Raw genomic sequence first — 273,257 nt, forward strand, 5'->3', positions numbered from 1 at the left:
TTTTGCAAGTGTTTCTTAAAAGAAAAACTTTCTACATGTTTTTTGTTTTTGTTTTCTCTCTCACCTGCAGGATCCTTAAATATATTTGCAGAAGAGGGGACGGAAATCCCGAGCCTGGTCCCTTAATGCTGAAGTCATTGTCATTGCAGAATGCCATTAATACATTTATCAGGCTCCATCTTCACAGCAATCAGGTTTTTAGCCCCGTTATACAATTCCCATTAGGAGGCTATTCAAGAGCCTCACTTGGGTTGAGGCATTCTGCTCATTTCCAGCTTTAACACATTCAGAGCTGTTTGTTCTCGTGCCCGCATTGTCATTTAACTTAAAGAACTCTTCTCCCTCCCTGGCGTTTACAGCAGTGTATTTATAGAGAAGGAATATCATTTTTCTCTGCCTTTTTTTGTCACTGGCTTGCCATCCCGGCTCCTCTAAGGGGGTTGTGAAGCAGCTGCTCTGTTCTCCGGATCATTTCCAGCAGACACCCGCCCCTGCACCTCGTACAACTCCAGGCACTCCCCTGCATGACCAAGGAGTGCAGAATACATTTTAAACAATACCTCACTAACACCTTCTGCAGCGGCCTTCACATTTCATTGTCCCTAGTGGAAATTTTGATGACAAACATGACCCTGGTATGTATCCATGGCATCAGTACATCAGTTATCCTATAAAAATCCTGTCCTATATGGTCCAGTTCCAATATAGGAAACCCTACATTGCATCCGAGCTTGCACTATGTTCCCTTCACACAAACAGCCCTGAACTCATTAATTCCTTTCATGCTATATCCCAATTTTCCTATTTTATGACCTCCCCAAATACAATTGGATTCTCCTATTCCATTTATTAATACATTAATTAACAGCCGTCTTAGGACCAGACCTTGAGGATCACTGCTGCTAACTTGCCCGACAACCCTTTTTCAAACTCCTACCTTTTCTCCTGTGACTGTAGGATTTATTGATGCAAAACACAGAAAATAGTTTGCTTCTAAATGATTGATTTAAACCGTCTTGCTTTGTATTTTTAGTCTTTTTTTTTTTTTTCCTGCCTTTTGCTGGAAAAGAACAACAAAGGGCTATTGCTCCGTGAATCAGGCCTTTGGCTAACTGGAGAGCTGTCCTACTTTCTCAGCTGGGCATTTGTATAAATTAATAAACTATGCAGGTTCACTCGTTTTATGTTAAAAATGGGAAATGAAGTTTCTTAAAAATGGTAAATGAAGTTTCTTAATGACTAGCCCGACTTTTTAATTGCACTTAGGATTTATGCCGCAAATAAAAAAAACAACAATTAGAGTGTAGGAAGATGGCATGTAAAATTTGTAGTTAAATAAAATTAAGCTAAATGTGCTGAATGCATGGTTTAAATGAAAACAAACTGTTCCGTTGTACAAAGGAATGCTGCAGCCTATATATAGAACTAATTTTATCTATTCAGCATGTCTTCAGGTTTTCAGAGCTTGAAACGAAATTAATTTCTATTCTCATGCAAAGGAGGAGATGGTCCTGAAGTCAAAGGAATGTGGCAAAAGCTCTTTCATTGAGCATCTTATTTTAACCCAGATCGCTCCCACAGCTCAATTTGCCAACCGCCCGTGTCCTGAGCAGATGGAAAGAAGAGCAACAGCAGCGAGCAGAGGTGGAAGGGGAGCACACAACTGCTTCTGCCGATGTCAGTCCTGCTGAAAATGCCTGTGGAAGCACGCTCATGGCATCAGAGAGGACACAGACCATACCTGATGCACTCTGGTGAGCACTGGGCAGCTGAATTTTCAGGACTGTGGACCAAGGCACTCAAGGAGCTCATCAGAAACTCTGAGATCGTCCAACAGGTGGCAATGCACGTGTTTAATCAATGCCAATTCCAGCTCCCAGGAGAGCAAGAAAAAAACAGTAATTTGCTCTCCCAGCTACAGCAATGTTCCACCAAAACCCCTGTGTGGGGTTTTAAATTCATTCCAATTTAAAGACCACAGAATCATAGAATATTCCGGGTTGGAAGGGACCCAGAAGGACCATCGAGTCCAGCTCAAGGGTAAGAAAAATCCTTTTTCCCAGCATAACTGAACAATACTACATTTTATCCCTTTTTTTTTTTTTTTTTAATTAAAAAAATAGGTTGAACTTCAGGAGCGTTCCTGTACTGGAAGCAATAGAAGAAGCTGAATACAGCGCATCATAAAAAGATGCCACCGGGATCTGTTAAAGCCAACAAAATTGAAAACACGGAGAAGGAAGGGAGCCAAAAGCCCAGAGCCAGATTTCAACTTGGCCGACGCCGTGGCAGGGGGCCAGGGGAAGACGTGTACCAGGAGCAAAGGAGAGGGGAGGCTCCTGCTGAAGCCCAGGAGCCAGGTTTTGGGGGCAGACAACCCCTGCCATCACCTGGATGGAGCATTCAGGGTGAGAGCAGCAAAGTGATGCCCGTTTCAGCCTTCTGGGGCTCTCTCCTGGCGTTATCTAAACTCAGCTGTAAAAACAAAATCTCGTAGTAAGCCATAGCATTAATAGCCACGGAGCTGTTATATATTCTTCAGAGGGCTGTGAAACCAGTCACTGAGCCTCCCAACCACCTCCGTAGGTGCAGGAACTGCTTAAAGATGGAAAAGGAGGCAAAATGTTGAAGTCATCGGCCACAGCTCCTAAAAGGGAATCTCCTAAAAGGGAATTTTAAAACCCAGCCGAGCACGAGGCAGAAGTGCTGGGCTCCCAGTCACTGCCCCCTCTCACACGGCAGACTTTCCCTTGCATTTCCTGGGCTCAGGAGACATCTGCTACCTAAAATATTTCTCCCAACACGCCAAATCTCTTAATTTATAGAATTACTCCTCAAGTGGGCGTGAGGCTGCTGTCGTATCTCCCCTGTGCAGGCAGAGATGGGCAGAGCAGCAGAGGAAACCGAGCGGATGCAGTGATAGCACAACGGAGATCAACAGGAAGCTTTGGCCACTACCTTGCATTTCAGCTGATGTGGTTTACCCAGGGAAAAAGAAACCCAACAGTAACACGCACGAACAGCAGAACCGACTCATCAGAGCGTCGGTAAATCACAGGCCCAAGGCGCTCATCTCCACCTCTGGAAGCTTCCCAGAAGCGCTCCACACCTCAGTTTTTCCTCCAGCAAATGGAATTGCCTCAAAATTTTGAGGGAAACTACAGAATAAGGTCAGGCTTATAACAAACTCTTGGAGGAAAGGCAACGTGGAAGTACAGAGCATCTCCGTTACTAACGCCCCGCTCAGCGGAGATCTCCGGAGGAGGCCAGAACTGGAAAAAATGTTTTTAAAAAGTGCCAGAAACAACGATATGTTAACTGAAGGGAGAATAAACCCAACACACTCGTGTTTTTAAGCACCTTAATAACATTACCAACAAACCCCGCTGCATTCTCTCCACAGACACAGCGCTGACAATTGATTCGAATGGATGGCACGTCGCTAACGCGCCCCTTTGACTCTCTGAGGCAGATAAAAATCCAGAGATCGGGCTTCCTCGGTATTTGTATGCTAATACGCACGGCTTTAGGGAAATTGTTGCGACTCAGCCTACAATTCCCTCGTTCAAGGACCCACCAGCAATTTTCGGGCCGCTCGCAGGGTTTCTTACGGGCTGTCATCAGCCTGCTGCGTTATCTTCTCGGCAAAAATCCGGCACGAGCACCAGGCAGGCTTCCCCTCGCTTCAGACAGGCAGGATTAGAGCTGACTCATCCTCTTTTTTTTTTTTTTCCCCTTTTCCTGACAACTTGTAGAGGCTCATTTTCAATTTAGTGTTCCCGTGTTATGCGACGAGAAGGCGCCTGGATGCATGCGAGAGACGATTTGCTTTTAATCTCCAGCTATTCCTCTTGCTAACTGTTTCTTCTGCTTCAGCTCCTTGGAGGTATTTTATTATTAAAATCAAATGAATTCTCATTTTTCCTCTGGCTTTTATTGAAACAATAGGACTTGCAAGAAGCCCATATAGGACCCGCTCGCCATCTCGCGTCCTTGGCTGTGACTCCCCAGGAGGCAGGTGAGCAGCCCCAAGTCCTGCAGATCCACACTGCTCTCCAGCATGTCCAGCTTCTTCCAGAGCCACTTTTGCCCAAATCACAACCACATTTAAACAAAAACCAAGTTTTCCTGCCAATACAGACCACCACCTGCAGGATTGGGGTCCAGTTGATGTCTCGGTGTCTTCCAACTGGATCTCTCCCTTGTGGGCACCGCTGGGCACCTCCTCGTGCAGGTTGGAGCTGCTCCTCCACCTGAGGCTTCGCAGGTACCTGGGCTGCCTGTTTCTCATCATCTTGCCTCTTTATCATCATCTTGTGCAGCCTTAATTAGCCTTGCAGACCTGTGTCTCTTCGTCAGGGCTGACTGAAATACTCTGGCAGGCTCCGAAGTTGCTGGGGTGGCGCAAACGCTCGCGCTTGCTAAGACTGGATGAGGATGACTCTGATCTGGTAAGAAAACAACGTGGATGTTGAGCGTAAGGGCAAAACAAGGGAGTGCCACTGTGCCTCCGAGCAGAGCTCACCCACAGAAACAGCCTACAGGCTTTTTTGGCACAGCCACCCAGAGAAAACAGCACTCGGATGTACTAAGGAATAAGGAAATTCCCAAAATGCCACATTCATAAAGAACCCCCTAATTTACTTAAGCCACTTTTTTTTTTTCCCAGATATCCACTCCGACACCTCCAGGATCCTTTCAGACTATGGCTAAGGCAGTCTGAGGTTGTAACAGGTAAAGGAAAAGCTCAAAAGCATGAATTTCTTTATTTCTTCAATTCCTCTCATGTCACCACCACTGTGAGTAAGTTTTGCTGGGCCCTCCTCCTGATGGGCTTTCCTGGGGACTTCAAAGGCAATGAACACACGAGCCAAAAAGTCCTCAGGTGGCCAGAGCTGCCTTACAAGAGGCAGACACTCTCCCTCCAGCCTCTCTCCAACCCCCACTTAATCAAGAGGCTTGGTAAATTGATGAATTACAGCTCAACGATCTCGCTGCGATGCCTTCTGCTGAGGGATGAAGAATGCCCTGCCAGAGCCTCCCGATCCCAGGTGATGGATTTGAGCCCAGGCTGCACCACAATTCCTTGGGGCTGACAGCCTCAGCTCTTTTCACTCTTCATCTTTGGAATATTCGATCGAATAAATCCCAGGGCGTGATTTCCCACAAGGTTGTTCAAAAACACCAGCAGCCCTCCGATTGCTGGCCCCCAGCTCGTGCCATGCAGCCCTTGGGGACACAGGCCCCCAAGGACCAACATTTCTCATTTTTGGCCACGTTCTGGAAGGTTTTTTCTTTTTTCACGTTTCCGATTTGATAGGAGGCAGCTTGGCTGGATGGCAGCGCTTTGAAGATGTGGGAAGCCGAGAAAAGATAACAATTAATTTAGATCGTTTTCTCCCAGCACATACAAACACTGGATAAGAGGAGGAACCTCCGAGCTCCCACGCTTGAGCTTTAGAGAAATACAAAGCCTTTGGGGACGCAACATGATTTTTCCTTCCCATTTTCTGCTCCTTAAAAAGGCTCAGAACGGAGCAAAGCCTCCCCCAGCCTGGCTGCACAGATCTTGCACACAGAGCTTCAGCCCGATCCAAAGAGGTTGTGTCATGTGCGAAACCTCCCAGCACTTCATTGTGCAATCTCCTCGTTATTCGTGTCTGGCCTCTGCGTTTCTGATGGAGCATTTGAACTGGCTCTCCCTCAAATCTACGGACGGGGAACCACAAAAATGGTTTTTACCGCCCCAAATCCTGCAGGCTCCGGTTAAAAAAAAAAACAAGGAACGAGCCAGCTCCTCCAAAAGAGGGATTTGGGAGAAATTGTCTTTCTCCACCCCAACCAGAGCAACACAACTGTCCTTTAAACAACTCCCCTCTGCCAGCTCTTTGCGAAATGTCACCATTTCGTCTGCTTTGAGGGATACAAACCACCCCGTTGTATGCCTGGCCGTCCCGTCCTACAGCCGGGAGCAGAATTGGGACAGGAGGAGGAACAGGACACAGACGGACCCCGGGGAGCAGCTGATGCAAAAGGCAGCGCGTGGACGTCACGGGGGGAACCAGAACAATGGAAGGAAACGCTGGCGCTGCTCTGGCTGCGGTCCGTGCCGTCCAAACCGGTGTCTGGGGATGGAAAAGCCTTGCGAGGGAGAAGCAGAAAGCATCTGGGGACGAAGGGCTTCGCTCCTGCATGAAAACTTCCCAAGTGAAGTGAAGGAGAAGCCTGGAAATTAAAGACGAGTTTGGAGGCGGATGAATAATTGTAACGCCAAATGAAGGTAATCCCCTTCCTCCCCATGAACACAGCATTAAAAATGCCTGTAGGGTGAGCAGGCAGCACCCATGCTGGTGGCACGCTGGTCGGACAGGGGTTAACACCAGCTGCTTGTGCTCCATCAACCAATCCTATTTATCCCCTCCTATACGTCTGAGTGTGGATCACTTCCACAAATACCTAAAAAAAATACATTTTAACTCCAGGACGTAGGATCTAAAAATTAAATTAACCCACGCGTGCTATTGCAGGAGTCGCAATAAAATAAGGACCACGGACGCAATGAGTTAGAGGTGCCCTAACGAGGCAGGACAATGGGATCTCTGTTTTGTTTCCTCTGTTATCAGGAGACGCAGGGTATGAGGCTGTGCCACTGCTGTGCTCTGATTCACAAGCTGGAATCCAGCAGGCGTTTGATGGCATCTGCATTGCTGACTCAATCCCAGGGCTTCGGTGCTCCGAAAAAGAGGATCTGGGGGGAGAGCACTCTTCAAAACCCTACACAGAGGGCAACGAGGTCCTGGCTTCACTGTTTCGCCTCAGGGCATCGCCGGTATAAACAGATAAATAAAATACCCCCTGCCTCCACCCCGCATCCACCCAGGCGAGGTTTTCAGCTCTTTTTCTCCACCCAAAGTTGGCGGAGCGACTTATAAAGAAATCCCAAGTGCCCCATTGAAATTAAAGCAAAGGCGACCCTGCCCCGTCTTCTCCCTGCACTTCACACCCATCCAACCTCACGAAAAGGTGGAAGGAAAGCGTTTCCTTGTTGAGAAAAGGGGCTGTTTCCAAGCTCTGCATTTTCTTCCTCCTAAATTTAAGCTCTGGCACACCGGCTTTGCTTCCTTTTGGAGAACAGACACGAGCAGCAGCCCAGCGGGCAACGAAGCAGATCCTCTTCCAACTCTTAGAGCACCGAGCTGAGCCCAAGGAGGTGCCAAAGAAGCCAAATTAAGACCCGAGAGGCTGCAAATAACACGTGGGAGCGGTGCTTTCCAGCAGCTTTTGCCTCTTCTCCTGCTCTGGCAGCCCTCGGTGCACATCCCCAGCCCCACACGTGCTTTTGCTGCTTGCCTTCACCTCCTGCAGCTGAGATGGACGAAGCTCCCCAGCCTCTTCCCTTCTCCAGGAGCAGGGCCTAGAAGGCTGTGTGCACCCAGAAGTGGATTATTTAACCCCAAAAAGCCTGCAGCTGGGCCCTCTCTGTATAACCCCTGAGGTAATGCGGACCGAGCACCATCGGAGGCCAACACCACCTGGTAAAACCTCGTGCTTTTCGGAGGCCACCTCCAGGAATTCACCCATCCCGGTTCAGCCCTGCTCTTTTATTCACCTCAAACAGAAATCCAGGGGATTTATGTTTTTAAATAAAACATAACCACCTCATCCATCCTTCACGCCGGGTTTCGTCTCCGCTGTCTCCACTCCCCTCTTTCCAGGCGATTTGCAGCTCCTTTCGGTTGCTTTTTGGGAAGGGAGAGCGCAGGGCAGGGCTGACTCGCTGCTTAATCTCATTTTTGATCTATTATTCAGCTCCTGCTTTCTTCTTTCCTTTATTTATTTTTTACCTTTTCTTTAGGAAGCCAGAAGCCCCAGCAGACCTTGCAGCCAGAAAAAAAAGATCAGCTGCGAAACGAAAGCCGGGGGAGAACGAATTGCTCAAGGGGTGGGGGTGCTTTTTTTTTTTTTTTTCCCCCAGAGTTTTCTCATTTTCAGCTAAAAGAAGCATCTCCAATGCCAGCCAAGTAAGAGAAAATACACTGGGAGTGATGGAAATGCAAAGATTGGCCCCAATTACACACATGGACCCCTCCCATGCCCAGATATCACGTGTATCCCCACGGGATTCCTCTGTGGGGTTGATTTTAAGATCACAAAGCCTCTGACATCTCCTGATTTTCCTACCAACGTTGGCAAACCTCTTCCAAATCCCCAGGCCCTGGGAACGATGTGACGAGCCATGAGGCCACACACTCGGGATTTCAAAGTGATGGCAGAGCCACGAGGTGCTGAGAGCCCGGGACGGGACAGCAAAGCCCAAGACGTCCCCAAAAAAGCATTTTTTAATATATTTTATCATTTTTATCAGAGGGTTTTGCAGGACCACAGCAAGCCACGATCCCTGCCAGGAGCTTACACAAACACAGAACATCTCCTATCGACTCCCTCGATCAATTTAAGCCTTTTCCTCTTAATTTCCTACCGCAGACATGCCACCAACTGACAAGAGAGCCACCCTATAACCAGCAGGAACACAACCCAGCGCTGTTTTGGGGGAAAAAGAACAGCTCCAGGAACATCCCTTCATTTTTAGAGAATTATGAACCGCCCCCCCCCCAGCTGATGACCTCCAGGGACCCACCGAAGAGCAACAAGAGAGGTAATAAAAGCAAACAGGGCTGGAAATCCCAAGGGAGAGCAGGGAAATAGAAGAGATTAGGGAAATAACCATCAGCCTTCAATCATAACACACCCCACGGCCACAAAACCCTTCTCGGGATGTCCCAGGGACCGAATCACCGCTGCCACGAGCACGGATGGAGGTGATGAAGGAGCAGAGGGTCCCTCACATTCGTGGTTTGGCTGTGTATGACTGATTTTGGGGCAGGAAAGTGGGAAAAAAAAAGCAAAGACAGGAGCCAAACCGGAGCAACGCCTTCATTTGCTGCTAAATGTCAAACTTTTCTGCAGGGGTGATGATGTTTCCCCCTTCCCCAAAGCACGCATCCTGGTCCCGGGTCTACAGAATTGGGGATGGGGACAGGGAGAAAAATATCTCAGGGTTTTGGGGTTTTTATGGGTGCCCTTCCCAGGGGCACAACCTACACCGCCTCCCCCCACGGACAGCATCCTCCAGTCCCCGGCACAGAAATGTTTCCTTAGCAGGGGGGTTTGGCCAAATCTCTGATTTTTAGACCAGAAACCAACCCAAAACACAACATGAGAGAGGCGGCGAGTCCTGAGAAGCCCCAGGAAGCAGCACCAGGTAAAGAGACCAGAGCGAGGCCGTAGTGGGGAGGTCAGAGCCTCCCCCCCATTCCCCAAATCCCCCTGGATCTCCAAAATCTCCCCAGGGGAAGGGAAAAACCCACAGAGGCCGAGCCTCCGCGCCGGGGGATGCTCACAGGAGGCTCATAAGCCCTTTGAAAGCAGCCAATTTTCCCCAAAATCCCCAAATTCACAGCAACATTCACCCCAATGTGTACAGACGCCTGCACACAGCGGGACCTCCAGCCACGAGTTAACCCCAACTTCGCTTGTTTTTGACCCAAAATCCCCCCCCCAAGGAGCAGCAGCCCCCAGCCCTCGCCCCGCAGGGGGCTGCGAGCACCCAAATCGATGGGGAGGGGATGGGGGGGAAATGTCCAAGGGATGGGTGGGGGGAGGCTGATAAAGGGAGAAAATGGGGTGAAATAAAGCAAGAGAAAGGGGTGAAATACAGAAAGAAAGAAAAAGGGGTGAAATAAGGTAAGAGAAAGGGGGTGAAATAGATGAAATATGAGAAATGGGGTGAAATAAGTAAGTAAAGTAAAAGAAAGGGGGTGAAATAGATGAAGTAAGAGAAATGGGGTGAAATAAATAGATAAGGTAAGGGAAAGGGGGTGAAATAGATGAGAGAAAAGGAAAATGGGTGAAATAAGGTAAGAGAAATGGGGTGAAATAATTAAAGGAAAAGAAAGGGGGTAAAAAAGTACTAGAAAATAGGTGAAATGGATGAAGTAAGAGAAAGGGGGTGAAATAAATAAGAAAAGGGGGTGAAATAGATAAAGTAGGAGAAAATGGGTGAAATAAAGTAAGAAGAAGCGGGTGAAAACATAAGAGAAAGAGGATGAAATAGGTAAAATAAGAGAAAAGGGGTGAAATAAAGAGAAATTGGGTGAAATAAAGTAAGAGAAAGGGGGGTAAAATGGATAAAGTAGGAGGAATCGGGTGAAATAAGGTAAGAGAAGCGGGGTGAAACAACTGCAGCACCCCAAGGAAGGCGAACTGACAAAAATGCGGTGAAATAAATAAAATCGGGCAAATGAGGTGAGGCGGGGAAAGTACCGTGAACGCATAAATAACCCGCGAGAAGCGGAAAAAATAATTGAAGTAAAAGGTCAAATTAAAACCTAACCCGGTAAATAAACAAACGGACGCGACGAGAGTCGGAAAAAAAAAATAATAAAAAGGGAAAAATCAAAGCGGGGCCGGGGCCGCGCTTACCTGGGGCGGGCGGGGGCTGCGCGGGGCTCCGCGCTCACCCCGCGGCCGCGGCCCGCCGAGCGGAGCCGAACCCAGCCGAGCGGTTCCGAGCGGTTCCGAAGGGTTCCGAACCCGGCCGAGCGGTTCCGAGCCCGACCGAGCGGAGCCGAAGCGGTTCCGAGCGGAGCCGAACGGAGCCCGAAGGCAGGAGGCGCGCGGAGACCGCGGCCGTCCCGCTGCATTGTGGGAGGAGGCGGCCAGGCCGCGCCGCGAGCGCCCTCTGGTGGCCGAGCCTCAAAATGGCGGCCGGGGGGGATTAGTGATTAAAGGGGGTAATTAGTGCGGCTGGGAGGGGTAATTAGTGAAGCTGGGGGGCACTGGGGTAGCTGGGAGGGGTAATTAGTAAAGCTGGGGGGTAATTAGGGCAGTTGGGGGGGTATTTAGTGCAAATGGGGGGGGAATTATTGAAGCTGGGGGGTAATTAATGAGGCTGGGGGGTAATTAATGCAGTTGGGAGGGGTAATTAGTGAAATTTGGGGTAATTGGTGCAGCTAGGAATGGTAATTAGTGAAGTTGGGGGTAATTGGTGAAGCTGGGAGGGGTAATTAGTGAAGTTGGGGGTAATTGGTGGAGCTGGGAGGGGTAATTAGTGAAGCTGGGGGGTAATTAGTGCAACCGGGGGGGGGTAATTAATGTAGCTGAGAGGGGTGATTAATGAAGCTAGGGGGTAATTAGTGCAGCCAGGGGGCAACTGATGCAGCTGAGAGGGGTAATTAGTGAAGCTGGAGGTAATTAATGCAGCTGTTAGGGGGTAATTAGTGCAGCCCGGGGGTAATTAATGCAGCTGAAAGGGGTACTTAGTGAAGTTTGGGGCAATTAATGCAGCTGGGGGGGTAATTAGTGAAGCTGGGGGTAATTAATGCAGCTGTTAGGGGGTAATCAGTGCAGCGGGGGGGTAATTAGTGCAGCTGAGAGGGGTAATTAGTGAAACTTGATGCAATTTATGCATCTGGGAGGGTTAATTAGCGAAGCTGAGGGTAATTAGTGGGGGTAACTAGTGCAGCAAAAGGGTAATTAGTGTGGCTCTGGGGTAACTAAGGCACCTGGGGGTAATTAATTAATGCAACTGGGGTAATCAATGCAGCTGGGGTAACTTATACAGCTGGGGCAATTAATACATCTCTAGGTACTCTAATTAGTGCAGCTGAGGGCAATTAATACAACTGGGGTAATTAGTGCAGCTGGGGGTAATTAATGCAACTGGGGTAAGTAGTATAGCTGGGTAATTAATGCAGCTGGGGCAATTAATGCAGTCGGGGTGGGTAATTAAAACATCTGGGGAATCAATGTAGCTGGGGGTAATTAATGCAGCTGGGGTGGGTAATTAATGCAGCTGGGGTAAGTAATTAATGCAGCTGGGGGATAATTAAAGCAGCTAGAGGTAAAAATGCAGCTGGGGGCAATAAATACAGCTGGGGTGGGCAATTAATGCAAGTGGGGGTAATTAGAGCCGCTGGGGTGGGTAATTAATGTGGCTGTGGGGCAAATAATGCAGCTGGAGGGGTGATTAATGAGACTGGGGGCAATTAATGCAGCTGGAGGGTAATTAATGCAGCTGGAGGGTAATTAATGCAGCTGGGGAGGGGAATTGGTGCAGCTGGGGGGCAATGAATGCAGCGGGGTGAGTTTGTGCGGCTGAGGGCAATTAGTACAGCTGGGGGGGTAATTAACATGATGGGGGTAATTAGTGCAGCTGGGGGGGCAATTAGTGCAGCTGGGGGCAATTAATGCAGCTGGGGAGAAATAATCGAGGAGAAAGGGGGTGAAAAAGGTGAAGCCGAGCCCATGAGGAGCCGCTGGGGCAGCTCCCGGGGACCCAGTGGGGACTTTAATGTTTTTCCTTTAATTTTAACCTTTTCCCTTCAATTTTAACATTTTCTATTTAATTTTAACCTTTTCCCTTCGATTCCAATCAGCTCGTCGGTGCTGCCAGCGCCGGATCCCGCGGGCTCAGCCTTTTTTGCTCCAAGCGGAGGAAATTCGGACCCCGGCCCCGGCCTGGTGATGCGCCTGGTATTTATACCCCATTATTTGGGAGCTTTTTGGGGACAGAGTTTGGTTTTGTTGACACGTTAAATACTTCCCATAGCGCCGATTTATTGGGAATTTATTAAATTTATTTAATGGGGCCGTTTCATTGAAGGTTCCTTGTCCGTTCCTTCTCGTATTTGGACAGTTTGGTGGCCTCGGTCAGCACCTGGCTGCTGGGCTTTAAAAACGCACCCCAAAATTAAAAAATATGATGATTGATGTATTTTAAAGAGTCTGGGAGAACGGGAAAAGGAATCAGCTTCCCCTGCGCTGCCTTAGCGGGGAATTACCCCCACCCCAAACCCCCTCCTGCCCGAAAAAGCCCCGAGTTTGCTGCATTTTCAGCATTTTCGGGGCTTTTTATGTTTTTAGTGGTGGCGATTTTGCTGCCGCTCGTGGCTGCAGCCCGCCCGGCACACGGGGGGGCACTATTGCATTGAAAATCTCCCTTGGTCTCGGGGGATGGCGGTTTTTGGGGGATGTTTGGGCTTCCCTTGGGATCCCCAAACCCCAAAACCCTCAGCCCCAGCAGGAGGAGGCCTCGTAATTAGCCGCAGCTAATTAAGTCTCTTTTGGGATGAGCCCGCACCCCATTTGCCCTAAGAACTCTTTTTAAGCCCCCCCCCAGCCCCGTGCTGCCCCAGGAGGGAGGAAAAACCCTTCAGGAGGGTTCACATTTAGGGAAAAAATCGCTCCTTGATTTACAGGGGCTCTGTTTAGGGTGGGAGCCCCTTCCAACCCAGACCGTTCTGTGGGATTTCAGCGAAAAATAGGAAAATTTGCATCCTACCCCCTCCAGCCTGCTCCGTGTCCCCCCCTCTCCCCACTGCAGCCCCCCCAAATTCCTGCAGCACATCAATGGGGCTGGTGGGTGGCAGGGGAGGATTGGGGAAGGTTTAATTTGGAGGTTGGGAAGGCGTCAAGCTGGTGTTTAGGCTCGGATGTGCCCCAAATATTTGGCCACGGCCGGGTTTTGTGGCATCTCCGAGGGGCTGGCGACATCCCACTCCCCTCGGGGAGCACAGGGAAAACCCCAAAACCCCGTGCAGGGGAGAACCAACACAGGAGCGGCTGCTTTTCCCCAAACTCCCTTAAAAAAATAAATGAGGAGCAAAGTTAACTTTGATTTCATCCCATTTTTCTGCAGCCAAGCAGCTGGTCTGCGTCTTTTGGCAGAGGCAGAGCCTTATCTGATCGCAGCGGGGGAGAGCAGTGAGCTTTGAAGGCACGGCAGGAGAGCAGCAGAGGTATGTCGGGGCTCGTCGCTGCTGACGGGTTCCAGGTGGGATTTGTAGCTGGATTAGGTTGCAATTTGGGGCCTTAAGGGATTTTTCAGCGTGTTTTGCAACGCCTGGTAGCCCTCCGCTCCGTTGCTGGGCCAGCAGACGGGAGCAGCAGCGCAGGGGATGTGCCTGCACCCAACAAGGAGGATTTAACAGCCCCGCAGGATGAAAACAAAGGATGTTTTGTGTGTTCCAAGGCAAAACACCAAGAAATAAAGTCAGGGTTTGAAGCTGAGTGCTAAAAACGTTTCCTCAGATGCTTCCTGGAAGCAGCAGAGATGATTTTCCCACCTCCCCTAGACCCAAAAGCGAAGCCAGACCCTCCCTGGGTTTTGTTTTTTCTCTGAGAAGGAAGATTTTATTTTTCAGAAGCAACCTGCAGCAGAAAGGTTGGGTTGGTCCCTACGGGGAGGAAGCAGCAGCGACCTGTGCGGGTGCCAGGGACGCGTTTGGGTCTCATCCAGCAGCTCCTCGCCTTCTGACCTGGATGTGGGGCCACGACCAGGAGCCAGGAGGGAAACCATCGCCTTCTTGTGAACAAACTGAGACAAAACAGCACCCAAACCCCCCAAAAAAGAAAAAGAAAGCCCAAAGCCCAGAACAGCCCCGTTTTCTCCCCGCCTTGGAGCTGTTCCTGAGCTCGCTGCCCGCACAGTGCTGGTGTTGGAGCTCTCGGCTGCTCAGCGAGGGTAAAACAAAGCAGAGCTGGATCCTGCTTCGTGCTGGAAGGACACCAGGCACCCGTGAGTACAGATGTTACAGCCACGTGAGGGTTAGAAAGTTTTTCTCCTCATTAGGACCGCTGCTTGCTGGAGAACAGCGTGAGACGTAAATCAGAAACGGGGATTTTGAGGGGGATGCAGGCCAAGGTATCAGAGAGACGAGGGTTTTTTACACGGTTTTATTAAAAACGTTTAAAGGTCTAAAATTAAAATGTACACCCACTACAACGGAACCAGTTCGTACACTCACAGGTAAAGTGCTAAAAATTAAACGTTACGAAACCGACACTGGACTACTGTAAACAAAGCCGAGCGGGGAGCCGAGCGCGTCTCCAACCAGCTCCCGGCGGGCACCAGCCCCGCGTGCCCCCCACGCACGGCTCTGACGAGCACCAAACTTTCATTTTCTCGCCCCAAAACGAAGCCACGGCCCGGCCACGCGTCCGAGCAGCCGCCCGCGGAGACGGCAGCGCCGGCGGCTCAGGGCATGGAAAAAATCTGCGTGCAACATCCCCACCGCTCAGGAAAATGAATCCTGATCTCTCACAGAAGGTGTGCGTCGGCGCAGCGGGGACGTTTCACATTCAACTCGACATTCAGGCTGCCCCACCGTGCCCCCCGCGCAGGGATGTGCAGCTCCACAGCCCGCTTTGCTCGCTTTTTATGGGGTCTTCAGCCCCCAAACCCGCTCCAAGCTCCTCGCCAGGCTCCTCCTGTGGTCCCCGAGGGGTTTTGGTGGCAGAAGCTGCCTTCACCTCCTCGCCGGGACGATTTGGCAGCGGTGCTGGATGCCCAGCTCCCAGCCCACAGCTGGCAGGCATTGAGGGCGCTTCGTACGGCCAGCAGCTAAAGCATCACAGCTAAACTGAGCTCCAGGCGCTAAGAAAAGGCAGGGCAGGCGAGCAGAGGGACACATTCACAGAAAAACGTGGCTTTTTGGTGCCGCTGGGCTTTTTAGGCTTTGCAGGAGCCAGCAGGGAGGCGGATGCCGCGCTGCGGAGCCAGCTTTTTCCATGCAGCGGCCACAGCGTCGCTTCACGGGGTTTGGTGACAGGTGAGAACCACAAAAGGAGGAAAAAAGAGCAAATATCACAAATATCACAGCCTCGGGGACTCTGCTGGCACAGGACGGGGCAATGCCTGCATTTTCTGAGCCTTTTCTTTTGCCCCTGGGCACTTCTGACCCCAAGCAAAGCCCACGGAGAGCTCTTGGCACTCATCTCTCCAGGACTCACGTCTGTGGCAAGGGCGCAGAGGGATGGGGAAAAAAGGGAGATGCAATTCCCCGGGAATAAGAAGCCGTGGGTTTTGCTGGAAGCTTTGCCAGCACGATGGTGCAGAGCGGTGTTTTCGTGCACTGGCCACAGCATGCAACTGCTCGGGAGGGACAAAGGGCAAAAAAAAAATGCACCCAAAAGTGAGTTGTCCATTTTCATCACCTCCCTGGGTGGTGGGAGGGCTCTGGGGGAAATGCTTAAACACACCCACCCGGAACAACGCGGGGATTAAACCTCACAACTGAGCACATCTCTGGGAGGACGCACTTCAGGCCTCCATCATTCCCCTCCCTGACTCAAAGCCGGGCTCTGATTACCAAAACGCAGCGCTGGAAATTTAGCCAAAAAGATCAAGACAACCACTTGACCTCCGCGTTTACAAGAACTCCCGTAATCTGTCTTCTTTTGCACATGCAGATTCCTAAAACTATCATCCCTCTGAAGCAGGAAGTTCAGTAGAAGCCGGATTTCTTTCTCACAGCGCCCCCGAGGGTGCAGAGCCCTTGCTGAGCTTTGTTTTTCTGGTGGTGCTTTTGGTTTGTGCTTCTCCTTTGGAACAAAAGCCTGGCGGGAGCAAGAAAGATGATTTACAGTAGGTATCTCTCTAGAAGACACCACGGCTCCCCGAGCAGCCTTTGATTTCGGAGGTTGCACGGTTAACGTGCCTCGCTGTTGTGTCATCACGACAATTAACACGCCTAATTGGAGCACAGCTCAGTTTCTGCCGCTCAAAAAAAGCCTCTGAAGCGTGCGTCGTGGTTGTTGCCCTACTCCTGCCCTCAAGGTTGTGCCATCCAGGCATGTGCAAAGGCTTTTTGACACGCCTCAAGCAGGTCTGAGAGGGAATTATGTAAAGACAATGCAAAAAAAAAAATCAGGTATTCGCTTCCCAGCAACGATCTGCAGTAATTACTGAGGTAGGTTTAACGAATCTTACAGCAGATGCTTCGGAAGATCGCTGCGCCACCCGACCCATGCCTTGACCTCTGCCTGCAGTGCCAGCGAAGGCTTTGCTGGACCCCAACGAGATATTTACACGCCAAGAAAGCCCAAACTGAATTCTCTGCTGCAAACCTACGGGAGGGAATGAAGAGAAAAGAACCTGGAGCAGAGGCTGTGATGATTGGGAATGCGAGCTCGAAGGAGCCAGCGGGTTGTGGTGGATACCTCGAGGCTCAGAGGGCTCCCCGGCTCTGCTCCTGCCTTGATTTGTGTCCCCCAGGTCCAACCTCCTGCTCGGTGGAGAAAAACCCCCAGGAAACAGCCGTGGTAGCACAAGGAAGGTGGGCGGCCACCCCTGACCGAGCTCCTCGAGGCCGTTTTGGTCCCAGCCCTCCTCACCTGGACTGCGGGACTTGTAAACGGGATTTGTTCTGTTTGTAAGGAACAGGCTGCGTGTCCCCGTTTGGGTGACAAATCCAGCTTTTCTAGTCTCTCTTTGAATAGACAGGAACAGGCAACCTCAGCTTCTGTACATCCATCGAAAAATAACTGGCTGAATAGCATCTAGATAACTGCTTTTAAAATCCATCTTTTGCCTACGTAAACTGTAAACGAGTAGAAAATTTAAATAGTATTTCGTAAAAAAAGCGAGGACAATACAAGTTATACAAAAATCACTCTTCCCTGCCTCCTTCCTCCCCCCCCCGCCCTCCACCCCCATCCCAACGACTGAGCCCAGGCAGCTCCGGGAGCTCCTCGGCACAGTTCTGTTTCCTTCTGCGAAGCGCTCATTCCTCTGTCACATTTCCAGTGTTTGCCACTTCCAACTGCCCGCCGCGTGTCCTTTATACAGTGTTGAAGAGGGGCCCTCCCCCTGTGCTCGAGGAGAACACGTTATCAGTTTGTTATCTGGCCAGAGAGCCGCGTGGAGGAATTCCTTCAGCATTCGAGAGCTTCCTTACGCCCACCGGGAGATGTCAAGGGTGACACCTGCTGACACGCAGCCGCACGGGAGGGAGGGGAAGGTTTTTTCTTTAAACAAAGCGTAAGGAATTCAGCCACGGCGTACGCTGGGTAAAGAGTTATCAAAATAAATAATTCCCTAGGGGTAGGCTCAAACGAGGCAACCGGCTTTTTACTCGGCAGCTCGCGACTCGCCGCACGCTCGAGCTCTGAGGCAACTCCAACAACTCCGGCTTCCGAAACGGAGGAGCCCGTTTCGGCTTCCTGATGCAAAGATCAGCACCTGCCGAGGGGCAGGGAGCCGCCGAGGAACGGCCCGCGAGCCCTCCAGCCCCGGCGAGTTCTCCTTCCCCGGGGGCAAGGCGATCAAGCGCTGGTCCCGTCCTCTTCGATGACGCGGTTCATGCTGGTGCCGTGCGTGATGTGAGTCATTGGGTTGCTGCTCAGGTCCCTGACGCTGCTGTGACGCGACTGCTCGTTGAGCCGGTGGGAGCTGCTGTGCCTGGAGTGATCGGTCAGTCGCGACATGCTGCCGTGAGGTAGTCTCTCTTCCACGCCTCTGTAGCTGCAGGGGGTGTACCTGGTTGGGAAGAGCACAGGACGGTTGTGAGCAGCACCAAGGATGGGAAGAAATCTCACTTTGTGTGAGCACACGCGCACACGAAGCCTCAAACCCTCGGCTTTTACGAAGAAAGGTTTCCCTGCTCGGTTGTTGAGCTCACACAGCCTCAGGCAAGTTGTTCCAGCTCCTCGTGCAGCCTGGTTCTTGCCGTAGTGCTGTGCAGAATATTGGTAATGAGGTCAATACTTGATGATAAATGGTGTTATAACGCTTCCCTGCTCGAGTTAGAGTGGGTAACTCAGTGCTGGTTATTGCAGCAGGGCTATGAGTAGTCACAGAAACCAAATCCTTTTACACACAGCCACACACAGAAGTGCCAAACTGATTTTAGGACAGCTCTGGTTCCCCACACACTTGGTGCAGCACCGATCACCACCTGCAGGACACCCAGGGCTGACCCAGCCTCCAAAAACCTCACAGTGATGTATCTCTTTCTAACCTAGACACTAAAAAGGAGAGGAGATGTGATCAGAGAACACAAACACCAGCAGAACTCCCAGTTCACCAACCCAGTGGCCAACCTCCCGGCTTCGCAGAGGCTCCCCCAGCTTTCTACAAGACTTTAAAAGAGAAGGACACGCACCGGCCATCACGCGAGCGGTGCAGGCTGCCGTGGTAGCTGCTCACTTTGCTGTGGACGCTGCCCGCTTTGCTCCTCTGGTCGTCCAGCATCGCCAGCTGGGTGGAGGAGGCGTGGGTGGAGGTGCCCTGGGTGGAAGTGCCTCGGGATTTTCGGATGATGGGGGTGTTGGGGTCTCGCAGAAGAGACTGAGCAAAATCCGGCTCTTGCAGCACTTGACGACTCTCGTTTACCACTCTGTAGGAGAGGTGCAATTTGAATAGTTAATGCTAATTGCTGCAATAAGAGGCAGGAAAACGATCGCAGCAACAGCACTGGAAGCACTTTACGAGCAGAACAAGTCAAATCTTACAGCTTGGCAAGTCAGGCCGCTTATTTACATCATAATGGCTCCATTTACCTAATTTCGAAGCGCCCCTACATTTGGATGTTTCAGTGAGGTTCATTTCTCGTCTCCTCCATCCTCCCTGCATCTGCTCCTCCAGCCTAGACACGCAGAGTTAATTGCAGAGTGTTTGCTTATGGCCTCAGTCTGCAAATAGTGTCACAAGAAGCTCCTCGGGACAGCGCTGACGCTCAGCACCCTCCCATTCCCCCGGGACCTCTCAAGGACCGGGAGGAGCGGCTCCCTCCCTCGGGTGAGCATTTGACACCTGGGCTGAAACCAGCAGTGGGAAGAAAATGCCAGCTGAAATACAGGCTGTAGAGCACGAGATGTATCTAATAATGCAGGAGCAGCTGGCTGGCAGCCCGTGGCTCAGCGGTTACGGTCCCACAGCTCTTGGTTGTGAAATCCCCTTGCTGCCAAGGGGTGGCAGAGGGACACGTGCTTGGCTGCTCCACCACAGCGTGGTGAAAGGAGGTGCTACCACACCTGCACTCCTCTTTTTTTTTTTTTTTTTTTTTGTGGGGATGTTTCTTCCTCTCCTCCCCCATTCTCTGTATTTTTCGTTCATATTCAGTGTCCTCCATCTGCTCCCGCTTCTCCTCCTCATTTTCTTGCAGGTCCAAGAACAGCCTAGAACAGCCTCCTCTGCCTTTGCTGACTCTATTCCTGTCCTCTGCCCACCAAACGAGTATGTCACCCCCACGTAAATCCCACCTAAATGTATGTCCATGTCTTAAAATCTTATTAAATTAACCCCGTGCATATCTCACTGGGTTATCTTCTGAATAAATACAACTCTGCCCCAACTCTACAGGATTTAATTTTCCTTTAACCCCAGCACAAGGCCAGTTCTGCTACAGATGGGACAAGTCGAAGTCATGGAGCAGATCCTGCACTACTTAAAGGCTTGCTGTGTTTGTGGAGCTCACTTACAGCTGCTTACAAGGCAATATTGACCACTAGGAGGATAGCTACTCATAGCTATTACATAATCACATGGATTGTCCCTAAATTTATGCCATACGTCAATCTAAATTAATTTCAGCCTTCAGGAAGCTGCAACACACCCTCACTGTAATTTTATCAAACTGCTTTGGCACTGATGTCTAACGCACACGTGAATATTAGGAGCAGAGACAATGGCTTTTAACTGCAACCATGGTGAAAACAGCTTAGGTTTACTTTCAATTTGAAGGTCTGATTCAGCTGGGCAGGTAGGTACCTTCACAAATGAAAACTTCAATTGCACCCCTCAGCACAAGGCAGAGCAGTTGTAATATTTAACCAAATATTACATTTCTCATTAAAAAATATTTTGGAAGCAGAGAGAACAATGTAAATTCGTTTCTGGGACTAAAAAATAATTATGGCAAAATGTGTGACAGTTTTTTGTTTTATTTTTGGAGCTGTTTCTTGTCCTGTCCTTCCTTGTTCCACTGTAAATAATGACAGATTTCCAAGAAAGCTGACCCTATCTACTCCCATCCTTGCCTCCATAAAAGATCGATCAAAATACTACACCAGGACAATGAGGAATGAGGAGTTTATTTGCCCATTCTCAGCTTGTTTATCTCTTAGATATCGATACTCACTCTTTTTTCCTGCGCCCGTGGAAGAAGCTAGCCCACTCGAAACAGGTCTTTTTGCTTCCAACCCAGAAGACGGAGGGTATCCCAACTACCAAAGCCATGAGATATTTCATGAGAAAGAGAATCAGATCTGGACGACTCATCTGAGTGACCTACAGAGGGGAAAAAGGAGAGAAAAGAACATTACGCAGACCATCGTAGTTCGCTGCCGCGTTTATTAACTCATTTAAAATAACTGTCTCTGCCTTGAGCCAAAGTAAACATCAACAGGGTTCCTTTGTTTCCTGGCTCTAGAGAGCACGACAGAGCGTGATGTGCAGCCCACTGTGGAGTGAAACAAAAGCCTCAGCTGCTGGGAGGTCTTGGCCTTTATTTGTACTTCTGGTCTTTTGTCTGCGCCCTGAATAACTTGTGAAATCTTTTCTAGTCTACAAGATATGAAGACTCGTTTCTTTGACAGATTTAACCGATATAAAACCAGGTGCTGCGTATGCTGTTGGGAAAGAGTCCTACTGAAAGGCTTCGTGGGATGTTCAACACTGGCCCTTTATTCCTCCCCATTCAAGGGAGGGCTTCACCCTCGCCTGCCCTCCCCTGGGAACTCGAGGCGTCGGCGAGGTGGGACAAACCTCCGACCTCTTCCCTTTTCTTCGACAGCACCAGCTGGGTCTGAAAAAGCTCACGATGATTTTTGCAAAGAGTCACCCGAAACATGAGTTGTTTGGAAAAGGCATAGAAAAAATACAAATACGTTGCTTCCAGGAAGGCCGTAAAGAACCAAACAGGCATTGAGGCACTCTTCAACAACCCAACCCCAAAACAACTTCAAACACAAATCCTGAAGACCTAAAGCACATGCCTGAAGAAACACACCATGGGCTTCTTATAAGAAGGTTGCAGTAGGAACTAATGGCTGATTTTGGTTTTACGATGCGTAACGTGGGCTGGGAAAGATGTTTAACACGTGGCAATTAGACTGCTCTTCACTTAAATTCCCCTGATCACAACAGAAATGAAGAAGGCACGTAAGAGGATAATGGAGATCCCCAGATGGCTCAAGGGTTAGTAGGGCAGGAAGGTCTGGGGTTGTTAAATCGTGGGGAGATGCTCACAAAATCAGGTTTCTTTGCAGCAAGAGGTACCTGAAGCAACAGCTTTGAGACTGATGCTGACACAGATGAGAAAAATGAGCGATTTGGGTAGGTTCTGGCCTGCTTGAAACGGAAAACACAAAGTCTGAACTCGCTGGGTAGTCGCTGTGTCAGGATGCTTTGCCAGAAGCAGACCGGAGCGTGATGGGTGTCTGACCACAAGAGCCCCTCACTGCTCAGCCAGCAAAACGGGCCAGCAAAAATTCTGCAATTTTTGCTCTAACGTTGCGTTACTGCATGTTTTTGACTAACATCACCATTGGAGAGCAGAATTTAAGCGCCTTACCCAAAATCACACGGCACAACCGTGGCGGACCAGAACACGACCAGAATTCAGGACCATCGGTACTGGTCTTCAGAAACTAGCTGCCAATATTTCATAATGGATGAAAAACTTAATTTAGAAGTATCACGAGCATTATTTATACGGTATTTCACCAGGTTCATCGTTGCGTGAAGTTTTCTAGGTGGTTTTGTAGCCGTTCTGTGAGGTTTCACCCAAGGAAAAGATATTAACAATTACCCAATATAAAACTACCCACCAAAATTAAGCTCTCAAAATTAAGCTCTCAAAAATTAACCTTATTATCCCGTTTCATAATGTGCAGATGTGGCACGAAGTGGAATAAATGGTGCAATTCATCACTTCTTAATGTAGGCAATGCTCAGGTAAATTTTTTTATTTACATGTAATGCTTGTCTGCCGGGCCAAGCCATCCCCAGCACAACCACCTGCCTGAGGTGCATTTAGTTGTAATTTTTGCATGAAGAATAAAATGACAGTTCTAGGACTAAAGCTCGGTGCTCCAAAAGGGCATTTGTAGCTCTTGATCGAGTCTGACTGCGTTGTGTCAGAGCCATCAGGCGCTGTGATGTGCGGTACTGCTCATACCAATATAGCATAAGCCCCTATTTCACTGAATAAAAGGTTTTAATTCCATGAAAATATTGTATTAAATCACTGATGTCAAAACTTTTTGGCCTGGTATGTTTGTGCTGGGTGTTACAAATAATTCCAGGTAAAAATAGAAATAAAGAAATGGAGCAAATACCTTCAGGTGCAGCGAAGCACATCCTGCTCTCTGGCAAAACAAGTTAATAAACATCATTAAACATTTTTCTCCACCATAAGCTTCTCTGCACCAAGCCAGCGATTCAAGGAGGAGCACATATTAGATTCAGAAATCATCAAAACTGAAGTGACTGCACCTGCTTTAAACAACCTATATCTGTGGATTATGAGGCATTTGCAGTTATTAACATAGGAAAAACCCAAGCTGAAAGTCCCACTCCAGGAATATAAAACCATAAATATCAGGTGCTTAAACCCAAAGCCTCCGAGCCCCTTTCCAAGCAGTCCTGATGTCATTCCAAGCCCCAAACGCTGCTATTTTCTTTCATTAAACACCGATAATCCTGATATTGAAATTATAATTTGACCTGGAGTATCCAAACTTCACCTGCTCCTTTAGTGAAAGGCAGAATGTTCTCCAAAAGCACCTGCGAACTTGCTCTGCTTTAGGGCCCAACCACATGCAGGTCCCTGGCACCACGGAGCTGAGGCATCAGCGGCAGCAATTCCAGCCCCACCAAACATCTCACCCTCCCTTACAAGCCATACAACTTCTATGTGCGAAGACGACAGTGAAAATTGGGAAATATCCCCAGTTTCTGCTTATCTTCTTGGAGAAAGTTGATGCAGGGGATATGTAATAATATATCACGCACTCCTAGGGGCTGCAGACAAGCACCGTTACTTCACCTTCATCAGCTCTCTGCAGAAAGACTCTGGAAAACTTGAGGCTAGAGAGAAGTCACCCAAATCTGGGGCAAAATGAAGAAAAAGTGAGACAGTCAGGTCTTCAGGTCTCTGGTGCCATATATGCTAATGGCACTTAATGAACTTTCAAGCTGCATTTTAAAAAAATTCAGGATATAAGCAAACATTTTTGAGCTTAAATACAGGCACACTTCTTTAAGCACTACTTGGTCCTACCTCCTTAGGAGTGAAGATATGAGGAAACATCTGAAGAAACTGTATATACATTTGTTGTTCTTTCTTCTAGAAGTATTTCAGCTTAGGAATGAAAAATGATTGCTATTTTCAAAGTACCAACCCTGCAGTCTAGTGGAATATACAGTTTGGAAATTGAGAGGTGGCAAGAATAAGAAGTGTTTCTTTTAAAAGTGTATTCTCAGAGAAAATCTCTCTCCAGGAAGAGGCTGTGAATGAAAATGTGGGAGGCCTTTGATAAGAACAACAAAGAAATGGGCAAAAACTACACCACTGATATTGTTTGGTACAAGTATCAAAGTTCATCCCAAAAACATCCCAGAAAGCTAAATTATTGATGCAATTAAACAGAGAGAGAGAAGCTGAAATGCAACGTTGAGAATTAAAATGTGAACGTACAGCTTATTCAAACCTTCCTTGGTGAAACTTGATTTTACCCTCCCGAACACCAAGATACCAATATCTGAATGTGTAACCACACACATATTCTGAACTCGTACACGAAATATTTCCCAAATAAAGACCTGGAGTTATCCTCTGGAGGAGCTACGCTGAGCAGCCCCGCAAAGGCAGCCTGTCACCGTTTGGCTCTGCTTTGACACATGCCTGGTATGCACTTACTGCAGCTGGAAGCATCAAGAAGAGATGTAAGAGTGCTTTATAAGGTGAGTTGAGTGTCCTTAGTTACATTTTTGGGTTATAAGATGTTGATGTTCTGCAGTCATTTCCATATGGCAACACGCTACTTCCCTCCACCCTTCATACGGGGACAGGGAACATCCTCACACCCTTCCCCAGTGGAAGAGGATTTAGTTATTCAGCTCTCTAAGCAAATATCTAAAGGTGTACTCGCTCACAAAATACCCTTGGCACCTGCAGCACCATCCAGCTCAGCTCAGCTCTCCAATTTTAGGAGCTCAGAGTCAACCACAGATTCTGCTTTACGCTAATTCCTCTCGAAATCAGACCTGCACGAGCATCGACTTCAGCTCCCAGCCTTGCTCTGTGAGCAGTCCAAGTTGCGAAAAGCTAATAAAAGGTTCCACCGTGCATCTAAAAATAGAGGGCGACTGTTTGAGCTACAAACACTTCTCCGTGTAGCAGCTCTCAGACATTACTTTTTTTGGCACAGGGAAGCATGAATCACTTCAGCAAAGCGATGCCTTCAATATTTACAGATGGAGCTCCGCTGCAGATGCAGCCAACGAGGAAAAAACCTCAAAGTGATACCACTGGGTAGGTCGACAACGTGTTATCAGCTGAAAGAACAGCAAAGGTCTACGGAATGATTTAATTCAGTCCTTTCTTCGGTTTCCCACTTGGCACCGTTGCTGCCCGCTTGGCATTGTAGGTGTGGTTGATCGCTCTTGAGCTGAGCTCTCCTCTTTGTCACGTTCAGGAGGCTTTCAGAGCACCTCGAAATGGTTCAGCTGGCTCAAAGCTAGAGACACAGCTCTCCTCTGGACCTTACGGAGCTGTGCTGAAGACCTTCGAGATGAAAACCTCTCCGAGAGGACAGGAGACTGGTGGTGCTGCTCCATCTTCCCCCGTACCTGATCGCCTCCCTGCGTCTCCCGGTGTCAACGCTTTGCTTCCCTGCCGAAGCTGCCGGTAGCAGGTGTTGGGAAAGGAGGTTAAAAACATCAATTTCAGCACTCCTCTGGGGAAAAACAATGCCGCTTTGTCCGTGTGCTGCTCGTTTAGGATGCTTATATAACTGATTTCTGAATATTTTCCCCTCCTGCCCCCAAACGATCAATCACGGTCGCTTTTTCGTGGCAGAGAGCAGCGGCCCCTTCCCGCTGCAGTGTATGAGCTCACAAATTAATGAGCTTGCTGCACATGGGAAGCGAAAGCACAAACCCAGCACCTGTCCCCCTCCTCTGGGGCACGGTTCCACAATAAGAGCGATCATTCGATATTTCCCTAAGGATCCAAAGCAATGAAATTCAAATTAACCCATCCTTTTGTTGGGAACAGGAGGAGTGGGGGGAAAGACCAAAGGGAACGTGATCCAGCAGCCTGGCTTTCAGAACCATTTCCATCACTGTCATGGCTTTGAAATTCAGAATATTACCCTGACGCTGCTCGTTCAATGCAGCAGCATTTTTCTCTGCAAACTCAAATTGTTTTCCCAGTTTATTACGATCTTGCAACTCTCCTGTTTTACCCAACAAGCAAACAAGGATCCACGCAACCACTCTGGCTGCCAGGCAACACAAGCAGGAGAATTGAGAAACTACAAGCAGCTATAAAACAGTGATGGCCAAGCTGATTTATCCCTCGTCTAAGAGCTGCTGAGGAAGCCAGCACATCCTTCAGCAGCTTCAGAACGGTTCAAATCTGGGTGAGGCAGTCACACCAGGATCAGGAGACTTCCCTGCATCTGAAAGGAACAAAAGGAGACTTTTCCGGCTCTAAATATCAAAAGCCACATGGCTCAGATGGCATCTAGACCGTCCCGAGCAGGATAAAAACGAACATTCAGGACCCGGAGCACCCAATTTCCGAGGTTGCTGCTGTCCCAGGAGAACACTGCTGCCCCTTGTTTCTTGCTCCCATTTGCTCTTTCCTCGGCTGCAGAGGCATGAAAGTGCCATCCATCAGCTTTGCCCCCTGGCTCACAGTAAAACAATTAAATGGTTAGAACAATTACGGAAAAGCATTACAAACCCTTCTCCAGAATTGCTTAATAACTACCGAGCGGCTGTATAACCGGAGTGGAAGCGAAAGCAAAGCCATCAGCCTGTGCAGGACTGGGGCCAGCAACAGCTCAGAAACCTCACGCAAGCTACAAGTAAATAAATAAATAAGGCACTGTAATAAAAGCTGCAAAATTACCATCTTAATGGGCTATCAGCTGTTCTGGGGGGAATTTATTCGCCACAGAAGTGTTAGCTCGGGTACTGCAGATCCACGTCAGCGTGCTGAACTCGTCTGAAACACATTTTTTTTCCAAGAATTCCATCTAAGTGCCCCAAAAATGCATCCTTATGAAGGCTGTCTCTACAGTACAGCTAAAATGCAGTGCATTTTAGGAGGATTTCACTTGAAGGCAGGAGGCTACGACCTGGAAGATGATCTTGCTGCTGTCTTGCAACAACCTCGGGACACGCTGGTTCTGCAGCTCCAGGAAACAGCTTCTGGGAGAGGAAAAGCAAGGGAAAGCTGCATCTCCGCGGAGCTATCAGGACATCTCGTCCTTTGTGGCTTTATCTTGAAGTGGAAGACAGCATTCAATCACAGCAAGTAATTTGTTAAGTGCTAGCCAGGGTTTGTAATTAGAGAGCTTGCCCAAGCACCCGCCTTCTGCTTTTTTACCCTGGAACTGGTGTCAGGAGTTTCTCAGCACCAAAGGCAGGCGTTAAACATCAGAAATAAGGCTTGAATGTACCACCATGAGAGAATTGTCCCTTCTCTCCTTCTCCTGTGGTTGTACCAGCTGAACTTGGGCACGCTCTGCAGAGAGAAAACAATCCAACAATTCCCCACCCAGCACTATTTATTATTCCTTTTATTCCTCATGCCATTGAATAGAAGAATCACGTCACAGTTCTTGGGCATGTTCCTCACGCTGGGTCATTTCAGACCCTCTCCCGAGCACCCCGGGAGCTGTAGCTGATGTAACACCTCCAAGGAACCCTTTTTTTTCTTCCCTTGCAGACCTGTGGCTAAGGCAGGGATTAAAATGACAGGCTATCACTTCAAGTCGAGGCACGACTCATCCACAGGTGTCTAAAACACAGGAGGAAACAAATATCTTTTTCTTAAATCTCCATGTTCACCAAAAAAAGATGCGAAAACAGAGGTTGTGGGCTAAAATGAGGCAACGCATTGAGAGCTGAAACAATAATTTATCAGCAAATGCTGGTTTACTGGCACCCACCACACTCTGCTTGAAGATTAAGCCAAGATGAAGGAGATGCTGACCTGAATTACTGGCAAATCTCTCAGATTGGGGATTCCAAGGGGTCACTGCAGGGGGTTTGTCTGCATTTGGCAGATTTGTCCCATAGCCAGAGCTCCCTGTTGCCATTCAGAAACACAAGCAGCCTTCTGACTTCAGATATCAGCACTTAATTTGGAATTAAACAGTGAGTCAGGCAAACAGAACAAACCAGAAATCTACTGAACCGGAAAAATCTGATTTCTGTCAGCTCTGCCACTGACAGGATATTTGGATTCAGATCTTTGGCATTATTGACTCTTTCTTAAATGTATTCAATTCTCACAAGACAAAATTCAGCAAGGTTACTAGAGCCAAGCTTGGAACACGTCCCCACTCCCAAATGCTGCTGCCTAGGTGCAGACACTTGGCATTAAGATGGGCTGAAAGGAGGATCCTTGGTCAGGCCAAGCCCCGAGCTGCAGCACAGCAGCAGCACGCCAGCCATTCTGCAACCCATCCTGAAATCGTGAGCTCCTCCCCACCTCCAATTTCTCACCTAATTTTCTCCTTTCCAATTAAGTTGAATTCACAGTCACGGTATCAGCACTGCCATTTGACCTCAGCAGCTCTTTTCCTTGTCCAGCTGGGTTTCTAAAACCCGAACTGCATCCCTTCTCGCTCTTCTTTTGCAAGGCTACGCTCCTACACCCTCCTCCTCCAAAACAAGCTCTAACAGAGCCGTCTTTCTGGCACCCTTTCATTACTTCTCATTTATTTATTTTTTTTCTTTTTTTTTTTTTTTACAGCCTTTTTGGAGCCAACACGATGCAGTCAGCCCCGTAACGCCGTGCCGGAAGAAACTGGCTGCACACGAGGCGCGATTTGTTCCAATGCTGGTGCTGAGTGAGTAATTGCCTCGCTGGGAAATTGCTGCAGATGAAACCAGGAGCAACAGATTAGGGCAATTCTGCAAAGATACAAACATCAGCCAAACCACAGCTTCAAGCACAAGCAGAGGAGTTCAGGGGAGAAGAAACAAATATTTTTTTTTTTTAGCACACGTGGTTGGATAAAACATTTCCCTTTTTCTCCACAACCAGAAGCTCTGCGTGTGTTACCTGGAGATCTTTTCCAAATTATAGTGTGAACGGAATATTAACCATCATTTACATGAGCAGGGTGCTTGGCACAACAGCCCCACAGCTCCTTGCAGCCTCAGCTACTCTCAGGTGCAACACGAAGAGCTCTTAATGCCCTATTTCATACAATCACAGAAAAATTAAGGCTGAAAAAGCCCTCCAAGATGATCTGGTCCAACCATCACCCTACCCCCAGTGTCACCCACTGAACCATGTCCCCAAGCACCACATCCAACCTCTCCTTCTACTCAGATCCCCTCTTAAATCTCTCCTAAAACAGCTGCTTCAGGATTAGAGATGGAAGCCTTTCAGATATCCAAGCTGAGCTCTTAACCACACACAATAACGCATTTTCAGACAGACAAATCCCAAATTTCAACCAGGAGCAGCAGCACAGTCTGCTCAGAGCCCTGGCACTGGTTCAGGAGGATTCTGCTCCTGGCAGATGACACGTCCTGAGTTTTGATATCGCTTATCAGTCTGGGCACTTACCAGTTTTGGGTTCATACCTCAACTCTCTTCTGGTGATACTGTTGTGAAATGGCCCTGGTCTTGGCAGTTTTAGAGCAAACCAGTAGTTTTAACACAACTCAACATTAAAGGTCATGTATATTAATTTCATACATACTAAATTCATAAATTTCATATTAATAAGGAAATAATACATAAACAAGTAAAAATCCCTATTACTACTAAGAGTATAAAACATGAATGGCAAATGTGAATAAAGCATTTTGTAGGAAACCCAAATACAGTCTTATTTATATAAGAAGACTATTATTTATATAAGAAGACATAGTCTTATTTATACAAGAATACAATAAAGCATTCTTGTGTTCTTCAATTGGATTTTGAAGCTACAGCTGATTTTTGAGCAGGCACAGCTGGTGTGGAAAGCCAGCCTTGAGAGATGTTGGGAAGAGATACTGGGTACCGTGCCCTCTGGCTGCATTTACTTTTCTGGGAATCAGAGCAATTCAGAGCAGTAATTGGGGGAGGATGATGCTGGGGAGCACCGCTTGTTCCCATGAATAATTTAAAACTCAAACTTGAAACGTGCGAGGGCCTTTTTTCTTTTCTCTGCATTTTCATGCTATTTAGCCCCGCCACGGCTAAGCCAAGCGGGTGTTTCACAAGATTAAGGCACAGAGAGAGAGCGTGGCAAGAAATCTGGACAAGTCTCATAGGTGAGCTTAATTTACACACCTAATTGCATTCCACCATGAAAACAGAGCTACTATTTTTAAGTACAGTTCTAACAAGATTAGAAAAAATACTTTAATGGAGAGAATAAATATTTTTCTATTTTCTTTCTATTAACTGCCTTTCTACTTACAGGTAGTATTCTGAACTGGACTACACCAAACCACTGAACATCTCTCACAACCCTGACGGTGGAGCTGAGCTGGCTGCCCACGTAATCCTGTGGCACTACAGAGATGGTGGCTGGAGTTACAGCTTCCTGAAAAGCTTTCAGAAGAAAAACTGTTAGTGGTGTAACTGTCAGAGCTGCTAGCCCAATGATATTGCAATGTGAGCACCTTCCGGGACTGAAGTTTTAGAAATTTCTCGAAAACAAATAATGAGATGATGGAAATCCACGTGGGGACAGGACTAAGCACACAGAGGTGCGCAATCTCATGTCTCTGGGCTGGCAGGACAAGCCCTGCAGTAGTCAAGGGAGGCTACAGAGAGCCCAGCAAAAGCCACCTGACTGAAATTCACTTAGCATTCGCTGAGATTTTGGCAAAATGTACAGTCAACGCCAAATTAAAGATCTATCTGCAAGCTGGTCTACAGCTATTTCGACAGGACTGTGCAAAATCTCAGCGCGACTCTGAAACCAAGTGATAGGAGTCATAATTACCAATGAATGCATCATTCTTTACAGTTTTCAACACAAATTATATATGATTTCCTGTAATTTATTAGCTAAATCTTTGCTGAGACTTTTACCACTGACTGGTGCCTCAAAAACAGAGAAAACAGAGCTCCTGACTTCATGGCTTTGCTGCCATGTTAATAGCCGTGAAAACCATCAGTGGAAAAAGATCACCTCCCTAATAATCAGAATTAAAAGCTGCTGTAGATATATAGCATTTATTAGAAAGAGATTTGAATGAAATTGAAAACTCAAAAGAGGCGAGATCTGACCTCCTTGGGCAAGCGGCCTTCAGCAAAATGGTGAATAAAAAGAAAATCTACCCCAAAAAATGAAAAGGTGACCTTGAGGAGTCACATGCAGGTACATGGCCAGCTCAGCTTGGCTGAGGATAATGGCTGAGAAGTCAACGTTTCCCTTTGTCTCTAGTTCAGCCAACCCAATTTAAAAAAAAAAAAAAAGAAAAAGAAATGACTCACGTGAATGACATGATTGCTTTCGCTCAATATGTTAATTGACTGGAAATCTTATCTCACCTTGGCATGCATATGAGAATACACTGCATCCTCTGCAGGATTTATCAGCCCTGTATGTGCAAGGAGTGAGCACTGATTTACTAAGGCTAAAAATAAATCTAAGACATTGGCTGGGATATATTCTTCTTCCTCGGTCTGTAAAACAGGCGAAATTCACTGACTCACCCCTAGAAAACGACGTAATCCGGTGATTACTATTCTTTTGCTGAGCTGACATTACTTTTGTTTTTGAAAGAAGTCGAGTTCGTAATTCGGATTTGCTCAGTCTCTTCTGAGTAAACAGCAATATGGAAAATATGTTTTTACCTCACTTTTTTTTTGGAGGACAGAATAATTACGTTCAACAAGCAAGAAGCAATTCCTGAGGGCAGATTTAAGCAAATCCATTACCTCTTCTAAGAGGAATTCTAAACAATAACTAATGAAAAAGAGGGAGGAGGAGAAATCTAGGTTTATAGACATCTTTAAATATATTCCCTTTATGCCTGTGCCACACACAAATGGTGCTAAGACATTTCTCAACAAAGCCTCTTTTCTTTAGCCAGCTCAGAGCACTCCCCCGCATGTTTCTGAAGCCCCACTGTAACACAGATGGTAAAACAGCTGAGACATTTCGTATTTAAAAAGATCATGGTAAAACCCCTGATTAGGGAAGAAATTTGGAAAAAAAATGGAAAATGCAGTGTATGGCTGCAAAGAAAAACGGGGAAACTCCATCCCAACGCAATTTGTACCCCAAAAAGCAGGCTCTGCGTCTCAACAATTACTTCTTGTCAGTGTTTTTGGCAAGATGTTTGCAAGCCCCATCTTTTCTTCTCTTTGGTCCGCGTGTGCGATTGTTCTAAAGCATTTGTGCATGAAAATAAAGCCTGTGTCAACAGGGGTTACACTTCACTCGCAGGGCAGCCATGGGAAAAGACAGCCTGCTGCAAGAGCATTCCTTAAGTGCATGCGAGACAACTTTGCCACTGCAAAATTTTAAATCCTTTCTGTAAATTTAAATTTCTATTGAGATTTTTGTTGGGAAAAAAAAAGAAAAGTAGATTATTCTGTGTGTATTAGAACCAAATCCAGGCTGCAAAACCGGAGCTGAAAGTCCAGCAGCCCGTCCCTGGGTCTCTTCTGCTCCTGTGTGATTTCTTTCGAAGACAGCAGCACGAGCTGCGAGGATCAGCAGAGGGAAGGAACTGCAAAAAGCAGAGGACTGAGCGCTCCCTTACACCTGGCTCGCAGCCTACCAGCACGTTACCACCGGGGTCGCTTCTCAGTTGGCAGCCGTTCATAAGAAAGCTCCCCCGTGTTGAAAGGGGTGTGCACGAAGCTAGGCGTAGTCTCCGGTTTCAGCAACGTTCCTGCGGTGTTTGTTCAGGGCAGCAGGCGGAAAGGAAAGGAAAAAGGACGAGCCCACGCCAAGAGGGAATTAAGCTCACTTGGAAGCGTTTCCCCTCACCCCCATTATGTGGGCAAGCTTTAGAGAAGGATGCAAAGCAAGCAGATGAAGCCATTCCTAATTGCCAGCGATCCGAGAGGCTGAAATGAAGAGATGCTGATCTCAAGTGTTAATTTCCACACGTCTAAACTGACCTCGAAAATTTACAGTAAAAAACAAAATCGATTAGATCAAAACATCTTTGAAAATGGGAAACGGAGTCAACAAATCCTTGAACCTAGAAGTATCAAAAGAAGTATCAGAAGCTGGGATTAATGCTAATATTAAAATAATTTCTCTGCTATTAATTGTCAAGGCATTGAAATAAGCTCTAACGTGGCTCAACTGAAACACTAACAGAAATATATTAGCAAGCTTTGTTCTCCTTTGTGCCTGCACTAGATACATATAACTGCCACCGACAGACAAGAGGCACTATTAAGGAAACATTCCTCCCTTTTAAGCTGCTGGTATCTTAGGTAACCGCAATTAATCCTCTCTTTTCTATCTGACACCAGCAATGAACACAAGAGAGTGGATGAGCACTCCCATGGTCGGGAGCAGCCCGTCTGACATCGCTGCACGGCGAGACTGGAGCCTCGTCTCCGCGTGCAACAGATAAAGCAGGGAGGAAAAAAAAAAGCCCGGACTGACCGTCTGTTGCTGCTGCTGATAGAAATGACATTCAGCACTACATCTTCTGAAAGCATCGCTCTTAATGGTTAACTCCCTAAAAAAAAGTCAAGGAGGTTTTAATTTTTTAAAGGTAAGATCGCAAGGAAAATAGAAAAGGTTTATAGAGATAAGCATAGTTAACCAGGGAAAGGGAGGAAAGGAAAAAAAAGCCAAATCCCAATCTCTCCTCTCCCTGCCCCCAAAAATACCCCTCGAATTCTCCAGCAAAACTCCTAACATAAACACATTTAAATAAGAGCAAATGTGACCTCTTCAACCAAGCAAAATCTTAAGGCAGGGTACAATTCATCTGAATAGCCAACAAATGACTCTAAAAGTGCCCATTTCTACCCGAGGCAGAGCAAAGGAAGTGAGCATGACTGGCTCAGATGGCGACATCTGAAATTAGATAAACGGGGATTAATGACAGGTCCCTGTTATTTTACTTCTGAAATTCCACTGCTTTACATGAGGCCAAGCTCAAAAACTGAAGACGCAGATGACAAAGTGGGGCAGACACTGTGCATGTGCCCAGTGCTGTTCACAGCTTAAGTCTGTCAAAAACAGACCCCACAGCTGCATCTCTGCATTTCAGAGCCTTGCATCTCTACATGCTGTCTTGTCACTGCTTTTCCTTCTGGTTCTGGGCTTAGGAATCTACCTGGAAAGTACTGCAACAATGACTGGACAGTCAGCACCCAGCACAAAACCGAGCTCCTAATGAAAAATAAAAAAAAAGAGAGTGAGTTTACAACACAAAACTGAACTTATCCTGCTATCAAATCCTCCCCATCTACAGCAAATCCTGTGTGCTACCCACATCTCCTTCCAACCTTCTGAACTTCTAAACACCATTGACAAGATAAGCAGGCAGCACCACATTTCCTCTTAGCACTGAAACATTTCAACCCAACGAAACTTTTTGCCCCCATGGGTGGGCAAGTTACGCGTATCGCATCACGAGCAAAGATAATTCACGTTCCGTTTCTCAAAGACTCGCAGTAGGGTAGCGAATATCTTTGAAATAGCTTTTTTCTTCTCTTTAATATCTAAATGAGATGTCTTTCCCACCAGCGCAGTGCCTAGCCCAGCCCTGAGGCATTTGCGAAAGCTCCGGAGAGTCTGTTTACACTCGGATTGCACAGAAACGTACCTTCACTCAAGACCTTCTTTATTATTTTGCTTGAAACCTGATTTTGTGGATCAGTCCAATTAACCTTTTCAGGCCTAAACTACCTTAGACAGTTCAATTACGTGGGTAATAAAAGAGGTAAAAGCTTTTAACATCCATTAACTGCCATTCCAAGAGAGCCAGGCCGTGTCAACCACGTGAACTCCTACTTTTCCTAAGAGGAACACACATTACAACCATCCTTGGAGACAGCCTTACGTCGCTATCTATTCCACTTTGTAGCCAAATTTATCTTGAAGATGTATTTCCATGAACTGGGGCAGGTCGCCGTGTCCCAGTTTGATTTGCTTTGTTATCGCCCAGGGGAACAAACCTCTGCTGGTCTCCTTGTACAGAACAAAACGCCGCTGTGCCTGGAGATCAGGCACATGTAACGGTACCTAAATGCACCTCAAGCTTCTTTAACCCTTTTACTCCACTTTTTACCTTATCTCAGATGTGTTTGAGAAGAGATTTCTCATGCAAAGGTGAACTTCCAGCTTTTATGGCAATGGGAATTCAGACTGGGCAATGTCCTGGGTTGACCCTTCCTGAGCAGTGGGGTTGGAGGAGGTGATGTCCAGAGCCTCCTCAACCCGATGGATCCTGCAAAGGGACTGGCCAAAATCACATCCCAGCCCAGCACCTGAATTTGGTACCGAGGCACAAGATAGAAATTGAAAAGGAACAAAGGAAAGAAAAACCAGCAGCTAACCGGGTTAGGATTCAGCCTGAAAAGCCAAGACAGTAGTTACAACATGCTACGAATGGCCAAAATTATCAAGGACAAGGTGATGACAGTCATATTGGACATTTTCTCAATGATAAAGGCTTAAAGCTTGACTCTGCATTAGGAGCAGGCCACATCTCTCACAAAAAGAACAAGCAGGAGCAGTAGAAAAGCACATAATCACACCCAAACAGATGACTAGATGGGATTATTTTGTGCTTGGCTTGCGTCATGCTTCCTTGCTTTTCTCCCTTCCTTCTGCACCTTATCTCGATACCAAATTGTACCGTGCACTTATGAAAAAGATCAAATTTGAGTGATCAGGTCAGAATTTTAAGGCACACAGCTCAGCTACAATGCTGCGTGCTCATGATGGGGGTACTGGGCTCTATAGCTAGGGAAAATTAATTTCATTTTCTGCAGTACAAACTCTTCTTCCTCTAAAACAAAAATCCATTTCTGAGGCCAAGCGTGAATTTCTTTTTTAAGTCATGAGTGAAAATTGGGATAGCAACAAAAAATTCAGCTTTCATTTGAATATTACTGTGCGGAAAGTAGATTACAAGGCACTGCTTCCCCACCAAGAAAATGAACGCACTGACCATGGTGAGATTGGAAGGGGATGGGCTACAACATTTTTAGGCTGCTGTGAGCAGCCTAAAATTCATTTGTGAGCCACGCAAATGAATATTTCTGGTAACTACTTACTCAATTTCCCGTTATTCATACTGAAAGATGGATGATCTAACACAGAAACCTTGGTATTTTAAACTCATTGAAGAATGAGTTTAAAATTTGAGTTTACAGGATTTAAAAAATGAGTTTAAATTTGCCCAGGCTGACACAAAACTCAGCTCCCTGAGTTCTTCGCTCTCCCAAACCTGTTTAAGTCGTTAGACATAAAAAAGTGCACATCCCTGCAGTGGGCAAAGTGCACCTCAATTTCTTAATCCTTAGATACACCAAATATACTGTAAATAAACCCAGCCCCTCAATGTACTGGTTGGCTTTTCCTTGCTAAAGGAGACTCGAGGAAACAATAATTCCTCTCCTCGATTTTTGATGGGTCATCCTGGAGCCATCCTTCCCCATCCTTCTTTCGCTTCCCCCAGCACCTCGGAGGGGCAGGGCAGGGTAACACCAGCTCCTGTTTGTCCTCCACCTCCTCCTCCAAGAGGGAATATCGATTTCCTGTCTTTGTGGGGGAATAAAATAGAGATTTATTTCTGTGGGTGAGCTTTACGCTGGTCAGATTAATGGAAACAGCAGGAATGGCACGAATCTAATCCTGTAAGGCTGGACAGAAGAACAAAACATTTCACAAAGCAGATGCCTCCCAGATCCAACACTGATACGCAGCCAGGTCAACCCAGGAAGCATCCAGGCAGCCAGAAACCCAGGTCAAAGCATAAAGGTATCTTTTTGTTTTCTCCATTTCGGGGGCTATTTAGCTCCAGGTGTTGGAAAACGTGTGCCAATGCAAGGAGCAGATTCCAACTACCACGACTCCATCTAAGCCATGCACGTAAAACTTACTCCCACTGTGAAATGAACTGCTACTCTCTATTTAGGAAAAACTAATACAGAAGCAGCTGATATTCTAATTTCAGGACCCAAAATTCAAATATTTAAAATTAAATATCATCAAGGCTTAAAAAAAAACATGGAGTTATTTTGCAAGTGAGTGATACTCTCTAGAAAGCTTTAAATTCTCCCCTCATTTAGTAATTTATTTTACTTGCACGAACTAAGCATAAAATGATTTTTCCCCACTGCTTTGGAAATTTGTTTTAATTACAAGTCTGGGCAGCATAATTGGGGAAGCATGTTTAGCTCACACAAAAAAAATTGGTTGGGTTAGAAGAAAAATCCTCCTAACACTCCCTCGGCTCTACGGGTCCTTCAACCCAATTTGACGTGAATGAAACCATTATTGTTCTTTTGACTCCTGCTGAGCCATTATGTTAACGGTTTTCCAGAGACCTGGGTAGCATTTTCCTACATGTGTTCATTATTCCACCAGCCAGGATTTGGGTCCTTACACAGCAGAGGTTTCAACGTTTAAAATACTTTTTGTTCTACCTTCTGAGAAAGCAATACGCATTTCAGATTGGTGTATGGGTGGGGAGTTGGAATTAGCTGAGAAAACTCTGTCCCCCTCTTTCCCTCTTTTTAGGCAGCAATCAATTTAACATATTAAAAACTGCAGCAATGAAGAGTCCAATCAAGCAAATGAAACTGAACACACCCACTGAGAGATATTTCCTGCCATAAAAATGCTCCCACATTGGATGGAAGAGTCACACCCTAATAAAATTTAACAGAGAAAACAATAAAAAGGGTTAAAAGGTAATAAAAGGATTATTATCAAGCTACATAAACTAAGCCAAACCTTTAAGTGATATTTTATTGCATTAAAATGCGAGCTCTGATGACCCAGCTGGTGTTTTAACTGCTTTAGAGCCAAAATAATAACTTTTTTTTTTTTTTTTAAAAAAAAACGTGTTTTTTTTTTAAAAAAAAAAAAAAAAAGCTTGTGCAACTATGTACTAGATGGTTGCTGTACAATCTTCCTGAAATAAAGTTATTTTCTGCATCTTATTTGAAAGCATTTAATAAATACCATTCCAAAACCAACTGGCTACTTTGGCTCCAAAAAGGAAAGCAGGATTCAAGTAATTGATACTTCCACAAATACTTCCTTTGCAACAGCACCAACGTAAGTGACATACACAGGGGACAGTTTGGTATCTAATGCTGTTCCTGTGACAAGTCAATTAAACACAGAGGAGGTACGTGTAATTTTCTTTACCAACCAGCACGGATGAGCTGTAACCTCTGGTTTTCATCAGAAGGCATTTCAAGTAAGATTTTATGTTTCTGACACATGCATAGATTGCTTTAAAATGAGCACAGAATTGCTTTAAAATGAGCACAGAACCCGCAGGCTGATCAAGGCAACAAAACCATTACAGGAGCATGAGCACTCAAAAAAGCAGTAAGGAGGCTGATGACAACTGAGCTTAAATGCCAAACTCCTTCCGAGCAGAACTTCTACCACATACCTAAAGGCCAGAAATAAACTCATTAAGACATGTTCCTGAAGTCGGTTTAAAATAGCATCTTATATCCTGTGTAGGTACCATATGGACCAGAAACTCCAAAGCTATTAGCTATAAAAAGAAGCACCACGCAGCTGATGCAAACCTCCAACTTCCCAGCAATATTGAGTCTTCCAGAAGGCCCAAGACATCATCCAAATACCTTGAGAATGAAAAGAAACTTCCCCTGTAGGAAGAGCAGCACTTTTGAGTTAGGGATGACAATTAAGGCTTAGCATAAAGCCTCAATATCCGGTTTCTGCACTCCTGAAATGTCTCGTATCGGTTTTCTCACCTGGTAGGGGCACGGGATGTGATACTCCCTGCAGCGTTCTTGAATCCACGTCGTCTCCCACACACCTCGATAAGCCTGCTCATAGAAATAGCAGCCAATTACAACCAACAGTGGCACGAGGTACAGAACACTGAACACGCCAATCCGGATCATGAACTTCACTAGCTTGTCCTGGTTCTCTTTTTCTAACGGGATTTCAATGCGAACCCGATTGAGAGAGATAATGCCAGCTAGCAGGAGGGAAACTCCGACAACAACATAGAGGCAGAGGGGTGCAAGGACAAAGTATCTCAATGCATCCACATCATAGAGGCCAACAAAACATACGCCGCTAATATTGTCACCTTCAATTTTATTCATTGCTAAGAGGATGATGGTGAGAGTTCCCGGAATGCCCCAGGCACTGGCGTGGAAGAGCAACGCTTTCTTCTCGATCGCTTCGCTGCCCCATTTTGGCACGGCTGCCAAGAACCACGTGATGGTGAGAATGACCCACCAAACACTGCCAGCCATGGTAAAGAAATAGAGCACCATGAAAAGCATGGTGCAAGCTTTGTTGTGAGAGCCCTGGGTCACCGTGGAAGCCTTGTACTGGGCAGGGCTCGATGCGTTACACGCTACTCGGTCTTCAAGCAGAAAGCCAATGAAGAAAATTAATGACACCATCATGTAACAGACAGCGTAAAATATGATCGGTCTTTCGGGATAGCGAAATCTTGTGACATCGATCAGAAAAGTTAAAAAGGTAAACAAGGTAGCAGAAAGGCAGACGATGGAGATCACTCCGATGAAGTAGCGAGCAAAGGAGAGCTCCTCACGACGAAAGTACATATTTGGGCAAGGAGGGGAACAGTCCCGTACCCTCAGGAAAGAGTAACCCAGGTCGGGGTCGATTTTCAACTCTCGAGGACACCAAAAGCCATAATCCCTCTGCACTGCCATTGGGGCCTCTTCTGTGGGCTCCCCACCTAAACTGAGGTCAACGAGGCGAGGATACGGCTCATCACAATCCGGGAATCTAGAAAGGAAGACAAGAATTATTTACAAGAAATATGCACACACTCTGCAAAGCCCAGCAACATCATTTATGTGTCTGCCTTTAGACACACGGACTGGAGAGAAAACAAAGTTAATGCAAATAATGAATGGGTAATGAGTGAAATACCACATTACGTATAAACAAAGTCTAGAACTTATTTTCCCAGACTTCAGTGGATGGTGAAACTACACAAAATAAAACAGAAATAAATGGATAAGGTGCTTATTGGGGCCTTAAGCATAAAGGTGAGGATACAAAATCCATCTCAGGAAGTGTCTAAATTTAGGTTTACTGTAAACTCAAATGACATGCTTAAGGAAGAACGACTTTATAAAACATTTTAAACCCCTTCCCTACGCTACTGCACTAGCTATCAGACAGGATAGTGAGCTAGCTAGACCAAAAAGCCAACCTAGCACTGCTACTATCATTAACAAATTGGAATTATGATGAAGATTCTCCTGCAGTTAGGTAAAACTGATGGCAGGCTAAGGTTTGCTGGAGATGCAGTCTGAAGTTTTAAAGGAGAGACTGGAGGGATTCCACGCATAGCTGCCTCTGCCAGATGTTATCTCCTCAGCTAGCACAGCATAAGTTAAACATGCAGGTTCCTCTGCCACAGTTCATGTTCTGTCCCTCTAACAGTAACACAGAGAAGCTTTGGTAGCTTTATCTCTGGTTTTGAAATTTCACTACTGGTGTGGGCCGTACCTAAAGGACCCAGGCACCCGTTTGGAGCACAGGCTAAGAGCAATCTTTGATCCAGATTATCAGCACCTAGAAGCATCCTCTGACTTAACTCTGTTGCTAAAAGAAGTTTTTCATCCTCTCCTATCAACTGTAAGAGAGACTATTTCTTCCTGACCGTGTTCCTGTACTTTATTAGCTGTTACAGTCACTTATTAGAAAAAAAAGCAGGAAGATATTGCTTTCATTTACACATATATTCTGTTTCAAATAGATTAGAACATCATCAAATCCTTTGCTCACAGAATCAAAGAATATCCTGAGCTGGAAGGGACCCACAGGATCACTGAGTCCAACTCCTGGCTCCACACAGGCCCACCCAAAACTCAAACCACACGTCTCAGAGAGTTGTCCAAATGCTTCTTGAACTGAGGCAGGCTCAGTGCCGTGACCACTTCCCTGGATTTGTGTAACTTAAAGCCGAAAACGTCTCTCCATATGTGCTCAACAAGAGGTAGAATCTCTGAAAACAGGGGTTTTATACGCTCTGCAAAACCAGCCAGCTTCCCCTTCAGAGAAAGGGGCTATTAATCTCCAGCGTGTGTAACTTTGCAGAACTCTCAGAGGAATTTTGAGCAGTATCATCCATTCTGCTTTGGTACAGCAAAGAAAGCCAGGTCTGCAGATATGGCAAAGAAGAGGAAAACTAGATTGGTGGATTCATTCATTCAATACGCACGCACATCTTACAGCAATTGCCTACAGAAATTTTCAGTTCATCTCCTGGGCAGATGATAGAAACATGAATTCAGTTTCCTCCCCAGGAAACGAGCTGTGACACAAACGGAAGGGAAAATAAGGGCACTGGTAATGGAACACGTTAAAACTGTCCGTTTTAGTATGATCTGGGATGTTTTATGATCTGAAATGTTGCTCTGGGATCCTGAAAGAAACAAGGCAGGTTTGCTCACCTGGTACACTCCATATCCTCGGGCCACGAGACCCCAAACATCTCCATGAGTTTGGAGCACTCGCTGTATGCCCTTTGACAGAGCCTGCGGCACGGCAGGGTGACGCGGCCGTACTCCATGCACACGGGAGCGTAGAGGGCGCACAGGAAGGGTCGAAAATCTCTGGAGCATTCCAAATTCACCATCGGATGAAATGGCTGGAAAAGAAAAAGGCAGAATTCAAAAGCTTCAAACGGCAGCTTTTGTAGAACATTTCAGCAGGAAGCTGTAATTTGACTAATGAGGTGTTAGGGCTTTCACAACCAGAACCTTCTTTTTCTGAACTTTTCCTGCTGGAAGAAGTGATCATCATAATACAGCACTTACGCATTTTTAGGAAGGCAGGCAAGTAAGAAGCCTGGGGACAGTGACAAAGACTCACAAGGGACATTTACGTACTCAATTTGCATCAAAATCGATGGGAATTAGACAGCTAAACACCTCTGAGGATTCAGGCTCAGGCTCACACCCTCCAATAAATGTCGCATGCACTTCTTTGCACTGCTTGGTTAAATGACGGACGGCATGAATGGCTAAGTGCTTATTTAGAGGGATAATATGAAGAAAAAAAATTCAATTGACCAGACCACAATCTGAGGAGTATCAGACAATGCAACACTCCTTCACAGTACGGAAATAAAACACACTGTGATTTTTTCAAATACGATTTTCATGTCCCTACACAGTAACTGTAAATCCTACCTCTATTCCTTTAATATTTTCAGCAGGGCAGCAGAGTGAAGTTACAGTAGCTATGCCTCTTTCTACCTAATCAACAGAAATCTCTGAAATGAAAGCTGGAAGGAAATGAATGAGAGCAAAGAAGTGGTGTCTTGTGCTACTCGTTGCCTTGTAGCAGGTTTAAGTCGTGGTGGTAGCGGCGACAGAAGCACTTGGGAGCACTGAGAGAAAATCGATCACAAACAGCCAACGTGTAGCTGTTCTTAAGCATTTCTGAAGGTAAGAAATAAGGAAAGAAATAGAACAGAGACTTGTGACTTCATGAAAAGCAGTGCACGTTGATAATCCATGCTATCTTCTTGTTATCCAGCATGGATTCATTTTGTTCTTATGGCTTCACAGCTCTTCAGGAGGCAATACCTAATTCCCATCTCTGACCACCACCCAAAGCCTTAATATCTTTAGATATTAACCCAAGATCAATTACTTTTTCTGTTAAGGGTTACTACAAAATAGCAAAATACATCAGAACTTACAAGAATAAAACAAAAACCAGAATGAAACGAAACACTGTAGGATTGTTCAATGACTCTGCTACCTCCAAAGTGCAGAACCAGCAGTGGCCCTCCAGCAAGCCATTTCTTTTCCTTGGCTTGTGTTTCAAATAAAGCTTGAAGGGAAAAGGTGACAGTTGCTTGCTCAAGGGCAATACTGCAGGGTAAGCTAACACGAACCCTCTTCCAGATACATTTTTCTAAGCCCATTATGTTGAAACCAGTCCCCTCTCCACAGCCTGGCAAGATTAGCAAGAAATCTAATCTTCAGTCTGCTGCAGTAGCAGAATTGAACCTGCTATATATAGAAAAACCTAAATCTTGCTGCCGCTGAAGAGTAGGCTGTTTTGAGAGCTAGGAAGATTACATTTTTAGCAGCAGTTTCCTGGAAAGTCTTTTAAACCAATTCAACATTTTCTTTCCCCAAACTACAGGGCAGAGCAGACCACCACCAAGAAAGAGGTCATCTGCTGTGACTATTTGAGTGAGAATTATCAAAAATAGTAAGGCAAAGCTTCACATTTCAGTTCTTTCTTATCTCCTCCTTAAGACTGCCCTTGCAAGAGGGAATACAAGACACAACCACGTTGGGATTTTGTTGAAGTTTGTAAATAGAATTAGTATTTACCAAGCTGATTGAATTCTCTCCGGTGCTGCAGGTTTCTGGAAATGCCGTCACATAACAACGGAGCCGTAACTATTTGGCAATGGCTTACCTGAGAGGCAGCAAAAACCTCTGCAGCTATCGACGAGGAAAAAGGAACCAACAGTTGGAAAGTATTTACATTTACAAGCTCATTGTTACCCACAGAAAACTTTCTCCTTGACCAAATATTTACTCTTTTTTTTTTTTTCTTTTTAACGATTTTCCATTAAGATGTTTCCGAAATTTCTCTTTTCCTGCTCTCCCTCGCTAAGGATGTGTTTGGTTTGCACAAAGCTCCCTCCTTTAGGGAGGTGCCAGCTCACCTCAAGGTGTGCATGGGGGAAAGCCACCGCAGGGCAAGGACGAAGCAGGAGGCAGGCTCGAGGGAGCACAAAGGCACCGGCATTTCCTTGCACCCTGCTCCGGGCTGGTGGCTGCTGCAAGGGCCAATCAACCCCAAATTTGTGCAGGATTTGCTGCTCCACCTGGATGCACACATGGGACCTGCTGGGATTCATCCCAGAGAGCTGGCTGGTGTCATCGCAGCACCTCTATCAATTATTTTTCAAGGGTTTTAGGAATCCAGAGAGGTCCCAGTTGACTGGAAGCTGGCAGACGTGGTCCCAATGTTCAAGAAGGGCAAGGAAGATCCTTGGGCGTGGAGCTGGGACAGGGCAGGGTCAGGCTGGGGGTGAGGGAAAGGTTCTGCACCCAGAGGTGGTCGGGCACTGGGACAGGCTCCCCAGGGCAGCGGGCACAGCACCGAGCTGCTGGAGTTCAAGAAATGTTGGGCCAACGCTCTCAGATAAAGGATCTGCAGAAACTCACTCCCTTCTGGCATGGAAGCTGGGGCTGGGATGAAGATGCTGGAACATCTGAGGTAACGCTGCTGTAATTGAATCTTCACTGGCAAAGTCCCTCGTGCCCCAGAGGGCACGTTAGCTGCACTTAAAGTTCTTTATCCCTGCAAAGAGCAAGTCTGGTTTTGACTATGGTCTTGGCACACTCCTCAAAAGACAGTAGAGACATCCTCACCCCAAACAACACGGAAGAAATCTACTTAAATAGGAATAATTTAATAGGACTGCTCCACTAGGGCTGGCTGTTCTGCTTCCCAGCAGCTCCAGGCCTCTCTCTCTCTGTTCTGTCTCTTGAACTGCAGGCAAACAAAAACTCTCTCATGAATTATATCAAGTCCCTTTATTTTAAAATCATGGAGAGGCTACACTGGACAACAGAAAAAGGGAAAACTCGACAACCACTCCTTGTTAAGGCCAAGGAAGAGAAGCTTCTTTCAACCAGCACCGTGCCCGTAAGCAGCCTAACTCTAACATTATCTTACTCCTTCTTTGCAGCTCCCAAAATGAAAAGTCACTTCCATCTACAGATTGTTTTACACTATTAAAAATGAAGGCAGGGAGATTAAGAGAGGGGTTTTTTTATGATCTTGCCCGGGGAAGCAGCGCAAATGATGACATTTAGCCCATTCAGCCCCACTCCACTTCGGCTCCTAACAAAAGGCTCTCTGTTCGAGTGGGTTGTGCTTTTGAAGGCTGCCTGTTGAACAGCTCAACGTGCGGAGGAAAAGGGGGAAAAAAAAAGGACAAGAGGAGATAAAACAGCCAAACAAATTTCAACGATTCAGGCCAAGTCCTGGGAGATCCAGGAAAGTGCAGAGATAAATGTTTAAGAAGAGATAAATACCTGTGGTGCTCCTGAAGGTACTTAAGTACTTAAAATAAGCCAGATCACCTAACGGAGTAATGTCTGTGAAGCTGTGCACCCCCTGGTCCTTCTACCTCTGAGAAAAAGCTTTATGGTCATGTAAATTCCCTCAAGGCCACTGACAGCAACTGCATTATGAGCCTGATTTCTTTCAGGCTGAGTCCCCTCGCATCCCTCCCCTGCTCTGCCACGCAGGTGTGTATCAGATAACTCATCACTGCTTTTCTCTGAGCTCTCCACCTTGCAGCACAGTCTCCTCTTCCCCTTTTCCCCAGAATCTTCTTATTCATTAGCACAGGTCCTTTCAGAGATCTCCCCACTCCCAGCAGCGTGGCCCTGGGTCCTTCTGTCCCTACAGCTCCTGTCTGCTGAAAAGACAAAGCCTGGGCAATGGTTTCATGGCTGTCTTCTGCCAGCGAGCTGAAGTTGCCTGCTTGCCTTTGGTCTTTTGGTTTTCCGGAGGGGATGAAGGGGAAAGGAAAGCCACAGAGATCTGTGCAGGTTCTTCCTCCTGTATACATAGCAAATTCTCTCAGTTGCAAAGCAAGAACAGTAACTCTAGCTGTAACGACAGCGTGGAACCGTGCATTACGGAGACAATAAACCATTCTCTTTATTTTGCTCAGCAGTAGTCACTGAGCTGGCTTGTTATTTGGGAAGTGACATAACTGCAACATTTAAACAGCAAGATTTTGGTGATCCTTCTGTTCTCTGTCCGGTTACATATTCCTTTCTCTTCACACAAAGCTGGCCAGGAAGCATCCTCACAAAATCACAGAAGGAAGGAGGGAAGCTTCCTTCCCTTGGGCTCAGGGGAAAAGAGCAATGCTCTGATGCTCTGACTATCAATTGCTGTTGCAATTCTCCGGTGGCAGCAACTGCCTCAGGGCGAATCCTGTCTCAGGCAAGCCACAGGATAGGATCTGCTCTGCTCCTTCTGTCCTGATCCACCCTGCTCCTTCTGTCTGTGTTGCCCTGTGTTTGAATTTAGCTTGCTATTCATTAGAAAAAAAACTTGGAATTGCATCTCAAAGGGCACAGTGCTTCCCAGGCTGCCTCCCCAGCTGGATTTAACTCTTCAGACAACTGCTACCTTGCCCAAACGTGGTGCTGCCTCCCGTTTGATAACCACACTTCTCATCCAACTAAACGGCTCTGGGAGCAGAGCAGCTCGTGTGGGTGCTCTCCAGAGACTGTTCCAGGCAGAATTGCTTTACCTGAGGCAGTGGCAATTTGTTCTCTGATGGCTCCGACCTCTGCTTGCTCCTCTGAAGCTCACCAGATGTCCTGGAGCCCGCACCCCACAGGTCCCCACGCCGAAGGGATGCCAGCAGGGCCTTGTTCCAAGGCAGTGCCCAGGGCTGAGCAGCTGCTGGAGCCAAAGCTGGACATCAGAGTCCTGACCTAACCTAAGTGGTGCTTCCTAAAAAATGAGGGACTGAAAAGAGCATGAAAACGAGCAGCCAGGTGTGTAAGAGTCCCTTCATTTCTTTCAGAAACAATCCGTGCCTGCTCACCTTGAAGGAATTATGGAAGGGCAGCTTTACTCCACAGATCATATTTTCAAAGGGCAGCAGGCTCGTTTATGTGCCAAAGCCTATTTTTAATGCACAGTGCCAAGACAAAGTTTGGGTAGAACACAGCGTCGTGTACACTCAAAGCTGACCTCACCATCAACTTCCTTGTCTGGAGAAATGCAGTGTACTTTTTATTTTAATCTTTACAGAGTGATGCAGGCATGAAAAGCAGAACGGGGTCACAATTCTGGCCACTGCTCAGCACGGATAAAGGAGAGTCACACATTTTCTGTGTGAACTGTTACAAACCTCCTAATCCACAGCCCCTGATATCCCACCTCGCCTGCTTTGACGTGAGCTCAAAACCTCTGTTTGCAATGAGGATTGTTTTAACTTACTCCTAAAAATAGATGTCCCTACTAAATAAGCTATCGAGTCATTCTAACGCTAAAAATGCCAAGAAATGAGTGTGCTTGGAGATTATATGTTTCTCGTGTTATAGACTGATCCAATCACCCCGTTATTCACTTTAAAACCTAAGTCCAATTATTTCACCTGGCTTACTCGTGAGAGGGCAGCAACGATGCCGAGCACCCTAAGCTTCCTGGGCTTGAACAGACAGCTGAGGTCGGTTTCTCAACTACAGGGAAAAAAAGATATAGATGAAAGTAGTTAAAGGACAAAAAATGACATCAATCTCTGTCTATATGACTAAAAGGCAAAGCCATCTGTTCCTGTTCTTTAAAGAGGTCTCCTGCTTCATTTTAAATTCTGAAGTTCCTTTGGAAGACACTGGGAAGACGGCATCCATCTGTCAAACCGCACTTCTCCTAAATGTGATCTTTCTGTTTAGGAGCTGACGAATGCAGATGGGTGGTCCTGGAACCGATTTCCATTTGCAAGAAGTGTTAGTTTTTATAAGACAGCTGAGACGGCTCGGACTTCCTCCTTCCTCTCCATATGCCTGCTGTGACGGGCTTGGGAGAACTCCAAAAAAATACAGAGAAATAAATCTGCAGCCCCTTGGCCAGTGTTTTAGGCACCATTAAGACAAGACACTGTTCAGCACGCTTGCCTAGACAAGCGAGAGACTATTCGGCAGGAGCCGTAAGCCCTGACAGAACCATCCCTCCAATTTAAATAACACATTTCTGTATCCTGTGGTTGCAAAGACAACCTTCCAAGTACAAGCTGAGCGCGATTGATGCTTTGATGCCCGCCGAAAAATGCTCCCAGTGCTGTTGTCACTGTGGGAAGGAGAAAGAGATCCATTATGAGAAGTGGAGCAGTAGTGATAACAACTTTTTCCTTCTCTCATCTCTGCCACTGCGGCCTGATCTGCATGTCAGGGACTCACCAACTCCTTCTGCCAGCTGCAGGGAGGTCTGTCTCCTTGAAGAGCAGCAGGATAAAAACACTCCAAAATTTATCTTGCTGAGTGAAGGAGGGAAAAGGTTTGGTATCGAGGTCTGTGAGAAGACTTGACGCTAACTTGAGAGCGCACAATGGATTCGGTAGCAAGATCAAGTTCTTGAGAGCTTATAAGAAGGGAATTTCTAAAAATAGGGGGCATGAGAAGAGATAAAGGCATAGCCAAGCTTCAAAAACCCAGTCAGAGTAGCTTCACCTTTTTGTTTTTACTGCCAGAACGACAGCATCTGCCACCTAACAGCCACCACAGCCCCTGCAGAACAAAATTAGGCAAGCTGGACTTTTAAAATACAACATAACCAACGCTGAATTCTCCTTCAATTCAAGACAAGTTACTTTTTTTTCCTCAAAGGCTTGATGGTTTTTAGCACTTCATGTGTGATTCTGCTAGCCGTGGTTTCTTACAGAGCAGAACATCTCAGAACTCAACATTAAGGCCAACGCAAAGCCCAGGAGGATTAACGTGTTTTCCGCTGGGATGAGAATGGGAGAAGACTTCTGTTTGCCTAATTCCGACACCCAGGCCAAAGTGCTTCTTGACAGACTAATGAGGGGAATCCGTGGTGTGCCGACTGCCCTAGGAGGGACCGTGCGCTGTGGGGCTGTCATCGCCGCTCTCCTACCCGGCTGTGAAACGAGGACAAATTCGAGTTGTCACCTCGGGCGCCTCAGGGTGCAGTTTCACAGCAAGGCCACGTTAATTGACCCCCTGCCCTTTCCCCTGCCTCCTATATCCTGCCCTGGGTTTAAGATTGGTAGGAACTGGCCATGAAACTCACCTCAAAGCCCCGTGTGCTGCCTTTGGACCAGCAGTAGTGTGAAAAGTCGGGATAAGGTCCTGAATGAGGAGACCTGTGAGTGTTGGCATCTAAATATTCTTCCTGTAGTCCCGGGATGCTTTACAATATATTCCGGGTTGATCAATTCATGCTTTCTAAGGGTAGTTTTTTGCTGCTTTAGCACCTTAATAACCTTACAGGAGGTGTGAAATGGAGATGTTACTGGAGGAGGAGCAGGGCACAGCTAAGCTGACCTTACGGCCGGTTAACATCACACCCTGAGCTCTGGTGCTGAAGACATCCAACATGTTCACAGCCACCTATAACAGAGTTTAAGTGCCCTGGAGCCAGCTGGACACAGAAGATGTTACAAGGATATGTTTAAGGCAAACCCCTGAGTTTTAGATCATTTGCTCCACGAGACAGAAGACAAAGACTTCTCGCTGTGGCTGAGAGTGAGTGCTGACACCACTAAAACCCAGCAGCACAGCCTTCTGCAGGCAGGAGGCTGCAGGGAAAAACACACCAGATGAACTCAGGAAGCGATCTGCTACTCCCCTGGTCACCAGGCTGCTGTGAACATCCTCCCACAAAACTCCCCTGCTGGCCCAAACAGCTGCTTTCACACACGAAAGCAGGAATTGCCATTCCAAAGCTCTCACGCCTCGCCTGCCCACATGGGATGTGCACCCCACCATAGGTTAAATGACATTTTATTCCTAGAAAGGTCCACCATAAATCTAACCCCAATACTTCTTCCAATGCCTTGCAATGCCCACTAAGACTATTCACTGATTTGCAATCTACTATTATGGAAAAAAAACACATTTGTCACAAGTAGCCATGCCAAAGGGATTTCCTTTTGGCTGCCCATGATGGGAACTCTTCTTGGCTCTGCCCAGTATTTATTGTCCAAATTGAAAACCAAAAAGCACTCAGGTAATACAATAAAGCCTCTTTAAAAATGGAAACGTGAGGTTTTTTTGGAATATAACTCAGAAAGAAACAGAGCATGACACCGATCCGATCCAGCTATGTTTAAATAATAGGATGCAAAGTGAAATAAGAACGTAATCTGCTGGATTAATACCCTAAGAACTGTTCTGCACAGCAAACAAAACCCATCTATATGCATGCTAATATTTTAACAGCTGCGTCTCAATCTAACATTACAAGCCATCTGTTACATCTACATACCAGCAAAAATACACGCACACGGAGACACATCAACAGTTGGGGAGCAGAGATTCACATCTCTGGGCCTCAAAATTAAGGCTATTTCAGAGAGTATCATTTAAAACATGCTGTCTGCTAGCTCAGCAATGCTTTTCTTCTCCTCTCAGTGAATTTGCAGGAAGGCCAGGCTGTCGGGGTAGGGCAGGGGCTGCTCTAAAGCTCAGCAGGCTGCTTCGTGCGCACCAGCGGCGCGGGGCGGTTCTCACGGCGGTGGGGTCACGCTCCGAGGCCCTGCCTGCATTTATCACAACGGGATCCAGCCCAAAGCAGGCTGGGCTGCCTCCACATCAGCTCAGCAGCTCCTTCTGCCTCATTTTAGGATCATCAAGCCCTGTCTCGTGCCCCAACTATGTGCTGACAGTACTTTGACTGGGAGGATTCTCCAGGGATCGTGTGGTGGTGATCACTTCAGCCAGCTTCTTAACCGGAGAGGAGGAAAGCTGTAGTTGGTGGTAGCCTTCACGTGCATTAATTGCAGAGATATTGGATGATCTAGATAAAATCTAGATTTTATTTAGGAAATCTGAATGATTGATTAGGAAAAAAAAAGGAAACAAACCTGCCAGGGGCTACACGTGCAGCTCTCCTGCGCTGCACGGCCACGAGTCCAACGCCAACAGCTGGAGGTGACCGAGCGAGATGAACTTCTGGAGCAGCTTCTACACGTTAGTATTCCACATAAAATTTGTCTTGCGTGCTACCTGGACAACAGGACTCCAACACTGGGAAAATTAGGTGGCATTCGTGGAAGGTTTTGGTGTCTGAAAACAGAGCGTGTGTGTTCTGAGCGAGTCTACAGCGAGTCTGTGTGTTATGGTCACTACTGTGACTCTGGTTGTTCTGATCAAGCACTGAATCCATTTATTAGGATATTTCTATTAATTTTTTTTAAGCTTTTTAAAGAGATCGTCCATCCCAACCTCTTACGTGGTTTCAGAGGTGTAAGAGGGCTCCAAATGGGCCTGTTGCCTCAGCAGACAGTAATAAAGAAGAGAAACAGCCTGAGAAACCCTCAATTTACTCCAATGTATGAAATGAAAATCGATTTCTGGTCCAAATAGAAGCCTGAAGATAATTACTTGGTGACTTTAATTTTAATAATTAACTGCTTTTTAAAAACACGTCGGAGCATAGCAGCTGCAAATTAAAATTTGAGATTCACCGGGGGACTCTACCCCTCCTACTCAGCGCTAAGTTAATGAGGTCACAAATGAACCCTACAGGGGAGGACAGGGAAAGGGAATTGGAAAAAACCTGCAGTTGTACAAACTTAGCAGCTTGCTGGCCCAATTCGGAAAGCCCGGACAAAACTGTCCCATTAAGCCTCAAACCAGGCTCCCCAAGTTGATTTTTCCTCCCCACAGTTAATAATTCACAAGATAAATATTTGAGAGAATTCCCACAGTGCCTCTGCTTATTTGTTTCTGCGGCACCCTAAAAGCACGCCTGCTTCTCTCAAAACGGATTAAGCAATATTTTGCCCTCAAAGGTCCAGGAGTTTCTCCATACCTTCATGCCTACTTCTCTGCACCACCATCAGCTTTGGGAAGGGCTGCTCCTACAGCATACACCGCACGTCTTTGAAACACTTTGGCCAAGCAGGACAAGACATAACACAGTAATAAGATTAACGAGGCAGTGGGTGGAAAGAGGGGACATAGCTGGATGGGAACGAGAAGAAAAAAGGATTGCCTGGCTACTTGGTGAGCTCCCAACACTGGGGATGCACCCAAATTCTTGCTCAGTTAAACAGAATAAAGAGGAGCAAATATCTGCAAGAATTTATTGGTGCAGCAGCACATCTTCAAAAAGCACCTCAAACAGAGAACTACGCTCACAAGCACTGTAAATGTACTCCACGTGTCAGGTTCTGCACAAAATTTACTTGCAGGGATGTTTGTAGCTAGGGAATATGTGCAGAACAGAGTACGTGGGATCAGACTATAAAAGAGAGGGTCAGCTAACTGGGAAATGCTGCACTCAATTGCTGGGAGATGCAAGCAATTGAGGCTGAGGCAAGAGACAAGACGGGGTAAGCGTGTTTTCCCACTGATTGCCTGTTGGAATAATTGCCTGATGCTGCAAAATCCCTTTTATAACCCTCTGTATTTAAAGGGAAGGAAAATTGCATCACATGAAGACGAGGCACAGGGCTCTGAGCTGGCAGACCACGGGGTAAGTGCTGCTCACCTGGCTGCTGGCTTGAGACCTGTCAGAGGGTGTCAGAGGGTGCTGCTGCTCTGCGGGACCCTGAGAAGGTCGCCCAGCACAGCTGGGAGCCCAGATCCCTTTGTCTCTTCAGCCTCACAAGGAGCAGGACAGGAGATAGGAGTGTACTGACGTGTTTGTTAGTGTTTTGGGGTGAGCTCTGCTCAGCTGCCCTCCGCTGCTTTCACTCACGCTTACCTCCTGCTGCCTCCAGCCTCACAGATGAGGGATGGACACGGTGCAGATGAGAATTGTGCCCTCAGATCCATCACGCTGACTCCTCTCTGGTGGGCACTACAGGTTATGCCAGAGGAATCCGCCGTCCCTGTAGGAGCTGCAGATCTTTTACAGCCCTGCCTTCAATTCAGCCCCCCTTTCGAGTCCCCTCCATGACCCTGGCTCCTAACAGCAACTAGTCCTGAGCAGGGAGGGGCAACAAAGCCCGAGCTGTAGCAGCCTGGAAGCCCATTCCTTGCAGACAAAAGCAACTGCCTCCTGTGGTGTCAGGGAAAAAAGTAACTGATGGATTTGAAGCATTGTGTTGGCTTTTTGTGATGCCGCTTAATTAAGGTTACTCTGAGTAACAAGAACAATTTGCCTGTGGTTTCAAATAAGGATAAGGAAAATGTCTGTGATTTTGTTATTTTTCAGCACTTCAGCTGCCAGATTTTGTAGAAGTGCGCTTAGAAGACAAGTTTTCAAATCAGGCCTTTTAAGTGATATTTCTTCTACAAGAGGTAAAAGCTATCTTCCTCTAAGAACTTGGTCACTTGAAAAGCCAGCGTGGAAAACCTGAAGCCACAGGAACGCCATTGTTCTTTGATTAAAGTTTGGTGTAAGTGGATTTGTTCAATAATAAATTTCATATGCTGATAAAACATCAGAAAGGCACTTAATTATTGTGTGACACTGTTTTCTTGGCACTTTTTTGGTACTGACAATAAGCATCAAGCCTGAAATGAAAGGCCAAGCTGTACCTGCAGGGCAAACTGAGGTAACATCTCCGCACTGCACCTGCCTGGGTCAGACACCGGTGCTAAAACAGTGCCAGGAGCTACCCAGGGAAAATAAAAGGATTCAGATGCATCAGATAAAGGATAGTACGATCGACTGACTGCATATTCAAAGAAATGCATATTCAAAGATGTTTTCAGGGAACGCATTCAAATATGAACGATGGATTAGGGTCAGGAGAGGGGAAAACAGCTGGGTGCACGGCTGGTCAGAATCGTCTCGCTGGGTTTAATCACAGAATCACAGAGATCTGAGTCAGGAGAGACCCACAGGGCTCATTGAGTTAAAGATGTCGTGTTTGTGGCAGCGAGAAGCTTCTGTTCCATAAATCGAGGAACACAAACAAGCCCACAGCTGACAGCACCTCCTAAAAGCTACATTTTGGGTTTCCACAGCATGCGGCTGAGCTACGAGGAGCCTTCCTTCCTTGTTCAAATCCCATCCAGCCAGGCCTTTGTGCTGCTCCTCTCTTTTCAAATTTCCTGCCCCGTTACCAGGGCAACCCCTGGCTGCTGAGCGGGGCCGGGGGGACCGGAGGCAACGGGACCATGGCCACCCGGGGCGAGACGAGGCTGTTTCAGAGCCAAGGGAAATGAAACCTCACAGATGAAAATGATTCCACCACCGCTCGGATGTTAAGCCGATGTAATTGCTTCAAATCAGCAGTCTCAAATGCAGCTGAAGTGTTTCATGCTTCTGGAAGGATGCTGAATCCTCCCCGTGATGTCAGCGGGCTCTGATGGCACCCTCAGAGGTTTCCCGGACACCTGGGAGCAGCACGGCTTCAGGGATCTCAATCAGGAGCTTCCCACACGTGTAAGCAGTCTTCAGCAAAGCTTGAGAGACGTGGAGGAGCGAGTCCAGGCCTTGAGGATACTGCAAGAATGGGGTTACCCACTGGCATGATGCTCACAAGCAACATAAAAACCCAGGGTGGGCACACTTTTGTTCCTGCGCCTCCTAAAACAGACAACAGGAGGATGAGGAGGGTTTATAAAACCCCAAATGAGGCTGAAAGGAACAGCGTGGTCCTGTTCGCTGCGTCCGCAGCACAAAAAGGCAGGGCACGAACGCAGCGGGTGGGCTGTCTGAAAGGAGAAAGCCAGCAGCAGCCAGCTCCTGATGAAACATCTTTAACTCACCCTTTGCCACTGACTGCTGAAGATATTTGAGGGCCAGACAGGTTGAGGAAGACAAGCAACAAATCCACGGGATGAGATGAAGCACAGGTGCTGGCACATTTGTGAATTTAAGCAAATTTATCCTTTGAATTTTAAGGACCTGCTTTGATAAACCCTTCTCACACTGCAGAACTCAACAGCTTTGCAGCCACCCAGGAACATCCCACTGACAAAAAATGACTCAAACCCAGGGAAGGCCTCCTAACTTTCTCTAAAAATCACCACAAATCACTCAAAAACAAGTGAGAAAGATGCAGCCACAGCAGCAAGACAAACTAAAAAATTTATGACAACTTCTTTGGTGTTTAGGTTATTTTATACTTCGTCTCATCCTGTCGGCCTGCTGTGGCTTTGTTTTTGAACCCAGCCATCCTGTAACTGGAATCATCACTGCACACTAGAGAAAACAGGGAGAGAAACACCACTTCCAAGCAGCGTGCAAAATGAGAAGTCCACGCTACCCTCACAGCTTTAAACAAGTCCGGAGTGGTTTACATCACTGCCAGCTTCTCACAGGGAGAAACACGCTCAGGAAGAGCGCTAAGTCAAAAGGACAGAACTAAAGAGCTTTCAAGCTGGTATGTCAGCGAACAAGTTGGGCTTGAAATGCCTAAATAACCTGGGGAGAACATAGAGGGGGGAGAGAAAGGGCTTGGTAGGGAGATGGGCTACGAGGAAGAGGTGATTCCCTGCTGGGGGATGCTCCAAACCCTACCCACAGGGCACAAACATGGCTTTTGTCCCGCTGCAGCTGCCCCATGGAACCAGATGATTTTATTTAAGGTAGAGAAAAAAAGATGGGAATGAGTGACCACTCCCGTGGGAGGAGATAAATATTAAGACCAATATTCCCTTAATGCTCTGCCATGACATTCTTTTGCCTTAGAGGTCATACGTGCACGTGGAAAGCTACAATTGGCCAAAGCACCCTGTCATCTAGCTATGCAAAATAAATTCACGTGGCCCACCTTTCCTCAGAACTCCTCTTTAAGCCTCCACCAGCTGCCAGAGAACTGGCCCCGCCGCAGAGCCATCTGCCTGCGTGACCCTGAAAACAAGCCCGCTGTGAATGATGTTGATTAAGATGCACGTCCTTCACTTTAAGCTCAAAACCCTCACACTGAACTATTAAGGCTCAACTTCGCTTCCTTACCTCTACTTCAATCACCCTTCCAAGTTCCTCTTTAAGAAAACAGGAACGTGGTGACAGTTCACCTTCAGCACACCAGCAGTGGCTCAGCAGTTTAACAAATCACCCTACTCTTCATTTTCTCACTATTAGCCTGCGTTTTTAGACTATTTGTGGGGCATTGTGTCCTCATTAACGCACATAAAAGGCTGGGAACACTATTGCTGAAGTTATTCTCTGGAGAAAGCCCGTCACCAGGCGAAGGGAAGAACAAACAGGTTGCTTACACCTGCAGTCCAGCTCTGCTGTTTGAGTTTTAGGTTAAAGGAAATGCTCTTAGGTTCTCTATTCTTTCCTGCTGCTCCACACTAAAATTCCTTTAGCTGGTGCAAGGATACAGCCCCTGGAGGGAAAAAAATCAGGTGTTCCTCGCTGGGATTGCTCACATTCGAATGCGAGCTGTAGTTTTTAGCCCCTTTGGTGTTTGTTCTGGGATGAATCCCATGCTTGAGTAAGCTCTAGGTCTGCTGGGGGACCTGAAAGCTCCGTGATCCATTTGGTTTGCTGTTCCTGATCTGGGTACTCCTGCAGCCACAAACACCTTCCTCCCTCAGTCGGGATTTCACAGCTGTCAGAGCTGCAACATGCTCCCAAACACACCACATGGCATGCAGCAGCCACCTAAAACTCCATCTCTCTAAAAAAAACAAAGCACACATCTCCTCCTGGGTGTTCCTTGACGTGGGTTTATGGCTTCTAAAGATTCCTAGCCCCAGACAATCCTCTAACCCTTTTTTTCCTTATTTTCCAGGTCGGTAAATAGGCACGGCCTGTGCTTTAGCTGAGCATGAATGCTTCTCCTGCATGCAGCTCCTCTTGCTGTCTGAGGATGCTGGACATTTCTGTCTTCACTGAACACTTTGTTCAGATTATTTGGAAGTTCATCAGAGCTTAGGATGAGAAGAACAGGACTGATAGTCCTCAGGTGAAAGCCCCCTTCCTCAGAAGCCTCCTTTTGTGAGCCAAACCACCAGACCGCACTAATTTTTGTGCGGATCATCTGGGAAACGTAACAGCTCCAGTTCTTCCCAACACGGTCTCACCCATTTGGGATTTCTCCCACCTTCACACAACGCTCATGCCCTTTACAGGTCAAAACCGAAGCCATAAACGGATGGGTTTCAAACAAAAAAGCCTCAGATTTCCTAAAGCAAGAACTTCTAAGCAGTACTTTCTTAGCAACACGTTAGCTCTGCCTGCGCTCTGCAGTCACCTGTGCAGTGCCAGCTTTGAGACCAACGTTTGGGTTTAACAATAAAATAATTTAGAACACTTACATGGCTATTTCGAAGATAAAAATCTGGAGGAGGGATAGGAAAGCCTGGAGTAAATGAAGGAGCAGGCTTTAATCAGCTGGCGCACAGCTTGCTTTCTTATGATCATGTACAGCTCCATTGTTCTGTGGCATCATAATCTTACGCACTGAAGAGAAGATTAATCCTCGCTGCAAATTAAAGTCTAAGATTAGGGTGCTTACACAACACTGACTAATTAAAACCTACTTTTCCATTAGCATTACGTTCTTACACTTCTACAGGTTTTAGATGCAGAACTGAGGACTACAAAGAGCCCAGGAAAACGGTCGAGATTTAGAAGGGGAGAGTGCATGGGCAAGGCAAAAAGAAAATGAGGGGCAAAGATGGAATTTAGGGGGGAAGAAGTTAAAGGATCTCCCACCCTACACTGTCCCTATCACTGCTCAATGGGAAATAAAGTCAATCCCCACGTCTCAAGAGAAATCACTCTGAAATAGAAGTGGGGCAGCACTGACCCCAGGGCAGGTAAGAACCTCACCACGTGAGCCAACATCAGTGAATTTGGCACACTTCTCCCTGGTCCTTATAAAAAACCAAGGACTGAGAGAGAGAAGTCCCTTCAGATCCAAACCCTGGTACCTAAATTCGGTAGTAATATGCCTGATGGAAAAGCTGTTTGAGAAACACTGCCAGGAGCCTTAAGCTTGACATAGCAGCTAAAGCACCTACCCCAGGTGCTAAGAGCAGGGTGAGAACAAAGACAGCCACGTCTTCTGTCAGTGTCACGTCTGGGTATGCTCAGAAGGGATTAAAAAAAAAAAAAAAAAAGGAACTAGTTTTAAGCCTCTAAAGATCAGCATAGAGAGAAGAAGAAAATATACTGCCACAAAATGCCTTTTTTTTAATATATATATATATATCAGAAAAATATCTTTTTAAATGATATAGAAATGTTTTTGGTAATATATATACACACACATCATATAAAAAATAAATCAGAAACGCAGCCAGCAAGGGCACGCAAATCTCACAGCAGGTACTCAGTTCTGCAGCAGGTCAGTAACACCGCCTGCCAGAATTCATACAGCAAGAAACCACTGCGTCTGGAAAAGGGGAGGAACAATCAGGTGTCTTCACTTCTGAAGTTTATGTTCTGTTATCAATCCATACGCACCCAGAGGGACCCATTTAGGGCTCATCTCTCTCTGCTTCCTGTCCTCTGATCCCTCGTCTTATTTGTGAGGTCCCACAAATGGCACGGTGGGGAGAAGGAAGTGCTGGTGGTGTACTTGGCTACAAAGAGGCTGGCAATCATCACGTTAAACCACTTTTCTTCATCAGGAACAAATGCTCTGATAGCATGCTCTCAATCTCTGAGCTACCAACACTTACATGCTTGCTGATAAAAAAAGATATTTGATTACAAAACTTGTCTGACAGCAGCCAAAATCACCGCTTGCCAGATAAATAAGTCCTTCAAGGCCAAGGGAATATTAAGTGGAAAAGGGAGGGAAGATAGCTCTCCACGTTATAGCAATAATAATCCAAGAGGTGGGTAAGCAAGATGGGATTCCTCAGGGGAATGGGGCTAATTTAACTTCCATGGCCTTGTCCAGCACACAATCTGCGTAACACAACGGAAGCAGCTGATAAAACAAACAAAAATGAGCACCAGAAGTAAAACAGCAGAGACCAGCACCTTAAATACTAAAATAATTCTCATAGATTTTGTTTTAAAGTACTGACTAGTACTGAACTCTGGTTAGCCTGTCGCCCTGAACCTGAAGTCCCACAGCGCAGCAGACAGACCCCATTAGATGGTTCCTGTAAGAAAACCACCCGCTCGCAGATCAGGGATCATTCTGAGAACACCCTGAGGCAGCACGAAGCACGGGGAGCCCTGCGGTGGCTGTGCTGTGCAGAACTGCAGGGCAGGACAGCTCCCAGCGCCGTGCAGCCTCTGCGAGCACCACCTCACAGCCTCGGGCCCTGTAGCGACCGGGGCGCTGGTGTGCCTCATCCTACAGCCCCTTTAGAAACAAGGAATGGGTGTGAAACAGCTCCTGGGGTGCAGTGGAGGCAAGCAGATGTTGTGGATGTTATGGCTCCATCCTACCCTAACACGTAACGGGCTGTTTCCCTGGGATTAATCAGGATGTCTTGTGCCAGTATTGCTGGAACGCGAGAAAACGGCGATGGCATGACTCGTTCACTTATAATTATCGAGGAATTGGATTAGTATAAAGACTTAAAAAGGCGACTTGCTGATTTGGGGGGTTTTGAGAAGTATCAGTAAGTTCTGGTTGGAAATGAGGAGGTATTTCTGCTCAGGAAGAGCAGTCAGGCGTTGGGACGGGTTGCCCAGGGAGGTGGTGGACCAGCTCTTGGAGGGTTTTTCCAACCCTAAAGATTCTGTGATTCTATATTCAATGATTCTAAGTAAGGTTTCAACAGTTCCTCCAATGAGGCAATCAATGGCAGGGGAAGAAAAGTACAACAAACGTACCAATGGCAAGACAACAGCTGTAGGAATTCTCTATTTTTACTTTATATTCACTCTTTCTTGTAGTGGAAGCCCTTACAAATTCTGCTTATAGAAAGCAACGGACGGAACACTAGAAACTAGCAAACCTGAATACTAAAACCAGATTTCAGAGAATTATTTTAAAGCACCCATTAGCATTGAAAGCTAAAATAAGAGTGTTTTCTTCTAATTTATCTGCCGATCTGGTAGCCACCAAAGCAGCAAGAATGGCATCACAGGGTACTCTCACAGCCAGAGGAAAGAAATCCAGAGCACGAGCTGAACTCCTCTGAGGGTTTTTATTGGAAATTGCTGTGGAAAAGTGCTACTGAGAAACCAAGAAGCACAACCCCCCTCATAAATACACCAGATGAATCACGCGGGTCCTGCTGCCTTGTTCTTTTATACTCCCAGCAGTTAGAGGAGGCTCGGAAGTGAGAGCTGCTTGCCAGCCAGCATCACAACGCCAGCTCGAATGGACTCGATTCAGCTCCCAGCGCTCCAACCGTATGACTGGAACATTAAATAACGGCTAGGAAAAACTAAAAATCGGCTTCCTTCTCGCTAAACACAGACTTAAGGGGCAGCCTAGGCTAATAGAAGTCAAAACGTACTTACACAAAGCCAGAGATTTCCATTCTTCCTCCCGAGCACCCCTGCAAACTCCAAAGTGGTAGTGTGGGGACCTGTGTTTGCCACCCAGAGACAAACGTGCTGCCTCACCCAGCCCTCCTGTTTCCCATGGGGCATTCAAACATCGCCCTAGCCCACCCCAGGCACAAAAAACCAACCTACATGCTAATTACACAGGCAAAGGGAGCGCTACCCACATCCCCTACGCACCCACGGTAAGTTTACGAGTGGTTTTGGCACTGAGGCTGCACCCAGCTGCAGCCACGGCGTTTCACACAGCTCATGCCCCCTGTGCAGATGAGCAGAGCAGGAACATTTCCTTCTCCACTGATTCCTTTGCCTAGAGAAAGCTCTTTTATGAAGATAAGAACAATTACAGCATCTCTTCTGCCTGGCCTGTGGGTCTGTACAGCCTGCTGCTCCGCTTCCAACGAGGGCCATAAAGAGGCTATTAGGGAAAGCGAAGGTGATATTTTGACAGTTCTCTGAAATCAGTCGTTTAACACGCAACAAAAGCCAGAAAAAAACAACACAACACAATGTTGGCCATCACCAGCACGTTATTTGCAGCAATGGGCATACCATTATTCCTGGGTAAATCCCTCGTGTGCCCACACCTGGAGCAATGTGCCATTCCTGCGCCTCGGCAAGGACCGAGCTGGAAAAGGGCAACCAAAACGAGCCTGGAACGAAGCAGCTGAGCTGCAAGAAGAAAGCCCCGACAGCTGCAAGACTTCAAGCTGGAGAGGAGAAGCGCCCTGGGGGTAAAACTGAGGTTTCCAAAATCACACGTGCAGCGGGGGGGGGGGGGGGGGTTAACTGCAGAATACTGCAGGATACAGGAACGAAAGGGTACCGAATGAAACGAGCAGGAAACTGGTTTACAACCAGTTAGAGAATAAGCACTTCTTGGTTTTCACTGAAGGGGGAAGTCAGCATTACACGTGTTTTTCTACCTAGCCACAGCCTTTGGCATTCCCTTCCAAATCCTGGTGCAGCCTCCCCAAGCTTTTGCATCCACAATATTCTTTCACAGCTTTTTCTGCAACCACCTGAAGGCTCTTTGCTTTGACTCAGCTTCCAGCAGCTTCGTCGGATGGAGCCTGGCCCCTGTGCTGGAGGAGACAGCGCTCCATCAACCCCCCCAAAGCTCTGCGTGCCCCTAAGGATGGTGGCAGCTGTTTGCTGCTTTAAAATCAGGCTAAAGCAGCAGTCCAACATTGCTCATAGGGGCCACGTTCCCTAAGCCACCATTCTCCTCTTCTCTGGACCTCTTTCAGTCCAAATGCAGTCATTGGGGTAGCTCAGAACTTTTCCCAGTGCTCCAGCTATTTGGGAACCTCAGGACTGCAGAACACCACAGCAAGAGCTGGCCTTGATTCTTTTCCTAATTATTCCTAGCATCTGATTTGCCTCCTTGCTTTCGTACTGCTTTGTCAAGCTTCCAGATGAGTTTTTGATAGAACAAACCACCACAAGTCCAAGAAAATAAGCTGACCACCACTGATGTCATGAGCATTATTCCCCCTAACACATAAAATATTTATTATTTTGACTGTCCTCCACAATTTTATGGCTTACTGCAGCCCACAAATATAACCAAAATCTCTATAATACTTCATTCTGGTTTGGCTTTAGCTTTCAGTTATTCACAGCAGTATCAAGAGGCTCTCATCACACTGCTAACCACCTGCTCCTCACCAACAGAAACCCACCTTCACCATGCCTCTGTGAGCAAATCCCAGATCTCTTCAATCCACTGGGTTTCACCAATTCCTTCAATATCCTAAGTTTCACTTCTCAAGGAGGCAATAAATACTTATTCACACAATCCGTTGTTCACACTTTTATCATATTAAACTTGCTTTGGCTCCGTTTTCCTCCTTACAGGCAGGATTTTCAAAAGGTCCTCGCTCAGAATTTCCCAGCATCATTTCTAAAACCATCTTGGCTCCTGTTGCCACGTACCTGGCCCAACTGGAATCCCTAGCCACAGCCAGATGAGTGGATAAGAAAAACAACAAACACCAGTCCATAGTTCTTTCAAACAAAGCAAATGGAAGGGTAAGAATCTCTATTTTCTTCTTGCAGCAAAAAGCTTGTCGAGCCTGGTTCACAGCCCTTCCGTGGAAAGATTAAATAACACAAAGCCTTGGCTTTATATAACAGCAGCAATTAAATTAAGTTTTGGTATTGTCAAGAAAAGCATTCAAAGATGAAAACACGACTACTGTTTCTTCTCTCTCTGTTCAGCACAGAGTATCTACCAGCAAGGGTTCCTCAGCACTTCAAAAAAATACAAACAAATTTGTTTTGCACAAATCTCTCATGGAAATACTGGAATAGGCTGGAAGTGAGACGTGCCCAATATTCTGTATTTCTCCCCCAATTTTAGGCACGCCATGGAACACCCAACAAGGAAACCCCTTTGGCAGGGTGGGCAACAGGATGGAGAACAGACTGCAGTGAGATGAGGTCTTGAATAAACCAGGCTGTAGAGGAAAAGACCAAGTATGGATCTGAAACCCCATCAGGAGAGTTCTCCAAAGAAAGGTTAGACAAGCACCAGCAGAAATGATTTTTAGATCAGCAATTCCTATTATTTTCGTGGTACCTCCTATTGTCCTCCAAATTTCAGAGGAGTACAAAAAAACAAAAACAAAAAACCAAGGAGCTCCAAAACCACCAAAGAACACAGCCTTCAGAACTGGAAGCCTTCTCTTCATTGTTCAGTATGCTTTTCCTGGCATTTAGTTCGGTGCCAGACCATTCCAAATATACATTCTTGATCTGTCTAAATATTTCAAGTAACAGACTTAAATACAAACAGATCTAGAGTATTTCATTCAGTTATACCCAAAAAAGGCTCATTTTGTAGTCATAGAATATTTTAGTATGCATTACAATACATCTTTTCCAAGTGGTGTTTATTGTTTTTTTTAAATATACTGATTTTTTTCATTTTTATTTCTAACATAAACATCTTCTTGGCTTCTGTTAAGAATTATTCATCGATTAAAGGCCCAAACCACAGAAAGTGATGAAAAAACATAGTCCTACCTCCATCGCCAACGCCGCTGTTTGCTGGTCATAATGATTCAGGAGATTAGGCATGAAGGTGGTGTTGTAAGGCAGGTCCTGGCACATCCGTAGGATGATGGGCTCGCAGGAAAACAAACTGTGCCCTCTCGAGTGCCCCACCAAAACATCCAAAAGCCAAAGGTAACAGAGCATCCAGCTACCAGCCATCCTTCCAGGCCGTGAATGGGGCCAGTAACTGAGCCCAGGCAGAAAGCTTTTTTGACAATTTTTGTGCCTTCTGATTTCACTCCAGCAGCAGTATTTGCAGTCCTTGTTTAAGGCTCTTCAAAACTGGGACTCTCTTCGTGCACAACATCGTTAGCTCAGCCCCAAAGACGATGCAGTTGAGTGAGGCATCTTGCCTTGCCTTTCCACGGCCTCATACACCACGTGTTACGTCAAGGAATTGAGACGTTTAACCACATTCCCACACGATTGACCCCATCCTGACAGAACGGCAGCCAGGTTACATTCTTCTCTCGTCAGGTCCCCTAAGACAAAAAGAAAACGCAACAAACAGCACACGTTAGAAGTCCCGTCATTGATTAAAATATTTCAGTTGTAAACAGCCTGTCGGGCAAATCGCTTCAAATTCTCACTCAGAAGGTCCCTTGGCAATTTTTAATCCTGGTTTTAGACTTTTTCTGGTGGGGAAAAAAAAGCAGCATACTGTAAAACTCAGCCTGAAAAAGGGGGAAAAAGGGAAAAAGAGGAAAATATTTTGTTTTAGGAAAACCCCACGCTTTGCATCGCGCCGTGTGAGCAGCGCAGTCGTCGGCCACGCTGAAACCGAGCTGCTTCTGACTCAGCCCCTCTGCTGGTGCATTCCCAGCGATAGCATCTTTGGGTGCAGGGCCACAGAACTTCTGCTGAATAATTACCAAACACAAACAAAACAGTCGCCACCACCAACCCGCAAGTCCCGGCTTGCAGGGAGCTGCTCTGCCCGAGCAGCTGCGCTCGTGGCTCGGCTAGCTGTGGCCAAACAGAGTTTTAGTCCAGCTGGAAGCAACTCGTTGTGGGTTGTCCCTCACCCATTTCACTTGCACACGCGTCTCACACCTTGCAGTGCTGAAACCATCCCAGCAGCTCCGGGTAAGACAGGAGACAGCCTGCTCTGAGTTTCCTACAAGCACCGAAAGATGGAAAATACGCGGGTGCTGCCTCTCGTTGTCCTGCTGGCTCCACTTTGCCTACAGAGCGGATCTAAACGGCGCCCACTGCCCAGGCTGGCTCCGTATTTTCTTGGTGTTAAGGGGCTGGAGAAGAACAGGACCTCAGCACATCACACCCAGCTGCAGGAGAGAGACTCTACAACTTGCAGGCTAAAGGTAACAGAAAATGAGAAATACTGCTTGAACCAGACAACCCCAAGTACTCCAGCAGCATTCCCCAGAGGAGGTGATCACAAATTTGAACAGACTTCCATTAACCTGGAGAGATGAATGGGTTTTCTTCAACAATCAGGAAGGGAACTGAATTCCACGAGTCAAAGAGGGAAAAAGTTTTTCCCTTTCTCCTTAACTACTTCACATCTATAACTTTGAACTAACTGGCAGTCTTCTGCTGGTTATCAGCTGACCACAAGAGTTTTATAGGCGTATTTTTGTGTACACAAGCCCATCTTATGGCCAGAAAAATTAAACGCCATACACCTCTAAACCCTCAGACACCTTGCGGGTTGGACTAGATAATCCTGAGAGGTTCCTTCCAAGCTAAACAACTCCGCGCTTCTCTTTAAGATCACGTGAAGCAATGGTTTTGGCTGTAGCTGTCCAAGACGGGCTGGTAAAAACAAACAGGCAAGCAGGAAAAAAAGAGCAAAACGTTGAGCACAACCACACGAAATTAGCAATTTCTCAGGCTTATTTTTCAAGAACCTGGTACCTCCGAAAGAGAAAAATCTGAAAACCCAACAAAACCCGCATGAGCTGCTCCACCTCCCAGGCAGCATTACCTAATCCTGAAGGTTTCTGCATATTCTCACCCGATGAGAAAATTATAAATTACAGTCAGACAAACCCAAATCCTGCTTAGTTTTGTAAAAGCTGCCTCACCCCTGTGAATCTAGACCTTTGGTTTTAACAGCGGTTCCCCGAGTCAGGAAAAGAAACCTTCTTGGTTTGTTCTCATCTCCAAATCCCTGCTTCTAATTTATTTTTTAAAGACTTCAGCCACCAACTCAGGAAGACTCCATCAAACTACTTCAGTGAAGTGAGCTTGCAGCACGGATTAGCAATCCCCTTTTTAGCGTGGTTCCTATAATTCAGATGCTGTTCCAGCAGCAACCAGGAGCTAACGCTTCCTGAGAGAGGTCCAGAAGCAACATAAAATGAACTCCCACCAGGTCTCGTGCCCAAGTGTGAAGCACAGACATTGGGAAATCCAGGTCAGGATCTAGAGTCTTGGGAAAAACTCCATGAACACTTCACACAAATCATCATCTTAACAACATTCCAACTCCAAACAAAGCCACCCATCCTTTTCCCATCCCCATAACCTCAAACTGAAGAAAAAACAAAACAACAACAAAAAAAAACCATGCATATGTTCAGACTTACTAAGGCATGAAGAGTCTTAACTGCAGAAAAAATGAAAAAAATTCATCATGTCCATTCAGGACTTTTCCATTTCATGCCTGGGATCCCATTACCATACAGCACCATACAGAAAATGAAGAAAAAGTTTAGCAGAGCTACAAAGAACACCAAATTATGTAACCCAGTCATCCAGCACCCTTTCATGGGAAAAAAGAAACAAATCTAGGTGAAATTCAGGAAAAAAAACGACCGCATCATTGCGAAAGGAGACGGGAGTTTCGCAAACCAGCATATAGATGACCAATTAATTGGTGCAGACAGACGAGTGCTGTAATAAGCAACCTTCAGTGTCAAGATAGCTCCTTACCACAGATCCAGCTCGGTGTGCTCTTTGTTAAGCCTCTGCCTATGCAATGTTGTGGTTATTTTTCTATGCACATCAAAACAAAACCCACTGCTTCTGGTGACACCGGGGATAAGGGAGGAGGAGGGGATGCCTCCCCGTCTACCCCAAGGCACCCCAAAAAATCTGCGGGCAAAAGGGGTAGGAAGCAGCGAGTTTGTTGGTGTGGTTACGCGTTTATACATTATTTATAACCAGGCAGGCCCATCCGATGCCCGCTGCAAAGGATAAATGAAGACATGCAGAGATTATTAGAAAGGATGGAAAACTGTGAAAGGAAAAGGTTGAATCCTAAGAGTATTTTTTTTAATTTTTGAAGACATTTCTAAGTTACTACTACAGCAGGAAGGGAGCAATGAGGGAAAAAAATAACACATTTGTTAGCAGGAGGCTGTGGCTGAATATATTCAGGGTTACCTCTCCCGGAGGCAGGAGGCGATACGACAAACCAGACTCCCCCTGCATGAGCGGGAGGACGAGGGGAGAATGTCACCTTCATCGTTCCCCACCCAGCTCCGAGCGGGGAGAAAGAAAAGGAACTCATCACACACGAGCCCCAGCAGTGCTTCCCCAACCCCTTCCCACCCACACCAAGGCACAAAAGGAGGCTACATTCTTCTCCTCGCTCCATTTTCAGGAGTCGTTGGGAAAGAAACTCCAGCATTGGACTCCCCTGGTGGTGAGGGAGACCCCCAGCATAACCCCTAAATCCTCTGCACGGGGAGGAAGGAGGGCACACGGCAGCGGCCCCGCAATGCTCACGCCGCTCCAAGGCAGAAGGGGGAAAAAAAATGGACAGCAGCTCCTCTGCTCGCCCTCCTTCAAGCTGGGGAATCTCCTTTAGAGATACCCAAAACCTGCCTGGTGCCATTCTGTAAGATCCTGTTGGAGAGTCCGTGTGTCCGGAGGGACAGCTCTAGCATCTCTCTCTCTGTCCGAGCCCGTGGTGAGCTCAGGGAGCTGGAGGGGATCTCCCCTTGGCATGGGTGGGGAGCAGGGGGGTGCTCTCAGTGCTCACACAGGGCTCAGCATCCTCCAGGGGAAGGAAAGGGAAGGGAAGGGAAGGGAAGGGAAGGGAAGGGAAGGGAAGGGAAGGGAAGGGAAGGGAAGGGAAGGACACACACAGCTCCTGGCCTCCCAGCTTCATCCTACAGCAAAGGGACAGGGCTGGCATCCCCCAAACCCCCCAAGAATCCCCCCAGGTCCCCTTCAGAACCCCCCAAATCCCCCCCAGACCCCTCAGGACCCCTTCAGATCAACCCAAATCCCCCCCAGGCCCCTCAGGACCCTCCCCAGTCCCCTCAGGACCCTCCTCAGGCCCCTCAGGACCCCCCCAATGACGGGCACAGGGGGATGCAGCCAGCCAAGGGGGGGAAAAAGGGAAAATGGGCAAGGAAAGGGGCACGACCAGCATCCCCAACCCCCCTCCTTCATCTTCATCTTCATCCTCCTCCTCCTCAGGGCGCTGCCAGGCATCGCCCCCCCCCCCCCCCCTCCCTCGAGCCCCCCTCAGCAGGGGGAAAACGGGGAGGGGGCATCGGGGAGGGGACATTTATGAGGGGAAAGGAGGGGATAGAAGGAAATATGAAGGGACACTGAGAGAATATGAGGAGATTTGAGGGAATATGAGGGGATTTGTGGGAGCATGAGGGGATTTGAAGGGAGACTGAAGGGATCTGAGGGGACATGAGGGACCCTCCCCTTCTAAAACGCCCCCCCTCCAACCCGGTCACCACGAGCCGGTGCCCCTGCCCCCGTCTGAGCCCTAAAGGATCAGAAGGGACACCCCTGAGGGCCCCCGACCCGTGTTTTTTCCCCCCCGGTGCCGCCGTTACCTCAGCGCGGCTCCCGCCGCCGCCGCCCCGCTCCTTCCCCCCTCAGGTGGCGGCGCGAGGCAGCGGCCGCGCCCCCTCCCCCCCCACACCCCCGCCCCCGCCGCAGCGCCGGCCCCGCCCCCTCCCCGCGCCCCGCCCCGCCTCCCTTCTCCCCGCCGGGGCGAGGGAGCCAATCAGAGCGCGCCGGGCCGGGTTGCTAGGTAGAAGAACGCCGAGCGCTCTGCCTCCCCTCCGCCGCTCCTGATTGGAGGGGAGCGGTTGCCGTGGAGACGGGATGCGGCCGTGAGGGGGGGGGGCGGGAAGGTGAGGGGCGGCGCGGCCCGGCCCTGAGGGGGGGGTGGGGGGGTCCATGAGGAAAACGGGGGGGGTCTGGGGACAACGGGGAGCTGAGGGGGCGAGTGAGGGGACCTCAGAACCAGGTGGACACCGAGGGGACATTCTGGGGCTGTGGGAAGCTGGGGGGGGGGAGAATTGAGGGGAGGGGGCGCCCTACAAGGAGTGTGGGGGGGGAAATGGCGGCCCCTTGGGGTGAGGGGCTGTGAGGGGCTGACAGGGCCAGGGAGGGGGTATGGGGTTTGGGATGGGGTCCCCGGGGTGGTGGGGGGGTGAGGGTGGTTGGGGGGTGCTCAGTGTCCCAAGGGAGGGGGCGTTAAGGGGCTGTAGGAGCCCAGTAAGGGGGGCAGCAGCACTGGTTTGGACTGGTGGGCGGCTGGGGTGCGCTGCTGGCCTGTGAAAGGGTGAGGGGAGCCGTCAGGGCCCAGGATTGGGGGGTTCTGAGGGGCTCCGAGGTGAGAGCATTGTGGGTTGTCCAAAAATAACCATAAAAAAATGGTTGAGATTGAGGGTAGAAAGGGAAACGTTTCATTTTATTGAGTTTCCTTCTCTGGAGATGCCCAAAACCTGCCAGGATGCCATCCTGAGCGATGTGCTGGGGGTGCCCCGGTGATCTCCAGAGCTCCCTGCCAACTCCAACCGGGCTGATTCTGTGGAAAGGGACCTGCCCTTGTGTGATTTAGGAACAAAAAGGTATTGGGAATCAATACTGATCAATTCCCTGGGTGTAATGTCTTAGGGACTGTGCGGTGCTGTGACAGCCCCGGGGAGGACGTCGGCCCTGCAGGACACGAGGAGGCTGCTGTGGAACCGGAGCGTGCGTCAGGGCCTGGAGCAGATCCTGGAGAACATCCGTAACGTGGACACAGAGGAGAGCAGGCAGGTATCGGAGGGGAGATCGCTGGGTTTCTTGGTGCTCTGGACACCAGAGATGGTCCTTTTGGAGCTGAGTGGGGAAAAGGAAGGGGGTTTGGAAATTGAAGCACCACAGCAAGGGGTTAGGGGGCAGTGGCATGGAGGAGCACAAGGGATTTGGGGTTGTTCGGCCAGTGGAGATGCTTCTAGGATGGGATGTGGAGTACTGATACCTCAGTGGGCATCGAGGACCATGGAGAAATGCAAATTTAGCTACTCAGTGTCTGTGGCAAGGGGGATTGTAGGGTTACTCGAGCCTTGGGTTCTTGATATGTCCAGCACGCTGTGGCAGGGGTAAGGGTGTTAGTCTCAGTCCACACAGGCTGCACAGGGGTGGTGATGTTGGGGAGACCCAGAAACATCAATGGCACAAGGTTTTGGGGGTTATCGGTGCTGTGGCAATGCCATTTATTGATCCTGCAGCACTGACACCACAGTGAGCGTGGAAGCTAGCGGGGCAAGCATCTGTGCCAGTGTCACAGGGCTTTCTGTGGCCCTGGGGATAACCGAGAGAGGCCTGATGCTGCAGTGGGGAGAGCTGGCAATATCACGCAGTCAGAGCAGAAATGGTAACTGAGGGCATCACCATGCCAAGAGCAGGTAAGAGACATGGAAAGTCAGGTTAATATCAAGGTTTTGCAGCCTGTGGGCTAAGGGCTAGCCCAGGGGAAAGGAGGATCGCAGTGTTGGCCTCAATTTTGTATCATTGCCTGTGTGCACTTAGCCTGCTGCCTTTTTCCTCTTGCCATCTTTCTCCATGTCCCCCTAATATGAGTATCTGTTTCACATCATCTTTTCCCTCCAGACCTATCCTCTTCGATTATTCTGTGCTGAGTGCCCCTTAGTTTGGCCTGTATTCCAGCCCACTTTTCTGTTACTACTCTTTAAAGCATTTCTTCCATGGCATTAATCAGTGAGCTGTTTATTGGCGATAAACTAATTTATAATAAAAACGACTGTCTTGTCTGAGCTTTCGATTCGTTCAGTCAAATTCTGTTTATTCAATGCTGAATTCGATTGCACCATTGTTGTCACATCGAGTGATGTGATCAGACTTTTTCCCTGCAAAATGCGTTCTCAAACCTCTGAGTGCGCCAGGCTGTACTGAACCACAAAGGCTTATTGCTACAGAGATGTGGTCAGAAACATTAATAAAGTGGGTCTGCTTCTGAAGGGCTTGTTTTGAGTATGGTTTGTACAAACCTCTGGAATGCCATTCCAGAGGGTTAAACGGAGATTAACCCAGCTAAAGGGAATGATTCCTGGGCCCTTAGTTAATATGATATGATCATTACATATTGCTAATCTTTCTGAAATGTGATCACATTTTTTCAAGCCAAGGGCTTGACCCAATGTGCACTGAAATCAGTGAAAGTATTTCCATTGGCTTCAGCTGGTTTTCCATCAGCCTTGAAATTGTCTTGCTATTTTAGACAATGCCACTCACGTTCCCTGTCCTGTGAAATTAATGTTTGCTGCCTTCAGATGTCACAAAAACCTCTTGGATGCCCACTCAACATGTCCTTCCATTCTAACTTTCATTTGAGCCATTCCTAGGTGCTCTCTGGCTATACTAACCCATGCAGAAGTACCACCAAAGCCCAGTTTTCTTTGCCTGCTTGTGAGAATAGCAAGTTAATCTATGTCAAAGGATTGAAACTAAGATATATCATTAATTTCTCTGTTCACAGGGCCTGTTGTAGAAGGAAATCAGATTGATTTGCACTACTTCTTCTTGACAAATAAAGGTTGGTTCGTAGTCCTCTCCTTATTATCCTCTAGTTAAATTATTGCTTTGGGAGTTCTCTTAGGAGCTGGGGATAAATTGTCTGATGCACAGATTTCCTGCTAGTAGTATTTCCCTTTTTTAACACTTGTGCTCTGCCAGGCTCAGATGCTCTCTGTAAATCGTGTAAGACAACGGCTTTGAGACAGCAAGAGATCTCTGAGCATCCCAATACGAAGTTAGTCCAGTGCAACCAACCTGAAAACATTGCATATATTCACAAAACTTGGTCTTTCGCCAGAATTTCCCCCAAATCTCATTTGCATTGCTACTTTTTATGCCTGCCACCCACTCCTAGTTTGCCTTTCTGGTTTTGCTGTTAGAAGGATATTAGATGTTTTTTAGCAACATGTGTCAATAGCTTCCTCTCTGTGGGTAATGAACATTTTCCTTATATATATTTAAAGCTCGACTTCTTGTTAACATCATCTCATGTCTCTTGCTGGTTGAATGTTTCCAAATCAGCTGAGCTTGATTAATTTCATCCCAGGATACGTGAAGAACAAGCTGGAGCAATCTCTGGAATGTTATTTTGGGCAACCAGTCCAAAGATAACGACTATTACAGAAGAAACATGGGGCCCTAGCTAAACAGCCTGACGATCGCAGGTCTGCACACCACACCAGCTGCTTTTTAGTGCTTAATGAACAAGCTGCTGCAGCCACCTCAGTATCATGTCACAGATTAACTCTGATCAGAGTTACTCTAGACTCTTGAAGGAGCAGGATTTGCTGTTAATCCTGCCAGGGATGAGGAGGAGCTGGGGGGGAAGACAAGAAGTGTAAGGTTTTCCTTTGGAGAACAGGTAGCTAAACTGTAGTCAGTGAACCAAAGCTCTTCTTAGAAGGCTTGTAGAGAACTTGCAGTCCAATATTTAGGCTAGCTGCATGTTACAGGTGAAATTCTTCTAGATTTTCTAATGCTTCTAGATTTTCTGCTGACTACTCTGATGCATCCCATGAAATTCAAAGCCTGTTAAGTGCACCGAGTCCTAGCACATACAGCACGGCTTTGAGGAACTCGAGGAAAACATCTGCTCTGAAGTGACACTGTGCAGTCCTGACTTCACCAAAGAATTCATTCTGCAGACACATGCCACTGAGCCTGGACGTGGGGTTGCTGCCAGATTGCTCCTTGCCTGCACCCCCTCACTACAATTTCGAGCATAGCTGCAGAGACGAGGAGCAAAGCGGGTGGTTTTTGGGTGCTTCTGCTAGGAAAGGGGTAGTGAGTGAGTGATAGCAGGCTGGCACTTAGTGTGCAAAGCTAAAAAGTTTGGCTACGCTCACCTTTTTGCCTGATGGTACCTGCCTTTGCCGCCCTGTTTACATATCAGGCTTGAATGTTGACTGCAATTCAAGCAAACAGCTTTACAGCAGGAATATGACTTCTGCCAGCTGTGGTGTGAGCCACAATTTTGGTACGTAAGGAGCACAAGAGGGTCTGGAGGCACTGCTGTTTCACACGCCAGCTCAGAGAGGTGCTTTGTGAGCGCAGCTGTTCCAGCACCAAGAAAGCCCTGCATGCACAGGGGAGGCAAACTGGAACATGAATCCAGGGCTGGGAGTGTGCTGCAGTGACAACTGATATTTTTGTGACTAATGTAGAAGGTTGTCCCTGAAAAACAGGACATGGTTGCCCGAACCTGTTTTTTTGGCAGTGGAGCTGTTTCTCTAGCTCGTGATGTCGGATTTCTGTGTATTGAAAAGGGCAGGGGCCTTGAAGGAAAAACAAAAAACAAACAAACAAAAAAATCCAACAAGAACAACCCAGTAAGTGATCCCATTGTAATGCATACCCATAATGCACATACCAAATTGCACAAGAAGCCTCTAACATTTGCCAACTACAGAATGTGAAGATTTGGAGCCTCGGTAAGCTTTTTAGCTTTTAGTGGCTTCTTTTTAGCTTTAGTGGGAAGTTAAAATTCCTTTCTGCATAGAAAAAAAAAAAAAGGAAACAAAGAACTGAGACTCTTGTAATGAACTTATTTTAAAAATATGGTCTGTATTACATCACCAGATGCAGAGAGAAAAATATAACAGATTGATTTTTTTTTTTCTTTCTTTAGACTTCTTTGATTCCAAAATAACTTAGGAGGGAAGAGGAGGAAAAACTAATCAAAAAAGGTGATGTGCCCAGACAGATCCTGCAGTGCTTTTTTGAAGATTAATCTCCCACTGATATAGACAGGAATTTTGCCTGGGTAAGGAAGGAAGGACTGGGCTTTCATGAAAGTGTATTTTGTGAGCCTTAAAGCCGTGTTAGCTGTAAAGGTCTATTTGCTGTGTAGGTTTTGAGGTGCTTGGATTCAGGGTAGGCTGGCAACACAATATTGGAGTTACTTAATGGAGTTACCTTTTCTTTCATTCCCAATGTCCTATTGTTCATCTTGCCACCATGAAGCTTTAAAACAGTCTGAAGTGTTAACAGAACAATTACCTAATATCTGTACGAAAGAAACAGAGATATTTTTTAATGTTACTTGTAAAGAAATGACCTGGTTTTTAGGCTGCTGCAGTTTAAACCTCCAGTCTGGAAATCGGTTCCCTGAGGTGAGCAACGATGTTATGCTGCTGAATCCAGCTGCAGGATACAGGATGAAGGGGGGGGAAAAAAGCTTTTCCTGTTTTGGGCAAACAATTATGAATAAATGGCTTAGTCTGAACAACGTCCAATTATTTGGTTTCACAAAAGGCAAGGGGAAATTTTCTTAAATGCCTTATTTACTTCACTGAGGACTTTTTTTGTTTGAAAGAGCAGCACAGTCAGTTCAGATGTCAAAACCAATCTGCCTGACAACAGGACGCTGAGAGATTTCAGTCAATTCTGAGCCATTCTGGATTTCATTCTTTCAGTTAAATGTGATAGAAACAAATTGGCCCTTGGAGACCTGGCATTATATGCCCATCAAAATCAGTAAAAACCCATCTAGTGTCACTGAAGTAGATGCACAGGCTACCTCAAATTTTCAGTAACAACTGGAAAGAGAAATTGAATGTGCTTTCGAGCTTGCTGCAGATACCCTGTCGTGATCATTTATGCAGCAAAAATCAAAGGCATATTCAATAACGTTTGTGATGAGAAAGACCTGCTTAATTATTAACTATTTATATTATATTAATGCACAGAGGTTCCATCAGGAAATCTGGGCTTTACGGTCGCAGTTACTGTGGGCGCATAAAATAAAATGCAGGTGTTACTCCTAAATGATTTTCAAATAACTCTGCTTGTATTGTAGCTATGCTATGGAGTCATTAGATTACATCTTGAAATGATTTGCTTTTCTCTAACATAATGTAAAGGAGTAGCACAGAGATAATGCAGGTCTTTTTCTGTTCAACTGTTGTAGCCATTGGTGCCGACGAGACGCCAGAGATTCCCCATTTCACACATCCATGGCGTTTGCACCTCCTAGAAACATGGATGGCCCCAAGCTACAAACCAAGATGAGCACGTGGACTCCACTGAACCATCAACTCATGAATGACAAGGCAAGTTCCATGCCAATGGGTTGGATTCATGGAATCACAGAACTGTTGAGTTTGCAAAGGGCTTCTGGTGATGACCTAGGCAAATCCCTCAAGGCAGAGTGAGCTAGAGGATTTGCTTGGGACCTTTTCCAGTTGGGTCTTGAATATTTGCAAATCCTAAAGCAAATTCTGTTTCACTTGACAAATTCTCAAGTCTCATAAAAAAACAAACAAACAAAAAAAAAACTTATGGTTTTGGCTGTGTAGGTCACGAATAATGGAATAAGAACTTAAAGATTTTTACTATTAGACGTCCATATATAGATATATATATAGCATACATAGTCTTTATGGTATATATATATATATATAACCTCCTATGTTATGTAAAAACTGAAAGCTCTAACATATTTTTTAAAGCACAGAAGTACTTTGCCCAACAATTGTTTTTAAACAAACAAACGTGTATACATTTCTTAGTGAAAGTTGCTAAATCATTCTTTTTCTGCCTCAGAAGACTTCAGTTTAACCCCAGAGCAAACTAAGTGTCAGTGCAAGTGTCTGAGTGGCCAACGTGCTCCAGCTCAGTTTGTAGGAGAGATCTTAGTACCCACGCCCTGTCTCCTCTGCTCTGCCTGGCAGTGATGAGGCCAAACTGATATTTTGTTAGCTGAAATGATGCACACAATTTATAAATAACGAGATGCATTTCCTAGTCTCCCACTCGGCATACTATATCTGGGATCTGCTAACGTCTCATGTGTCAGCAGGAGCATATTCCTCCCTCAGAATTCAGTTTCAATTTCTGTTGATGATTCACCGAATTTAATCCCGAGTGGGCCATTACATCACATGGTATGACTTCCTGGATTTCTCAGTCCCTCGTTTCACACAGTTCTCCCTGTCTGGAGCTCACCAACTTGAATTTGGCTAAAATATATCTTCCGTGAGGGTATCCAGTGTACCTTTGGGATTATCACAAAATGAAAATTTCATCACTTCCCTCAATTTCTTTTCTCATTGTTAATCCTCCACACCATTAAAAGATTAAACCTTGTCTCTTGTCTGAATACCTGTAGCATTAGCTTCCATCATTTAAATCTTCCTCTGCTAGCTTATTAAACTCTTTTGTAACCAGCATTTTTTTCCTTGTGGAAGTACTTTTACTCTGCTTCAAGCCAACACTTGATCTTTTTTTGATAAACTAAACAGATTGAGCTCTTTGAAGTTTTCTCAATCTGGCAGATTCTCCCGCCTTTGAATCATTTTAATGTCTGTTTCCTACACTCTTTAAGACACATTTTTACAGACGCACATCACTGTGCAATAAAGTGTGATTTGACTAGCAGTGAGTGCGTGGGTAAAACTGCCCTTTCCCAGCTTCTTCCTCCTCTGCTCCTTAGGCAGTGTGATGTTGCATTTGGCTGCAGCCAAACTTTTAGAAGCTCATCTTGGAGTGTTGTGTACTCTAGCCCTTAATGGTGTTCCAGATAGGAAAGAACCTACCTCCTACTACCTGTGGTCAGTGATGAAAGTCGTGATAAAACTTCTTTACTTGTTTCTGATCCAAGTTTTATAGCACTGACCTGCTTGAAACTCTTCGTCATTTATCACTGTGCTACTACTCTTAGTGCTGGCTCTACCGACTGAGCAGAAAACAAAAATATTGCTGACAGCTGAAATTGGGAGATAATCCAATCGATATATATAAGGAGCCAGGGAGTGAGAAGGTGCCATTTTCATACATGTCTCTGCTCATTTCTGCGCTCGAGTGAAGGCAAAGTGTGAAGGGAGAAAAGAGTTTATAGATAGAAGGTATGGGAAAAACAATGAGAAGATAAAAGCATAGACAGAAGAGATGCTTAAGAGAAGTACTTGTTAGTTGAATAGGAAATGAGTGACAGCAGTGGTGAGAATTTAGAGCTGATCTGAAGCAGTAGCACTTAAGCTCCATCTAAATTGTTGCTAGGAGAAGACCCAATAACAGATAGTGGCATAAATTTGCTACCTTACTAATTTTGGTTAATCTGTGGGGTTCTCTATCAGTGGTTCCTGCGTGTTTCCCTGTATTTTTAAATATTCTCAAGAGTGTACTTGTCTGCATTGGTAGCAGGACCCAAGATCTTTCCTTCCAGTTGTACATCCTGAATGTTGTAGCCTCCATCTATGTTTTTCTGTCCTTACAGCAGTTATCAGAGCACATCCAGGGTGTTACTACTGGGCCGTGGGCAGGCACGATTGCTTTAAAGCCAGGAGCTCCATCAGGGACAGACCGAAGTCAAGAAGCCAGAATTAGGAAATGATGAATTATGCAACATTCATGGTCAGAAAACCAGAGATGGAGTCTTAGATATGCCAAGGGTGTGCTACAGCTAAGGATGTAGTAAAGATAGGAGACAGGGCAAGCTGCTCGCCCTCAGCAAAACCGGGCAGACTTCAGTGTCAGACCTGCCTTTAAGGAAGGACTGGAAGTCAAGAGATGATTTCCCTTCTGCTAGCAGTGGGGTAGAAGAGTTCCCAGTGGCATTTGCAGCAATGGCTGGAGGGATTTGCCAGGCAGCCTTGAACTTGAGCTTATTTTAAACTACCTGAAGACACGGATGTGAGATGGAAGGTCGTGGGAGCAATCTAGGCCTTAGGCTGCATCCAAGGCCAGCCAGCTTAGGTACAGTATGGGTATAACTTGAAGGCTTTGGAGGAAAGGACCAGTAAACATGGTCTTGATTAAGTCAGTGGATGATTATACCAATTTGGGGCCATTCTATTGCTAATTAATGCTTCCAAGTGCCTGGAGTAGGCAGAACTTTCTGACAAAGTTGGCTTCAGATGTATCTCCAAGAATGCTGAAAGCAAATACGTGTCTTTCTTTGATCAAAGGCCATTAACATTGCTTTCGGTTATATAAATAGCTCACTGCTTCGCTGGAGTTATCCAACCCAAAACTTACATCTTTGACTATTCATCACTTGCTTGTGGCAAATCCTTTTCCAAGTTCAGCTTGTTAGAGTGTTTTGTTGTTGTTGTTGTTGTTTTTCAACTTTGCCAAGTGTCCCACATGCAAATGAAGCAAATAATAACTGTCAACATGCAAATAAAAGAAATGTCATTTTCCACCCCTCACAAGAGACACTCCTGCTGAGAGAGACAGAGCTAACGCTGACAACTGCTGTACCAGACATCAGCACTGATAATGTCTTTCTCTGCAGGAACCTTCTTTGCAGGCTGTCAAAGCAATAACATGTTTGGAGTTTATAATGATCAAGCGTGTTTTCTAGTTGTGGTTAATAGCTGTTTTTATGTGCAGTTATAAGCTGGGCTTTTTTCTCTTTGATCTGTCTTCTGGAAAGAAAACACATCTACAACATTTCCTCACTCGCCAGGTCACAATCCCGAGCGTAAAGGCAGTTTTGTGGTAGTGGGAAGCCACGTGCTGGTGCTTTCAGGTCTAGCTCCCTATGGATAAAGGTCAACATCACAAGTCCTCCACTGTATTTTGATACCGATCATCCTTCTTGTTAGTTGTCACTGTAAAGTGCCTAGGCACAGCATGAGCCATAAAGACTGGTCTTACTCTTACTCCTACCAGTCTCACTGCATGAAGATTGAAGCCATTGCCAGGGCTGTATGATAGCTACTCACGTTGTGTCCATTCTAGGAGCTTTCAGTCACCCAACGTCTACAACTCAGGAGAACTGAAATCTCTAAAATAAAAATCTAGGAAGCACAGCTTCTGGTCTCAGCAAAGCACAAGAGACACCACAAGTCACTGTATGCTCAAGAGGGCAGAGTGCTAGGGTGAGCTGCAAAGAAGAGAGGAGAAGTGAGGCAGCACACTGCAGCCAGTCTGCTGGAGCAGTCCTTAGTAGGTGTACTCACATAGCCCTTGAACTTTCAGGAGTATCCTACAGTGAAGAAAACCTTTGACAACAACCAGGCTGTAGAGGTGACAAAGACCAAGAAGAAGCAGACGGAGCCTTCCTCAGACAACTGGAAGAAGCTTCATGGTCACAGGTCCTGGTCTACAGGGGAACTTGAACCACCCTGACAGCTGCTGGAAGGGCAACGCTGCAGAGTACAAACAACCCAGGAGGTTTCAGGAGTGCATTGATGGCACCTGCCTCACACAGGTCATCAAGGAAACAAGGAAAGATGCTCTGCTGGACCTCATTCTTATAAACAAGGAAGGACTGGTTGGGGATATGAAGGTCAGGGACACCCGTGGCTGCAGTGACAAAGACATGATGGAGTTCAGGATGCCAAGAGGAAAGAACAAAGCAAATAGGAGGAGCACAACCCAGGACATGAGGAGAGCAAACCTTGGCCTCTTCAGTGATCTGCTTGGAGGAACTGCTTGGGATAGGGTCCTGGAGAGAAGAGAGGTCCAGGAAGACTGGTTGATTTTCAGACTTTTAATGAGATTTTCTATGCTGTCTCCCATAACATCTCCCCAGGCAAGCTTATGGAGTATGGACTAGAAAAATAGACAGTGGGGTGGACTGAAAAATGATTTACTGTCCTCAGAGGGATTGGATCAGCAGCACAAAAGCCAGCTGGAGGCCAGTCCCTGCTGGAGTACATCAGGGATTTACACACTGGGGTCAGGATCATTTAAATGATCATTTCATTAATGACTTGGATGACGTGGACAGAGATCCAGGCTCTTCTTGGTATCATCCAGGGAAAGGACAAGGGCCAATGGCCACTTTTTGAATTGAAATACAGGAAACTCCATTAAACATAGAATTATTATTTTTTTTTTTGCCATGAGGGTGGTCACACACTGGAACAAGTTGCCCAGAGAGACTGTGGAGCTTTCATCTAAGAAGATGTTCAAAACCCAGCTGGATGGAGCCCTGAGCAGTCTGTTTCTGTTGACCCTGCAGGGACTTTGGACTAACTGATCTCCACAAATTCCTTCCAACCTCACCCATTCTGTGATTCTGTTTATATTTTGTAGGTCACACAAATGTCTTTTCAAGCTGTATTTTTTCTTCAGAAATGCTGAATCCTCTTAAAGTATTCATTTTTATTTGTGTCTTTATGTTTTATAGGTATTTGAAGAAAGAAGAGCCCTGCTTGGAAAATGGGTAAACTTTTCCCTTTAAATTTATATTTAAATCCAGTTGGGTTTCTGAATTAATCAGGAGATTACCATAATAAGAGTGTATAACATAACCTGTTTAGAAAAAGGGGTTCATTTTCCACATGTAGGTGTGCAAGTGAGCTGTGACTGCTGTACTTTTGATGAAGGTAAAGGTCTAAATTTCCTCGGTGCCTTATTTCTGTAAGTTCTGAACTTGGGAAATCATATTTCATTTTCAAAATGATCTGAAATGGGATAAGAAGCCCTGGGAAAAGCCTGTGAAGTCTTCAGAGAGGATACTGGATGTTTAGATATTGCCATTGCCTGCTAGCAAGTCTTTAAAGCTGGTAATAAATGACATGTTATCTACTAAGTGCACACATAGGGCTCCTAATGCTGTAATCACTGAGCATCTCGCAATCTCTCACTGTCATTATCTTCACAACTCCTATGTGAGACAGGAAAGTGCTGTCACCCTGTTTTTGATGAAAAAATGGGGCAGAGAGAGACTTGAGATCGGATTTGTCTGCCCCAGCCACAAATTACTGTGAGGTTGGCATTTTGGATGGGTTTTCTCTGGCCGAGTGTGCATGTCTGAGACATAGATATTTAAGCCTGGCTGATCTGGTCATCGCAGGCTCCATGTACAGTCAACAGAGAGAAAGAAAGCAGTGCTTCCAGAGGGTAATTCATCTCACTTAATGTGGGATGAAAGAACAGCCCTCTAGAGATGCCTGTTTCTTTCTGTAGCCCATGAAGGGAGTTGTAGCTGGCAGCTTTAAAGGAAAACAGCTCTAAGAGACCTACCTGGGAACCTGATGGCAAAGCACGCAGTGGCACAATATTTGCCTTAGTCCTAAGCTCACACCTGAAATATCACGTTGTGCCTTTTCTTTTATGATGCAAAACCTCTATAAAGACCTTTATGAGAAAGCAGCTGTAATCTGCTTAGTCTCCTATGAAGGGTGGAACACAGACTCAGTGAGTTCATTGCAGTAAATCAGTGAATATATTTAAGTGGCTCAGTAGTAACTGTATGGTTGAGCCCTATGCACATCTTAATAAAAGGAACCAAAGAACCAGGTGTGTAGTCACGTACCATACAAAAGCTAAAAGGAAATCTAGTTGGAACAAGATGATCTTTAAGGTCTCTTCCAACCCAAGCCGTTGTATGATTCTATGGTTCTATGAAGTATAGAAATGATGTTCCTTATCAGCACTCTTTGATAAAGATTATTTGCACAGTTACTTTACTTGAACTGTGGTGTTTATTCTTTATGCCCAGTAGGTCACTCATGTGGAATTTATTTTGCAAATGAACTGGCTTTTATAGACATTTTAACCTCATAAGAATTATTCATCTTTATAGGAAATGTGCTTTCCATAATTTGTTGACTTGCATGCATTTTGATAACAAGGGATTTCATGGAAACTAAGAAAACAAAATAATTGAATGATTATTGTGCAAAAACCACCTTTTAACATGATAGTAACTGACAGACCTAAAACCTGTTTCTTGAAAATTGGTGGATGCTTTAAAATGCCCATGGGATGTACGCTGGCAAAAATGCAAGAATGTTTTTATTGGAACCCCCTCTGAAAGAGCCCAAATCTGGAAACAACCTTCCCCCAAATGCAACAAAGAGTGTGAAAACATCTTCTGAAAGGTTAAATACCTGACCCTTCCATGTCACTCGATCAGTATTTCTCATCATGTTCCTTCAGAGTTAATTCTCCTTGTGCTTCTGCCATCCATCATGCCAATGAAAAGGGTGTGGAAAGCACAAAAGCTCTTCTTAACTCCCTTCAAAGCCTCTGGCATTATGATATGTGGTATGCAAAGCCTAGGGCACTCGGAGTTTGGGAGAAACTTTGTCCAGAAATCACAGTGCTCTTGGCAGAACTTTTTCCACTGATACTCATGGCCTTCTTGTAGCGCTCTCAGGAAGTTTGGACTGGATGCAGCTGCTGAAGGGTGGGTTTGTATGGCTGGAAATCCACATTCAGTGTTGTTACAAATGATTTCTTAGGAAACTGGGAGGCTGAAGTCTGTTCTGAATCTAGAACGGTTCAGTATTTTTGGTGATGAAATGGAAAGGACACACTGATTTGCAGGTGATATCAGGCTTGGAGAGATTTCATGAACTTTGCAGATCAGAATTCAAAGTGAAATGATTTGCAGTTTGATGAGGACAAGTGAAAAACGCTACACATAAGAATGACATTTACAAAAACTGCAGATATGAGAAAACTCGATTATGCAGCAATTCTGCATAAAAATTGTTGGGAATTATGATGCATCACAAACTGAATACAAGTTTGAGTTGACAAGTTTATGACTGTCTTATAATTGTAAAAAAAGGGAATATCCCAAAAGGCTGTCTGGAAGGCAGAGCTATGCCCAGTGCTGTTCAGTGCATTTTAAGAAAGCTGAGGACCAGTTGGAGATGCTTCTGAAAACGAGTCATAGGTGAGAATGTTCTTAGGTCCAGAAAATTTGAAAATGATCTGTTCACTCTAGGGAAGACGGATAAAAGATGTGATAACATCTTGCCAATAACACATAAAAGCTCCCCACAAAGAGGATGGGAATAATCTGATCTCCGTGTTCACATTGGGTAGGACAAGAAATGGGCTGGAATCACAATTATTGAGATACGATTTAGACACCAGCAAAATCTGCAGGTAATTTACTGCCTGAAGAACTTGTCTTGGGGGTTTTGGGTGGAAATCTCCTGTGCTGGAATCTTTTGAGAAAAGGTTAGACAAACACTTGCCAGGAATGGTCTAGGTAGGGTGCCTTGCAGTAGGATGTGAACTAGTGCAGTGTTTCTGAACCTTTTTAAACTGAAGGACCATCTAACCTTCTGGGAAAGCAGAACAGTTTCCTTGTGCAGCATTGCCAGAGTGGTGAACCTTTACAGCCAGCCAAAAAAAGAGATTAGATTAAATGCTCTAAGTTTATTGTTTGTTTTATTCCTCCTCATTTTATTTGCATGCATTCAGGGACTCTGTGTGTGTGTTTTCCTTTTGTTATTTCTATGCAGTTGCCTCACAGAAACGCCTTTGATGTCTCCCAACCTATTATGGTCCCTAAAACACAGGCTGAGGAACAATGAACTGCGTGACCTGAAGGGATTTCTTTTCTCTGCTTCTGCATGGCTGGGCAGCCCCAGAGGGTGTGGGACTGGCTGTGCTGTCACCTGCAGCATTCAAGACGTACGATGGGACCCTGTACAATTTTTTGGCTGGCTCAGGTTGCTCTCAACTCATCAGGGTATTGCTGCTGCACAACGTGGAAGCAGTGGTAGTGCGTGGTGGCAGCAGGCAGCCTGTCCTACGTAGCTCTTCCCATCGTTGAGTATTTTCAGGCTTTGATCTTAGGGGAGGCATTTCTGCTGAATTTCTGTCGCACTAAATCCTTAACCCCTATACTTTCCAGAAAAAAATATTAAGGATAAATTACGCTGCTGTCTTTCGGCTGAAACCCTTTTGACGATTGCACTGGGAAAGGGTTAACATTTCTCTGCTGGTTTCTTCTGTTTTATTCCAGCTGCTATTCTATATCGCACCTGGGGCAGATGCCTTGACGTGCTCCCTCTCAGCCTCCCTTTCTGCTCTCTTTCAATACCGCAAGCCAAAAATTCCTCCCATTAATTTACAATACATAAAAGCATTTTGCTCTACCTTAATGCTTCACGCTATCATGCTGACACCCGGGTTAATATGTTGACAATGAGGCTGGGGTTGAACTTGTAGATTAAGACACCTAAAGCTGAAGTGTCTCCAGGTGATCTGAGCATCGCAGCTTCCGCTAAAGCCAAATGAGATGTCGACAAGTCAGGGAGCCCAGACAATGATTCAACTCACCCTGTGGGCTACATCTTGTCGTAGTAATTTATATACAGCGCGTCTGAATGTTCCCAGGTCCTGGAACTCGCTCATCCACACCATGAAATTGTTAGCACGCTCCCTGGCACGGTTCTGGCCTGGGCCAGTAGTGCTCTTCCAGGCATTGTTCAGACAAGGTTTGGACATCAGCCTCAGCCAGGAACCGTGCCAAAAGAGCAGGGTGGATTCAGCCACCTTGTTGGGAAGGGTGAGAGCATGACGGTGTGGACATGTGCATCGCCTGCCTCTTGGTGTCATCGCTAGAAAATGGTCCCAGGCACGTTTATTAACTGGGGTAGAGGCAGCAGTGGTGGCTGCTCAGCTGAACTGGTGTTCTCCAGGCAGCCTTCCTGGGAGTCTCCTCCTCCAAAATTTCAGGTTTGGGTTTCAAAGCGTAGCAGTGAAAGCACAAAAAGGAACAGATCTGAATTCCTGACAAGGAGCCACTCGGCAGCAGCGATGTTTAGGGTTTTGCTGGCTGGACCCATGTACTGGGTGGATCCTGGGTGCCTGCCTGCTTTGTCCCTTCTCTTCTCAGCGTGTTCAGGACCAGGAGGAGATGGCAGGTGATTGTAACCCTGCAAACTCGTGCCAAAAAGCCGGCTGGGAGGCAGGATTATGTCCCGTTCCAGTACAACAACCGGTCTTCTAGAGGAGAGGGGCCTCTTTAGGTTAAGCAACAGAGCTTCTGTTCTTCACACCGAGCTCCCGGGCTCGCCCCCTTCGTGTCAGGCCTCATCATTTGTGTGTGTGCACTCAGGGATTAATTGTAAACCGATCGCAGGACTGGTGTGGTGGCCAGCGGAGCCTTCTGTCCCCGGGGAGAGCCATTGTTTGCTGGGGCTGGGGGAAAGGCACAGCGAGGGAAAACCTCTCCCGACTGCTGTGGCTGGGGAAGGCGCAGCCTTGAGAAGGGGAATCCAGTCTGACAGGTTGGATTGCCCAAACGTGGGATGGGGACGTGCTTGTGAATGCTGGAAAAGAGACAAATTCTGCCTGCTGAGCTACCTGGCTGCTGCCCAGCGCCTGGAGAAGCCGCGCGGCCCTGTGCCGGTGGCGTGACGCTGCTCTGAAGGGGGTCAGCATCGTGCTGGGAGCTCGGGAGGAGGATGCTGGAAGGAATTGCTTCATTGCAAAGCCGTGGCTGGCTGGGAAGAGTTAACCAGAAGCAAATATTGAGCCCCTTTGAAAGAGAAGCTACATTTGGTTTGCTTTGATCGGTTCGCTTCACCTCTCGGTGTGGGAGTGATGAGCCAGTTACCCCCGCCTCTTGATCATATATGGGGGAAATTTATCTGCAAGCTGGTGTTTGCAGATTGTTTTAATGAGAAGAGGATGTAGCTGCGGTCAGGAACGAGGAGTTCACCATGCTAGAGAAAAAAACCCTTCGTGTCCAGACCCTCTCTGTGCCCCCTGGTGCACCTTGGTCTGGTGGGGTGGTCTCAGGGGACGTGGCTCCCAGTGCCAAATCCCAAAGTCCTGCGTCAGTTTTTGCTCTGCTGAACCTCATTAGAGGTGAAAGTTATATGCAAAATAGGGATGGGAGGGAAAGGGTGTATTCCTTAATTCCCTGTCGCTTTGTGTAGGAAAAGGCACGGGCATTTGGGAGCTCCCTTCTTGGCTTTTGTCTCCAGGATCTCAGGAATTGCTGAGATTTTGTCCTTGCCGACCTACTTCAAGGTCCTGTAGAGGTGCCTGCAAGAAGGAGAAGAGCTCTTTACTTCTTATAGTTTATTGTCCAATACTGGAATTAAATACATCAAATATAAATAAATAATAGAATATAATTAAATAATAAAATAGAAATAAATAATAAAATAGAAATAAAGAAACAAAGGGTTCATTAAAATGATCTGGAAACAAATGACTTCTCAGCTACTTTTCACCTGCACAGTCTATTTTAGACCATAATTTTGCTAGTTCACCAGTTGGCCATGGTTTTTTGGTGGGGAAGCAGAGGAAAAAAGATCGAAATGTCTGGGGTCTGGTTTGTTCTGAAAGGGAAAGAAAGGGATGTAAGTGAAAGGGAAAAATGTTCGGAGAGGAGATGAAAGGGAAGGGCATCGGGCATTAAACAATTTACTCAGCTCTTCTCATATATATATATATGAATCTTCATATATAGAAGATTATATATAGGGAGCTGGATAAATTGTTCAATTATATATGTATAATTGAATATTATATATATTATATTTATTATATGTTTTATATATATTATATATATTATGCTTATATATATATATATATGAAGAGCTGCACTTTTTAAAAAATTATTATTTTTTTTAATTTGTGGAGGTCACGTTTCAATAAGTTCTTTAAATACCCCTGAGGTTAAATGCAGAAATTACTGGGATTTGACCCGTGGAGAGCCAATAGTTGGTTGTGGAAAGCTGGCTTCAGGAAACAGAAAGACGAGCGTGTGTTATGGGTATGGGCGAGAAGAGAAGGAACCAGCAGGGGAAAGCTCTCCAGACAGGCCCAGCACTTCAGGAGCTTGCCCTTTGTAAGGAAGGTGAGTTTGTCTTGCTGCTGATCCTAATTCAAGAAGCTGCTAGGAAGCTGGATGAAGCGGGATTTCACCTAAAATCTGCATTTCACCTCTGGAAGAGAACCTTTACCATGCCATTTGCTGCCCTGTGGATGCTGCCGAAATGGTCCCCTGAGACTCCCTCCCTGCTGGCACCCTCGCAGCCGGGACTGCTCCTGCAGGTTTTGAGGCAGATTGCACAGATTGTGGCGATGAGGTCAGTCTCCTCCCAGCAGATTCCTGCTGACGGGGCCCTTTCCAGCCCCTGCTATCAACACAAGCTAAACACCGGCTACCGCCACCGTTGCTCCCACCCTGTTTACACAGCTCTGCCCCGCTCTGCGTCCCGCTGGTGCCGTTGCATCAACGAGACGTGTTCGCCTGGTTACCCAAGTGCTCGCTCCTTCCCACAGCGAAATCCAACCATTTTAATCCTCCTCTTTAGATGTCTGACCTAGGCACAGAAATGCCTGGAAAAATCTCTTTTACTGTGCTGCTGGATCTGCACTGTGGATTTTCCTTGTGAGATGCTGGCAATTGATCTGGTTTCTCTTTGCTCCAGTTCTCTGTAAGGCTCACATTATTCTCCTGTGTGAGAATAAATGCTTTACAAATTGTTGGGCTCCCAAACCCTGCAGTAGTGGGGGCCATAGAAGTGTCAGGATAGACAAAGAAGCAGCAGTCAGCTTAGGACCCAATCCTGTAAACACCCATCTGAGCCTCCTTCTTTTCATGAGTGAAACCAAGTCTCAGAACTGGTCCCAGGAGTCTTGTGAGCATGAGTGTGTCCTGGACTAGGCCATCTGGGATCCTTTGAGGATTATAAATCATACGTTATGTGGCTTCAGAGTTTCTTTTAATGTAGCTTTTCCATTTGTTCCCAGTTCCTACGTGCTTCGCTATTGAGTGAGTCACCAGAAGCTGCTGCTTATGCACTTTTCCCTTGCCTTACATGTGTGCTTTATTTTACCAAGCTGAATCTCCGGTTTCTCAGAACCTGAAACTCCTTTTTCAGTTTGACAAGTGGACAGATGGTCAGAGGCGGAAGATCCTGGTGGACCTGTTGGAACGCTGCTCCCTGTCACAGCAGAAATTCTGTGCCAAGCAGCTACAGGATCGAGTTCCCACCGAAGCTTTAGATTTCACCACTAGGCTCCCCAGGGTGCTGTCTTTATACATCTTTTCCTTCCTGGACCCACGGAGCCTCTGTCGATGTGCACAGGTAAAAGAACACATACTAAGGTTCAGAAAGGTCAAGGTAGATTGAAAAAATAAAGAAAGAAACAGCACTAATCTACTATAAAGATGTGCCAGTGCTGTCCTGAATAATGCAAGAATGCTTTCTGACCTTGCAACCTGGTGCCATATGCTTAGTGGCACTTGTGTGAGATTGGATGCAACACTTCCCCACACCCTAAATTAAACCAGATTGGCCGAGACTTATGAAAGGGAAGAATAATTTGGGGTGTTCTGCTCTTAGGCATTTAACGTGTGTCAATTTACAAGGCTGATTGTTCCCAAGGAGGAGGCCTGGCACTTTCTGAAAACCATGTTCTTTTAAAATACTTCATACTGTGCACAGAACCATTAGTTGCTTTTAAAAGTATTGCCCCGTGAAGTGCATACGATGCTTTAAGAAAAACAGTGAAAACCTGATCCTTTAAAATGCTTGAAGGTGAAGTGCTGGCTGTGGAGAAGCAGAGAAGTTATCAATGTGCTTTTGAGCATAGTGTCTAGGGATTCAGTCTGCTAAGACTCCAGAAATGGCTTTCATGCCTTAAAGTGACACCCAAGGTAGTTATGAATGAATAAGCTTAGATATTGGTGACAGCAATATCTAAAAAAAAAAGCACTAAAGCTTAAGGTTAAAGCACTACCATAGCACTCTGTAATATAATACTAATATGTCGAAATCTCAGCTTGTTTAAAACTTGCTTTAGTTTCTTTCTCCAGCAGATCATATTTTATGTAGACAAAATTCTCAGTATTCATTCCCAGGCAGGGAGCAGATAGGTTAGGATATTTTTCTGGTTTTGTCAGTAGAAAGTAATAAAGGGTTTATTCCAACATCTGTGTGTGTATTGAGCAAACAAATGCAGGAAGTTGCTCCAGATAAGCTGAAGTCTTTCCTCTTGGCCAGTGATTTTTAGGGTATTTTGCTCTACACTGGAGTTCAGCCAACATACATGAGCACGTCATGAGGAAAGACCTCAAATTTGTGTTTAAATGGAGCATAAACAGTGCTGAAGAATTGTACTAGTTTAAGGACACAGGGGAGCTGCATCCACAGGAGATAAGTCTCTAGATATAAACTTGGATGCTTGAAACCCCGAGGTGTTGGTCTGCTCTTACACGTGGTTACTGGGCACCCGCAGGTGAGCTGGCACTGGAAGTACCTGTCTGAACTGGATCAGCTCTGGATGCTGAAGTGCCTGCGCTTTGGCTGGTACATCAACTTCTCTCCAACCCCCTTTGAGCAAGGAATCTGGAAGAAACATTACATCGAGATGGTGAAAGAGCTGCATGTTACAAGACCAAAGGTATATTCCTACCAGGGGGGAAATTCTGGGCTGGCAGAGTTAGTTCCTAACTCTTTAACTTTCTCTGGTCTCCCATTTGTAAAAAGGAAGACACACAATTTTAAATTAGATTTTAAACCCATGTGTTGCTACGTGCTCTGTTTTCCCTTCATCCATCCCAGGTCGGGGGGAAGTGAAAATCTCACTGGTGAGGAGAGAAGCAATCATGAAGGTCTCTCTCTCCTCCTATCCTTTCAGGGTGTTCCCTTCTCTTCTTCCCCAGGTTTTAGAACATATGATAGGCTGTCTCGATCTGATAAGCAACAGTGGGGTGCCCAACATGACCCCTGGTGAAGTTTCACAATCAGTCTCGCTGGTGAAAAGGAACAAAAGCACACAATCTGCCTGTTGCAGCCTTTGATGTTGTTCCCATTCTGTCTTTTTCAAACGTGGCAGGGCCCTTCTGGGAGGGTGGAGCATCACTCCATAGCCATTGCTTTCTGCTGAGATTCATTGATCTGGATGCCTGGCTTGTGAAGCTGTGAGGGTAGGAGTCTCTGCCCTGAATTCAAAACTCAGATCTCTAATTCTAACCAAATTCCCCCGCAGGCTGTTTCTGTAGTCAGTGGATCAAGCCAACACATCTCAAATACAGCTCAGCTCATCTAAATACAGTGTTCAGGACATGGACAATCACATGCACTGTCTGGGCCCCAATTTCTGCCCAGTGACCAAAACGGAGCCTGGAGGGACTAATTTTGAGTTAATGCCCCATTCTCACAAGTCTAAAGTTAGGCAAAATAAATCTGATTTTTATTGTAGGATAAAAATGTATTTTCTTCTTTTCATGTCTTTTATTAGACTCCTCCAAAGGATGAGTTTGTAGTTATTGATGTGCAACCGGTGAGAAGCAACATCCCGGAGGCAAAACCTCCTGTGCTAGGAAGGAGGACAAACAAGGAGAAGAAAGAGCTCCCGCCATGGCGTTCTTCAGACAGACATCCTACAGACACCATCCGATTCAACTACCTCGACAACTACGATCCCATCGAGCAGGCTAGGCAGGCGTAAGAGTCTTTTCCCTTTTGTCTGTGATAACAGAGTATGTCCATGTCCTTTGCAAGCTCCCTCTGCCTGTGCTCCAAGCTGCCTGGAAGCGTTTTAGTTCACCAGCCTGGTTGCAAACCCAAGCTAGCATGCAGTGCTGCCCTTTTCCCTTTTCTCTTATTGATCTTGGTCCTCTTGTAGTCGCAGCTGCATTAGTTTTGTGTCCTTTCGGCGCAGAGCATTTGCAGAGCTTGTTAGTGTCTGCCTATAAAACAGGCTGTAACCCCTGGGGAAATCACACGGCTTAATGGGAAGAATCAGGACAACAGTTTGTTCAAGAATTTTTAAACAAAGCTGCAAGGATGGGAGGAATATGCAGTTCCTGCACAGAAGAGGAAGAATGAATTAATTGTGGTAAAATATAATTCTGTTAGTTCAAGGATCTTCTGGCTGAAAAGAGATTTAGATGTTTAAAAGGGGTGCAGGTAAAAGAGTATCCATGTGTGTATATATATTATATAATATTTAAGTAATGAGCAGTGTTTGTGTCTACACTGCATGGGGTAGACTACCCATATCCATCAGTTCTTAGGCTCCCAGAATTACCTGGTCAGCAACTGGCAAAAGAAAGGCTTTTCTGACCCAAAGCATAACTTTGCACATTCACTTGTGTTCAGGCCATCCCATGGTTTCCTTTGACACATCTGGTGGAGGATATTTTCAGAATCTCAGGTTTGTGGTCGGATTTCTGTGTGTTAACAAGCACTGGCAGCAGCAATAGCAAGGAGGCTGTGGGAGTTGTCTGCGTGCAGGATTTGGCCCATTTCTCATTTAAGTCTCTGCCACCTCTCATTTTTTCATGGCCATGCTCACAGCAGTTACCTCAGTTCAGCTGACGTGTAGTAACTCATGAAATTGTGGTAAAGTTATCATAAATCTGAGCCAGATTTAGAGGTGATGGATTAGCTTGACCATTGCCTCCTTCCCATGCGAGTCCCCGTGAGAAGGTCTGCCCAGATTCTCACCCAACCAAAAGTGCAGCGAGGAGGACATTCCTCTTCACCGTGCCAACAAAAACCTTGGGAACGAATTAATCCACAGCACAAGTATCCAGACTGTACAGTAAGTAAATAACCGATAGAGCTGAGATTAGCCCTGTGCATAGGAACAATCGAGCTCTGAATTACCCCAGCCTGCTGAGTATTTGGCTCAGCAGCAGCGCACTTGCACGGGTTCTTTCTCAATGCGATTAACTTTGCCGGACCCACCGCTCCTCCGGGGTGTTCCACAAAGTTCCCAGTGCCTGAGCTAAAGCCTTTTATGAATCATTTTTTAATCCGCGTCCCCTGGTCCTCGGATACTGCAGCACTTCAAAGAGCATTCCAGTTTCCACCTCACCCTCTTTCTGTGGTATGTTTCCAAACTCTAGTGCCATTTTAGGTAGGGTTCTTTGAGGCGTTGAACTAAATATTTTTGCCCAAATGCCTCTTGTTGCAAATGATGGTGCTGGTGTTATTTTTCAGCTGTGCTAAGTGTTTCCACGTCGCTTTTTCCAAGGGCGTATGTGAGGTTTGGGGCTCCCTGGCGCTGGTCGTGGCTGAGCATCAAAAAAGGGACAGCCCCTGTTCGAAGTGTTTAAAAGTCACTTTTTCCAGCATGGGGCTGCAGATGCAGCTGACGACCATATGCAAATGATTGATTTGCTAATGATACAGTAAGCACGCCGACTGTTTTCTTCTCCTAAGTGAGATTTGAGCTTCTATCCATGCACGCAGTGGAGAATATTTTAATGCCGGGTGATCTAGCAAATCTGGCGTTTATCCATAATTACTGGGGATTATCGCAAGGAGAAAAAAAAAATGAATTCTACGAGATTTACTTGTTTATCGAGGATCTCCCTTTAATATCACTTAAGCTGAAAGTAATTGCTAGTGTGTAGCCTTGTCTGTAATGACTCTCATTCAGCAATACGGGTGTGCCGTTCCAGGTGCTGACCCAGCTACCTGAAGATGTTCTGGTGCTTCTTTTCTGTGCTCTGCAGCCCCTTCCCAGATGTCCTTCCACTAAATCTCTGTGTCCTCCATCCTTTACCTTCAGGCAGCAGCCTGGGGACCCCATGGCGTGTCGTAATGCCAGGTTTGTGCTGTCCCCAAGCGTGGGCGTCTGCTGGAGGTGACAGTGGCCACTAAGGGGCAGCTTGGGCACCTCTTGGCTGCCTGACAGTGGCAACGTGGTCAGCGTGCCCCTCCGTGATGCCAGGCTTGGTTCTGGATTGCTGAAGGCAATGCTCCGTGAGTATCTAGTCACCTGAACGAGGGAGCAGAACGCAAGCTGAGCCATCTTACTGCAGCCTGCAGGCTCAGGCAGACCCTGCCTGACCAGCGTACAGGGTTGTAAAGCAGAACAGAGAGGCGAGATAAAAATCTCTGCCCCCCTAGGCTGTGTGAGGTGTAGTTATTGTTCAGATTAGACGAATTCTTGGAGCTCAAGGGCATAACATCCACTCTTCATGTAAAGTGAATGTCAGAAGTAGTGAAATCTATGTAAAATGAGATTCCTAAAACAATAGGGTTGATTTCCCATAATATAGGGTTTTGCAGTAGTAGTCTGGGAGAGGAAATGACTTTTGCTGCAGTTTGAATGCACACAGGCAGGAGCTATTATTTTCTTGAAGCAGGTCACAAGCATGCATAAAAAGACACAGCAGAAGCAGCAGAAAAGCAGCAGACAGCCAACGTGACAGCCAAGAGAGGACAAGAGGGAGCTTCTGTTGGCCTGCAGGTTGGCAGGAGAGCGATGAGCAAACAAACCATTCTTTCCATTTGAGTTCTGCTCTGTGGAGGAAAAAGGGACTTGTCGAAAATTCCTTGTGAACAAACACGATTACATCAAAGGCATACCTGACGCCGTCATCAAAGCAGTGTGTGAGCCTAGTCACTGGCCACTTCTTTGGATCAAAGTTAATCTGCCTAATGTCAGGTTAAATTTTGCAGAATTTAAGAGGTAACAAAAAATATATATATATTTTTTTTCTCCTGGCTTCTGAAACTGGCTGAAATCTTCTCTGAGCTGGACATCTCTCTATGCTTGCTTTCTGGTCCAAAGAGAGGAGAGAGCTCTCCTGTTCATCATAACAGGGTGTCCGACAGCCAAAATGCTGTCATTTCAAGGGCAGGGTCGCCATCTGTTTCTTTGTTGATCTTTACAGAGGAATCATTAGCTGCAAGCTCCCTTCCTCAGCAATATCAGAACTACTCTGCTGTGAATCCGTGGCAGAGAACTTGGCCTTGCTTAGCCAAAGTGAAACACGGGAGGCGTACCGAGCTATGCTCAATTTTCAATTTTGCAAGAGAGTGAAGTCAAAGGAAGTCCTAAAAGATCTGACACAAAATATGTGCTTTGGCACATAAGACCTCAAATGTGTTCTTTGGCTTTTAAGACCATAATCGGGCGTTTACCTTTGAAAAACAAATAAATAGATTTCTGTAGAGCACTGGGGTGAGGGCTTGGCCTGGCCAGTGCTGGTGCCTCACACCACTGGGAAGAAGAAATACTGCTGGGTAGTGCCGGAAGGACAGCAGAACGGGCTTAATTTGCAATCTGGATGATAATTGAATCTTGTTCGGATGGATTTTTTTTTTGCTGCTTGCTCTGAAAGGCATTGAGCTCGCACTATAAAAACAAAACGACACTCAGGAGCTACGTTGAAGGAGCTGGGACAGCAATCTTGGAGGATGTTTGCTGAAAGTTTATTTGCTTTAGATGGGGAAGTGTGGGAAAAGCTTCAGAGTCACTGAGCAGTGAAATTAAGCTCAGCGATGAGCAGATGCGTAGTCGAGGGAGTGGCGAGGAGATAGAGGAGAGATACAGACGGGTAGAATTACAAATTGCCTGGAAGGGTTTATCAAAATCACTCGGCAGAATTATAGCAGCGGCTTTCAGTGTTGCTGCACGTATGCGAGCAATTTATCATGAAGGTGAATTCTTTTAGGTCTGTTTTGTTCTCAGCCTGAACTGCCCAGGTTCAACGCAAACAGAATCAAGACCAGCAAGGATGGATTTGTCTCTTCAGGAGCACAGAGCAATATTGTGAAGGTGAAGTGAAGCGTTTTTATCTGCGCTGTGGGACCAAGTTATAAAACTCCCTCTGGGACCCCGACTTGCCTAAAAAGGACCAGGAGGGGGGTTTCTTTCCGGCCGTGCATGTACGGTTCTGCTGGAAGGCATCTGGTGGTGTGCCGCTCGGTGCCGATAAATCAAAAAGCCCTGCCTCCCACTTTATCATGAGTAATGAATGCTGCTTCCAGCCCAGCGCTGGACCCTCGCCAAGATTGTGTCCTTGTGCCTCAGGAAAGAGCCCTGCTCCTCCTCGTGACAGCAGCTCGACCAAAAGGAAAGCTCCTTCCCCCCACCCTGCAACCAGCCCTGGCTCCTAGGAGCCAGCGTTAATTCAGTCGGATAATTTATGGGCATAGGCCGGCTCTAAAAACAGTTGCATATTGTACTGGAGTGTTTACCCAACGGGAAAATAATTACGTTCAGTAATTGTTCCGTCAGCAGCCTAGGCCCAGTTGCTGACAAAAAGGGGCTGCTTTGCGTGCGAAGGGCACGCTGTCTCACCGCTCTTCTGAACCCTCACGCCTGCCTCTCGCTTTTCATGGCTCTGAATAGCCAGCCCGCCACTCTCTTGTGGGAATGTAAAACCTTAGGCTCATGGGAATTTAAAACATTCCTTGAGAGAGAAAATTGGGGTGAGAAACACCAAGTTCAGCACTGGGAGTGGGACCTGAAGTTCCCAGCTCAGCTCTGACGCCGTCTTCCTTTGCAGGGCTGAGAAACTCATCCTCACTGCTTATTTTCCTTATTTTCCTGACCTGGGAGTGAGATTGTGGTGAGGACCTGCTGCAGAGGGATGCTCTGCCACCACGGGCATGGACGTTAGAATACAGCAGTAGAACTTAATGTCTTAATTTACCACCAGAAGCTCAGGTTTGACAGGTTATTGGTATTTTATCTCCGCATAAATAGGTCATTTTTCCAGTTTTCTGAGTGAACAGGCTCATGCCAATGCTGTCACTGGACTCTAAAAATGGAGTCAGAGCCTCTCCTTTACCTCTTCCAACGCTCCCAGTTGTAACAGGGAGAGATCATTCCATGTGCTAACTCCTTCTGGCAAGGCACTGTTTCTATCTAAAGTCGAGCAGATCATTCCCTAGAATAATATTTTGGGTTGAATTTTCTCTCTTGGCTGTTAGTGAAGTGTTTATCAAGAGATGGTAATTTTCCTCAATTTGCTATTTGAAATAATTTGGCTGGTTCGTCTTTGTGGCTCTTGATCTGCAGCTGGTCTGGGACTGGTGAACAGCAGACATGAAGTGGTGTTGGCTGCTTGGGAGGACGTGCATGTGACGTGGTGTGGCCCTGTTTTTTTTTAGGATGTTTTGCTTTTAGAGTCTGCTTCCACCCTGTAAAATTATATATATATATACTTTTTTTTCACAATGTGCTTTTTAGCTTGCTTTCCAGGAGCCCATAGATGCTGGTGATGGAGCTGGGAGATGAACCCAGAGAGCACAGAGTCACTGCTTTAAATTTACTACTTCTGTAAAGTTACCTGTGATATGCAGAGTTTGAACGTGGAAGGGGAACAAACACCGTCCAAGCAAACCTGAGTTCCTGAAAAAATTTTCTCATAGTACTAATTTTACTCCTGATATTGAAATAACATGACAACTAGCCCTAATCTGGTGTACTTCACTTAATTTTCACACTCTGGAATATTCCTGTTCTATCAGTTAATTATATTAAGTTTAATAATAGCTCCAAATAAATTTATATACATATACAAGAAAAAATATTTAGCTGAAAAACGATGAATAACTTGAGAGGCAGTCCTCTAACCTTATGGACTTAGCTGAAAATTCTAAAAATGATTTAGTGAAACTTCCCTTTCTGTGAATTCCCTTAAGCTGATGTAACAGTTTCTGTGGATTTAGCTTAAATCCATAAGTCTCAAGCTAAGGACATGCATTTGAGTGCTGTGAAGTTATCATAACTTTAAAAAAAAAAAGCAAGTTACCACTCTTCCCTGAGCCACAACTGATTGTGCGCTCTTGGTCTGCTCCAGGTACAAGATAAAATGTATTAGCTTAAGCCATGTCTTTTTGGGTGGCATATCATAAGGGATTTTCTTCTTCTCAACCCCAGGGAACCAACTCCAGAGCACTTGTTAATACTATTCGGTTTTGCTCTGCAGGAGAAAGAAGGGAGGAGGAGAGACCCCAGACCTCAGCCGGCAGGCAGCTGAGAAAAAAAAGCGAGCAGGTCGTGGATCTAATAAGCTCCGGAAGGCAAAATCACTGGTAAGTATCACAGGCTTGTAATTATATCAGCTGGGGTCCAGTGTCAGTTACACCCAGGAATATTTTAGCTCAGGGCGTTTACTGAACTTCGCTAACTGCAAAACTTTGCTCCGATAGAGGCATAAGGAGGACACAAAGCATACCACGTCTGGCTGCTCCAGGGGCAATGCCTCGCTGCAGCCTAGACACAGTCCATCTGCTTTCGGTGGGAAAAAAGAGACAGCAACTGTCTGTGTGCAGGCAGTGATCTGGTTATCTGCTCCTCCCTCGCTTTGCTTGCTGCTCAGTATCCTGACAACCAGTTTCCATGCCCTACAAAGCCCTGGATCGGTTACGACGCTCACATCTTTCCCCAGAGCTGCTCTTCTGTGCTCACGACTTTTGATTGCTGCAGTCTGAAGTTAGTTTATGCTTTGTTCATTGGGCTGAGCCTGAGCAAGCAGCCCGAAGGTCTTAGCACTGAGGATTCATTGTGCTCGTTGCGGGTAAAATAGGGCATCCTCACATGAAAGGAGTCTGGGGAAGTCAGGCTTCCAGAAAGCGTCATGGGCCTAAGCTTTTGTAGATATGGCAGCAAATAGCTGCCAGAAGAAAGATGTGCTCACAAGCGTATCGGGGGTTTTTGCAGACCTGGAAGCATGTTTCCCAAGCGATGAAAGCCAAGGGAACGCATGTGAGTTGAGCTAAAGAAGGTTTACATAAAAGAGAGGCATTGTCTCCTGAGATTGAGAGGCATTCTCCTGACCCAAATACTGCTTAGGATAGGGATTCAGCCGGTGTTAAAGAACAGAAAATATAATTAAAGTTATTCAGCCTGTGTCTTACAGCTTCCATTCTCCAATGGCTTCCTCTGTAGCCCTTAGATCAGAGGGCCCTTACAGAGTTTCATTCCACCATGGCTTCTCATTTCAAATTTAAAGCTGTTTTATTGTCAGTACAGAAGTGAAAGAATCTTAGTTCAGGGTAGAAAGAGATGAGTTTGATTTTCTTTCCCTAGAGTTTAGGAACTTGTAAGTTATTTAACCCACAGCCCACAATCAGAAGGGCACAAGCACCTAGTCTCCTTCCCAACATCAGGTCCAAACCCTCCTGCATAAAGCCAGTGGGAGTTTTTTAGGCAAGTTAGGACAGCCTAACCCAGGGTTAAGCGAGCTCCATGTCTTTATTTTGTGTAACCTTGGAAGCACTGGCTTCTTTTTGTGTTAAAAATCTGGCGTAGTCTGTGCTGCATCACTCCTTCCTAGACCTTTACATTGAAAATACACTTGTATTTGCTTTGAGCTGTTCAAATTTCAGCACAAGGGCCGTGTTTCTTATCCTCCATGTAATCACAAAGTATAATCCTGCTGTTACGCTGGCCATTAATGATTACAACACTACAGGACAATCAAAGTTAGGTTACAGTAGGCTGATGCATAGAAGAATGTGTATAACTCACTGGGAATCATCCAAAATTAATTTCCATTCATTATTAGGGTAGCACTGGAGAATCTTGTTGAATTGAAGACCTGTGAAAAGTCTCTTACTTAATCAATTCCAAGTAAGGCAGCTTAATACTCAAATCTTTTAGTAAATCCTTGGAAGAAGAATAGAATACGATGAAAGAATAAGCGCCCCAAGCAAGCAAACATCAAGTCAAATTAAAATGAAGCTCTTAAATAGATCAATGATTCAAGGGTAGAAAGTAGATGAGAATAAAGTATATTACAGCTGACAATGAAGATGTAAAAGGGCTATTATATGGAGCTCTAAGCTCAGGAGACTAAACAACAACGCACCAAAATAGAAGAAACGTGTAATTAAGGTGATGACCTGACTCCTGGAATTACCTCCACTGGCTCCAGGTTTGCATATGGTGAATGAAGTCTCCTCCTGGTAAACTTGTGGGGTTTTGGAGTTTATTAGTAATCATGGAAACAGTAGCAGAAAATGTGACCAGACTCACACTTCATTTACAATAAATTAAAGTAAATTATCTAAATTACCTTAAATGGTGCATTACAATAAATTGAGTTAATTAGGTGTCTGAATGAAGGGCCACTTTCATACGAATGTCCATGCACCTCCCCATCTCCACAGTGGGGTGGGAATGCCTGCTCTGTCCTTACGCAGGGAAATGCCTTACACTACAGGTAAGTACAGTTTCATTGTTAATTATCTCTTTAAGCACTTTTTTGGATCGAGGCTTTGAGGCTCGTCTGTACCACCTTGATGCTTCCATTGCCTTCAGCAGCTGCTGTCCCAGTATCGAACAAAGAAAAGTGAAGAATGCTGTGGGTTCAGTGACTCATTTGGGCTTTTAGCAGGCCTGGCATGAAGCACACGGCTGTGTTTTGGGCCACTGTTTCATCCCTCCTGTTCCTTCTGGCACGGAGCTGTGCTGCCCTGCTGTGATTCCTTGGTTCTGACCCCAAAGGTCCCTTCACAGGTGTCACTGCTGCCACATCAGTGTTCTTTACCCAGGCTCTCTTCCCTGAAGGACTTCCGATAAAGAGTTTTCTGCAGCTCTCAGCAAAAGAGGCAGCTTGATGGCACATCCCCTTCAAATGTCAACATTCACAGACACTTTACGAGGAAGGTAAAAATCCAGCAGGTTGATGCTTTTGACAGCTTTGCAAATGACTGCAATGTCAGCAATTAGGGGCTGGTTTTGCCTTTCAGCCTGCCTGCTTGGTTCTGTTGGAGACACTGCTCCACCCTCACAGCTGTTCTTGAATTACTGACTTATTTTTAGTGCGTACTAAATAACATTTTTTTTTGACAGGATCAGTCATTCTTGCCTCACTGCCTAAGGTAATAAGATTGCAGCATTTGAAGTGAGGAATAAATTATCCTATGACATATAGAGAGGGAGTTGGTGTTTTGAGGATGGATCACATCTATATTCTGTGTGGGTATATCCCACGTGAAGATCCAGAGCTCTTGGCAATGCAACACGATCCGGTCCAGTGTACATTTATACCACCTTTATTCTGCAAACCTGATTTTGAAATTTACGGATTCATCCAAGAAATCCTGTTGAACTACGTGGGACTACCCCTGAGAGTGAAAATAGCTCAGTATAATGTCTGGAATTCAAACCCAGCTTGTATATGTCACTCTAATTTTAAAGGCATAGCCTGGCTTTGACACTCTACCCATCTGTCCCTATAAACTCTAAAACTGAACCACCAAAGACACAGGAGCTGAAAAGCAAGGTACGGTCAGATATGGACTGCTTCTGTGGTGTTGTGCTTTCCTCACTAGGACAGAAAAGCTGCAGCTGCTTATATTACACCACCTCTCTGTTACACATCAACTACTGCTAAGAACCTGGCATATTTTAGCCAGTTGCATAATCCCTGGCCTTTCCTTAGGCTGATATTCAGAAGTTGCTGGGTTGCTTATTTATTACTAGACAATTAGACACAAAGCACCATATATCTGCCCCTGCTGCCAGTTCAAATAATGGAAAGGGGAAAGAGGTGGGCAGGAACAGCAGAACAACATCGACTTTTCTGCCCAACCATTTCACTGTGGACTCTAGTTTCACAGAAGACTATCTGCCCATATTGCTTTTTAATGAGTTTCTATGTCGATGTCTGGTTTTGGTGGTGTTTGTTCACTATTATTACCAAATAATTTGCTGCAGTTAAAAAAAGCCAGAGCTGTTGGTATGCACAGCCTGTGTTTTTTTGGATATTTGGGATCTTTTTCAAGGAAAAAACAGTCACTGTGTCATTAAGATTTTATTTTTGCTGAACTTCTGCATATTAAAATGCTTATTGAACAGTATTTTAAAATAAACTTTATCCTTTACACTGCGAGAATTCAAACTGTGACAAAGCAAGACTGGGATCAGCCACAGCCGTATGCACAGGGGAAATTTTATGCATTAAGATACGAGTTAATGTTGAGAACCAATTAACGTGGCTTTAGCTCTGCTAGCATCAATTTCTAATGGGATCTTTTTGTCCTTAAGGTAAGCTTTTAACAGAACACAGGTCACTGCAGGAAGATATGCTTGTCTCATCGTTATGAGTAGCATTTATAGATTCAAGTTTTCAAGTCTCCAACATTTTCAGTCCCTCTGAGACTGTTAGGATAATACGAGACTTATTGCCTTCTCTTTCTAGCTGTCACTTACTGCAGATCTCGAGCCTGTTCCCAAACCACCAGTCCGTCCCAGCTGGGCCACTCACCAGTCAGCTGGGAACCTGCCCCCTAAAGCAGCAGCAAAGACCCTGGCCCAGAGCTCCCAGTGGAACGCCGGGATTCGGCCAGCGCCTGTTCGAGCTCCAAAGCCACGTGAGAGAGGAAAGAAAGGCTTCACCAGGACGAACGCCAGGTCTACACGTTAGTATGCCGCCCTGTCCTGGGCAGAAGCTGATTTCAGAGATCACTGATAGCCAGATTTTGTGCACAGAGGTGGTGCTGGCAGTACATTGCTGTAGGTGAAGGAGGAGGCAGTCATTCTGGGTGGTGGGAATCCAGCTGATGGTGATTTGCTGCCTCAGAAGAGAACATATGGCTAAAATCTTCTCGCTTCATACCTAACACTTGCTAGACCCACCTTCTGTCATGATGTTGAACACTGGCATGGGCTTCACGTGGGTTTCACTCACTAATATTCAGTGGCAGAGCAAGAGATCTTGGAGAGTAAGTGGCAGCAGGGCTCAGCCCAAACTCCACGAGCTCTGCCAGGCCCTGGACAGATGCCAGGAGGAACTGGTACCAAACATTCAGAAAATTAGGGGGTAAAGCAAATCAACTGCAGGGAGACAACAGCTGAGAAAACAGCTGATCTGTGAGTGCCTTCCAAAAATAAGGAGGCAGACTGACACCATCAAAATTGTGGTTTTTTTTGGCCATTTCAGGCTAAGGTTTCCTAGATTCGATGTAGATTCTCGATGCTATTCATCCAGACCTCACCTCTTGATATACCCAGCATGTCTCTAAGGCCCTCAGTGCCTGCAGCCTGCTGGGAAAGCATTTGGTATCCTTCAGAAGCAGACAGATTTTTGCAGATTTTGGTAAAAGTCCCCTTAGTTCACAAGGGCTTTGTCCACGTAAGGACTGCAGGCTGAACCCTGGTGATTTTTAATCGCACAAGGCTAGTGGATAAAGAACCTGGAGTGAACAAAGGAAAAGAGACCTCTGATGTGAAACTGTTTAGGATTTTCAAAGAGAACATAGGGGTAGAATAAGAGGGTAGCTCTTATTTCCCCACCTAGGGGAAAGATGATGGAGCAGGTGCATCGCCTATAGCCCCCATGAGGGGGGAACTCCTTCTGTGGCAGATGAAAGAAGGGATTTAAACACAGATAAGGGCACTGGGATGACTGTGATGAGGCCCAAGGAAAGCACTGATCCATGTAGGAAGCTTCACAAAAATGCATCCTGGCTAGAAAAGCCAAGAGAGGAAAGCATCAAGATGAGGGTAGAAGGTTTCAGTCCCTCCTAAGAAGTTTCCACCACAAAGTTCCTGTTATCTAGGGCCCTCATCCTGACGTAGCACCGCATGGACAGAGCCTGAGGAAGGTTCCACATGGGACTGGGGCCAAGTAATGAAGAGTTATGCGTAGGCTCTGGGCTTGGCTGCATTATTGGTTGTTCCAGTCAGTCCAGGGAATTTCTGCTGGTCTGGCAGCGCTGCTGTGGCCTCCCAGGAATGCGGTGCTCGGCTCCCACCGGGAGGCACTGGGAAGTGTGTTTCTGCAGCCTCTATTGCTTGTGAAGCGATCTGCAACTGCTAAGATGTGGTTTGGGGCTGTCAGAGAGGATGTGGGGGATGGAGTGAGGGGAGCTCCTGCGGGGAAGTGGCTACCCAGTGGCTACGAGCAAGTCCAGGTGGGTGGAGAAGGGAGCGTGCAGGGATGTGCAGCATCCTGCCTGACCTCTGCTGCATTCAGCACCTTCTCCATAAGAAATTTTAAAACTGTGCAGGAGGGAAATGCTTCAGACAGCAGGGAACAGGTGCTTGGATAAACACATGAGCCACCTACCACCGCTGTTGCTGTAGCATGGAAACTACCAAGGTAAATTACCCCTGATGGATTGCGTTTGGATTAGGGGCAATTTGCTAGGCAAAGCTACGTATTTTTTGTATTAGAGAGAGACAAATCAGGTCTCAATTCCTTCAGTGATCTCTCCAGGGCCGTGCGATCTCTGCCAGGCTTTTCCCAAGGTAAACTTACCAGCTTTAGCTAGCGCTCCATGGGCCATGTTTGCAGATTGTCAGAAAGGTGGGCAGGAGAAGTAAAGATGTTTTGACACGATTATTTTCTCTTTAATGAATTAATGAAAGGAAACAAACCGTTCAATCCAGATTTGTAAAAGTATTTGAGGTACTATGTACCTATATATTCAGAATGTGAAATCTCTGGCTAAATTAATGTCTGATTCTCATGTGTTTTTTTTCACCTTCATCTAGCATCTCCTCTGTTTGAGGCTCAGCCCTGGCGTATTCCTCCGTCAACCCAAGGATCTGATACAGAGTAAGGGAGGATCCAGAGTATCTTTCATCTTAGCAGAACAGAAGCTTATCTGCCTGGCGTTGGGGAAACAACAGCAATGTTGCCTGAGTCACAGGCTGTGCCTGGTGAAGAACAGCTGCTTTTGAGTCCTTTGCAAGGACCCAGTTTTATTTTTTTTTTCAGCTTTTGCTAGAAAAGACTTTCTTCATTGACCTCACCGTGTAAAGAAATGAGCATGAAGGTCCTGCATCCATTCTCACTTAGGCTGTCCAAAAGAAAACTTAACTGCCTTGCAGACTGCTTAGATAGCAAGGTGCTGGAGCAATGACTTTGTATTTTTTGGGAAGTTCAGCAGCTGGTGCAATGACTCCTTCCTGCCTTTGGATCTCCAGGTGGGATCTCCTGTTTCCAAGCTGGAGTCAGAATGTTTTCCTGGTGTGTTTCTCAGCCTCGTTTCCTGTTGCTGCTGCTCCTGAACTGGTGCTATATCCTCTTTTTCTTCTGGGTACGTCATCTCTGCAGAGTTCACAAAGACTTTTGACCATGCACAGAAAACCTTTGTGCAGATCCCTGCTGTGGTTGCTGGACCTCGAGGGTGCTGAGCTTGCCTGTGTGTCGCTCAGACACCCCAGGGCACATCCCACGGCCTGAGCTGCTCTGTGATGCTTTCCCAGTGAATGATGGAAGTTGCCCTGCCCGTGGGCAGTGAGGGGCTTGTGGAAAACAAGCTAAAACTACCAGACACCTGGGTGATGTAAACTGTATCCCCCCTACACAGGGAGTGGTTTACCACCAAGGTTACTGTGATCCTTCAGCTTTAACCTACAGCCCCTGCCACATCAGCTGGATTGTGAAGGAAGCACCACAGCATTCGAGGGAAAAGCCTTTAACAAGTGGAAAAAAGGAAGCTCAGGGAGAATGCTTGAAGAAAAGCCTTGCTAGTGCTGTACTGAAGGCAGAACTTCTTCCTCTTGTTAAGCAAGGCAAGTCCATCCTGTCAATCATGTTAGTGAGAACGTGTTAGTGAGAACGAAATCAAATCCCACACTCTGGATTACAGCATTGCACATGACTCCTGTGGGAAGCTGACACTAGTTTAATTATTTAAGGGAATGTAAATCATGAGCTTTTATTTGTCTTTTCTACAATTAAGGAAGTATCCAGTAAAACATAAGGAATCGCAGTTTTTAAGGGTAAGGGGACTAAATGCACAGCAACTGCAACTCATTGCCTTACCATATCCCAGACTGGGATAAAGCTAAAACTTCCCATACACTAGGATGAGCCATGGTACACCCATGAATTAATTCTCTGATTGACAAGGATTAGGAGAAGCCTTCCACTCTGTGAGCAGATTATTCTGTACTGTGTCACTTGAGGATTTCAAGAATTTTGGCACAAGAGACACGGACATTGGACATTGTTGAGATCAGGCACTGGGCACAACACACCACGGATCTGAACTGAAGGGACAGATTCTGCCAGCAAATTCTGCCCCTTGGGTACTTGCTCAAACACCACATAAATCCCAGCTCCCAAGCAATGATTAGTGCATCTCCCTCTCCCTGTTTTTGTCCTTTCATTTTTCTACTTGCTCTGTATGCCTGGAAGAGGCAGCTCATCTCAACCAAAATAACGGCCTGAGAGCTTGGTAAGTCTAAGCAGGTCACCTCTGAAATGATTAGCTGAAATGGGAACTTGCAGGTAGCAATTATCTCTTATATCATCAATTACGCAAGAGACAGACTAATTTCAATTAAGAAAGCTAACTTCTGGGCATCTGAAATCAGGTAGGATAAATCCCACCCAAAATGTTCATCGACATCCATTCCCTGGTATGGCAAATCTCTCCTCACAAACCTCTTCCCACAGAAAATCGAGTTAAATGGATTGCTTCGTGGATGTTTATGGCTTCTGAAGTCCAAACTGTTGCTCCCGCTTCCTTTTTGTCCCAGGCTCTGCGTAGTTTCCCAGGCAGCAGTTCAGTGCTAGGTCTTTGTACCAAACAGCAAGTGGCTATGCTAGGAAATGATGTAACCCTGCATCAATGGCTTTTCTTTTCTCATACTCACTGGAAGGGTAATGTTCCCAGGGTCTGCCTAAGCTTGGAGCTGAGTGCTCAGGCATTACTGCAGACGCTGTGCCTTTGCTGCAGCAAATCAAGCAGCTTGAGTGCTCAGTGTACATCTTAAGGCTCAGGCTTCTCCAGTTTACAATGCTTTTGTATTTATGATGCCACGAAATAATGAACAGCAACATTGTCAAGGAAACTGCCGAGCCAAGCAGTCAATCCGTGAAGTAACAGCAGACCTGTAAAACGCCTTGATGTAACTTCTACCAATTATAGTATTAGAATAAAATACATGCACTTGCAACACACCTTATAAACATTCCTGAGGTTGCAGAATAGGTCAGAATCTGAAACAGAAAGAGAGGGAGAGACACACTCCCAGCCATCTGCCTCTGCCTCTGCGCTGCTGGCTGGCCTCAGGCAAGCTGTATCACCTTCCGCGCCCTGGGCTGCTGATCTGCACGGGCAGATGGTTATTTACCCACCTTATAACACGCCTCGAGATGTGTGGATAAGAAATTGCTACACAACTACAGAGGAAGGTTGTTATGCCTGCGCCGTTCTTTGTAGATGCTCATTTCCCTGCACTGCTTGGTATTTCCAGATCCTGTACAACTCTGATTAGCCGTAGCGTTTGATTAAAGAAATGAAAGTACCTTTTAAACCCCACAGGCCAATGAATCAGCACTGCTGCATCTGAATTCCACCAGTACAAGCAAGATCAGAATGTGAGCCCTAGGCTACAGCCCTGCTCAGATGTGGTGAACAAACCCAAACATGCCAGCCTCCTCTTACCCAAGGTTTACCATCCACTTCTGCCAAAATCTCCACCTGAATTTACCTCATGTTCCTTGCTGGGAGCAATGGCAGAGTTTGGTACTGTAGTTTGGCTTTTTAGCCCAAATGAAGCTTTCCTAATTATTCTTCTGAGCTAAAGACAGAGCTTTGTTTGGGAGAAGGACTATGCGTAGCTGAAGATGATAGGAGCTGCAGGTGGGAACACAGATTAAAAATGAGGATTTTTGGAGACATCCAACTCGTGTGGCAGCCCCTGAGAAGGAAGATGAGCAAACGTGACCGCTGCCGGGGAAATGAGAGCAGAGAGCTGAGTCCCAGCAGCACCACGAGGGTTGTAACGGGTTAAGAGACAGCTACAGAAAGCACGGAGACCTTGCGGCAAATGGAAAGTAGCTGATGATAGTAGCTAAGCGTAAGATAAAAAGTTGCTGTAATCGGTGGATGAAGCTGATAACAGGTGGAGAGCACAGCTCAGCTCACGTAACAAAGGGACGGGGAGGTGAGCAGTCAGTGTGTGGGGCTGCGTTGGTGGGCGTATGTGCTAAGGGGAGAGGGGTATGAAAATCAGCTTGAAATCAATTGCCTTGTCCCAGCTGGCACGCTTGCACTGCCTTACCGTGTGTCTAGCACAGACATCCTACCTCTCACGTGCTCGTGTCCTCTTTTAGGGGATGAACTCAAACAACAGACACATCCCAGGCCTCCTCCAGATGGGTGCACCCCAAATAATTCAGGATAACGAACTGCTTCCATGTCCCAAACAGCCTAAAGCATGGACTGGGCAAGCAGACAAACTCTGACAGTACAATCACATCTGAAATATCTCCTGGTGTGCAGCAGCTGCTGCAGTAGGTCTGAGAAAGGTGATGGCAGGAGGTGCATGCCTGGATAGATGCTTTCTAACCATTTGCGCAGCCCATATCCTGAGCACAACCACTCTCCAAACCACTCATAAATTGCTGGTTGGCACAGGATGCCTGGGAGACCCCCTGGGAGGTAAAACCACTGCTACAGACAGGTCCAGGCATCGCAGGGCACTCCCAGCCCAACTGGGGGAAGGAAACTGAATTTGGCTCTCCAAAAAGGCCTGGAGGCACCAAGAGAGAGACAGCAACGGGAGCAGATGGTCTGAGCTGCGTTTTCAACCTGTTCCATCCTGGGATCTTGCTTTGAACGGGCAGGAGGCTGCCAAACCCACCACGGGGAGGGCAGGATGGTCTCACACACATACACTCTGCTGCAATCTGCCTGCAAGACTGCGCACGCTGACCTCCGGCACCAGGGCAGGCTCTGCTTGCTTCATAAACCAACCCACGCAGTGCTAAGAGCCGACCCGCAGCAGTTTCCACGTGCCCTCATTTCTTCCTGCAGTTCTTGTTGCCTGTTCAGTCCCCAGATGTGCACCAGTTGTGATGCCAAAAATCTCCAGGTCAGCCCCGAATCACGAGGTTTTCAAATAAAGATTTTTACCAACCCATAAATCACAACTGCCAGCGTCTTTCTCTCCTCATTTTTTTTTCTTTTTTTTTTTTCTCTTGGGTGGCCTGTTTCTTGCTGCCTGTTCCCTCCTTCTTTGCAAAACTGTTTTCTCTGCTCAGCAGCAGGTTCCCCTAACTCACAGAGGGATCCTCCAGAACCTGCTGGCTGAGCAGGAGGCTGTGGGCAAGGAGATGCAGGAGTTGGCAGGCACCAGTGAGGCTCTGGCTAACTGCAAGAACAACCAAAAAAAAAAAAACCAAAAAAAAACAAAAAAAAAACAGATTGATAGATACAGATTAAGATACCAGGGGTTTAGACTAAGAAAAGGGAGACGTAGATTAGACATTAGGAAGAAATTCTTTATTGTGAGGGTGCTGAGGCACTGAACAGGCTGTCTCCAGGAGCTGTGGGTGCCCCATCCCTGACAGTGCCCCAGGCCAGGCTGGATGGGGCTGGGGGCAGCCTGGGCTGCTGTGAGGTGTCCCTGCCTGTGGCAGGAGGCTGGAATTATTTGTTTTTTAAGGTTCCTGCCAACCCAAACCATTCTAGGATTCTCTGATAGCTCCTCAGGTGAGACAATTCAGCTGTGGAAGTCCTTGCTTCAAGAAGTGGCAGATGTTGAAGCTCACGTGGGCTCCAGAAGTGACTGGATGTTCATGGAAGGATCTTGTAAGAAATCCAAGGGCTGTACCGACTGGAAGAGGCATAGGGCTGCCCCATCTCGTTAGCCACATGCCTGAAGACAGAGGTGCTTGGGGGAGAGCTGCCAGAGGTTTGGAGCTCACACTGACACCAGCTCTGGAGGTGACCAACAGTGCCAGCAGCTGGGGAGTCTCCTTGGGGAGAAATCAACGGGACCTCAGAGTGACAAAAACCTGTGCTTGGGGCCACAAGGCACCACATTCCCTGCTGAATCATAGAACCATAGACCCATTAGGGTTGGAAAAGCCCTCCAAGATCTGGTTCAACCATCCCCTACCACCAATGTCATCACCAAACCCATGTCCCCAAGCACCACGTCCAACTTCTCCTTGAACACCCCCAGGGACGGTGACTCCACCACCTCCCTGGGCAACCTGTCCCAATCCCTGACTGCTCTTTCTGAGGAGAATTGGGGCTTTTGGTCAGATTTGAACATGTTCTTTATTACCGGGATTTGGCGTTTAAATGCTTTGCTACCACCTAGCGCCGGAGGGGAGAAGGGGCCGGGGGGGAGCCAGGGCCTGGCGGCTCTGGGGGCAAGCGGCTGTGGTGCGGCTTGTGGTGGGGGGACATTCGGGCACCTGAAATTTCACCCAAACCACTAAAATATCAACAAAACTGAGGGAAATGTGACGAAAATAAAACGAAATGTGAATAAAAGGGAGGAAAATTTCCAGCGAAAAGCAAAACGCTTTACGGCAGCGCTGCCGGCCGGGCGACGCTTTCGCGACCGGGCGGCCTCGCTTGGTGGCAGCGGCTGGGGCCGTGAGGGAGCCATGGGGCGGCGACGGGCAGGTACCGGGGGTGTCCTTATCCGTGTCGTTATCGGTGTCGTTATCAGTGCTGGTATCGTTATCGGGATCGGGATCGGTCAGATCGGACCGCCCGGGGAGCTGCGGGTTCCCCCCTGGCAGCGCCCAAGGCCGGGCTGGATGGGGCTGGGGGCAGCCGGGGCTGGGGGCTGGGGTTGTGCCCATGGAAAGGGGCTGGGATTTGATGAAATTTGGGGTCAGATCGCTTAATAGCAATGTTTCTCTTCTCCCAAAGCTGGTACAGAATAAATATAAACAAAATATCCAGGGTGCACAGCACAAAACTTCGCTGTGGCCCTCAGGGGGGAAGCTCCAAGGAGCTGCCTGCTGCACTGAACCCCCTGCCTGTGTCTGAGGAGCAGAGGTTATGGGGTTATCTCCTCAAAAGGTTATTATATCAAAGGTTATTATCTTATTAAAGGTTTGGGATTATACCTGGCTGCTCCGCTGTTACCCAGAGGATGTGTTTTGTTCTTTGCCATGTGTGCTGGCAGCATCAGATTAACCTGCTGATGGCGTTGAGCTTCCACTGACTGTTTGTTCGTGGCTCTTGTGTACATCACTTTGATGGAAGACCACAGAGTTTGTCCTAAAAGCCAAAAAAAATGATGATAAGAGGCAATGAGTGTCACTTGTTGCCAGTCAGGAGTGATGCGCAGTGACAAAATGTCCTTTGGAGGGAACAGTGCCCTGAAATTGTGGGGAATATGAAAAATGAGGCACCCGGATTGTCACAGGTGACAAAGCAGTGGGTATACACGTGGTTTGTTTTGTTCCTGTTTCAGGAGATCTCAGCCATGCGGAACTGATGATGATGACGATAGCTGACATCATAAAACAACTAATTGAAGCTCACGAACAGGGAAAAGACGTGAATCTGAACAAGTAAGTCACTGTGAGGTGACACTGAGGAGCTGGTCCACCAGTGTTGATCATATCCTGTACAGTCGTTTATGTTTGGCTTTTAGTTTACAATGTTTTATTTTCACAGCCTACTGTCATTTCTCTCGCCATTTTCTGATAATAACCATCATAGAATCATCACAGAATGGCTCGGGTTGGAAGGGACCTCAAAGACCACCCAGTTCCAGCCCCCCTGCCATGGTCAGGGCCACCTCCCTCTAGATCAGGTTGCTCAAAGCCACATCCAACCTGACCTTGAATACCTCCTGTTAGAAATATCTTTGGTTCTCACAATGAGGCATCCCCAACCTCTCTGGGCAACCCCTGCCAGTGCCTCACTGCCCTCTGAGTGAAGAATTTCCTCCTAACCTCTAATCTAAATTTCCCCTCTTTTAGTTTAAAACTATTTTCCCTTGTTCTGTTGTTACCTGATGGAGCAAAGAGTCCCTTTCCATCTTTTTTATGAGCTCATCTTTTTTATAAGTACTGTCAGGGAAAATAGAGATTAATTTATAGATTACATTTACATCAACCATTTTAACAGCATGCTGTTAATGAAGTCACTGTTTACAGAAACTTCTTCCTTCTGTACCTTTGTGGAATAATAAAAACAGAACTTCTCCCAGCGTATTTCGGTTACATATGTAATTGTAAACATTGTGCTGACACTGGAAATAATTTATGTAAATGTTTTAGAAATGAACTGAGAGCTTGCATACATAGATTAATCGGATGGAAGTCTTAGGAAAAGACTTCAATCACTGGAAATGGGTGAGACAGCCTCTGGGCACCTCTGACAATGTTTTGGCAAAACCACATTTGGAAGTAAAACGTACAGAAACTCAAAACACTGGCAGTTGTTGCTTGTTGACTTTATTTGGAGTTTATTTTCTGTATCTTAAATACCCAGAGCAGCTGTTGCAAGGAATTACTGTATTAAATAAGGTACCTGGAAAGGCAAATGGGGCGAACCCACCTGGATCCCCTCAAGCTGAACTGAAGCATCGTGATGGAGCTGCTGTGGGAATGGGTACAAAAGTCCGGATAGGGTCATTAATTGGAGGTATTTCTGCTTTCAGGCTGAAAACCAAGACTTCAGCCAAGTATGGGCTCTCAGCGCAGCCACGTCTGGTCGACATCATCGCTGCTGTTCCACCACAGTACCGCAAGGTGCTGGTGCCAAAGCTGAAGGCCAAGCCCATAAGGACTGCGAGCGGGGTAAGCACGTCGTCGTTCTCCCCATCCACCACCATCCTCCCCTTGCTCTCACTGATAATTTATCATGGATTTAGTTATTTTCAAAGAGGAGGACATTCAGTGTCTAGAAACTTCAATGAAGATGTGCTGGCTGCACTGCCACGTTCCAGGTTGTCTTCTCTGACGTGCCTGCAGGGCTGTTATTTGCAGAGCATTTGGGAGAAGAGAAAGAGGTGTGGAGGTTTTGTTGCAGGGTAGCATATCTAGCTTTTTAGTTGCTGTAGAAACACTGCAGCTGAATCTGCAGGCCCTCTTGGTGAACAAAGGGGAAATGTTAGGATTTAACATGTTTTTTGAAAAGGTATTTCAAGCTGAAAATGATGATAAATGCATCGGTGGCATTCAGCTGTGTTTTTTTAAGCTTCCCCACTGTATATATAGCATGCTTAAACCAAAAAAAAAAAGCACACACCAACAAACCAACCACCAGAAACCAAGATCCCAGAAGTGTTCAATTTTCATAACTATATAAAAAAAATCTTAATTTCATTACTTTCTTATTTTCTGGCTGTAGAATGTTTCATTAAACTCTTACTGCAACCAGAATTTCTGAAAACTGGCAATGTGCTTTCCCAGGTGGGAGCCCCAAAGCAGTAAACATTAGAAAATCTTCAGTGTGTATCTCTTTTCTTCCCCTTACTCTCGTGAAAGGGGAAGGTGGCATGTTTTGTTGAGCCTGCATTTGATGTGTGAAGAGCTGCGTGAGACCAGCCTGGAAAAAAGACTCAGCTCAGGTGGAGGGAGGAAGCTATTTTTATTTTCCTTCTTTTATGTCTTTTTGTTTCTCTTTGGCTCCCCCTTTTCATCTTCCAGATGGTGTTCAGGGTGCTTTTTGGCACATTCTCACCCTTGCACTGTCTTAGATGTGTGCTAGCTGGTCCTGGTGAATACCTGTGTGCCAGTCAGCGTGACTTTTTGGCAGGGTGGTTAATCAGATTCGGTAGGACACCTGGGTCTTTATAGCTCACTGCCAGTTTGTTCTGAATTGCAAAAATAATAATAGGATCCCTGTTTCTTGATACATTTGTTATCTTCGTTTTCTCAAGAGTTAACGCACAGATATTTGAGGTGGCAGACTAAGCAGAAAACATCTTTAAATAGTGTCTTGCAGATGCACATTTTTACATAGCCATCCAAGATGCATTTTATTTTTGTAACTTCAAAAGCAATTACTGTAATATCTCTCCACTGTAATTCTGCTTTTTACAGATTGCTGTCGTGGCCGTGATGTGTAAACCACACAGGTGTCCACACATTAACTTTACGGGCAACATATGTGTGTAAGTATGACTCAGGTGACCTAAAAGAGGGCTCTTTTCTAATATTATTTGTATAATTTTGTATAAATTGCAGCAGCACCATGTTAGGGACAGACTACTTTTCTGCACAAGTGCAGAGTTGCAGATTGCCAACACCTACACATTACACTACAAATTCTACTTGTTTGCAGTTCTTCTTTAAGCAGAAAACCTTCTTCTTTGATGGGTTAAACCCCACTTACCTCAGTAAATAGAAACTAATGTGAATACAGTAATTAGGAGAATGTATTAACGATCAGATACAAGTTGTATTACTGGCATGGTGCATGCACGTGTTGAGCATGTGAGAGTAGACTGGGTACATAACAAGACAGCAGAAGACAATTGCGGAAAAGAAGGAGGGCTCAATCTAAAAAGTTTGAAAACTGCTGAACTGAAACCCACCTGAGGAGGTGCAGGTGTTGTCTGCGAAAAACTTGCTTGGTGTTGGCTCTGCCCGGCTCTGGAACGAAATGAGAGCACAGATGGGAAGCCTCTAGCTGCCAAGAGCTTGCGGTATTAAGGGAATAGCTTCTGAGTTTTATTTTAATTGAGAAAGCCAAGCTCAGTTTACCTTGAAGTATATTGCTTCTGTTTGCTTTAAGAGTCTGAGCTCCTGAAATCGCATGCTTTTCGTTTTCCCTGAGCGTATCAGCTCATCTGTTTAAAAACATCGCTCCTCTTCTCCACCTTGTCACATCGGACACATCAGCCTGTTTCTCTACCAGCTGCCTAGCAGAGTGAGCTGGCTCCATGCTTGTTTTTGGAGGAGCAGCTCTTGTGTTTGAGATGTTCCAGGTAATTATGTACGTGAAATCTCTTCAATTGGATTGCACAACTTTCGCCAGCCAGTTAATTTGGCCATGGTAATTTGGTAATTAATTTTATAATGGTGACAGATGATTTGGGTTGAGCTTGCAGGGCAGGCGATGAGGTAGCCAATCAGTTATGCAGGGAACAAAATGTGTCCTCTGATTTGAGAGAGATGGCATTATCTTAGTCTCTGTGCATCAAAGATCTGCACCGTAACAGTGTGCTGACTGCTCCTTTACCACGTTCAGTGCATGCAGCTCGAGTCGACCGGGCTGCCAACCTCCCCTGTCAGGTCATATTTGAACACACAATGACTGTAGGTTGGCCATTAACCCTCAGAAGAAAGCTGAGGGTACTGCAGAATAAATTTGTATTCCATTAAATCACTGCCATGTACCAGTCCTCTCCTCGCTAGCAGTCATGCTGGGATAGCTGCAGGTCCTGCTGCGTCAAAGAATGAGCTCCGAACCAGCCTCTAGGTGCAGGAACTGTCATTTAACACCAGCCATACAGTTAACCGAAGTAGATGGACTGTGTTCTTCTCAAGTAGCCCTAGAACCTTCTTAAAATACAAGTATTTATTAAATAGCATTTTCCTAAGTTCAGAAGACAAACCTAGGTAAGCTTTCTCACCATCAAGACAGTTAAATTCAATAAACACATGGAAAATAAATGCAGATTGTGTAACTGGACGATGTCCATATTTTGTCTTTCCTTGCCAAGCAAAAAATATTTTACATCAGAGACAATTTTTTGGACGGAACTTTTTGAAAAGCGTTGAAACCGTTTATGGCTGTAAAATTCCTCTTTCTACAGTCTAATTATCAGCATGTAACAATCAGTCCAGAACTGTAGGGCAGCTCCCTACAATAATGCCATGTTCCAGAACTATGTTCACAGTTTGTTTTGCCTCTGTTTAGTCTTGTCAATTTGTTTAATGTTGTAATTTGACAGATCTGAGCTGTTTTTTGACTTCTTTTTCATTAAAACCAAGTGATCTGTTTTGCAGTTCTCTGTATACGTAGCATTTGTATGTGCATAGCCTCAGTTCCTCTCGGTGTTAACAGATATCAGAGAACTCTGACCAGTTGTGAGCCAGCTTTAGTCCTGGTAGCATTAAGGTGCCACTGTGGTTGTGCCAGTAAGGGCTTCCTCTTGTGGATTTCTCTTTTTGTGGATTTGTATTTGTGGATTTGAGAGCTCTCCAATGCCAGGAGAGCTGCTGATGTGCTGCTGTGGTCAGCTTGGGTGGAATTTGTGTTCCCCTGCCTCTCTGATGAGGGATGGGGGAGTCAGAGCGGTGTCTGCTCAACCTGCACCCCCTTCTATGTCTGTAACTTGAGCAGATTAATTGTTGCAATTGCATGAGTTTGATGCCTGTTTTCTGTCTTTTGATATTTGCAGGTACTGCCCAGGTGGGCCTGATTCTGACTTCGAGTATTCAACGCAGTCTTACACTGGATATGAGGTATTAATTACTTCTCTCTGCCATCAAGCATTCCCTACACCCTGTAAGATTGGATTCGGCTGCTCTTTAATTCTACAAATTCGCCCATGCTGCAAGAATAAGAAACAAAAGCAGACTTAGCAAATTCTGAGATCCAAAGCAGCTCAACTAGAAGACTGGAAATTCTTCTGATTTTTTTTTGTAGCAGTTGTTTCTTTTTCCTCACCTTGCAGCTGTTCATAGTGGTACATGTGTAATTCCCTGTGATTCTGAGCAGGACAAGTGCAGCTTCTGTGCTGGGGCTGCATGACCTGCTGGTGTGGGAGCAGCTGTTAATTTGAATTTCCAGCTGTGGAAAGTGATGAGTGAGTAAGAGCAGGTGAAGGTGACATTGCTGATTCCCAGGGGACGCTGCTGCATGCGCTTCGTTTAAATGAATACTGGCTGCAAGAGTTATCAATCTGTGTCAAAATTTTCCTAACTAAACAGTCCAGAGCAACATAGATGTCTGCTTGTTCTCAGGAAGGGTTTCAGGGAAGGGTACAAAGAAGACAGAGCTGTACCTCTCTTCAAGCTGCCCACTGGAAGGATGAGAGGCAACAGGCACGCCTCAGAACATGGAAAATTGTCACTTACTGTAAGAAAAGAATGTTAAACGTGAGGGCCATCAAACGCTTCAGTAGGGGTCCAGAGAGGTTTTGGCTTCTCAGTTTTTAGAGAGACTCAAATATTGACTGGACAGTGACCTGAGCATCGTGCTCAAGCTGGATCTGCTTTCAGTCCTGCCCAACCTACAGGAAATAAGCCCCTTATTTACCTGTTAGTGCCTCTGATATTACAGCCATGCCCTTAGAATATCCTGGTCTCAGAGCATGTCTCTGCATCTGCAGTGATATCTCACTAAATACATGTCACAGAAATAGCTCCCTCGTGTCTGCTGACAGCATAACAGCAGCAGATCTCACTGTGACTGAATTATTGTCACTACTTTTCACAAAAAACTCATGGCCATTGCACCAATGTAAAGTAGGAAAAACAAGGTAAAATGCATTCCAGATTAATTTGGTCAATGGTGAGGTAACATCCTTTTCATGGGGATAAAAATATATATATAATAAATATAATAATATATAGCAATATAAAAAGTAATTTGGGGTGTCAAATGAAAGACTACATTAACTTAAAGAATATTTGAAGTTTAAACTGAGCTCTACAGGACACTCCTTGGGTAACTTGTGCAAGTCAAGAGAAACTAAAACGAAGAGGGCAGAAAAAAGTGGAATTTTGAAAAACATCTCTTTAGTGATTTTTTGCAGTGTTTTTATTCTGAATCTTCAGAGATTATTTCCATCCTGTTGTAATGCACTTGAAAAATCGTGTTCTTTTTCTCACATTGCCATCTCAGTGGGCTAAAAATGTTTTTTCTTTTTGTTATTTTTACAAAATTAAGGAGCCAAATTAAATTTACAAGTAGATGGGCTCTCTGGTTGTGAGTTTGAAGACTTCAGGGTCGAGTTTTTATAAAAATAAAGCACCCGTTTCTATGCTAAAAGTTAACTTTTGTTCTTTTTCACTGTCTTTAATTGTGTTAACTGTTTTTTTTTACATCTCTTTGCGTTTTTTAGCCAACATCCATGAGGGCCATTCGGGCTAGGTATGACCCCTATCTCCAGACAAGACACAGAGTGGAACAGGTACAGTGGAAGGGGAGCGTGTTGTGTTTGTGATGCAAATAACAAAAATGCTTTAAATTGCCTCAACTGGTGAAACTGGGGAGTGGAAGGGGTTGTGGTGAAACGCTCTTCGTGTGAGGGTGACTGAGCACTCACACAGCTTGCCCAGAGAGGTTGTGGAGTCTCTGTCCTTGGAGATACTCGCTGCCTGCCTGGACACAGTGACAAACAAATTGCTGTAGTTGACGCTGCTCTGAGCAGAGAGGTTGGGCTACGTGACCTCCACAGGTCCCTTCTGCCCTCAGTTTTTCCATGATTCTGTAATTCTAAGTTAGCCTGACTCGATCCCCACGGAGGAATTATTTTTAAACCTTTTAATTTTCTAACTGTCATTTCCACTAAATAAATGACAAGTTTTGCAACTCTTCTGAGATGTTATCTTTTCTGAAGGGTACTTAATTACTGATAGGAGGCCCTATTACAACAAAATTGTAGAGATTTTTGGCAACTGCCAGTTCTTGATAATTGCTTACATTTAGAATTTATTACTGAAATAGTGTCTTTCCTACCAAAATGATGTTTTTGGTCTTCACTGGAAAATTGAAAGATGTGATTTCATTCTTAGTCCTACTCTGCTTTTACTGGTTTCCTGTTTATCTCCAAACCCAGTGGAAAATTCTCTGTGGATTCGGTGTAGTCCTTTTCTCCCACAAGCTTTTAAGGATGGTTCTGCATGGATTGAAGCAGAAGTGAAGAAACTTTTCTTACTGGCCATATCTATGTTAGCTTCAAATTGGAACCTGTCTAACTACGTTGGCAAGCTGCTATGCTCAAATTACTCTGCTTTGTCACAAAAATCTGCACTGGGCACGGTGTCTGTACTGTGTTCTTGCAGTAGAGAAATAATCCCTGGGTTTTGGAGGGGGATTATGAGAAATCTGTACAAAAGCATTAATAGTTTGTCATTTACAGAGGATAGGACAAGTGGTGAAGGAACTATTAGATGTAGGAGTGCCAGGGTTTTCAGGAAGGTCTTTCAGCTAAGTCACTGATAACTTTTCCCCGGCGCTTTTACAGCTGAAGCAACTGGGCCACAGCGTGGATAAAGTGGAGTTCATCGTGATGGGAGGAACCTTCATGGCCCTGCCTGAAGACTACCGAGATTACTTCATCCGAAACCTTCACGACGCCTTGTCGGGTCACACTTCCAATAACGTAGCAGAAGCTGTCAGGTAAGTGTTTGATTTTCTTTAATGTAATCACTTAAAAGTATTCTCCAGCTGCTGTAAGAAGAGCAAACACTGAATATTCCTGTCTCATTTTCTTGAAAGGCAGCATTTATCCAGTTACACATATTTAAGCAAAGATTATTTCTAGCTCAACCTCCAGCATTACGGTGCACGCTGCATAGCGCCGTGGTTTATCTGGTTTAGGAAATGCTAAGCTTTTCCTAATTTTTTTGGTGTTCTGTCTGGACTTCTACCTTTTCTGCTTCGTCACCTTGATTTGGAGTTGTGACGAATCCCATTGCCGTGGGATTTATTGCTTTAGGCTGGGAAGGGGAACTGATCCTGGTTTGGAGGAAAGCCAGACGTCAGCTCCCGTAAGGGATGACTCACCCCGACAGCGTCAGTGCTCAGGAGCTCTGAGCCCCTTGCGGTCTCCAACGCAGTTACCCTTGCAGTATTTCGGAGTGACAGGGAGATGTTCTTCTTCTCCTTGTACCGTTGGTGAGCTGAAAATCAGTGATTTTGTAATTACATGTGCTTTGGTTCATTAAATCCACAACTTTCCAGGTACGTTTTGTAGGGTGAAACTGAGAAGAAAACCTGGCAAGATTTGGTATTTTAGAGCTGTTAAAACTAGGCAACCGTCCCTCTCACAGTTTGTCACCTTGTTGTCATAGCTCAGTGCAGTGGATTTTCCTTGATCCCACTGTCATCCACTAAAGAAAGCAGTTTTAAAGCTGGTTAGGACCAGCCCTTGTCTAGCTTCATGTCCACCATCATATTTTAAAGCTGTAATTTCATTTGGTTTTCCTCTGGAGGGCAGCAAACGCTTCTACTCTCTTTTTTCTTTTTTTTTTTTTTTCCCCTTGTCATTCGAAGACCAGACAAAAAGTGCAGTGCTGCTCTTTGCACGAGCAACAATCAAGGCAATAAACCAGCTAACAAGTTGCAGGAAAAAAAAATGCTTTTCTTTTGCTGTAGCACGCCGCTTGTGAGCACGTAAGGACACCCAGCTCATTCTGGAAGAAGGGTGGAGTTTGCAGGTTTCTGCTCAATTTGGTGCCGCGCTCGTTTGGGCGTCAGGTGCTTCAGGACGCGGCTGTTCAGCGTCTTCTGCTGCGGGTGCCTTGCTAATTTTACTGGAGACAAAATTGCTTTTCGAGTAGTCTGTCCTTGGCTCTGCAGATTACCGAGGAAACTAATTACGACACAGACTGTGTCACCAAGTAATTTTAAGAGCATGCGAAAACGAAGTGGCTGAAGTCAGTGTGCTGCCTTGCAAGCACACAAATGGAGCAGTGTGAGAAAACCCGCATGTGTTTTTTTTTTTTTTAAATAATGTGTTTTTTTTTTCCAGCAGATAAATAAAGCGATACGTATTTTTAACATAAAATTCATGTTAAATGCTTGGTAAATGGAAGTATGTGGGAGTTATTCATGTTGCATTTTCTAAATATTCCAGAGGCAAGAAAATTGTGTTCGAGATGAATCAGACCTTTTTACTTTTTATGCTGCTTGCATAGAGCTGTTGTACTGTGTCACTGCAGTGCTGTTTAGAGATGGTCAATGACACTTGGAAGAAATAAATTCAACTTTGCATGCTTCTCTTTGTACTTGAGGACTCAGCTTTTCTCCCTCATTACTTCCATTAACAGAAGCCATGCTACGTGGGGAATATTGACGGTATTTTGTTTTGTGTTGTTCTGTTTTATTTGTTTTATATTGTACTGCATTTGGCTGTAACCTGGGATCTGGTCTCTCTCACCCCTTGTTTTTAATGGAACCGTGGCAGCTTTGAGAGTTTTCTTTCTCATGAAAATGATTAGTTAACTTTAGATTTTGTACAGCGATCCCTTTCTTCAGGAAAAGGACCTTCAGCCAGGATACTTTTCTTTGAAGCCTTTCTGTGCAAGTCCTTTGATTAAACCGGTGCAGCATCCATCTGTAAAGGCTTCAGTCCACCTAACTGTGAACCCAGCATTTCCCCCCTTAGTCCAGCCGTTTCTTTATCCTAAACTTGAGCTCCAGTTCCATGTCTGATGCTGTCTTTCCAGTGGCAGAGGTAAGCTGACCTTTACTGTCTAAATCACGCAGCATCAGAGGGCTCCTCCTCTTGACATAATCTGGACTTTTTCTTCATCTTGACCATCTCAACCACTGTAGCTTCTGGTCCCAGTTCATCAGGTAAGCGGGATGTGACCCTGTGAAGGTTCATCCTACGACTGTGGCCTGCCTCACAGGTCTCTACTGTTCCTCACAAAGCCAGCACTGCAAGTCTGACCGAAGGAGTAACATCCTCAAACTCTGTTGGCCCTTGGACTGCTGCTGCTGATCTGAGTTGCCACCTGGCTTGTTTAGAGATTTAGGGTCTTACGGTCAGTCTGGCCACGTGGTGGATCACACAGCTGCACAGCCAGCAGTGCCTGGATGGCAGAAGTGACATAGGACTGGAGCAGTTTGCCACAGGGAGGTGGGACGCTGCTCCAGCCAGCTGCTGTGGAAGAAATAAACCTGAAACCTTGTCTTTATGGTCAGCGGAGAGAGCAGGATCTTCACGGGATGGCTCAGAGCATCTAAGCTAGACTGCTGCTTTAAACTGTTTCTAGGTAAATCAGGGCAGCTAACTTGGGAGGTGTGAAGATCTCCCTTCATATCTGTACTTACACAGCACTAGGAAGATCATTTATGAATGAATGCACCTGAAGTGGGTTCAGATTTTTTTTTTAATGATGCCTAAATAAAGCATGAGTGCAGAAGTGACCCTATTTATGCACAGGAACCGGTCAACCAAAAATGCAATTTAGAAAAGATAAACAGAGCAACTCCTAGGCTTTCGTGGTAACTGCTGCGAGTGGAGGAAGGAAGCAACTTCCCCCAGAAAGTGTTGCTGCTGCTTAATATTTCTGCAGCACCTTCCTATTGAGGTAATAAACACTTCTTAGACTATTCAGACAGAAGGCTTTGCTGGAAGCGCTTTGGTATGCTTGAGAAAGAAGTTGGCTGACGAATGAGCAAAGAATAGCAGAGCCAGAGGGGATTTTTGTTTTGCAGAGCGTGTGTGACAAGACCAAGAAGTTCTAATTTTTATGTGCCAAGAACACCACTTAGGAGATTTCAGTGCGTTTCTGGATGTCTATCAGCACGAGGTTGTGGACTTGGTGATAAGCTTGCCTTCTTTACGAGGGGAGTTGTAGTTCCTGCTAAAGAAATGCTGTAAACCAGATATTTTTTGGTCGCTACAGAAATGCAGCTTCCTCTGGGAGTTGTTCCCATCCAGTCAAAGCGTTGACTTGACCACTAATTGCGGCTGCCTTTGCTCTTTAGTGAGGACAAGGCAAACATGAACCGAGAAGGTGTGAAATACACATGCAAATCAAAGTGACTTCTCCCCATCATTTTGCTCCTCTCACCTGACCCGTGAGTCATTGGAGGTGCTGGGCATATTTAACTGCAGCAGTGACTCACCACATAACCCAAGGGCTGAGCACCTCGTTCTCCGAGCCAGGAGCTGACTTTTAATTAGTGATCGAGGCCCCACGAGAACTCGCCTGTGTTCAGAAAGGCAAGTGTCAGAGAGGTCTCCTGAGTCTACGCACCCGGGAGCTCCTTGGACTGCACCTTCAGGCTTGCCTTTTCTCAGAATATTTAAAAATAACACAGGGAATATTTGTAAAATTTTATCGCGTGGGGTTTATTCCGATGGTCGGTCGTGTCACCGTGTTCTGAGTGACAAGGGGAGAAGAGAATAAAACCGCTGGGGTCTCATGGTCTGCAATTTGAGCACCTCGTCTACCTGGTATTTCTGTAGCAGTTTGGGTTTACAGCAGACACCATCCCTTTTAGGTCCATTACCCAAAGCTCGTTTTCCGTGGGCATCAGCCACTGGCATCCAGAACTTGCAAAACTTTTGGCTGGGCTGGATTCCTTGCGGAGAAATTCTCTGATTCTCAGCTCCTAGCATTGGCCAGCACCGTGGGAGCGCCTTTCAGCCCAGCCTTGTCGTGGGCTGCTTTTGCCAAGCGTCCTTTTGTGTTTTCCCTCTCAGCTGGGCTGGTGAGCAGGCAGCAGCGCTTCCCTCTGCCGCAAATGTTTTTGTTACCAACGAGGAAATTTCCTGTAGGTGTCCCAAAAGCCACACTGACCTTTTGGCGAGCTGTGAGCAGATGGATCCAGCTACTTGAAGAGCCTCCTCTGAAAGAGAGGGCACAGGTTTTAAATAGCTGTTGTTTGGGGCCGGGTTATTGTGTGCCTAGTTTAAGACCCGTTAGCCCATCTGAGGGGGAAAAAAATAAAAGAAAACAAGCTGTGGTGGTTTCAGCAGCACTTGGTTTGATGTGTGGAGCTCCTGATGCATTTTAAAACCCAGCTGGAAGTCACTTGAATGCACCAGCTCTGGGACAGCCCATGAAGAATGTGTTTTGTTTGGTTATCAGATGATGTGTTTTCTGGAAAGCTCCCTATAGTCTTTTCTCCAATCCCCACATTAGGGCTGGTGTCTCGGTAATTCTTCTAATAGGAGCTGCAATTTCTCTACAAGAAGCAGCGATCGTGCAGGCTGGCTGCCTCCGAGCAACTCCTCGCTTTGCTTTTCAGTAGTGAAGAATAAACCTGTCTGTAAAAGGCCACTCTGTCAAAGTCTGTTCGAATTTCTCGTTCTCAGGACTCGAGGAGCCTTGTCAGGTGCAGGTTTCTGCAGGTTTCTCTTGTCTCACTGCTGCAGTTTTACCAGGCTGAGCCTGTCTCCTCTGGGTCCCTCTCAGGACGCAGACGAGGTGAAGTGACACAGGGTGACACCCGAGCGCGTTGCTCCTGTGCTGCTGCAGCTCACCTCGGGCCAGCGAGATGCAAACAGCACTTTGGGGGAAATTCTGCTTTACCAGGAATCGTAAGAGGAGAGATTTCGGCACACGTCCTTCCCCGCGGGGTTAGTGCAGGTGAAGAAGATGCTCTCCTGCCGTCCAGGTGGCTCAGCTGATCTATGCTGCTCGTTACACTAATGTATCTTAATTGTGCTTTCCCAGTACGAGTTGTGACTCCGGCAGAAGATGACTGAGGGCTTTGACTCACTGGCTCCAGTGATTCATGCAGGAGCGATTTGGGGAGGTTACAGCTCTCCTCCATCTACCTTGACCCCTCCACTTGAGGTTAGCGCTTCCAAAACCGGCAGCTAAACACACTTGGCCACCCTTCAGCCGCCCGCGCTCACCCCGTGGTGAATGAACATCATCTGGAGGGAGTCGAGAGGATCTGCTGCTACTTTGGCTGCCCCGCAACAAATTGCCAAAAATGTGATAGTCACACCTCACCTCTCGCCTTGCCGTAATGAGCAGGTGCCGTGACAGGTAAACTCTCACAAAACACCATAATTGCCAGCTTAAACTCCTTTTCCAAGGGGGTTTTGGGCACTTTTCCCCATCCGCAGCCCTCCCCCCGAGCAGGCAGCAGCTTCTGGCGGAGAGGGAAGCGAATAGCAGGAGGCAGCAGCACAGCAAATTACTGTGGCTTGTATCCATCAGAGCTTGTCTGTCAAATCCCTCAGGGCATCTGACTGGGCAGTGATTTTTCTGTGCCAGGCAGGAGATAACTGGCTGTTGTTTTAGTGCCAGATCGTTTGCGACAGACATTCTGCCTAAATTTCCTTTTATTCCCGGAGATTTGGAGGCTGGTTCCTAATGTTCTGGAGGGGCGGGCAGATTTTCTTTGTTCCCAGCTTTCCACGCAGCTCTCCAATGGTGCAGAAGCAGCATTTGCCATTAAAACCTTTTTTTTTTTTCAGTGTTTACCCCTAAATGCCTTCAATATGGATAACATCTTCCCTGCTGGCAGAATTTGAGGAAAATTACCCCAAAGTCAGCTGCCCTTTGTCGGTATCCTGTTACTTTTGCATTGCTGATTTTCTACAGCAGGACCCAACTTCTAGCTGCTGAGGTGTGTTATGTGGAAGATGCCAAAGTGAAAGTCGTTCCATCAGATTGTATTCTAATCTCGTTAGGAGTAGCTGTTTATCTTTTTCCTCCCGTAGCTACGGAAAGTGATTGCCTATCCTGTTATCTGTCCTGTTCAGTATTTCCGCAGCGTTTTCATTTGGATGTAAAATAATTCAGGTTTGTGACCGAGCGCTGGCTGGGGAAGGAAGATTGAGGAATCCGTGCCCACAGGTTTCTGCCCACGTGCACCAGGACACCTGGCGTTAGGTGACTTGGGGTTTTCTAAGGTAGACGGCGGTACCAAAAATATTTTTGGCACAGGTTTGGGAGGTGGCAGCGTTCATTCATAGCAGGCGTACGAGCTACACCTAATGGAAACCCGGTTGTGAATGCTGTTGATCTGCATTTCTCCTGCCTGGGTGGAAAGGACGACGGCCCTAGCGGTCATGACATTGTCAGAGCTAAATAATGAATTTCAGTGCTTTTTTTTTTTTTTTTTTTTTTTTTTTTGTACGTTTTCAGCAAATTACCACTGAACACCTGCCAAAGGGAATACTTTTCTCATTTTTGCTGCTTCGCCGCTGCGCGGGTGTAATTTGGCAAGCATAACAAGTTCTCCGGTGACCTGCGCTAAAATGTTAATGCTAGGATGGGATCCCAGTGGTCAGATGGGACTGGGGGCTGGAAACCAAGCTTGATTCACAGCTTGGGCACCTGCATGAGCAGGAACTTGGTCTCTGTTACACAGTTCTGGCTCAAGTCACGCTGCTGATCCGAAGGTAATGTCCCAAAGGTGCATCGTGTGCTAAATAAGCTTTCTGGCTTCGTTTCCTAGGGCCTCCCTAGCACAGGCAGCATCACACCTTCCTGGGCGTTACAGAAGCGTTGCCTCGGGTGCTGTCACGTTCCAGTTTTCCAGGTGTGACGGGGATCAGACTTGCTTTGGAGCTCCGTAAGGGCGCGAGGTGGTGAGCATCTCTTGGGTCTAGCTTGGGCTTCTGCTGCCTGGAGCTGAACTCAAAACCAATCCCAAACTGATGCTCCCATGCCCTGGAGAGGTAACGTGCAACTTGCACTACCTTTTCTCCTTCTTTTCAGCAGAGATTGCTTTCCAGCCCGAATTAAAATGCGCTGGTAAAATAGCGAGCTGCAGTTTATAGTTCCCTCAGCTGTGCTGTGCTTGCCTCATTGATATTATAAGCTGAGAGCCGCTGCCTTTCGACAGCACTAAATTCCCTTAAAAGAAAAGTCATTTGCTAGTAAAACGGCGGTGCAGGATGCATGCAGGAAAAGTGGCAGGTTTCATTTTCATCCCCTTACGGAAAGATGTCAAGAAGTGGTTTTCCTGGGGCGGTTTTGTGAACGCAGCGCTGAGCAGAGCACGGGCTGGTTGCTGTTGAAATAATGCCTTCCTGGGATGTGTTTGCAGCTGATGTGCTGTGGGACTCTGAGCCTCCTCGTGGCCCAGCGCTTTGCAAAGGCGAGTACCCAAAAACGAGGATCTGGCAGCTGGGGGTGTCCGGGCAGCCTGAATTTGGCCTGGATTTATGGGATCGCCTGCAAGACTTTCGCCTGGTTTGCCTTCCAGGCCAGGCTGTGTGCTGCTCGGGGTTGTTGGGTTTGTAAAGTTGGTGGGAAGCACCCCTGGTGCTTCAGTATCAACTGACTTGAGCCAGTTTTTGAGGCAGAAAAGCTTTTTGCAAGACCTTCCTACTTGTTCCAGTGGTGGATCCTGCTCCCTTCTCCTCCCCACGTCTTCTCTTTTTTTCCTCCTCCTGTCCCAAGCCACCTAAGACAAGCAGTCACCCTTCTTCACCTTTTCTTGCACACTCCTTTCCCTTGTTTTATCCTCTCAGTGCAAGCCAGGAGTGCCCTTTGCAGGGAGGAAGAGCCATGGGAGGAATCCACCAGCTCAGAGCTGAATTACTGCTCCAAAGCGTGGAGCTCGATCGCTCCTTAGAAGACCAGAAGCTCTTGGCACCTTGCGCTGCGTTGGAGCCACGACGGTGACAAATGGAGCCTGGGAAGTGTCACCAACAGGTCTCGTAGCCCATCGCAGCAAGTGCCTTCCCAAACCTGGCCTTTTACAAGCTGAGAGAAAACAAATGTGTGTAGGGGTTGTGTAGCACTCTTCTGAGAGATCATATTGGTGCTTTACATACGAGGGAGTTAGTTTGGCAAGATAAAGCAGAGCTTTTCGCTGGCAGTTTTGGCTGATGACTGCTTTTTATTAGCTCTGCTTATCATTTTATTGGGACGATCTCTTTGCTTCCTCCAAGTAGCAATCAAGCTGTTTTCCGTCCTCCAGCTAAATGTTTTCAGAAGAGCATCAGGTGGGGGCGAGATGAATTTCCTCTAATAGGCTAGAGGCAGGAACTACAAAGCAAGGTCTTCGCTGGACACTGTCTTTATGCAACGAGAGCTTTTAGGGCATTTAGCTGTCAGACGTCTGCGCAGCACCAGAAGTGGTTATTTTCCTCAATAACAGCGAGGAAGTGGTTGTTACTAAGAATATGCAACTTTCCCTAGGCCACAGTGAGTCAATATCAGAACTGAAATTGGAACTAGATTTTTTTTTAATACATCTAAGTCTCACCTAGCGTAGCCTTTCTCATCAACTGCAGCGAGAAAAGCTTCGGCTCCGGCTTAGATTTAATAAAAGAGGCTGTCACGTCATTTCTTCCTTAATTTTAGACCTAAGCATTTTTCTCCCCAGTCCCTTTTTAGCCCGTGTCTGCAACCGTGTATTGACTATTCCATGGTAAACTGCCTGTATAATTATGACTTGATTGTTGGTCAGATCGATTGGGTGACAGGCATTGAAATTGTTGTTCTTGCAAGTTTCCCTCAACTAAATTGCACCGCAAGGATGCGAGGAGCCAAGGGCACATCTTGGGCGCCTCCTCGTGCAGGTTTTGCTCTTTGGGCTGCGTGCGGTGGGCAGACGAGGTGCTGGCTCTTCGGTGTCACTGCTCCGACGTCGTTTCTTGCTGCTTGTGTCGACTTCAATACGCTCGGGTGGAAAGGGAAAGGGACGTGGAGTAAAACCTGTCCTGTGGGAACAGCTGGGATCGATTGCCTGGCGGAGGTGGAATTGAACTAACGGTCAAATAAAATTGTGCCAGAATCCACGTAAGGGACAGTTAAAATTGGACTAAAATCCACTACTTTTTTGATTATATATTGTTTGGTGGAAGGATGCCAAAAAGGTAAAATTGACCAACATGGGGCTTGGTGACCCTCACGTGTGGGCATTTTTCTCACTTCAGAAGATAACCACGTGATTTTGGTAGCATGGGAAGGTTTCTTATTACTTGTAAACTATTTTCTTCAAATAGAACAGGAGCTGCTGGCACAGGAAGTCTTACCCTGTAGCGAGCCCAGATCTTCATAATGCCTTCAAGCTTCTGGTTATCTGAATCTTGTCATTCATAGCTCTTCTTTGCAGTTCTGTCTTAAGTCCTTCAGGATTCAAGGTTTCTTTTCTTTGCTTTTCTTTTTCAAGTGCTGTTAGTGGTAATCAAAGGAGGCGTAAAGGCCGTGCTAGCATCCTGGAAGCAAGGAGGGGAGTTTGGGAATAGCTGGCTGAGTGCACAGGTAGCCCACCTGTGGTTTGATCCACCTATGGTTATTGAACTCCCTGTCTTGGCTGCTGAAATCCAAGCTGGAATGATCAGCATGGCTTGTTGGACTAGTTACATCTGCCATATATACAATATATGTGATTTTTTTTTACTGGTATTCATATATTAGTCTGAAATTTAAATTATCTGGCTCATAGTGAAGGGAATTACGTGCACTCCTCATCTGATAGATGGGGTATGGGCTTAAGAAGTGGACATTTTACAAGCAAATTACATACTTTCTTTTTTCCAGCACTTTGGAAAAAGTTGTGGTTAGCTCTCGGTAAATACCCTGATGCGTTGGACCTCAGTGTCTTTATTAGGGTAACATTTTTTGTTGTCTTAATTTGCTAAAACAGCAAACCACCTCCTCCTTACGCAGAATGAGAGAGAGGTTCTTGTTTTCCTGGTGAAAATTTTCATCTTGGGGCAGATGGGCTCCTTTCCTCTGGCCCAGCAAAACTTCTAGGCTGTAATGGGTACCTTTGAAACATCTGACAAATGGGTGGAACTACCTGGATATCCAAAAGCGAGCTCTTCCACCAAAGCATCCTAAAAAATTATGGGATAAGATTAAAAGTCTTGCATGCATTAAGGACTGCAAGAAGTTGGGAGAGGGAACAGCTCATCAATTTTCACAACAGAGGGAAGTCATTAGCGGTGCCCCCGAGGAATCTGTGTTGGAATCTGGTAGAGGGATGCTTAAATAATCTGAAGAGGGTTGCTGACACCATTTACTGTGGTGCTGGCTTACGTGGAGCAGTAGCAATGAGCTGCCAGCAGAGATCTGTAGAAGTCCTTCACCATGCTGAGTGGGTGGGTGGCGAGGGGCCAGGGGAAAATCAGTGCAGAGGAAGAGCAAGGTGGGTGAAAATAAAAAGTTCTCCTTATTTTCCTACAGGACAGTGAGCTCCGAGTTGGCTGATGGCGCCCAGAGACAGAATTTGGAAGTTGTAGTAGGTAACGGGGAGAAACCCAGCCTCGGTGCTCGGTTTTAGTTACAAGAGCAGCTCAGTGTGAGGGATCGTAATGAAGGGAGCGGAATGGGAAATGTTGTTGTGCTGCTGCATCGTTTGGCAATGTCTTCACAGCTTGAGCTGTGTTCAGCTCGTTTGAAAAATGAGGGAGGGAGGGAGGAAAATGAGACTGAAAACTGGGGAAAACATCGTAGAGTGATATCGTAGAGGCTCTGTAAAATCCTGAGAAGCAAGAAGACCATGGCCAGGTTTAAGAAAGGCAGAGCTAGCACAAGGGAGGAGGAGATGAGCACTCTCCTTCCCATTTAAGGCTTATTTCAGTGTTTTTTTTTCCCCATAAAGCTTCAGCTTTGAGAGAGGTAAAGCAGAGGTTGCAGCTTGGCTCTGGGTAGAGCCGTGCATCTGCGATTTTTCTTGTTTGAAACGTTTCACTCTAGCATATGCTTATTCATCCTGGTATTTTCAGTTACAGCTTGCTAATAACTTGTTGCAGGGAAAAAAAAAATCAAACAAACATTATCTCTCTTGCTGTTGCCTCCAACGTGATGGATGGGAGCTTGCTTACAAAATCAGCCACCGATGTGAGAAGGATCTACTGGGGTTCCTGTTCTGTGTCCTTTTTTTTTTTTTTTACCTCCTGAGGTAAGAAAAACCTTCCAGGCCTTGCTCGTGTGCCCTCTGAGGACACGGGGTGGCTTTTGAAAGAATTGTGTGTGCGTGAAGCCAGCATTGCAAGAGGGGGGCAGCTCTCATGAGCTGCAGGGAGCCTCTGGCCACCCTCCAGCCTCCCTGCCCAAGTGGAGGTCCTTTTCTCCAGCCTCCAGGCCCAAATGGAGCTCCTTTTCTCCAGTTTCCGTGCCCAAATGGACATCCTTCACCCCAACCTTTGTGCCTGGATGGAGGTCCTTCCCTCCAGCCTCCCTGCCCGGACGGAGATCCTTTGTTCCAGCCTCCCTGCCCGGAGCTCCTTCACGCACTGGTGCTCCATGAAAGCTGTGAATGGTACAAAAATAAACCACGCAACCCCCCTGCCCTTCCCTCAGAGCCAATACCGTTCCCTCCCCTTCGTTAGAGCCAGGCGGTTAATTACTCCGTGCAAACAGCCCTGCTCGGGGTGGGTCTGCAATGCCTTAACGTGGCTGCGCTGCCTCTGCTCGTGCTGAGCTTTTTCTTCCGAGGGTTTTCTGATGTCAGATCCATTCATTGTGGTTGCAACTTGGTAAACAAATTAAGAAAGAGAGCAAACCAGTAAGTTCTAGGGTTTTTTGCTTCGGAACAGATGCTATTTTAAACGCAGACCCTATCCTGGATTTCGCACGGGTTGCCCAGCAGGAGGGAGCGTGTTTACGTATGAGTGAACTGTTAGTGGCATTTCGGGGGGAAAAGAAAGATTTGTTCTCACTTATCTTTTAGCAGGGATAAATACTGTTACTTTCTCAAAATTGGGAAGTTATATTTCACCCCAGAAATTACTGTATTTTAGGTAAATGTAAGATTTCAGTACCTGAGAGCTGAGCCTTGGGGACCCGATGCTGTTAAGAAACCAAAGCGGTCTGTCACACGGTAGCGGTGATAAAGAAAACTCTGCAATGTTGTAATAAAAAGGGAGCTGCAGAAAGGCAAATAACTGGCATTTGAGCTTTCAGAAAGATCTGCTCTGGGCAATCATCAAAAATGCAACTTTTGAACCCCGTCTGGTGAGTAAGATGCCACCTGTTCTGTTTACTAGCAGGAAATTGTAGCTGTTGAATTAATTAGTGCTAGCTGCGTCTCAGAGAGCGGCGTGGTAATAAAGGACAGCTCGTAGGGATCAGGACAAAGGAGGCCGTTTATGAAACAGGTGAGGATTTGGTGCAGAAGGTGCTGGTGTGCTTTATTATCAGCAGGTTCTTCTCCAGAAAGCCAGGCTGTGACTTCTGGCATGATTTTGTATGCATAGACTTCATCGTCTGCCTCGCACACCTGTGGTTTAGGGTTCCTTTTGGGCGATGCTCCTTAAATTCAAGGGCATGAGAAGTGTTTTTTTTGGGGGGCAAGACGTCAGACTTATCTGAAATGCTGGACATTCGCAGCCGTTGTTGCTCCAAGCTAAACGTGGAGGCCAGCAGCCTTCTGCTGAGGGCTCCTTTGGTCCCTGATTAAAATTCTTCATTTCCCACCCAGCCCTCCAACGCTTTCCTCTTTCCACCAGGCTCTGAGCACCTCTCCTGGGGCAGGATTTTGTATTTAATTTTGCTTGGAGCAGGCTGAGGGGAGAGGAGCAGCAGTGCTCATCGTTTTCCCCTTCCAGCCGAGCTGGGACTGCCAGTTGGGATGTGTAAGAGTTCAGAGCACCATATTGGGTGGAAATCGCTGCTGCTGGGCAATGCATGAGCAACAATGCTGATCAAGATATATGAGCAACATCAGTATTTACTCCACCGTAAGGTTTTATCTGGCTTTTGAAGTGACATTGAAATGTCCTGGTGGCACCTTCTGGGGGACTGTTGGGCTGGATGAGTTGCTCTACATCCCTCCCTTCTTTCCTTATAGCCAGGTACACCTAAAAACGTCTTGCTTTTGGTGATTGTTTCTCTTTGCTGCTGCCCTTGAACAGTTTCTGCTGCTCTTTGTGTCTTTTTTCTGCTCATTCACTTCTGTTTACCTCCTCTTTATGTAGTCTACTTCGAAATCTGTAAAGCAGATGAATGGTTTGAAGGCATGCGGTGACCACGCTGCGTTAACTCGCTTGATTCTTACACCTTTTCTTTTCTGAGCTTCCTGGGACAAGGCAAGTCTTCTTGCATGGCCTGGCATCCTGCCGCCGATCCCAGCCAAGGAGTTTGAGTGCTGCTGTAGGATGGCTTGTAAGTAATGGATTCTTTGATTTTCGAGTCCCTGAGCTGATGAGGCTTTTGTCTCTAGACCAGAGTTGAAATGAGAGAGAGCAGAGGCTTTGTTAAAGGAGGTTTTCTTATGTGCCATCTGTTTTTTCTCTACATGAGAAAGGACCTGCAAGCCTATGTGAAACTGCTATGTCTGCTGGAGGGAGAGGTGCTTTTTTCTGATCTAAAATCCCTTCTTATTTAAGAGGCAGATTCTGATTTGAAGGTCTGTTTTATGTACCGGCTTTCTCTGCAAATTCACTCAATTATTTCCAATGATTAAAATTAATAGTCTTTCTGGTGCCCCATCTTGGTTCAGACTGTTCTGTAATCATGCAGAAAACTGACTTTATACTAGCTATGTCTGTGCTAATCGTAAGGTTTGTTTGGATCTCATTTGCTTCATTTGTGTGGCTTAGCATCTCTTTCATTTGTGTAATTCATCTCTGTGGTTAGTCTGTTATTAAATTTGCCCCACTGTCATCTTGTGCTGTGTACTTATCTTGATTTCTGATTGTTCTTAGAGCGTGACAGATTTGGGATTCTTATTTGGGATTCCTCAGCTCTGCTGTACTGCAGATAAAAACCAAGAAGTTTTTAGGTGTACCTGTCTGTAGGGAAGGAAGGGAGGGATGCAGACCCACTCACCAACCCAACAGCCCCCCAAAAGGTGCCTCCAGGACATTCCAACGTGACTTCAAAAGCCAAAGAAAAGCTTGAAGGTGGAGCACCAAGACTGTTTCATGGAAAGAGGTGAAATTCCGTAAGGTGTCTGTTGTTGCTCGAGAAGATAAAATCCATTTCCACCCTCAGATTCTGGAAGAAATCCAGATCACAAACATTAACACCAGAATGAACCTGCAGACCTGGTCGACGTGTACATACAAGACCATCCTGGGTGCAATTTTCAGCTTGTTGAGCTCGTCTCATTTTCCAGGACTCTCTGTGTTTTACTTTTGGTCCTCAGTTAATAATAGTTTTGTTTCCTTAGTCATCAGCAAGGTCATCTTAACCTCTTGTGACCAAATATCCTGCAGTCACTCTTTTCAGAGCTACAGCTATCTGCTTTCAGCCTGTCTGCCTGCTTGGATCGCGTCTGTTCCCTCTTAATGTGTGCCTTGGCTAGCGTGCCATTCCTGCAGGATATGTGGCTGGAAGTCTGTTATTTTTAAAGATTAAGGAAAGTCAAATCCATCATTTCCATTATCACGATAAGTTACTGGATCCTGTTAGCGAGCTTACGGGGTTTTGGAAAAGTTGAGCGCAACGTGCTTAAACTTCTCCAGGAGATTTGGCTTGAGTGAGATATTTTGACGTTCAAATAGAGACTAGAACAACATGTCACTCATTACATTGATTTTCAAAACAGACATTGCAGAAAATTATTGTCATTGACCTGAATGGTTTCTAATAGGATTCTGTTGTTTTTGCCTCTGGGCCTTGTGGTTAATATTTGTGTTAAAATAGTAATTTCTGAGGGTTGGCAGATGCTATCAGTATCGGAGATGGGCAAAGAAGGGATTCATCTGTGTTCCATAGTATATTGTATATGAGCAAGTTGGGGGCTTTGTTATGGGGAAAAATAAAGCTGTTTTTCTAGGAATGGTGCAGGATTCTATTCCGAGAAGCAGCGAAATCTCTAGAAAAGATTAAGGAGTTAAGTCACATTATCATGAGCTTTCGGTATGATTCAGCAGCCAAATTACCCTTGACTGTATAAATAGTGGAAAATTGGATAGGAATAGGCAAATCATATTCCATCTGGATTTAGTACTGGTGTGTCTGCAAAGTTCTGTGGCTGTTTTTGATATCAAAGGCAACAAGAAGAATGCTTAAAAAATTGAGATAGTCCTGAGAAAAGGCAAAAAAAAAAAGTATGGTTTAATCCTTGCAGCTAATGAATGATATACAAAACTCCTGCAATGTTGTCTGACACCCTGATACCTGCAGTGTGGTGGAGCATGATTAATTTGGGGGGTTTCTGTATGGCATTATGGGGTACCCAGGAGGGATACAAGCAGGCAGGGGGGACATGAGGAAAGCTGAGCTGGAGCTGAAACTCCAAGGGGTTGTAGAGCAACAAGAAGGACTTCACTTCCATAGGTACCTTGGCAGCAAAGGAAGACCAGCGTGGGTCTGCTGCTGGAGGAGGCAGGCAGCTCCATGGTGAAAGACCCAGGAAGAGGTAGGCAATAAGCAAAGTCAGTCTTGAAATAGCGAATCCACTGCAAATTAGTACAGAAATCATTGCTTAATAATAAAAAACTAAAAAAATACAACTTGAGGTCCACAAATCAGGATTAGATTTCAAAGATATACTTTAAAAAAAAGCTTTCTCCACTCAAAAAAAATAAATAAAGTATTAGTCAAGTATGTATCAGTTTGTCATTTCTTTTTCTCTGTTTGCTGGTAAACATTTGTCTCATATCCTGACAGTGTTTTGAAATAAGAAATACTGCCATTCTGATTTAAAAAAAAAAATCAGTCTCTGTCTCAATGTAAATCCAACATGTAGTAGGTAACCTTCTAAATAGTATTTTCTGCCTTTTTCAGGCCCCTGAGCTCTCTTTTGTAGCTCACCGTTGATCCTTTCTGTGACAGCCTGGCCGGCAGTGGAGGTGCTGGCCATGTATAGAGAAACAGTGAGCTTAAAAGTTAAATACTGGCAGATTTCATCTTCTAAAAATGAAAAAAAATAATCTTAGTCGTGTAATGTAGCTGTATGCTGCAAAATAATAATAGCTGTAGTTTTTATGGGTACTGATTGATTGCTCCTTCCATACAATGCCAGGTTACATAAATCTCGTAAAGATTTTAATCGATGTCCACTCCTGGTGCTCTCTGTTTGCCTTCTTAATTTGTGATCTTACCATTTGTGCCTTCCCTTAGTTTTAGGATTGCATTTCAAGCGGAATAGAGCCGCTCTTTTTGCAAATGGAAAAAATGATGAATATCCAAACGAGCGTTTCAAGTTCAAAAGTCACGAAAAGGGAGAAGAAAAGTCAAAGTTTTTCTCTTCTACTCAGGAAATGATAAAAACGTCTTGCCAGAAGTGCCTTCGGTGGATGGCTGATGATCACATGCTTCTTTCTCTTTCCCAGTTAGTTGAAGGAAGTCTGTAGGCTTAATTAAATGTGGACCACTCAATTCTAGCTTTTTTGTAAATAAAGCCAAGTGTGAGGCTGTGCTATGTCTTACCACCACAATAAAACATAGTTAAGACACACATCTCTTCCAGATTGAGTTGGACAAGAGAATTTTGCCAGCCCTGGCACCATACTGAAGCCCTGTCGGTGCCCTCAGTAGGTATTACAGTTTTGGGGTCTGCCGGCGTTCGTTAGATTCAGCATTTTATAACTCAGCTATCAATTTGCTCCAGGGGGGGAAATATAATTACTTTTGTCTCCCCTCTGTATTTCCAGCCATGATTGCAGGTGCTTAATACAAGCACGTCCCCTCTGGCACGATGGTTGAGTTATCCGGTGACTTATTTTTTTTTTTTTTTCCCCTTAGCTGAAATTTCTCGTTTTAATTCGTGCAAAACACGGCGTCTTTTAAAAGTGAGCATATTTTTAGGCTGATGTTAATGAATCGCACATTGGCAGTGTTTTTGCTTGGCACGATAAACAATTGTTCTGTTAGTCTGTCAGATCAGTGAGCCACAAACTCTGAAATGTTTTATGTTGTTGTTTTTGTTTTTGTTTTTTTTTTAAAAAGATGCTTATTTTGACAGCCATTATAGTCTACCCCCCCAATATCCCATGCTGTATCGGTTTGAATGGAATTTTTGCCCATGAGTCTGAATCTACCTGTCTTTTTTGCTTTCTTTTAATTCTTTTTTGGTCAAATTGGACCTCTGCCATGCTAAAAGTTAGACTCTCCGGAGCTTTCATTTGACTCAGAAGTCTCCAGCATCCAGTGTGCCAGAACTCAGGTGACGAATCCTTACAAAATACCTAATAAAGAGCTGAAGTTAGTCATCCTGGTGGCTTTTGGTGTGCAATGCTCTTGCAGGTATCGGCGTAACGTCTCTCTCTTACTCAAGGTGTCCTCTTTTCAGCAACATTTAATATGAATACCGAGATCTCCATCATCGGGGAGCATTAAAGAGAGCGATGCTCTTCGCGGAGGGTAGCCGTTAAACCTGCCCACATCACACTTTGGGAACTCTCCAGGTTACCTCCGCAGTTTCAGATGGCTTCAGAAGAGGAAGTTTCATTCTTCTTGCTGTAAATCTCCTGCCCTGCGCTGCAGTCCTCTTACACAACCACCACATTCTGCAGGAGAGGTGGCTACTGGAGGGGGGAGGCAGGTGAAATGGTTCCTAAATGGAAATGAATATCATCTCTGCTGGTGGTGTAGGAGTTCGTCTTGATTTATGGTTTTCTGTTGTGAACTTTGATTCAAGGCAGCTTTGGATTCCTTTTTCTTTTGTTTTACTCCCTCGTAGGTCAATAACTTACCATTTGTCATCAGCAGAGGATTTTTACGCTGGCTGGAACAATTAAGTCTCTGGTAGACGTCCAGTGATAAATGGGGGTGAGGAGGGAAAAAGGCTACCAGTGAGTTCTGTTTCAGCGTTAGACTCAATGAAGCTGAGAGCCTGCGACTGGCTCAGAAAGGCGATGATTTGTGTAGTTTTTCATGGCTTGGATGTTTTCAGAGCATGGCTGGCTCTCGTCCTAATCCCTGAGGTCTATCAGTGTGCCGTAGGAATTGAACAAAAATGTCCCGACTGTACCAAAATCCCCCTGACGTGAGTTCCTCTGTGGTTCTAAGTGGGAACGAGTGCTCAGACTATCCTTGCTCCATCCCCAAAAGCAAACCCAGTTCTCATCTCCTACTCAGACTTCCCCTTTTGCTGGGGTGATGCTGAGTATATTGAAGGCTCACTCTCTTCTGCGAGCATCTACCGAGCTGACGATGTTTAAAACTGCCCTGCAAGGCTGTACCATGGTCAGCTCTTGTGCGCAGCAAACCCCAGCCCTTTCCTACCACGTATATTTGTGTGTTTCAGGCACGTATTGGGAGTAACACAGCAGCCAGATCCCCCTGGCTGCTTGGGATCTTCGTTTTTTTAACCCAAATTTTAATTCTGGTGGAGACCACAAAGAAGGAAGACGCCGGAAACTTCTCAGGTCACCTGTGACAGCTTCACGCTTTTGATAGAGGATGCTTTTTGTTGCAGGTACTCGGAACGAAGCCTGACAAAATGCATCGGGATAACAATAGAGACCCGGCCCGATTACTGCCTGAAGCGGCATCTCAGTGACATGCTGTCCTACGGCTGCACGAGGCTGGAGATCGGCGTGCAGAGCGTCTACGAGGACGTGGCCAGGGACACCAACAGGTGAGGAGAGACATTCGATGCACATGGGATGGTTTTTGAAATGTTTCAGAACAGCAGCTCTGTTTGAACACCCATTTAAGATCAAATATTGAAGCATTTGGCTCGTTGCCTCACTCGTGAGGCCATATGTCTGTTAAGAAAGAGTAATAAACTGCAGCAGCTTCATGGAATTCGTTGTGGGGTTGTGTAGACCGTGTTACAACAAAATGGAGTTATTTGTGATATTATAAACTCGGGGTCTTTTCCTGCATTGTACATTTCTCTCCTTTTGTTGTTGCTGTTGCTTCATAAATAAATGCATTATTGTGAAGTGGAGAATGTGCCCGGAGAGAACTTGTAATTCTCATCCTACATAATTCACAATCTTTAGTCTGGAGCAGATACAGTGCAGCGTAATCTATGGGAGGCTCTGTGCCAGCAAACAGCCTGCTCTCTGCACCACACACCTTACTCTGCTGAGCACGGGAGAGGAGAGAGGACGATGGCAAGTACAGGGGGTGAGGCACAGAAACAGCACCTGTTGATGGATTAACCCCAGTCACTCTGTGGTTACAACACGTCTCCGGGTGGCAAAATAGGTTCAGAAGAAGCCTGTGATTTATTCCTTGTCATCTTGGACCTGTGGCCAAAAGCACAGCTGTCCTACGTAGGAGAGTGTGCAATACATTGTTCATCCCATCCCTTGCAGGCAGGAAAGCTAATCTTTTTCTTTCATTGTATTTCGCTTTTTTTTTTTTTCCCTGATAATTCTGATGATATTTTGAGAGAAGTGATTCTTCTCCTGATCATTTGTTCACATCTGACGTTTGTACAACTTGCCGTCGTTCTTATTGCATATTCCAGTCACCGACCACAGACATTTAATAACCATAATCATAGATAATGGCAGAAGCAGTATGGTTCAATAAGCAAAACGCATTTTTGTTAATACCTACCTTAAAGGCAGTAGTGCAAAACTGAAAATGTTGGACATTTTCTTTTAGAGGCTTAAAGGAAGAATCCCAAATGAGTTTCTTCCTGCGGGTTGAGCTGTAGTTTTGCTTGTGCGTGGAAGCTCAGGACGTCACTACTATGAAACAGGCAGGCTACTGCACTGGAAAAGCCATTTATTGAGTAGTCCACAAGCAGACAGATCACATTGATAGGTGATATTTTTCCTCCTCTAGATGTCAGAGCTTTCCAAAGGAAAAGATCCATCCTGAGCTAGATCTTACTTTTCGGCTAGTTGTATTCTCCAATGGTTACTTCTGCCACATTGTGAATTTAACAAATCATTTCTTTTCGGCTTCAAAAATATTTTTTTTTTTTTTTTTTACAAGTTCCTTTTCAAAGGTGCCCTACCCTGAAGTGGAACTGTAAAGCTCCACTTAGCTCTCGCTGCAGTCGTCTTCGGGTTTCCTGCGGTTTGTGTGTGAGATCAGAGCTGGTGCCATAAATCATTCAGAGCCGCGTGTCACTTCTGGCTTGTGAATTTGCTAATGAACCCTTGATTTCCTGCTGATGAATCAGAAGAAGAATGAAGTAGTGTATTACTGACTGTTTCACTCAGAACTAGCCCTGTGTGGAATTGTATTTTTGAAGGTTTTTGACATGCTCAAAGCTGCTTGCAGAATTCCTAAAAGGCTTTGCTGCGGGCTCTCACAGCAGAGACAGCGCAGGCTCTTGGTTCATGTGCCTGACTCCAACATTTCCGAACAAAGAAGTGGAATATAGTTTTCGAGAAGAGTGATTCAAGTTTTCTTTTTCTTCTGAAATGACCTCATTTTGCTTCTGTTCTCCTGCTTTGTGGGGGATGTGTTTGGCTTTAAACTTTTAATATTTTGCTTGTAGCAAAATGTCAGATTACAACCAATTAGGCTAACTGTTTGGAAATTACTTTCTATTATGTTCCATAAGTCATTAGTGAGGGTTTTGAGTGCTTTGGGTGGCTGTGAGGCAGAAAAATATTCAAGAACAGATCTAGGCATCAAATAATCAAGTTATTGATGCAGCTCAGATTCCACTTCTAATAAGAAAATAATTTTTATTTATGAAGCAAGTCTCCCATTTACTCCCCTCCGGCTACTCAAGGTCTTGAGTAATACTGTCCTTGAACAGTCTCAGAAAAACACCATAATACTTCTGGAAAAAAAAAATCATTAATAAAACTATAGTTGTAAAAATACAGGTGGGGGTTTAACAGAGGCAGAATCTACCAGTGGAGAGAGAGGGAAAGGTCCTTAAGAAAAGGGAAGTGGCTCTTTGTTTGGCTAACATCGGGTCTCGGCAGAAGGCAGGCGTTTGTGGAGATGCCCAGATGGCATCAATTTTTCATCCAGAAGCCTCTCGAGGAGAGGAAGAGCCGCCCTGCTGAGCGGATCTGTTGGCAAGGAATTCCAAGAGGCAGGGTGAAGTGGTGGGCGAGTGCGCTGGGAAGACGACAGCGGCGGCGGATGCTGACGGGGCAGAAACGGCTGCAAGTGTCAGCCAGCACCAGGAAAACCCTCGCAGCTGGGAGACAGCAACAACGAGGACTTCATGGGGAGACTGATCCCATGTGATGGGCACCTCCCCGGAGCTGCTCACAGTCAGAGAGGTGGCTGCTGCGGAGGCAGAGGAAGGCTCCCGAAGCGTGGAGGATGGAGAGGTTTGCTCGAGGCTGATGAGGGAGGTGTGATTCAGCCTTTGCCCCTGCAGCCCTGCAGGCTCCCACTCTCTGCGAGCTCCCGCAGAGCGAGCCTGAGTTGGTGTGGTTTGATGGCTGGGAAGAACATCAAATCCTTCCCGAGTCCCAGTTTGGTCTGTGTCTTGGAGGTTTGACACCTCAGAACCTGAGAATTGTTCCTTTTACTCTAAAGGGAGCACTTGAGAGTTCAGCAAGCCTTTTGCAAGGATGATTTTCTAACTAGCTGGTTCTACGTAGCCCCCATCCTTCTCCTTTTCTGTTGCTTTTGTTTCTGGCCATAGTTTATTTTGATTATACAGAGTCTTCAGTGCCATGTCTCCTAGCTTGTGCTGTGACATCTCCTTTACAAACAGTATTTCAGCAGCTTTTGGAAGTTTCTCGGGCTGGGGTTTGGAAAGCTGTACTCTTGGGGTGGTTCACCTGCTGCAGAAGCAGCAAACCTGACTCTTGTTAGCCACTGGCTTAGTTTACCTTACTAGCAGCCACATTTCAAGTCTTGAATGGTGATAAACTGATAATAAAACACAACCCTGCTCGTTTCCTGGAAAATTATCTGAGTTAAATATACCTAAATGTGTTTTTTGGTTTTTTTTTTTTTTTTCTGTGTGACCTGGGTTGCCTATCCTGAGTGTCCGGGGCTCTAAATGTCTCCTTTTCTCTTCCCAGAGGTCACACCGTGAAGGCTGTGTGCGAGTCGTTTCACCTAGCCAAGGATGCTGGCTTCAAAGTGGTGGCGCACATGATGCCCGACTTACCAAACATGGGGCTCGAAAGGGACACGGACCAGTTTGTTGTGAGTATGGCTGAGGCTCACCAGGAGTTTCTGGTTCCTTCCAGCTTTTCCATCTCGTTCTGCCTCCCTTTCTTAGCTCAGCTATTAGTTAGGATCTGGGCCGGAATTATTTCTTAAGGACAAACAATTTAACATTCATTTTTGAAGGTGGAGGGTAAGAAAGATTTGTTGAACTACTTCATCCAGAAAATTATATCCTTGCCTCATGAAAGACTGAGTCACTCAGGTCTCGGTGGAATATAGCTCTTCCAATGCTAACTAGGGCTCTTACTTTTTTTCCAAGATGGTTTTCTTGCCTTGGCTTTACAATAGTGCATGTTTCAAAGTTTGAAGCATACCATCTCGAAGGTAATTAATTGCAAAGTAGAGTGTATAGGTGTATTATATAGCATCTCTGTTCTTGGCTCAGCGCTGCTCAATAGCTGTATCAATGATGTGGAAGAAAATATGAAATTATTTCTAGAGAAATTGAAATGAGAAATAAAGAGCAAATGGTAAACATCGTAGGGAATTAACCACTTTACCTGATAATGCAGTAGATTTTTTTTTCATGATCTCATTATTTTAAAGTCCAAGTGGGTTTTCTTTTTAAAATAGTTCAGAAATTTGCAGTCACGATGTAGGAACCATAGGTATATTTCTCTGCAAGGTCAGACTAGGTGCTTTCTGGCACTAAAAAACTATCAATGCAACAGAAGGTATTGATCAGAAGTTCAGGCAGGAACCAATGTTTTTTCCTGGTGTGCTGCAGACAGACACTTTTAGAAAGAAGCAATCCAGAATGCGGCTGTACAGCACACGGAGGCAGTTCTGAAGCAGTTTTGTGCAGATTCCTCGAGCACATCATAAGCATAGATGGCACTTAGTAAATATTATGTTGATGTGACAACGTGAGAAAGCTGGGACAAAGTGATTAGACCATGCACAGAAAAGTGAGGATGAAGTCAGTGACAACTGAAAGTGAATTCAACTCAAAATTCATCCCCCAGTCTCTGTTGCTCCTGGATTATTTTCTTATAATGCTAGAGGAGATAAAGGGTAGGAGTGGACATCAAATTAGCTGTGTTTGCCTATAATTACTTGTGCTGCGGGGTATGGCAAAACCCGACTCAATACCTAGTGAAGTTGCAGCTGTAGTTCGGGGTTCTTTATGGGCCTGTCATTACTTGGAGTAGTATCGGGCTGGGGAGGATTTATGGTGGAAGAACAGCAATACCGACTGAAAGATTTAAAGAGCTATCCTTGGATGAGACCCAGCAGAGGGGACACAGTAAGCTCGAGCATTTGCAAGATGTAAAACCGAAGAGGGAGGAATTATTTAAGGCAGAATTTCGAGCTTCTATAGAAAGGATTATTTTATTTAATGATTCTTATTCTGTGCTGCTTATCCGTGACAAATGGCTAAGGCTTTCCCACGGTAGGATCTGGAGTTGCTTCTCTTTCAGTGCACGAGCACTCTGGAAGTACTTTTCCAGCACTGCTTAACTTCAAGTGATGCTCAGCTGCCTGCGGTGTGTGCAGGCTGCAGGGCTCCCCTGCTTGTCAGGGGAAGGGCAGTGCCCTGCTGGATTTTCTCCATTTATTACTGACAATTGTTTATTACTGACAATTGTTGCAGGAATAGAAGATGCAGAAGGTGAAGTCCTCAGGAAGAAGGGAGAAGAATATGGTGAAAAGGCTGGAATTGCAAGGGGGAGGTTAAAAGAAAGCTGGGAAAATAGAGGTTAGCATAGAAAAGTAAGAGGAGAAAGCAGAGTAGAGAAGGTCAGCTTATCTAGAATACCTTTACAAGAGAAGTCTCAGCTTTAGGAGCTGGGAGGGCATCAGAGTTGGTGGTATGCCAGCTCTGGAACATGGCAGGAAGGAATTTGCACATTATTGATGAAGAAATCATTGATCTTAGAAAAGGAAGGGGTAAGACCAGATCAGAATTTTGGTGTGAGGGGTTGGAATCAGCCAAAAGAGTGGCTGGAGGGCAAGAGAAATGCAAAGCAATGGAAAAAGAAAACCAGTTGATAGCTTAGGAGTGGGATTCAAGAATATGGAGAGGGCGATGGGGTGGCCAGCTCAAGTGACACCTCATTAATGAGTTCAGAAATTTGAAGCGGGACTCGCAGATCAAATTAAGATTGGATGGCAGCGAGTGTGGAGGTGAGGAGCTGGAGGATGAGTAATCAGCGTGGAGGATGAAGCCCTCAAGAAGCAAAGTGAACGCTGCAGAGTGAGGAGGAAAAATAGGACTTGGAGAGGTGAGCTGCTGGGGAAGAGGTGATCGGGTGCAGCAATGTGGAGAGGAATTACACCGGTGTTGGTTTAAAGAGAGGAAAGTCTGGGAAAGGAGAGGAGAAGGAACCAAAATGCACGTGTCAGAGAGGTGCACAGGGTCTGCACTCGGAGACCAGCCAGTGCACGGAGAAACCTGCCTGAAAGAGGCAGCTGCGAGGCTGATGGGCAGCTAAGTGATCGCTGTGCCTTTCAGGAGACGGAGCTGCAGGGAAGGAGAGCGGAGAGGTTGTGGATCACTCTGACACGTTTCAAGATGGAGTGGTAAACAAGAGGCATCCTTTCCATTTCCCTTCCTCCTCAGCCCTTCTCATCCCATCTGAAACGCTTTATAATTTATTTTGAAAAGATGCTTTGTCTTGAATAAGAGAGAGGAGAGGGTGAAAACAGCCGTTCGTTTTGTTTTGTTTTTCCACAGCCCTGCACTGGCAAACGTGATTGAAGCATACAGCAGGCAGCAATTCCTCCTTTCTGGGGATTCAGCTAGACAGCACACTCTCTGTTTCCTACCCAAAATTTTCTATCCTAGCTTTGAGTTGTTAGAAACAACTTAGATGGCGTGCTGTGTCAATGTTAGTCCGTGCTAGTAAATATTTAGACACTTCTATTGCATAAAACTAATGTGAGAACAAAGAGAGGAACCAAGAGGAGAGCATCTGTTGTGTTCTTGCAACAGTACCAAGCTGTTTGCGAGGAGGAGGAGTGCTCTTTCACACAGTTTGTGGCTCTTTAGTCTCCTAATTCACACAAATGTGTATCTTGCTATGAGCTACCTCTGACTTTTTGGGGACAGACACCTGCACCTTATCAGGGAGCCTTATAGATCTTATAGATTTTTTGCTTCTCCTTTTTTTTTTTGCTTGAGTTCTAAATAAGCTCAGAGAAAATAAATTGCTGCGATGCTAACTTCCTTTCTAGCCGTGCACTTTTCAGACCAGGGAAGGGTAGGACAAAAAAGGAACCCAGATGACTTTAGGAGGAGGTCTAAACACTGCCTCCATTACCAGTTGATAGATTAAATGTGGAGCTTTCTCCTGGGAAGATAATAACTTGCTGATTGTGCTGACTGCGTACTAAAAATACTGGGTGCTTCTTCAAATTGAACAGGTAATTATGGTTTCAAGAGTAACATTGCTTCTGTCCCTCATGACCTATTGATTTTGAAGTGTTACCTGCTTCTTCCATCCAGCAGCTACAATGCCCATCGGTCCCTCTTGTGCAGGCATCTCTGTGTTTTCAAAGTTTTGTGTGTTTAGCAACTGTACTCCTGGAAAGTGTTTTAATAATTATTCAAAAGCGTTAATTTATTGATAGGAGTCAATGTATTAGATACACCTTTTATTATAGGTAGATATTTTCTCTTTTACAGCGAGGTGGAGGTGGCTGCCTTTCTGTCTGCCTTCAGTATAAAGATCACTACAGCTCCTTTTTTTAACTAGAGGGGTTGTACTGCTTCTGTGTACCAGTTATGTTCTGCTTCCCCGCCCTTCTTCCCCCAGCACGCCCCATTTTCCCATTACTCCAGCTGCTTTTTGTGGCCTCGGAGGATTTCCTTTCTCCTTCAGGTCTTTTCACCCCATTCCAAAGACGGCAACGCGCTGCAGGAGGGAGCATCCTCGGCTCGCGTCCTCGTGTCAGGTAGCGTGCACACATGCACACGCATGCACTCTGCTGCTTCGAGCTAGCAAACGCGAGCAGAGCCGATAAGCCCGCTTTGCAGTGCCTCACGTAGCAGGTGGTCGGAGAAAATAATTAGAATAATAGCTAGAATAAATCAAGGGCTCAGCGGGAATAATGGAATTGTTACCAGAGCAGACACCTCATTCTGTGGAACGCGATAAACACTCAGCTTTGCTGTTGTAGCACGAGAGGGATGAGGTGACTCTAGGGGTAAATGGTTGGGAGGATTCATGAATCACACTTGCCAACAGGGCTACCAAGCAGAACTTTGGATTTAAGCAAAAAGTTTAGGAGGCTAAAGAATTCCCAGGATGCTGTTGCTAATTCCTCATTCTGTTTCTGCAGAGTCACTGAGTGGTAATAGTGTCATCGACAAGCTGGATCTCTTCTGGTATCAATACTAAGCTAGTAACATTTATTAATGGAGAAGGCATGGCTGTTTGCTCTGTTTTTTTAGTGGTCTTTTCCTGTTCATGGTTTACCCTTGTGGTTCATTTTGGTCCTTCAGAAGGGATGTCTGTAAGCCCGCCTCAAATGACTTAAAGACCTTGTGTAGATGAAATAAATTGGGGGAACAGAGAAAAGGAAAAGGAACAGGGAGATGGGCCAGAAAATTACAAGTTGGGAAGGGTCAAGTGTGGGAAGGGTCAGAGAAAGTGTCATAGCAAGTCTTTGGCAGAACCTTTTCCTCGAGAAGAGCTGTAGGGAGGTTTTCTGGCCTCATCATTTCCATCTGAAGTCTCATATAAATAAAAAGCTGACGGGAAAAGCATAGGCAGGACCATTTACTAGTCTGTGTTGGAGACAAGTATCAGACTGAGGAGATTTGGTTCAATTCATTAGAGCCATTCTCACGGTTTTTAAATAAAATGCCACCACTGAATTATTTTAGTCTGGTAGAAAATTCCTTTTCTTACAGTCACGTGTCAGGCTGTATTTTTTTTCTCCTGAAGGAATGGCTAAATAAGCATTTCTCAGAAATAGACTAATTTTAGTGAAATGCCCGATGCATCCAAGCTTAAGTTAAGCAGAGGACTACAGCTTTATTTTGGCGTGTGAACAGCAGAGAGAAATACAGCGGTCAAGTAAAGCAACAGGTAATATGACTGTTTCTCTGATGTATTTGGTGTTGTAAAACTTTAAATACTGTTGTATCACCTTTAGCTGTAAATAAGGAGATAGTTTTCCGGAGGGCTCTCATTTTTATTAAGGAGTTGAAATTCATAATGAAGGTAATTTATTACAGCGCTATCAGGAGCTTTTAATAAATGTAATAAAAGATGCTTAAACTGCTGATCTCCATTGATTTTTGTACTCTTTGGGGAAGACAATTATCTCTGTTTTTAAATCTCTCTCTGAAATGTTTAGTGGGGTAAATGATTTTCCTTTCAGTTCCCATTGAAGGTCTCATTGAAACACTATTATTGGCAGGTAGCCAGCATTACCTCTGATTTTTTTTTTATTTTTTTATTTTTTTTTCCACGGGCACATTTATAGAAACAGATTAGGCAGTGCTTAATGATCAGTCCTTCTGAAACAGTTAGGAGAGCTTCTCTTGGAGAGTTCCTAAACGTTCGAGCTAAAAAGCTCTTCAGTTCGCAAACAATTATAGTTTCATGAACTGTGGCCAACGCCATGGTAATTTTTTATGTTAATGGGAATCGTGGTAGTAAGGAGTGTGCTATTTTTGGAAACTATTTTCACAGATAATTGCACTCATATTTCTGGGGATAAAATGTCTAGATAAAGGCCCGGTTTGTGCCCACTGCTGCAGATGGTCAAATTGCGTGCACAAAGCCTCTCTCCCTTTCCAGTGTCTGTGTGGAACCAACTTTTATTTGCTCACTGGGTGTGTTTGCAGCAGCTCCGGGTAGGTTTCCTACAAAGCACAGCAGATTTCTCTCTTTGTGCAACGTGAGAACAAAGTAAAGTTGGTGCTGCAACCCTTTGTGTGATGATGTGTGGGAAGAGAAGAGCTGAATCAGTTGAATAGTGCAGGTAAAACTGGTCCCTTCTCTTCTGCATCACTGGGGATCCATGCATGTGGGTAGGGTGTCACAACTTCAACCAGAAAATGCAGAGGCTGAGGATTTCACTGGCGACGTGATCGCAGCTACCTTGCATCGTGCTGCCCAGACACAGTACGTGCTGCTGTACCTTTTAGTATTAACATGATGAATTGCAAGGCTGCGTGGAAAAACTGCGTTTTGCATTGCTTGGATTGCTCCCTTTGTCTTTGGGAATTAGTATTTTGTCCACACATACAATTTCCTCAGGCATAGCAGCCATAAAAGTTATGATAATAACCATCGCTATCTTTACAATAGCTTCCCATTCAGAAAAAGCTTCTGAGAAGTGCAAAGGTAGAGTCGAGACCCTTTTTCTACCCAAAGTAAAAGATCATTTTGGAACTTAACAATCCCCAGACAACTGTGGGCTGCGTAGGCTCATACGGTTGCTCTGTCTCTTCAAGTGGTGGTTTTCAAGCCAGCATTCTGAAGTTGTTTTCTGGGCTTCTTTCACTAAGGCCCCTTGCTGCTGAAGTCAATAATGAGCATATGTCTGGGAACATAAAGCCAAATGGAAAAGCAGCACAGGAATAAAAGGATGCGTCTTGGATGGAGTGCAAATTTGCTAGGCATTTAGGCAAACAAAGCATCATTTGGTAAAATATGTATTTTAGCACAACTCAGCAGCAGCAACTGTATGCTTACTATGAGGGTGGTAAACCGTGATGTCCAAATTAAATCTGCAAGGACTTGATTTTTTCTTTTCTTTAAAGCATAATGGAAAAGCGTAATGGTTTTGCTGTGAATGTAATAACTGAGAGAAGCTTTTGCAGGGCTTTGTCGGCTGGGAGGGAGCGTGTGGTTGTATTGATGCTTGTTACGGAGAGGAGAGGTCTGATGAAAGAGGGTTAGATTATCAAAAAAGATTGTAGAGTTGCTGGTCTCGATGATTTTTAGGGTAGAAGACATTCTGCGTTGCAAAACTCGTGTATGAACTTCAAACAATGAAAAATGCTGCATTTCCCATACTTAGCCCTAGGGGAAAGCTGACCCTCCCAGCAACGTAAAGGCCAGAGTCCTGCGCTCGGGAAAAGTGAAGGTGAAACTTCACAGCAAATTTATTGAGGTATTCTCATGGGTTCCTCCAGAACTGCGTAATAAATGGAGAGTCACTTGGAGCACCTGCAAGACGGAGCAGATGGGGCTGCTCGGTGCAGTGAGCACAATCTGGAGAGACTTGTCTGGTGTTCGCGTAGATACTGTGTTCAGGAGTCAAAACCACGCTCCAAGGTCATGCTGCTGATGCCCAAGGCATCTCCCAAATGTGAAATGTCTCTTTCCTTATTGAGTTGTATTGTAGTGGTGCCCGGGACTGTCACACGCTAGGATCTCCTTGCAGAAAGTGACTGTCCAACAGCCTTAGACAGGAGGCAACATGTAGATCCGAACAGTCCAAGGATACAAAGAGACCGTGGAAGGTACGGGATGGCAGGCTGGCATGTTCCTTCTTTGGCCAGCAGCAACAATTTCCTAGAATTAGGGTATTTATGAAACTGAAGTGCATAGCGTTGGTAAGTAACTCACTGCAGGCAACATCTCATCTGTGGACTAAATGCTCCTGTAAATTAGGTTTAATTTACCTCCACGCTGCAGTTGTTGTGTTGCACCCCAAGAGTGGTCTTGTTATGTTTCATGCTCTTTCTGAAGCTGAATAGTGCGAGGATCAGCTTGTGTTAGCTTCTGGAAGAGTTCCCTTTGGCACATGGACTTCATGGTTTGGATGCTCTTGGGGATGGGTGGAAGAATAACAGCTTTTGCACCTTGAAGGGTGAATTACAAGGTCTTTTACAGTGTTTTCTCTGGACATTAACAGGTCAATCCACTTTTATTTAGCATTCAAAGGCTATGTATGAGGCTCTCTGGAACAACGTGAAGTGAGCACGTAGATTATTCTGTTAAATGCAACCAATAAACCTCCTGATAAACTTCCTGAGTATTGTGAGCCTGTACCTTCAGGAATTTAAAGACTAGAGAAATGGATCTGAAACAAACTTCTCTGGTCCACCTACTGTATGCTACTGTGCTACAACGTGCCCTGATGTGCTGTTTTTCTTCATGTTAATATATGCTATTGTTGAAGACGTTTGCAGGCAGATGGGCTAAAAAACGGTGTTAATAATAGTCACAGAACTGACCCTTCTGTGGCCAAAATGTTGGGTTTTATGGCGCTGTTTTCTTGGCTTAGTAGTTTCCAAAATCATATTTTATGTGCTCCGGTGAAATGTGACAGCTTCAATATGTCAGGAACTGAAAGGATTTTTATTACATAGCTGCCAATAGCCGGGAAAATTATAACGTTCACCTGGAAAATGGCCTTTGCTCCCTTGATTGCAGAGTGCTTTACAGCTACCTTCTGGAGGGCTGGAGGTTGGGATCCTCTGCTGTAGGAACCTTTTGTCCCATGGTCACGTCTGTAGGAGATCTGTCTTGATTTTGTCATGAGTGTAGACATAAAGCAGGAGTGAGTTGATCTCTCTTTGCTTTAAGCCTGCTTTTGAGTCAATTTTATAGAGATTCATGATATATTGTAACGTACACATTTCGGAGGAGCCTAATTAAAAATGTTGCCACCTTGTAGTGCGTTTGCATCAGACATCACTGATGCAACAACCAGATTTACTAATTGCAGCACAGAGTCGCTTCCCAAAAAAACTCTTTGTGCTCTTTGGGGATAGATAACGCTCCTGTTCCTCACAGGCCTCAGAAATAATGTTATATTTGGCATGACTGATTTCAGCATACCATCTTCATATAAATGCAAGGCACCTTTGGAAATTCCCAAGGGTCTATTACAGAAATATTTCAATTGTATTTTAATTATAGGTCTTTAAAATAAATGCCAGTTAGAGGTACCTTGAAGAGTGGGTGTGCACAGTCAGCAGAACAAGCTCCAGCCTGCCAAAGGTGAAATACTAGAGCTTGCTTTTCCCTTTCATAGCGGGCTCATCTGCCTTATTGCCGCTGAATGTTTTGCATTGTGTTTGTGCTCATTTTGCATGGAAGGCACGTACAGAATTAGGGAAAGGTTGAGGCTGGAGGCACGTGTGGGTCCGCTCATCCCACTCCTGCTCCAACAGGGCCACCCAGAGCAGGGTGCCCAGCACCACCTCTAGGTGGCTTTGGGAGATCACAGAATCCCAGAATGGACGAGGTTGGAAGGAAGCTCTGGAGATCATCTGGTCCAACCCCTCTGCTCAGCAGGGTCACCCAGAGCTCATTGCACAGGATCACATCCAGGCGGGTTTTGGGATATCACCAGAGAAGGAGACTCCACAGCCTCTCTGGGCAGCCTGTGCCAGTGCTGTCACCCTCACAGTAAAGAAGGGTTTTCTCATATCCATCAGGAACCTCCTGGGCTTCAGTTTGTGCGATATCAATTGTGGCGTACCACTTGGCTGCCTTCGATTCAAGTTCATACTGAAGTTCCAGCATGTCCGGCACTGCAGCACTCAGTGGTGGCGTGACTTCGTTCAGGCCGCGATAGTCCACTGTTAGTCTCCACTCGCCATTAGACTTTCGCACTGGCCATATGGGACTATTGAAAGGTGAATGAGTCTTGCTGATCACTCCTTGGCTCTCCAATTGACGAATTAGCTTATGGATGGGAATCAGGGAGTCTCGGTTGGTGCGATATTGCCGCCGGTGCACAGTTGTGGTAGCAATTGGCACTTGCTGTTCTTCGACCCTCAGCAACCCCACAACAGAGGGGTCCTCTGAGAGACCAGGCAAGGTAGATAATTGTTTAATGCCCTCTGTCTCTAAGGCAGCAATACCAAAAGCCCACCGGAACCCTTTTGGGTCCTTGCAGTATCCTCTTCTAAGATAGTCTATGCCAAGGATACATGGAGCATCCGGACCAGTCACAATGCGGTGCTTTTCCCACTCATTCCCAGTCAGACTCACTTCAGCCTCCAATACAGTCAACTGCTGAGATCCCCCTGTCACTCCACAAATATAGATGGGCTCTGGTCCTTTATAGCTCGATGGCATTATAGTACATTGTGCACCGGTGTCTACTAAAGCCTTATACTTCTGTGCGCGTGATGTGCCAGGCCATCGAATCCACACAGTCCAATAAACTCGATTGTCCCTTTCCTCCCCCTGGCTGGAGGCAGGGCCCCCCTAATCCTGGTCAGAATCTTCCTCGTTTCTGTGTTTGAAGGACTGTCTGCTGGAAGTTGGAGCAGCAAACTTTTCGGAGAATCCCTTTTTCCTGATTGTTTTCTTTTGCAACTCACGTACCCGTGCCTCTAGGGTCGCAGTAGATTTTCCATCCCACTTTCTCATGTCCTCTCCATGGTCTCGTAAGTAAAACCACAGGGTGGCACGGGGTGAGTACCCACCATATCGTCTTCCTTGTGTGGGTGAACGCCTACCCCTGACAGCTGAGACACTGCTTTGTACAGGTGCGAAGGAGAATAATCTCTCTTCAAGTTGGTGAACCTTTTCAGAAAGTTTCTCCCAAGTGTTCTCCTTTGGTCGGTGGGCACTGGTTGGTTCAGGTGGGGAGGACAATAGATTCTCTTCAGGTTGGTGAACCTTTTCAGAAAGTTTCTCCACAGCTGAGACGCAGGCCTGTAAGGAAGAGGAGAGACTTTCTTCGTACTGCCGGAGTTGTTTAGCCGCTTCACCCACTGTGGGTTCCTCATCCTCTTTCCAGGCCATTATTGCCAATGAGCTGGCATATGATGATGGTGCACTCCGTACAAACTTCCGCCACATGGGTCGTGTACACTTGACTTCATCTGGATCTGTGGATGTTTGTTTGAGGTCTGGATCCTCATAAATCACTTCCCGTACGGCTAATTCCCTCAGGTACTGGATTCCCTTCTCCATAGTGGTCCACTTGCCTGGTAGACATAAAATATCTTCCTTGAAGGGATACCTTTCCCTCACAGCTGAGAGGAGACGCCTCCAGAGGCTGGTGGGTCGTGCTCCATCTGCAATTGCTTTGTCAATGCCGGCGTCTCGAGCAAGGGATCCCAGCCGCTTGGCTTCCCTGCCGTCTAATTCCACACAATTGGCTCCAGAGTCCCAGCACCGGAGCAGCCAGGTGACAAGCTGCTCACCTATACAGCGACCAAAATCTTTTCGCACATCTCGTAGCTCGCGCTCGTTTAGGCTTCGGGTAGTTACTGTTGCTCTTTCGGCATCCTCATCTTCCTCCTCCTGAATCCTTGACGGCCCAGCGTCGTCTTCATCTTCGTCATCTCTATACTTAGTTTTGGCAGAAGCCTTACCTGGATTGGCAGAAGACTCTCTGCGTTCTAAACGACTTGAATTTCTATACCATATTTTCACCTTCTCTACAGGGGCAGCTTGCACTGCTACTGCTCGTTTCTCTGACTTTGTTACAGGGTCTGCCACAGGGGTTGGAATGCCCTCTGCAGGGTCAACTTGCACTGCTACAGCTCGTTTCTCTGACACGGCCACAGGAGCTGGAGCGGCTACAGGAGCTGGAGCAGTTGCAGGAACCGGAGCTGTAGCGGCTACAGGAGCTGGAGCTGGAGCTGGAGCAGTTGCAGGAGCTGGGACTGGAGCAGCAGTAGGAGCTGGAGCTGGAGCGGCTTCAGGAGCTGGAGCTGGAGCAGTTGCAGGAACTGGGACTGGAGTAGCGGCCGGAGCTGGAACTGGAGCGACTGCAGGAACTGGGACTGGAGCAGCTGCAGGAGCTGGAGCTGGAGCGGCTTCAGGAGCTGGAGCTGGAGCAGCTTCAGGAGCTGGGACTGGAGCAGCTGCAGGAGCTGGGACTGGAGCGGCTGCAGGAGCTGGAGCTGGAGCGGCTGCAGGAGCTGGGACTGGAGCGGCTGCAGGAGCTGGGACTGGAGCGGCTGCAGGAGCTGGGACTGGAGCAGCTGCAGGAGCTGGGACTGGAGCGGCTGCAGGAGCTGGGACTGGAGCGGCTGCAGGAGCTGGAGCTGGAGCGGCTGCAGGAGCTGGGACTGGAGCGGCTGCAGGAGCTGGGACTGGAGCGGCTGCAGGAGCTGGGACTGGAGCGGCTGCAGGAGCTGGGACTGGAGCGGCTGCAGGAGCTGGGACTGGAGCGGCTGCAGGAGCTGGGACTGGAGCGGCTGCAGAATCCACCGTAGGGGTCACAGTGGCCGTTGGATCTGTCACAGGGTTTGGAGTGGCCGCAGGGTCTGTCACTAAGTTGACAGCAGTATCAATGGCAGCTCGATAGGCATGAGCCAGGCCCCAGCACGTTACAATGATTTGTGTTACTTTGGAACTGCCAGAATCATTACACCTTTTTTTCAAGCATTCTGCCAGTTTTTGAGGATTTTGCCATTGTTCAGGGGTGAATTTCCAACACACTGGGGGTGCCAACTGCTCTAGATGCCTGCCCATATCCACCCATACTCCCTGCCACCCACAACTATACTGCCTCCGGGCAGATCTCCGGATGAGCTTCATAAGTAGTTGTTTAACTTTAAGCAGAATCTGAAGTGCATTCATGAGGCAGAACAACAAGACTATGGTATTCTGAGTATTCCAGAAATATTCAATATCTTGGAGAGCTATTGTGACAAGCTCAGGGGATAAGAGGGTGGTGAAGGAGGAAGGCAGAGTGACCCAGGAGGATACAGGGGTGGTGAAGGAGAAAGGGAGAGTAAGCAAGTAAGGAAAAATATCCTCCCCTTTCCCCTCCACAGATTGACTCTCTAATGGAGAAAAACAATAGGTATAATTGCTAATAGTTCCCAAGATGCTGTTTCCAAAGTACAGAGTCCACGATGTTACTGAGTATAAATACCAAGTTAGAGTCATGACCAGATATCTTATCGTCTCATAAGCCATTGCTATAACACTTAGTACCATAATGGTCTGAAACCAGGGCCCGGAGAGGAGAAACAACACTACAGAGAGCAAATACGGAAAATAATGTACTATAATACTCAATTTGGAAAACAGGCGCAGCAGAGTTGTGATTAAAGCAATCAGCATCATGACAAGTGACTATTAAGCAGGTCTAATCCTTACACCAATTTTAGTTTAACACACTCTGATCAGATCTGCCGTTATCTCAACCTTTCGGGCCCCACGTTGGGCGCCAAAAAGACTGTCGTGGTTTAACCCGACCGGCAGCTAAACACCACGCAGCCGTTCGCTCACCCTCCCCCCTCCCTCTCTGGGACGGGGGAGAGAAATGGAAAGTGAAGCCCGTGAGTTGAGATAAAGACAGTTTAATAAGACAGGGAAAAAAAAATAACAAAAATAATAATAACAATAATAATAATGATGATACAATGGTGACAATACGAAAGTAATAATAGTATGTACAAACAAGTGATGCACAATGCAATTGCTCACCACCCGCTGACCGATGCCCAGCCTAACCCCGAGCAGTCCGGCCCCCTCCCCCCGGCTAGCCACCCCTATATATTGTTTAGCATGACGTCAGATGGTATGGAATACCCCTTTGGCTAGTTTGGGTCACCTGTCCTGGGTCTGTCCCCTCCCAGCTCTTACTGCACCCCCCAGCCTGCCCGTTGGCAGGACAGAGCAAAGGCTGGGATGTCCTTGGCTTAGTATAAGCACTGCTCTGCAACAATTAAAGCATCGGGGTGTTATCAGCACTCTTCTCATTCTAAGCCAAAACACAGCATTCCACCAGCTACTAGGAAGAAAATTAATTCTGTGCTAACTGAAACCAGGACATCCTGTCACTGGGCACCCCTGAAAAGAGCCTGGCCCCGTTGTCTTGACGCTTTCCTTTCAGATATTTGTACACATTGATAAACCCCCCTCAGTCTTCTCTTCTCAAGGCTAACCAGGCCCAGTTCTCTCAGCCTGTCCTCATGCTACAGCTGCTGCAGTCCCCTCAGCATCTTCATAGCCCTCTTTTGGACTTGCTCCAGTAGCTCCATGTCCCTCTGGTACTGGGGAGCCCAGAACTGGGCACAATACTTCAGGTGGGGCAGGATCACCTCCCTCGACCTGCTGGCAACCATCTTCCAAATGCACCCCACGATGCTGTTGGCCTTCTTGGCCACAAGGACACATGGCCGGCTTGTGTTCATCTTGGTGTCCAAATGAACCCTGGGGGGCATCAGACCTGGCCCTGAAGAGATTGTCCTGCTCTGCTCTGCCTGCTGCTGCCTCATCTCGAGCACTGCATGCAGTTTTGGGCAGTACAATATCAGAAGGACTTAAAAGTGCCCAAAGGAGGGCTACAAAGGTGGTGAAGGGTCTGGAGGGCAAGATGTATGAGGAGCAGCTGAGGTGCCTTGGTTTGTTCAGCCCCGAGCAGAGCAGGCCGAGGGGAGGCCTCATGGTGGCCTGCAGCTCCCTCACGAGGGGAGCGGAGGGGCAGGCGCTGAGCTCTGCTGTCTGGGGACAGCGACAGGACCCGAGGGGATGGCATGGAGCTGGGACAGGGCAGGGTCAGGCTGGGGGTGAGGGAAAGGTTCTGCACCCAGAGGTGGTCGGGCACTGGGACAGTATCCCCAGGGCAGTGGTCATGGCACCGAGCTGCTGGAGTTCAAGGAGCATTGGGACAATGCTATCAGACATAGGGTCTGGGTTTTGGGGGGTGTTGTGTGGAGCCAGGTGATCCTCTAGTGGAGGGTGTCCCTGCCCTTGGCAGGAGGTTGGAACTAGATGATCTCTAAGGCCATTTGAAACCCAAACCATTCTATGATACGATCCTTTTGGATCCTTTCCAACTCAGGATATTCTGTGATCCTATGATCAGTGTATAACACGCATGCATTCGTAAAATGCATTACAGTAATCATGATTTTTTTCACCGTTCCTTCACTGAGTGGTAAACCGTACCTAAAAATGTCTAATTTATCAGAATTCTGTCTACAAAAAGGTGGTGTCCAGAATAGCTATAAAGTAGCATCTTATTATTTCCTGGTAACTTCTTAACAGGGCGACAAAGGTCAGACAATTGACAGATATTGATGTTAAATGACTTTAAAATGACTATGTCTTGGTTTGCTGTTGGCACTGCTTTTCCCTGCTTCCCAGGTGACATCTGGTAGCTGACAATGTACATAATCGCAGGCTGTAGCAAAGTGCAGTAAAAAGGCATTATGGTCCTTACTTCCCGGTCAGTAGGCCATTGTAAGTATCAGTGAACGCAGATCCTATCATTACATTTTAATTAGAGCAGCATTTACAAGAAAGAGGGGGAAAATGCAAATTTCAAGTTAAAATAGAGCCACATTTTTTGAGCCACAAGCTTCTATTAATGCATATAATTAAACTACTAAGTGATTGTTCACTCCCTGTAGAGTTGGAAGTGTCACTCAACGCAGTAGCTTTCAAGTGTTACCACTGTTAATAGTTATAAATAATACAGCTGATGGAGATAAGGAATGCTGCGATATGGAGAGTTAAGATACCATTCATTTTAATGCAGTCGGACGTGAATTTAATCATCTGTCTAATGCAGGGACTACAGTAAAGGAACCAATTCAAGTTCATGGAATCGGGTTGAGAGGCACCTCATTTCTAGTGGACAGTCATTAAAAGCTAGGTTTGGGTGACCTTTATTTTTAACAAAACCTGACATTTTTGTAAAACGCTTAATATAAATTGCTTCGCTTATCTTATAACGGATATCTCCTACAACAGTTGAACATCTTGAGAGCAGGAAGATTAAAGATGGCAACTGAACCTCTGTTTGGTAAGAAGATGAAGTGGAATCCAATAAAAACAGTCTCCTTTTGGAGCAAAGGGAAGAACTACGGCTTTTGGGTCTCTTCAAAACATTCATTTTTATTTTTTTTTTGTGCTTAGAGTGGTCAGTAAAATTAGATGGAAATGAAAAGATGAAATCTTTTAATACTGGCTGATACGTGGTATGACCAAACTTGAAAATGGGACCAAACCAAACCACTGTGTAGTCTCATTATGATTCCAAACCATTGTGACCTTTCTGTTGCAACTGTGAACAGATAGATGGTTGACTGACAGATTTATAATTCAAAAAGGTTGTTGCAAACACGTAAGAAAGTGAAATGTTTGAGCTCAGGACTTCATCTCCAGATTCCATCTCATGTTCTGAGCTTTTTTTGCTTCACATTAGTGTTATGTTGACTTTTGATTTTTACTTAATGTCTGTTTTGTTGGACAACAATTACAGTGTCATGCAATTTATAAGACTCAAAGCAATTGATGGGAGTTGAACAAAAGGATTCCATCATGCACTTTGATACGTCTGCCTTGATGGAAAAATCAGCAGCTTCTTGGCATCTAAATGACTAACTTTACACCCGTCGGACCCTGATTATTCATAGTGGCAGTGAGTTTGGGAGGTGGTGGATGAATGGATCCTGCAGACGCCATTAGCTTTAATAACAGGGAACTTCTACAACAAAGGCATATGCTAGTAAAATCAATTACTATTCTCATAAAACATTTTAGCAGCTAACTTGTATAACCTTGTAGCCTGAGTGTGTGCTGATGGGATCTTATTAAGATTCATTGTTTGCAATTCGTAGAGCAGCTGTTCCTACAAGTAAAGTATGTTTAATGGAGCTCAGGTGAAGCAACAAAAAAAAAAAAAGTGAATTCCAGGTTTTTCTGGTTACTCAGTATATTATTTGCTGTGAAAGAATACTCAGTGTTCCTCTCCTACCACATAAATTGGCCAAGGTTATGACACACGTTATTTTAGGCTATACAAATGGTCATGTTTATGAACTTCCAGGTCATTAAAAGCTTTGATTGATCTGAACTCTATATATGTATTTATTATTATTAAACCACCACGACGATCTTTTACATCCTGTCCATCATCTACGTACGCAAATTTAAAATTTTACTCCAGCATCCATCTTTATTATACAAGAAGTGCTAAGTGCTACTTGGATTACAGTCTTTAGCTAGAGGGGAGAGAACTGGAAGTTCAAAGAAAATTGGTTTAGTAGCTTTGAAGTTGTATGTGCTTCCATTTAGAATATTCATGTGTGTGAGAGTACAACGCCGCGTCCTCAAGTGATTCAAAAAGCTGGGAAATATGTAGGGATCCTTTCTCTCCAGGTCGTCTGTAGCCTCTTGCATCGCAGGGCATTAGCAGAAGTGGATTTAAGTCTTGATCGAGTGCCTGCCTAGACCGGATGGAAAGCCTCCTGTTGACTCCAGAGGTGCTTTGGATGGTGGTCTCTGAACAGATGCTGCTCAAGGGATTAAATTTGTTTTGGCAGTAAGCTGTTCTGAATGGTTTTATCAGTTGAAGACACCTTTTAAGGTGTCTAATTAAAAAAAGGAAAGGCTACAGTTACTACTAAAGCTTCGAATGTGTTGGCATTTTGTAGTTCCTTTTGTTTCGTGAGAGACTCAATCAAAACTGTTTACAAATGGGAAAAGGTTAAGCCTTTAAACATTGGGATTTACGGAAACTCTTTAAAGTTTACCACTGAAAAAAGGGGTTCTGGAAGAAAAGAGATACTGCTTTGTTGTATTTTTGAAATTATTTCACAAAATATTTATTATTAATTAAACTTGAGGAATATTTTGAGAAATAATTTAAGAAATAAAGCTGAAACTTTGCCTTTTTAACGCCAGTGTTACTGAAATATGAAGTAACATTATCAGCCAGCTTTATATATTGACAGAAAATACGCAGCATGGAGGAAGTGGCAAAATTCATGATGTGATTAGAAACCTTAACTTTTGACCTTGCCTTTGACTGCTGGATGTTTTTAACCTTAGCACTGTGTTGATGCGTTTGCCTTTAATCTGCAATGTAAATCAGGGAATGTTTTAAATATTCTGCCTGGTGAATCATAGATGCTGCTGCATTCAGCTCAGCATTGTTGCGAATATTAATACATTGCCTATCGGGAAGCTTTTTCCCTTGCTGGAGTGGCTTATTTACCTTTCCGTATCTCATTGTGGAAGCGTCATTGCTTTCTTACCATAATGTCTTTCTCTTCTCCAGTTCTGCTTGGCCATAACTCCTCTCGTTAAAGCAGTCACTTTTTACAAGATTGGCTCATTCCTTTTTTCACAGTCGCTTTCTTTTCCATTAGAGCACCTCTAACCACCCACAGAAGGGGGAAGGCTGTCCTTTAGGGTTGGTCCAGGCCAACGCTATCCCAAATTATTTTCCTGACCCCTAATACGCCTTATGGCTTTGGGTAACACCTGCTTCACCTGCCTGCTTTGAAAATGAGCCTGGTGACTATTTTTTTTCCCCCTCTTTGCATCTTGAGGGTCGGATGCACACTGGGGCTGGCACAAAAGAAGTGAGGAGAGTGGTTGGCCAAGGGCACTACGTCTGCCTTCCCTCTCGGCCACCAGGATGATATTTATCTCTTTTATGATTTATGATACTTATTATTTATGATATTTATGATTTATAATATTTTTGATTTATTATATTTATGATTTATGATATTTGTGATTTATGATATTTGTGATTTATGGTATTTATGATTTACCTGCAAAGTCAAACTGAGCCCCTGGGGCAAAGGGGAGGACGAACCCTTCTGGGAGGTGCTCTAAGCAGACACAGCACATGGGGGCAGATCCTGCTTCCACCACTTCTCCTCTACTGCTCGTTAGTCTTCTCCGTAACCCAGTCCAACACTGAAACAAAACTATTCTCCCCAAAATTCTCCCTCTCCTGCATCAGTGAGGTGAGTCATCCTGGCCGAGGGTCTGCAGGAACTGGAGCTGGCAGGAGGCGTGGGCAGGGCAGGGAGCACGAGCCAGCCCCGAGTGCCTCCGAGGAAGTCATTTACGTCCTCGCCTCGGAGATGATGGTGATGGTGATGATTTCACGGAGCTGGCAAAATGAGTGTTTTTCGTCTCCTGGTGGTGATACGAGGTTTGTGATGAACAGGGGGGTTGTACAGAGTGCGTAAACAGCTGGGAAAAGGAGAAGACCAACCTTTTTGTACCCAAACGCACTCCAGCGTGAGCACCGTGGTGCTGGGGTCCAGTCATTGGTTTGTGTCTGCGTTTGGCTTGTTTCTCTACAAACCACTCACTTCGCAAGGAGCACAGCTTAGTGGGGACACACACAAGGTACCTTGTCCCTCTGAGGTGCTCTGTGGCCTCATGTCTTGGGCACTCTTTGAGGAGAAATGTAGGATTTGATAGATTTTTAGTTTTACAGCAGCAATAAGGACTTAGTTCACAGTCCTTATCTTGTTTTGTGTCTCAGGCTGATTCCTTTCCACTCTCTCTGTTCAGATGTACACAATGGCTCAGGAGGCTGCTGGAAAAGGGTTTTGACCACTTTCTTTTTTACAGATGCATTCGCTCTGATGTGTTTTGCTCTGGAGCCGCCCAGCAGGAGCAGCAGTGTGGGCGTGCAGGACAGAGGCTGCTGGAGCTGGCCGAGGCTTCAGCAGGGCGCCTGCTTGAGATGGCCCAGGCTGATGTGGTCCTGCTGTTCCTCTCACCATGCTCCCTCCCTCCCATCCTTGTGCTGGATCTCGCACGCATTCGAGCCCGTGCAGATCCTTTTTGGTGTGCTCAAGCCAGCAGCAAACCATTTGCCATTTCTTTAAGCAGTTAAAGGCTGGGTTTGTGCAGCAACAAAGCCTCTCGGAGTGGGGAGATCCTGCTCCCAGCAGGCTGCTAATGGCACTTTATTCCGGCGTCAGGGCTTGCAGGAGCTCTCCAGGAGCTGGTTTAACACACAGCAGCAGCAGGAAAATCGCAGAGTGGGGCCGGGCCACGTGAATGCATCGAAGCACTAAAGCAAAGTGCTGGGGAGCACCAAAGCTGGCGCAGCAACTGGTGGGACCGCGATAGCCAGCCATTAACTCAGCTTAATAAACTTGAGGTTCTTTTATTACAAGAACACTGAGCTGGAGAGGGATCAAGCTGGAGATTTCAAGTGTGCAGTGGTCTAATCCAATATTATACTTAGCCTGGAGATGCAGTTAGAAGGAGAACTATACCATCACTTAATTTAATGGCTCTTTGGTTCAGGGTGCCTTACCTGTTGTTTTTTTTTTTTAATATATTATTGTTGTTATTAGTAAATTATTTTAATTATCATTACTGAAGTTTAATCTGGAAAAAAAAAACAACCACCATGATTGATGTGTAGTGCGAGCTCAGTTTGCAGCTCTCCACTGGGATTTATTCACAGAAGTTAGCAGGAGATCCAGCGTGTCCTCCCGTTCTCCAGGATTGTTCCGAACCTCATTGTGGAATAAATCTGTTTTTCTTCATTGCTATTCAAATGATGTGTCCCAGACACATTGATTAATCTCTAAATGTGGTCTGCTGAGATTGAAGATAAGTGCGCTCATCTCTATTGTTCTAATTCTGAGCAGAGTCTGTTACAATAAATGGAGCAGTATCTATTGAATTCGTGCTGAAAGGTAGCGGCAACGCAGGGATTGGATTGGTAGCATCGTCATGTGGTTTTTTTTTTCTTTATCGGCTTTCTCTTTAAGTCTATAATATACTTTTATTTCTAAAAACGCTGAAAACTGATAAATACTGAAAATTCAGCGTAAGCCAGTCGTTCGTAAGCCACACTTAGCATTGTGTTTTACAGAACCGGTCTTGAAATCAGTTTTGTTAGGGCATTGAAACCTCAGGAGATCTGCTTTGTTTCTCTCTGACTCACATTTTTGTTCCACTTTTGCAGGAGTTTTTTGAGAATCCTGCTTTTCGCCCGGACGGCATGAAGCTCTACCCAACGCTAGTGATCCGGGGCACTGGTCTGTACGAGTTGTGGAAGACGGGGAGATACAAGAGCTACCCCCCTAGCACTCTGGTGGATCTGGTGGCCAGAATCTTGGCTCTCGTCCCTCCGTGGACACGTGTGTACCGTGTTCAGAGGTAATTTGCTGCGGTGGGCTTTGGGTATTGATTTATCGCACTTGGAGGGATTCTTGCCTTAATTACAGCAAGATGTGACTCGGCCTGCTGCTATTTTTCAGTCGTAATCAGTAATGCACTATAAAGAATTTTAAACTGCCTCCTGTCTGTTCAGAAGGGGAAAGGCCAAGTAGAACGAGAAGCCATTTACATTGAACTGCCTCCCTAATACACCCAGAAACTTCAGGATTTCTGGAGGCCCCGTTTTCGCTGCCAGTCAGACGAGCATAGGATGTGGCACACGCAGTACTCTGATGATAGTGATGGATAATTGCCTCTTGGCTGTGGGCGAAGTTTCCTATATTTATTACAGGAGCTACGAGGCTTGTTTTTTTTTCCCCGTTGCTCTAAAGACTTCCTGTCTTTCCCCATGGGCATTGCAGGATTTTCATCACTGTATTATGACAGTGCTGTTATTGCCATTCAGAAGCCTCCCTTCCTGGGGCGGTAAGTAATACTTGCCCTAGCATTGTGTTTTCAGTGTGGGGTCCTTCTTGGATTATTTTTTCTGCTGTTATCTTCTACGTGTCTAATCGTAGGAAGGGAGGCCGCAGCACACTTAGCTCTTTTTGCATGTGTAGACACTGCTTGGTTGGCTTCCAGCTACACGAGCCAGAAACGGTGCCAGTACATAGCTCTAGAGTGCAGAATGAGAGAGCCTTGTGCTTTCCACCTCACCTGCCTGGACTTTTGTTTTTTATGCCCTCTTGGAAATGTATTATGGAGCAGGGATAAGTGGGAAAACGAGGCAGAGAAGAAAATTGCTGAAGGCAAGAAACACTGAGTAGCCTTGACAAAGTATGGATGCAGCCTTGTCAGTGGAATTTCTCAAACATCCATTTAAAAAACCATCTTGCTCAAAGTCGTATTTATTTACACTAACACAAAAAGTAGTAGGGCACTGAGGAAGCCTTGTGGATGGTGCAAAGCATCCCTGAAAGAGAGGATGCACAAGCAGGATCTGGTGGTGTTGAAGCTGGAATGATAACAAGATGAGATGGAGTTCAGGAAAGTTTGAGGTCAAGCTCTGAGGAGGTTGTGCTGCAGACTGGGAGATTGCCATGTGAAAATAGCAGAGGAGGAAATGTTTCCACTGTCTTGGTCCATAATATAAATAGGCTACTGGTGAAAGCAGCTGTGAAAAGCATTTTTTTTCCACCAAGATAACTTTTTGGAGACAGAGGTATTAATGCAGACTTTGGTAAGCCCTTATCTGGAGTAATCCCCATCTTCAAGAAAATGAACTGTGGAAGTATGTGCACAGGAGCATCAGTCTTCTTTTTGAAGGATAGAGGTGGGCAGAAAATCTCTGCAAGTTTATGAGGGAAGGAAAATAACCCTTTAAGAAATGGGAAGATTGATTTGGGCACGGAACGAAATGGGAAATAGCCTCGGATAAAGCGACAGAGGAAGCTGGAAATTTTCTGTCAGCCAAAGGGATGAGATTCGGGAGCTTTGCAGAGTTACCAAAGAGGAGGAGAAGAAAGCAGGAAGATTGGAAAGCTTGGTTAGGCTGATGAATGTGGACGTGTTCCAGCAGATAACAGAGACATGGATTCGGTGACCAGGAGACCCTTCCTGCAGATCTCCACTACTGCGAGAGGCTCGTGGCTGTGGCTCTGAGAAGAAGGATGTGATGCTGATTAAGAAGGCAAAACACGTCTTAGAGGAAATATCTACTTGCTATTCCCCCAGGCTTGTCACATCATTTGTCGAAGCGTCATTAAAAGCAAACCTCCTGCCTTTCCCCTCTGCACGCCCATCTCCCTCTTCCTGATGGATTCCAGTACAGACGTAGCGGCCCCGTTGTTGGGGATTCTCTTACCACAGGTTGTATCTAAAACCAGTGGCTTTATTTTTAGAGGAAAGCAGAAGCCTGCAGGTCTTCTCCTGAAGAACACGGGCCTGGCAGAGGGTTTGCTTGGTGTGCTGGTTTCCCAGAGCCTGATGATGGGTTTCTTCTGGCGGCAGCAGCAGCCCCCGTCCAGCTGTCATCCAGCTGTCAGTTATTATGTTCCAGTGGAATAGCTGTTTTCTTGCTGACTGCCTCAATGTTATCTGAAACTTGTTCTTGGTGATTACAGATTTTTACACCTCCAGTGCAAAGTCCAAAAGCTATTACTTTGATCTAAATTGCTTTCAGGGTCATTGTGTGACTCTGCAGCAGAATAATGAGCAAAGCCAGATTGCTGAAGGATTCGTGGCCTCTTCCCAGCACTGCTTCGCTGAGGATAGCGACCATTTCCAGCTCCCCCTTGCAGCCCCCTGCAACATTCCCTTTCCATCTCCCTCCTGTCTGCTTCCCCAGCTCCTCCCTCCTTCACCTCTTGCATTTCAGGCTCTATTTTTGCCGTCTTTCCAGTTTCAGTTTGCCTTCCTGGAAGGCAGCTTGTGCTGAGCTCCCTGCACGCTGCCTGGCTGTGCATGCGTTTGGGTTTTGTACCAAACACCAGAAAAAGGCTGAGCCATCCATCCCCTCCCTTATTGGGACCACCGTGTGAGATCTCCGGTCCCTACAAGCAGGTTTTCAGGAAACAAAAGAGACTTGATGTTCATGTAGTCTGCCACATGTTCAAAACATGCAATTTAACAACTTGGGGGAGCACAGGAGAGGCATCCCTGGCAAAACACCGTGGAAAGATTGAGATGCTAATGGCTGGTTGGAGGGGAATAATTCTTTGTGGTTACTTCGGACCTCTGGAGATGCTTATTGCTGTATTTGTCCTGAGTGTTTGTGAACCCGAGTATTCGAGAAACAGAAGATGAAATCGGCCCCGTTGAAGCTTCTGGCAAATTGCACATGAACTGTAGTAAGGTCAGGATTTAATCCCCCATATCCCTCAACTTAGTTAGCGTCTTAACAGCTCCTGAAATCAGTACATTGCTGTCTGGTGGGTGTTCAAAACAGGCCATTAATGTGTACACCAGTGATGCACACAGGGTATTTGTTTAAATACTCTGCCCTCATTTGAAGTGCGGCTAGAGAAGCTATTTCTTGCTTGCTTTTTATTAAAAAGCTTATTTTTCACGTTTATATTTCAATTTAATTTGTTGCCTAGCAGGGAGATGAGAGAGGCTCAGGTTACTGTATCTTGTAATCTTTCATTTATTTACAGTAGATTATCTGCTCTTTCGTAGCTGACTCTGGATTTAGCTAAAGACTTGGTGCTGGAAGATGTTAGGCTGTTTTATCTACATCCCTATAGGAGAAATACATAAAGTCTGACTTTTTGGAGTTGTTCCATAATTAGCAAAAAAGGCATTTTAGTTAGATTATCACTGTAGATCTAACATGCCCTGATGAAAACGCTGTTCTCCTCTAGTGTGTCCTTTAGTCACAATGTGAAGTGCTCATTTCCTCTAATTGAAGCTCTTTGAAGTATGTTGTGTTGGTTCTACAGCGTCGTATTTACTCAAAGAAATCCACGGAATAAATGAACTGGTTGCCTAATTGTATTTTGCCTCAACATTTTGGCACACGAGGGTAAGAGGCGATGAATTTTGCATGGATCTTTCGGCTTCTGGACGAAGAAGAGCAAGGAAAACAAGGTGGGGAAGTAAAACACGAGCTTTATGCTGGAGAAAGCTGTACTGGAAGTGGTGTGGGATGCCGAAATGGGAAGAGAATGGTGCAGTCTGAAGCATTTGTTTTCATTCTTTAAAGAAAACTCCTTTTCTTGCCCCCTTGCCAGCATCCCAGACTTCTCTAAGGCAACAGCAGCACAAGGATCAAGGCTTTAGGACCCTTGAAGACTTTCCTCTTTTATACAGCTGCTGCCAAGCCCAGCAGTTGTTCACGGTGGCCGTGATGCGAATGCAAGTCCTCAAGGAACCGAATAGATCAATTAATACATTTTAAGAGGTCATCAGACAGCTGCTAGATGGTGATGACTTTCAATCACTACTGAACCAAGATGGATTAAGCTAATTACATTACCAATTCCCTGAACCATCTCCTTCTCTGTATGTTTTTGTGATGCTCCGTGCTTTACTCTTTTGAATGTTTATGTAGACAAAGGAGAAATGCTCACCAAGGAACATCTACATATTAAGGCCAACCTCTTTTACAACATGCTGAGTGTCTTTCACATTTGTATAGCCCTTGTTTCTTTGTAAAGGATCTGAGGGATTTTGCATTTTCCAGTAGAGCACTGGGCTTGGTGTGTTATCAGAAGGGCCAGGGTGGAGTTTGAGCAGGAGGAGGGAGGAGAAGTGTTTGGAAGCGCTGTGAAACGCTGCATTAAAGAGGTGTGTGTGGTTGGGGTGTCCTTCTCATCATCACGCTTCTTTTTCTGCTTGGTCTGGGTCCATAAATCCTTCCTTCCCTAGGGATGCTATCCTGCTTTCCTAATGTCAGGTGGGACCAACTACTCTGGAAGGCAGTGGAGAGACCAAATTTGGTCTTTTCTTTCAAATTCAATTTTCGTACTTCCCTTGGAGAGCTGAACGAGGGCGTCTTGCCGTTTGCAGACCCCCTGATTTATATTCCCACAGGAAACCCCTCGATTTTCTAGCTGGGCTTTGCTGCAAATCATCAGCTAAACAAAACTTCCTCAGCTTTAAACAGCAAGCTTCCCAACACAAAAAAACGTTGTCATTCTGAGGAATTTTCCTCAACGGGCATTCAGCTCAGACCCAGCAGAAAGGCAAGCTCTGGTTCCCAACCCCTGGTCTCCAGCAGCAGGGACCATGAAGAACATCTTTCTGGGAGTCCTAGGCTACACACAACCTGGGCTGGGTGATCCTTTTTTCAGTTTTCCAAGTGAAGAACTGAGAGCAAAATTGTAGCTTATTTCGCAGGGTTGTAAAAGCCTACTTTTGTCTTTGGACTTTTTTTTACTAAAATGAGCTCTATTGCTTTTTCCCTTCATTTTCCTCCTGCTTTTAGTTGATTTTTGCCTGTGTTATTTCTTCTTCAACCAAATACTTGAAACAAAGGTAATTCAGGTAAGTTCTGTGGTCAGCTATTTGGGATCATGGCCTAGGTGACCATAATGGTACTTTCTGGTTTATTGCCTGCTAATGCAGCTGTTTGAGGTTTTTCTTTTTCCTTTCATGCGCAGAGATATTCCGATGCCACTAGTGAGCTCCGGAGTGGAGCACGGGAACCTGAGAGAGCTTGCCTTGGCCAGGATGAAAGATCTTGGGACACAGGTAAAATATTTGTCACTTGATGTTGAGGGAGAGCTGTTTGATAATTTCACACAAAATAGCAGATCCTTTTTGAGAAGAAAGTAGTGACCAGAATATGCTGTGATGATATCTTGGAAAAGCTCTTTTTGTTTGACACATTTTGTTGGTTTTTAGTCTAGAATTTGCCCCCATTCCTGAAGGGACTTGATAACTCTTTTCTTTTATTCAGGTTTTTAACAGAATGAAACCTTTTAAAGCAGAGAGAAGGCAGGAGTGTTTGTTTTTAATTTATGCCATTAGAAATTCGTCTTCCTTTCTCTTTCCCACGCATGCACTTACTTGACTAACAATTGGAAGAAAAGCTCTTAGGCTGAGGCCAGACAAATCTTCAAAGAGAGATTTCAGCACAGGCAAATGAGCCTTGATATCCTTGATATTTCTAAGGTCAAATAAAAGATATGAGCAGGAGTGGAGAGGAGGGAGGAAGTGCAATTATACTTGAAGTCAGAGGCAGGTGTGCGTACCCAGCCGTGATGCTCCTCAGTCAACGTTGGCTGTGCCCCATACACTCTGCTCAGCCACAGTTTGAAGCTCCTGCAGCCTCTGGTGAAGTTATGCCTGAATTCTGCCTTTCTTGGGACTGGGACACCCAACTCCATAGACAAAACATCACATGAACCCCACACTCCTTCACACTGTTCCTTTAGGGTTTTAATTGCTTCGGTGTCGTGGTGCAGAGGCAGATCCTCACACAGCTGTTCCATACATGTCTATTGTGATTTAGTGCTCCCTCCCTCTAGCTCACCTTTCCTTTTTTTTTTCCTTAAAACCTCCTTAAAGAGGTTTTAAGGCATCCCAGCAGGACGGGAAAGAGGCCAGCATGAAGCAACCTAGACTGTAGTGAGAGCCTTGGTGTACTAGGAGGGATGCGAAAGCCAAATCCAGATGTGTGGCTGCGTGTGCTTCTGGATGGGTTAGATTTTGTTTTATTCTAATTGGGGCACAGGGGATAAGAGGGGAAAGCTTTGGAAAAAAAAAAAAAAAAAGAAAGCAGAAGTAAAGGAATGGTTTGAGGCAGAACAGTAATTACAGCTTTTACAGATGTACACAAGCTAAGCTTTCATCTCTTTGTTTAAATAGCAAGGATACTGAAGAAGCAATAATAAAGGTTTCATCTGCTGTGCTGTGTGTTGTGTACCTGTAGCCCCACATAAACTCACGGTGCTGAACTATGTTGCTGGTGTTTAACACGGATTGTTCTCTAGGCTACGTGTAGCTCCCTACTGCCTTTGCCATCTCGCTTGGATCTGGCAGTTGCGGTGCAAAAGATCAGCAAATAAACTCCAGCCTGCCTTCCTTCCAGCTGGGTTTTCTCTACCAACTTAATCTCTCCTGAGCTGATGCCCTGCACTTTCTCCTTAAATCATTCCTTCCAGACTCTCTCCGGTAGCAAGCCAGGATTTGGCAGACAGCTTTTCTGGCCACCAAAGCTTCCATCCCTCCTGCTGGCTTTTCACTTCAAAACCAGGCAGGGGGGACAACCTCCGTGCTGCAGCTAAGCCTTTTCAATTGAGCTCTTTAGGGCTAATAGTGAACTCTTCCCTGGGTTTGATGCTAAAACCACTTCTCTTGATCTGAACCTGATCAAGACCAGCTGGAGAAACGGGGATATCTGATCCATGGTGGTCAGGGCTGAGCCTGGTAACTGAGCTGAACCATTAAAGGGCTTGTCAAGCAGGCAGTCATCGCTGTTAGAAGACCCAAATCTGTAAAAAATCACTGCTGTGCAGATGATTATAAATTTTAATTTAGTGAGGCAGAAACACTGCAGCTGGTGGAATGAGAAACCAGGCAATCTGCTGCAATATAGCCTGAAATGTAAGGTACTGGTGTGATTTCCTTGGGTCAGAGAAGAAAGCCAGAAATGTGCTTTGTCCTTTTTTTCTCTTAGCTTGGAAAAGGAGAGAAGGCCGAGATGAGGAAGGGACTTGCAGGAATCATACACGTATGCTCAGTAAAGATCAGCCAGCTGTGGCAGTTTTGTCTTATCCTCTCTTTGCAGAACGTCTCGGTGAGGAGTTTTTGAGGGCTGGGGATCAGGCACGCCAGCACCACAACTGGCGTTTGCGATTGCTGGAAAGAAATTCTTCCTGAAATTATTCCTTGAGGCACAGGATGCTGGCCTTTGAGCTTGCCAGCCACTGGCTGCAACTGGAGACATGCAAACGATAGATTGGGACACAGAATCTAAAACCATCATCCAAGAATACATCGTCCTTTCTCAGGTCTGAGGCTCTTAATGAAGAGAGGGAAGTGCCCTGCCTTTTACTGCACTGTTTGGGCAGTCAAACAATTGTAAAACAAAGAAGAGTTTGCTCTAGAGTCATGGCACTACAGTGAATCCCAGTTTTGGCATAGCCCACTGTAGCAACAAACAAACAAAACCCACTTTTTCCTGCTGTTTGGGAGATTGTTGTTCCGTATTGATAATGGTATTTAAAAGGATTGAGAAGAGCACAGGGCATGAGCTAGAGCTGTGCTTGTTGTGGACGCTCCGAGTTACTGTGTGAATTAGATTTTGACACCTTTTCCTATCTGAAAGTCGGGCTTTTGGAAACATACGGACAGGTAGGTGTTGTTGCTGATGGAGCAATTACAGCCCGTTGGTGAAAGCTGTCTTCTTTCCCTCCGAGAACAGCAGTGAGCAACTAAACTCAGCTGTTTTGGATAAAAGCATTGCGGCCGTGCTTGGCTGACAAAAGTTGGATGAACCCTTGCATCGGCCTTGACAGTAAGGCCTGCTAAGATGTGAATTCACGCAGTCTCTGCATTAGGAGTGCTGGGAGTATCACAACTGTTCACTAACACGAATCGGTGCCAAATCGCTCAACTTTCATTGGTTTTGCTGAGAAGCACAAAAGGTTAGGCGAGCTATAGCCCATCTCTTCAGCACCGAGCGTGGAGCTTTGTCTCCTTCCCTTTTCTGACTCCTAAAGGAGAGAAAATCTCTTCTGGCTGCCTGTTTTCTACTTTCTCCTGGTCCCAAGCCTCTGTGGAGGCCAGATCAGCGTTAGCTTTACTTTCTTATATTTGAGTAGGACTTCTGCAACAGTTCTTGTGTGATAGTTCAAAAGGAAAAAAGGGTTGCTGAACATAAAAAAATGACTATTTAAGGACTCTGGTGCCCCAGCAGAGATTTTGCCAATGTTAAATCTTTCCAGTGTAGGCAAAAAATGGATTATACCAAAGTCTTTCTCTGTTTTTCTTCTATGGATGCTGACTTTCCCTCCAGACCCTGCTGTTTGTGAATCAAGGGTACTTTTCCTCACGAACCGTAATGGTTGCTTAGTGAATTGATTTTTACCAGCATGTCTTCCCATTTAGCACAAAGACCTCTCTCCAAGATATATCAGGGATGGACTGGTGAGCATTTGTATTTTGAAGCCTACCCGTTTGAAATTCAACCTTGCAGCTTCATGCTATGTCAGCTGAGTTTTGAACCCAGTGGTTGGCTGGAAATCCGTGTGTTTCGGATCCTAATGTTTTTCTCCCATGTAATTTTTCTCTCCCTTTCTTTTCCAAGTGTCGTGACGTGAGGACAAGAGAGGTTGGAATTCAAGAAATTCACCATAAAGTGAGACCGTATCAGGTAGGATTTATTTGCTTTATAAAAGCTAACTACAGACACAATTTATTACATGCATGGAGGTTTTGGGATCCATTTGTTGAACATCCAGCCCTGCAGTTTGCCTTTGAAGCTGGATCCAGTTTTCCATTTATTTTCACAGCAGCTTTGGATGTTTTTTGTTTGACTGCAGTCACATGTTGGAATTTATGGGCCACCATATTCAACGAACTGACTACAGCCACCAGTTATTTGACTATTTGCACTGCTTTAAAAAATAAGTAATTCTTTTTACTGCTTCTCAACCTTCCCTTTTCTCCCCCCTCATTAAAAAAAAAAAAAAAAAGGATTTGGGAAATAGCAAACCCACAGTATGTGCATGCTGAACAGGATTGAATATTTAGCAAGGCGAATTTACAGCTTTTTGTGTGAACGTGTATGTTTCTAGAGGCAAACAGAGCATGTATAAATCCACTTCTGCACATCTATCTGTATATATTAATGTCAGCAGGTCCATTGGGCACGTAACACACGGTGTATTTTTCCTTCCTGAAATAGTTCACAAAAACATTGCCGTGCTTATTTTGTAGAAAGGAAAAGATACAGGGCTGAACTTCAGACATTCAGTTCAGGAAATTAATCCTCCATCTCACTCCAGTTACAAGAAGGGATCGATTCTTCCAGGGAGTGGCCAGGACGTCCGTGGCCATGTTTGGGACCAAGGAGATGAGCTTTCTAACATCACATCGTGTGGGATCTATCTTTGTATGCATGGGTGCCATGCCATATAAATGACATCCTGGAAGCATTCTCTTCCTGTTCCTTTGCTGACAGTAAGGAGAGACTGCGATGATTACAGAGTTTGTCCATCACATATTGTCTCTTCTTTCAAACATGAATTCTTCGTGCCAGACAGCAAGTGCTGCCTCTCTCAAGTAGAAAGCTGTCAGAATGACACACTGTGCAGTGGGCACGTACCCACTTGCTAAATGTGACTGACTAAACCGGGACTAATCTATGTGTCAACACAGAGATTCCTAGCAGAGGTCCTCTCACTTGCATTTTGGAAGCTCTGCTGAGAATTTAGGCATCAAAGAGGCTCCAAGTGAGGCGCCAGAAGTAGCATGAATATTCTCCGAGCTTAGCATCTGAAAGATGTTCTCACTTTGCAAATCAGAGATTACTGGGAGCCATATTCTATTTTTCTCCTGCCATTATGTAGAGTCAGCTGGAGTGGAATATTTCCCATCTCGCTGACTGCATAACAGAAATCCAGCATGGAAATCTGTAATGATCCCAAATAAATTATCTTGTTCTTGGTAGATTTGTGCTGAGGCTGTACAGACTCATTTGTACATAGGCCATGCAGCCTTTCTGCTCTTTCCCCGTTTCCTAATTCGTGGTCATTTCACAAAATATCTTCCAAAGATGTCTGTTGTCAGCAGTGCTAATCTAATTTAAATTGTAAATTTCCCGAGTAGTTAGCAAATAGCTTATCACAGGGTTTTCAAAGCAACATTATGTTGAATATTCCCTTTGTTAAACTCATCTAGCTGAGTGGCAGGAGGATGTCATTATGTAGTCTTAGCAAAATTTATCATGACAGCAACCAAGAGGAAAATTCAGAAAATGGTATAATTTTTCATGAGCTTTAGACTAATGACAAGGTATGATGTTTTTCTCGGCTTTGTAAATAAACAACACATTCTCTTGAGAAGAGAGACTATCATGTCAGACGTAAAATAAATTAATCGTTTCCTATAATTAATTACACTTGATGCAACTTCTTTGTGTTCAGGATCAGTAGGCTGTATATATTTTTACAATGGTGATGGTGTGTCTGCTTTTAAAAGTCTTTAAAAGAAATCAATTTGAAGTGGATTACTTGCCCGTAGCTGGTTATTTACAGAGCTGTCTCTAAGCTCCCTTTTCAATTAGTGGCATTTCTCCATCGCAGAGGAAGGAGATGGTTAAGATCGCTTGCTCTCAGGCTGGTTAAAGATGGATAGCGCTACGTAATAGCCTTAAAAATGCTCTGGTGGATTGCTGCTGTAAAGAGAGGTTGGACTGACAGGTTTGGAGAGGCAAAGGGCAATGACAGCTCGGTTACAGTTTCTGCTTTAACACTAATACAGGTTCATATCTGTAAGAAGCTGCTGTTTCTGCAAAACAGTTCTTTTTTTTTATATCAAGATAATGATCTCGGTGGAGAGCCTTAGTGAGAGGAAGGCTGGCTTCAAAGCAGGGAGTAGCTGCTCTAGGTCAAGCACAATCTACACCTGGGTTTTCCCTTTATTTGTCAAAGCAAATTTAAGCCAGACTGTACCAGCCATTTAATAGGTCTGCATATTGACATGGTCGTCCACCCTAACGAGAATTATTCTTCCCCAGCACACGGGGTGGTTCAGGTGAGGGTCTGACACAGGGAACTGCAGCGTGCAGTGCGTGGCTGGGCACCGACCGACCAGGAGGTGAGCCGGGCTGGCTTTTGCCAAGTTTCCACCAGTATCCCATAAAGGAGAAGGCTTTGTGCATCTCGTGAGTCGCTGCAAACCCTTTGAAGGGATTTTTTTATCCTAGGCCCCTCTGTTGTGCACGGTGGGGAATACTAAAGACTCGATCCAAGACTTTTCTGAGCAGATCAGGTTGTCTGCTACGTGCTTATGATGCTATTAAAATGCAGATAGTATAAAGCTGCCTGGTGGAGGTTCCTGCAATCTTACTTCATCTGCCTACCAGTGCCTTTTGGACTGGTCGTTGGCATAACAGCTTCTAGGCCTACTGGAGAACAAGCAATGGCGCCACATTTACTAGTTTTTGTTTTGTTTTTGTCCTCAGGAGAACTCAGAAGTTCCCAAATCTTGCCGCTTTGAACTGTCAGTATAGCAGAGTGTAATAACATTTTGTTTTAAATTAGCACTAAGCTTTAACCCAACTGCTTGTCTGCAGTGGGTTCCCCATATGACACTACCAGCCCAATCTGGGTATTTCAGAGTATCTCATGCCCTCGTATTTGCCTGTACATTTCCATTTTACTCGTGGTGTTATGTACACAGGAGTAGATCTGGATCAGCCTGCGCCAGCCGTCCTTAGCAAGCTGGAGTTGTAGCTGTGCTCCCAGAGAATTTGGCACATTGGCAGACATCTGTTCGGGCACTCACCCCGTGAGCTGTACGTCAGTGCTGAAATGAGCCCTGCTTCTGTAGTCAGTAAGGGATTTAATTGTGAGCTGTGTTCACCCAGGCTTCGTCATGGAGTAGAGCAGGCAGGCGACAGAATCCCTTATGGCTTTTCTGTAAACAAATCTTTAATTCATGGATTTCTGGGTATTAGAGGATTTGTAGAAAAAAAAGAAAAAAAAACAAAAAACACAAAAACCCACAGATGTCCTTTGCTTGAGTCTCTGTAGTAGTGGGAAGAGCATGGCAAGGTATACCCAGGGATCAATCCTGTCCTGTGCCATCAGGGAGGAAATGTTGGATACACCACCACCACGTTTGTGCACAGGGCACCCACTGCTGTTGGCCATTCACATTTGAGTTCCTAAATTAAAGGAGTCTCTCAGAGGTGTGGAGGTATGTCTACACACGATGGTTTTAGTTTAGCTCAGGGGTAGGCTTTTGAAACGAATGCTGTGATCATTCCCTAACTTCAAAACCTGAAACACAAAACCTGATTGCTTTCAGATGAATTTAGAAGGTGCCTTCCAGGAGCACACCTAGTGTACCTGAGACATTAATGGAGCCTAGTTCTTGGGGTCAGCCTAGAACTAAAAACCTCCAAACATGTTCTGTGTGGGCATCAGGTCCTCAATACCACAAGATAAGCAAGAGCTGCTGCCACTCATCTGTTGAGCCAGGCAAGGTGGGAAATAATTATGGTCTGCTTAGCAGCTGGTTATTACACATGGGCAAAGAAGTCCCTGCAGCAAGGATGGGTCGCTGTTCCAGCCACACCAGATCAATTCAGGGCACAAACAGAGTGACTCACGTCGCCGGAGATGTGACTTTCTTATCATCAGCCACAGGATACGTCAAATTAACTCCGTGCTAACTCTGCTGCAAAGAAACGCAGCTACCGTTGTGTGAGGTTTGATCAGGTCTCTTGTTGCATTGAGGAAGCTTGATGTTGTGTAGTTTTTTGGGTCCTGAGGCAGCTCCTTGATGATGGTGGGTCATGATAACATGAAAAAGGCGTTTTTCCCTCTTTCTGCTTTCTCCTCCATCAGTTACTCTTTACAGCTGCTAGGTGCTCTGCAGAACCAATTTTTTTTTACCCAAGCACAATCTTTATTGTCAGCTCTCACTTTGCTTTTCCCTTCCACTTGTTGTGATCTTCAGAACTGCCTTTATGTAGATGGGTAGCAAGAACTGGATTTGAGGCACGTGGTGTGGTGTTACTGGTCAGTTCTCAGGGTGCCTGTTGGGATACGTTTGGTGTCTCCAGGACAATCTAAATGAGTAAACAGGCACATCCTCCTAATTCTGTGAAGCACACGAAATTTATGATGTCTTACAAAGACTTCTGGAACTCAGCAGACACTCAGCACCAACTGCTTCACATCAACTCCTGTTGCAGTTCGCTCATGTAGCTATATCCAGTGTTTTTACTGGAAAAAAAAAACAGCTGATAATTAGTAAAGTTGGCTGCTGCTTGGAAAAGCCATGCCCTGTAGACACCTCAAGCTTTTTCTTGTGCAAATAAGTAAAGGCACGGCCCTAAATGCAGGTTTAGTGAAGGCAGATGCAAAACCACTCATTCTACATTAGCTGAGTTGTTATTGGAACTGAATTTCAATGACAGCACGTCCCTTGCTTAGTCGAAAGAGTTGCTGCCCCCGTTGATCTTGCAGTAATTATAAAAAGTAACTTAAGAATCACAGTTTTAGGTGGCTGACTTACAAACTGGCAGCCACGTGGGTTACCAGCCCTTCTGGAAGCATGCAAATAGGCACAGAAAACTAGTTCTGTCCCATTGTCAAAGATGTTTCTATTAAAGTGGCCCGGGTTTTTGTTTGTAATGATTGCAGGAATATCAGTTCTTATCCAGGACCGCTAAAATCCATCCAGAATTAAATTGGCCTTTAAGAAAGCACTTCATGTTTTCTCTGAATCATAATAGATTATGGATCCATGAAATTGGTTTCGGTCTGTTCAACATGTTGCTTAAATATTTTTAACAGTTGTTTTTTTTTTTTTTTCTTTCCCTCTTTGTGTTCTTCGCTGCTGCTTCTCTTCGACCAGATTGAATTGGTTAGGAGAGATTACGTGGCTAATGGTGGCTGGGAGACCTTCCTGTCCTATGAAGACCCAGAACAGGACATTCTCGTTGGCCTTCTACGACTGAGGAAGTGTTCAGAGGAGTCCTTCAGACCCGAGCTGAAAGGAGGTGTTTCCATCGTCCGGGAGCTGCACGTGTATGGGAGCGTGGTCCCAGTGAGCAGCCGGGATCCTTCAAAATTTCAGCACCAGGTACCTCAAGCCGTCTTCATTTTCCATCTGTGCTGCTTTTTTACACCCCCACCCCTCCCAGTATAATTAGAGAAGAATTTAATTTCATCTCCGAGCTTCGTTCTTCGTTTGGAATACAGTCAACTGCAGTAAAAAACAGAATTGAATCTAAGCTCCGTCTTGCATTTCTTGTGCTGAAATCCTGCTGTTTCTGAGTTTTTGCTGGTGTGATAGTGTTTAGGCAGTCGCTACTGCTCTGAGATAAAAAAAAAAAAAGCATGGCTGAATGCTATCTGCGTTACTCATGCCCATACAATACGAGAGCTCATTACCTGCTGCTAATTTGGCTTTCAAGTGCTAAGCAGCTCTGGTTCTGAGGTATCTTTCCTGTGATATCCTGTACTGTATGTACATCAGACTTCACTGCAAACCGAGTAACAGCAAAACAAAGGGAAACATCCATTGTGTCTTTTTATTTCCTGCTAAAATGGATCTTGTTCAATAGATGAATTTCACTTCTGAAATCTAAAGTAATTACAGATGGGAAGGCGAGATTTTTTTCGGTCCTTCCCAGTTTTCCTTCAAGGGAACATTTACAGAACGAGAGAATATTTATCTTAAAATGCAAAGAATGGAGTGGAAGGCTGTGTCTCTAATTCCTTGCAGTGAGTTGTATGAAAATTGCACATTATCCTTCTGCTGCATGTAACATGCTGTGGCTTGCGGTGAGCAAAAATGTGAATTAAATTTTGCCCTGGTAGATTTTGAACCTTTCAACTGAGCTTTTAAAAAAGCAATCAGTTTGTCCTCGGTGCCAGAACTGCTCAGGGCTGATGTTTTAAATTAACTTCCTTGTATTTATTAATCTTTCCCTGAGTATACGTGTTAAGATGCGGTTTTGTTGGATGCTGATGACGTATAGCCATAGCGCAGTGGCTGTTTTAAAAATAATAATAAAGGAACAGTGAATTTATCCGCTGCAAAACAGCTAACATTTCAAAATTTTGGAAGGGGAAAGTGGTCGTCGAAAGTGTTTAAAAAAGAAAAAGTAAAGAAAATCAATTGGAAGTAGCCAACTGCAAACCTTAAAATAGGCTGGAAATTGAAATTTCATGGCATATGACGCACTGGTGTTCATTCAGAAGTGTCAGTGTTCAAGAGGTTAAGCAGAAAACGTTTTTTGCTGTTGCGGGGACAATTTCTGATCAGAGGAACATTTAGAATGAAGATTTCTGTGTGTTATTTAAAAATGCCTGTAAGTGTTAAGTGGTTTTAGAATTAAATCACATCCACTTTGGTTTCAACGCAGCCTGAGTCTGTACATCTTGTCAGGAGAAGAGATGAACAAAGAGCCAAGCATAGTTCCTGCATCCTAATGTTGGAAGTGAATTAATCCAATCAATTATTGCCAGATATATAGGACAACTAAGTTGTTAAATAGAGTGGAAAGGCTATTCCCTGGTTTGAATTTTGATTCCAGTGGCACCCCTGCTGTGCAAGATTTCCAAACGTAAATAGAGGCATGGATCTGGTCCAGAATATTAACGGGTTCTTCTGCAATCCTTTTTGCTTTGGCATCTTCCATCTCGTGAGCTGAGCCTTGTAGGTGTCCCACGAGCTCTGGAGAGCGGTGTGGGTCTGCAGGAGGCACGCAGGTGACTTGATTCAGGACTTGACACCCAGACAAGCCTGGTGGCCGCTGCATGCTTCAGTTCTTCAGCCTGAAATGGGCACGGGAACAGCTCCTGGCTCCCAGAGGGGTAGTGGAAATAAAGACTGTGAGGCGCTAAGGCAACGGTTGTATCAGAAAAGCCAACAGCAGCTCTAGCCACATCCACTACAACTGATGTACCTGGCCAGAATTTAAATTTGACAGCATAGACACCTTCATCCTGTGCCTGTGCTCTCTATTTAATCCCTAGCATCCCCTGTCCAGCCAGGCAGCCATCCAGATGGATGAGAAGCCACTGAGAAGCTGTCAGGCAGCTGCATATGGATAATTTCATGTTCTGAAGAAGAAAGAGCCAAAAACTGAGAAATCTGCAGTGAAGTTCAGTGTTAGTACACCTCTGTGCAGGGCTCCTCCCAAGCCGCTGTGCTTTGCCCTCTCCTGCAAAAAGATTCTGATCATTCCTGTGCCCGAACATACCTCTGTTGGAAATGTTCTAATGCTTACATTCTGACCTTGCTTATACTTTCTATTTTTACAGAATTTATATTTTCCTCCTGTTATTTCTCCTGTTGCAGGGATTTGGTATGTTGCTCATGGAGGAGGCAGAGAGAATAGCCAAGGAGGAGCATGGGTCATGGAAAATTGCTGTAATTTCAGGTACCTTTGCTTTATCCTTTTTTTTTTTTTTCGTCTTAATCTGAAAATAAACCCACTACAGCCAGCACCACTGCTGTGAACATTCATCGTATTAGCTTGAAAATGAGCATCAGCAGATGCTTCTTAGTAATGGAGTCAAATTCCATCATAGCTTTGTCCAGTACAATACTATTATCGCAAGCAGCATACCAGAGGACGCGCTGCAGGGATCCATCCTGCTCTTAGTGCCGAAGGAGACAGACTGCGTGACCATGGGTGGCTTCCTCCTCCGAAGGCTGCTATTTCTGAACTCGCTGATTTGGCCCCGTCACAGGTTGTTATTGCTGAGGGCTGCTTTCCAGAGTTTGTGAGGATAGAAAATTGCCAGGCTCCATTTTCCAGCCTTTCTGCAAGTACCGTCATTAGGGTGGACAGATGTGCTTTTAGGATACATTAAGCATTATCATGAAGAAGCGAGCTGTGTAAGAAAGAGCTGCAGCCCTTTCTCCTGTTTCATTTTCCAGCCATTGTGACTAAAAAGTGGCAGCAGCTCACAGTGTGTGTGTGTGTGTGGAGTCAAGGTCAGAACTAGCTTTGTGCATTAATTTATTCTTATATTAGCAGTTATGGTAGTTAGAGAAAGCTTTTACAGGCATATAGGTTCTGTAACAGAGGAAGGTGGTGAATTGTATGGGGAGAGAAACTCTTGTTGGCCTGAGATTCGTTCGTGCTTTGGGACTTGACAAGAAGAGCTGTAAGTTAGGCCTTTTATAAAAACAATAATCCTCTCCCTGCCCACCAAAAACCACTGGAAAGCAGCAAACCACGGATCTGCTCCAAGCTGCTGAGTGAAGTGGACAGCCTGTGTGTGTGTTTCCAGCTGTGTCATGTCACGGGGTGCAGGAGAGCTGAAGTGAGCTGTCTCAACAAGTACTTGTGACGAGAGTCTGAGCGAGGACAATGCGCAGGCAGCGGCCAGATGCTTAAAGATAATTCTGTATTCTCTAGATGCCCCGTTCCTTCTTTTCTTAAGACACAGCCCAGTCGTGCTTCCCTGTGGCTGCTGCACAGGAGTCAATTTGAAAATTTGAACTGGGAATTTCATTGGGTTAAGAAATGGCCGTACCAGGTAGCTCCTCAAGTGGAAATGTTGGGGTTTTGGTGGTTTTTTTTGTGCCAGTAACGTCTTGGTTTGGGATGCATGGAGAGAGGCAGCCACAGTCTCTCCGTGATAAAGAACATTTAGTTCGTCAAGAACAGAAAACACACAGCAATTGCTAAAAAATGGTCTGTTGAAGCATTTGTGTTACTAATTGTAGCTGTATTTTAGCAGTCTGATATGAAGAATGGATTCTTTGCATTGAAATGCAGCGCGAGGAGCCTGTCCTGCTGCGTGCACAGTTTGTGTCATCTTACCAAGACCTTGTCTGTGATTTTTAACTTTTTTTTTTCCTGGGCTGCAAAGTACGATACGGTACAATTTGTCTCTATAACAGACTACTACAGCATCTGCAGTGAACAGAAGTTTTCCAGCTGTTTCCTTGGAGATGATTTCACTTGAATTTCAGTCCTCCTGTAAGTTTTATCTGAAAAACAAATGCAGGCAGAAGTTCTTTCTGCATCAGAGGATGAACTTGGTTTTGCTGCTTTTGGTTTCGGCATAGATTTTTAATCTGGGAAGCCATTGGGAGGTTAGGGCTCCAACATATTGCAAAATTTTCCCTACTGTCTCGAGAGAAGCCTGTAAGGGAAATCTGCTTTCAAAATGTCTCTCGCAGGGCTCCCTATCTCATTAGTACTACATGTTTTTATTAATGCTTTGTTGCAGTGTTTTCTTTTACAGCGTCCTTTCTCCAGCAGTATTTTCCAGTCTGGCATTTAATGGCTACATCAGTACTAGTTAATTAAATAGTGCCAGAACTTCCAAACTGCCTCTTCAGGGAATGGTCCCCGATGCATGCTGATGCATGCTCTCTGCCAGAGAACTGTGTGGGTCAGTGCTAGTCCTTCTGGACCAAAACCTTCCCGAGGCTCTGCTGGTAAAGTAACCGAGTGAATCGCTGAGTTTCTGTACTCTGACAGTTCTTGTTTTGCAAATTAGAAATACTTCTCTTCAGTCTTTCATTTCTTCAAAAAGAAATGCGTGAGGTTTTAAGGTAAGGCTTTACAAAAGATTGTGATTACTGGCTAATTAGGGCTCATCTCTAAGATTCAGGTTCAGCTCTGGTTAGAAATTAGCAGCAGTCATCATCTGAGACTGTTCCCTACCCTGGCTTTGTGTAGGGACATCTCTTACTGATTGATTCAGGGCAGCACATCTCCTAGGGTCCCCAAGGGGCAGGGTGTCCCCTGGTGCCCTGCTGCTGCCAGGGAGCCTTGCTCTGCTCTGCCCATCACTGAAGACACTTTCCCTCTCTCCACACCAGGGGTCATGCGGCTGCTCCGGGGTCTGCTCACCCTTTGGAGAAGGAATTGGGGAGCCAGGTTTGTCCAGAGGGCTCCAGGAGTCTCTGGCTGGTTCGTTGCCACAGCCTTGGATTGAAGCGTGGCTTGAGGTTACCTTGGAAATGCATTTAATTCAAGGCAGGTTAAGGTCAATTCAAATGAAAGCATTGATGTACAACATCCAAAACGAGCAGTGCCGTCACAATTGTTACGACAAACAGGAAAGAAGGAAAAAAAAAAAGTCATCCTAGTCTGTTTTTAGCAAGGTTACAGCAGCAACATCTCTCCTGTCCAGGTGGTTCGCTGCCCTGCCTGCTCAGGGCGGTAGCCAACATTTCCTGACATCCCGAGCTGTGGCTGCTAGAGCCTCACTTGCTAGAAAACCTCTCTCCTTGCAGGAGCATGTCAGCTGCCAGAGCCAATTTTCTTTCGTCCAGGCACCCCAGAGGACTTCAGTCACAATCTTTTCCCCTCTGACTCCGCTTCCTTCCCACGTGTAACCTCGTCAATGCTCTTAATTAAACACTATTTCACTTCCCTGCAAGCTCGCATGTCCCCTTGGCTGGGTCAGGCGTTGTGTCTTGCACTTTCCCACTTCTTGCTTCCAGGAGGGCACAAATTCCTTCCCCCTCAGCAGTGAGTCAGTGGCGTATTTCACCGCGTTCACATTTTTATATTCTGTATCAGGCAGTACTGTAAAATCACTCGATACAAACATGTAAATGGGAGACAAGTGAGTAAGTCATGATTGCCTCCTGATTAAGATCGCTAGGACCGTAATAATCAGCTTGGGGTGACTGATCCCAACATCTTTCTCCTATGCATGCTGCAGCAGTCAGGAATCCACAATCACAGGGCTGTGAATAGAAATTAAACTAATACCACCTGTTCTCTGTAGTCTCCGCGAGAGATAAAATCGTTCATTACAGTCGGTGACTCATCCCCCAGTCTGTTGGTGCTGCTCGAGCACGCTGTCTCATGTGTTTAAGGAAACTGTGCCTTTGCCTTTTGCAGCTACGGAGGTTCAGAACTTTCTAAAAGTAAATCTGATGCATCACACCGGTGTTAAATCCACCTGCAAGGGAGAGCGGTAAGGGGAGAGAAACGGAGCTGGCGTAGGAATCAGAGGTAAAGTTTCAGGGCACGTTCGATAACGCTCTCAAGTACCTTGATTTGCTCGTGTAAACAGCCTTTTGGTCACCTTCGAAGTAATAAATTACTCGAGTAATCGGTGCCTCAGAGTTCATATTGGATGTTGAATGAGATTGCCAACTGGCAGGGTGTGCCCAGGAGACCGCAGGACGAGGCTCTGAAGTGCTGCGAGGATTGATGGGGTTCGCTAGGGCTCCCCGGAGTTTTGCTTCCACTGCTGGCTGGATATTTTTAGAAACGCCAATCTCATTAGCTATTAATAAGAGAAGAAGTGGCCCAAGATAAGTGGAAATATGGGGATGTTAATGAAGTGCCTCTGAGATGTTTGTCTGCTTTAGATTGATGGCCTTTGAAAAAAAATAATTAATTAGGTGGATTTGGGAGAAGCCAAGGATAAACCCGTGCTAGTGGGTTGGTGCTATGGAACAGCTACTGTGTACAATCCCCTAGTTCTTAAAGAACTTCACTTTTATATGTTTAAGAATGTAACAGCTTTGAAAATGGGCTTGATACTGTCTTAGCTGGGGTTTGGGTTGAACAAAAAGGTTGAAAGAAAGGCATGAACAGGAATATTGCTGTTCTTAAGCAAGGACACTGCTGCAAAAAACAGCATTCTGCAAGCATGTTTTGGTAGGAAGCTTTTATATTTTTATAAATGTATATATATAAATATATTTACATAAAATATATTGTCATGTGGCCTCACTTCTGTATGATACACACCAGAGACTTTTGTCTGGCTTGCATCTGTCCCAGGTTCTCACTTTCTAAACCACGCTCAACTATATTAATTCTTTAAGGCTTTGTGTAGATGGACATTGCACAATCTCCAGGCAATACTGCGCTGAGATACCTCGATATTTTTCTGTTTTAAGTTTTGAAAATCCAGTCAATTCAGAGGTCTGCATCCATCTGACCGTTCCGTGCACGCTTTTCTTGCTGGTGTGTGCTCCATTGTGTTTTTTCCTGCCTCCATCTGCAGGAGCTTTCCTTAGAGTGGGCAAAAGAAGAACCAGTGAGACAAACCTGACACAGGAGCTGGATGTGTGGGGATGCCTTTTGTGCACCTTTTGTGCTCCCTTCATCCTCAGCAACCCTTTCTCCAACCTCAACCCAAACGATCCCCGAGTTTATAAAACCCAAACAACTTGGGGCGAAAAAAAAACACCCACAAACCGTGAGGCTGGCTTAGGCAGAAAGTATTTGAGAGATCAGATCCACGAGGAAATGGAGGTGACTTCCATGCAAGCGACTTGTAATACGCAGCGGTATAAATAGACTTGAATCAGAACTGTGAGCAATAGTAGTTTTTAGGGATTTAAAAATAAATGTAGTTTTCTTGCTTAGGAATCGTCCTCTCTGACCGCCAGTGTTCTCACACTGCCCACAAGTGGTAATCCTCCCTTTCAAGCCTGCGCAGGGGTTAAGGGCTTAAAGCTTGTTTTCAGTCAAAGCTTTGGGTTTGGAGTTCGTCGAGTCGCGGGTTTCATCTTTTGTCGTGTTTCCAACCCAAATTTGTGATGCAGGCTCGCGGTCCACCTTTTCAACCGCTGCTTCAGCCAAGAATTTACTTCTGGCTTAAGGCAGCCTTATCTCCAGGGCACTTTGCTCACTTCTGGAGGCTGGCGGAGAAGCTGTAACTCTCCTCCCTGCTTTGCTGCTTTCACCCCGTGGGCTGGGGAGCATCCTGCACCTCATCAGCTGCTCTCATCCTAAGCAGAGCAGGGCGAGGACCTCTCCCAGGGCCAGGAGATGAGGTACTCGTTGAAAAGTTAGCAAATTTTCCTTTTCAGGGCCATACAGGACTGTGCAAATGAACGCCATCAGTTCCTGCGCTCCTTCAGAGTACATTAATTTGTACTCCTAGCAAAAAAAAAAAGTGTTTCCCCACAGACTCTTTCCACAGTGTTTTGTTCTTGCTGCTCTTGGGGTAAACACGATGAGCTGAGCCTGCCTTCTCAAAATTTGCCTCTTTGCTCTGAGAGATATTTAACCGACAAGCAGACAAGGCGAAAGATGCGGCAGGATTTACCAGGATCGCCCTTCCAGCAGTAGGTAAAACCACGCAAGGTTATGCTCAAACAAAGGAAAATCTGAGGTCCCCTGCATCAGGCACCCAGGAGTCATCGCAGGCAATGAACCGGGGAATGATGCACAAAGCAAGCTCGGCTGTACAGCAGCTGCCTCGTGGAGTATCTAGTTAAATATCACTTCATTTGAAGAGGGCCGGTGGGAGAACTGCATTTAATTGACTATAGAATCAATGACAAATGCGCTAGGAGTGCATTTTGCAAGGCAAGACGAGCATTTGTGAGCGGCGTCAGGACGGGCAGCTTGGATTCTGGCACCACGTGGGGAAATTCGGGTGCTGAGGGCATGGGAAACGAGCAAAGCCCTGGATATTCTCATTCCATGATGCTGTGGTCACACCTCTGGCACTGCCAACGTGCAGATCCTCCAAATGCTCTTCCCAAAGCTTGCCTCCTGGCTGCTGGGGAATGCAGCCTCAGCCCTGGATGTTCGACCAAACAAACCAGAATTAAACATTTGCAGCAACGGGGAGGTTTGGGGGTTTTTGCTCGCGGGGTTTCTGCGCAGAGCCAGCAGCGTGCTCTCTGCTCCTCACTGGCAGGGAGGAGGTGCCCCCCACCACCTAAATCAAAGAGCAAAGTAAAAAAGCAAGCGGCTTGTTTATCATGAAGTCGTTGCTCATTTAAGGTAATTTTCTGCATGAGTGGTGCCTTTCTACTCCTCTGATGTGAGTAGTATATTAGTATGCAGGCTTGGGTAGCTGAATGGTAGACCCTGGAGGCATCACTCTATTATTCAGAGCTCTGGGGAGGTCTGATCTGAAATGTCTGTTTTTCCATTTTCCAGCATTTGTAATTGCATGTGTGTTTTCTTTGCCTTTTGTTGTTTTTTTTTGTTTTGTTTTGTTGTTGGTGGTGGTGGTGTGTGGTTTTTTTTTGTGTGTGTTTTTTTGCTTTTTGCATTTTTTGGTTGGTTTTTGGTCTGCTTCTACTTGTACCTGCTTGGGATTTGCATCGTTTTCCCCTTGAATAAAGCCCCCCCAAAAAACCTAAATTACACTAAAACAATTTTAAACACGTTCCCCCTCTGATATCCACGTGTCCTTAGGCGCTGAAAATGTGAAAGAAAAAAAAAAAAACAGACAACCTTGGTGTTTGAGACCAGCGGATGGGCCAGTAAGCTTGTTGAATTTGTAATTTCTTCTTCCTTTTTGGCAATAACCAGGTGCTCGAGCTCTGCATTCAGCATTTTCTCTCCTTTTGGCAGGATGATCCTACTCCGGTCCCTTCTGGGGACTTCTGGGGACCTCTTTCACCATTCCAGCAGCGGGCAGGTATCTGTTAATTTAGGGTGGGATTTTGGAGAGCTCGATGTGCGTCTCCCTTTTTGCAGCCCGTAGGTCTTGGCGCTTCCTTTTGGGAGCCAGCGAGGAGCAGTTGCATGCGGTGACTCAACCAGTAAGGTTTTTTGTTTTTTTTTTTGTCAGAAGCTGCACAGCCTTCAGAGGATGATTTAGAGCAAACAAACGAGCTCCGTGCTCGTTCCCCGTGTTCCTCCCAGCCTGCGGCGTGAGCGCAGCCCTCGTACCTGTTGTTCTTTGAGCCAACTTGCAGCCTCTTTGCTCCAGCCTCTGCCTCTGTCGGGACGGGAGCGTGCTGCAGCGGGGCGGATCGATGTGTCATTCCTCACACCGCCGATGCCGGGTGTCTGGGGAGGGGAGGCAAGGCTCGGGTGAGCCTCCAGACGTCGTCTTGCCCTCCAGCCGCGTGTTGCTCAAGGACTTCTAAAGTCAGAGAGAGTGCCTTTGTATCCGATAGCCTCCAGGGACTCGCTGCCTTGCCAGTCTGTCTGCCTGCAACAACTGATAAACTCCTCTCCCCGTCCCTTTCCCCGAGCTTTCTGGTGGTGGTTGTAACGCCTCGCTGCCTTACCTTGAGCTTGGGAGAAGTCATCCTTCAGCCTAAGTAACGCTGGCTGAAGGGCAGCCCTCTTTAAAACCTTTCCTGTTGTCTCCTGGAGCATCCCTATAACCAATTATTTTGACTTTGCTGCTCAGCACCCCGTAACCAGCCCCATCTGCCCCTCGCAAGTACTTCAGGCAGTCGTACGGGGATGCACACTCCAGTGACCCAAGGTAGGGTAGCTGTGGTTTTCGCTGTAGTGCTTTGGTTTCAGGAAAATCACGTGTGTAAAGAATTACACTTTCTTTAAAATGTGATGAGCATGTGAAATGCAGTATATATTTTAAAACATTGGAAGTCCAGAGGCCTCTCCACCCTAAATGACAGAAGCATGAAGCTCCTGCCTTGATGCACTTACACAAATTCCTCCATTATGGAGCCTTTGTTTTTCCTCTAAGCATCAACTTGATTGCTCTGTTGTCGTCCCCTCATGTTGGTGGCTGGCTTTTGCAGTAACGAGGACCAGAGAGACTGAAGCCAGTGCTTTCCAATGACTTGAAGCATCTGAAAAATAAGATTTCAGGACAGAGACCTTCCTCTTCAATGTGAGATAGTTACAGATGATACTGAAGAACATGTTGCAGGAATGTTTCCCTGCTTCCTTTGCAAATAACATTTGTGAACTTAAATAATGTGGATGCAGCAGCAGCTCTGAGAAAGTTCCCATTCCAAATGTTCCTGTTCTTTTAACACGTGTTGTTCACTTCGGCCACCTAGGAAATCAGGATGGAGACTATGAGCAGCGGGTCTACACAGACAGGAGGCTGCACGTGGGTGAGCGTGGCAGCGCAGCGATGGCAGCAGCACACAAACACTCACTCAAGCTCCCTCCCAAGGACTCGGTGCCCCTGGAATGGCCCAGAGCCCTGGCAGACACCTGAGCAGCTCCGGCCAGCCGGTGCCAAGAGGCAGCTTAGCAATAAATGAGCACGAGACATCCCTGCGTCACAGCTCGCCCGTGCCCGGGCAGCCTGGCTTTACGCTACGCTCCCCTGGCTCCCAGCACACGATCTGGGCTGTCGTGCTTTGCCAGCTCCTTGCCAAGTCCTTAATCGCACGCTCCTCTTTGTCAGGAGGGTTGGGGCTGTGCCAAACCCACATCCTGCCCTGGCACCGCAACGCCTCGCTTTGACTCTGGGCGTGATATTGATGCGTGGGTTTTTTTTTTTTTTGTTGTTTTGTTTTAAAGGATGTGTCCCCTCCTGCCACTGAATTTCCACGTGCGTTTCCAGTGGTATCATCTCAAAACACTGCTTGTACTGCCCGGCACTGCCTCTCTGTGCCCTTCACATATTCGCACACATCTTCTCTGCGTGGCAGCCGCTTTCCTGTCAGCTTTTACAGCACTGGCACGTGCAGAGCCCTGTCGGCACCGGGTGTATTTCAGCACAAGCAGCTCCCTCCACCTGTAGTTATTGTGGAGACAGCAGAGAGCAGCAGGTTTAGTACCAGTGGCACCTAACAGTGACAGCACTTTTTGTTTTACCCCTGTAATCCAAGCATCACGTGCCAAGTCGAGGTGGGGCCGTGACCGAGGGGACTCCTTTTACTCCCAGCAGAGGAGCTGAAGGTGCCCAGCTGCCCAGGAGCTGTCTCTACCCCTATTTACCCATCTTAAATCGGCTGCCAAAAGGGGATAGATGACAACTTCATGCTGCCATGTCATCCTTAACAGGTTGGTGTGTCACTGAGTGCCCTTGCCTAGGAGCTGGCTCCCTGAAAGCGGAGGTGCCCGAGGTGAGACCGCTGCTGACTCCAAGGGCAAGGGCCAGGAGTGAGCAGACAAAGTATTTCCGTGTTGTAAATTACTTTTCGAGCAGCAAAAAGCCGGCTCTATAAATACAGTGCTCTGGCCACGGAAGAGCTGTTTTTTTCAACTGCAGTATCTGCTGTGACGTCTGTCAGCGTTATCTGTTTGTGCTGGCATCGGCAAAGCAGGCTGGCTTGGCTTGTACCAACAGGATTGTCTCCTTATCTCTGCGCAGAAGATGCTTGTTGGGGAGGGGTGGGGGATGAGATTGAATTCCCCTATCGCAGGTGCTCGCCCTGTTAAAACCAGACGCGCAAAGGTCCTTTAATAAGCGCCCTTTCCTCTTTTATTTTTTTTTTTTTTTTTTTCCCTTTGAAGTGCAGGCATTTTGTCACCTGTCCCTGCGCCGGCTCCGGTTGCCTCGAAACGCACCTCATTGATAATTTACTCGGTGGCTGGAGCAGCAGCCAGACCCACACGAGCACGCCTCATCTTCTGAAGCAGAGCTTTCATGTCTCCCTGCAGCGAAATCTCGCTGGAGCCTCGCTCCAGCCCCGTGACGTAGCAGCCTTATCGAGGCAGCGTGGAGGCCGTCCTCCCCCCCACCACCACCGCCACCGCCACCGTAAGCTAATTACTATGCGGCAAGATGATCACTTTTCCCCCAGACCAGGTTTCTATTTGTGTTCTGTCAAGTAGAAAATTAACGTGGACGCGGGCCAGGAGCGCTGCACGCCTGAGTGCGCCGGGGGTTGAAGGTGGCGACGGGAAGGCAGGCTGGATTTCTGAATGGAGGATCAGCTGGTGCCGAGCCTCATCGGCCTCCTTCCTTAGCTGCAGCAGCAGAGGATTTGGGGGAGAGCTGGAGAAAAACGCCCTCACGAGCTGCCCATCCCCGTGTGCTTTGGGGAGAACAAAGCCGAACAAAATTATTTCTGCAGAGCAGGTAAGGGGTGATGCCCGCACAGTTTTAAGCACCAGGTTAAATGAACACTATGGTCATTCATTAGCTTGCCTCCTAAGCACCTCCTCGCGCTGCAGAGGTGCAAAATGGAGTGACTCCATCCACTCGTGGTGCTCCTGGGCTCCACAACTTTTAGGAATCGTCTCAGGAATTTGCAAGAGGGGCAATGAAGCAAACACAGGCAGCAGTGAGGCTAAATCCTGATGGATTTTTTTTCCCTGCCTGCTCGTTCTCGCTCCTTGTGAATCAGCAGCAGTCGATATTTGGAGCGTCCTGATGCATTTATTAAAGGTGTGCAAGGCAAAAACCTTCAGGCAGAGCCACCCCAACTGCTGAGCGTGCCTGTGGCTTACGGGAACACGTTGCAGGGATTCCTGAGAGGTGTGGGGAGCCTTCCTGCTCTCCTCTTCCTGCTCTTTTCTCTCCCTCCTTTTGCTCTCCAGAGGTCATTAACGTCTGATTGAGCTCTTCAGCTCCAGATCTGTGGAAACCTTTCCAGTTGCTCCTCGATCCAGACCTCGTGTTTGTGCCATTAATGGTCTCCCCCGGCTCTGATGAGCAAGAGAGGGGGGTCGAGAAGCAAAGGCTGATTTCAGATCCCACCTTTCTGTGCTGGGCAGCTGCTGAAACCTCTTTCTGAGGCTGTGCACTGCGTGGGGAGAGCTTCCTTGGAGAGCTGCTGTGGGATGAGGTGGGTGCTCAGGTACGCCAGTTTAATAACGGGTCGGCCAGCTCTGGAGATTGCCGAGTGTTTCTTCCTCGGCGCTTCAAATCTCAGGCCAGAGGAGAGAAAATTGATCATGAATTCCTCTGATGCCTGGTGAGTCATCCTAAATCCCCAGCCTCTCAGTAATACTTTACCAGATGGGTTGAATATTCCAGCAACTATCTCTGGAAGAAGCCTCAAGACATGACATAGGCTGTGCATCTAAAACCTCACAAACTTGCCAAATTTGGGGGTTAGCAGCAGAAACGTTTCGCTCTCCCCGTCTCCCTCGATGCCCGGTGGCCACACCAGTGGCAGCACTTCGTGAAAGTGAAAAAGTTCTGGGATTAGGTCTTAAATACTTCATTTGGTTTGGGGTAGAGTGGGAAGATCTGTGAGCTCTGGCCTTGTCTGTCCCCGTTAAAGGCTTTCCCTCTGCCGACCGGGGCTGCTTTCAGTGCAGCTGGGTTCGGGCAGGCCGGTGTAGTCGTTAATGAAATATTGCTCCTGTAATAAGGAGATCAATGAGATGGAATCTCACCATCTGGAAGCCCGGGGATGCTTCTGAACTGATTTCCAAACGGCAAGCCTGCAAGTGGAAGCGGGGCACCTCCTGTGTGAGGAATGGCACCCCGAAAGCTGAACGCTGCCAAATCAGGTCTTTAATGCTACCTTTGGATTTATTCCATATTTTATTATTGGGTTTGAGACTTGGCTTTAAGAACAAATCAGCCCAAATGATCAATTTGTTAATAATCCAAGGCTTTTGCTGTGGTTTTCCTTGTACCATCACCCACAGACACGTTCCTCAGTGTGACAGGATGAGAGCAGCGCAGTGTATCCTCTTTGCTTTAGTAAAACTCCATAAGCAGCTCACTAAATTATTCTCTCAGGGTCCTGAGATACCTTTCCAGAGCAGGGCTGGTGCATCTGTGTCTCACAAAGCACTCAGGCTGTGGTCAGACTCTGCTGGAGCTCACAAAACTCCTGCTGGCACCTCCAGCCTCCCACTTGTCGCTGCAGGAGCTGGGTGAGGGGATGCTGCTGCCTTTCGTGCCAGGAGATGTAAAAGAAGAAAAGAATTTTTCAAATTAGCCAGGTCGTAGACTAGGCCAAGCCATCATGGATTTAAATCGGATTAAATTAAATTACAGGTGTGCAAAGAGCAGGTTGCAGAGGAGGGAATAAGGGTGTCCCTTGGTGTTACTTAGAGGTGAGTTTTCCATCAGTTGTATTCATCAAACAGAAGCTGAGCCCAAGTTGGAGGCAGGATCAACGTTATCAGAAAGGGACAGCATCTCTTGGCATGCACATCAACCCCCAGTGTAGGTTTGAACGAGGATTTTCAGAGCAGGGACTGGATTTGGCTACGGGGACGCTCGGGGATATTTGGGGCTTTCTGCCCACAGCTTCAGCAATAATCCGGTCCCCAACACGAAAGCTGTCGGTGTTTGTAGCAGAGAGGTGAGTTGGTGAGCTGATGAAGAGAGATGCAGGCTTCCAAACGCTTTTTATCACAGCCTTGATTTGTGATTTCAGACAAATTACCCAGCTGCCTGGGATCTTGGCTCTTCTTCTGGGACGTGGCGATGACAGTACCTCCCCGCTAGACAGAGGTGTTGTGAAAATAGTAATTTAAAATTGCTGGCAAGCAATCTGTGCGGGAAGAGAGCACGGCGTTCATTTGACAGAAGAAAAATCAAGGCTTTCAGGTGGGGATCCTGCTTCCAGGTTCAGAAAACGGCACCGCACAGACTCAGCACGGGTGAGGCGCAGTTGCTGCCGCCTTTGGTGCTGTTAAATCAGCCAGCCCGTGCTTGTGAAGCCCTCCACACACGGTGATACGAAGAGTCCATGAAGATACATCTAAATCACAGCTCTAAGTGCCACGCTAATTAGCTCTTTGTGGTTGCTGCAGCAGGAGGAGGTCACGAAACACTGAACTCTCCCATGCCTGCCTTCGGTCCCTCCAGAGAGGGCTGAAACATGGGAAGAGTGGCTCTGGTGGAGCTCCACCATGCTTAGAGATGCTTTAAAATACTAAAAATGGTTTCAAGTGCTCCATTTTTAAAGCTCGTGTATGCTTTCAATGATCTTCTTTTAAAAAAATAATATTATATTCCTGTTTTCTACTTGCATTTCCTGGATTCTGTTTTCTGATGGCTGCCAGAGTACGCGTAGCTCTCAATAATTCCCAACAGAATCCCTTGTTTTAAAAGCAAAGTGAGCATGGCTGTGCTTCCTCTCCCATTTGTGAGATTTTGGGGAAATAAGGTGACAATTACCCAATCTAAAACAAGAAATCTTTGCTGCAGGGATTGGTGTAAGGGTTGTTCGTTGGTTTCTTAAATTAATAATGTTCTTTCCGATGGCTCTGAAACACTCAGGTTTCCTCAGCAATGTTAATAATAGTGTTTTTTGTTTTTTGTTTCTTTTTTCTCATTTCCTGGGTGCTGATAAGGCATTCTGGTTATCTCAAATCCTTCTGGTTATCTCAAATCCTTCGCCTTTTCCCCATTGTTACCGTTCTGGGCGGTCGGTTGCTCGCCATTCGCGTGAAGCCGCCTTGTGTTTTCCCTGCAGATAAAATCCAGCATTGTGAACACTGCAAATGCCAAAGCAAACTCATCAGAGGTCGGGGATGGATATCCCGCGCATTCTTAACTCATGGATCATTTTGGAAAGGCGATGTGGGTTTTTTTTAGTTAGCATCCAGTACACAATAGACAAGAACAAGTTCTCTCCTCTCATCTTTCCCTGCCACCCTTACGGATTTCAGCCCGTGGTTTTGACCCTTCCTTGTTTCATCAGGTCCTACCAACTTGAAGACATCTCTGCCCGAGCTCTGGGTGGCTGCCAGGTGCCATTCAGTGTCAGCTTTGCCTTGAAGTCCTGCGTGGATTCAGTGGATTTCACAACGAGGCGTTTTTCTTTCGGCCAGCCAAGTTTCTTCTTGGACGTGAGTGGAGGTCAAGGCGAGAAGGATAAAGAAAAACCTAAAACTTCTCTTTTGCTAGCAGCCCGGGGTCTCCACCAACACTCAGGGGGAAAAAGAGGGTTGTGTTTGCTGCTCGCCGCTGACATCACGCTCCGAGTCACCCGACCCCAAGTCTTGAGAGCTCCAAAATGTGAGCTTTGTGAGCCATCAATGATGGCCTTTGAGTGCTCCTAGCGCTTTGGCAGCAGCAGGCTGATCACGGGGGATGTGCTTGGACACCGAGGAGACCCTCCCAGCGCTTCAGTTCCCTCTGCTCTTTTCTCTGTGTTGAAATTTCAGATCCTTCTGGGCTGCCCTGTGGCTTTCCAAGCCCCCAGCCCAGCTCTGTGCAGCCGAAGCTGATGCCAAAACGTCGCTGATGTCCCTGTGGGTGCGTGGAAGCATCGGTCCCTCTCTCAGCACCCTTGGAGATCTCACAAAATTTGGAAGAGGTTTCGCTCTCGGCAGAATTGCGCTCGGCACGTTAAGGGTTGGAGGCAGTTTGGGAGGTTCGGCCGGTTCAGGTTCGCTTTGTGCTGCCCAGAAACTGCTTCTAAGAAATGTTTTAAGGGGAAGGGAGCTGCGAGATGCTGCCAAAAGATGCGGAGGCCGGCGCGGAGACAATCCTCTCGTGTGCCTCAGTAAGCCTCTGCTATGGAAATTTTATGAACTATTAGGAGCGCTTTAATGATCCTGAAAACAGCCTCATTTGCACTTAGTTCTGCGACCACTGAGCCGTGGGGAAGGGAGCTCTGAGGATGCTCGGCCTCGGCTGCTGCACTGCAACATTGCTGTGTGGCAGGCTTGAGTCAGAAGAGTGTATTTATGGGCTCTGCACAGAAAAGGGCACGGGCAGGGGGGCTGCACCAAAGCTGATTTCCACCGCCCTCCTCCTGGCCCAGAGGAGCGTTGAACCCTGGCACGGCGCTCACCTTCCTCCGTCCCCTAACCCAGGCGAGCTTTTTTTTTTTTTTTTTTTTTAATTTATGTCATTTTTGCGGTGTAAATGTTATGGTAACAAGCCAGGCTCGGGGGTTTTTATCAGCAGGCTGCGCCGTTGTTCAGACGCTACCAAAGGAAGAGAACAAAAGGCTGCGAAACGAAGCGGCAGCCCTCGCCAGGGGATGTGTCACTGGAAGATTGCAGCGAGGGAAGCTTCCAAAACGCCTCAGCTGGCCCCGAGCCCTGGGTTTCTGTCCAGGTCGGTGTGCTGGGAGCCCCAGCCCCTTGCTCAGCCACCGACGGTGCCTGGGAGGGGTTGTTTGAAAGCTCTGCTGCCTTCGGGCTCTACTCGAGCACGGAGTTTGATGTGGGATGTTTAAAACCCTCGTTTTAAAACCCTAGAATGAGAGCTGCGGCTGATTCTGGCTTCTTGGGACAGCTTCTGGCCTTTCTCCTCCATTCTCATGTGATGTTTCTTTTGTGGCACATCTCGGGTGCTGCCTCTTCTGTCCCGTGAGTGCAGGTGCAACTTGGAGAGGGACGAGTGCTGCCCTGGAGGATTTGTCTGCCCCACCCTGGGTAGGCGAGCCCTAAGGCAGAGCAGCGAGGATTTGGGAAGAGAAAGTTGCCTTCCTTTCCAGCTCACTTTATGGACAAGCACCATGTGGGTTAGGCATTTTGGGGCTGCTTCCCCAGCCCTTAGCCCTAGTGGGACTTGTGAGCAGCCAGAGCAGCACGTGGCTTTAATACCTGCAGTTTTCTTAACTCATCTGACGTTGGTACCCTGTTTCTCCTCCAGTTGTGTCACGCTGATGGCAAAATGTCCTCGGAGGAGCCTTGCGGGGCAGCCCCATGTGGGACCGCGGGGGCACGGGGCCGGGTGACTGCAGTATCTGTCTTGTTAATGGCTTGGCCCCATCGCCCTCAGCTGAGGAGCTGGCACTTAACCAGCGCCTGCTAATCGCTGCCAGATTAATGGAGGCAGCACGCAGCGCTCCGGTGCCACCTCGGCTGCCTTCTGTTAAAATCCACACCTTTCCCAACATTTTGGGGTAAAAAAAAGGAATTTTAAATACCGCTAATCGAGGCGGGTTGAAGAGCATCACCTGAATTACTCCAGTTGTTCCTTAGCTTCAAGAGGACTCCTCTTCTTCGGCTTAGATTTTGCTCATCCTTTTATCCGAGTCGTGCCGCCGGTGGGGTGGCTCTGCTGTTTCCCTGCCAAAATCTGGCGTCATCTCCCAGCATCTCTGCTAACCCGGAGGATTTTTAGGCAAGATCCTGATAAAGGGGACGGTTGGCTGCGGGTCAGAGATCCCGACAGCCCTGGGCAGGGATGAGGAGGAGGGAGCAGAAGGGTTGCAGCGGGCTGGGATTTCTCCTTGCCTTCAGGCTCGTGCTGAAGCCAAGTGACTTCGGATCCCTTCAGCTTCAGCCAGAATGGGGGGAGGCGAGGATGTTTTATGCATGTTCCCATGCTGAAGTTAATGTAACACTTCTCTAGGATGTTGGCTGGGCATTTACCTGGAGCTGGGGCGCTTCAGCAGCTCGGTAGCTACTGCAGCGTGTGCTCAGCAGGCACCTGGGGGCTCCTTTCCCCGAGTCTGCCAAAAAGGCAGGGGCTGAAGGTGCAAGAGAGGAGCAGCGCGGGGCCCGACGGGGTCACCAGCTGCACCGGGGCACCTGGAGAAGCACCTCCAAGTGCCCCAGCTTCCAGGAACCATCCGGAGGGGGGAGATGAGAGGAACGAGGGGCTGCTCATCTCACAGAGCTGCCTCCTGGCTGTCCTCCCGGCCCTGCCCCACCAGCTGCGCTCAAGACGGTGCCACGATGCCGAATCCTTCCTCCTCCTTCTTCCTCCTCCTCCTCCTCCTCCCGATGACTAACCGGCTGCATCTGTGAGTAATTAGATAAGGTGAGGGGGAAGGCTGCTCTAATGGACCTGTCCTGCTGCAGGGCTCCGCGGGGAAGGCAGCTGTTTGTGGGGCCGGGCTGGCCCCGCGCTGCGGGGCCTCATTAAGAGAGGAAGGCGAGGGAAGAGGCCGTCTGAGAAGGGAGGCATTCGGAGGCTGCCTTTTCAACGAGGAAATTGGATTGTGGCGGCGGGGGCCCACTCGTCTCGCTGAAGTGGAGCTGAGCTCATTTCTGAGAGCGGTTGGACGGAGCTGGCCGGGCTTTAGAGCCCTTCAGTTCCTGGTAACGGTGCCTGCAGCTGGGCTGCCTCTTCTCGAGAGCCCGGCTTTGGTTGCTGTTGTACCCGGGCTACTCCGAACTCCTGGCTCTCGAACACGTCTCACTGTTGTTTTCTTCCTCTTTCCCTCGCAGACTTTCTCAGGACAGGGTGCGTGATTCCAGGTAGAAAAAACAGCCACGTTACATCATTTTCTCCCTTAAAAACAGCATTTTCAGTCCAGGTGCTAATGAGCAAATATCCCGACCCTGGCACAGCAGCCAGGGAGGTCAAAGCAGGCAGCTCCTTTTGGCACCGTCCCTCCACAGGAGTGACTTCCCCGTCTGGCCCTGGCTTCTCAACCTGCTTTGGTGCCCCCCTGAATCAAAACTTTTTTGTTGTTCTCGCAGGTGTTGGCACGAGGAACTACTACAGGAAGATCGGCTACGAGCTGGAAGGGCCCTACATGGTGAAAAGGCTGGACTGAGCCCCGGGAGGCGCTCGCCCTCCGGCTGCCAGGAGGAGAGAGGACAACAGCAGAGGAGGAAAATCCTGGGAGGAAAGCTGAAGGTGCTGGACTGAAGCTGAAAACCAAAGCCTGCCAGCTGCAAAGAGCCCACGGCAGCAAACGGGGCATCTCCCCTGGGGCACGCAGTGCTCCTGAGAGCTGCCAGGCACACCACGCGTCTCCTCACCCACATCAGCCTGCCGAATCTCCGGGGCTGGCTCTGAGGCGCTGCAATACAGGACTGAAGCACGGGTGAACTGAGAGCTCTGAATTTGGGGGCTCTATCAGGCAGCTTTGTGTGAAAAATGTCCATTATTTCTCCGATGCTATCTTTTGGGCTTTTAACATGCATTGAAATTGCCTTCAAAATGAATGAATTCCTTCTCTTTGCATATCGTTTCTGCTGCCTTGGCTGCTTTCTGTCCATCCCGAGACGTGCGCTTTGATCCTTGTATAGTGGGAGGCCACTGAGGATTGGAAGCCGCTTCCTTCCATGCTAGTGGTAGGATTTGGGACTAAAATGTAACCCAAACCTCTACAGAGACACACAGACAATGCAGAGACTCTGAGGTCTCCAGGCCAGCCTCCTCCAGAGCAGGCTCAATTAGCTGAGGTTGCTCAGGGCCCTGTCTGACCATCGCTTGGATATCTCCACATGGGAAAGCCACAACATTTAGGTCCCTGTTTCAATATTTGGCCACCCATATTATGAAAAAGCTTTATCCTAATACCAACCACCCTGCTGCCCTCCACTAGGCTCAATCCAGTTTAATCTTCATTTCCCACACCCAATCTTCTGTTTCTCCATCCCGTAGCTCACAGATTTGGGCACAAATCCCCCCACGATTTGCCCGTGGGGAATGCCCAAGGGCTGCTCCCGGCTGTTCCTCTCCTTTCTGGAAGTGGCTCTGGGGAGCTTTTGGGCCCTAACTTACCCTGGGGGTGGGATTCATTCAGCTGAAGCAGACAGGAATTATTTTAAAGCTTCCTTTTGCAGCGAGGTGTGAGCGAGCTGTGCCATTTGGTGGGCGAGGAAGGCACAGGGTGGGCGGGTGCCCAGTGTCGTGAGCAAGTCCAGGTTTCAGAAAGCAGCACGGTGCTGCTGCCTGCTCGGCTTTACCAAATCTGTAGGAGCCACGAAGCAGAAAGGCTCCGGCACGCTCAGAAAGCAGCAGCCGAGCTCTGACCTCCTCCGCTGCGTCCTTGTAGCGCTTCAATCGAAAAAACGGGGGGTAGAGCCGCGGAGCAGCGGCTCGTGGAGGAGCTGACATTTGGGGGAGTAAAATATAACAAATGACTCTGCCGGGAGCCTTCTGGAAACTTCGCAAATGCCGAGCCTTCGGCCACACGTGATTAACTCGGAGCAGCTCGGCGAGGAAAGCTCGGCGCCGGGCAGTAAATGTGCTTCTGCCACCGTGATCTATTGCTGCGGACGCCGGGGTCAGCGGCGAGCACGGCGCTGACGTCTGCTGACGCACGGGCGGCGCGGCCCTTCGGGGGGGGAGCTGAGACACCTGGCAATAAAGGTTTAATTAGCGAGGGGAGGCTCCCGTGCCTTGCCTTTGAAGGGTTTGGGGGGTGGAAAAAAAAGCTTGGTGGGACCCAAACCCTGCGCGTGGCCGAGCCTCGCGCCCTCTACGGATGGTTTGGTTTAGAGAGGGGAGGCGGCGGCTGTGGCTTGTGGATGTGGTGAGCTGCTTTTTCTTCCTCCGAGCCTCGGGTAAATGGGGCATGCGAAGCTCCTGCCACTAAAAGCTGAGATGAAAACGGACGCGAGCGCCGTGCAGCATCCTTGAGGTGCTCCGGTGCCGAATTCTGACTCAGGCTGATGCTCCAAGCCCTGCCGGCCTCGCTCACAGGCACCCACCAGCAAAACTCCACGCTGCCATGTCTGAAAGCTTTTGGCCCTCTGGTAAGGCCAGGAACTACCAGCTACATTTATTTAAGGCCGAGGCTTTTTGAGCTTTGGAGCAGATTTATCAGGAAATAAAACCTTCTTTTTCTTGCTCTTATTTTTAGCTCCCCGTTTGCCTGTTCTTTTCGTGCTGCGCTGGCTCAGCTCGCGCCGGGCTGGGCTGCAGAGGCTGGGGTTGGTTTCGCAGTGTGATGAATTTTTCTTCCTCCAAATCCCGCTCCCGGTGCGTGCCCTGCCTGCAGCCACCCTGGGCTTTAGGGTTTGCGGGCTGATGCCCCGAGCTGCTGCTTCATGCATCTGCTGGGGCTCAAAAATACATCGGGACATGTCCACAGCCCGCAGGGAGCCAGCCCTGTTAGCAGGTGCCTTCGGATGTGCGAGGTCTCAGCAGGTTTGAGCGTTGCTCATGGGCTCTGCGGTGCCTGGACACGAGCCCAGGCACGGCCTCTGCCTGCCCTGCACGTCGCAGGCTGGCAGGGGGGCGAAGCAAAAACCTCACCTCCTGCTGCCGCTGCGATGGGCTGACGGCGTTCCTGGGCCTGAAGCACTCCAGGAACATCCAGTCATAAAGCCGCGATGGCCACGAGGGCTTCACACAAGGAAAGGAGCAGAGGCAAAGTGAGAACCTGGGGGAGGAAAGGAGCCGCTTGTACTGCTGCCTGAAGCACTGTGATTGCTCCTTGAGCTGCACTTAATTAATGCTGGGTGGGCAGAGGGGCAGCGCATGGGACCTGGTACCCAAATAACAAATTGGGGGGGACAAACAGGCTCCTGGGGGGGCTGTGGGCATGCAGCAGGCGCAGCTCGGCTCTACCCAGAGCTTCTCTTTGCACCAGGGCTTGTGCAGCACAGCCGTGCTCTTGCTCACTGCCCAGCCAGTCCCTGCTTGCCCTGTCACCACGTCACGGTGCTGCCTTGTAACAGATTTCACACCGGCAGGTGACGTGCGGATGTCTGAGCTCCAGGAGCTGGGGCTCAGGCTGGGTGAGTTGGGCTGGCTTGTTCCCAGCCATGGCTGCTGGTCCTCAGGGCTCAGCCACGAGGCAGCTTTTTGAAGTTATCCACCCATTTATTATTTGCAACACTCTAAGTCAGGGTTATTACACGAGTTTGGTTTTCCTTGGTTCAAACAGCACCTGTCTCAGAGCAGGCACCTCCTCCTTACCGAGCTGTGCTGCAGGAAGTCGGCTAATTGCATTTAGCAATTAATTGCCAAAGGCAGCGCTGCTCTGAATGCCAGGAGCAGCTCCGTGCTTCGCTCACCTGTCTCGGGCAGCACGGCATTTTCGCACGTTGCTTTTTTCCTGGGCAATCATTTTGGGCTGCTGCTGATCCCCAGCACTGTTTGCAGCAGGGGGAGAGGCTCAGGTGCAGCAGGAGCAGCAATAACCAGCTCGGGGCAGGAGCAGCAGGGCGCGCGCCCCGCTTCCACTGCCGTGCTTTTGCGCTTGCTGATGTGAAAGGCAGCGCTGCCAGCTTCAATGTTCCTCTTGCTTCTATTTATACACACCTCTTCCTCGCTGCTTTCAAATCCTCTTCTGCCCCTGCCTCCGTAGCGCTGGAGCAATTAGCGACAGCCTGCTAAGTGGGCTTGGGGCTGCAGAGCAGCTCCTGCTCCCCCCTGGCTGCAGGGAGCCGCTCTTTGCCTGGGATTTCTGCTGCCAAAGGTGGTGGAAACCCTGGTGGGGCTGGGGGCTGCCTCTGGCTGCTGCTTACAAGGCTCCCTTCATCCCCAGGGGACCATAGGGGGTTTGTCCTTGCTCCTTGCCACTGCTGCCACGCACCCCGGAGATGCTTGGCTGCTGCAGGAGGGCTCCTGCAGGTGGCCCCAGGTGCTCACCCCAAGAAGAAACCACGTCCTGTGCCCGGGTAAAGCGTGCCGTGAGCCCGTTGCTGAAGCACAACGCTGCATCCAGCACCTGCCCCCGCTGTGAGGGAGCATCGTGGGGGCAGGCAGGGAAGTGCCTGCGCTCCTCGGGCAGGTCTGAGCCCTGTTTTCATACCCACGTCACCGCCGCACCGAGGGGTCCTGCATCCATCTGGCCTGATGCTGCTCCAGGGCTCAGCCGGACCTTGCTGTGCTTGCACGGCTCTGCAGCTACAAAATAAAAGCTGTTCCAGCACCTGCACAGCCCACAGAAACCCAGGCGTGGCTGCGTGCAGCGGGTTTGCTTCTTGGCTGCCCTGGTGCAGTCCCCACGCTGTCTGCCTGCTCTGCTGGCTGAAGCAGGTTCTGCTCCCAGCCACGAAGTCATCAAATAAAATGAAGTAGCTGGCCACAATTCAACATTTTTGTACAAAAAAGGTGTTTGGGAACTCCTCTGTGAAGGGTCAGCTCCAGGAGAAAGATATCTGGCTGAAGCCCAGGCAATCAGAGCAGGGAGCTGGGGATTTGGGGGATGCCACCCCAAAATCGAGGTGTTCAAGCCCGACGAAGCATCACTCGCAGGAGCTGTACAGCAATGTTTGGAAGGGATGAATTCAGCAGAACAAATGTTGTTCAGCTGGGGGGGAAATCCAGAATCTCTATTTTCAGACCCTGGTTGGCACCTCCTGCGTCCAGCTGGTAACTCAAGGCCACGCTCAGCTTTCCAAAACCCCAGCACCTCCAGCCATTATCAAAAATGGAATTGGAAAAAAAAAAAAAAAGAGAAATAAGGGAAAAAACAACACGCTAACTAACCAGAAATACCTGAAAACACCAAATAGCCTCTCTGGGGACTGCAAAGCCTCACGCCCCAGAACTGGGCTGGGTGGACCAAGCCCCTCCTGCCAGTTTGGGATTTTTGTTTGCCTTCTTCGCTCCTGTCCGTGGTGCAGCAGCAGCGGGGGCAGCCTCCTGCCTGCAGGGCAGTAATTCGGCTCGCTGGGGGCTTGGGGAATCTGCAAAAAAAGGAAAAAATTAAATCAAGAGAAGCAGGAGCCAGAAAGGAGCCAGGGGCATGAGTTTGTTCAGGCTCTGTGGGGTTTCATTACAAAGGCCACCAGCCTCTGCACTGACCCCCCCCCAGGAGCTGCTTCAGTGGGTTTGAACTCTTGCAGCACCACAGCTGCCTTTATAATTCTTTCCCCTATTTCAGTCCGTTCAAAATTGTGGGGAAAAAGTCAAATGCAGTGATTTTTTTGCTTACATGAAAGACCAAGGCCAAAAGCTGAGGCTCCTCAGGGCCAGGCTGACAGCTGAATTCATCTGGGGCTTGTCTGCAGCAGACATTGGGGAGAAGTAAATGGAAAAGATTTTTTTTTTCTTTTTTAACCCGAAATCAGTGCGTACAAATTCCTCCGTGGGCGCCTATTTGCGTTAGGGAGCGTCTCCAAACCAGTCTGCAGCCTTTGGTAAGGCTCCATCCACGGTGCTTTCCCCCAGAATTTGTGCAAATCAAGCCTCACCCCCAGCAAATCTCCCCTCTCCTAACACTGGGATTTCAAACTCCTGCCCCATGGCAGGTGGTAGCACTGGGAATTTGTTTCTTGTTAGTATATTTTAAGCAAAGCCTGCTGCTGTTTGCCTTGGCAAGTTCCCTGGGTCTCTAGGATTAGGGGAGCCCGTAAAAAGGAGGTGGCAAGGCTGTGAAAGCAGGGGCTTGATCCCAGCAGTGTGGGGATCTCTCTTATTTGGGGCTGGGGCCCACAACACAGCTTGGAAGAGATGAAAAAAGCCAGGACTGAAGTGGCTTTCTCCAAAACTTAACAGCCAAATGTTGGGAGAAGTTACAGGAGGGACAACAGTCACGGATTTTGGGGTCTACACCCGTGTCCTGCTGCCACTGTGGAGCACGTGGAAACAATTTCACCTAAATTCTCTGATCCTGCAGCTCCGGGAGAATAAAGGCGAGCCAAGCAAGCCTTACCGGGAGCAAACCTCTGCTTCTGACTTCAAAAAGCCTCAGCAAAAATCAATTAAGGGCGTAATGAAGAATCTGGAGAGAACAGCAGGGACTGTAACGAGCCGTACGAGCTCGTTACCTTCTCAGGGCCGAGCTCCTCACGACGTTCCTGCACGCAGCCGGCCGGGGCACGCGGGAGTCTTCACAGGTTGCCTGAGAGGAGCTGGCACGGGGAAAAGATCTGCTGTGTGGCGAGACGTGCTGGGCTCTGTGATTAATGAAGGGTTCTGCTGATCAACGAGCTGGATGCGGTGATTAATTTTGGAGACGGATAGACCGGCGTTACCCGACTTCATCCCGACCGGGGCCGGAGCAAGTAGTTAATTCTGGCCTTGATAAATCCTGCCCCCGGCTATCTCGCAGCTCTGTGAGCGATGTTGTTTCTGTCCCATGGAAACAAAAAGAAAAGTTAAGTAGTCTGGAGCGGCCTTAATCCTAAACAATCAATTTCAGTGCCTGCGGAGAGAACGATGAGGAGCAACTCGCACATTTTTCCCCCGTTGCAGCGGAAGGGCGAAGCTCCGCGCTCGCTAGCTGGTGAAATACGAGGCTGAATCCCAGAGCCACGTGGCTCTCACTTCTTCCCTCGTTTCAAGAGATTGGGAGCGCAGGTAATTAACGGCGTGGAGCATCCTTAGTCACTGAGGTTCATGCTCTGACCCAAGGAAGCACCAAAGTCCAGGGAGCAGGGTGCTGAGGCACCAGATTTCAGCCCAGTGATGTGCTCCACAGCGCTGCTCTCGGCCTGAATGCACCACAGGCACTCGCTGTCACTGTCACCATCACGGCCCTTTCTTGCCACCAGAGCAGCAGCTTGAACCAAGAGCCAGCTGCTTTACCCCAACGCAGGGACTCCTAGGGGTTGGTGCTTCAGGAAAGCAGCCCAGCTGTGCACCGTGCCACATCTCCACGCTCCCCTCAGCTCCCGTGGCATGAAGGAGGAGAACCAGGAATCCAAGGAAGAGGAATTCATCATCTCCATAATAAACAAGCTCCCAGCCTCTTCTCCCCAGCCCCCGTTTCCAGTTGTGGATCTTGGTGCAACTCTTCTGCAGCTTTCCCTTCTTCTCTCCCCAAATATTGCTACAACAAGTGCTCTGCCCAGCTTTTGATCCCGGAGGATCCCGCGGATTCCTTCACTCTTCCATTTTTATCCTGCTCCCCACCTGGTGCAGACATTCCGTGCACCCTTTAGATCGCTTCTGAATCCTGAGCTTGTTTTCAGAGAGCTACAGACGGCAGCTCCGGGATTCTCCCCCCTCCTTCCCGAAGCAGTCAGTTAAATTAGGGGTTGTCAGCACAGAAATTCATTTACCAATTCAGGCAGTATTAGAATAAGACTTACTGAATTGTACCTAGAATCACATATGGCACTTAAAAAAAAAAAAGCAGATGCTAAGTATTACTGCGCTCTAATGCATTAGTAAGAAGAAAAAACCCACATTTTATTAATTTAAAAAGCACGGAGATTCGAGGGATGTGCAGAGAGCTAAAAACAGCAGCAGCTGTGAGGATACACCTCTAGACAGCAAAATCAGAAGGAAGAGGAGTGAATTCCCATTTGTGTGCCCCACGTTTTTCTCCATGTGTTTTGAGGGTGCACAGACCCCTTGGCATTCCAGAAAAACGGAGCTGGTCTGGAGTAAAAACAGCCCTGTAGGGCCGGCAGCACTCGCCTGCTCTGGGCAGACCAAGAAGTTGGAGCTGCTACGGGATTAGGAAGACGAAGAAAATACTTCAGAGGGGCAGCTCTGCGAGGCAGAACAGAAGCAGAGCTCAATTGCTGCTTGTTTGAGCAGCAAAGGCTGAAGTTTACAGCCCTGGATGAAGAGAGCACAAGAAAAAAGGTGCTTTCCCTGAATTTAGCTCTTATTGTGCTGCTTAAGAACCAGCTTTCTTTGAGCAGGACAGGGTGGGAAAAATATAGCCAGCCAAGGACTTCTGTGTGGCAAAGGAGCTCCCTAAGTTATCTTTTATTTTTTTTTTGGCAGTTTATTCCTCTCCTGCAGAAGGAAGATCTCCCTGAAGGGCACTATTTCACCCCTGCGCATCAGAAGAGCATCGGAGGAAGCTTTCAGGAGCTCCCAGCTTCTTCCGAAAAGCAGGGATCAGCAGCAGTTTGCAGATCCACAGAAATATTTCTCAAACAGGGTGCAAATGAGACTCCCCCTTTACCTGCCAAGATTCCAGTTCAGGCCTTCTCGTTTCCCTTGTGCGAACAGCTGGCACAAGCAGCTAGCACAGCAGGAAGCACGATTCCTTAAGCTACTTTAAGTGTTAGTGACGCATACGTTCTAATCAAGAGTTGGCATCTTTAACGTTCTTTGTATTTATTTTAAGAAAGCGTTTTAGTTAATCTAAGCAAGAATATTCAAAAGCCACTGGGAGGAAAATACATTTTTTTTTTTGTTTCTGTTAAAACTTTGCAGAACAGACACCCAACGCTCTGCCAGCTCGCTCAGCAGCCACCGCGGAGTTGCGTGGCCCAGCAACACGGAGCGAGGAATTAACACAAAAAGCCCCAATTAAACCTAGGAAAGACAACTCCTGCCTTCCACGCCAAGGACACGCAACAGAAAACAGGTTTAGAAACTCCTGCGCGGCCGCGCCAAACAGTTCAAGGCGTTCCAGCCAAGCTTTGACCTACCTACGGGCTGCATAAAAGAACACAAGTACAAAAAGCAAGGGAGGTTTGCACAAAAATAAAATATTTGTAGTTCTCTTAAAATTACTGTACAAATAAATAAAGTTATCGTCCATTTAAATAAAAACCGTTTGGGAGAACTGGCAGCCTGCAAGGTTCGTGTCTCCTCCTTTCCTGATCCAGCCACTCCTCGCGAAAGAAATCAGTCGTTCGCCGTCTGCGAGGCCTCCAGACCGTGGTGGGACACAGCACCTACGAAAGAAAAATGCTGAAGCTGCAAAATAACACACTTGGCAAGAGCACTGAGCAGCCCACAGGAGCTTTTCAGGGCATTCTGTACACCCTGGCTGTGCTACTCTTTTTCTGCACCTTGTCTGCAAGCCCGTTTCCCATTATGGGATCATAATAAAAAAGGAAAATCAGGGGAAAATGAAGATTAGTAGACCTGACGCCGCGCTGTTACCGCCTTTTTAGTTTGTTCTTGCAAATTCCTGTAGGACAAAGCACTTCAGGGCTGGCCTGCCAACTAGTGGCACTGCTGCTATCACAGCGTGCCAGGCCAGACCCAGGACGGAGCCCCCAGAACTGCTGCTTGAGGACAAAACCGATGTTCCTGGCTAAGTAGAGTTGGGTTGTCCACAGAGATTTCAGCAAACGTTTGATGTAGCACCACTCGAGAAAGTATGAGACAAACAGGAGAAGACTGCAATTAGTAAAGAGGAAGACGTACGGCAGCTAACCTGGCCCAGGGGAAAACTGAAGTGGGTAATTTGGAAACGGAGACACCAGAGCAGAGCTTTATCAAGATGGGCACTGGGAACAGGCTTGGTTAATTAAGTGTTTTCACTAATAACATCCGACGAGCAATTAGGAGCGCACCAAAGCTGAGGTGTGATGATTGCAAGAAATGTTGTGATGACAAGAAAGGATGAAGACAGTCAGGGTCGTTCACCTTGGAGCTGACAAGAGAAGAGAGCGGGTAACAGAAAACAGAAGGTCAGGGATCTGCAAACAGAAGCTTTTACTGTAACCCAGGGTGTTATTATTTTAAAAGACTCCAGTCAAGAAGGGCTTTAGGATACAAAGTAATTAGAAGAGGAATGAGCAACACAGGTGTGAAAGAGGAGAGGTGATTCTGGGATACATCAGGAGGAAGACTTCCAGGCTAGGTCATAAATACCAGTGCTTTACAGGGACCTAAGAGACTTTGTTGCTAAAATGCATGCAACAAACTCAACCCCAGGATGCCCCTGAAAGCAGAAAATAGGAGCTGAAAATCCTGGATACTCCCCTCTGTACGTCCATGTCTGTGCTCTTAACTGCTCAAAGACATAAAATCCAAGATGTTCTGTTGGTTTTCATACTGGGCATTCAAACCTCCATCCACGTAGAGACTAGAGAGGTCATGAGAAGCTCACAAGGATTGGGAATTTTGTTAGTTTTTAAGAAAAATGGGCATGGAAGTGAGTCAGTGTTGTTGCAAGGCTGGATCAAGGACTTTGTGTTAACAAGCCCGGGGCAGGAAAACATAAAAATCACCTAAACATACCCAGGGTGCACGCCTACAGCAATTTTGCCCACCTTGGGTTTTATTTCGTTAGCAAAAACATTACGAAAGGGACAAACACAGCACAGGGAAGTGCTGGAGGGATGGCAGAAGCCTGCCCTCATTTACGGAAGCATTTGAGATTTCGGATAAAGGACAGGCAGATCAAGGAGCAGCACGGCCAACTCCCTGAACACACACTGCTAAAGACGCAGAGGTTTCTTTGTCAGAGGTAATTCAACCAAATTTCCTGAATATTTAATTTAACAAGGGGGTTCTAGCGCTAAATATTCAGAACTGCCCCCGGTCACTCAATTTAGAGGGCTTTGGCCAGCAGGTCAGCAAATAAAAGCCCCGTGAACCCACACGGGGCCAGGAGGAGCCTGGCACAGACACCAACCTGAGCGCCCTTGGCCTAGGAGAGCGAGCGCTGGCGCTTCTTGCCGTAGGAGATTTGCCTGATGCGGGCTTCCAGCTGGAAGGCATCCAGCCTCTCCTTGGGGTTAAAAGCCAGCATGTCACGCAGGAGCTCGCAGAGATCGGCCGGCATGGCCCTCTTGTTCTTCAGGGGGATTTGCAGCTTCATGTTGGGGTTCTCCAGCAGCGCCTCGCCCAGAGGAATAAGCTCCTTGCCTTGGCAGATGTAAGTTCCTGCACACGGGGTAGAAGGAGTCAGCTTAAACAAGGGGAAAATCGACACAAAAGGCCGTCACGCACAGCAGGGAGAGGCGATCTGGAGGGCAAAACACCTGAAAGATCACCAGGAGGAGCACTGCTTAGGAGGCCAAGTCAAATACTGAAGGGAACCTCCCCCATCTGATCATGGTTCGCTTCAACAGCAGGCCTGGAAGCTCTCGAGGGGGGAAGGAAGGGACTGAGCTCGGCTCGGGTGACTTGAAAGAGTTAAACACAAGCCCTGTTTGCTCAGCAAGTCAAACAATTTCCAATTAAAATGACAGCACACGCCGCTCGCCAACTTCTCCTCGGCGAGATTAAGGCAGGGAAATGTAAATTTACTCCCGGTCATCTAAATAATTTCACCGCTTGTTGAAAAATGATTAACCGGCTTCCCAAACAGACGGTGAAAACAGCTTCAGCTGCTCTGCCCCTGCACCCGGCGAAGAATAAATGTTTCAAAGGCAGTGACCTGTCTGCGTGGGGAAAAGGTTGGCCACGCAAACTCCTTATCTCGAGGTGGCGGGCGGCTATTTTAATGGAATCTGGTCGTGCTTTGCTCTCAGCTGCAACCGTTTGCTTGCTTTTGTAGGCAGGAACTAAAACATTTATCAGCGTTTGGCATTTTGAAGAGAAATAAATAATACAATTAGAACCAAGCCTACCTTAAAGAAAAAAAAAATTAAAGGGGTAGTGCAAAAGCTTATCAAAGTCCCTGTGTAGAAATCCCTTTTAAGTTAAAGGTTTAAACGTTTAGGGGACGGGCAGGTGCTCTGTGATCTCAGAGCCGGGGTAGATGCCTGCAATTATTCTGCTAATCTGCATGACCGGCATTCTCTGCTCTCGAGATGGATTTTCCCACTGCAATATGCTGATCTGAAATCGTTGAGCATGATTTAAAGTGTGTATGTGGGGGGTTTGGAGGAAGGGAGTGGACAGAGCAGGCCATCGGGAGAGTCAGCCCTCAGAGTTTGCATCTCTACACGAAGAAATTTGGCCAGGGAGCAGCGAAGCTGATCTAAACATTCTTGCCAAATTTATAGCTTGGCTCCTTGGAGCATCCTTCCAGTGCTCCCGTCCCCTGGACGTGCCAAGGATAGAAGCAAAATCCCTAAAAGCAGTTCCAGGCAGGGCAGGTTTGGGTTTTGGGAGCACTAAAAGCACTCCAGAGCAGATGGAAATCTACAGATAACGGAATCCTCCACCAAGACAGACGCCTCACCAAGAGCTTTCTGTCTTCAAACTCCCCGGTGGCCACCAGGGCCGATCCCAGTCTGAGCAGAGTTCCTTGGGGGAAGGAAAGCCTGGCAGCAAAGAAGCCAAAAGCGATCTTTCTCAAGACCTTTAAACCCCACAAAGTATTTTGGGGATAAAAAACCCAAAAGCCACACACATTCACTGGCAGAAGAACCGTCTCCTGAACGTAATAATTTGTAGATGTAAGAAGTGCTCCTCCTGCCTTAGTGCTATGTTTTCAGGTCCTGGAAACCCTACGGGAACAGCAGCCAAATTAGGAGAAATTTGTGCTGGAGAGAAGGGATTTTGAACCACACTTTTGGGGCAAAAAGCACCCAATCCTCACCGAGCAGCTCCTTCTCGGTGTCCCCGTCCCGGAAGGTGATCCTCTCGGCCATCGCCCAGAAGATGATCCCGAGGGCAAAGATGTCAGCCTTGGCCGTGTAGTGCCCTTCCCAAACCTCTGGAGCCATGTAGAAGTTGGACCCGCAGGCGGAGGAGAAGCGGTGCTGGTTGACGTTCCCCTTCCCCTGGCACACCTTGCTGAGGCCGAAATCTGCCACCTGCGGAGAGGAAGATGAGAAGGAAAAATTCAGCTCTGGGCAGACACCAAATTCCCGAAGATATTTACGAGCAGCAGCCTGACAAATTCCAATCTAGGGAGAGGGAACCCAGTATCTGCCTGCTGGTTGCGTGCAGTTCATTCTGCCCAAAAATGATGGGGCACAAAGGTACCTGGAGGGACAGCTGAGCTAGGAGAGGCTCTCACTGCCCCGCGGGGAGCACACCGAAGCTCTGGCCTCGCTGTTATTGCCCCGTGATGAAGAGGGCATTGATTTAAATGCCCCCCCGGTGGCTCTCCAGGTCCAAGTACAAATATCATTGATCCGAGAGGCCAAGACTTGAATTATCAGTGAGGCACCGAGCTGTAAAATTGCATCCAGCTACAGAAACTCTTGGGAATGCAAGTTGAGGCTCCCAGCTTTGCAGCTGCTTCTCAGGGCAACGTAGCAGTTTCATTCTGGTGCTCCCAGAAACGCAGCTGGCTCACCTTTACCTCGATCGGGCACCACCTCGCACGAAGCCCAAGCATTCCCCAGCTCCCCTTAAGCTGAGAATTGTGTGCTTGAGGCGGTGATGCTGGAAGTGTCAGCTGTTGTAACAGGACTGTGTGTTCTTAAGGTTTAAGGGATGAGAAAACATCGCTTTGGCTGTGGCTGATGTCTCTGATTGTCTAGCACACAGAAGCTCGACGCCCCTGAGCTGCAGCTGTCTGCAGGATGAAGAGGGGATGAAGGACTTGAGAGATACAAACCCTCGTGACCAGCGCTTCCTTCCAAAGCTCTTAAAACCCAGCCCACATCGGATGTTCCGGACACCCTTATCACGAGCTACAAGCAGAGCTTATCACAAAACTCACCAGCAGACCGCTCTCAAAGAGAACTTGTGGCCGCCAAGCTCGCCAGGGCAGAGTTTTCACCCCCTTACCTTCACTATGGGGCTGCCACGCTTGTGGGAGATCAAAATATTGTCGGCCTTCAGGTCCCTGTGCACGATCTGGTTCCTGTGGAGGAAGGCCACGGCGCTGCTGAGCTGCCGCATGAAGCTGTGGTTGAGCTGGGCGTCGGGGCCGCGCGACAGGAGGTACTCGTTCATGTTGCCCCCGTCGCAGAACTCCATGACGAACCAGAGGAAGCAGGCAGCTTTGGGATCCATGCACCTCCGGCCCTTCAGGCAGGTCTCGATCAGCAGCAGGTGGCTGTCGGATTTCCTGAAGCGGTGGCCGAGGGGTTGGAAGGCCCGGCCGTTCTGCAGGACGCACTCCTCCAGCTGGATGACGTTTTCGTGTTGCCTCTGGATGCTCTGAAGGGCCCAGAATTCCTGCAAAGCCAGCTCCACGTTCTCGGGCACGTTGCAGTGCATCCTTTTCACGGCCACTTTGCTTCTGGTCTTGTTGAGGACGGCCTCGTAGACCACCCCGTAGCTCCCCCGGCCCACTTCTCGGACGATGCTGTACTTGGCTTCCGTCGCCATCCCCCCGCTTCGGCCTGGGAAATCAGGGGAAAACACGCGGAGTCATGACAAGCCGCAGCAAAACCCTGGAAAAAAAAAAAAAAAAGATTAAAAAACCTCAAAACCTTGCGGCTCGCCAACTGCAGAGTGCGAATCCTTCCAGGTACATCATTATGGGATGCAGCTGCACGAGGAGGGCTAGAGCAGGGCCCTGAGAGGCAGCCCATATCCATGGTAACTGGGAGGCGTTGTGGGGTACGGCCCTGCCCGCACAGCGGGGCGCAGCTCCGGCATCGATTTCCCAAAGCAGTTTGTGAAAAAGAAGCAGGGCCGGGAGGGCACGTTCGCCGAGCGGGGCAGGAAAGGGAGGAGGAGACCTGCTGGGGAGCAAGACGAGCTCGCTTGAGCAGAATTGACTTTTAAAGGAGAGAAGTGAGGCAGAAAGGCTGCTTTGGCACGAGTCCTCGCTGCCTGATTTCCCCCCGTGTGATGAAACATCTCCTGTGCTTTGCCAGCCGGTTCCCTACCGGCCCTGCTCTGCTCCCAGATCCCAAAACCCTTCACATTTCCACCCTTTTAGCTCCCCTCGTGTCCCACAGCTCCCTCCCCGTGCACCTGCACAGCTCAAACCCACCCCAGCTCCCTCCGTACCCACGCTCCTTCCCCAAAACTTCTGTTTTCTCACCCAATTCCCCACAGCCCCTGCCCAACGCCCAGCCCAAACCCTGACCTTATCCCCAGACCCCCCTCACAGACCAATAGCAGCCCCAACTCCATGGGCACCAGCCCCGCTCCTTCCCCACCCCAGGCCCCTCACAGCCCCTAATTCTCCCCTCAGGACCCTCTCCCACCTCAGGACTCCCCCAGGCCCTTCCCCCTTCGACCCTTTACCCACCTCAGGGCCCTTTCCCTCCTCAGGCCCCCTCAAACCCTCCCCTCTCAGCCCCCTTCCCCTGCCCAGCCCCTGCTTCTCTTCCCAAGCCCCCTCACAGACCCTAATTCTCCCCTCAGGGCCCTTCCCCTCCTCAGCCCCCCTCAGGCCCTCCCCCAGGCCCTTCCCCCTTCAACCCTTTGCCCACCTCAGGGCCCTTTCCCTCCTCAAACCCTCCCCCCCAGCCCCCTTCCCCTCCCCAGCCCCTAATTCTCCCCCCAGGCCCTTCACAGCCCCTAATTCTCCTCTCAGGGCCCCTCAAACCCTTCCCCATCAGCCCCTTTCCCCTGCCCAGCCCCTGCTTCTCCCCCCAGGCCCCCTCACAGCCCCTAATTCTCCCCTCAGGGCCCTCCCCCACCTCAGGGCTCCCCCAGACCCTTCCCCCTTCAGTTCTTTGCCCACCTCAGACCCCCCTCAGCCCCTTTTTCCCCCTCAAGTCCCCTCAGGGCCCTTCATCCCCCCTCAGATCCCCTCAGGCCCCCCCGCCCCTCCCCCCCTCACCTCACGGCCCCGCTCGCGCCCGGCCCCGCCGCCGCCGTCGCAATTCCCGCCGCCGTCCCTTAACCCCGCCCCCCGGCCGCCCTCCGGCCAATCAGCAAGGAGAAGGCGCCCTCTCGCCAATCAGGAGCCGGCGCGGCCGCCCGCCGCGACCAATCGGTGAGCGGCTCGCTCTCCCCGGATCAAAAAAGGCCGGGCGGGGAGATGCGCGCATGCGTGGTGGATGGGGAGGTGGGGAAGGACTACAAATCCCGTCATGCTCTGCGGTAAGGAACGGGTGCCTGCTAGGGACAAAATGCTGCAAAACGCGTGGGGAGGGCGAGGAGGGGGCTATGGGGTTGAGTTTTGGGGGTGCCCAAAGGGACCTGGCCCCTTCAGCACCCCAAAAATCAGAAAGTTGAAAAATAAAACATCAAAAAGAGGGGAAAAGGGCGGCGTGCCCACCGCTGAGCATCCTCTGGGGGGGGACACTGCTTTTGGGGACCCCCTGATGGAGCCAATTTTGGGGAACCCAGTGGTGGAGACACATTTTGGGGACCCCACTGATGGAGTTGCTTTTTGGGGGAACCCCACTGATGGAGCCAATTTTTGGGGACCCCACTGATGGAGTTACATTTTGGGAACCCCACTGATGGAGCCAATTTTGGGGACCCCACTGATGAAGCCAATTTTTGGGGACCCCACTGATGGAGTTACATTTTGGGAACCCCACTGATGGCACCATATTTTGGGGACCCCACTGATGAAGCCAATTTTTGGGGACTCCACTGATGGCACCACATTTTGGGGACCCCACCGATGGAGCCAATTTTGTGGACCCCACTGATGAAGCGAATTTTGGGGACCCCCCGATGGAGTCACATTTAGGGGACCCCACTTATGGAGTCACTTTTTGGGGGACCCCACTGATGAAGTCACATTTGGGGGACCCCACTGATGGAGTCACTTTTTGGGGGAACCCCACTTATGGCACCACATTCTGAGGACCCAACCGACTAAGCCAATTTTTGGGGACCCCACTGATGGCACCACATTTTGGGGACCCTACTGATGGAGTCACATTTAGGGGTAGGGGTCTCCCCTGATGGAGTTGCTTTTTGGGGGACCCCACTGGTGAAGTTACATTTTGGGGACTCCACTGATGACACCACATTTTGGGGACCCCACTGATGGAGTCACTTTTTGGGGGACCCCACTGATGGAGTCACATTTGGGGGACCCCACTGATGCAGTTGCTTTTTGGGGGACCCCACAGATTGAGTCACTTTTTGGGGGACCCCACTGATGGCACCACATTTAGGGCACCCCCTGATGGAGTCACATTTAGGGGACCCCACTCATGGAGTCACTTTTTGGGGCCCCCCAGCACCCCACCGGCCAACCTTCCCCTCAGCCATCCAGGATGAGGGTTGATTGTACTGACCCCATCCCTTATCCCATCTACAGCACCTTTTTGTGGTAAAAAACTCACTTTTTGGGTGCTTTTACACATTTCTCATCCTCCCCGGTGTCACAGCAAGCGGAGGGAAACCCCCGAACCCATGAGGGGCTCAGCAGGCCGTGGGGCTGTGGGGTTTGGCCTCAAACCCCACAACACGGTGTGGTCACGGGAACGAGCTCCTTCCCCCTGCAAATCCCACAAAACCTCCTTCAAAATAAGTAAATAAATGAAAATTTAGTAAAACGGGAGTGGGATCGCCGAGCGCCGGGCCTAAATAGGGCAGCTCGGACCCTATTAAGAGGCGCTGCACATCCCGGTGACTCAGAGCCTTGACGTGCGAAGGCGGCGGTGATGTGGCAGTTTTTGCTCTTGGAAAGCACAATGATGTGACAGGATTTGGGATTTTTTTTTGGTATTTTAGGGCCAGGCCCCTCAGGAAGGTGCTGGGAGGTGCCGGGGGGAGCGCTGGGTGTGGGGTGGGACCAGAGGTTTTGTGGATCCCCAGTGGAGAAATCCCTTTTGGCTGGTTTTCTTTCTTGACTGGAAAACCCGTTTCATTAAAGTTTAGGGTTTTCCTATCCAGACTGAGCCCCGGTGGAGGGATTTGGGGTTGTGGCAGTTGTCTGGAGCTGCCCTCTGCTCTCACGTGGTGTTGTCTGCACCTCAAAATCCCGATCCTGGCCCCAAAATCCCGGTCCTGACCCCAAATCCTGGTCCTGACCCCAAATCCCAAGGCTGTCCCCAAATCCTGATCCTGCCCTCAACTCCGGATCCTGCCCTGAAACCCCAGTCTTGACCTCAAAACCGAATTCTGCCCCCAAATCCCAATTCTGCCCCAAAATCCTGATCCTGCTCCAAAATCCTAATCCTGCTCTGAAATCCTAATTCTGACCACAAATTCCAATCCTGTCCCAAAATCCTGATCCTGTCCCCAAATCCCGATCCTGCCCTCAAACCCCAGTCCTGCCCCCAAAACCCAGTCCTGCCCCAAAATCCCAATCCTGCTCTAAAATCCTGATCCTGCCCCAAAAAGCCATCCTGCTCCTAAACCCTGCCCCTGCCCTGAAACCCAGATCCTGACCCCAAATCCCAATCCTGACCCCAAATCCTGACCCTGCCCTGAAACCCCAACAGCGCCCCAATGGTGGAGCAGAAACCCGATAATTTGGGGCTGTTTGGGTGGGTTTTGGACCCCAAAAGCATTTCCATGTGTATTTAGGGCCATGGCCCCCACACCCACCACAGCGCCTCCCCCAAATTTCCCCTACAAATCTCTCTCCCTGCCCTGTAGCGCTGGTTTGCCTAAATTTAGGAGGTTTTTCCCCAAAAAGCACTGTGGGGTGGTTTGGGGGATGGGTAGATGTGGGATTAGGGCAGAACATGGGGGGATTGGGGTGGGTGCAGTGGGAAGGGTCGTGGTGGTGACACGGGGCGACCCCAAAGCATCCCCCTGGAAGGGAGGTGTCCCCCCGTCCCCATCACAGCCCCATTTTGGAGCAGGATTTTGGGGCAGGGTTGGGATTTTGGGGCAGGATCAGGATTTGGGGGCAGGATTGGGATTCAGTTCAGGATTGGGATTTTGGGGCAGGATTGGGATTTGGGGGAAGGATCAGGATTTGGGGTCAGGATTGGGATTTGGGGGCAGCATCGGGATTTCTGGGCAGGGTCAGGATTTGGGGGCAGGATCAGGTTTTGGGGGCAGGATTAGGATTTGGGGGCAGGATTGGGATTTGTGTCAGGATTGGAATTTGGGGGCAGGATTGGGATTTGGGGCCAGGATCAGGATTTGGGGCCAGGATTAGGATTTTGGGGCAGGATTGGGATTTGGGGGCAGAATCAGGATTTGGGGTCAGGATTGGGATTTGGGGGCAGGATCAGGATTTTGGGGCAGGATTAGGATTTTGGGGCAGGATTTGGATTTGGGGACAGAATCAGGATTTAGGGCAGGATTGGGATTTGGGGGAAGGATCGGGATTTGGGGCAGGATTGGGATTTGGGGCCAGGATCAGTATCTGGGGGCAGGATCAGGATCTGGGGGCAGGATCAGGATTTTGGGGCAGGATTTGGATTTGGGGACAGAATCAGGATTTTGGGGCATGATCGGGATTTTGGGTGCAGGATTAGGATTTGGGACCATGATTGGGTTTTTGGGTCAGGATCGTGGTTTCAGGGCAGGATGGGATTTGGGGGCAGGATGGGATTTGGGGACAGGATTAGGATTTTGGAGCGATTTTTGGAGCTCCTGTGCATGGCCCCCGCCGTGGTTAAGGGGTTTTGACAACAAGGGGGTTATGGGGGGTATGTATGGGGTCAGGATCGGGTCCTCGGGGCCGTTTGAGTCCCAGTTGGGTGGAAAGGGGAACGGTGCTGGTCCCTATGGGGTCTGGTGAGCCTTCATCGTGCTCATCCTCACCCCACTGGGTGTATTTTGGAGCCTCCCTTGACCCCAAAATGTCACTGCCGGCGGTAAATCTGCAGCAGGGGAGCGGGGTCAGCTTGGGGGCAATGAAGTCCCCAAATCCCAGTCCTGACCCCAAACCCTAATCCTGCCCCTTGAAATCCTGATCCTGCCCCTAAATCCTTCCCCAAAACCCTGATCCTGCCCCCAACTCCCCATCCTACCCCCAAACCCTCATCCTGCCCTGAAACCCCGATCCTGACCCCAAATCCCAGTCCTGATCCCATATCCCCATCCTGCCCCCAAAATCCTGATCCTGCCCCTAATCCTGATCCTGTCCCCAAATCCCAATCCTGCCCCCAAATCCTGATCCTTCCCCTAAATCCTGCCCCAAAACCCTGGTCCTGCCCCCAACTCCCCATCCTACCCCCAAATCCTCATCCTGCCCTGAAACCCCGATCCTGACCCCAAAACCCAATCCCGACCCCAAATCCCAATCCTGACCCCAAATCCCAATCTCAAACCCCAATCTCTCAACCCCTCCCTGTGTCCCCTTCATGCCAGACCCCACCAGCTTCGTGTCCCCCTTACAAAAAGGATCGCTGCCTTTTGGGGTCCTGCCTGGTCCGCTCTTCGCCCCAAGCGACCCCAAAAGATGGAAACCGCAAAAATCCTCTCCTTATTCTACAAAAGGGGCGAATCCTCCCCAAATCCCAACCCTTTCTTATGGGGTTTCGGGTGCTGGACTTCGCTCCTGCCTGGCACGCTGCCCCCAGCTGCCAATCATCCCGGGTTAATTACCGGGACCTCAATTATCCCCTCCCGGTTAATTACCGGGACCTCAGACAACGTCACACGACCCGCGGAAAACCGACGTGCCCCTAATGGCAAACCCCAAAAAAATAAAAAATCAAAAATCACCTTTTTTGTCCTTTTTTTCCCCACCTCCAGCCTGGGAATTGCTTCACCCCAGGGCAGTGCCACCACTTTTGGGGGGATTTGTATAGATTTTTGGGGATTTTTATAGGTTTGGGGGGATTTTTATAGATTTTTGGGGGATTTTTATAGATTTTTAGGGATTTTTATAGATTTTTTTAGGGTTTTGATGCCCATGGGGCCGAGGATGCACAATGTGCTTGCCCTTTTGGAGCCATCTGGGGCTGACCGCCAGCCCTTCCCGGGGAGTTGTTTTGGGGGATTTCCGAGCCACGGTGCTGCAGATTTTGGGATTGGGATGTGGGGGCAGCGAGGGATGCTTGGGGTGATGAAGGATTTTTGGGGTTATGAAGGATATTTGGGGTGGAGAAGGATTTTTGGGGTGATGAAGGATGCTCGGGGGGATGAAGGATTTTTGGGGTGGTGAAGGATTTTTGGGGTGGAGAAGGATATTTGGGGTGGAGAAGGATATTTGGGGTGATGAAGGACTTTTGGGGTGACAAAGGATTTTTGGGGTGACGAAGGATCCTTTGGGATGTCACCCGGCTGGGCAATTTGGGGCGCTGCTGATTTGGGTGGGAAAAGTCCGGAGCTGGCAGCGCGGGGACTGGCATTGTTTGGGAAGGACCTGATCCTGCCCTGAAACCCTGATCCTGACCTCAAAACCCAATCCTGCCCCCAAATCCCAATTCTGCCCCAAAATCCCGATCCTGCTCCAAAATCCTAACCCTGCTCTGAAATCCGAATTCTGACCACAAACCCCAATTCTGTCCCAAAATCCTGATCCTGCCCCAAAATCCCGATTGTGCCCCCAAATCCTGACCCTGCCCCAAAATCCCGACTCTGCCCTGAAAATCAGATCCTGACCCCAAATCCTAATCCTGTCCCCAAATCCTGATCCTGCCCCCAAATCTCACCCTGCCCCCAAATACTGATCCTGCCCTGAAACCACGATCCTGTCCCCAAATCGCGATCCTGCCCCAAAGTCATGAAAATACCCCAAAATCCTGATCCTGCCCCCAAAACCTGATCCTGCCCTCAAACCCCAGTCCTGCCCCCAAACCCCAGTCCTGCCCCAAAATCCCAAACCTGCTCTAAAATCCTGATCCTGCCCTGAAACCCAGATCTTGACCCCAGAAACCCAATCCTGACCCCAAATCCCGACCCTGCCCTGCGTGCGCCCCCGGGGCTCGGCCCTATTCTCAGCCCTATTTTCGGGTAGGGCCGGGGGTCCTCTTCCTTCCCAGTGCCTCGCAACTAAAAGGATTTTTTTTAATTTTCCCCCGCCGAGCCAGGGACACCCCCCCCACGACCAGATCCTGCCCCCAAATCCCGGTCCTGACCCCAAATCCTGGTCCTGATCCCATATCCCAATCCTGCCCCCCAAATCCTGATCCTGCCCCCAAATCCCAATCCTGCCCTTAAATCCTGCCTCGAAACCCCGATCCTGCCCCCAAATCCCGGTCCTGATCCCATATCCCAATCCTGCCCCCAAAATCCTGATCCTCTGTTTTGGGGTTCGGGGGGAGCCCCCTCCCCAGCATGGGGCTGCACCGTGAAAGTTTATAGGGTCCCTGGTGGAAACGAAGCATTTTTAACCCATTCTGCCCCAAATGAGGTGGGGGGACGGAGGTGGGTGCCCCCCAGTCCCCAGGGTGCTGGATTTGGGGAGCTGGGCGCCCCTATAACACCCCCTTGGGCATCCCAAATCCAACCCCCAACCCCAACCCCATAACCCCCCCATCCTCCTGGCCCACGGGGTGCTGGGGGACACCGCGCTGGTGTTCAGGCTGCCGGCCCCAAATCCAACCCCTCTCTGCGGGTTTTTTTTATAGGGTGGTGCCCCCTTTTACCCCCCAATCCCCTCCTGGGTGGCGATTTAGGGGATTCTACCACGCACACCCCAAAAATAAAAAAATCCCACGACACCTCGCCGGGACGACGAGGGCTTTGTCGGATGGGGACAGCCAAGTCCCCAAAAAGGGGGTTGGGGGGGTGGGGGGGGGGGAACCCAAATCCTATTCCCCAGCCCCCGGGGGTGGGCTCAGCAGCGCACGTGTTCGGGGAGGGAGGTTATAGGGCCGGGTGTGCACACACCGTTATAAATACCACGGTGCCACCAGCACCGGAGGACTCACAGAGCAGAGGAGCCGGCGGCTGACAGCACACCCGCAGGTAGGAGATCTCCTTCCCTTCCCATCCTCTTGTGGGGTTGGAATTTTTCTTCGTTTTCTTGGTTTTTGGGGTTTTTTGGATTTTTTTTTGCAGTCCGCCTTTCGGTTTTCGGGATGCGTTCGGGCGAATTTCCTCTCTCTCCCCGCCGAGGCTTAAAGAGGGATATCTGCCCCGAAACAGGGAAATCTCTCGGCTTGCACGTGCCAAAAAAAAATTAAAATAAAATAAAATAAAGTTTCACCTGCCCCCAAATCGCCCCTTTTTGGACCCAAACCGCCGAGGGATGCAACAGGAGCCCGGCGCGAAGCCGCGGGCGCGGCAGGTGAGAGGCGAAGGCTTTTTGGGGCTGGCCGGCTGGATTGAACCCCAAATCCCCCCCTGTGTCTTGGTGCCTCCGTCCCCGACGGCCTGCGGGGAGAAGCTGCGGAGCCTCCACACCGCAAATTTCCCCTCCTGGTGCCCCTGCCCACCCCCCTTTTTTTTTTATTATTATTTTTTTTAAAATATCCAGGACAAAAAGGGGAAGGGAACTTCGCAACTTGGGCACCGCGGGATGCGCAGGGGGACGCCCGGCTCCGCGGGCACCTTTCCCCTTCTCGACAGAGCACAAAAGGGAAAAAAACGTGTATTTATTTTTTTTTGTTCCTTTTCTCTATTTTTTTTTTCCCTTTTTTTTTTCTCTATTTTTCTTTCTCAGCCCCCCCCCAGGCGAACGGCTGAGGGGCTGGACAAGGGGGGGAGAAATTCTCTCCCTCTGAGCTCCCGCTGCCCCATCTGCGCCCATCGCCTCGCCGCGGTCTGTGCAATTTGGGCCAATTATGGCCAATTACCTGATGGAGGGGCTCAACAAAAGGAAGAGCTCTCCGTTTTTTTCCGCCGAGCTCCGAGGAAGCAGGGGAGGGGGGCTGCAGCCTCAAATCCCCCCCCTCCCCAAATCCCCCCAGCATCTTCCCCGAGCCCCCAACCCCTTCGCCGCTCGCCCGGCCGCCGGCACAAAGGTTTCGGTCGCCCCCCTTGGCTTCTTTTTCCTTTTTATTTTATTTTCTTTATTATTTTTTTTTTCCTGATGGCAACTTTGCATTTTTTTTTAATGGAGGGGAAGCGTTTTAGCTGGTGCCGGTGGGGGACACTGTTGGACAAGACTCGGCTGGAGGCAGCCGGACCCTTTCCATGCGGCTCCAGCCCGGTCACATCTCCCTGCCCGCCGGGTCAGGCCTTGCTTTGGGCTGAAAGAGTGGGGATTAGGAGAAAATACACACCAAAAAAAATAAAGATTAGGGTCGGCTCCAGGCTTGGAGCTTGTCCCCATCCAGCAGGACTGATCCTGACCCCAAAGCATCCCCGCGTTTACACCTCTGGGTGCGTCGGCGATGCCGGGACCAGCGTTAGGATTCCCCCGGGGATGGAGGGACGCAGCATCCCCCCGAGCAGCCCCATTTCAGCTGCTTTTCAGCCCAAAAGCTCCTCGCCGCCCGTCTTGCACCTGCTTCCCAATTTTCCTCCTCTCCTCGCGGGTTATCGATGTCCCAGCAGCTCCGTCCCGTCCGCTGCCCCCCGAAATTAACCCCTCCAAACCTCTGCGCCTCCCTCGCCCTCCCACCCGGGGCCATAAATAAGAGCCGGCCGCCTTGATGGATAGCCAGACCCTGCTGTTATCAGGACCGCAGGCTGCTTTTCCAGCAAATCTCCCCTTTTTCTTTCTTTTTCTTTCTTTTTTTTTTTTTTTTTTTAACCAATATTAATGAGGAGAAGTCAACCACGGGCGAGGAGCCCCCAGGGCTGCCGGAGCGGCGGGGCTCACCGCGACGTTTTTCGGGGGATGCCGCGTCCCTCCAGCCCCCCCAAAAACCATCCAGGCACAATTTGGGTGCGCCCAGGAGCACTTCCCGTGGGCTGGATGCCTTTTGGGGTTTGGCTGAGCACCGGTGCGTGGTAGAGAGGGTTTATTTTCTTCATTTTCTTATTTTTCTTTATTTTTGGGGGGCTCGCAGCGTGCCCACCCCGTAGCATCTTTCCATTTAGCAGCCGGGCTGTAATCCCTGAGCCTGCCCCGGCCGTGGTGCCCCGGTCAGATGTCCCCTCCTGGGGTCACCCGGACACCCCCTTTGGGGATTTGGATGGGGTTTGCAGCCCCGCTACAGGGCCGAGAGCTTTTCGGGGGATGAGGGAGGGCTCGCCCTCTCCCGGGAGCATCCTGCCAATCCTCTGACTCACGCCGGCAGCCAGTTTTAATGAGCCTGGGCGAAGATTAAGCCTTAATTCCTGCTCCTTATCAGCTTTCCCTCCGGCAAACGCCAAGCGGCGGCTCGGCGAGGCTCTGTGTCACCCAGCTGGAAGGTGACCGTGACACCGGGCGGCGCGCGCCCCGCTCCTGTTGCAAGATGTCCCCAGCTCGGTGGGAAATAAATGGGAACGAGCCCTGAGCCCTGCCCAGCCTGCAAAGGCAAAGCAAGCCCATCCTCAAAACCCCACAAAGTGCCCCAAAATGACAAAGGGGGATGGGCTGCGAAGCCCCCGCTGCCGCCACCGAGGTTTTCCTCGCCTGCGAGCATCCCACGCCGGGGCGAAGCCGCCGGGCACGTGGGTTTTGGACCCCGTCAGAAATTTGTGAAAAGCTGGGAAATTATTTTTTTTTTTGAGGACCAGAAGGCTGTGGGGACACATGGGGTGAAATCATCCCGATCCGGGAGGAAAATGTTTGCTGCTCGGCCACGGCCAGGTCACTTCGCCACCATGTGCCACCGATGCCCACATCGGTGCGCATCGGGACCTCCCGGGATAGGGACGGGGGGGTCAACACCCAAAATGCCCCCTCGGAAATGGTTGGGGAGGGGGAATTGGAATAGGGAAAGGCAGGCGGGGGGCTCCCCTTCACCCAGCCCCAGCGGTGTCCTGCTCGGGGACAGCCCCGACGTGCCTCCCCGCCACGTCCCAGCGCTAAAATAAGCCCTGACATGGGATAGCCTGGGGAAAACGAAGCTGGGCGGGGGGGGAAAGGAGAGGATCATTTCCCCTAAAAAAAAAAAATAAAAAAATAAATCATTTTGGGGAGGGCTGAGCGTTGTTCCTTACCCCTTTAGGAGGTGCCGGGGCTGACGGGGTTTTGTCTCCTCCGGCCGCAGCCGCTGCTGCTTTTTGGCACCATGAGGGCCGTGCTCTGGGACCTGCTGCTGCTCTGCCTCTTCGCCCGGGCACGGGGGGACTGCCGGGGGGACTGCCTGCGCTGCGACCGCCACCTCTACAGGGACAGCTTCGACGTCCTCGTAAGTGCCCCCCGTACCGGGTTGGGGGTTTGGGGTCCTTGGGAAAGGCGCCGGGTTCGTGGGGTGGGTGGGAAGGACGAGCGATGAGGGGGGTGGTGGTGTTGGCCCTTCCCCGTGGGCACCCCAAAATGCTGTGGCCATGCCTAAGGGTTGTTCTTAAATGGTCCCAAGGGAAGGGGCAGCTCGGAAAGTGCTGGCCCCAAAGCTCTGATGGCCATGGGGAGGTTTGGGGAGGGTCCAAAACCCCCCTCATCCCCAGCTTTCCTGCCCTTATGGCTCACGGCATCGCCACCACGCACCCTGCCAGAGCCACCAGCACCCAAAAAGCCCCCAAAAGCCATCCACAGGGGCTGTCGAGCCCGGGGGAGACGCGGTGAGGGCGAAAATATCATGCTGCAAAGGGATGAATCAGCCCGTCCCTGCCCGTGATGCTTCCCTTTCCCCTCCGCTGAGCCATGGCCGGGCTCTGGCCGGGAGATTTTGGCTTCCCTCCCCATTCCCCCGCCGCCCACGGGGAAGCATCGGTCGCCTCCTCGCTGCCGCTCTCCTCTCCACACCGATAAACCACGGGGGAAGCCCCCAAAGGTGGGAAATGGACCCCAAAAAAGCAGGGACCTGAGGCTCGGTGGAGATGCCGCAGCCACCCCATTGCTCAGTCCCGGTAGAGGCAAGATTTGGGGCGTGATCGCGGTGATTTGGGTCCAGATTGTTGTTTTGTGGTTGGAAAGGGGCTCTCCCCTCCTGCTCTGTCTTCCCTGGTGCTGGGGATCAGTGGGATGGGGGGGAAATGGGGTGGTTTGGGACATCTTGGGGACAATGAGGGGACATAGGGGACAATAAGGAGACACGAGGGCTATTTTGGGGTCACCTCAGATACACCTTCAGGCCACCTTGGAGACATCTCGAGGTCACCAGGGACTCCTTGAAGATGTCTTGGGGCCACCTTGGGGCCACCAGGGACACTTTGGGGCCACCAGAGCCACTTGGGGTCTACCAGGGCCACCTGAGAACCACCCTAGCGACACCTTGGGGACACGAGGTCCATCTCAGGGCCACCACGGCCACCTCGGATACACCTCAAGGCCACCTCAGGGACTCCTTGAAGATGTCTTGGGGACACTTTGGGGACATGGGGGCCACTTTGGGGCAGGGCAGCTGGTGGAACTGGCCTTCAGGATGCCACCTAGGGATGTGCGAACCCACGGTGACACCGTAAATGCCAACCCAAGGTGGGAGGCAGCCTCCCCAGCTATTTTTTTGCCTCTGGACACGGAGGAGCATCGGTCAGCGCTGGCTTGGAGGACTTCCAAAACACCACGAGGTGGCAGAAGCCGTTTCCACGTGAATTAAGGCAGCAGCACGAGGGCTGAGGACCCCGAGGTGACCACGGGGCTGCGTTGTGGATGGATGGTGGGACACCGATGACCTCCAGCTGGACGTCCTGGGTGATTCCTCTCCAAGCCTATCAGCTGGAGCTGCTGTCTGCATGCAACGTCCTTCATCCTTCGTCCCCATCTGGGGCACGGTCGGGACACCGAGCATCGGCAGGAGGAGGTGACAAAGGTCTGGAGATCCCAGGGGTAGGACCTTGGCTTGGCCCAGGACACCCACACAAGGACTGCTGCGGGTGAACGAGACCCAAAGGCACTTTGGGACAATTATTTTTCCTTTTTTTTTCTCTTTATCCGAAGACATGGAAATTGCGAGTTGCTGCAGAGCCACGTGCTTGAGCTCCACATGGGACACCACCTGGGGACCTGTCGCACCTCCCACCCAGCAAACTCAACAATCCCATGGCAAAGAGCAGTTCTGCAAGGGTTTTGGCCTTGCAGATGACCATTTCTGAAAGCTTTGAGACGCACACGACCACGTTTCAGCCAGAGGTCCCCTCGTGTTGGTGTTTAGCATTTGGAAGAGCCCGCCATGAAGCCAGCTTGGGCTGGAAAGACGAGGCCAAGGAAGACGAGCCCTTCCTTCCGTGCCCTCCAGCCCCAATTTCTCTGGATATTGATTGATTTGGGGTCTTCTCCTGGATGGTTTCTCCCGGATGCTTTCCCCAGCTGGCTCTGTGCCCTGTCTTGGTGGACCCTTGCAAGGGGATGAGACACGGCCACGGTGGGTCGCACCCTTGGGTGCTGAGGAAGCCTGATGGCGTGGTGAGGTCGCTCTTGATGGCCCGAAGGCCACGTCTTGATGGCCTTTGGAGGGATGTGGTGAGCAGGACAGGCTCCTGGGGACACGGGGAAGGCACTTGGGAAAGAAGGCACGAAGGAGGATCTGGGGCTGAGGCTGGTTTGTCCTCACCTCGGTCCCAAAAGTCATCCTGGAAAGCATTACACGAAGGACACGAAGGTCATCGGGAGCAGCCCGCGTGGATTTATGGAGGGGAAGTCATGCTTAGCCACCCCGAGAGCTGTCTGCGGGGAGATGTCTGGCTTCCCTTGGCTTTTATGAGGCTTTTGGGGCTGCCTCCCTTGACATGGCCATGGGCAAGGGTGGTGTAGATGGGGACGGGACGGGACCGGAGCTTGGGGTGCAGTGGAGAAGTGGGGAAAGGGAGTGGATGATCAGGTTTGGGATGCCTGGGGTTGGCTAAAACCCTGGATTTGGGACCAAATGATGGATGGCAAGCGTTGATGAGCTGCTGGTGATTTTCTGGGGTGTCTTCCAGTAGGACAGGTGGGATAGAAGTTGGGGATGCCCAAGGACCCAAGGGGCGATGGTTTTAGGCTGAAAGAAGGTGGGTTTGGGTTAGATGTTAGGAAATCCCTTAAGGATCCGTGAGTGCCCCCTCCCTGGCAGCCCCCATAGCTGCTGGAATTTGTTGACCCTTGAGCTCCCTTCCAACCCAAACCCTTCTGGGCTTTCTGACCCGAAACCCGTCCCCGTGTCTCCCCGCGCAGGTCTGCATCCTGGAGTGCGAAGGCGAGGCCGTGCCGCGGGCCACCTGGGAGATGTGCGCCGCCTCCAACCGAGCCTCCCCGAGGCCGGGGGCCACCGGGGCCGGCGTTTTTGGGGCCGTGGGGCCGGCGGAGGCGGCGAGCCCGCTGCAGGTAAGCGAGCTGCTGAGGCGGCGGGACGCCGAAGACGGAGGCGCGGGGACGGCGCCGGGCGCTTTCCCGTCGCGGGACGAGGACATTTCCCGGCGGCTCGGCGGTGGCTTCCCCAGGGGGACGAGGGGCTCGTGGCCGGCGGCCCGAGGGGTGCAGAAGCGGTACGGGGGCTTCATCGGGGTGCGCAAGTCGGCGAGGAAGTGGAACAACCAGAAGAGGTTTAGCGAGTTCCTGAAGCAGTACCTGGGCATGTCGCCCCGCTCCAGTGAGTACGACACGGCCGGCGACCTCAGCGAGCACAACGAGATCTAGCCGGCCCCGCGGCACCCATTTGGAGGTGGATCTGCCATGGCCAAAAAAGTCAACCCAACCCCCCAAATTGCCCCCCCCAGAGCCCCAGCCCCAAAACCTCCGTTAGGAATCGCGAGCCGGCCCCGCGCGCGCCCGCTCTTCTCCAGGAAGCGATGGCTGCTTTATTTTGAATTTCGTTTTTCATTGCACCCCCCTCCCCCCAAAACGCCATAGTTTTGCCCCAAAAGACCCCACCCATCCCCAGACCCTTTTATTTCTTTGTTATTTTTTTTTTTGCTGTGTGTTTTTTGTGTTATTTTTTTTTCCTAGTAGTCGGGTTTTGCCCAATAAATGCTGTTTTCACCCCGCTGAATGGCGGCGCTGGATCAGGGTGGGGATGCTCCAGCGCTGCGTTCCCCATTCCCACGGGTGCAAAATTAAAAATAGAGGGGGAAAAAATTAAAAATGGCTTGAAAAGACCAAGCCACGAGGCGAGGCTGCATGTCCCTGGCTCGGTGACAGCCCCAGGAAAGTCCCTTTGCCATCGGTCACACTGGGGTGACGGGCGAAAGGGTTTTGTCCCCATCACCAAATAGGTACACAGAACGTTTCAGCCCCCAAAAAGTGGGAAAAAAATCAAAAAAAAGCCAAACCTGTTGCTTTTAGAAATGAGATGAAGCCTCCCAAAAGCTTTATGTTGGCCAAATCTAGCAGCGAGGGGGGGGCAGCCCCCAAAAAGCGGTGCCGGCGGGAGGAGAAGCCGGGATGGTCGGGATGCTCAGAGCCCCCAGCGCCTGCCCTGCACCCAGCGAGGCCACCCACCTCCCAAAACACCCAAAATTGAGGTTTTGGGGGAATTTTTAATTCCCCTCCCCTTTTTTTTTTTAATCTTTTTTTCTTTTCTCTTCTTTTTATGCTGCGAGGCATCTCCCTAACTTAGGGGATTTCTCCCCGGCCCCGCAGCCCCCGGGACCGAGCATCCCGGCCCCTCTCCCGCTCCGCTCTCAGCTGCATTTCTTTTTTTTTTTTCTTTTTTTTTTTTTTTTTCTTCTTTTTTTCTCTTTTCTTTATGTTTTTTTTTTTTTATCGTTCCGGCACCGCCTCCCGGCACCCGCCACCACCAGGCACAGGCAAAATTAGCCCTGCTCCTGTCCACCCAAGCAGCCTCCAACTCTCTCTGACGGACCCCAAAGCGCTTCAGACTCGCACGCGTTCAGAAATCACTTTTCTCCCTTCTGGGGAGCAGCCACCTGGGTGCCCGCCCGTGACCGCTCTTCACTCGGTAGCAATTTAAGCCAGGACGGGAAGGATTCGGCCACCGCCGGACACGGGAGCGAGGACGGCGGGGAGGGGGACCACCAAAAAAAAAAAAAAAAAAAAAAAAAAGAGAGAGAGAGAAAACCGGGATTTTTTGCAAAATTCGCACCTCGCTCGGCCATTGGAAACACCCCACAAGTTGGACGCAGTGGAAAATAGTGGAAAATAGATTTTTTTTTTTTTTCTTTTTTGGTTTTGTTCCCCTCTCCAAAATTATTACTGCACGCTTTTGGGCATCCCCTCCCAGCCCCAGCCCCCTGCCGGGGGATTTATCCACACCCCATCCGGATTTATCCCCAGCTTTTTGGCTGGGGGATGCTGAGACACCGAGAGGTCGCATCCCACCGTGGCTCGGTCCCCGTGCGCCCACAGGAGGGCACCGGAGCACGGTGCAGGGCTGGGTAGAAAACACCTAAAATTGTGGTCTTTTTTTTTTTTTTTTTAATTATTTTCAATATAATTTATTATTTCCTTTTTTTTTTTCATTTTTTGCGCTTTCCTTGAGGTTTGATAAGGTCTCCGGGGTTGACTTCTTTGCTCAGCAACACAGCCGCGCGTGCGTCTCTTGTCGCGTCCCCCCGGCATGTATCGTGTCCCAGCTGCCTTCCCGGGGGCTCCCAACGTGACCCCCCGGAGCCGTGGGTGTCCCCCCTCACCTTTTCCTTCGACCTTTCTGCCTAATTTGCTGCCCGAAGCATGTCCCGCGTGCCCCGCGCCCGGGTCTCCCCCGCAGCGCCGCCCCTTTCGTCGCCGTTTGTACCAAAAAAATGATAAATAATAATAATAAAAAAAAAAAGAACCCGACGCAACCCCCTGTAAAAAAAAAAAAAAAAAAAAAAAAAAAAAAAAGAGCAAAAAAAAAAAAAATCTCGCCCCCTCCACCCCTTCCTGTTCTTTTTAATTGTTTCATACAAAGATTTCTCCATTAAACTTGTACATAGCAAAAGGATTAATAAATTAGTTTACTGTTTCTACGATCTCAGTGCGACTGGCGACCGTCACTTGGGTCAACGCTTGCAGCGCAAGGTCCCTGCTGCCCCCCACCCTGGGGGCTCAGTTTGCCCCCCTCAGCTGGGAAATGGCGTGGTTTTAGGGGAAAAAAAGGAGATTTTTGGAAATGTGCGTGATTTCCAGCAGAGATCCCCTCTGGTATGGGCAGTGACGGTGCTTCAGGGGGCGTCACGCCATGGCACGCGTGGCCTATGGGGCAAAAAGGGATGGAGCAGGGGGTTATTTGGGGGGGAAAAAGGGATTTTTTCTAGCTTAAAAGTGGGAGGAGGGACACAGCAGCGTCCCCCACAGCGGTGACCCCAGTGCTCGATGCCAAACCTCGTCCCCGGGGTGCCACACAGCTCCTGTCCCCAATGCCATGTCCCATCCTCTTTAGGTCGGGACGATGAGGGATCCCACATTGGGATGCTCCAGCTTCTGCCACACCACGTCCCCGGGGGAAAATTTGGGGTCTGGGCTCCCTGCCTCGCAGGGCACCGCTTGGTGGGTGTCACAGTGCCAGTCCCCATTGGATTTGGGGAGGTGGTGGCATCGCGGGTGGTGCTGGGTGGCTTTTAGTGTCGTCCCCAAAATGCCACAGCCAGGTCTCGCCAGGAGGCTCGGGGTTAATCTATGGGGTGCCCCCAGTGCTCCCAGTTCGGTCCCAGTTTGCAAAGCCACGGAGGAGGTGAAGAGAGGGGGCTCGTGTGGAGTTTTTGGACAGTGGGCATCCATCGCTTCGCCTGTGTCCAGTTGGGACTGGTGGTGTCCCCTAAATCCCTCTGCTATGGGGCCACAAAACCCTGCAGAACTGCTCGGAATTGCATCCCCTTGGTGCTCCCAGGTGCAGTTTTTATCTATTTTTCTCCTCTCCTTTCCCCTGCAAGGCAGGCATCGCCACCTGTTGTGCCCCCGTTCAGCCCTCCTCTCCGAATTTCAACCTCTCCTCCCACCCTCTTCTCCTTCTCCACATCCTCTCTCACCTTCATGCATAAAAATAATATTAGTAAAAAAAATTATCCAGGCTTTTTGCATCACAAGGCAGCTTCTGAGGTCGACAGAGCGACTTGCAAGGGGCTGCAAGACCTTGCAGAGCCCCCCAAAAGCCTGCTGGGGTTGGCATGCGCCGACCTCTCCATGAGCTTTCAGGCTGAAATTCGATGGATTTGGGGTTTTCAGGGAGGAAAATCACCCCCCGAGGAAAAAAAAGGAAGCAGAGCCATGTGCTGTAGGAGGGAGAGGCAGTGCCATCGGCGGGCGGACACTGCTATCTAGTGGTGCCAGAAGTGGTTGTGCCAACAGGGAAGAAATATTAAGGGATGAGCACGAGCAGGGCAAGAAAGCACCAGGACACGGGGCCGCAAGGACGAGGCAGAGCCAGCGAGGCATCAGGCAACTTTTCTTTTTTATTTCTTATAAAATATATTTCATATTGCTGCTGTAAAAATTACATTTCACATTTTTATTTATTTTTTTTAATTATTTTTTTTTTTTCCCAATAAAAATAATACTTGGAAGACAGCCGAGAAAAAAGCTCCGAAGAAGACAGAAAATTCACCGATACGGCATCAGCCCAGCCCGGCCGGGCAGCGGGGGCCCGCAGGAGCACGGGGACAAACGTCCCCAACCCCTTTTCCCCGTGCCACCACCGCCTGGCACCCGTCCCGATGTCACCTCGTGATGGTGACGGGGTGCTGGGTGCCAGCGCGGGGCCACCCTGTGCTGGGGTTTTCCTCTCGGGGTGCAAGCACCCTCGGCAGCAGCGGGGTGTCACCGTGGCCGGGCTGGAGAGGGAGAGCAGCCTCCAATTAGTGCCCAATTAAGAGGTTCCTATATACATACATACACGTGGGAGGCAGGCGGACCAGGGAAAACTCTCCAAGCTGAGTTTCCAGGCTGGGGCTGAAGAGGAGGTGGTTGAGAGCAGAAAGATGGTCAAGAGCTGGTTGGAAGCGAGTTAAAAAAATGATGAGAAAAGGGATGGGAAAGGAGGGAAAAGCGAAAAAAAATGAGAGGCCAGCCAACCCGACAGGTGTTGTGGGAGCTGCAGAAAGACGAGAGGGTTTTTCTGGTTTAAAGTGTAAAAAAAAACCAATGAAATAGTCCCAAACTGAAAGAAAAAAAAAGCAACCCTGCACCAGTTTTGCCATTAAAAAAAAAAAAAGAGAATAAAAAGGAAAGAGCCACGAGCAAAAGGACGATTTTGTCCAGTTATGTCTGTACCGCAAAAGCCTTCGGAAAATCAGCTGTAGGCGCCTCCCACCCCCTGGATAAAACACTGATACGAAAACATTCCTGTGCAGGAAAACCCTGGCAGTAAGTGCTATTCCCTGGGGGAGGAGGCACTGCACGGGCTGGGGGGTGGCGGGGGCAGCATCCCCCAAATTTTTGGGGGTTCCAGCATGCCCCCGTCGCACCCGGGGACCCAGCACACCACACGTGCCTGCTTATTCCAGAGTCACTGACACGTTTTTTCCTAGAAAAATCACCTTTAGCAGAAAATTTCCTTTTTTTTCACAAGCCCAGGCTCCCGGCAGCGAGAAAAACCCCGGCCTGAAGCAGAAAAAGGGCGAGGGGTTGGTGCGGATTGTCGGACGCTGCACCCTGCTTTGGGTTTCCTGAGTGGTGGGGCCCCAAAACAGGGCCCCCACCTCCGTTTCGGGGCAGGGAGGGCATGGATAGCAAGAAGGGAAAACCTCTGGGTCTCTCCGAGTCGCGGGAGCGAAGGCACGGGGGCTGAGGGAGCCACAAATTCCCCCTTTTTGGGGTTTGATGTCCGTGCTCCGGGTGCTGCTTCAAGCCTCTTAAGATTTGGGAAGGGAAAACGCAGCGAGGTGCAGCGGGGGACTTCCCAAAGCAGCACTTTTCACTTCTGGAAACCCCACGGAGAGCCCACCTGAACCTTCAGCATCACCAAAAACCCATCCGTGCCCTTCCCAAGGGACAACCACGATGGGCAAGGCGGGGCAAAACGGGACGGCCAGCGGCAAATTTGGGGCCTGCTGGCCCTGCGACCCAAAGATCAGCTGGCAGCAAAGGCCTGGGGGCGTTCTGGAAAAGAAAACAAAGCTAAAAACAAGTTTTTGAGTAGTGCAAGAAGCCCGCCGTGCAGCTCATTGCTACCAGGACGCAGGGAAAAGAGGCTGAAAACCCGGTGTTGTAGCAAAGTGCTAGGCCCTGCTCCGCGGATGGACGATGCCAGCAGGAGAGGAAAGGGCTTTTCCATCACCCCAGCCTCACACAGGCTCCAGGAGGAGAGAAGAGAGGTTCTGGAATGATATTTTGTTTGTATATACAAAATTACAAAAAAAAAATAGGTTGACAAGCACCAGTAACATGTGTCTACATAAACCTGCTTCGCCTCCCCTGTCCCCTTCAACGACAGGGCTTGCATCCATCCAGGAGCAAAATAATTTGTCAGAGCCACACGATTTGGTTTTAAAGGGGATTTTAGTTGTTCTGTGTGGCCCTTAAGATCACCCCGGGCTCAAGCCTCGTGCTGGGATCGCTCTCGGCTTGATGGATAAGGGTTATGGGCTGTGAGTAACCCGCAAATATCAAATTATATCCAAAAAATGCAGCAAGAAAAAAAAAAAGTCCAGATTCTTGCCCCGCTGCGGATGGGGTGCGAAGCAAATTTTGGTTTGCCAAAACTGGGGCCGTGCTGTGATGCTGAGGGAAAGCCCTTCCCAGTCCTCCCAGCTGCCTGTTACTGGCGAAGCCAGAACTTCTTTAAAAAAGACCGAGTTTGTTCAGCCTGGCTTCGAAAGACACGCTGAGGGCCACGGTGGAGATTTTCACGGAGCAAAGCAGAGGTACAGAGCCTAAAATGAGAAGGAACAGCTGCTTTTGCCTTAAAAACCCCAATAATTTTCCTGATTACAAGGTTTTCTTTCCCTCCAAACCAACTGGAACCAGACAGGCACAGCTCCCGTGCGACACAATACAAATAAAACCCACATCCACACGGGCACCCAGGAGGGAAACCCGTGACTCCTGCCCCAAAAATCATCCCTGCCCTGCTAGCAACAGCCCAACAGCATTATTTTTTTAAAGCTCTCATTGTTATTGACACCGTCCCTTAAAGGACTCGAGGGATTTGCACTTTTTAGGGAGCCAAGGGCCAGGGAAAGCTGCCTCAACGCCTCACCCCGGCCCCGGCGCGGCGGTTCAGGAGGTTTTAGTGCTGACCTGGGAAATGCAGGAAGCTCTTTGGTCCCCAGATCACCTTTAGGAGCTCCCCCTGACCGCCGAGCCACCAGCTTCTTCCTCCCAGCCCCAGTTTTTACTGTACAAGAGGGAGATAATTCTTCACGTTTAAAAAAAAAAAAAAAAATTGGAAAACGTTTTCTTTTTTTTTAAAAAAAAAAAAAAAAAGAGCAAACCCAGCTGATGTACAATATACAGAAGGAGGAATTTACACGCAGCTCTGGAGGTCTCTTCTGGAGTCCCAGGAGGTGCCTCCAAGGTCCCTGGTTGCAGCAGTGAGGGACTCCGGTGCTCCCCGGGGAGGAGCAGGGAGGGAAGACTCAGTCCAGGAAGCGTTGGCAGGCTTTTTTCCACCGGCAAGCCGTGCACCACTGGTCCCGGTGCTCGATGCCGTACACCTTACGGCACTTCTTGGCTTCACCGCGGACTTTCCTGCGAAGGGAAGAAGCCGAAAATTACCCCAAACTGTGAAATTTCGGGTAACGTCTCCGCTATACCCAGGTTCAAGCCCTGTAAGTGCCAACGAGCATCGTTTTCATGGAATCACAGAATCATAAATCACCAAACCGTGTCCCCAAGCACCACGTCCGGCCTCTCCTTGAACATCCACAAGGGCTGGGGAGCTGGGAACACGTCCCTCCTGCTCTGACGGGACCCTCACCTGGTGCTGAGGGGCACGCGGGGCGGCGAGGCGACGATCAGGTGGGATTTGAGCATCGGCGTGGGCGGCTGGGGTTCGCTGAAGCTGAGCGACCGGCTCCTCACCTGCACGGGACAGCCAGAAAAGGGGAATTTATAAACCCAGGAGAGAGCCCAGGAGCTCCCCAAAGACCAAGGGGAAAGGACGAGGACTCACCGGTGACAGGGACGGGAGAGTCGAGGTGGCGGTGGCCCAGCTGATGCTGGTGAAGATGTGGGGGGACACTGGGATTTGGATGGAGGGCAAGGCCTGCGGGGAGAAAGGGGGGGAAAAAAGGGGTCAGCGTTAGCCCTGGGGGTCCCGTTCCCACGTGCAAACCAGCATGGGGCACCGCCAAACTGGGAGCACTGGGGGTGGTTAGGAAATCCCTGGTGCAAGCCCTCCTGTGGCTCCTGCTGACACAGGACAGGGCACGGGCAGCGTTCCGCCTTTGCTAGGGCAGAGCCTCTTTGCTCCTGAGACTGCGTTTGCTTGCAGGGCTCACGCCAAACCACAGGCAGCAGCCTACACGTGCCTGATTTATTTATTTTTTCACCCATTTACGTAGGCTCCAAGGAGCATTCTGCCTTTACTTTAGTGCCCGGGTGGGCACGGAAACACGCGCAGCTTCGGGATCCGTCCCCCCACGCTCAGCCCCTGCAGCTCCGAGCGCCGCTGTGGCAGGGGACATGGGACAGGGACCGGCCACGAGGCCACCACCCCATATCTCCAGGTTCCCCGAGCAGCAGGGACGTGCAGGATCCGGCACGGCCGCATTCCTGCCGGGCTCTATCTGCCGGGAGCAGGGCGTGTTGCATACCACCGCCGGGTAATTGCAGGGGAACAGCGGAGGCCGACAGCTCCCCTGGCTCTGGAACAACCTCAGCAGCAGCCCCTGAGCCCCCTTGAAGCCCCCGAGCCCTGCTAAGAGGGCAGGAGGGTGGCTGGAGCTCACCTGGTAGGCGTGATCGGCCTGGATGTGCCAGAAGGAGCTGGGTGCTGACTGGCTGAGAGCGCTGCTGGCCAGAGCCGGCTCCAACGCCGGCGGTTCCAGCAGCAGAGCCTCGGGCTTGGCCAGGGCTTGCTGGATGATGATGGGAGAGGATGAGGATATGGACGTGGGGCTGGCGGCTGCCACCGTCTCCGGAGCAGGCTCTTCCTTCACCTGCACCTCGGTGTAGTAGAAATCCTCCTCCCGCTTCCGCTGCTCCGAGTCGGCGCTGTCCCTGCCAGGGAGAAAAGGGGGAGAGGGGTGAAAAGGCAGCTCCTGCGGCTGGGGGAGGGAGGTGCTGCAAGATTAGAGGGCTCTGCCTGCAGGTGCTAAAGCATTTTGTTGGATTCTGCCTCTGTGACAGCAGCAGCACGTGGAAGGAAGGTGAGCGCATCTTCCAGCGCCGCCAGGAACACCAGCGGGGTGACCAGGCACTGCTGGCTGCAGGTGAAGCCCTGAGGTTTGCCCAAGAGGGAAAAAAAAATAAGCCCAGAGCCTTTTTGGTTGTTGTCCCGCTGCGTTTCTTGGCACTGGATGGCAGTCCAGCACTGCCGCTGCACCCACTGCCAGCATTTTTCCCGGAGCACTCAAAATGCAAAAGAGGAGAAAAATGCGTAAAAGGATAAAAAATCGGAGGCTGTGGTGAGAATTGCAACAGCAAAGCTGCTCCCCACACCCTAATCCGGTGCCTGAGGCAGACCTGAGCTGCACAAACTAACCCCGAGCACTTTTGCCCTTGAAAATTTCCCGTCCTGGAGCCCAGCTCCTGCTGCACGGAGGGGACAAGTGGCAGCAGCGCCAAGCTTGCTGCACAAATGTGGGGCATCTCTGGTTTTGGGGTTATTTAGTGCAGGAATTGGTGGCTCCCGGCACGCTCGGCACCAGGGCACGGAGGTTTGGAGGTTGAAGAGGTGAAATTTGGGCCTTACCCCAGGTGCTGGGTCCTGACGTGCCGCTTGATGCCGACGATGGAGCGCAAGACCTTGCCGCAGCTCGGCCACAGGCACTTGTACATCACCTTCACCGAGTTCTGGGGGACAAATAGACCTCGTGTCACCCCCAGCTGGGTGACAACAGCCCCTGGGGGGGGCTGTCCTGGGGGTTCTGGGCTTTTTTGCTACCTTTCTCTTCCGCGGAGCCGGCTCGTCGAGGAGAAAGGGGTCGGAGTCGGTCTCGAAGCCGTCGTCAGCCGGCGGGGAGCTCAGGGCCTCGCTGGAGTGCTTGGGGCTGCCCTCGGGGTGAGGGGGCGAGGGGGTGGAGATGTCGCTGCCCCCGCTCCAGTGCCCGCTGGTGGTGCTGCTGCCGCTGTCCGACACGTCGCCGCTCTCCTTCCAGGGATCGCACGCTGCCCGCGAGGCTGCACGGAGGGGGACACGCAGCCACCGTCACTCCAGGGCGTACCAAAACCTCCCCCAGAGGGCTGAGAGCAGCCCCGAGGCTGGATATAACCGTGAGGACGTTTCCCTTCTATTTATTTCACGTTTTTACACAAAGCCTTTGTGCTTTTGCTCGGTGCCAGCTCCCACTTTTACCCCACTTCCCCCTCCTCGTCCACAGCCAGCGGGCGGCCAGCGATGGGGCAGGCACACTTCCCACGGCTCCCAGCTGCTATTTTTATCCCCCGGGCTCCATTTGACTCCTCGGGAATGAAACCACCGCTAAAAAAAGGAGCAGCCGGGCGGTGCTCCCCACCCCGGGGCTCCCCGGCCCCCCTAGGACGGTCACGGAGGGCAGGGTCACCCCGTCTGCGCTGTCCCAAACAACACCAGCACCACGGGCTCCTCTGGGCTGCATCCATCCCAGCCCAGGCTGGCGAAAGCACCAGGGTATTTCTCCATTTTTGAGTGCAGATGTTGTCATTCTTATAATAAAAGTGGGTTTTTTTTGTGTGTTGTTTTTTTTTTTTTAATGCACACTCACGGGGGATGCCGCTGTCGCTGGCAGGAGGGCTCTGCACCACGGGGCTGCAGGAGAGGCTCGTCAGCACCATGGCCGCCACCATCTCGTCCATCTCCACGGCCGCATCGTCTTTCCTGCACCGTGGGGGGACAGAAATGTAAAATTCAGGGCAGAAAAAAGCAAAGGAAAAACCCACCACGAGCAGGGGAGCCGCAACCTGCGGCGGCATCGCGGCTCCCACCAGCGCCTTGCGGGCTTGGGGTCGTTTTTAAGTCACCAGAAAGGCCGTTTTCTCCCCCAAAGCAGGAAATAAATCCACTTTAATCCTAAACTGCACCGTTCTGAGGATAACCCACTCTTTGATAAAGCAGAGATACCCCCGTCACCTCTCTCTGCTGGTAGAGAACCGAGCCAGCCCGAGGCGTGTACCTCTTGGGGACGTCGATGCTGCTGGACACCGACCTCTGCAGCGCCTCGGTGGCATCTGGCCGCGTGTCCTGCATCCTCCAGCACGTGTGCGAGCCCTGCTCGGGCTGCAGCACCTTCACCTTGTCGCTGGGGGGGTCGTGCTGCTCCGCCAGCCCCGCGAATTCCTGCCCGCTGTAGGTGACCAAAACCTGGAAAAGGAAAAGGAGACGCGGGGAGGTTTGTTGGTGCCGTCAGAAATCCTGACCTGATGAAATCCTGCGTGTGATGTCCCCAGAGCAGGGGGATTTGGGATTGAGGCTGTCTCAGAGCTGGCCCTGCAAAGTAAAGGGGTGCCGGGGCTCGCCCCAACCCCGCTGCTGAAAGCTCTGCCCCTCCCTGGTACGTTATCTCAACCTCAGCTCATTCACAGGACATCACCACTCTGGACGGGTTTTTCCCCACTTAATTCCTCTGGTTTGGCTTTCCTTGCACGCCATCCTGTGGCAGGCGCCCCCAATTATTACAATAATTGGGAAAACACGTAGGTGAGGGGATGAAAAGCCAGGGAACAGAGGTCTCCTGGGTGCAGGGACCTTCTAATTGCACCTCGATTCCTCCCGTCGCTGCTCTCGGGCAGGAGGTGATGTTCAGAGCTCGCCTCCTCCTCTTTCACCCGAGGCTCACTTGCTTCTCCCGGGCTGTTCTGCGCCACTAGCAGCCCCGAGCATGTTTCTGTTGGTGGAAATGTCGCTGTCTGGAGGCACTGCGTGTGTCTGCAGCTATTTACAGGCCCAGGAGCCCTCTTTAGAGGAACGCCGAGGGTGTCACACCAAGGAACTGCGATGGGACGGACACACGCACCCAGACACCGACCAGGGAAAAAGCCTGAGAGCATCTCAGTGGGACATCCAGCGGGAACAACGGGGAGGAAAAAGGGTGAAGGAGGAGTGCCACGACCCACCTGACCTTCCTCGCAGCCTCTGCAGCCTGTACCCCCTTCCTGATGCTCCCCAAAAACAAGGAGCGAGGCTTCCCCACCACCACCATCCATCCTCGTGAGCTGGGCACCACGCAGGGAGGTGGCAGCTCCTTCGGTTTGCGAAGCCACCAAGGCAGAACCCAGCTGTGCTGCTGAAATCCCTCCTTGTTGCTGTTTTAAAGTCACTTCCAGCAGCCAAAGCAAGCGGGCAAAATCCCCCCAAGCTGGAGCACATCAGAGAAACCAGCTCCCAGTGTCCCGCAGCTCATAAACAGGGGGCAGGAGGAACCTGCTGGGTGCAGGAGCAGCCAGAAAACCCACCAGGGGCCTTATTTACACAGCGTTTCACAAGCTCTGCCCGGAGAAACTTTTACAGCTCTGCGGGTAGGAGCCAGGAACACGCGCTACTCCCTGCTGCAGGTCAAAGCACGGCCCTCAGGAGCCCAGGGGGACAAGAGGCAGGGGTGTCACCATGTCTGGGTGACGTTTTGGAGGAGCTGTCACCCCCGTTTCTTCCCCAGGGGCTGCTTTCCCGGGTAGGTCCTCACCTGCAGACCCTAAATCCCAGGGCAAAAAGCTGCCAGGGATGCAGCTCGAAGCCCAAGCAGGAGCTAGGGGGGATTCCCCTCCTCTAAAGGGGTGCCTGCAGGTGTTAGGATGGATTCTGAGGAGATGGGACAAGCTCAGGGAGGAGCAGTCCACTGGGGGAGGATATGAGGTGTGAAATCCATCTCCTTTAGCCTCAAATGTTTGGAGAATACTGGAGGAAAGCGTTTGGTCCTCTCCAGACACCCACTTTTAGGATTGGAGGCAGCAGACGGGGCTCTGTGCAAAGCAACGTGACCCAAATCCATCAGGCACAGCCAGGGCTAAGCGCACAAACACCCATTAACATCTCCCCAATTACAGCTCCCCCCGGGACCTTTAATTAGGGAAAAAATCCCTGATTTTTCTCCCCCTGCCCCGAGCCAAAAGCTTCCTTACGTACTTGCTGCCCGGCGCAGAGCTGATGGTGCCCGGGGCTGGGGAACCTCGGTGCCCGGCTGCTCTCCTCCACCGCCTGCGGGCAGGATCCGTCCTCCGGGGGTGCCAGGGGGGCAAGGGGCCGGCTGAGGTCGGCGGGCAAGGCGTGGATTTGGGGGGCCACCAGCACCCCGTCGGGCGCCGAGACGCGGGTGCCGAGCAGGGAGCGCTTCCCCAGGCGCCTGGACAGCACGCTCGCCATCTCGGCCACGCTGCAGGAGGAGAAAAAAGGACACGGGGAGGTTATCTCCAGCACAGCACCACACTAAGCAACCAGCAGCAGCACCCCAAAACCCCAATGGGGTGCATCCCCTCGCTGTCGTCACCCTGGGAGCCAAAGCCACAGCTCTGCACACATCCAGAGACTCAGGCACGTGGGGACGGTGCCCATAAAAGCCCCGTTTTTACCGATTCCACACCAAAAGGCCCCCCACGACGCTCTCCTTTCCTCCACGCCACCTTCTCGGGGTTTTGGGGGAAGCCTCCTGCAAGCTTGCACCTCGTGCCCTGAGCTCCCAGGGTCAAGAAACGGCCGCGTCCTCCTGTCCAGTTTTGCTTAAAAACGAAGCCTTTGGGGCATTTTGGTCTAAATAATCCTTTTGTAACTATTCCCAGCCTATTTTTGCTCGGGTTGGTGTGACTCTAGCAAGCACGTGCCAACAGCTGCCTTCTCTGGCTTGTTTCTTTGGGTTTTAGAGTTTTTGCTGCTGTTTTAGAAGAAAAAAAGTGGGTTTAGGGTTTCTTAAAACCAAGAGAAATCCAGGTATGGGGACAGGCAACGCACCCTGGTGCAGCCAAGGCCACTGCAACAACTCCTCAGCCAGCATCTCCCCCGTGCCTTGGGATGCACCCCAAAAAAAAACCCCTCACATCCCTCAGGGTGCCAGACCCGGCTGTGGGGGTTTGCTGCTGCCCAGCCCAGGGTTGAGGCAAGAAATGCTCAGTTTGGGGTCGCAGAGAAGCGGTGTTTTACTGCAAAACGCAAGGATTTTGATACATCTGAGCCGGGCACGCTGTCCTGGGAAGGGTTACTCCAAACCCCGTCCCGCTTCAAAGGCCGCCCGGGATTTACAAGGTCCTTTATGAACAACCACGCGCGCCCGGCTCGCTCCGTCCTCCCCCAAAATCTGCCTGTCCCCGGGTAGAAAATTAACAGCGCCTTCGGAGCCAGGCAGCAGGACGAGGAGGAGGCGGCGGGGAGCCCCCGCGATGGAAGGGGACGCAAGCACCACGGCGCTGCCAGCCCCAAAATGCCAGCCCCAAAAGCCCCCGACCACGCTTCCTTCCAGCATCATCCGTGTGGCGAGGATTTGGGGAGAAACGCGGCGGTTTTGCTAACCGCTCCTCGGAGGATTGCTGCTGCTCCTGGAGGTTTGAGCCCCAAATTTCGGCCCGTGGCACGCGTTGATGTACAGGGAAGGAGGAGAGCGGCACGGTTGCGACCCGGAGGCGCAAAACCCTCCCTCCAAAATCCCTTTCGGGCCTTGGAGCCACATCTGCTTCCAGTAGACCCCGTCCTTTGAAGGCCGGATCCCGTTTCGGCGCTCTGCCCGGAGCCCAAAAACACAAAAAGCGAGGCGAGGAGCGGGCGCTGGGCTCGCCGCCGCCGCCAGAGCCGCCTCGAGCCCTCCCAGCTGTTTGCAATCAGGCGCCGCAGGGGTCAGCACCGGCACCGCTCCCAAATTATTTTCTTGCTCCAATGCCCGGGCGTGCGTTTTTTTTTTTTGGGGACGGCGAGTTTCCAGCTCCGGCACATCAGCAGCCGGCACCGGAGCGGAGCCCGGGGGGCAAGAAGAGGCCGCTCGGTTAACGAGGAGAGCTTCGTTTGGCTCGCGGGGAAGGTTAGGGGATGGCAAAGCCAAAGCCTGGAGCTCAGCACCCGGGTGCTGAGCTTCGGGTCCGCAGCGGGAAGCGCTTTTTGCTGCGTGCGTGCGCGGCAAAGCCAGCAAAGCCCGGTTTCCCCCCCCCTTTTCTTGAAAAATAAATAATAAAAAAAAGTACAGGTTCCTTCAAACGGAGCCGAACTCGCGCCACAAAGCACCGCAGATGAGCACAGCCGACCATAAAATCCATCTTTTAAGAGCCTCGAAGTGCTGCAATAACTGACAATAAACCCTCAGCTTTCCCGGTTCAAAAAACCCCTTCTCGCCCCAAAACTCCCCCCAGAGCTCCTGACAAGCCACGGCACGGCCGCGCGCAGACGGCCGGGAAAGAGATCGGGAGCGAATCGCAAAGTTTGGGCTTTTATTGAGAAAAAAAAAAAAAAGAAAGAAAAAAAAAAAAGAGCTCCTAAGAGAGGTGGCAAGCGGCCGGGAGCGGCAACGCAACAGCTTGGTGCGGCGCCAGGATCCGGAGCAGGGAGCACAAACCCCGTCCGAATTCCTCCTCCCTCTCCAAGCCGAGCAGCCATAACCGTACCCAAGCGCTCGACAACCCGAAAAGCGGCGGCGGGGAGCCGCTGCCGGGTGATTCCCGAGGAAAAAGCTTTGGGAAGAAGGCCGAAAATGTCCCCCCAAAAAAATAAAAAAAAAAAAAAATAAGAAAAAAAATTGCACTTTCCGGCGCGGGCGCTGGCGGCGAGGTTTCCCCCCGGGAAAGGGGCCCCCGCTGCGGGGGAGCCCGGCCCCGCGGGAAGGCGGCCAGGAAGGAAAGGGCGGCAGCTCGCCGGGTCCGAGAGCGGCTGGGAGGCGGCGTGGGGCGTGCACGCGTGGGTGTGCAAGCGCACGAGGCTGCACGCGCGCGTGCGAGGCCGGGGAAGCGCGTGCAAGGCTGTGCGAGCGCGCCCCGGGGCTGTGCGAGCGCGCGCGGGGCCGTGCGAGCGTGCAAATGGGTCTGCGAGCACGCCCGCCTGTGGTTGTGCGAGTGCACGCGCGCGTGCAAGCGTGCACGGGCGTCCGAGTGAGTGTGCAAGGGCCGTGCAAGGCACGTGGGGAAGCTGGCACGGCCGGAGGGCTCGGCGGGTGGGCACACGCGGGGTTGTGCAAGCGCACGCACGTGTGGCTGCGCGTGCAAGCGTGCACCGACGGCCGAATGAGTGTGCAAGGGGCGTGCAAGGGGCGTGCAAGGGGTGTGCAAGGGCACGTGGGGAAGATGGCAGGGCCGGAGGGCGGCCCCACGCGGGACACGTGTGCGTGGGGCGGGGGGACACGCACGGGGAAAATAAAGGGGGGGTAAAAAAGGGGGGCACGCACGGGGCAGCACGGGGAGGGCGGGGCGTGCAACGGGGGGGTGTGCAAGGAAGGGGGGGCGTGCAACGGGTATTCCCGGGGGGCGGGGCACGCGGGGGGGCGTGCAATGCTAAAGGGGGGGGTGCAAGGGAAAGGGGGGGGTTGCAATGCAAAAGGGGGGGTTGCAATGCAAAGGGGGGCGGGTTATAAGGGAAAGTGGGGGGTTGCAATGCAAAAAGGGGGGGTTGCAAGGGAAAGGGGGGGGCGTGCAGTGCAAAGGGGGGGGCCGTGCAATGCAAAGGGGGGGTTGTAAGGGAAAAGGGGGGGGTTGCAATGCAAAAGGGGGGGTTGTTAGGGAAAATGGGGGGGTGTGCAAGGGAAAGGGGGGGTTGCAAGGCAAAGGTGGGGGGCGTGCAATGCAAAAGGGGGGGTTGTAAGGGAAAAGGGGGGGGTTGCAAGGCTAAAAGGGGGTGTGCAATGCAAAAGGGGGGGGTGTAATGCTAAAGGGGGGGGTGTGCAAGGGAAAGGGAGGGTTGTTAGGGAAAAGGGGGGGGGTTGCAATGCAAAAAGGGGGGGTTGCAAGGGAAAGGGGGGCCGTGCAATGCAAAAGGGGGGGGTTGTAAGTGAAAAGGGGGGGTTGCAATGCAAAAGGGGGGGGGTTGTAATGCCGGGGGGGGGCGTGCACAGGGCCCAGCACAGCCCCGCAGGACTTTGGCACAGGGGGGAGGGAAGCCGGGGGGGGTTTCCCCGTGGCGCAGCGCGGGCGGCGGGCGGCTGCCGGTCCCCTCCCGGTGGTCCCCAGGGTCCCCACGATCCCCCGAGGTCCCCAATGTCCCTCCAGCCCCTTCCCCGGACCCCCCCCAAGCCCCCTTTTTACCTCGGCGGGGCCGCCCCCCACCCCCGGTGTCCCCGGCGGAGGCCGCCGCACGTACGCGGCCGCCGGTCCTGGAGGGAGGCGCGGCCCGGCCGGGCGGGAACCGCCGCTCCCGCCCCCTCTTTGCTTTTTTTTTTTTTTAAAATTATTTATTTAATTTTCTAAATTTTTTTATTTTTTTTTTTTTTCGTTATCCCCCTCCCGCCTTTCCCCGGTTCCCCTCCAGGAGGTCGCTCGAAGGAGCGGGGACCCCCCTAGGAGGAGAAAAGGGGTTTGGGGGGGACCCCAAAAGGGGACCCCAAGAGTAAAGGGAAGGGGGGGACCCCCAAGAGTAAAAGGGGGGGATCCTAGGAGCAAGGGGGGGATCCTAAAAGCAAAGGGAGGGGAGCCCCAGGAGCAAGGGGGGGTCTCTAGGAGGAAAGAGGGGGGACGCCGGCAGCTGGGGGGGGTCCCCCAGGAGCAAATGGGGACCCTAAGAGCAAAGGGGGGGGATCCCTAAGAGTAAAGGGGATCCTAAGAGTAAGGGGGGGACCCCAGGAGCAAGGGGGGGCCCTAAGAGCAAGGGGGGACCCTAAGAGCAAGGGGCAGACCCCTAGGAGCAAGGGGGGTGGACCCCCAGGAGCAAAGCAGGACCCAAGGAGCAAAGGGGGGGATCCTAAGAGCAAGGAGGGTACCCCTAGGAGCAAAGGGGGGGACCCTAAGGTCAAGGGGGGACCTTAGAGTAAGGGGGGAGGACCCCCAGGAGCAAAGGGGGGACCTTAGAGCAAGGGGGGAGGACCCTAGGAGCAAAACTGGGCCTCCAGGGGGGGACCCCTAGAGCAAAGGGGGGGATCCTAGGAGCAAAGGGAGGACTCCCAAGAGCAAAGGGGGAGCCCAGAAGCAAGGGGGGAGGACGCCCAGTAGCAAAGGGGGGACCCTAGAGCAAGAGGGGGGGACCCCTAGGAGCGAGGGGAGGTCTCCAGGGGGGGACCCTAGGAGCAAAGCGGGGGGCCCCAGGACCAAAGGGGGGACCCTAGCAGCAAGGGAGGACCCCTAGGAGCAAAGAGGGGGCCCCTAGGAGCAAGGGGGGACCCTAAGAGTAAAGAGGGGGACCGTAAGAGCAAGGGGAGGGACCCCTAGGAGCAAAGAGGGGGACCCTAAGAGCAAGGGGGGAAGACCCTAGGCGCAAAGCTGGGTCTCCAACGGGGGGACCCCCGGGAATAAAGTGGTGGGGGGGACTCCCGGGGGTCTCCTCCCCGGCTGTCCCCGAGCTACTCACGGCGTGCTGGGGCCGTGGCTCCCTCCTTCCTCGCCGGCGGCCGGGTTAAAGCTCCCGGGGCCGGGCTGGTGTAAACAACTCCCCACATGCTCGGCCCCTTCCTGCGCATTGGCTCCGCCGCCTTCTCCAAGCGCCCCCCCCTTCATCATCCTGCCCCCTCCTTCATCATCCTCCCCTCCCCTTCATCATCCTCCCCCTCCCCGAGCCGCCCAAGTCCCGGCTGGGAGGGAAAAAGGGGCTGGAAAAGGGATGGGGGCAGCCCCCACAGCTTCCCCATATCCCTTTTTCCCTCAGATCTCCCCCCCCCAAGCCGAGTTGTTGAGGTGGAAAAGGATTTTTTTGGGTTTTTTTTGGGGAGGGGGGGGGAAGCGGCGAGGCGTGGCGGGGCCGTGCCGGGGGTTGGCTCTGTGTGGCCGCGAGCGGCGTTGGCCCCTTCGGAGCCGCTTTTCTGAGAGAAAAAAAAAAAAAAAAAAAAAAATCAAGGAAGAGAGGAAGAAATGGAGATTTTTTTTTTTTCGTTTTCAGGGAGGGCGGGGTGAGGGCTGCCGCTGTGGGGAAGGGGCTGCTCCGGCCTCTGATCCCCACCGGCAGCCCTCAGCCCATACAGACCCTCGTAGGATCCCACCAGGACACCACAGCTCCTCATCCCCAAGCCCCCCAACCTATGCAGACCCTTGCAGGATCCCACCAGGACACCACAATTCATAAACTACCCCCCAGCCCGCACAGACCCTTGTAGGGTCCCACAGCTCCTCATCCTCCAGCCCCCAACCCACTCAGACCCTTGTAGGATCCCACCGGGACACCACAATTCCTCATCCCTCAGCCCACACAGACCCTCGTAGGGTCCCACAGCTCCTCATCCTCCAGCCCCCAACCCACTCAGACCCTTGTAGGATCCCACCAGGACACCACAACTCATCCCCTAGCCCCCAACCCACACAGACCCTAGTAGGGTCCCACCAGGACACCACAACTCTTCATTCGCCAGCCCCCAACCCACGCAGACCCTCATAGGGTCCCTGGTGTTACCATTGCCCTCCCAGTGACATCCCCACTTTCACCTCCGTACCCAAACTCGATGCTTCCAGTCCCTTTTCCAGCTCTCCCGCGTGCTTTCGGATGCCTTTTTTCTTTTTTTTTTTTCAAAAATTAAAGTTTTTTTTGTCTTCCCTTCACCACTTCAGGTCGGCATTCACGAGAATTAAATGAACACCACATAAAGCTATTTGCTAAATATAAAGAATATTTTATTTGCTAAAAATAAAGAATAACTCACACGGCGACGGCTGCCGCTCGGGCAGGGGCTGGCAGCGAGCGTGCAACCGTGGGTGCAAGGTGCTCATCTCAGGGATGCATCCCAGGCACACCAGGAAAACCCTTTTGGACATTGGGGTGCCCCCCGAGCTGGGTGTTTGATTCCTAATTCGAAGGAGAAATCATTTTTGGAAAGCTCCATCTTCCAGCCCTCCGCTTGCAGCGAGGCAGGATTTAATATGGCATTTTAATACAAAACGTTTGGGGCAGGAAGGGGTCATGGCCCACTCGTTGCCTAAAACCCTGAAATCGCCCACTTCAGGACTCCAATAGCTCTTTTTGACGTGTGTATGTGTTTACGAGCCGAGAGCTCGCAGTGCCAATTACACCCCGTAATTAACCCCCCAGCTCTGTGGGTTTGGGTTTCCGAGTCGGCGCTCGCTGGAAGTCCTCACGGACCTGAACGCACTGGGGGGGGACGAGGACAGGTGCTCGGGAGGCACGTGTGGGGACGTGCTGCCACAGCACGGAGGGGACAGCCCGCGGGGACGTGTGCCCATGTCCCCTGGGTGGCACGAGGGGGCTGGGGACGAGCCTCCTGCTCTGGGGGAAGGTGGTATCGGGGCCAAACCCAGCGCCATGCTTGGAGGAGGTCCCAGGAGCCTTCTGTCTGCCTCAGAAGCTGCCATGGTCGCCCTTCACCCCTCACGGATATCTGTCATGGCCACCCCTCGTCTCCTCAGGACCACCCCGCACACCCCATGGCTACCCTTTTCTCCTCATAATCACCCCTCGCACCCCATGGCCACCCCAAATCTCCTCAGGATCACCCCTCACACCCCATGGCTGCCCTCTTCTCCTCACAGCTGCCCCTCAAACCCCACAGCCACCCCTAATTCTTCATGGCTGCCCCTCGCACTCTGCAGCAATCCTCACCTCATAACCACCCCTCACACCTCATGGCAGCCCCTAAGCCTTCATGGCTGCCCCTCAGACCCCACAGCCACCCTTATCTCCACACGACCACCCCTCAGACCTCACAGCCATCCTTATCTCCTCATGATCACCCCTCACACCCCATATCCTCTGTGGCTGCCCCTCAGACCCCACAGACACCCTTATCTCCTCATGACCATCCCTCACACCCCATGGCCACCCCTAATCCTTCATGGCTGCCCCTCAGACCCCATAGCTGCCCTTATTTCCTCATGACCACCTCTCACACCCATGTCTGCCCTTCTCTGCTCTCAGCTGCCCCTCATACTCCATAGCTGCCCCAAATCCTTCATAGCTGCCCCTCAGACCCTATAGCCACCCTTATTTCCTCACAACCACCCCTCACACTCCATGGCTGTCCCAAATCCTTCATGGCCACCCCTCAGACCCCACAGCTGTCCTCTTATCCTCATAACCATCCCTCACACCCCATGACTGCCCCATATCCCTCATGGCCACCCCTCCGACCCCACAGCTGCCCCTCACACCCCATGGCTACCCCTAATCCTTCATGGATGCCCCTCACAGCCCCCAGCCACCCTTATTTCCTCATGACTAACTCTCAGACCCCACAACCACCCCTAATCCTCCATAGCTGCCCCTCAGACCCCACAGCCACCCTTATTTCCTCATGATCACACCTCACATCCCACTGCCAACCCTTATCCTTCATGGCCACCCCTCAGACCTCATAGCTGTCCCCCTCTCCTCATGATCACCCCTCACACCCCATGACTATCCCAAATCCTTCATGGATGCCCCTCAGACCCCCCCCCCCAACCACCCCTATTTCCTCATGACCACCCCTCACAACCCATGGCTGCCCTATATCCTTCATGGCCACCCCACAGCTGCCCCCCTCTCCCCATGACTATCCCTCACACCCCATGGCTGCCCCATATCCTCCATGACTCCTCCTCAGACCCCATAACTGCCCCCATATCCTTCAAGACCCCTCCTATGACCCCACAGCCACCCCCCTCTCCCCATTATCCCCCTCATGCCCATCCCTCGCATCCCACAACCACCCCAAATCCTCCATGACCCCTCCTCAGACCCAATAACCCCCCTCACACCCCATAACTGCCCCCCATCCTTCAAGACCCCTCCTCAGACCCCACAGCCACCCCCCTCTCCCTATAACCCCCCTCACACCCCATATTCTCCACAACCCCTCCCCAGACCCCATAACTACTCTCACACCCTATAACCTCCATAACCCCTCCCCAGACCCCATAACCGCCCTATATCCTCCATGACTCCTCCCCAGACCCCATAACCCCCCTCACACCCCATAACCATCCCATATCCTTCAAGACCCCTCCTCAAACCCCACAGCCGCCCCCCTCTCCCCATAATCCCCCTCAAACCTCACGCCTACCCCACACCCGCCCCATATTCTCCATGACCCCTCCCCAGACCCCATAACTACCCTCACACCCTATAACCTCCATAACCCCTCCCCAGTCCCCATAACCGCCCTATATCCTCCATGACTCCTCCCCAGACCCCATAACCCCCCTCACACCCCATAACCATTGCATATCCTTCAAGACCCCTCCTCAGACCCCACAGCTGCCCCCCTCTCCCTATAACCCCCCTCACACCCCATATCCTCCACGACCCCTCCTCAGACCCCATAACTACCCCATATCCTCCACGACCCCTCCTCAGACCCTATAACCACCCTCAGACCCCATAACCGCCCCATATCCTCCATGGCCCCTCCTCAGACCCCATAACCACCCCATATCCCCCTCACACCTCATAACCATCCCATATCCTTCAAGACCCCTCCCCAGACCCCATAACCGCCCCATATCCTCCATAGCCCCTCCCTAGACCCCATAACCACCCCTCACACCCTATAACCTCCATAACCCCTCCCCAGACCCCATAACCACCCCATATCCTATATGACCCCTCCCCAGACCCCATAACCGCCCCCCCCCAATGGCTGCTCCTGGCGCGTGCCCCCCGCCCCTCGCGGCCCCGCCCCGCCCCCGCGGGCACGCCGCGCGCCCCCCCCCGCGCGCGCTGCCTACGTGCTGTTCCCCACGTGGAGGCCGCGCGCGCCCCCCGGCCAAGGGAACAGCCCGCGCCGCACGTTCGCGCCCCCGCCAGCCAGGAGGCGGGGGTGGGGAGCTCAGCCAATCGGGGCGGGCTGCGAGCCGCGAGGGGCCAATGGGAGGGGACGGCGCGGAGAGGCGGCCAATAGAAGCGCGTCCCGCGGGGGAAGCCCCGCCTTCCGGCGCCTCAAGCGGGGTTGCGGCGGAGTGAGGCGCCAGTGTGGGGTGGGTGGGCGGAGGAGGTGGAGGGCTCGTGTTCTCCTCAGCCGCCCGTAGGCCTCGGCTCCGTGCCCGCCCGTGAGGGGAGCGGTGGGGCTGAGGGCTCCCGGGGCGGCCCCTGCGGGCTCCCAGCCCGGTTTGACGGTGGCCTGTGGGGGACGGGCCGGGGACAGCGGCTCCCGGGACGGGGAAGGGGCTCCTGAGGCGAGCCCCTGTCAGGGCCCTGCTGAGGGGGGCCGGGGGCTCGCCCTCAGCGCCCCGTGGGGGCGGCGTTTGGGTTATTTCATTAAAAAAAGGGAAAACTCCAGGATGAGGGAAGGATATCTGCTTATTTATGTATTTATTTTAAATTTCTCCACTTGGTTCTTTTCAGGAGGCATGGTGGCTGTGGCAGGAGCTGTGTCCTGGCAGCGTCAGGCAGTGCCCTTCTAAAGGACGGCTTGCAACCCATCAAAAAAATGCATAAATTTGAGTGAATAATCGGTTGAGTTGGTGAAATACCTGTCCTAAATTGAGCACAGTTCTTCAAAGGCCTTTGAAAACTCTGACCCTTCAAGATACATTCATATAAAATGCACACAATGTTCTCTCCGGGTTTAGTCATTCTCATTTTACTAATTGCACCTTTATTGAAAAGGTTTGGGGCTGAGGTCTGATTAAATCTTTGGTGAAATTGAGCTGAAGAAGCTAAGCCAGAGCTCAGGCTGAAGAAAATGAGAATTAATAGTACTTGTTTAAAACTGATCTAAGCTTTTGGGATAGATGTAGTGTTATACACTGTTTAATAGTAAGATAGAGGCAGTGTGTGTGTATAATCTAGCAGTTAAACAGCCCAAATGTGTAGTACTGGGCAGTTGATTCCTCTTCATACCAATAAAATGAAACCTGATCAGTGCAGGCACATAAATCTCATCATGGTGTTGATGTGCCTGGCCCCCAGACAAGATCCACCTCTGCCTTTGGAGCTGCTGCTCCTGCCTGACCGCAGCTGAGGCCGTGAGCGAGTGTGGCAGCACCGGTGGTGGGAGCGTGTCACGAGAGCAGCCTTTGAAACTGAGCACTGAGATCATTTTGTGCAGGGCAGGGAGCTTCCCTGCAGCTAATGGCCCGCTTTTAATCTGAAGAACATCAGCCTACGGTGTTTAATAGCACTAATATACCCCGAATCCATTAATTTGTTTAGTCCCTTTTGAACTCTTTTAATTCGCTTGCTTCCCCACGACATCCTGCCCCAGCAGGTTCACCTGTGGCCGAAGTGCTACGTGAAAAACTTGCTTCCTCTTGTTTGCCTTGGGATTTCTTCGGTGTCCCCAGCTTTTGTCTCAACCGTGTGCTGCGTAACTCTTCCTTCGCCTTCCCCGCAGTATCCATGACTCAGGAGCTTTTTATCAGGTTCTCCCTGCCTGCCCCACCGGTCACGTAGTTCGCGAACGTCCTCGGCTTTTTGGTCTCCTCGTGCGGGAGCTGACTTCTCCCTCTGGTGCTTGGGTAACCCCTCCCTGTGTCATCAGAACGTGGCACAGATTTAAGCAGCAACGTAATAATGTTTGCTATTTTGGTTTCTGTTCCTTCCAGATGTGCTGCCAACGCTGGATTTGGCTGCTGCTGAGTTTTAACCAGTGCTCTCCTTGGAGCTATCGACGACAACCCCCAGATTTCTTTTTCCTGAGAGGTAACAGCTGAAGCTAACAATAACCCTGAGAGGTAATAGCTGAGTTAGGGCCCGTAACTCTGTGTATGATTAATTTTTCCAAGATGTTACTTATTGACGTTAAATCCCACCTGCTGTTGTATCCCCTCATCCTGCCGGCTGCGTGATCTTTTCCCTGGTTCTGGGCACGAGGATTTGGGCTGTTTTTGTCCTGCCCGTGAACGTTGTCACCTCAGCTCTCCCCGTCCTCCGTTTGTGACCGTGCTGCCCAACAGACAGCCTGCTCCAGCTGTGTGAGGGATCCCATCTGTTAACCTCTTTCCTTAGGGAGCACACGTGAAACTGTTTATTCCTGCACTAGGGTTTCTAAAAAAAAAAATAATAAAATAAAATAAAAATATTAACCAGTTACCTACAAGAGAGGCTTCCTCTCCTGTCCCCAAAATCCTGGTCTCTTGGAATCGGTCAGGGAATCGTGGTGAATCTCCACAAACACCTAAATGAGAAGTTCCAGCTGAACTTCTTTATTATGTATTATGCGATGGCTGAGCCTGTTGTATGTAAGAAGACCTAAAATCTGCTGATTTCTGTTTTATTGTCTTTGTACAGAGTTCCCCTGTCACTATGTACGCGGCGTGAACTTATCCAATTTTTAAAAATTATTGTGCACCACTTTAAAATGAGGAAAAAAAACACAATGGAAAGAAAAATCCTGTATACAAAACCCTGTCCACGGGACGGCCGTTAGTCACAGCTTTAATTTCAGTTAATATTAAATGTTTAGCTTGAGTCTAACAGCGCCGGGCAGCTGAATGAGCTTGGCTGGGTTTTACCTACCCGCTGCTCTGCCTGGCGTTTTGCTTTGGCCTCTGGCCCTCAACCTCAAGAGATTATTCATTTCTGAGTACACAAGCTCAGGATAAACTGCTTAACTGACATTTGGAGTCTATTAATATCAGTCGTTGTGTTTTGGTCCGAGATGAAGCGGGGCCAAGCCACCCGTACCAAATTAACCAACCAAACAGGAGTTGTTTTTATTTATTTTTATTATTTTTAACCAAATCCTGCTATGTCGTTGATGTTATAAAGGAACCAACGTGTGCTGTGGTCCGAGCAAGTCCAGAGTGAAAAATATCAAGGTCTCAGTCTTAAAATGATTCTTGAAGTTTTGCTGCAAGCCATTGAAATGTGATTTATTTTTTTTTAACCTCCTCAGCTTGTGGGATCAAGTGATTTGGGGAAGAAACGTGAGGAGGAGAAAACTGAAGTGCATTTCTAGCTGCCACACTTGGAGAAAACCACGACGTTTTCCCGAGAGGCACCCTCCATGGCTCTGGATGCTCTCAGCTGCTTTTCCTGGGACAGAAACTCGTCTTTCTGAAGGGCATCGTGGTGCCTCGTGCAGGTTTGCTGCCTCTCCTTGCTCTCACCCTTGTTCCCAACTCAAGGGTCTGCAGACGTTCCCCTAAGGCACATCACACCGGGGTGATCCGCCCAGGGATCACCCTGGATCTAATGGTCTCTTGTGATACCCAGATGCCTCCTGTTTTGGCTCACACTTAGAGATTTTAGGCAAAATCCTGGCCTTACGAAATCCATCAGGATTTGGGAGGGTTTCTCTTATTTTTTGGCCTCAATTACAGCAACGATGTGAGTAAGTTTAACAGCACTGAGGTCTTGAGAACAAGACCTAGTCTGGCCACCTCCAGATAAAGTGGATTTTTTTTAGCCCCTCAAAAAGAGTTCCTTTATCCCCTGCTCCCTTCTCTTGCTCTGGAACAGGGTCGTACATTCCCATAACCAACTCTTAAAAATCCCCAAAGCCTTCTAGGAGCAAGGGCTGATGGCTGTGACCATCCTGAACATTTTCCACGTGCTCCTCCTGCTCAGGAGGTACCCGGGCGTGTTCCTGCCTTGAAAAACGCCAGCGATCCCACGATTAAATCAATCATGTCTCAACGGGACCTTCTGCTAATTGCCTCCTCGAAGCGAGGCTTCCCAAACCACTTCATGCAGGCTGGGAGGGCTTTTGTCACGAGCATGGAGAGGGATTTCCCTCCTCGGTGCAGCTTCTGGCGAGCCAAAAGCAGTGAGGGGAAGCCGTGCCCAAGCCCCCTCTCCTGTAAGTGCACCGATTTGGGGCACCTGCCTCTCTTGTCTTGGTTTTGCAGGGACTTAATTTCTCCTGATGCTTTCATTTCCCCTGAAATTAAATTTAATTTCTCCCGAAAAGCTTTAATTGGGCCATCAGATGATGAGGATCATGCATGCCACTGCTGTGATGAGGGTTTCTTTTATGGCTGCTGTTCTTTTTGCTCTCCCTTATGGAGTTTTAATTTTTTTTTTAATGTTTTTTCAGCTCGAGCAAGGCAGTTACTTCACCGTGCCCGTTACAATACTGACACATGAGGCTGGGAGCACCAGCTCTTGCAGTTTGAAGCACTTTTGACAACAACTCCACGTGGGAGCAGGCTGGCTGCTGCGCGGGACATTTGGAGGTGCCTGAGAAGACAAATCTCAAAAGGAACCCGCTGCTGCTGCAAGCACGACTTAAAACAAACCCTTTTTTTTTCTTTTTGGGATGTGGGGGTTGTTTAAAAATGAAGGGAGCCCGGCTTGTTGGCCACACAGAGCGCAGCAGTGGGCTTCCCGGCTGCTTGCCCTTGCTGGGGGTGTCACCAGGGATTTTTAGAGCTGGGTTTTCACCAAAAGGGACAGTTTTTGGCCAGGTTTTATCCCACACAACGCAGCCAGGCGCATCTCTCCTGGTGGATGCAGCTCATGAATTGAACAAGTTTGGTGTCTTATCCTGCTGGAAGCAGGAAAACGTTTGGAAACGTGATGCGAGCGCTCCCTGAGAGCCTGAAAAAAACCAAACCAACCCACTGGGGTCAAGCAAAAGCCACCGAACGTGTCTGTGGTTGCACAAACAGCCTCGCACCCAGAGCTCGCACAGCTCCCCGTCCTGGCACGCCCGACGCCGGGGTGTTGCACACTCGGGGCTGCCGTGGCAGCAGATGGTTATCCCTCCACCATCCTCGCTCCTAAAATGAAAGCTGGGCTGCGTTTTGGACCCACGCTGCCCCTCGGTGCTCCCTCACCTCCCCTTTTTTATTTTTGGCACCGCGGATTTCCAGCTTGTGGCTCCTCTGCTCGGTGGTGCCGCTGGAAATTCCCGGCTGTTTTGGGTGCGCTGGCACAGCACTGCCTCCCCTCCCCGCGGCCGGGAGAAGCCAAGAGGGGAAGAGACACTCACGAGGTTTCCTTTTCTGCTCTTTGCCTCCTTATGCTTTTTTTTTTTTAACTGGCCTGTTTGCTTTTTTTTTTTTTTTTTCCCTCTCCTTTCCCTTTAACTCTTTGCTTTCACTCCCAGCACTGCTCTTCCCTTCGTGGCACCAACCCAGCTTCAACAAATTCTCGAGTACCCTTTCATACACGGGTCCTCTGCCAAGCGTACCTTGTTATTTTTTCCTCTTGCATCTAAAATCTTGGCCAATTTTGGAAGCTGAGCGGATCCAAGCTGCTGAAATGTGTTGCTCCTAGGGAAAAAAAAACGAGGCACCGGGGGCTGTGCCGTAGATCAGACTGATGGAAATGAGCTGGAGCTCCTCTATGGCTGGGGTGGGCAGCCCAGCAGGGCCGTTTTGGGGGAAATTGTCATCTTTGGGGAGCATGATGAAGCTCTGCTGGGGTGCAGGGTGCAGCTTTTTGGGATCTCAGGCATTTATTCTCAGGCCTGTCCATGTAAACCCCAACCTGCCTGTCCCCGCAGCCCAGGGCTCGTTCCCCAGCCAGCCCTGGCTCTTCCCCTCCTCTCCGTTCAGCAGAGAAAATTAATAATTAACAGCCTTGTCCTTTGGCATAGCACCTGCCGCCCGCTGGTGATGCCAGCCCAGCCGTAGCCTGCTGCCTGTTTGCTTTTCCCACCCACGGTGTTTTTGGGGTGGGATCTCTTCCTCTGCCCCCATCCCCTTGCTGGCACCGGTGTTTGTAAGGTCCTCCCGGCCCGGCCTTCCCCCTTCTGCACGCCTCCCTCCACCCCAAATGACTTCGCTCCTTCCCTGGGGAGCTTCAGAAGCTCACGCCGCCCTCCCCCTGCCTGGTTTGCATCTTTTGGGCAGCAAAATAGGGAGAATATGCCCCAAACCGCCTGTCTTCAGCTTTGGTGGGGTCTCCTGGGTGTCCCAGCAGGCTGCCAGCCCCTGCAGCATCTCTGCCTGCTGCTGGGGCTCTCGTGCCTTCCTCAGGTCGTGTGCCACGGATTTGGGGTGAGATGCTGCAGAGGATGTACAACTTGTTTGTTTTTTTTCTCCTCCTGCTCATTTTTCACAGAAACAACTGAAGTTTTGTGAAACTTTTTTTCTCTTTTTATGACAGATGCTTTTGTTGCCCAGAGGGATGCCAGAGAAGGGGAACCCTGCGTGTTTTCCCATCCCAATTCAGCTACAGACCGGGGAAATCCCATTTTTGCTGCTCTGAGAACACCAATCAAGTCTGGAGAAGCCAAAACCGAGCAGTTCCAGCAGACCCTGATGAAGAAAACCCTCTTCCATGCAGGTTTGCCCTTCCTGTGCCCAACACACACGGCCCCAATAATTGCAGGGGCACCACAGATCCTTCTGCCCCCTCATTTCTTCCCGTTATCACCCAGTGACCACGGGAGACGTGGCCCAAATTGGGACAGACCCGAGCCAGCCCCAGCAGCTCGCTCTGAGCCCTCGGGAGGATTTTTTTTTTGCCAAACTGCTAAAATTGAGCAATCCCTCGGCGCTCGCCGCCTGCCCCAGTCCCGGCCTCTCGGCGCCTTTCTGCACAGCGCTGACCCCGCAGTGCTCCAGCTGATTGTTTGAGTGGTGTTTCCTCTTTCCTCATCTCTTTTAAGGGGTTTTCACCCAATTTTGGCTCACACACGCTCTTCACACAGCTCTAAGTGGCTCCTTCACGTGCTGGGTGGGCAGCAGGACTCGGACACTGCAGGCATCATCACTGCTTCCAAAGCAACCCCGAGAAAAGAGGATTAGGGCACTATTTTTGCCTTTCTTCTCCATTTTTACCACTCCCATTTCGGCTCGCAGGCTGAGAAGGGAAAGCTTCTGCTTTAGCAGAGCCATCGGTGCTCAGAAAGCAAGGTGCCAGCGCCGGGTGCTGGAGATTTTTGGCAGCACAGCCCAAAATTGGATGCTGAGCTGCACGTTTTGGGTTCTGGTGGCCTCAGGAGCGTGGCTTTGGCTGCAGCAGCGCTGCTGGGGACGGGGCAGAGCCAGGGATGGGGAGATGTGGGATAAGGGTCAGCACCCGGGGTGGATCCTCGGTGCTTGGGTGTTCAGATACTCAAATGTTTGGACCTCGGACGCTCAGATCTCAGATCTTGGGTGCTGGGAAGCTCAGATTTTGGATCTAGGATGCTGGGATGCTCAGATCTCAAATCTTGGGTGCTGGGAAGCTCAAATGCTTGGATTTTGGATGCTCAGATCTTGGATATTCAGATTCTTGGAAGCTCGGATGCTCAGATCTCGGATGCTTGGATGCTGGGAAGCTCAGATCTCAGATCTGGGATGCAGGGCAGAAGCTGGCCACCTCTGGGAAGGGGAATTTAAACCCACAGCTGCTTGCAAATGCGAAATCACCCGTGCTGCGTCCCCGTGGGATGGAATTTGGCATTTTTTAGGGGGGAAAAAACTCTGGAGCAAGGCACGAGGACACCTTGTGCTTTGGAGGACCCTGAGCAGGGGTTGCAGATGTGCGGGGATGTCCCAGCAGTGCTCACAGGAGTTATCTTGGCCACTCCACGTAACTGCTGCTCGCTGTGTGTGCTGCTCCCGTCCTCCCAGGGCTGCTGCCAGGCCCTCAGGGGGGAGATAAGCTGGGTCCTGTCCCTATCGGGGCAGCTCACGCTTGGGGTCGAGCAAAACCCGGCGCTGCTTCCCCTGCAGAGCCCTGCCGAAGGGCCTGGGGGGGAGCAGGGTGCAGGACGTGCAGGGGACAGAGGGATTAAAACAGCAACGGGGGTGAATTCACGCATCCCCCCATCCACAACCTGTCGCTGCTGGGAAGGAAAACACCCAGAGTGTGGTTTTTTCTCGATGTTTATAGAGAGGAAAAGGTGCACGGAGAGCAGAAGACGAATTTGTGCATCCCCTTCACCTGCTGGATGGCATCGCCGTGTCCTCAGCTTCTCCAGAAAGCAGCCACACCTTTCCCTCCTGCATCCCGTGGCGTTGCAGGCAGCACTGAGCTGATGCCACTGTTTTTTTTTTGGGGGTGATGCCCTTCCCCGTGGCACCCCTCACCCAAAATGAGGCCACCGGGTCCATCCCACGGGGCACCCGCTGCCCCACCAGTCCCAGGAGACGCTCCAGGCCTGCCTGGAGCGCTCAAAACCCCACCACAAACCTTTCCCGAGCCCCCCAGGCTCAAAACTTGGTCCGAAATACCTCCGTGTCATCCTGCAAGTCATCAAAACGTTTCTCGGGCAGCGCTGGAGGCGCCTCTTCCTCGGGCTCGGGGTTGTGGGGCTGTGAGCGCTGCGGGGCGCGGGGCGCTTTGCGCACGCGGGCGTACACGGGGCAGGGGCTGCCCTCGCCGCACGGCTCCTCCTGGATGAGCAAACCCTGCTCGGGGTCATCCCAAACGTCCCTAGAATCCCCACAGGGGTTGTCCCCAATGTCCCCAACGTCCCCAAAATCCCCCGTGGCACCGCAGGGCTTCCTCAGCCCGCCGCTGAGCTTCCTGGCTTTGTAGCGGATGCTTTCGTAGATGGGCCCCTCGCCTTCCCCCGCCGGCTCCGCCGCGGGCGTTTGGGGCTCCCCGGGCACGAGCGGGAGCTGGCGGTGCCGCAGAAAATCCGGGGTCCTCGTGGGGGAGCCGGGAGGTGGCCCCCCGAGGCCACCCGGGTCCCCCCCAGCGGTGCCATTTGTCCTGCTGCCTGTAGGGAGGGAGAGGTTGAGCGAGGGGGGCACCCCGCTAATTTGGGGATAAAATATTAACGATTAAACGTGACGAAATGAGAGCTCTGGAGCAGTTTCCCCCACCTGCCAGCACCCGTATTTCCCCCTCAGCTCTTTGCTTTTTGCAAGAGCTGAAACAGAAAGCAAAGGCAAACCCAGAGGAGCGTCCCGGGGCTGCTGATGGGGGCCGTGGGGTGCCCGGAGCCGCCTTCCTGCGCCTCTCAAATATTTATTTTAGCCAGAGGCTCCGAGCTGGCAGCAGCTGGAGCTGGCAGAGCGCGGCGCCGAGCCCCGTGGTTTGCTCGGAAGGAGAAGGAGGCTCTGGGAGATGTTTTGGTGCACGTGAGTTGGTGTTTCTCTTCCCGATTTCAAGCTGTAGGGATGTGGGGTTTGGGGAGCGGGACCCTGGTGGGGGTGGAGAGGTGCAGGGCAGGATCCGGGGCTGGGTTGTGTTGTAGGGTCGGATCCAGGCCGGTGCCTTGGTGTCCTGGTGCCCCGTGAGCATCCCAAGGGGGAAATCCCAATGGGAGCATCCCAAGGGGGCTGCCCCCATAGGGACACCCCCAGTTTGGGCATCCCAATGGGGTACCCTCAAGGTGAGCACTCCAATAAAATCCCAAAATACGTGCCCCAAAGTGAGCATCCTAAAGTGAGCACCCCAAAATGAGCATCCTAATACGAGCACCCCAACATGAGCACCCATCCTGCACACCCTAACGGGTCGGGGCATGGCATTTGGGGTTTCCCTTCTCCACCCTACACCAACAAAGCAGGGGAAACGCAGCCAGGAGGGGCGGGAAGGGGGTCCTGGGGTGCTGCCTGCTGTGACCCCGTCCCCACGAGGCCCAGGAGCTGCCTGGGGTGCTGCGAGGGGTGCCCAGACCTTGGGGATCTGATTTCTCCCCTTGGAGCTTTTCATATTTTTATTTTAACATTTTCTCCTTTTTTTTCTCGTGCAGAACAACGCTGAAAAACAACCCCCGGGGGAGGAACTGGCACCTCCTGGAGGGTTTTGCCACCGGGGTGAAATTTTTGGGAGCTGCGCGGGGCCGGCGGCCGGCTCAAAGTCCCGCGGGAGCCCTGGGGCTCCTCCAAGTTCATCAAGTGAGTAAATCATTAAAATCATTAACGGCCCAGCGCCCGCCTCACCTTCAACCCCCGGGGCGCAGCCTGCACGCTCAGCTCGATCCCAAACTCCTGCCCCAAACGTGAGGGGCTGCACCCCCAGTTTCCCCCCCACACACCCTAAAGGAGCAGGAGGGGAGTGGCAGAAAGCCAGGGCCGCCTGTCCCCTGCCCTGTCCTTGTCCCCACGCCCTGCCCTACCTGCTGCCACCGCTGCTCCCCCCTCGCTGGGGCCTGGCTCGGGCACCTTCACCTGCAGCAGAAATAAACGGGCACTCGTGCACCCCCGCAGACCCTCGTGCATCCCCCCAGGACAATTTTGCAGCCCCCCAGACACTCGTGCAACCCCCGTTGCACTTGTGCAACCCCCCAGGATCCTCATGCCCCCCCCCCAGACACTTGTGCAACCCCTCAGACCCTCGTGCAACCCCCCAGGACCCTCATGCCCCCCCCAGACTCTTGTGCAACCCCCCAGGACACTCGTGCCCCCCCCCAGACCCTTTTGCATCCCCCCAGACCCTCGTGTACCCCCCCGATGCTTTTACCCCCCCCAACATTTGTGCATCCCCCCCAAAAAAAACCCGTTTCATGCCCACACCACTCGTGCCCGCTCTTTTTGGGGTCTCTGCAGGTCTCGGACCGTGGAGGGGTCCATCCACCCCCCCCCTTGTGCCCCCACCCCACAGCCCCCCATCCCCACACCCCCCTGCTCCTTAGTTTTGGGGTGCGCTGGGCTCGGTGCACCCCAAATCCTCAGGGTCCCTCCCTGACCCCCCCATGAAGCCGGGACCCTCCCCGGGGGCTGCCGCTGTTCCCCACCCGGGTCCCCCTGATGCTTTTTTGGGGTTTTTGGTGTTTTTTGGGGGGGGAAGGGGGTGTAGGGGGGGGGAGGATGTGGGGGCCGTTCCCCGAGCTGTCGCTGGGGGGCTGTCCAAGCCCGTGTGACAGCGGCGGGGACAGTGACAGCGGGTCGCGACGCCTGCGAACAACCGAACAACCCTTCATTTTGGGGGAAAAAAGAGGAGATTTGGTCCATTGGGGCCGCGAGGAGGCTGGGAACGAGGCGCTGTCCCTTTGGCCAGCCTGCTCTCTCCTCCAGGGATGGAGGGGATGGGTTGTCATCGGAGCTTGGGGATGGGGACAAGGGGACACAGGGGACACAAAGGGGACACGGAGGGGACACAGGGGACACAGAGGGGACAAGGGGGTCACGGCGAAGCCCCCCCAGGGCCTCACCACGCTCAGCACCCCGGGGTTCGGCTCCGTTGTCCCGGTGGCCCGGCTGGAGCAGCGCCCGCTCGCCCTGCGGAAGGATGTGGCCACCATCAAGGGCCCCGTGGCCACCATCAACGGCCCTGTGGCCACCGTCGGGGCCACCCCGGGCAAAAAAAAAAAAAAAAAAAAAAAAAAAGGGGGGGACAAACAACTCCTCACCGCTTCGGGAGGGATTTGGGTATGGGGTGGGGGCGTTAAACGGATGGGTTTATAACAGGCTTCCCAAAATCTTTCCCCAAAGCACGTACCTGGGGAAAAAGGAGCAGAGGAGCAGCAGCAGCAGCAGCCCCCCGGGGACGGCGATGGCCAAACCCCACAGTGACAGCGGGGCCATGGAAGAGGAGCTGAGGGGGACGAGGAGCACAGGTCAGGCTTGGCTTTGGGGTCTGGGGGTGCTCACGGGGTGGGGAGCACCCCCCGAGCATTTCCCGTAATTTTTTTTTGTAGGATTTCCATCCCCCTATCCTCTTTGGGATGTTTTGTCCCTCCCCAGCTCGGCCCGCGGAGGATTTGGGGTGGGTTGGGGACACCCAGCGCTGCCACCCGGCTGCCCTCGGGCTCCAGGAAGCCGTGCCCTGTCCCGGATTGCTGGCACACCCCGGCTCGCCCCACAGCTTTCGGTTTTGCCCCCAAATCCCGCATTTAGGGGCTGCTCTCCCCTTTACAATGATAAATGGGGGGGAAAAATGGGTTGGGGAAGGGGCTGCATCCCCACTGTGCCCCTGCAGGGCTCCTCCGACCCCACAAGGCTTCCCCTCCCTCTCTATCGACCCCATTTCCACCCTCCCCCAAATCCCAGCCCCACATCCCACCGAAGCCTTGCCCAGCATTCACTCGGGGCCCCCCCAGCAGGGAGGTTTTTGGGATGGGAGCCCAACAAATGGGGCCGGGAGCTGCCGAACAGGCTGAGCCCGCTCTGCCAGCCCTGCCCCAGCCCTTCCTGGGTGCTGGCAGCGCCGTCCTGCCCCCCCCGTACCCACAGCGGGGAGGGGGGCACCCCAAATTATCCCTCCAGCCTCACCCTGGGGCACCCAAGGGTGCCCGCCACCTCCCACCCTGCCTCAGTTTCCCCAGCTGCGTGCCGTGCCCGACCCTAAAATGCCTTCAGCCACCCCATAACCCAATTTGGGGCACCCCAAAGCTTTGCACACCCCCCGTGCCCCCCCCCGGGGGTGCAAATCTGCTCACCTGGGTGCCGTGGGACCCCCGGGGTGCCGCGGGTGTCGCCGGCTGCTCGCTCGGCTCAACTTTGGCCGGGAGCTGTGGGTGGCACCCGCCGCGCCCTGTTGGCCTCCTGCGCCTCGCCCGGCCCCATTACACGCTGTTGGCTGCTGTGGGAGTGCACTGGGAGCCCCCAGACCCTAAACTGGCACCCCAAAAGGGTCCTGAGCCCCCCCACCCCAAGTGCTGTGGGTCCTGTCCTTCCTGGATCCCAAAACGTCCTGGATTTGGTCACTGCGGACCCTCCTCCATCCCGGATCCCTTCCCTTCCCTCCTCTTCAACCCCATACCACGTAAAGGCATCAAATTAGGGAAAAAGATGGGTATTTTCACTCTCTGTGGTTCTCCCTCACCCCCATCCTCCCACGGGAGAGCCCCAAAACCCAACCCAAAGCTCTAGACAAGCCAACACAGCCCGGCTCCAAAAAAAAAAAAACCAAAAAACAAAAAAAAAGGGTTTTGGGGGCTGGGGCAGCCCCCAAAACCCTTTTACATCGCCCCCAGCAGCACCAGGGACATTTTGCTCCTTGGGAGCCCGCCTGGACGGCGCCCGCGTGTTCTGCAGAGGGCAGCACGACCCAGGAGTTCAGCCCCGATTCCTTCCCGGGGCCATTTTTGGGTGCAAATCCGCGATTTTCAGCCAAGCGCTTGACGGGCGATTCCCATGTGGGCGAAGGCTCCTCGCTGCCAAATTGCTTTACAAAAGCTCTTTGTGAAACCGCAGCTTCTCCGCCTGGTTCTGGAAATGGGTAGGACTTCAACTACTTGAATTTCTCTAGAAATTGGGCAAGCGACGGGCTGAGGGAGCTCAGGGGTGCTAAAAACCCACCCAAATATTGCTCTGACAGAAACCAGGCTGCGAAAGATGCGGTAGGAGGGGAAGACGAAGTGCTCCGTGCAAGAAGAGCACCTGGAGAAGACACGGAGCCATCCCACCTGCAGACATCACTGCCTCCTCGCCAGCTCCTTCCAACCCCGAGCACCTCGGGGTGGAAAAGGAGCCCAAAGATTTCGGCACGCCGAGCCCCGTCCCGCACCCTCCAGACCCAGGAGAAGCGGTGACACTTGACGATCCCGGCCTGCTGCCTCTGGTAATTAAGCCACGTGTCTCCGGCAGTCATTTGTCGCCCTATTTTAAGCCCTCGGGAGCTGATGTGCCATTCTGACGTCCTGACTTAAAAATTTCATGGCTTTTAAAATTTTCCACGAGGCCCAGAAACGGAGGCGGCGTTCTGCGCGGCGCTGCCGGGCCGCGAGGCCGGGTCTCCTCCTCCCCGTTTCCACCCTTATGGCTTTTCTATGGGGTTACCTTAAAAGCAGCGTGCCCGAGAGCTGCTCACCTGCATTTAAAACCGTCAAAAAGCTCCATTTTTTCTCTCTTTTCCTCTCCGAGGGAGGTTTTGCTGCGAGCAACCCGGAGCTCAGCCCCTGCAGCACGGGAACAACAGCCCGCTGCATCCTCACAGTCCTTCCCTCGTTAATACCACGGGCCAGTTTTTGATTGTGGTTTCAGGGGTTTCTTCCTGAAGCATTTGTCTAACAGAACTTGCATTTATTTCACAGAACCTTATTTATTTCATAGATTTCAACAGAATTTTACGAGGCACCATATTTGGCGAGGACGGTTTGATTTTTGCACCTTTTCTTTGGCCATTTCTGACCGACAATATACACACACAACACAGGTATTTCTATGTTTCCTTTTTTCTTTAAACACAAGCCCACATGCACGCACACATACATGGCTCCTGGTACTGTGAATGAGATTTTCAGGCTCCTTCCTTTGCTTTGGGTCGACACGAGGCGCGTGCAAGTCCTCCCTTTTGGTGCTGCAAATTCAGAAGGAACCCATGGGTTTGCTTCTGCTTTTAAATGCCAAAATTTAAATAGTTCTAACACAGCCCGTTACTTTCCGACTTTCAGGTCCTCACCACGCTGGGCACTAAAACGCAGTGATTAAACGTGTGAATAATTGAAAGCTGAATGAACAACGCAGCAAATGGATTGGAATTGAACAGGGTTGAGTTAAGGAGAATTTCAAACGAGGCTGCTCTCAGACATCTTCAGACATGCAGAAAAGGCAGACAAGTGAATGCCAGGCCATCAGATCTTATGTTTTCCTACAGGATCTTTCTTTTCCCTCCGCAAATGTCCCAAGCATCAGAGAATTTGGGGATAAATGCCACTGAATCCTCCCAGTTAGGGACAGGAGGTGTATTTGTGCCCAGGTGAAGGGCTGGGAAGAGCCTGGCTCCACCACCAGCTGCTGGGCTTCACCATAACGTCCTTAACTGCATCTCCAAATGCAAAGAGGCACAAAAATGCTGAAAATTTTGGGATTTTTAAGCCATGGTCTGCAGGAAGCCCACGGCAGAGCTGTTCAGGGCAGAACCAGGAGGAGAAGCAAGCTGCTGAGCCCCTTGCGCAGCAGCACTCTGCTCAGAAAGATGCTGATCAATAACAGATGGATGGATGCTGATGGTTTTTGGTAGGAAAAAATGAAAAAATATTCCAAAAAGACCGAGACCAAGTAGTAAAGATCCTGTACAACAGCCTGATGGTTTTATGTGAGGTGTTTTCTAGCCAAGAAGAGCAGAGTGAGGTTGCCCATCACCTCGTAGCAGCATCAATTGGACCACGACAGAGAAATTCCCACCGTGTTTTATGTCCAGTCTCACTGCGTTGGGGGAACTGGAGCAAAACCTGATGGCCACATCCCCACCAGCAAGGGAAATGCTTCCCTGGTTTGGGGCATCGTCCCCTGCACTCGTGGGAACGAGGATGCTGAGCGTTCCTGCGGGCAGGAAGATGTCTGTGCGTGTAATTCACTGCCGTGTGAAACCAAGGGGCAAAATCCGAGCTCTGCTCTCATTTTGAGCAGCAGAAATAATCAGAAATCATCAGGACTCAGCAAGAATCAGCAGGAATTGGTGCTTCTTTGTGCTGCTGGGGATGTGATCCGGATTTTCGCATGAGTAACCGAGAGCAGAGCCCAGCCACAACCCCGGCTCCTTCAGGTTCGTTCAGTGTTCAGGAGCCCTCGCAAAACTGGCCGGGAGTTTTGCCCCCCAGATGGCATATTTAGGCATTTCCCTCCCTTTTTTGGGAAGCCAAAGTGCAGAAACCAAATCCACAGCATGCTTAAAGCGAGCTGGAGCTGGCAGCAGAGGGGCGTAAAGTGAAAAAGAATGGCTTGGAGACTGGAGAGCGTGCGTGCGAGGAGCCAGGCAGACAGCTCTGACAAGACAAGAGCAAATGAATGCACGAAACCTGAGACTCCGAGGGAGCACAACAGCCCCAAACAATGCAGAATTGTTAAAGCAGAAAAAAAAAAAAGAGCAACAAATAAGTTCCGAGTGGTCAGATTTCTTGCCAAGAGCTTTTTATTTTATTTTTTTTTCACGCGGCGGAATGTAATAAAATAAACTGTTGGCAGGACTCCTGCCCCAAGAGGATGGCACGGAGGACGAAAGGATGGCAAGGAGGATGAGATGATGGTACAGAGGATGAGATGATGGCACAGGGGATGAGGTGATGGCACGGAGGATGAGGTGATGGCACGGAGGACGAGATGATGGCATGGGGAAAGGGGAAAAGAAGTGCCAGGGCTGGGGCCACGGTGCTGGGGCCACCGAACTGCTTCGTGTCATTCTCCAAACGCTGCCTGGGGAAGCCCCCACGGCAGCAGGGCCGTTAAAAGGGACCGTGGGGCTGCGGTATTGATCTCAAGTGGAAAAAATGCAGTGCTGTACAGCACCAGCAGCGCCCGGCAGGACGAAGGGAGCCCGTCCTCACCAAAGGAACAGCGAGCCCGGCAGCGGGGTCGCAGCGGCTGCGCCCGCTCCTCGATGTGCCACGCCAGCTCGGCTCCGCTCCGTCTGCTCCGAGATCACAGCAGGAGGAGGAAGAGGAGGAGGAAGAGGAGAAAGAGGGAGGCAGAGCCACACAGCAGGCTGGTTTTTGGGGAGGGATGAGGCACATGTGGCCCAATTAGGAACAGCTGCCGCGTCGCCGAGGCACGCAGCGAGCGCGTCCCCGTCGGTGGCGCCGGAGCTCAGCATCCCACCCGGCTCTGGAGCCTCCTGGAGAAGGGAATCCCAAAGGGTCTTGACTTTTCACTCTTACATCCCCATTTCCAGGCCTTTTTGCAACAGAAAAATGGGAACGGAGAGGGGATTTTTGCTCAGCAGCTGGGTACAGAGGTGCCCGCTGGGAGCCTTGAACACGGCGTGCAGCCGGGGCACGCAGCATCCACAAGCGATGCCTCAGGTCACTTCCAAGCCCCCAACAATCACAAACACCCCCGGGCTTTCCAAATTTTCCAAGTTTCCAGGTTTTTCTGAGCCCCAGCAGCGCCACGGGGCACGCGATGCGGCCGGCAGAGCTGGGGCAGGCTGGAGGGCAGCGCGGGGCGAAAGCAGCTCCAGAATCAAGAAAAAATCCTGCAAAAAAACTCGCTAAAAATGATAATTGCCTTTATGAGAGCTGCCAAGGATCCGTTGGCAAGGGACTGAAAATGAGGCGGAATAAAAAAGGAAAGGGAACAGCGCAGAGAAGAAATTAATAGTGGGAGTGGCGCCTTTTCACATCTAATTCTCATTTAAAACTTGCTGTTAGAGGCGGCCGTGTTTCGAGGGGGATTCATTGATAGTGACACTTCACACCTTTTTTTCTGCGACTGGATTGAAACCGCTCGCCCTCGCCACATCCTTCTGGGCAAGGTAAATAAAATGATCCCCCTTTCTACACCAGGTTGTGAGGGCAAATCAGGACATGACGCATCTGTCTTTCTTCTTAGGGCCCCAAGGAGCATCCCGAAAGCCTGGGATAAGGAAAAAGGAGTTGTGCTGACCCCTCCAGCCTCCTTTAAACATGATATTCATTAGGTGATGTGAAAGGGCTGCCATTCTCCTTGTCTCCCACCTCTTAACACGCAGCCCCCAGCCTGTTTTTTACCCCCTCGAGGAACAAACCCCCCAAACCCAGTGGAAATTCCCCCGTTAGGGTTGCCGTGAGGTCGTGCTGTCCGCTTGCCAGCGGAGCATCCCCCCAGACCAACCCTGTGGAGGCAGCCAAGGCCTGAGGGATTTGGGCATTTTTAAAGCATTTTGCAAATATACCTGGGCTGTAAAACCCAAAAACACTCAGCCCCTTGGCTTAGAAAAACGTCAAGATATGTGATCTGTGTGATGCTGAGAGCACTGACTTGTGAACTACGAGCTCCTGGAGATCTTACTAATATAGGTTGGCTGATGAGCCGAAATCACATCAGTACAGAGCCTTTTATATCAGCACAGCACCTCTACTTACGAGGTTTGCATTAATAAATGCTAAAATCCTGTCTGGGTGAGGTCTGCCGAGCAGCAGAGATGGTCCCAGCCTGATGATGTTAAATATAGATGGTCCCAAAGAGCAGCTTGGGCAAAGCTTTGATTTTTTCCCATTCATGCAGCCTGGCAGTGCTAAACCAAGACCTTAAATATCAGCACCTCCAGGTAATTCCGCAGGTAACGCAGTGTTCGCTTCAAAGGAAGGAAGGGAAACCGAGGGACTTGAAGAAAAGCAGCAAAACTCGGTGAAAATGGCACAAGGCAAAGAGCAGATCCATGCGCTGGACTTGGAAACGCCGCGTGGGCTGCACTGCTGTTAGCTGCAGGGAAACGAAGAGGATTTGGGCAGGAAAAGCTGAAAATGGCTTTTGTACACGGAGCTTCCTGCTGCCGGGATTTCTGTATCTCTCGTCGTGCATCGACTTGGATCTTAGGGATGAGGTTTTAGCACCTGAACCTGTTCCCAGTGCCAGAAGGTTTGATAACGTAGGTAATCCTGGAGTCCTGGAACGGTTTGGGTTGGAGGGGACCTTAAAAATCACCTGGTTGGCTCCAGGGGCGGAGAAGCAGCACTTCTGCGAGCAAACACTGCGATTTTAGGGCTTGTAGGGCACCATGCCACCACGCACCCACTAAACAAAGCAGTACTAAGAGGGGGAAAACTGAAAGTCCTGTTCCTCTGACCCCCAGTCCCGTCTTCAAGTTGCCCATCCTCTTGGCACCGCCGCTGCAATCAGGTGGCGAAGCCACGGCTGCGTGTGCTTACAGAGGAGCTTTGAGGCAAGCCAGGCGCTCTGCCTCCCTCCCTGGCTTGTCTCCACTTCGAATTCAGCAACTGGAGAACTATTATTGGATATTTCATACGGAGCAAATGGCTCTCGCGCTTGCTGAATCCTAAATGAAAATCACGAAGCCAGCAAGAAAATCGGATCCCATTTTTCACTGCCCTTGGACTCGCCCCGGTCTCCCCGGGAAGAAAGCGGAGCTTCCCCAGGGAGGCCAGCCTCACCGCTGGAGAAGCACAGCAACGGAGAGAACAAAAGGGAAGGGAGAAATAAGGAGTATTTCTGGGACGTGAAATGTTAGATTAATTTGTCATCTGCATGGGCAGAGCGAGGGCTGCGTGGCTGCAGCAGCAGCGCTTCTCTGATGTGGAAGATCAAGTCCGAGGATGAGAAATGAAGCCTCTGCGGGAACGGGGAGGTTGAGTTTTGTTTAAAAAAAAAGGAAACCAACAAGAAAGAAGGTGAGAGGTGAGAATGTGCCAGAGAGATGTCGGGGAGAAGCACCGGCACACAGGAAAGTTTCTTCCCAGAGCTACAAAGCAGCACTGCAGAGCCACATTTTCTCATCGCCTTTCACTTCTCTGCCAGGATCTTAAAGCCGTGCAAAAACAAACCACGCTTTGCAGTCCTTCCAACACAAAACCTGCCCTAATTCCGTGAGTGCATCCCCCAGCCCTTTACAACAAGCCAACACCACGAGGACAACCTCTTCCCTTGCAGAGGGCACATGGACATGCACAGGGTTGGCCACGACAAAGCCCTGACGACCCAAGCCCTCCAATTGCAATTTTGGTGACTTCCTCTGGCGTAATTCTCCAGCACCAAAATGTCCTGGATTACCCCAAAGTGTCTTCCTATAGATGCTTTAATGGTTGCACAAGACTTTGGGGCAAATATTTAACAATGTAGGGACATTTCCAGCTGTATGGTGTTGGGTTTATAACCCAAATTTTATCTGCTGTGTTGTAGCCCACTTGATTTTCATTTTTTAAGCGACGTCAACGTGCGGAGGTGCTGTGCCAGTAGCGGGAGCACACCAGCCTTTTTTTTTTACAGCATTTCTTTGACTTTTCAGCGTTTCTTTGTCTTTTCAGCAGGGCCAGCCCTGCCAGCGAGGCCCATCCAGGACAAGAGTGCGCTTTCTAAGAAGCCAATCGACAGCCAATCGATTTCCCCATCAGCGGGGTTACCCCAGCCTGCTTTTCCCAAGGAGAAAGAGGACGATGCGTGACTTCCCAAAGCATCTCACCTCCTCCCGGGCTGGTGGTGGTAAGTGCCGCCCGATTTGTTTGCAAGGGCAGGGCCAAAACCACTAATAAAGCTTGCATTCAAGCAAATTGAATGAAGAAGTGGAAACTCTCCATAAAAACAAAGAATTGCTTTATGGCCCCTCTGGGCTTTCCTTCTTTTTTTTCTCTTCCTATTCTCCGCTTTTGTTGTTGTTGCAATTTTTCGCATTTAATGTGTTTTCTTCGGAGCAGTTTCCTTCCCTCTGCTTCTTTAAAGTGCTCTCAGCCTGACACGTCTTCTCTGCCTGACCTTTAAGCCGTCGTGTTTCTCCCTGTGTCCACCACATCTCCACCAGCACAGCACCCAAACACCTCCTGCTCATTCCCAAATCCACCCGTGCAGCACCCCAATGGGAGAGAAATTCTGTTTTCCCACTTTGGAGACATCACACACTTGCTTTCTGCACCACTGAGGCCTCTCCTTCCCTCTTTCTCCATCGTCCTGTCGTGGTTTTCCCCTTCCCCTTGATGTCCCACCGGCAGCTGGGCTGTAGGAACTTGGCTCATGGCACAGCTGGAGCCAGCAGCAGGGCAGTAGCTGCAATCCTGCCCCAAAATGTGGCTAGGAGGCAAAAAGTGCAAATAAACCTCGGGTTTTCACCTTTCATCTGACGTTATAGCAATGTGTAACTCTGCCGTGGGGCTAGTTTTTAACGCACTGATTAAAAACCTGATTGGGGAAGGAGCAGGAAGGATAGGATGCTCAGGCAATGCACGGGTGATGAACGTGCTGTTAGCTACTTTGGGGAGCAGACAGCCAGGAGGGGACTGGATAAAACAAATCCCGTGGTATTTTTTTAGAGCAGAGGCTGATGTTGAGGTCCACAGAGGGCAATGCCAGGGTGCTGAGCCCCCTGCAGCACCGCTGTGGCTCGGGGTGATCAGCTTTTGCCAAGCCTGCTGAATTTCTAGCTTCATCTAAAGATTTCTTGCTGCGACTCAGCCCTGGTTTTACTCCAGAGGTCCCACACGAGGCAGCTTGGTGTGTATTTCACCCCTTCGACACGTGCACAAGGGGCATTACGCGTGGGGGCAGCTGTTTGAGGTGACCCCAGCACACACCGAGCTCCCATCCCGGTGTCCCACACCAACAATCTCAACCTGCCCCGTTATTACCGCCTCATTAGGAGCACCAGATTTGTCAGGCTTGCATTTCATTTAATCCCATTTCTTTTTTTTTCCCCCCACAGTGTATTTCTAGAGCTATCAGTTCACGTTCCCAATCTATTGAGCTGTAATATCGAGTAACCATAGCGACTGGGAAACCTTTTGGGGTAACGCGAGCGCAGCTTCCCCGTACCGGCGTGATTTGGCAGCCACCCTTTCCGTATGCATCATCTCAGCTCCCATGGCTCCGAATATTGTGGTCCCGTTTCATTTCTAGGATCGGGTTCTTAAATCAACCTGGACACCAGTTTTTAGATAATATATGTTTATGATGAGAGTATTTTTGTGCTATGAGATCATTACTGGGAGAGCCTCCCGTGCTGTCAGCAGCCTCAACAGCTGCAGTTGGGTCCAAGGATCAGTGATGCTAACATTATCCTCCAGTAAATCCCGTTTCTTGTAAAAGAAAATAGTCATTTCTCATGCTTTTTCCTTATTCTGTGACCCCAACACGATGCTGTTAAAGCCTCCTTTGATCCCTAAACCCACCTGGCACTGCCATGTGGCACCTGTGAGTTTCAGCAGCTGTCGCTTGGAGTTTCCCTGTCGAAGGAGTTAAAAACTTGGGGCTCCTACAGCAGGATTGCTTCGGCCTCTCGCAGTGAGTACACTGTTACACCCAGCCTGTAGCCTGTGCTGTAAATATTTCCTTTACTCCAGGGCCACGTTTTGACTGGACTTTGCCTCTGAGAAAAAGGAAATTATTTTGTGTGTGTGGGGTGGAAGAGCGGGACACCCTGCTGCCTTGTTGCCACTGAGGGGAAGCCTTGCATTGCTGAAAGGTTTCTCCTGTCTCAGGAAGGTTCCAAAAGAAAAGGGCTGTGATCCGAGCACGTCTCATTCCTGCTTTCTGTTTCCACTCCGCGTTGGGATTTCACGTTTGGTTTAACCTCGGGGGGTGGTGTTCTGCCTGCTGAGGTCACTCAGAAACCCAAGCCCCGTTATAATTCATCTCATTTACAGGAGTTTGACCAGCCAGAACACGGACAACCTCTCCGAGCCAGGTTGTTATCATTTATTACCCTCACACAGGACCCTCATGAAGTCAAAAATCATGTGCCAGCACCCCAAAACCATAACAGTGTCAGGGATCCATTGCAACAGCTTGCTGCAGAAGAGCTTACGATGATCACTAGCAGGAGGCACAGACACCAGCAGGGACATTTGTCATGTTTGAAGCTGGAATCACCTCCAAATTGGGTCTCTTTTCTCTGCTCCGGTTCCTTTCTTGCTTCTGACTTCAGCCACAGCAGCTGACCAACACGGAAAGTTACTAAATTTACAGGAATGGGGAAAGGAAAGCAACCAAAGCAGAGGAAAACGATGTGAATGTGCTACGGCTCCTCATCTCTCTGTGCTACCTGTGGAGGACAGAATGGAGAATGTTTTTTTTTCGTGATCTGTAAATTTCAGGTTGTGACAAGGGAGCCCATTTCCCCTCTGTACTTGGCTGATTTGATATGACAAAGAAGTCATCCCATTTAACGACTGCTTCCCATGTACCCTGCAAATCGTGCTCCTAAAGCACCACCTTTACCTCTTTCTCCTCTCCTTGATTGCTTCCCCCCTGTTTTTTTCTTGCATTTCTAATCACTTCTGGTGCGCCTGTTATCCAGGTTAAAGCATCTGCCTCTGCGGGAGGCTGCGGCACAAGCAGGGACCTAATTAACCGCACAGGATTTCGCCGTGGCATCTTTGGGGGATAATGAGAGCACCCAGGATAATTCATAACAGAGGTCAATGATGTTTTTTTGGGGGGAAAAAACGTTTTTTCTCCTTATACCTCATGCTTTGAGGTGCAGCACTGCTCCTAGGGGTTAGGCGATGCGATGGGTTTGGTGTCGCGCCTCCCTGGATGGGGATGGACACAAGGGAAAGGTGGTGCTTGCCGTGGTGGTATCAGCCCCATGGTGGCACCCACGGCGTTGTAGGAGCCCAGATGAGTGGGGAAGTTGCTGTCGTGGCATCAGCCCTCTTCTCCTTTCCCTAACGCACTGGGGGGGGAAGGGAGAGGGAGGCGTAGGAGCAGGAATCCGGTGTCGGAGCGCTGTCGGAGACAAAGGAGTGAAGGAGACGGACTGACAGATCTGTCGAGCTGCAGCAATTCTCGTGTGCCTCACGGAGCTGCTCATGGGTTTAAAAGTAAGCACTTAAGTGCCTATTGGCTGCACGAGGGCTTTAGTGCTCTTCAAACTAGTGAAGCAGATGATACTTCAAAGGCATCAAAAGTAGGTTAAGGAAAGTATTTCGCAGACCGAGTAGACATCTGAATAAAACTGACAAGTCTTTAAGTGCAGATGAGTAAACAGAGGGAGTTCTCAGTGGGATCGGCTCGGTAGGGTTACAGAATAGCTCTGGTTTATTCCCTCTTCAGTGCCTGGTCTCGCCGGCGGGATGGCCAAAAAAGGACAAGTTCCACCAACTCTGATGGGAGCTATCACGCCACTCACAGGCTGCAACAATCAATATATTTTTTAGCACACACAAAAAACCTCAGAAACGATCAAAAATCCTTTCAGGAAGGCACATGAAAATCCTCTCGTCTCTTTGGGGTATTATCCAATTAGCCAAGTGCATTACGAGCAGAGCCGAATCTCAAAGATTGCCTGCTGAGAACTGCATGATGTTGGTGCTGACACCTACCTGGCCTGATCCTGCACAGCTCTGCGGGACCTGGTGCCTGCACCGGGCTGGAAGGAGCTCTTTAGCCCTTGCCCCTTAACCCTTAATCAATGAGCAACACCACCTTAGCCTCTGATTTCAGAAGTCCACTTTAAAGGGCTCGGAAGCATATTGAAATGCACCTCAAATTACGCTGTACTTCTGTGATTAGTAATCCTTGAGATGACTAAAACCGAAAAAAGTGCATTTCCCCACCCCCTTTTTTTAGCCTTTTGCTCAGATGAGATAAGGAAATGAGGTTACTTGATTTCCCTTTAGAGTTTATAATCAGCCACACTATTTTAATAAATTTCCTTTAGTTCCACTTTCTGTTTCTTAAAGGCTAGCACAGCGCGGCCGTGGTTGGGTTGCAAGCTCCACGGGGAGATGTTTCAAATGTCAACAAACGCAATCACCACAATTATTTTTTTTTTTCATTATCATTCTTTTTCTAAATGTCATGTAATACGTCCAGCGACGCGAAGTTTTGTAAACCTTTTTCAAAGTAATTTCATTTCTGACCTTCAGCTGCCTAATCTTAGGCATTACAATTTGGCTTTTCCAAACCACTCCTAACGAGCTCGAGCAAACTTTCGAGCCGTAAGAGAGGGGGGATCCACACAATCTGCTCCAGGAATCCGTCAGCATTAAGTGCTACTCCCTGTAGTAAATTTTTGCAAAGCTTGGTATTCCTTGTGGTAGCAAATATACGGTCTTGGCATCGCTGATTTCAAACCAATGAGGTTCTGTGTAAGCGTGTCTTGTAAAATGAGTGTACCTCCACGTAACAGGCAGTATTTCTTCTGCTTAGCACGACGTTACGGCCTCCTTTTGGTGACCAGCTGTGTCATTAAGTTGTCCGGTGTCATGAAGAATGGCATATTTACCCTGTTAAAGATAGCAATTAATAATAGTTACAATAATAACTTCAGTTAAGTACATAAATATAAACACGTTATTAATCATTAACAGCAATCGGCCCATTCATAACGCTTCAGAGCTCTCTGGGAGAGGAACCGTAGGCAACAGATTTCCTCTATATTTTAATTTTGGTGCCTCGTTCTCTGTCTTTATTAAACAAAAAAAGCGATTGTTTAGGAAAAAATCTGTCGCTATTTTGCACGGCTGTCCCTCTTTGACACCATCTGTGGTCAGATTAAACGCTGAGATCTGAATCAACATCTCTGCATTTAATCTCCTCTTGATGTTTCTGTAGATGGAGAGGTAAAAAAAAAATAATAATAATAAAAAAAAAAGATCCCAGGGAGCCGGCCACTTGTACGAGTTCGAGTTATGCCAGCGCAGTCCTAATGAATTTCTTAAGTCAAATGTAATTATGAGCCTGGAATGTGGAAGCATACATTTTTGTTCTGTGAGGGCTAATAAAAACACAAAAGCTTTCTGTGTGGCTCGGCATGGCAGAAGAAGTGCTTTGCAACATACCCCCGGACCCTGGGCAGCTTCTGAAGCTGAGCTTGAAGTACGCCGAGCTTCCTGCAGGACACGAAGTGTTTTCCTCCGAACTGTTTACAATTTGCTCTCTGCTGTGCCTGCGCTCGGAGCCGATACCATAAAAAGCCACCAAGGAACCCAAAACGGGTCCTTAAGCAGCCGGGAAGGCAGGGGAAACGTGTGTGTGGGGCTTCGCTCCCGGCAGGCAATAAAAACCCCGGCAAAGTTACGAACCTCACGCTGCTGCCCTTGCATCGAGCGTAAAATAGGTCACGGCAGAGAGACGCTGTGGCTTTAAGCATTGCCCGGCCTGAGCCGGATTATCATTAGGTTACGTAAGTGCTGATGAGCTGCTTTTCATTAAGGCTTCCCCAGCGAGCGGGGCTGCTTCCACCAACCATCCCATCCCCGGCAAGGATTTCCTCTCCGGAGCTCTGCAGCCAGGGCACGGCGCTCGCATCGGCTGGCACGGGTTGGATGTGAACCCATTCATTCACCTCCACGAGGCTGGGCATTCGTCTTGGCACAGCCCTGAGGTTGTTTAAGTTCAGAGGTATGGAAATGGTGTTCCAGCAGGGTGCTGAAAGCGTCCTGCTCTCGGTGCTCAGCGCAACGCGTGCGCCGCCGGGTAGAAAGCCGAACCTTCGTGCCCCGTGGAGGTCTCGAACGCCAGCAAAAAGGCTGCCACACAGGAAACCGTGGCCCAACGTTGTGGTAAATACACAGCACAGCTGCACCTGAGACCTTGGAAGGGGGGAGAGAACTTGAAACAAAGCTGGTTTCGGTCGTATTTTTGTACCCAGGTGCTCAGAGGCACCAAGTGGTGCCTAGGCACCAAAGTGCTTGTGCCTGGGGCTCTGCCTCATCTTGCAACGAGCTGGATCTTCATCCTCAGGTCTCGGTTCTCCTTCCACATGTGAGCTTTTACCATATTTTAGGAGCCGATAGCAATGTTTTACCCCATGGGGACACCTGCCCCAGGTCGCCAGGCTCCCTGCAGGTACGCCCACGCTGCAATCGCTGCGACCTGCTGGCCCACATGCCATCACCAAATAGCACTCTTGTAGCCTTCTGCCATTTGTTCCTGCTGCTGCCACACCCAGCGTTCTTGTTCAGCCCCCACTTGGACCGATTTTACCATTTCTGCTGCATTTTAGTGAATAAGCAAGTTGGTAGTAAGGGGGGAGCTCTGCACGCATCAGGGGCTCAGCATGAAAGAGAATCAAGCTCATATTTAGAGAATATGCAGAGCTCTAAAGAACCATGCTTGCCCTAAATGCTTGCAAAACCATCATCAAAGAAAATATTTATGACTTATTATAGCGCTGAATTTGGCCAAGAAGCTTTTAAACTCCCTACGATTAAAGTTACCTTCTTGGGTTAACGACTGTATGGTGGCTGCTTGTGACTTACAAGAAACTCTTAAAATAGCCTGCTTTGTAAACTGAAGTAAAGCCCGAAAATGGACTTTAGTCCAAGCGAATTGTATGGAAAAAGAGGCTGCTGGTGACAGCGTAACGCAGAGGGACACGACAAGCAGAAAACCTCGGCGCTGGTTTGGTTGGCGATTCCACTGCTCACTTGTTGCTTGACCTCCACTTCAACCTCTTAAACGCTGCTGTGTAAATGTAACACGAAGATAATCATATCATCTTGTTTTACAAAGTGCTTGGGCTGGAAAGATCTAACAAGAGCGAATTATTTGTCATTTGCAGTCAGTTGGAAATTAAAACTGCTCTCAGATAAAGCCTCACCCAAGGCAGTCTCACTTACCTGGTAGGGGAGGCCTTTGTTTCAGATTTAATTCTAGGAAGTTTTAATATAATTTCATCCTACTGATGGATTTCATTTTTGCCATGTGTATTTCAGTGAGACATTTAATCCTTTCCATAATACGTTTTGAAGTCTCATTCATTTAAATTGTCACAGCCTGACAGCGCTGTAATGTACTTAAAAATGGCATTGTTTATACCCGCATTCCATTTAAAAATTAACTTGCAGATTAAAGTAATAAAAATGGCTTTATACTCCTCAGCGTTAATATCACGGCAAACTTTCAAAACGCCCTGACTGCCTGAGATTAGCTCATATATCCCTTCCTCCGGAGGAATTCACGGAGGGGAATATAACATCAAGCTCTACGGCTTGGTGTTTAGTCCTGAAGGCTGAGCGTTTTCTGCCTGAGTAAAAGCAAAGTGGGCACAGCCTGCAGAGGCAGTGGCGAGCTGGCAATTGAGGAAAAAGCCAGGGACTTTTACCCAGCTTCCTTCCCCCTGCTGCTGTCACGGAGGGAGCAGGAGCAGGAGGAATCTGGTAGCACTTCCACCGAGATGTGTTGCAACAAGGGGTCATGCAGCAGCATGCAGCGGCAGCTAGCGTTGCCTCAGCCCCTGTGAAGTATGCAATTAAAGGGGAACCAGGAGTATTCCTTCGTCACCTCGCAGGCAGCGTGGGCTCTGCAGCAGGGAATTCGGCCTGGGTGCACGATCACGGGTCGCTATGTTGCTTTGCGTTTTTCTTCAGCGTTTTCCCCCTCATTCCAGTGCTTTCGTGGACACGTACAGGCCTGAAATCCTTTAAAAAAATAAAAAATAAATCATGAATCACTTGCCTAGCTTAAGGTGGACAAAATACATAGCATTTTTGATACAAATATACCTCCAGATAACCACGCTGGTATGAATTAGCCCAGAAAAAGTCCTCTTGATGCCCAAATGAGGGAAAACAACAAACACAATCAATATCCCCTAGCCCTTTACCTTCCAAAGAGTTAATTCAGGCTCAGCCTGCCCATCCTGTTCAGGAGATAATGAGGCAGTTATGAAATGCACGCCTGCACGGGGGTTTTCCCCTTGGGAAGCAGAAAACCTCCGAGGTAACTGCGTGGGTCCCCCCGAAAAGAAGCCGAAATCCGGATCAGACGTCGATGGGGGTGACTACGCCGGGTGGATTTGTGATCTCGTGCGTTTGACTGGGCCTTTCAAG

At 48.8% G+C, this 273,257-nt stretch overlaps 6 protein-coding genes across 9 annotated transcripts; 3 read left to right on the forward strand and 3 right to left on the reverse strand.

Annotated features, from left to right (window-relative positions):
- Positions 1 to 14,722: 14,722 nt before the first annotated feature.
- On the reverse strand, positions 14,723 to 68,150 carry FZD3 (frizzled class receptor 3). 4 transcript variants are annotated; one of them, XM_032185224.1, is made up of 7 exons: positions 68,100 to 68,150; positions 63,301 to 63,812; positions 41,628 to 41,824; positions 38,931 to 39,948; positions 20,922 to 21,070; positions 18,945 to 19,178; positions 14,723 to 18,319 (listed from the first exon to the last, which is right to left on the reverse strand). In XM_032185224.1, the coding sequence occupies exons 2-7, from the start codon at positions 63,487 to 63,489 to the stop codon at positions 18,106 to 18,108; spliced, it is 2,001 nt and encodes a 666-aa protein (XP_032041115.1). In that variant the 5' UTR covers positions 63,490 to 63,812; positions 68,100 to 68,150; the 3' UTR covers positions 14,723 to 18,105. The 4 variants fall into 4 exon arrangements, with proteins under 4 accessions (XP_032041115.1, XP_032041118.1, XP_032041117.1 ...); XM_032185227.1 differs by lacking the exon at positions 68,100 to 68,150 and adding an exon at positions 66,682 to 66,707; XM_032185226.1 differs by lacking the exon at positions 68,100 to 68,150 and adding an exon at positions 66,229 to 66,262.
- Positions 68,151 to 73,248: 5,098 nt separating this feature from the next.
- Positions 73,249 to 102,567, forward strand: FBXO16 (F-box protein 16). Its single transcript, XM_032185275.1, has 9 exons — positions 73,249 to 73,339; positions 74,486 to 74,627; positions 79,658 to 79,693; positions 87,126 to 87,332; positions 88,486 to 88,650; positions 89,491 to 89,696; positions 95,933 to 96,038; positions 100,154 to 100,373; positions 102,451 to 102,567. Exons 2-9 carry the CDS (start codon positions 74,532 to 74,534, stop codon positions 102,516 to 102,518), a joined length of 1,104 nt encoding a protein of 367 aa, XP_032041166.1. The 5' UTR covers positions 73,249 to 73,339; positions 74,486 to 74,531; the 3' UTR covers positions 102,519 to 102,567.
- Positions 102,568 to 108,280: 5,713 nt separating this feature from the next.
- Positions 108,281 to 194,529, forward strand: ELP3 (elongator acetyltransferase complex subunit 3). The gene is made up of 15 exons (XM_032185238.1): positions 108,281 to 108,338; positions 109,141 to 109,240; positions 110,338 to 110,476; positions 111,725 to 111,795; positions 114,031 to 114,094; positions 115,699 to 115,767; positions 116,824 to 116,978; positions 135,555 to 135,716; positions 139,048 to 139,174; positions 159,779 to 159,972; positions 165,075 to 165,165; positions 168,728 to 168,793; positions 174,013 to 174,240; positions 176,467 to 176,548; positions 194,036 to 194,529. The coding sequence occupies exons 1-15, from the start codon at positions 108,320 to 108,322 to the stop codon at positions 194,110 to 194,112; spliced, it is 1,644 nt and encodes a 547-aa protein (XP_032041129.1). The 5' UTR covers positions 108,281 to 108,319; the 3' UTR covers positions 194,113 to 194,529.
- An 8,129-nt stretch (positions 194,530 to 202,658) lies between these two features.
- Positions 202,659 to 208,070, reverse strand: LOC116488026 (serine/threonine-protein kinase PDIK1L-like). The gene is made up of 4 exons (XM_032185308.1): positions 207,525 to 208,070; positions 206,383 to 206,599; positions 204,526 to 204,776; positions 202,659 to 202,831 (listed from the first exon to the last, which is right to left on the reverse strand). Exons 1-3 carry the CDS (start codon positions 208,068 to 208,070, stop codon positions 204,541 to 204,543), a joined length of 999 nt encoding a protein of 332 aa, XP_032041199.1. The 3' UTR covers positions 202,659 to 202,831; positions 204,526 to 204,540.
- An 11,501-nt stretch (positions 208,071 to 219,571) lies between these two features.
- Positions 219,572 to 223,056, forward strand: PNOC (prepronociceptin). Its single transcript, XM_032183663.1, has 2 exons — positions 219,572 to 219,691; positions 222,595 to 223,056. The coding sequence occupies exons 1-2, from the start codon at positions 219,572 to 219,574 to the stop codon at positions 223,054 to 223,056; spliced, it is 582 nt and encodes a 193-aa protein (XP_032039554.1).
- A 6,770-nt stretch (positions 223,057 to 229,826) lies between these two features.
- On the reverse strand, positions 229,827 to 237,190 carry ZNF395 (zinc finger protein 395; the record flags this gene model as incomplete). Its single annotated transcript, XM_032184519.1, has 10 exons — positions 229,827 to 229,983; positions 230,213 to 230,316; positions 230,408 to 230,500; positions 231,186 to 231,456; positions 232,151 to 232,251; positions 232,343 to 232,578; positions 233,142 to 233,254; positions 233,550 to 233,737; positions 235,496 to 235,742; positions 237,135 to 237,190. Coding segments are annotated over 10 exons (1,521 nt in total), but the record flags the coding sequence as incomplete, so codon positions are not given.
- Positions 237,191 to 273,257: the final 36,067 nt, after the last annotated feature.

This window comes from Aythya fuligula, chromosome 3 (assembly GCF_009819795.1).
Source record: "Aythya fuligula isolate bAytFul2 chromosome 3, bAytFul2.pri, whole genome shotgun sequence".
NCBI classification, from domain to species: Eukaryota; Metazoa; Chordata; class Aves; order Anseriformes; family Anatidae; genus Aythya; species Aythya fuligula.

Bases quoted from the DNA above. Each gene is read 5' to 3' on its own strand.
- FBXO16 (XM_032185275.1), top strand. From the start codon at position 74,532: ATGGCGTTTGCACCTCCTAGAAACATGGATGGCCCCAAGCTACAAACC. The intron at 89,697-95,932 runs GTAAGAGTCTTT...TTTGCTCTGCAG, and splicing joins ATCGAGCAGGCTAGGCAGGC to GAGAAAGAAGGGAGGAGGAG. The intron at 100,374-102,450 runs GTTAGTATGCCG...ACCTTCATCTAG, and splicing joins GACGAACGCCAGGTCTACAC to CATCTCCTCTGTTTGAGGCT.
- PNOC (XM_032183663.1), top strand. From the start codon at position 219,572: ATGAGGGCCGTGCTCTGGGACCTGCTGCTGCTCTGCCTCTTCGCCCGG. The intron at 219,692-222,594 runs GTAAGTGCCCCC...CTCCCCGCGCAG, and splicing joins GGGACAGCTTCGACGTCCTC to GTCTGCATCCTGGAGTGCGA.
- ELP3 (XM_032185238.1), top strand. The intron at 115,768-116,823 runs GTACAGTGGAAG...GCGCTTTTACAG, and splicing joins CAAGACACAGAGTGGAACAG to CTGAAGCAACTGGGCCACAG. The intron at 159,973-165,074 runs GTAATTTGCTGC...TTTCATGCGCAG, and splicing joins CGTGTGTACCGTGTTCAGAG to AGATATTCCGATGCCACTAG.
- FZD3 (XM_032185224.1), bottom strand. From the start codon at position 63,489: ATGGCTGGTAGCTGGATGCTCTGTTACCTTTGGCTTTTGGATGTTTTG. The intron at 21,071-38,930 runs GTGAGAAAACCG...TCCCCTCTGTAG, and splicing joins ACATCCCGTGCCCCTACCAG to GTCACTCAGATGAGTCGTCC. The intron at 18,320-18,944 runs GTGCGTGTCCTT...CTTCCCAACCAG, and splicing joins CACCGCTCGCGTGATGGCCG to GTACACCCCCTGCAGCTACA.
- LOC116488026 (XM_032185308.1), bottom strand. From the start codon at position 208,070: ATGGCGACGGAAGCCAAGTACAGCATCGTCCGAGAAGTGGGCCGGGGG. The intron at 206,600-207,524 runs GTAAGGGGGTGA...TCCTCTCCGCAG, and splicing joins GTGGCAGCCCCATAGTGAAG to GTGGCAGATTTCGGCCTCAG. The intron at 204,777-206,382 runs GTGAGGATTGGG...CCCCGTGTGCAG, and splicing joins CACCGAGAAGGAGCTGCTCG to GAACTTACATCTGCCAAGGC.